Raw genomic sequence first — 218,812 nt, 5'->3', positions numbered from 1 at the left:
GTAAGTAGGTCATAATCATGTGTGGATTGTAAACTGCTCTAAAAACACACAAACTGTAAACAGTAGTTTTGAACATGCACAGTAATGTTGTAATAAAGCACACTGAACAATTGTGACTAAGACTTTTGGTCACTGAAATGTGTTCATCAAGGTCTTGGGTATCAAAAGATGACAAAATATTTTAGCAAATCCAATGAGAAATATAAAATACATTGCTAAAAGTTAGTGTTGTGACTACTATTTTTCAACACCAGGTGAGAATGGGAGGGCAAATGGCCTTTCTGTAATGAATATGCATTGGGTAGGACGACCTGCCAGCTAAGTAGGCTATTCACACCTGGCCGCATGCCTCCCCACCACTAAGACAAAGACTCAGTGAGCCATTTAGAAGACAGAAACAAAGACATCTTTTGATTTTCAGAACATTTATTGAAGCAAACTATACGCATGGAAGATGAGATGAGACTGGTGTACTCTTGCAACGCTTGCGTGGCCTCTTCGCTAGTGGTGAACTAGGCCGTGTTTCCTGATCAGCATCTCTGTAAATATGATAAAAACTAAATTGTTAGGAAATGTGACCTCAAATCAAACTTTATTTATATAGCACATTTCCTTCAACAGGTGAAAATTAAATGTGCTTTACAAAAAAGGGGCAAACCACTAACTAATGAAAACAAAACTTAGGAAATGTGACATGGTTACATCATATACAAACAAAGAACCAAACAAACACAACCAGACGCAGAGAGGTAGCCTATAATTTTGAGAAGCAATGGTTAGAATCGTTCGTAGTGTGGGAATTTACAAGCGCGCATATTAGTGAATATTCCTACAAACACACAGAGAATGCAATACAGCACACATTTACGAATAATTCAAGCTATCAACGAAACAACATTACCTAAACTAAATAAACATTGCTATTCCAGCTCAACTACAAGCAACTCATCAATAACAATGCCTCAATCTGAAGTAGGCTAGGTCTGTTTAGCTAAGTGGTTATTATATTGCTATTTCCTGAAATTACTTACAGTATGCTAATATTGATTGTGCGAGGACATCAGTTTTAGAATCTTAGCCACGCCACGGGCTATTTATTACCAATATGATCGAAAAACATACAGTCTACCTGATACTTCTAACACAACCAGACGCAGAGAGACTAGCCTATAATTTTGAGATGCAATAGTTCGAATCGTTCGTAGTGTGGGAATTTACAAACGCGCATATTGCTGGATATTCCTACAAACACACAGATACGTTGCAATACAGTACACATATTTACCAATATGATCATAAGAAATATACTTACGCATGAAGTTGATCCTCAGCTGGATCAGTTCGCTGTTCGAAATGACACCGCTCTTCATCAGTGTCGGCTTCCGGACGGACCATTTTCCAAAATTAAACGAAATGTTCACCTCAAAAGAAGTTAATTAGGCGACACTTTGACATTCTATCCCGCTTTCGCAGACTTGGCATTTCTCACATGGATCTCGCATCGCCCCTCCTTTAGTCTCCTTCTATGGAGAGTAATTATAATGTTGTTAACATGTGAATGCGATTTGGGCGGACTTCCTGCTGAGCGAAATTCACATAGTAATGAGTAAATTTTAACGAAGCATACATGATCTAATTAATCAAATTTAGAACATTTAAAATAATTCATATTATTTGCCAATGGGCGCATTGGAAAGTCACGATTCTAAGGTTTCTGTCAATGTTTTTGTTGCGTCTGTATGATAACAGCATGTGAAGTTAATCATCCAAATAGAAACGAAAGTTAATTTCATCTTGTGAAACCCCAGAGGGTTAAACTGGAGATAACAAAAGAGTAACATTTCCTATGTACACAGTACCTGTAAAAATTGATTTTATATTTTCATTCATGTAACATTTGACATGTTGATCCATCCATCCATCCAATATTTATACCTGCTTATCTGGGTAGGAGTCATGGGGGGTGCTGGAGCCAATCCCAGCATGCATTGGCGAGAGGCAGGAATACACCCTGGACATGATGCTAATCTATCGCAGGGCTAACTAGCAATTTGTCAGAGAAACCGTTCCAGAATGCTAACTCCAGCTCGCACTTAACCCATAAATTACTGTAACATTGTTGGATGAGGCTGCATGTGTGAAAAAAAAGTATGTAACTCCTTTCAAATATTTTTTTATTTTCATATAACAAGTTACATACACAGTTTGTTCTTCATAAGTTCTTACATTATCTTGTATATTACTAAATAAGACCCAGCACTGGAGATACAGGGCTCTGATCCCATAACACATTTATGTTAGATTTAAATGCACGTGTGGCCTGATTTACAAGTTTTACACACCTAACTTAAGAAATGAACACAGATACAGTAGACATATTTGCTTTATATCAGTACTCAGTACAAGAACAAGTAGCATAAACCAGGTGTAGGCCCAAAGGGAAGGTCAAAATAAGTCAGCCAACTAAACCACAGTGTGCCTTGTAAAGTTTTTGAGGATTGCCATCAAGTGAACACAGGTTTATGAACATAATTTCTTCTCCATCATTTATATATCTTGGCAACCTTGTAAGGTAAGACATATTTCTTTCACAAATTATGGCTCTCTGGTCCAGAAACCTACAAAATTATCTTGGATATATCAGGGAATCACAGAGATTTCACATTTGTTTTACCCATTATATGGTTTCTTGTATTTTGCTCAGGTCGAAATAATATGATATAACATTTTGGAAGAAAGATACAGAATAGCAAGCCAAAACTAGATGCTAAAATTGCAAATATCTCCACAGCTACAGTGAACTTTCCAGGTGAGCTGACATAAGCTGGTATAAAAGTGATCCAGACTGCACAGAATATGAGCATGCTGAATGTGATGAATTTGGCTTCATTGAAGTTGTCAGGCAGCTTACGAGCCAGAAAAGCTAAAACAAAGCACAATATAGAGAGGAGCCCAATATAACCCAGTACAGCCCAGAACCCCACTGCTGATCCTACATCACATTCTAGAATGATCTTTTCTTTGTAGTGCATCATGTTCTTGTTGGGGAATGGAGGAGATATTGTTAACCAAAGCACACAAATAAGGACCTGTATGAGAGTGAAAGTAAGAACACTCAGTCTCTGCTGGGGAGGCCCAAACCACTTCATTACATTACTGCCTGGAAGTGTAGCCCTGAAGGCCATTAACACCACTATTGTTTTTCCCAGAACACAGGAGATGCAGAGAACAAAGGTGATCCCGAATGCAGTGTGGCGTAACATACAGGACCACTCAGAGGGCCGGCCGATGAAGGTAAGAGAGCAAAGGAAACACAATTTCAATGAAAAGAGCAGCAGGAAACTCAGCTCTGAGTTGTTGGCTTTCACAATGGGTGTGTCCTTGTTTATAAAGAACCATACAGCCACAAATGAAGTCACACATGCTCCAAATATAGAAAACATAACAAGCATGATTCCCATAATTTCGTGAAATGACAGAAATTCGACAGCCTTTGAAACACATTGGTCTCTTTTAACATTTGACCAGTATTCTTCCGAGCACTGAATACAGTTATTAGAATCTGTAAGGAAATAATATCATTATTAGAATACTCTTACAGCTATGACTGTACAGTAAAATGAGTAAATGCAACACAATACAAATGCACAACTTGGAAATTTTGTCTATAGACTGGTTAGAGTTCACTACCTGTGACATTGCTGATTTCTCCCTCAGCACAGGGCACACAGTCATAGCAGCAGACAGGCCTTCCTCTCTGCACAGCCTTCCGGGTGCCTGGGGGACAGCTCTCACTGCACGCTGACCTGGGTTTCTGTACAACATGTTTCAACTCTCAACTCAGAGCACCCATGGACAATGTGATGTTTAAGTAGATCATAATAATTATTTGCAATATTTTATCATATAGATAGGGAGCCCATAAAAGAATGTTTTTTAATACTTTTGTGAGATCTGTCATAGTGTCATTTATTGGGGAACAGAAAACATGGAGGGGCAGTTGCTTGTGTTTTGCTTTGAATTTGACTTTAAATATGAAGATCTTCGCTAGACTATTATGGATACATATAGCCTACAATCGGTCATTCTTCTGTCACACACAGGACTAAGTAAATGATGTGTATGTATGTAACTCTATGGCGTGGTTGCTTGCGATCATTTTATCTCTTGCTGGCCAACTTGCTAGCAAGATAGATCACTCGGTAGCTATCAAAAAAGCTAGATATCTATCTGTCTGTCTGTCCGTCCATCCATCTGTCTGTCTGTCTATCTTGCTAGCTGGCAAGCTAGTAATCTTCCAAGCCAGTGAGAGAGGGAGAGAGAGAGAGAGAGAGAGCTGTCACTGGCCTGCTATATCTTTTGCTGGCTAATATATACACAGGTGTAAATATATTCCTTCCTAGCTTCTGTCTGGATTATCAGGGTTGATAAACTGCTTTCATGGCTGTCTCCTGGAATGATGACAGAAGCTAGGAAGGAAGCGTTGTTATTCTGCACCAGTTATCATGGATTCACTGATACCAAAAGATGCTAGCTGTCCCTACCTATACAGGAATCTGCTGCTCCTTCTGGTTTACTTTTCCCAAGTAAGTGACACCATGACAATGACCTAGACGTACACATGAGATATTATTTTCTCAGGAGAAGTTTTAGAGGGGAACGGAAAAGTTTTGTGAGATCTCGCAAAAGTACTTTCTATTATTCTTCCTCACCCATGTCCCTTTAGGGCAGTGGTAACCAATCATGCTTCTGGACATCTATTGTCCTGTAGGTTTTCACTCCAGCCCTAACAAAGCACACCTCATTCAAGAGCGAAAAATCTGTATTGAGCTGTTAATTAATAGAGTCAGGTGTGGCAAAAACATCAAATACTGGAAACAGATTATGGTCACACATACGTTTGATAATTCTGGACTTTCTACAGTAACATTATAGTCTTCCCTCACATGTGTGCTGTTTTTGTCCTTCTGTAGTTTTATTTATGTTTGCCGCTGAATTGTTTGAACTGAACTCAACTATTTCACTCTTTAACTCAATGAGTGCTAAAAGCTGCATACAGGTATACAGCCGCATACATGTGCTATCATCAGTTTTCGTGTAGTGCATGAACACTTACCTGTTTTTGCCCACCTGCCCAAACAATACTAACTGGACTCATCACAAACTGCTGCCCAGATGGTAATGAGGCATCATAGTAGCCGACCACTCTGAACTCTACTGCACCATCAGGACCAAGCTGCCAGTTCACCACCTCATATCTGGCTGCCGGATCCCCATTACTGTCAAAAGAGACTTTCTCTCCAGTTTCCAAAGTGAAATTTACTTTTTTCAGAGCCTTAAGTACCTGTAGGGGAACACAGATTTAAGCTGAGATAAATACTTGATTGGATTTGTTCATAATGAGGATTTTATAAGCTTTGTAAGAATGGTTCATTTATGTACCTGCCAGGGCTCTGGTTTCACACGGTTTGTACAGCCTTGATGGGATGTACATGCCAACAGGCCATGTAAAGAATGAGCAACAGCGTATACTGCTTTGTAAACATTGTTGGAGTCTCTCAGCTCTGATACATCAGTGTATTCATTTTCTACTTCAGTTAAGCTCTCAAATCCCGTGCACGGATTCATGTGAAGTAGATTGTTTTCATTTGTGAGGGAACATTGAAACACATTTTCCCAAAAGTCTTTGACAACAGTATTATTTGGGTACTGGGATGGGTGAAGTTTAAAAAAAAACTCTTTTAGGCCATTTATTTTGCCATTGGTGACAGCAAAGCCAATAGACCCTCCCAGTATACTAAAACTTGTAGGTGTTACTAGAGTGCTTGCTGTTATCCAGGCTTCACTGCCAACCATTTGGAGCCCTGTGATATTCTGAAGCGTCAGCTGCTCCAGTAACTTGTTCATTTCACCCAGACTAAGAAATGCGACAATTACCTTTGCAGTACCTCTTTTGATAACATCTACAACCTTCTGTAATTTCTCTGGTTGTGTCCTGTAAAATTTCTCTGAATACTCAATGCAGATGCCTTCCTGTTGAGCAGCTGTAATAAATGTGGCCATCCCGTTGTTGCCATAGTCACTGTCACTTCTCACTGCTCCTATCCAGGTCCAGCCAAAGTGCTTCACCAGCTGAGCCAGTGCTCTGCTCTGGTAATAGTCACTGGGGATGGTTCTGAAGAATGTAGGGAATACTTTTCTGTTGCTCAAGCATGCACAGGTAGCAAAGTGACTGATCTGATAACAACACAAAAGGGAAAAGTTATCAGAACTTTGTAAAGACAGTAATTCAATGTATACTATACTATACTCATTGTTTAGATCATGAGGCAAATATATTTCAGTATGTGTGTGAGTATATGCAGTGTGTGTGCGTGTGAGTGTATGTGGTTGAAACAATCAGCAACTCAGTCACATGCGCAATATGTTGCTTCTTTGAAAAAGGTAGAAATTTATATTTGATTATAACATTTCAGTATGGATTTTTATGTCTAAATGTGAGTGTTGCCGAGTCAGTAATTCTTAATAGGTGTCTCCATAAGTATGCTGTAATAGCACATCCCCACTATTGCAAGTCAGTTTTTTGCATCACAGTTTTAGTTATTCCCACAGGAAGAATGTTTTTCAACCATCATTTTCTCACTGTAAAAAAAAAAATTGTGAATCTATGTTTAATATGCTTCTTTGGAATGTCTTTGCCGATATATTACAATCACCTCGCAAATGAGTGAGAAAAGAGTTATGCTGGGCACTGACATACGTTGCATGTCAGTTCCCAATATCTACCTCATTTTAAGAATGTAAACATATAAAAATACCATTTCTGACACATACACTCTCAATCATCTATTTTAGAAATATTAACAGCAATTTGTTGTAGAAACTCACAGTATGTTAAAAAAGTGACAATTGAGTTTTCTAGTTAAATGTTATGTAAATTAAAATGCCATTTTTATTGTTGAAATAATACTTTCACATTAATAAATCTGTAGATTTTGTAAATTACACCTATTAAGTAATACGTTGAGCAGAAGCATGAATACTTTACTAGGGACTATTCTTTCATGATTGCTGGAAGCATTTAATCATCAAAATAAATGTGTCATTTTTGAGGGTTTTAAATTTTTTTTAACATAAATATAATATTTTCCATTAATGCTATTTTACCATGACATTCACACAACAGAAAACTCCCTGAACAGGAGAATTTTTTAATGCTACTTTCACTTTTAAATATCAATGACTGGGTACTTGTTTTGCAGTATGTGTAAAAGACTAAAACAACTCACCACTGGAATTTGAAATAACCCTACTGTTGCAGCAATTGCCATAGTGTTTGTAGATCCTGATTCTCCAATGATGGCCTGCACTACGGCTGGTGTGGAGCAGGATGTGTCGGTCAGTGTTTCCTCATAACCGTTCATCAGAGCCATGGCTGATTGTACAGAAAATGCTGCAGAGATACAGGTGTCATATATTTTATATCCAAGAGATACTCCTGGGAGGACGTCAGTTCTGTTGTTTATTTCTTCAATGGCGAAGATCATAGCCTGGGCCACCCAGAATTCTCCGAAGTTAACTCTAGAAATGACACGTTATGTTGATTGTTTGTTTTAATGATCCTTTTATTACTAATAATAACAATTTTACATATATTACACTGCCATTAGGCACTCCTTGAAAATACATTCATCATGTATTTACCAAGCAGGCAAACCTAATGTGGGATAACATATGTAGAGCAAATTAAATTTTTCGCATTTTTGATATTACTCTTTGAAGTGTAAGAATCACAAAAAATATAATCAAAGTACCACCAATACAAACAACTGTTACAGGTTAAACTCACTGAGAGCATCTCAGCGGTTCTGGTTTGGCATCAAATTTGATGGTTATGTCCAAAGGAATATGGTGCAGGGCGAAGATCCCACCGATGTTGATGTCTCCATGTTGATAGAAGCTGGGCTTGGCTGCTCTCCCCAGTATTCTGCATGGTGGAGTCTGTGTTGCAGCCAAGAGGACTGTTAGTGCCAGCAGAATGATCTGCAGTGCCATCCCACTGCACATCTCAGATCGAGCACTGCTGTGTACCAGGTTTAAATACAGCAGTTTTAATTCTCCATCGATCTGTGATTCTCAAAGGCATACCTGAATCCCAGGATAAGCGTGGTTTGAGTTGGAGCAAATTCCAGAAGCAACAGAGGCAACAGCCTTGATGGGGAATGGCTCAGAATCATTGGGGCTTTTTATTTTTACCATGTAGGCCTACAAGTTCATCCACTTTACATATACTTTATTTGAAATCAACAATATAACCATAATGGAAAGGCAGCACACAAAATTGCATTTCATCACTGAGCACTGTGGTATATTTAGTGGTACATATTTATTGATGTTAGATTCATTGTCAACCAGGTTATTCACATGAACAATTTTGTATGAATTGTCAATACAAGTACTGTTCTAATGTATTTATTTATTTGTCTCAAAGCTGACATATTCCCCTGTTCTTTTTTATGGAAAATGCTATCATCCTGCCATTTTATTTGTATTTTTCCCAGAGAAAATTCTAAAGGATAATGTTTAACAACAAGGGTCGCAATGTCTTATTTTAAATACTTTATTTTTACCCTCTAAATATGACATGGTTGACATATACCATGTTGGTGGGTGGGGGCCAACTCTGGCACATCTTTGGTTGTGCTGTTATAAACCAACTGTCCCTCATATATAAGCTGCCAGTGCTGATCCAGCAATAGCACTACATTTCCTGAACAGATCATCAGTCAGCAGCAGTGCTATGAGTGAATAAAATTCCAGCAATACATGTGTTTCACATCTCAATTTAGTCCCTTCCTGACCTAGCTGCTACGCAGAGAACTGCTAGAAAGACAACATGTACGCCTCTTGCATGTACTTGAACATGAGCCAGTGTACATGGATCTTTAAACACCAGCATACATTAGAAGATTGACTTCATTAAACTATATTTGCAAACAAATTAATATTAGATTAATGCTATAAAACAGAAGCACCAGATTATTGGACATTGAACATTTCACCCTAGCCATGCCCAATTATCTTTTACCTTCAAGCAATTCAATGCCGAAGGTCACAAGCTAGCTAATTGTGTTAGCAGTAGCGATGCACAATTGTGTTAGTTGATGGTCTGTTTTTCATAGAAATCAAATCATATCTAGCTTGCATAAGGTTAGTCAATTCTGAATGAACAATTACCCATTAACCCTGTGAGACCCAGATATTGATGTAAAGTTCTACACCTAAAACTTTGTTGTAGGAGGTCTCTGATGAGAAATATGTTGGAAACATTTTTTTGTTATAGTAAGAATTGTAGCATGGTGAATGTCTTTGCAGAGTCAGTTGACTTTTCTGTGCATGATCCGGTAATGTTAAGGTATAGTTCACTCAAACATCAAAATGGAACTTTTGTGTAAATGTTACTATGTGTTCAACCAGCAAGTTACCAGAGGAACCTTTCCGGAATGATGACTCCAGCTTGCATTTGGAATTGACCCATAATGTTCTAGAACATTGCTGGATGAGACTTCATGTGTGAAAATGGCTTATAATAACTATACAGTCTCTAATGGGTTATTCCTTTATTTTTATTGTCATAAAAAAAATACATACACAGTTTTGTCATATGTTCCTCCATTATCTTTCATATTGCCAAGTAACACCCAGCACTGGAGATCCAGGGCCCCGATCGCATTACTTAAAGTTACAATCTCAAAGATTTCCGTTTCGTTCTCTTTGGCGGTACCAATGGCGAGAAGCGGTAATTGCAGGTGTGTTTTTGGACCTCACTTCCCATAGACCCAACCGGATCCAACCAGTGTCACCTGTGTGACGTCAGTCAGTTGGCACCTGGGCCAAGCCAACTATTACACTTATTATTTACTGAATAAAAAATGGTTGTTATACAATAACGTTATGTACATACTCATTCATTGTCTAACATTAGGCTAACTTAAGCTGTCTTTACACTGCCGAGCCGGGTTAAAATGCTGTAGCAGACCTGGGGTAGAATTAGTGATGATCAATTTCCACAAACGTTCTTTATCCACCTTTTGCTCGGTATGAACATCTTACACTGCAGAGAAGAATTTGCGGGATTCGCTGTGGCTCGTGCAATTATGTATCTCGTGCACAATGAACAGTCTTCTTCGTGAATGATTGTTGTGTGATATTTCTGAAACAACTGCCTTGTTGTTTCTGGTTTTGCTAGCTAAACTGTTCGAGAATAAAGCTGAGCTGGGTGTTAAATTAGCAATCAGAATAAGAAGAATAAAACAAAAACAAAGGAGATTTCATCAAAAAAGGGCATCAAGGCTGAAGGAACATATGAGGAAGCGTAATAAAATAATAACAACCCTAAACCATACTGCCATATTCTTTTATTTAGTTTTCTCCAGCTTGACATCTTTACACAGAAATCAGACCCGGCTCTGCTCCACCTATACCCCGGCTTTATTCCGATCAATATATTGATGAACTTGATGGCAATGTAAATAACGGTAACGTTAAGGCCAGTTCAGATCAATGATTCGCAATGAGACAAAACGGTTTTAGAATGTTGCAGAGAAAATTGCAGCGGTGTGAACTGGTTAGTTGCAGGGGTCTCAAAAGACCCACCTTGTCAAATCGCCAAGTGCAGTTTTAGAATGTTTACAATCAGACGTCTTGGAATTTTGCAAGTTGCATCCAGTCTCGTTGCGAATCATAGATCTGAACTGGCCTTGGCTTTAGTTAGCTACACTGCAACGTTGCAACGAGGTAGCATTGCATTCGAGAGACGGTTTGCGAGGTCGGTACCGGGCGGTAGCCTTAGCTAGCTTTTTTCTAATTGTTAGCTGACATTAGATTGTGTTAATTACATTATCTAGCTAGCTAACGCAACGTTACCTGATATGAGAGATGGATACTGTGCGCAACGTTGTCTAAACTAATGTTGCCTTTCTTGACATGGTCCGGTAGCTAGCGTTAGCTGTGCAAATAGCTATGTAATTTAGTAATGTTACATTGTCATCAAATGTAATACAAAATCTATATCAACAAATAATATGACCTCTCATGTTACACAAAAACTTTTTAATTAAACCCCCCCCTTTCTCTGTTATTGTAACGCTAGCAGACACCGGAAAAAACAGTACGCCGCTCACACACAAGTGAGTTGAAGAGCAAGCCTGTTGCGTCCACCTACCCTCTCTGGCGGACCAACCAACGATGGGTGATGGAAAACGCGTCACTAACTATGCTCCGCTTGTGATTTTTTACCCATTATATGTTTCCTTGTATTTTGCTCAGGTTGGAATAATATTATGTAACATTTTGGAAGAAAGATACAGAACAGCAAGCCAAAACTAGATGATAAAATTGCAAATATTTCCACAGCCACAGTGAACTTTCCAGGTGAGCTGACATAAGCTGGTATAAAGGTGATCCAGACTGCACAGAATATGAGCATGCTGAATGTGATGTACTTGGCTTCGTTGAAGTTGTCGGGCAGCTTACGAGCCAGAAAAGCTAAAACAAAGCACAATATAGAGAGGAGCCCAATATAACCCAATACAGCCCAGAACCCCACTGTTGATCCTACATCACATTCTAGAATGATCTTTTCTTTGTAGTGCTTCATGTTCTTGTTGGGGAATGGAGGGGATATTGTTAACCAAAGCACACAAATAAGGACCTGTATGAGAGTGAAAGCAAGAACACTCAGTCTCTGCTGCAGAGGCCCAAACCACTTCATGACATTACTGCCTGGAAGTGTAGCCCTGAAGGCCATTAACACCACTATTGTTTTCCCCAGAACACAGGAGATGCAGAGGACAAAGGTGATCCCAAACGCAGTGTGGCGCAGCATACAGGACCACTCAGAGGGCCGGCCGATGAAGGTAAGAGAGCAAAGGAAACACAGTTTCAAAGAAAAGAGCAGCAAGAAGCTCAGCTCTGAGTTGTTGGCTTTCACAATGGGTGTGTCCTTATTTATAAAGAACAGTACAGTCACAAATCCAGTGACACATGCTCCAAATATGGAAAAAATAACAAGCACAATTCCCAGAATTTCGTGAAATGACAGAAATTCAACAGCCTTTGGAACACATTGATCTCTTTTAGTATTAGACCAGTACTCTTCCATACACTGAATACAGTCATTAGAATCTGTAAGGAAATAATATCATTATTAGAACCCTGTTACAGCTATGGCCATACAGTTAAATGCAACCCAATAAAAAGTGCAACTTAGAAATGTTCTCTATAGACTGGTTAGAGTTAACTACCTGTGACATTGCTGATTTCTCCCTCAGCACAGGGCACACAGTCATAGCAGCAGACAGGCCTTCCTCTCTGCGCAGCCTTCCGGGTGCCTGGGGGACAGCTCTCACTGCATGCTGACCTGGGTTTCTGTGAAACATGGTTCAACTCTCAACTCAAAGCACCCATGGACAATGTGACGTGTAAGTAGATCATAATAATTTTTTGGAATACTTTGTCATGTAGATATGAAGCCCAAAAAAGGGGGCTTTTTAATACTTTGTGAGAGAGAGAGAGAGAGAGAGATTGTATACATTACAATATAAGGCTCTAAAAACCCAAGAGGTAAGCCCAGGAAAGTATCCCCTCAGTCAGCTGGTACTGAATCTAAACTATCTCTAATCTAAACTAACCAGTACTAACACAAACTAGCTTCAGATCAGCACTGCTTCATAATCGCCAATTAGAGTTAAGCAAACTATAAAACAAATCAAAATCATATATTTGGAACATTGGAAGAGCTGTACCAAACTCCAAAATAAACTGAATTGCTATCGGGCCCTAAACAGAGAATACACACAGGCAGAATATCTCTTCTCTGTCAGAGATATGACGCAGTGACAGATCCTGACCAAGTACAGGCTCAGTGACCACACCTTAACAATTGAAAAAGGTAGACATAAAAAGTTATGGTTGCCCAAAGAGGAATGTGTATGTGGTCACTGTAAGACAGGAGAGGTGGAGACAGAGATGCACTTCCTCCTAGACTGTGAAAAAATATTCTGCAATAAGGAAAACATATTTCAACAAATTTTCTAAAATTATAAAATCATTTCCTTCCCTGACAAACACAGAAAAGCTGAAAATAGTTCTGGGAGAAGGGTCAACAGCCCCACTCGCAGCAGAATATGTTTCAGCTTGTCACAACCTGAGGGACAGTGAGAAACTACCCATGTAAAAGGTTACCTGTTCAACTTATAACATATACATATAATTAGTTAACAAAATCCTAGTATAAATAGTCTATTGCTTTTCTCTTTCTCTCTCTCTCTCTTTTCTCCTTCTATTTGGAATTCCTGCATGTGTGTGTTTCTTTCTGTTTGTTTTTTATTTTTATGTAATGCTTTGGCAATATTTACTGTATGTATTTCATGCCAATAAAGCAAATTGAATTGAGAGAGAGAGAGAGAGAGTGAGAGAGCTTTTGCCTTCATGTCTGTCTCCTGCAATGATAACAGAAGCTAGGAAGGAAGCGTTGTTATTTCGATCCAGCACTCAAACATTTGCTTAGCTTTTTATTCTTTATTCAGCTGATGATTCTGACACTAAGTCAACCTAAATGCATCTCAGCACTACTGTCCTGTACCAGTAGTCTATGAGGCAGTGATTCGTTCAAAATTGAATGGGCCTGTCATTTGTCAACTGGTGCATTGGATCAAATATAACTGGTGTAGTCTGTCGAGTAGTTATTGGCGAGGGGTGTGTCAGGTTAACTGGAAGAGTCTGTCTTTGGAGTTGGTGCATAGGGCGTCTCGAGAATTAACTGGCTCAGTGGTTCGAGGATAACTGGCGCAGAGCCTGGTGGAGTGCTGATCAAACAGGGGACCGGGATTGCCATTCTCTGTGAAACTTGCAAACTTTAGTGGTTACTCACGGTATTGCAGTTTTGCTAGCCTCTGGTGCCAAAAAGAACATTTCCCCATTGAAGTCCATTCAAAACTAGAAATGTATGGTGGCCAGATTAAATTCTTTTGGACAATACTTTGAAACTCTAAAATTTCTTCACACATAAATAATTCCTCTCTAGGCACTGATTGTTTTTCTGAGCCCCACAGACAAAGACATAAGATTTATTTCATTCCAATTTGGTTTGCATGGTTTTATATCACAGTGCACGCACTTACATACATGGGCACACCCGTGCCTCCAATTGCCTATTTGAAGTAATAGGCAATTGTTAGTTTGCAAATTAGCTTGTGTAAAAAATTAGAAATTTAGGTGTGATTCGATCCCTGGCCTTGAAGGTCCCATAGGCAAGTGTGTTGCCAGCGAGCCACTAACAAAGTAGCTGCAACAGGCACAAATTTGTCAGGTCAAAAATATGTATTTTCATTTTTCATGTGTATGGGATGTTTTGATTGACTGGAGTAGCTAAATGTCCAGTGGGGAGATGTATTGTTTGTGGGCATGGAGTATTTGTGATGATGTAATGGGCAGGAAAAAGAAGAAGGGAAAAATGCAAAATCTCTTAAGTTTGGGGCTTTATTGTGCGGACGTGTGAAGTTGTTTGTGAATTCTGTCTGTTGATATGAAGTCAGTAGGTACAGAAATGAATGTTTTTAAGGTCTGAGAGTCTGTGGTCATTGTGGTTTTTTTTTGTAGGAAACCCTGAACTGCCAAACCCTCTGTTTTTAGCTAAGTGACTCGAAAGCTAGCTTGTCAAACATAGCCTAATAGTTATTTAGTTAGCTAGGGAACCACAACTTTCAGAAATGTTAGAATTCACATTAGGAATATCCTGGTCGCTTTTCTTCCATAAAATCATGTACCTACTCAGGTACCAGATGCAATGTCACAGTTTTTCAGACGACTTGAAAGCTCTCTCGGATCTCGCCCCTGCGGGTTAACGTCACTGCTCTGCGTTTACCAGTTTACCGTGATTCATCACGATTAGGTACCCAGTGTGCATGCTGTGGTGCTAAAAGGCCCCATATTCAAACATGGCAGCCTCCTTATACCCATATTGGCCTCATGCACCAATGAGCCGCACCCATAGGAAATCGGTAAATGGAAGCTGTCTCCTGTTCTTGTATATCTCGATGAGTCCCAAGTAGTAACATTGCTTCTCCACTTGTGCAAGATCTTCTGTTCCTAATAATCTTCTGGCGAGGCGAAACTTTTAAATAGTCTACCTTAGCACTACGCTAGACTTACATTTTTAAGTGTTCCCATTATTGAGCAGCAACAGTACTTAATTAGTGGTTTTAGATTATCCAGTTATCTTACCTTAACTATGTGCGATATTAATATAATGATACCTGCCTGTGTGTACGGTCTTAAAATGACACAAATGCAGTCTGTTATCCAACTAGCCAGCTCAAGTTGATGTTTAGCTAGTTATCAACTGTTCACTATAGAACTTTAATGCATTTTTGTGACTTCATGAAGGGTTTCTTTAAATTTGTCTAATAAGTCGTGAATGCGGTAACCCAGTATCTCCCTAACATTTTGGTGTGATTGGGCGTGGAAATCTTTGCCACCACCTTCTCATTGTCATATATCCAACCACATTAAGAAGTAGCTAGCTTCATTGCTGCTAGAAGTAAAATGTTGGCTAGTGTAGCTTCTGCTTTTATGAAGAGTAACTAGAGAAGTTACGTTTTTAAAGTAGCATACACGGTATGCACAGTGTCTTGGCTACTTATGACAAGGTTAAAAGGGTAATTTCTAATGTGCTTTCTATAGACGACTATGAGTAACATTACCCGTTCCATAATTGATAACTAAACATTGACGTGAGCATGCTAGCTAGCTAACATGCGTTCATGTCGTTTAAAGAACATATACATGGCTATAGCTGTCGTAGCGTATTTGTACAGCTAGCTAGCTACTCACTTAATGTTAAATAATTTAAAACTTACCAGTAATGATGACCGATCAACAACAGGAATGACCATAATAATGATGACAAACAGAGCACAACTTAGATTGAATTCTTCATTGAGGCCATCTAGGTGCAATGGTTTCAAATGAAAAATCAGTTTACACTGTGCTTGTGGCAGTTTCTGTTCAATAATGCCACCTGTCCATGCTTTAATGTAAATCTGTGTGAATAGCAGAAAAAGAGAGGACTGAAACAGGATGATGGGCTTGACATCTTGCAGTAAAAGAATGAATGTCATCCCTACACATATCACTCTTAAGTGCAACAATGCATGTTTTAACTGCAAGTCTTCCTTACATACTGTAATTTAGAATGACAAGAAACCAGATAACTAACTGTTGAAGTACAGGTTATAAATTGTCTGAATTGCATTCCTTTGAGGTAATGTTAGCAGTGAACGTCTTCGTTTTTCAAGAATAATCACACGCTGGACATATGCAGCGGGGGAAAATGAATTAATGATGCTGATGTTGTGTATCTTAATCTTTAACTATTTTACATGGGATTTGCAACATTTTTACCGCCTAATTATTTGTGTTTTGATTACTGACGTGTGTTTTATCTCAGGTCCCCCTTACAAAAGAGATTTTGATCTCAATGGGGTTTATTCCTGGTTAAGTAAAGGTGAAATTAAAATAAATGTAAAAATTATATTATTGTCATGCCCTTAATAGTACTGACTGTCTCCTATTAGTCAATGACATCCACCCGTATTGCCAGGCATTGTGTGGCCTTTAATTTGAACCAATATTTCAAGTGCATATCAACCAGTGACACCCATTCTTGTGCCATGGAGGGCCGAGTGTATGCAGGTTTTCATTCCAACAAATAACTTTATTTGCCGATTTCACAAATGAACACACCTTAAACCAGGGAGCAGAGAACAAATTAACATAAAATAGTGACGAGAACAGACCATTCAGCCCAACAACGCTCGCCATTTTCCTGACTAAATTGGACCTAGTGCTCTCATTACTAGCATACTAGATAATATCTAACACTGTATCAAGCCAGGTCTTGATAATTTGCAGTTTCTGGCTCTATTACATGACCTAGTAGGCCATTCCACACATTGACTACTCTCTGTGTGAAAACAATTGTTCATAATGTCTTTTCAGAATTTGCCTTTTGCTCGTTCAAGTAGCAGAACTAGAAGAATATCTTGTAGTTCACTTTGTTAATCCCTTTTATTAATTTAAAAGCTTCAATCACATCACCCCTAAATCTCAGTTTAATAAACTTGAAGAGATTAAGCATTTTAAGTCTTGATAATTTGATAATTCAGCACTTTGAGATACTGCTTGAAAAGTGCTTTATAAATAAAACCTATTATTATTATTATTATTATTATTATTATTATTATTACTATTATTATTATTATTAAGTCTTCCATAGCTTTTATTCCCAGGAATCAATTTGGTTGCCCTTATTTGAACCTTTTCCAGAGCCTCTATATCTTTTTTGCAGTACAGTCCCCAGCACTGCACACAGTACTCCAAGTGTGGTCTAACAAATGTATGAAGCTAAGTATAACTTTCTCGGATTTACACTCTGCACTTTTGGCTAATATGTCCCAGCATCCCATAGGCCTTTTTTTACTGCTACAGCACAGTTCCTAGAACCTGAAAGACCATTTTTCACATTGACCGCATTCTAGTTTTGTTCCTCCTCTGAATTAATCCTGCTTAATGTTTTTATTTCTTACATAGAACTTTACATTTGGCTATATTGAATTTCATTTGCCAGGATTCCGCCCACTTCTGGATTTTGTTTAAATCTTCTTGGATTACTTTAGTAGATTCCAAACTATTAGCTGGGCCTCCCCGTTTGATATCATCTGCAAATTTGACTAATGTACTTTCTACATCCCTGTTAAGGTCATTGATATAAATAAGAAAGAGCAATGGTCCCAGCATTGATCATTGTGGGACTCCATTTCCCAAGGTTCCCTGCTCAGACAATATCTCTCCTACTACTCTTTGTGTTCTACCCTGTAGCCAGTTCTGAATCCACTCTGAAATACCTCCTATAATTCCTCCAGTCTTCTATAAGTCCCTCGTGGTACCTTATAAAATGCATTTTGGAAAACTAAGTATATAATATTATAAGCCTTTTTATAGTCCAAACACTTGGTAGCTTCTTCAAAGAATGCCAAAAGGTTTGTCAGATGTGACTTTCTCTTGTGAAAACCATATTAGCTATCAATTTAGATGTTTTTATTTTAAGAAACACTTCTAAATTTTCTGTAATGATAGATTCTAGTATTTTACAAGATGCAAGTTAAACTTTCTGGATCAGTACTTTCTTATATATTAGTATTACCTTGCTTGCCTCAGGTATTTCTCCAGGTTCTAATGACTGTGTCAAAATACCTGCCAGTAGTTTAAATATGATCTTACCTAAACCTTTGTGTACCCTTGGGTATATGCCATAAGGGCCTACTGCCTTGTTTGTTTTTATTGCATGTAATTTATCCAATGCTTCATTCTCTATCTCAGTATCTGCTAAGACATTAGGACTACTGAATATGCCTTCCAGTCTATTAGTAACCTCTTTTCTAGTTAAACTGTCAACAAAATAACTATTTAAGGCATTCTTATGAAGCAATGCTCCTTATTCATTCCTGATACACCTGACATCCTCCACTTTTCTTTTCCTACTACAGAATTGAAAGAATTCGGATTTCGGATTACTTTTTGCATCTTGGACAATTTGCCTATCAAAGAGCAAAATAAGGTGCACATGTGTAGATGCAATGTTATTGCCTTGGTCTGCACTTTGACGGGCTCTGCACCAGTTATCTTTGATCGACTGATACCTAAAGATGCTAGCTATCTCAGCCTATACATGTTTTAGCTGCCCCTCCATGTTAACTGTTTTCCAATTATGAATGACACTGTGACATTGACCCGAAAGTACATATGTGCTGTTATTTATAGATATTATTTTCTCAGGAGAATGCAAAACTTCTACAAGGGAAAGGAAACGTTTTATGAGATCTCGCAAAAGTATTTTCTTTTTTTGTCTGCAACCATGTCCCTTTACAGCAGTGGTAACCAACCCTGTTCCTGGAGATGTACTGTGTAGGTTTTCTCTCCAACCCTAACAAAGCACACGTAATTAAACAACAAAATATATACACTGAGCTGCTAACTAGTAGATTCAGGTGTGCCAAATTAGGGTTGAAATGAAAAACTCCTGAATGGCAGATATCCAGGAACAGAGCTGGTTACCACTGCTTTAGGGGCTCTATATATAGCATCAAATACTGGATACATATTATGCTGGACTTTCTACAGTACCATTATAGTCTTAACTGATACATGCTCTCTCTCTGTCCTGCTGTAGTTTTATTTATGTATGCTGTTGAACTGTTTGAACTGAACTGTCATATCTAATTATTTATCTCAATCAGTGCTAATAGCTGCATACGGGTATAAGGCTGCATACTGTCATCGGACCACCTTTTTATGTTGTGCCTAAACACTTACCTGTTTTTGTCCACCAGCCCAAACCGTAGTAACAGGGCTCATCACAAACTGCTGTCCAGGTGGCAAAGAGGCATCATAGTGGCCAACCACTCTGAACTCTACTGCACCATCAGGACCAAGCTGCCAGTTCACCAGCTCATAACTGGCTATTGGGTCTCCATTACTGTCAAATGAGACTTTCTCTCCAGTTCCCAGAGTAAAATTGACTTCTTTCAGAGCTGTAAGTACCTTTGGAGAAATAGCAAACAAATACTTACTGACATAAATACTGAAGTGGATTTTTTCATCATGAGGATTTTATTAGCTTTATAAGAAGGGTTTATTTATTTACCTGCCAGGGCTCTGTTTTCACCCTGTTTGCGCAGCCTTGATGGGGTGTACATGTCAATAAGCCATGTAGAGAATGAGCCACAGCGTATACTGCTTTGTAAACATTGCTGGAGATTCTCAGCTCTGATACGTCGGTGTATTCATTTTCCAGTTCGGTTAAGCTCTCAGATCCCTTGCAGGGATTCATTTGAGGTAGATTGTTTTCATTTATGAGGGAGCATTGAAACGCATTTTCCCAAAAGTCTATGACAACAGTATTATTTGGGTATTTTGATGGGTGAAGTTTCAACAAAAACTCTTTAAAGCCATTTATTTTGCCTTTGGGGACAGCAAAGCCAATAGACCCTCCCAGTATTCTGAAAGTTGTAGGTGTTACTAAACTGCTTGCTGTTATCCACCCTTCACTGCCAACCATTTGGAGACCTGTAATATTCTGAAGCGTCAGCTGCTCCAGTAACATGTACATTTCACCCACACTAAGAAATACGACAATGACCTTTGCAGTACCTCTTTTGATAACATCTGCAACCTTCAATAATTTATCTGATTCCGTTATGTGAAATTTCTCTGAATACTCAATGCAGATTCCTTCTTGTTGAGCAGCTTTTATAAACGTGGCCATCCCATTGTTGCCATAGTCACTATCACTTCTCACTGCTCCTATCCAGGTCCAGCCAAAGTGTTTCACCAGCTGAGCCAGTGCTCTGCTCTGGTAATAGTCACTGGGAATGGTTCTGAAGAATGTGGGAAATTCTTTTCTGTTGCTCAAGCATGCACAGGTAGCAAAGTGACTGATCTGAAAACAACACAAAAGGGAAAAGGTATGAGAACTTTGTATAGACAGTGATTCAATGTATACTATAGTCATTTTATAGATCATGAGGAAAATATATTATGTGTATATGTAGTGTCTGTATGTGTTTGTGCATGTATGTATCTGTGTGTGTGTGTGTGTGTGTGTCCATGTGTGTAAGTGTATGTGGCTGAACCAAAAAGCAACTCAGTCACATGTACAGCATGCTGCTTCTTTGAAAATTTTTGAAATTTAAATTTGATTATAAAATGTGAGTATGGATTTTCATGTCTGAATATGAGTTACGGTTGTCTCTATCAGGATGCTGTAATGGTAAATCCTATAATAGTACATCCCCACAATGCCAAGTCAATTTTTTTTGTATCTGTTTATTTTTTCCCCACAGGTGTAGTGTTTTTCAACCATCTCACTGTTAACAAAACAGGTGAATCTATATTTACTATACATCTTTGGAATGTCTTTTTGTCTACATACGTATATTACAATCACCTAGCAATTGTTCTTCATCCAGAGCAATATATAAGTGGAATATATTCAAAAAGAAAGAGTTCTGTTGGGCATTGGCATGTCAGTTTGCAATTTCCACCACATTTTAAGAATGTAAACATATTAGAAAAAAGCAATTTCTGACACATACAATGTCAGTAACCTATCTTACAAATGTAATCAACAAATGTCTGCAGAAACTTTCAGTATGTTAGAAAAAGTAACAAGAGCTATGCAATTTTAATTTGCGAGTTAAGTGTTATGTAAATTAAAATTGCTGATTTAATACTTCCACATTAATGAATCTGGGGATTTTGTGAGTTATGCTGTTTTGGTCAACAAAGTTTTGTAAATGGTTTTGAACATTAATTTTATAACCACATACACCACAATACACCCATCAAATACATGAAAACTTTGCTAGGGACTATTGATTCATGATTGCTAGAAGCATGCAGTCACCAAAATAAATTTGCAATATCAGAGGGCTTTTAAAAAATGTTTTTCCCCCAAATATTTAACATAAATGTAATATTTTCCATTATTGCTATTTTTACTATGACATTCACGCAACAGAAAACCCCTGGATAGGAAACTTCGAAAAAGTTTCTTCTTATGCTACTTTAACTTTTAAATGTCAATAAATGCTGACTTGTTTTGCAGTAACTGTAAGACTAAAATAACTCACCACTGGAATTTGAAATAATCCTACTGTTGCAGCAATTGCCATAGTGTTTGTAGATACTGAGTCTCCAATGATAGCGTGCACTACGGCTGGTGTGGAGCAAGATGTGTCGGTCAGTGTGTCCTCATAACCGTTCATCAGAGCCATGGCTGATTGTATAGAAATTGCTGCAGAGTCGCAGGTGTCATATATTTTATATCCAAGAGATACTCCTGGGAGGATGTCAGTTCTGTTGTTTATTTCTTCAATGGTGAAGATCATCGTCTGGGCCACCCGGAATTCTCTTAAGTCAACTCTAGAAATGACAAATTATGTGGATTGTTTTAATAATCATTGTAATACTAATAATACAATTTTACACAGTCATGTGGCATTCTATGAAAAGGCAGTCATCATGTATTTACCCAGCAGGCAAAAATAATGCTGGGTAAGATGTGTAAATTCAATAGCTTACATTTTTCACATTATTGATATTACTTTTAGGATTATTCGAATCACAAAAAATATCATCAAATTACCACCATTACAAAAAACTCGTACAGGTTAACCTCACCGAGAGCATCTCAGCGGTTCTGGTTTGGCATTAAATTTGATGGTTGTGTCCAAAGGAATATCGTACAAAGTGAAGACTCCACCGATGTTGATGTCTCCATGTTGATAGAATCTTGGCTTGGCTGCCCTCCCCAGTATTCTGCATGGTGGGGTCTGTGCTGCAGCCCAGAGGACTGTTAGTGCCAGCAGAATGATCTGCAGATCCATCCCACTGCACATCTCAGATCCAGCACTGCTGTGTACCAGGTTTAAATACAGTATTTTTTTTTTACCGTCTTACTGTGATTCTCAAAGGCATAACCAGGAAATGCAAGTTGAGAGCAACAGACAGAGGTAACAGACAAATACATTTCCTAGAAACACTGCGATCATTGTCAACACTTTTCAATGTAGTTAAGTTTTTCCTTTCAGTATTTTGCAAATTGATAAATATTTTGAAATACTTTTGTCTACCCTGTGCTTCACACGCACACACACACACACACACACACACACACACACTTTGAAGACATGACTTTATGACCAAGTGGGATTTTTTGTTTGTTAAATTAGTATTTTGTATTTACTTAATTTATATGTATAACGGATAAACTTAAATATATTTGAAATCATCATTATAGCCATGATGGAAAGTCAGGATATAAAATTTCATTTAATCACTGAGCATTGGTGTATTTTTGGCTGCATGTACATTATGGAAGTGCTGCATTTTTAAACAGATTTTGATGATTAATGCAGTATTTGCCAATAAACACAAAATGTTTTGCATTTAATATAAATACAAACCAAAAATGCAGAAATAAGTATAATTTGTGTGAAACAAGTAATAATAATTGTAATTTCCTTTGAATTAGGTCATTCCTACAATATTGAGCAGTCTAATGTATCTTATTGTTGGAGATTTTAAAATCAGCTTTAACATGTATTTCTTTGTCTATTTTTTTTTTCTACATAAAATGATAATATGCACGAGAAGAAAACTGTTTTCTTTTCTGACTCGTATACTTTATTTCAAATTACTGATGGTCACATAAAATGTCGAAGATAATGGTTTTGAATACATTTTTACAGTCAAAAATGGGTCTGAGAAACAAGAACAGAAGAGAAGGCACCAACAAAAATTTTAAGAGTGATAAATAACTTGATAAATAAGCACAGTGTTTCCATAATTTGTGCCAGTACTGTAGTTACTGGTGTTATTTCTTTCATTGTCGACCGTGGTATTAACATCAATTTTGTTATCAACATCAGTACCAGTCCTTTTTAAGGCACACTATCAAAGTGACATGTTCCCTGGTATTTTTTGTGTAAAATGTTATTTTCCTCTCATTTTATTTGTATTTTTACAGAGCAAAATCTAAAGATAATGTTGAACAACAAGGGTTGTTATGTCTTATTTTGAATAGTTTATTCATACCCTGTAAATATGACCTTGTTGGTATATTGGGGAACTTGGCACATAATTGGTTGTGCTGTTACAAACAAACTTGCCCTCATCTATAAGTTGCCAATGCCGATCCAGAAATACTACTACATTTCCTGAACAATATCTAATCAATCAGCTCCAGAGCTAGCATTCTGAAGAATCCAGTCACATCCCCTCCCTTTTTTGCATCTGTCAATATTAATTGCATTGTTGCTAACTGACTTGGCGCTAATGTATGTATTATCGGTAATAAATTGCTAGCTGGTACTATTTGGTTTCCCAAGCTAGTTAGCACAAATAGTATTTGCATATTGTTTGCCTCCTCAGATACAGCTGGTAAACATAGTATCTAGCTGCCTAGTGCTAGCTGCATCTCTTTTTCTTATATTTTGATTTATTTTCCTTTATTTTTACCTTAACTTGACTCAAGCTAATAAAGTTTTCCTATCATTTCATCAATGTAAAATTTTAAGAAATATAATTTTCCCAAATATATCTAAATATCTCTCCCTTTTTGTGAGACAAGACTGGGCTTTTGTTGACAGTTAGTAAATGAGAAAATCTATGGGTCAGTTGGCACATGTAAACATACCAAAACATGATTATTTCATTTTATAAGTATTTTATTTCCTGTACATTTGTATTTTAATATCTATGATATGTCACCAGATAGCTTTTGACTCTGGGCCAAATTGGCCTCCACGTTGGCACATCTGCATTACATTTACACTAATTTCACGGCCCCATGTTGGGTATGGCCGGAGTGCAGGTTGTAACACTGAAGTGAGCGGAGTCATCTGCACTTTCACAGTCAATCTATACTGGATAAATCAATGTGGATATGGGCCAATTTAATGGTGCTGGCTGCATCCATTCATTTCCAGTTCAGATGGCATTTGACCCCTTATTAGATACAACACAAAGGGCCATATTTACTAAGGATTTGCACTAACGAGATAAATAGCGTTTTTCCATATTTACTAAGGTGCCGCACCAGAGATTTACGCTGGTAAAGCAAGAAAAATGCAGCATCCCTAAAATTTGTGTGTTTGCGTTAACGGCACAAATATGGGAGGAGAGAATGGAAATGTATGCATATGACTTGCTGCATGAGATTTATCATGGCTGGTGGCAATTGCGGCAAAGGTAATTGCGTCTGTTTTTAACGTCTGTGAAAAGCAGGTTGTAAAGGGTTCTCAAGTTCCTCTGCCCACAAACCACACAGTCCACAATTCTGTGTCTCACTCAGGATTTATTGTGTGCTTCCATACACAAACAGGTAAACAAACTAAACACACGTGGCAGATAAAGGGATTAGACGCCTCATAGCTCCCGCGTGCGTCTCTCATTCCCAAGCCCCGGTCTCACTGCAGGCAGAACAGATACCAAGTGTTACCAATCACTGTAGTTGCCTACAGCTGTGGTTGCAGGCCAGCTAAATCGCTCCCTCTCTGCCTGCAGATGGCGCCGTAAACACACCACCCCAGCACATACCCCCACCACCCAACTTGGGCCAGAGAGCTGTAATGGAGCGACAGCATGCTACTCAGCAGGTATCCCTTCTTGCTCCCATACAGAATTAATTGGCAATAGGATATATTCCAATGGTATATTTCCCAAACACTTAAAGAGCTCACATCCTTGCCCTTCCCTTTCAGTGGTGTTCCTTCCGCTCTCAATTGCCCACTGCAGCACATGCAGCATTAAAAATACATTCGCAAAATCATTATTATCAGTCTACTAAATGGCAACATGCATCATTTATCCTTCAGCACCTTAAGTCTTCTATCTATGATATAAACAAATAAGCAATGAAATAAATACATAAATAAAAAGTAATGAAACTTAGCATTAAATAAATAAAAAAGCAATGAAATATATAATGAAATAAATAAATAAGCAATGAAATAAATAAACATCTATTCGTTACTTCATGTCTGTTTTATTTCATGGTGCTTTTATTTCTGAAGGGATCTTATTTATTTCTATACGTATTTATTTCAATGCATATTTTTTTCCACTCGTATTTATTTCAACCAAGCGGCTAAAACCGAGCTTCATTTTTGAAGCTAACTTCCAGGTCTTGTTGAGAGACGTTGCTCATTGCAGCAGTGTGCTTGGCTTCAGGCTTCAAGTGTTTTTGTTCCACCTATCACTGTGAGTCAATGGTAACAATACTGCCCAAATATGAAGTCGATAATTTTTCTCACAAGAAAATCTAGTCACAGTAAGTGTCTAATGTCTCCCCATGTGCGGATTTAAGCTATTGTGTTATTTGGAGAATATTTTAATATTACCATTTAACACAAATTCTTTTCTCAATGCTGCAACTAACAAGAAATCCATAACCATTATATTTACATAACATTTATTTGGCAGACACTTTTATCCAAAGCGATGTACTATAAGTACACAACCATGTTAAATGGAATTTTGCAAGTTTCATCCAGTCTTGTTGCGAATCATTGATCTGAACTGACTTTTTAGTTAGCTACATTGCTACGTTACAACAAGGTAGCATTGCATTCGAGAGACAGTTTGCGAGGTCGGTACCGGTCGGTAGCATTAGCTAGCATTAGATTGTGTTAATTACATTAGCTAGCTAGCTAACGCAACGTTACCTGATATGAGAGATGGATGCTGTGCGCAACGTTGTCTAAACTAATGTTGCCTTTCTTGACATGGTCCGGTAGCTAGTGTTAGCTGTGCAAATAGCTATGTAATTTAGTAATGTTACATTGTTATCAAATGTAGTAGGAAATCTACATCAACAAATAATATGACCTCTCATGTTACACAAAAACCTATTAGGGTTCCATAACCCCCCCCCCCCCTTCTCTGTTATTGTAAGGCTAGCAGACACCGGAAAAAACAGTGCGCCGCTCACACACAAGTGAGTTGAAGAGTGAGCCTGTTGCGTCCACCTACCCTCTCTGGCGGACCAACCACTGATGGGTGATGGAAAATGCGTCACTAACTATGCGCCGCTTCTGATTTTCTGAGTTTTTTCCGGGAATGTCGCCACAGACACCCAGTTCTTTAATCATAAATTATAATAATAATAATAATATAAATTAATATAACAATACGCTCAATCACCATTGTGTTACCTAATTCAGCGATAGATAGTGACTGAACAGACATTTATTTTAATGAAAATCTTCAAGATTATTACTGTAGGAGAATTTTGAGACTCCCCATGATTGTGATGACGTCACATGTTAAAGTTAAGGTATTCCCATCAATGTTGATCAGACTGTTTCCTCCAAACTCTCAATGCTGCATGTTAAAAATATATCACATGTATAACTATATACTAATATAATCAATATGTAATCCAATAAACCTATATCAGTAGTTGCAGCTAAGCTTATGGAAACGCAAGAAACCACAGTGTACACTGTAGAAAAAAAGCAAACGCAGAAGGCTTAAAAAACCATACTTACTCAGCAGAAAATTATTGCCAAATAGAAGTGCTAGAAGACTAATACTTTACAGTGACCCCTGTGTAACCCGAATACAGTAGAAAAGTACAGGAGGCTATACCTCTGTGAATTTGTATGCGTAATGGAAAAATACAGAAAGCGATGACGTGTATGCATAGTGGAAAAGTACAGAGTAAGGGAAAGTTGGGGTAACTTTCCACTACGATAAGATCGCCATAGAACCGAAAATCATTGATACGATAAAATCACCATAGAACCGAAAATCATTGATACGATAAGATCACCATAGAACCGAAAATCATTGTGGTGCCAAGAAGGTCAGGTTGACCCACGAGCAGGAAACTGAAAATCCTTACGCTGCCAAAAAAGATCCTTACTGTGCCAAAAAGACCAGATGGCTGGTATTTTTAGAAATGTGTTAAGGGGGGTTGTGAAGCACAATTTGTGTATAAAATGTGTGCAAAACTGACAATCGAGGTTCAATTCGGCTGAATTGATCCGGCTTTGTGCACCTGTGCAATAAAGTCTAAACTTTCTGAAGAGCTTGCTACTGTTGTGTCTTTTCCCTCGTGAAATTGTTTTCTACAGATTGGCGATAGGCGTGGAAGTCTGTCGGTTCCTAGACACGACATTACTTTAAGACATTGCATTCTTATTTGACAGATGACTCTATTGTCCAGTATCCTATACAGATCTCTTGGGAATAAAATAGTGCGGGCAATCACTAAGATATCACATCTGTTTTACCCATTATATGCTTTCTCGTATTTTGCTCAGGTCTGAATAATATTATATAACATTTTGGAAGAAAAATACAGAACAGCAAACCAAAACTAGATGCTAAAATAGCAAAGATCTCCACAGCTACAGTTAACTTTCCAGGTGAGCTGACATAAGCTGGGATAAAGGTGATCCAGACTGCACAGAATATGAGCATGCTGAATGTGATGTACTTGGCTTCATTGAAGTTGTCAGGCAGCTTACGAGCCAGAAAAGCTAAAACAAAGCACAAGATGGAGAGGAGTCCGATATAACCCAGTACAGCCCAGAACCCCACTGCTGATCCGACATCACATTCTAGAATGATCTTTTCTTTGTAGTGCTTCATGTTCTTGTTGGGGAATGGAGGGGATATTGTTAACCAAAGCACACAAATAAGGACCTGTATGAAAGTGAAAGCAAGAACACTCAGTCTCTGCTGCAGAGGCCCAAACCACTTCATTACATTACTGCCTGGAAGTGTAGCCCTGAAGGCCATTAACACCACTATTGTTTTTCCCAAAACACAAGAGATGCAGAGGACAAAGGTGATCCCAAACGCAGTGTGGCGCAGCATACAGGACCACTCAGAGGGCCGGCTGATGAAGGTAAGAGAGCAAAGGAAACACAGTTTCAATGAAAAGAGCAGCAGGAAGCTCAGCTCTGAGTTGTTGGCTTTCACAATGGGGGTCTGTCTGTACATAAAGAACAGCACAGCCACAAATGCAGTAATACACGCTCCAAATATTGAAAAAATGACAAGCATGATTCCCATAATTTCTTGAAAGGATAGAAATTCCACCATCTTTAAAACACATTGATCTCTTTCAGCATTAGACCAATATTCTTCCAGACACAGAATGCAGTCATTAGAATCTGTAAGAAAACCATACGTATTATTATTATCATTATTAGAACCCTCTTACAGCTATGCATGTACATTACAATGATCAGATGCACCACAATACAAAATGCACAACTTTAAAATGTTTGATGTAAACCTGTTTCAACTCTGAATTACCTGTAGTATTGCTGATTTCTCCTTCAGTACAGGGCACACAGTCATAGCAGCAGACAGGCCTTCCTCTCTGTACAGCCTTCCGGGTGCCTGGGGGACAGCTCTCACTGCACGCTGACCTGGGTTTCTGTGCATGATGTACAAGATGCTTCAACTCTTAAACTCAAAGCACCGAAGGACACAGATGTGTAAATACTTTTATGTGTAATTACTTTCCTCAGTACAGTCATCTCTCATACGTGTGTGATTTATTTTTCTGTTGTAGTTTTATTGATGTAAGCCACTAAGCATTTTACAGTCTGGCAAATGAAGAATTGTGAAAAAAATATTTTGAAGGAACAGGCCAATTGTTTGAAACAATATGCCATTTCTTCTGTTTCGTGAGTTGCACTCTTAGCTATTACATAATGTTTTAGCTCAATCAATGCTGAAAGATGAATACAGGTAGCTGTGATGTTATTAGACCTCTGCATGTAGTGCATGAACACTTACCTCTTTTTGCCCACCTGCCCAAACCATACTAAGAGGACTCATCACAAACTGCTGCCCAAATGGTAAAGAAGCATCATAGTAGCCAACCACTCTGAATTCTACTGTACCATCAGGACCAAGTTGCCAGTTCACCACCTCATATCTGGCTATGGGGTCCCCATTACTGTCAAAAGAGACTTTTTCCCCAGTTTCCAAAGTGAAATTGACTTTTTTCAAAGCCCTAAGTACCTGTAGAGAAACAAGGATTTCAGCCAAGAAAAAGGCTTGCTTGGCTTTGTTCATAGTGGAGGTTTTATTAACCATGTAAGACAGAGTGATTGAGTTACCTGCCAGGGCTCTGTTTTCTCCGTGTTTGTGCAGCCTTGATGGGGTGTACATGCCACCAGGTCATGTAGATAATGAGCAACAGCGTATACTGCTTTGTAGACATTGTTGGAGATTCTCAGCTCTGATACATCAGTGTATTCATTTTCCAGTTCAGTCAAGCTCTCAGATCCAGTGCAGGGGTTAAGATGAGGATTTTCATCTCCATTTCCTAGATAACACTGAAAAGCAGCTTCCCAAAAGTCTGTAACATCAGTGTTATTAGGGTACTTGGATGGATGGAGTTTTAATATAAATTCTTGTAAGCCATGTATTTTGCCTTGGGTGATAGCAAAGCCAATAGATCCTCCCAGTGTTTGGAAACTTCTCAGGGACGCTAGACTGCTTGCTGTTATCCAGCCTTCACTCCCAACCATTTGAAAACCAGTAATATTCTGAAAGGTCAGCTGCTCCAAAAACGGGCTCATTTCACTCTGGCCAAGGAATACTACAATTACCGTTGCAGTGCCTCTTTTGATAACATCTACAACCTTCAGTAATTTCTCTGGCTCTGTTCTGTGAAATTTCTCAGAATACTCAATGCAGATCCCTTCCTGTTGAGCAGCTTTTGTAAATGTGGCCATTCCGTTGTTGCCGTAGTCATCATCACTGCTCACTGCTCCTATCCAGGTCCAGCCAAAGTGCTTCACCAGCTGAGCCAGTGCTCTGCTCTGGTAATAGTCACTGGGAATAGTTCTAAAGAATGTGGGGAACCTTTTTCTATTGCTCAGACATGCACATGTTGAAAAGTGACTGATCTGAAAAAAGTCAATATAAAGAATATGAAAACATAATAATGAATGAGAGAGATAGAGAGACTGGATATCATATAATTGACACAATGAAAAAAAACTTTTGCTTTTTAAAAATTGAAAACAATAAGCAAATTCATCAGGATAAAATATTAGGGACTTTTCAGTTCAAATCCATTATAATTATACTTTGTGTTTGGCAAGATCAATTGATATTAGCAGATGGGACAACTATGTTTATTGTAGTATCATTGTTGAGTTAAAATGTTTTCACATTTCCCATAATCATTGTTCTTTACCATTTCATTTTCACAGGAGAAAAGTCCTGCTTAGGACACCTAAACATACTTGGCATGACTATTCTCATTTCATTCACACTTACATATCAGTGAATTAACTGTTTGGGAGTATATACAAAGGAGTAAAGGAACTCTTACCAGTGGAATCTGAAATAATCCAACAGTTGCTGCAATTGCAATGGCATTAGTAGAAATGGATGCCCCAATAATGGCCTGCACTACTGCTGGTGTGGAGCATGATGTGTCAGACAATGTATCCTCATAACCATTCATCATAGTCATGGCTGCTCTTGAAGCGAATATTGGAGAGGCACATGAATCGTGTATCTTATATCCAAGAGATACACCTGGGAGGAGGTCAGTTCTGTTGTTTATTTCTTCAGTGGCAAAGATCATGGTCTGGGCCAACCGAAATTCTCTCAAATGAATTCTGGAAATTACACACTTTATTATTGCTTGACAGGCCAACCATGTGGAGGGTAACTTACAAAGACTATTCAGTAGATAGGAGTTTCTTGAATATTATTATTGTATACAATTAAATATTTTTTTCTGTAAGAAATATTCTTGATATTATCCTTAGTTTAATATGAATTTCAGAAAAATTGTCAAATAACCACTAATAGAAAGAGTAGCTAAATGTTATTTAATAATGAATCTCACCGTGAACACTTCTGGTGCTCCGGTTTGGTGTCAAATTTGTTGCTTATTTCCCTGGGAATTTGGTGCATAGCGAAGACCCCGCCGATGTTGATGTCTCCATGTTGATAGAAGCTGGGCTTGGCTGCTCTCCCCAGTATTCTGCATGGTGGGGTCTGTGCTGCAGCCCAGAGGACTGTTAGTGCCAGCAAAATGATCTGCAGATCCATCCCACTACACATCTCAGATCCAGCACTGCTGTGTACCAGGTTTAAATATAGCAGTTTTAATTCTCCATCGATCTGTGATTCTCAAAGGCATAACCAAGAAACAAGTTGGGGTGGAGCAAACTCCTAATCAACAGAGGCAATAGGAAAATGCATTCCCAAAAAACACTGCGATCATTGTCAACTCTTTTCACTTTAATTAACTAAGTGCTACCTTTCAATACTATGCAAATGGACAAATATTTTGAAATACTTTTGTTTCCCCTGTGCCTCACAGACACACACACACACAAACGCGCTTTCAAGACATGACTCAGCATCTATGACTAAGTGGGACTTTTTTTTGTTAAATTAGTATTTAGAGTTTAATTATAATTAAATAAATTATAACTCTTATGGAAAGTCAGCACAAACAATTGCATTTAATCACTGAGACACAAATTATGATAACGCTGCATTTTTATACGGATTTAGATTATTAATGCAATATTTGTCAACAACTGTAACATGTAATGCATTTAATATAAATAAATAGCAAAAATGAATAAATTATTAGCATTTGTGTGAAACAAGTAATAATAATTGCACTTTTCTTTGAATTTGTTCATACCTACATAATTGAACCTAATGTATCTTAGTGTTGGAGATTTTACAATCAGCTTGAACATGTATTTCTTTGTGTTATTGTTATTTATTTATTTCTTTATTTTATTTTTTTATTTTTTATTTATTTCATTGTTAACCGTATTATTAATGTCAATTGTGTTGCCTGAATTATTAACTTCAGTACTGGTCCTTTGATATGGCAGTATCATATCAAAGTGACATATTCCCTGTCTTTCGTGGAAAACGTTATTATTCTGTAGTTTTATTTGTATTTTTCCAGAGCAGAAGTTTATGATAATTTTGAACAACAAAGGTTGGTATGTCTTATTGTGAATACTTTATTTGTACCCTTTAAATGTGACCTGGTTGTTATAGTGGTGAACTGGGTGGGTGAAGGTCAGCATTGGCACATTATTGGTTGTGCTGTTACAAACAAACTAGCCCTCATCTATAAGCTGTCAATGCCGATCCAGCAATACTACTACATTTCCTGAATAATATCTAATCAATCAACTCCAGTGCTAGCATTCTGAAGATTCCAGTCACATCCCCTCCCTTTTTTGCATCTGTCAATATTAATTGCACTGTGGCTAACTGACTTGGCACTCGCTGGTACAAGCTAGTAAGCACACATAATATTCACCTATCATTTGCCTCCTCAGATACAGCTGGTAAACAATATCTAGCTGCCTAGTGTTAGTGCTAGCTGCACCTCTTTTAAATTCTTATATTTTGATTTCTATGTTTTATTTTTAGATAAACTTTACTCAAGATAATGAACATTTCCTATCACTTCTTCAATAATATCTCTCCCTTTTTGTGAGATCATAAACAAGAGAGGGCTTATATTGGCAGTTAGCAAATGACAAAATGTATAGGTAAATCTGCAGATGTAAACATACCAAAACATGATTATTGTTACTTGATATTTTATTTCCTGTATATTTGTATTTTAATAATTATGGTATGTCACCAGATATCTTTTGAATCTGGGCACTGGAGTGGGCGGAGTCATCTGCAATTTCACAGTCAATCTGTAGAATCCATGTGGATACGGACCAATGTAATGGCGCTGGTTGCATCCTTCCGTTTCCTGTTCAGGTTTCATTTAACACCTTATTGGATACAACACAAAGGGCCATATTTGCTAAGTATCTGTAGTGTTTTTATAGACACTAACGGGACAAACAGAATTTTCCAACTCCATATGTATTTTAGAGCGTTCCGACTGTAGACCGCAATAGTGACATTGTCAGTGTGTGGGAGTGGGGAAGAGTCCCATAAATGAAATCCAAATTTTTGGGATTTTACTCATTTATTCAGAAAGAGCCTACCACTATGAAATTTTACTCCAAACAGCTTTGAGATGTCAGTAGTCATCAGCCATTTCAATTGCATTCATAACCTATTCAAGTCAGATACAATTAAAACCAAGGTATGTAGTCCGTTGTTACATTCATAGCACCTACTCAGTATGATTGTATTTGGTGCGGAATAATTGTAACAGTAAATGTAAACTCCCTATAGAGTGTATACACATATTTTTTTTTTACTAATAATAACAAGGAAACACATTTATGTAGTATGTGACTAGCAGCATCCTCAAATTATGAAGCATGGGGCTCTATTCATTAAACAATACTGTGATTTAAAAAATTGACGCACAATCAACTTTGTAATTTACCATAAAGCGAGTTGTGGTAATGTCCAAAAAGATGAGGAAAGCTGTTTTTGTTTGTTTCTTAACATCCAGGTTAGCTTTTATAAAGCAAACAGCTGACCACGGACCAATTTGGTGTTTCTTTTCCATTAACACAGCATCCCAAAGATGAGGTCATGTTAAAACAGCAAGCAAATTAGCTGAACCCATTTAACAGTAACAGTATTTTAGGAGGAAAACATCATTTTCACATACTAAATAATGTGTTCACTTGAGTATATTTCCAAAACCGAAAGTGTCAGCTCAGGCATATATCTTACATTGCAAGAATAGGCTGTATGGATTAACCACAGCATAAGGCCATTGCAATAGAACATACCATTGCTTTATAATGCACAAAAATATCAGCAGAGTACCTGGAGGAAATATGTTCTGAGAACTAAAATGGTTAAATCTGTTTTCTTTTATTTTGATGATACTGGAAGCAATTCAAACAATAAACAACTGTTTAACAACAATAAATTATAAAACAAAAATAAATACCTTTAGAAATAACTGCATACAACTACTAATTGTATATATTCTTTTCCATGAACTGAATGATTATTCGACAACAAGCTACTGAAGCAAGTGAAAAACAAAGCCTACAGAATCCCAATGTTTCAAACACAGAGTCAGAATAATTGTAGGCTTTGCAATGCCAGTAAAACAATGGTTATATTCCTATAGTTATAATCGTCAATATAGTTGTGGAATGTATACATCATTTGTATTTAATTACAGGAACCATAAAAACAACGCATGTGTTGTTAAAATACAGTGAATTTGTCGGTTTCAGTTTCACTTTGCCTGGAGATAAACATTCCCAGTGCACTTCCATTTTCACCTCCCGAACGTCATCTTCATCCGTAGAATGAATTATGGCATGAAGTGTTAGCTCTACTAATAATGTTTATTTCTGAAATATGTTTCTTAAGTATTATAACTGCATGCTTTGTGCTTTGTGTGTGTTTTTCACCAGCTAGTACTGTTGGTGACAAAACAGCCGAAATTTAGCTAGTCGCGGTTTTCAAATGCAAATCCAGTTTTATTGGCGGTCAATTCAATATATTTGAGAAAGGTAAGTCTCCACTGCATAACAGAAAAGGGAAACGATCCTACGTTCAGAAATAAGACAGTTCTTAAATGGAGGGAGTGTTTTATGATGCCAATTGGTGTCATCCGGGTCCAAGGAGTTTTAACAAGCATCAGGATCTGCAAGGAGGCGTCCCAAAATGCCTGTCAAACCTGTTGTGCGTTCACAGTGCAGGCAGGGCAGGGCTACACAGATACACAGATAGTGCTAAAGTTAAACCTCCAAACAACGCAAAACTCTGGTGCTACCTAGTCGTTTTATGTTTAAAAACCATTAAAACCGTATTTTTAATCTGAATTTGACATTAAGACAGACAGATAATGAAAGCAAAAATATTTTTCAAGCAAAATCAATGAAAACCAAATATTAACTTAAAAGCTTCAAAATTTGATATTGAGACATAGCCTGCAGATCATGAAAGCTAAGATATTAAAGTAGTTGCTACATGTGACTGGTGACAAATGGCAGTAGCTATGGTCTCAGTAACAAAACTCCGGTGCTAGCTTGTCACCTTACATTTAAAACCTGCAGAACTATATTTTACGCTGCATTCTGGATGAACATACAGATCATGAAAGCCACAACATTTTTCAGGTAAAATCAGATGAAACCCATTAGCTTGTAGCCATGAAAGCAGTCAAGGCGATTCTATGACTAGTCACAATAAGCTGGCCAAACAATGCAAAACTGGTGCTGTCGTGTTACGTTTAAAAGCTTCAATACAATATTTTTACTCTGAATTTGCCATTAGGACATACAAATTATCAAAGCCAAGAGACTGATCTACTGAAGTAAGATGAAACTAAAACACCCAAAAATGTAAATCTTTGACATAAAAATTGCCATAGCGATGTCTGACTGATTATGATAGAACGGGTCACATAGGCTTATGTCCTCTCCATCCAGTAAGAGATCAGGCAGCATGCGTGCATGTGTTTGAAGGGAGGGACTTCGGAGGGAGAGCTGAAGGGAGATGGTGGGAGGTGGTGGATCTTTTCCAAATATAGCACTCTCTTTTCTCCAACCTTGCATACTGCACCTTTAACAAGGAATGAACTGTAAAATACTAGCCTTACTAGCGGTTACTCAGTGCTAAACAAATTGTTAAAATGTAGAGCTAAAGACCAATATAGAAATTGTAACTGGAATGGAACAAGGAAATACTAAAAAAAACACTGTCCTGGCTGTGATAACTCAACTGCAGGCAGTTTGAAATTAGCAGGGTAATTTGTGAAGTCCTATTAGATCACTTTCAATACATAATACTTACCTATCAGTCAACAAGAGAGGGGAGATGGGACTTTGACTTTCTTATGTAGGTTTTTACCTACTTCTGCGTCGTGGATGTGGGCTGGGCTCCAGGTGAAACTAAACAACAATTGTCGGGAACATCTTTGGGTAGCAGTCCATGGTTATTTTTTTGCACAGACTGTGGTGGCATGGCGTAATTAGATTTATTTACTCAAATTGCACAGGACTTTTATTTGCTTTGACCCTGTATCTAGCTTAAAAGCTGAATGATAAAAGTCATGGAAAAATGAGTCAACATCAAGAGTCAAGAGTTTTAATTAGCAACTAGCTTCTTAATGTCTCTCAGTGGTCCAGGAGACAGCCATGAAGGCAGTAGCTAGTTCATTTTAACTAGCAATTAGCCAGATTTGCTAGTTGCTAGATAAATATAGCGTGATAGCTTCTGTCAGTGTTCCAGGAGACAGCCATGAAGACAGTTCATTAACCCTGCTAGCCACTGCAGGTGGGATGTCTAGCAGAATTATCCCTGCTAGTTTGTTAGGTAGCAAGCAATAGGTTTTTATCAGAGGTATTCTTAACTAGCAAACATTACCTAGTTTGCCTACTAAGCGGCTAATGTCACAATCACCAAGCTGAATAATGAATAAAAAATTAAGCAAATGTTTGGGTTCTGGATCAAAATAAATCATTTATTAATCACTAGTTAAAACTTGCTTCCTAACTTCAGTCTGTTCCATTGTTACAGGAGACAGCCATCAACCCTCCTAGCCAGGAACTGTGGGTGGGATCAATAGGATGGGTAGCAGTAGGATTAACTGAGATGTATTTGTGGAATCAAATGCTGACCTGACAATCTGTGCATATATATTCATGATGGGCTCATCAGAGCAGGTTCAATATTTTTCAAGAAAAATCTTTTTGCGAGATCTCAGTATTTTTGTTTTTACTTTCCCATTTCCCTTTAGGAGTTCTGTCGAGCTCCTGATACAGTTACTGGTATAAAGAGTTAGGGGTTGTCAACAGTGCTCTGTTTAGAGCAGTGGTGCTATTTGTGCCATGGAGGGCTGGGAGTATGCAGGTTTACATTCCAACCAATCACTTTACTGGCTGATTTCACAAATTAGTTCCCTCTTCTCTGGTTGAAGGTATGGTAATTAGTGAAATTAGCAGGGGTAGTGACTGGTTGGAATGAAAATCTGCATGCTTTCATCAATCACTGGCACATGATTGGGCTACACTGCCACCCCAGATGTGCGTAAATCATAGCCACTTGCACACATGGAACATACAACATTGTCAGGTTGTCATATTTGTTGCATATTGGTGAATAAAAACCAACACTGGAGATACCCGGCCCTGTTCACATATTACAATCAATTTCTCTTAGATTTATGGCATATTTTTACCAGGTTTATGAATCCTGTTGAGAAATTAACACTGATACAGTTAAAACATATTTTAATTGTATCACTATTCAGTAAAATAACTTTTTTTAATGCAATGACACATTTTTTTTTTCTATGACCACAATAGAATGATGCAGTTTTGTAGTCCCTGGTGGTTCTTCAAAATGAGTCAGCCATAAACCACAAAGTGCTTGGTGAAGTTCTTGAGGGTTGCCATCAAGTGATCGTCATTTCTTTCATGGATATATAGTGAACCTTTTTTTTACGGTAAAACATAATACATTCTTTTTTCACATACTATGGCTCTGTGGTCCAATATCGTAAAAAAAGAATTCTGGTAAAATTTATAAAATGGCGTAGGCAATCAGTGAGATTTCATGTCTGTTTTACCCATTATATGTTTCCTTGTATTTTGCTCTGGTCTGAATAATATTATATAACATTTTGGTAGAAAGATACAGAATAGCAAGCCAAAACTAGATGCTAAAATTGCAAAAATCTCCACAGCTACAGTGAACTTTCCAGGTGAGCTGACATAAGCTGGGATAAAGGTGATCCAGACTGCACAGAATATGAGCATGCTGAATGTGATGTACTTGGCTTCATTGAAGTTGTCAGGCAGCTTACGAGCCAGAAAAGCTAAAACAAAGCACAATATAGAGAGGAGTCCGATATAACCCAGTACAGCCCAGAACCCCACTGCTGATCCGACATCACATTCTAGAATGATCTTTTCTTTGTAGTGCTTCATGTTCTTGTTGGGGAAAGGAGGGGATATTGTTAACCAAAGCACACAAATAAGGACCTGTATGAGAGTGAAAGCAAGAACACTCAGTCTCTGCTGGGGAGGCCCAAACCACTTCATCACATTACTGCCTGGAAGCGTAGCCCTGAAAGCCATTAACACCACTATTGTTTTTCCCAGAACACAAGAGATGCAGAGGACAAAGGTGATCCCAAACGCAGTGTGGCGCAGCATACAGGACCACTCAGAGGGCCGGCCGATGAAGGTAAGAGAGCAAAGGAAACACAGTTTCAATGAAAAGAGCAGCAGGAAGCTCAACTCTGAGTTGTTGGCTTTCACAATGGGTGTGTCCTTCTTTATAAAGAACCACACAGCCACAAATGCAGTAACACATGCTCCAAATATAGAAAAAATAACAAGCACGATTCCCATAATTTCATGAAATGACAGAAATTCGACAGCCTTTGAAACACATTGATCTCTTTTAGCATTGGACCAGTGCTCTTCCTTACACTGAATACAGTTGTTCGAATCTGTAAAGAAATAATATCATTATTAGAACACTCTTACAGCTAAGGCTGTACAGTAAAATGAGCATATACAACACAATAAAAAAGTGCAACTAGGAAATGTTCTCTTTAGACTGGTTAGAGTTGACTACCTGTGGTATTGCTGATTTCTCCCTCAGCGCAGGGCACACAGTCATAGCAGCAGACAGGCCTTCCTCTCTGCACAGCCTTCCGAGTGCCTGGGGGACAGCTCTCACTGCACGCTGACCTGGGTTTCTGTGCAATGGACAATGTGACGTTTGAATAGATCATAATAATTATTTGCAATACTTCATCATATAGATATGTGGCCCATAAAGGAGGGTTTTTAATACTTTTTTGAGATCTGTCATAGTACCATTTCCTGGGGAACAGTAAACATGGAGCAGTTGCTTGTGATTTGCTTTGAACCTGACTTTAAATATGACGATCTTAGCAAAACTATTGTGAATACGTATAACCTACAGTCAGTCATCAGCAATCACCAATCAGAGTAAGTAAATGCTGTGTATGTATTAGCTAGCTAACTATGTCTTGCTTCCTAGCGATCGTTATAACTGACGCTAGCTAGCTATTGAGAGAACTAGACAGATCTTTATCTATCTACCTGTTTATCTATCTATCTTGCTAGCTATCTACTGATCTACCAAGGCAGTGAGAGAGAGTGTGACATAGTTGTCGCTGGCCAGCTATAGTTTTTGCTGACTAATATATGTACAGGCGTATGTAAACTGATTCCTAGCTTCTGTTCTGTCTGGATTAGCAGGGTTGATAAACTGCCTTCATGGCTGTCTCCTGGAATGATGACAGAAGCTAGGAAGGAAGTGTTTTTATTTTAATCCACTCAAATGTTTACTTAACTTCTTATTCATTATTCAGCTGATGATTGTGACACTTAGCCACTTACCGAGCTAACTATTTAGTTAACCTTTTTGCACGTGTGTTCTAAAACATTTCCAACATTTCCAAAGTTTTTCTGCATGTTCACCAGGTGTTCTAGAATTCAACTGTTACATCACCCTAGCCTTGGCATGGTTGAAGTTGCCCTTGATATGAGCGCTGATAATTATTGTAATTATAATAATATCATTTGTGCACATACTCACCCTCGTAGGTGATGATGTAACTCAAAAATTTAGAGTGAGACAGCAATTATTGAGCCACTGATTCGGTGAACAAATCTTTTGAACAAATCTTTTTAGTGAGCTGATTCTACTGATTCAGTACACTGAAAAGAACTAATTTGCCCATTACTACTAACTTAGCAGATATTTAAAACTGGCAACTCATCGGATGTTTACTAGGAACAGAATAAGTTTTGCATGCACAGATGCAATGTTACTGCTAACCCAAACGTTTGATTCAAGTTAAGAAAATAAAAGGCAATGCCACCAAATACTAACAAAGTGTATGTAAACATTTGACCCACTGAAAATCTGATATAGTACATACAAGCTGAAATAAATCTTAGCTATTATTTTGAAATTACCAAAATGGAAATAAAGTAGATACCTTAATTGAATTAACACGGTAAGCAACGGTAAACAATGTATGCTGCTGAATTGTTTGAACTGTTATAATTGCTGCACACAGGTATACAGCTGCATACATGTGCTGTCATCAGACCACATTTTCATGTAGAGCATAAACACTTACCTCTTTTTGCCCACCAGCCCAAACCATACTAACAGGTCTCATCACAAACTGCTGCCCAGATGGTAAAGAGGCATCATAGTTGCCAACCACTCTAAACTGTACTGCACCATCAGGACCAAGCTGCCAGTTCACCACCTCATATCTTGCCGCTGGATCTCCATTACTGTCAAAAGAGACTTTCTCTCCAGTTCCCAAAGTAAAATTGACTTTTTTCAGAGACCTAAGTACCTGTAGGGCAACAAAGATTTAAGCTGAGATAAATATTTGATTGGGCTGGTTCATAATGAGGATTTTATTAGCTTCGTAAGAACGGTTTATTTATTTACCTGCCAGGGCTCTGTTTTCACACTGTTTGTACAGTCTTGATGGGCTGTACATGCCAATAAGCCATGTAAAGAATGAGCAACAGCATATACTGCTTTGTAAACATTGGTGGAGCTTCTCAGCTCTGATATGTCAGTGTATTCGTTTTTCACTTCAGTTAAGCTCTCAGATCCCGTGCACGGATTCATGTGAGGTAGATTGTTTTCATTTGTGAGGGAACATTGAAACACATTTTCCCAAAAGTCTATGACAACAGTATTATCTGGGTATTGGGATGGGTGAAGTTTCAACAAAAACTCTTTGAAGCCATTTATTTTGGCTTTGGTAACAGCAAAGCCAATAGACCCTCCCAGTATTCTGAAAGTTGTAGGTGTTACTAAACTGCTTGATGTCATCCAGCTTTCACAACCAATCATTTGGAGACCTGTAATATTCTGAAGTGTCAGCTGCTCCAGCAACTTGATCATTTCACCCTCACTAAGAAATGCTACAATTACCTTTGCAGTACCTCTTTTGATAACATCTACAACTTTCAGTAATTTCTCTGGTTGTGTCCTGTAAAACTTCTCAGAATACTCAATGCAGATCCCTTCCTGCTGAGCAGCTTCTATAAATGTGGCCATCCCATTGTTGCCGTAGTCGCTGTCACTTCTCACTGCTCCTATCCAGGTCCAGCCAAAGTGCTTCACCATCTGAGCCAGTGCTCTGCTCTGGTAATAGTCACTGGGAATGGTTCTGAAGAATGTCGGGAACGTTTTCCTATTGCTCAGGCATGCACATGTTGAAAAGTGACTGATCTGAAAAAGTCAATATAAAGCATATGAAAACATAACCATAATGAATTAGAGGGACGGGGAATGGATATCATATAATTGACACAATGGAGGAAAACTTCTTTTTAATAAACCAGAAAACAGCTAGCAAAATCATCTGGACATTTTAGGGACTTTTCAGTTGAAATCTATTATAATTATGTTTTGTGTTTGGGGAAATATCTTCTGAATGCAAGTGTCGCAAAATCAGTAATTCTTAATAGGGGCGTCCATGGGAATGCTGTAATAGTACAACTTGTGTATCCCCATAGTGGCAAGTCAATTTTTTGTATCACAATTATTGTTCTCCCCATAATGTTTTTCAACCATCATTTTCTCTCTGTTCAACAACACAGATGAATCTATGTTCACTATGCTTCTTTGGAATATCTTATATTACAGTCACATACCAAATGTTTTTATCCATCGAAACTCACATAAGTGGAATATGTTCAGAAAGAAAGAGTTATGTTAGGCACTGGCATATTTTCTAAGTTGCATGCCAGTTCCCAATATCCACCACATTTTAAGAATATAAAACATTTTCGAAAAAAGTAATCTATTTTACAAATACAATCAGGTAATGTCTGTAGAAATTATGTTTAATAAAAGTGACAAGAGCTATTCAATTTTCAATTGCAAGTAAAATGTTGAAATAATACTTAAACATAAATTAATGTTCGATTTTTTTAATTATGGTATTTTGGACTATAAAGTTGAATAAAGTGTTTTGAACATTAATTTTTCAATCACTATGCACCACAATACACTTAGCAGAAGCATAGAAGAATACTTTGCTGGGGACTATTCATTTTTGATGGCTGGAAGCATTTAATCACTAAAGTTAATGTGTCATTTCAGAGGTATTTTTAAAAATGTTTCCCCCCCAAACATTTAACATAAATATAATATTTTCCATTAGTGCTATTTTTCCATGACATTTACACAACAGATAACCCCTGAACAGGAGACTTCTTATGCTACTTCAGCTTTTAAATATCAATGAATGCCTACTCACCACTGGAATTTGAAATAATCCTACTGTTGCAGCAATTGCCATAGTGTTTGTAGATCCTGATTCTCCAATGATGGCCTGCACCATGGCCGGTGTGGAGCAGGATGTGTCGGTCAGTGTTTCGTCATAACCATTCATCAAAGCCAAGGCTGACTGTATTGAGAATGCTGCAGAGAAACAGGTGTCATATATTTTATATCCAAGAGATACTCCTGGGAGGACATCTGTTCTGTTGTTTATTTCTTCAATGGCGAAGATCATAGCCTGGGCCACCCAGAATTCTCTGAAGTTCACTCTAGAAATGAAACATTATGTAGATTGTTTGTTTTAATTATCCAATTTGAACATCCTATTTTACACTGTCATTTGGCAGTATTTGAAAAGGCATGCATCATGTATTTGCCCAGCAGGCACCAACAATGCCAAGTAACATGTAGAGTAAATTCAATAGCTTACATTTTTCACATTATTGATTTTACTCCTAGGATTCTTGGAATCACAAAACATATCATGAAATTACCACTAATACAGGCAACTCTTACAGGTTAACCTCACCGAGAGCATCTCAGCGGTTCTGGTTTGGCATTAAATTTGATGGTCGTGTCCAAAGGAATATTGTGCAGGGAGAAGACTCCACCGATGTTGATGTCTCCATGTTGATAGAAGCTGGGCTTGGCTTCCCTCCCCAGTATTCTGCATGGTGGAGTCTGTGCTGCAGCCCAGAGGACTGTCTGTGCCAGCAGAATGATCTGCAGTGCCATCCCACTGCACATATCACATCCAGCACTGCTGTGTACCTGGTTTAAATACAACAGTTTTAATTCTCCATCGATCTGTGATTCTCAAAGGCATGGCTGAGTCCCAGGATGAGCAGGCTGAGTTGAAGCAAATTGCGAAAGCAACAGAAAAAGTTGATCAACATTTGAAGACACAGGAATATAGGGCTATAGGGCTATGACTTGATTGTGGGGGGTGTCACCCAACAACTACCTAACACAATAATGATGCAAGCATAACAATCACTGCAACACATGGAACATTACCAGACATTGCACACTGTTACAATGAGACTATTGTCAGCTAATACATACATTGCTCCCACTGGTCATGCAACATGGTCAAAATGACCTCAAAGTAAGAGATACATTATTTGTTTTACATTAATTGATGAGACACAGAGACTGCACACATTTGGCTTCTCAATAAAATCTGCTCGAGGAGCCTATGTTGTAGCGCACTAAACACTCTGTGTAACACTTGAAAATGTTTCACTCCAAACGTGTTGCTAAAATATAGTATAGGCCTCAGGAACCAGGATATGCTGCTCTAAACTGATCTTTGGCAAAAATGGTGTCTCTATAGTGCCTGATAAGAAATTTTGCATTTTTACAACACTGGGTTACATTGTTATCTTTATTGCAAGCGACTAATCAAAGATGTTTACGTTTGATTATCTATATTTGGCATGAATACATTTCTCATTAGATATTACTTCCCTGCGTGCCTGCCATGCTTCAGGTCGAGACCAGTTGTCTTATGCATGGGCTGCACAAATTCCAGCCATTCCAATGTACATAACTTTGCTGCTTACTGATTATTTATGAGCTACTCTTCCCTTTATTAGCTGTAGGTATCTTAATATTGATTAATGTATAAATGTGTATCATGCATGGAAAATAGTACCAACTACCAAAATGATTTATATTTTTGTCTGTCCACAGTTTGAGATTTGAAGACTATTTGTAGTTTTGCTACGCATAAAATGTGTGAATTTTGTTTAAGGTGCTAAACATGTAAATAATATTGGGACTAAACTCGCTCCATAAATTGCTAGCATTCTGAAGATTCCAGTCGAATTCCCCCAATAAAAGTTTTCTTTTTTCTTTTTTTTTTTCAAGTGTTAATTAGTTTGTTCTAAAAGGCCAATCAAATAATTACATTTCTTGCTGATGGAGATAACACTGGCAATACAAATATTTAGTTCACACTGTTTATTTATTTAATTTATTTATTTGGCAGGAGTTAGGCAGTAATGTACTTTGAAACCACTCCAGAAATAAAACATAATAGTTTTATTTTGGTCGAGATCAGTTGCTAGCATTAGATAATATGACATTATTGCTGACTTGTAGCTTTTCTTACTTGTAGCTAACCATCACTTGCTTATAGCTAACAGTCTAACTGACAAAACAAGCAACCTGCTAGCACTTAAAGGGGTATTACACTTTAAAACACATATGGGCTTATTTTATTTCTAATTTTCTTCTAATGAATGTGTCGACCTTCATTTTTCGATTAGTTATTTCATTTTGTTAATATTTTACGATGTTTTGTTGCTTACCTTTACAAATTCAGGAAGTAGACCTAGGCAGCATATCATTGCGCGACTTCAACGCTATGCTTTTCTTTGAAGAAGAAAAAACCGGAAACCGTACTACTATGTGGACTTGCGCTAAAAAAAAAAAAAAGAATTGTTTCTAACGTTAGAAATTTAAAACGAAATAAATAATCGAAAAATGAAGGTCGACACATTCATTAGAAGGACAATATAAACAAAACAAGCCCATATGTGTTTGAAAGTGCAATTCCCCTTTAACTTTAGCTAATATTAGCTTTCCCTTCTAACATACTCAGAAGTATATTGTGGCGAGCGGCAGCAACTAGACGGCCAAATAAGGGAATGGAGAAACAGAACTTGCTTTGATAGCCAACTGGCCCGGTTTTATTGCCTGCCAACAATGGTTCACATCCCCTGCAACTCTTCCAAAAGCAAAATGACCCACCTGCATACTAATAGCCATTTATCCCCTGCAGTGGCATCTCCCTCATAACTCACTCAGTAACACAATACAAATTCATTCCACCCCTCACAGTCCCAGAGTCCACAAGCCCAGTCACAGCGTTACAATATGTTTTCACATAACCAAGATAAACAAATAAATTATGTCCATACTAGCACCATAATTTAGCACTCTATGGAAAATCCATTTCAATTTACAATTTTTCGGAGCCGTTCTTCTGGACAACGCTCACACCGGTCTGCGGTCGCAAAGTCCCCCCATTTGCGATTGCACCCCCCCTACCCACCTGGTCCATGACTGCAACCCCCCCCAATGTACCCCAACGCAACCCCCCTCCTCACCAGCTAGCCTGATAAATAGCTAGCTGATGCTCTTTAGTTTCACTCCCTAGCTGCCACAATAGTTTTACTCATCTATTGTTTGCCTCCATAAACACAGTAAATTCTGCCCCATTACCTCAAAGGTTGCTGCCGTTACTAATGTTAGGTAACTAATCTAGTTTAGCAAGGCTCGCTAGGTACAGTAAGGAACTTTTAATTAGTTTTCTTGCTTGCTTAGTTATCTAATTAATGTCAAGTACCTATATAATGTTTTTGCTACCTACCTGTTTTTAATCTTATTTTTGATATCCCTCACAGGTTCCAGGCCAACATAATGAGTGCTTTTTTAGCTGCACTCAGTTTTTCGGCCAGGTTGCTTTAGCCTACTCTAACATTCAGTCTTCTCATGACTCGCTCTCTCTCTCTCTGCATGAATGCTCCTGGTCTCAACCCCGTGCAGTGGCGAAGAGCACACGCTTAAGCACCTTGGGCTGTTTCGTTATCACACCACAGGCACGTGTGCTCACTCCACTAGTAGACTTCTAAACGTGGTTGAGACTATTCTGGCTAGCTCCGGTAGATTACTGTCCGGCATTATTGTATGACAAGCCGTTTTAGCTTTAGTTCATTTCCGGAGGATATCACAAATTCAATTCTGACTAGTTAAAATGCAAATTTTTGATATCAGATATTAACTAGGTATAATGTGTATTTCTGATATCAGAAATATGATTTTAACTAGTTAAAATGCATATTATTGTTATCAGAAATTAAAGTTTAACTAGTTAAAATGCTAATTATTGATATCAAAAATTCTATTTTAACAAGTGAGATTTAAAACGTTTTTCTCATTCATTTCAATGGGAGTTGGAATTTTGCCTAGTTAAAATGCCAATTTCTGATATCATGAATTCAGTTTTAACTAGTCAAATTGCCAATCGTTGATATCAGAAATAAAATTTTAACTAGTTGAAAATCCATTTGTTCATATCATTAAATCAAATTTTATTATCAGTAATTACATTTTAATTCTTGATATCGAAAATTGTATTTATGATATCAAGTATTGGTATTTGAACTAGTTAAAATTTTATTTTCAATATCAACAATTGGTATTTAAACTAGTTGAAATTGAATTCATGATATCATAAATTGGTACGCTTTAAGTCTCACTAGTTAAAATAGAATTTCCGATATCATGTATTGCCATTTTAACTAGTTAAAATTTAATTTCCGATATCAATAATGTGCATTTTAATTTCTGATATCAGAAATACACAGCATAACTAGTTACAATTGAATTTCTTATATCAAGAATTTTAATTCTAACTAGTTTGAATTGAATTTCTGATATCCTCTAGAAATTAATTAAAGCATAAACAGCTTGCCATATTACTGTTACTTCCAGCAATGCCAGTCATCAAGTGTTAAGCTTAACCTCACTTTCCTGTGATAATAGCTAGCTAGCTACACAAATGAATTGACAGAAATAGTGATCACTGTGATGGTGAATTTATCAAATGTTTGTGACAAATTAATTCTGAATGAATTGAGCATGTTAACAAGCTAACAGTAAGAAGATGCTTAGCCTACCTTAACCACTCACTTTATTGTTTATATGCTGAAGGGGCTGCTCAAGCAGTGTCTGTCTCAAGCGGCCAAAACCAGACTTCGTTTTTGAAGCTCATTTCCTGGTGTTGCAGTTCCTGGTTGCTCACTAGCGCCACTACGGATGGCTCCAGTATAGGTGTTTTCATATCTGGTTTCCATGTAAGTCTACGGTACAAATGCAATCAAAATACAAAGTCAATAATTTTTTCTCACAAGAACAAATAGTCATAATAGGTGTATTTTATTGGTCTTATGACTGTCCATGGGTCGATTTCATGGTTTATTGCGTCATTTGGGCACAGTGCCAATATTTGTTCTGGACCAATGAGGTACAGCTTGCGTCACTTCCGGATTCCTGCGGCGGACTCAGCTACAGTAGGGGCTACAGTCTATGGTCACTGGGGTGGGCGGTGGCGCTTCTTGGCCTTGCCATTGTGGCTCCGGCTACGGTCCGCCTGTGCTAAGTCTGAAAATGCAGGCATCCCATTTCGTGGTGATTTCATTATGGCGTGTGCTATTTACAGCTGCTCTAGACGACCATAAGATAATCCTCCTCTTATGTTTTTCGGTATCCGAGTCATTTTTACTATTTCCTTTAGCCTACTTAACCAAATAATTACTTGGCAGAAAGCGTAATCAGCTTGCTATATTTGGTAGTCCAGTAGTAGCCTGTGCTAAAACAGTTCGCAACTTCGGCTACCAAGCCATTTGACTAGCTAGCTAACCTTAACCGGCAAACATTCAATCTGTCAAACGTGTTTGGCGGCTTGTCAGTCGTGTACATTCCGTAAATGTCAACCTGGGCCATGCTTCACGCATGTGACAAAGCTACTATAATCCCGATTTTGGGATAAACACTTTTTCAGTTTCACGAAGCGAATTAAGAGTTTCAAGGTTCATTTGCTGAATATACAACACACGATGAAATCACACACCCAGAATTTAACGAAATTAACCATCTTGGCATTTAGAAAGGAACATGTTTTTAGCATTTAAGAGACGGACAAGCTAGGCATTTAAGACAGTGGTTCTCAGAATCGGTTCTGGGGGCTCCTTGCGTATATTGGCTTTTCTCCATTGGTTTTGATGATTTACAAGAAAAAAATAATAGCCTAATAATAATTAGAAATTCAACGTAGGCTACATTATTTTTGTCTTCATGCACCAGGTGGAAAACTTGCCGTACAAAGTGCGTTGTCATATTTACACGCCTGCAGATCAGTTATTAAAATACTTGGTAGATTTGTTAATCACCGCTGAGTGTTAATTTTTGTTCGGTAGAAAGTGATTTGCGAACGATCGGTCAGCTAGCGTCACCCAGCAAGTGAACTCCACAAACGGCGATGGAGTAGCTAGTAGTAGCAGGCTCATTATCTGACTGGCGAAAACCTACGACGATAACTTGCTCGGTTAACAGCAGATCTACCAGACAGTTATACGAAAATTTGCCTAGTCAAATCACCAGTAGCCTACACATCTCCGATTGATTGACCATCAGTGTAGTCAATGTTCTTCCCCTGTGGTTCATATTGCTAACGCGTGAGCTAACCACGGACAGCCTACCTAGCTCACTGGCAAGCTGATATGCTAGCTAAGCATATTCGTTTTGCTGAGAAACATAAATTGAAGATAACTGAACATAGCCTAATTGTATTTTTAATGTCATACATATAACGTGATTACATGACACAGTACAGTCACGGATGGAAATCATACATATAACGTGATTACATGACACAGTACAGTCACGGATGGAAATTAAACTCCGTAAACATCTGATAATATATTTTAAAACATAACGGCAGACAGTCAGCTAGCCTCGTTCAGGTTGAGGGGCTTTTCCGCACCGGACTGTCAATCAAATTGTAAAAATCACAAGACCGCTTAACTCTATGGTTTTGGCTCCAAATCGAGAAAATGGCCGCGCCCGCCATTGAGCTTCAAAACGTGTTTTAGAGACCCACGGAGAGTCAATGGGTGACGTCACAGTAGCTGTGTCCATATTTTTTACAGTCTCTGGTCTGTCTGCTCTAGTAGCCTGAGGTAGGCTAATCCGTGAGTGCTGACAAACTGTACAGGATACGTTTTCAAAATCGCTGGTAAATTAATTTGACAGTGAACTAACTGAAAAAGAACTAACTGACCCCCTCAATGACACACGTGACGCAACATGGAGGAGAGCACGTGTTAACTGTGAATATTTTACAACGTTTCGCGGACACGCATTCCGTGAGGACCCAGCGCTTGGTAATGTCTTGGCAAGCTATGATTTTGTTAATTCTGGCTAACTAGCAAGATAAGCAAGCTCATGTTCACCGATTACCTTGAAAATGAAAAAGTGAATTATAAAAGCTAACACATCATTCCATATATAAATGTGCACCTGTGGTAACATTTTTTTTTCTAACTGCCATGACGGAGAGAATGTGTACTGACAAGCTAGGTAATAAAGTAGGCTCATTTATTTCATCATTTATTTTTTATTTTGTAGTATCATTTATTTTGTATGTCTGCTTCATTTGCATTCTGATTGGATTTATTTATTTTGTATTTTATTTATTTATTTTTTTCAGTGGTAAGACAACGCAGCTTGATGTCTTTGAGAGTATTGTATGTTTTGCATGCTTGATCCAGTAATGTGACAGCTTTGTTCACACTAACATCATAGTTTTTATTGTCATAGTAATTTTTTGTACCATTTTGTACCTTTGTCTTGCATGTTGCTGAGTTGTAACAAGCACTGGAGCTGCTGGGCCCTGTTTAAATTCCTGTTAGATTTATATGCGTATGACTTGTTTGTTTGTAGTTCTAAATTAACTCAGCCAACTAAGCCAGACTCATTGGTGAATTTCTTGAGGTTTGCCGTCACATAATTTCTTCCATTCATATATCTTGTGAAACGTATGACGGGAAGACGTCATTGCACTTATTTCACATACTATGACTCTGTGGTCCAGTATCATATAAAAATTCACTCGGGTATGAAATGGTGCAGGTAATCACTGAGATTTCACATCTGTTTTACCCATTATATGCTTTCTCGTATTTTGCTCAGGTCTGAATAACATTATATAACATTTTGGAAGGAAGATACAGAATAACAAGCCAAAACTAGATGCTAAAATAGCAAAAATCTCCACAGCTACAGTGAACTTTCCAGGTGAGCTGACATAAGCTGGTATAAAAGTGATCCAGACTGCACAGAATATGAGCATGCTGAATGTGATGAATTTGGCTTCATTAAACTTGTCAGGCAACTTACGAGCCAGAAAAGCTAAAACAAAGCACAGTAGAGAGAGGAGCCCAATATAACCCAGTACAGCCCAGAACCCCACTGCTGATCCTATTTCACATTCTAGAATGATCTTTTCTTTGTAGTGCTTCATGTTCTTGTTGGGGAGAGGAGGGGATATTGTTAACCAAAGCACACAAATAAGGACCTGTATGAGAGTGAAAGCTAGAACACTCAGTCTCTGCTGCGGAGGCCCAAACCACTTCATCACATTACTGCCTGGAAGTGTAGCCCTGAAAGCCATTAACACCACTATTGTTTTCCCCAGAACACAAGAGATGCAGAGGACAAAGGTGATCCCAAACGCAGTGTGACGCAGCATACAGGACCACTCAGTGGGCCGGCCGATGAAGGTAAGAGAGCAAAGGAAACACAGTTTCAATGAAAAGAGGAGCAGGAAGCTCAGCTCTGAGTTGTTGGCTTTCACAATGGGTGTGTCCTTCTTTATAAAGAACAACACAGCCACAAATGCAGTAAAACACGTTCCAAATATGGAAAAAACAACAAACATTATTCCGATAATTTCTTCAAAGGACAAAAATTCAACAGTCTTTAAAACACATTCATTTCTTTTAGCATTAGGCCAGTATTCTTCCATACACTGAATACAGTCATTAGAATCTGCAAAAGAACAATGATCACAATGATTAGAAAACTCATAGTGATGATAATATGTTCATTTTCAGAGCCGACAGCTTTGACTGAATAGTTAGCGTAAAATAATGAGCACAACAGACTGGTTTGTGTTACCTGTGGCATTGCTGATTTCTCCCTCAGCACAGGGCACACAATCATAGCAGCAGACAGGCCTTCCTCTCTGCATGACCTTCCGGGTGCCTGGAGGACAGCTCTCACTGCACACTGACCTGGGTTTCTGTGCAATATGTTTCAACTCTTAACTCAAAACACTCATTGACAATGTGATTTGTAAATACTTTACAATAATTATTAGAAATATTTTATATTTATAGAACATCACATAGCCTACTGGAAACAGATTATTATCACAGAGAAGTATGATAATTTCTTCATCCACATGTTTTTTAAAATTATTATTTATTATTTTTTGTTACCTGTTTTATATAGTTTTATTTACCTTGCAGATAGCATTTTGCAGTAAAATTAGAACTTTATTTTGATGGGCCAGGTCCATATTGACTTGCTTCAGTTTTGTGAAATTAACTCTTATTTAATTATTTAAATATTTATCTCAGTGCTAAAAGCTGCATACAGGTCTACAGCCGCATACATGTGATGTCATCAGTTTTCATTTAGTGCATAAACACTTACCTCTTTTTGCCCACCTGCCCAAACCATACTAACAGGACTCATCACAAACTGCTTCCCAGATGGTAAAGAAGCATCATAGTAGCCGACCACTCTGAACTCTACTGCACCATCAGGACCAAGCTGCCAGTTCACCACCTCATATCTGGCTACAGGGTCTCCATTACTGTCAAAAGAGACTTGCTCTCCAGTTTCCAAAGTGAAATTTACATTTTTCAGAGCCCTAAGAAGCTGCAAAGAAACAATTATTTTAGTCAAAAGAAATGCTTGGTTGGCTTTGTTGATAATGGTTATTTTATTAAGCATATAAGTGCTTATAGAGTTACCTGCCAGGGCTCTGTTTTCACACTGTTTGTGCAGCCTTGATGGGGTGTACATGCCAGCAGGTCATGTAGAGAATGAGCAACAGCGTATACTGCTTTGTAAACATTGTTGGGGATTCTCTGCTCTGATACATCAGTGTATTCATTTTCCTGTTCAATCAAGCTCTCAGATCCAGTGCAGAGGTTGATGTCTGTTAGGTTGTTTTCATTTATAAGGGAGCACTGAAACAGAGTTTCCCAAAATTCTACAACAGCAAGGTTTCCTGGCTGTTCTGATGGATGAAGTTTTAATAGAAATTCTCTGAGACCATTTATTTTGCCTTGGGTAACAGCAAACGCAATAGATCCTCCCAGTATTCTGAAACTCGTAGGTGTCACTAGACTGCTTGCTGTTATCCAGCCTTCACTGCCAACCATCTGAAGACCAGTGATATTCTGAAGGGTCAGCTGTTCTAGTAAAATCTTCATCTCAACATGAGCAAAAAATGCTACCACTACCTTTGCAGTGCCTCTTTTGATAACATCTATAACCTTATGTAATTTCTCTGGTTCTGTTGTGTGAAATTTCTCAGAATACTCAATGCAGATGCCATGCTCTTCAGCAGCTTTTATAAACGTGGCCATTCCGTTGTTGCCATAGTCATCATCACTTCTCACTGCTCCTATCCAGGTCCAGCCAAAGTGCTTCACCAGCTGAGCCAGTGCTCTGCTCTGGTAATAGTCACTGGGAATGGTTCTGAAGAACGTGGGGAATACTTTTCTGTTGCTCAGGCATGCACATGTTGCAAAGTGACTGATCTGAAAAGACAATGGACACAGTCACATCTAGCAGAGCTTAAACATGTGAGGAAACATGCACATCATTAAAGTAATCACTCAATCACCATTGCAAGGTTGCTTTTACCAGGAAGGTCTGATGGGTATGAGGAACAGGCAGCTGACATTTTTGTGATGGTATATTTGTAAAGGAATACGTGTAAGCGGGGTTACAGAACTATGTGGGATGCAAGAGAATTGTGTCTATATTGTGGTTCAGGTAATGAAACAGTTGTATACCACTGGTTATCTCCATCAGTAAAGTTTCACAACCTATACTATCACACCATCAGTCTTAAAAATATTAATTTGCATGTGTCAGCATTTACAGTGTTACACTGAGTCAGAAAATATCTGAAATGAACCTACAGTGCATTTACTAGAAGTAATATTCAGTACCTTGTCTCATGGCCTATTCATTTGTGTTTCTTTCATATAAATCATTAAAATACTTAAAATCATTTATTTTAGGCAAAACAAATTTCAAAATATACTATGTCATGGGTATCATATCATTGTGGATGTTTTTTGTCAAATGGTCGAGATATTTTTTGATCAGATTATTGTTCCTGTTTTTCCTGTTGTTCTTCATCATTATTGCCTCTCAATAATGCACCAAACATTTGATTATGACACACCAAATGTTTCAGCTGTATTTGATTGATTTATTCTATTTTTTCACCCCATGATAGTTTGCTATTTACCAGAAAACACCTAGTAAAATCTTCAAGATTGTATTTCATGGATTTCTCAGTTGTGTTGTAAATAAGTTGAAATGCATTATAGTTTTATTTCTGTGGTTGACACGATCGATTTAGAAAAGCAGAAGAGACAAGTGATTATAATAATAGACAATAGTATCCTTGTAAACTTCCATTTCACAATAATTATTTCACATAAAGAGTCTTTTTTATCATTAAATCTTCACATTAGAAAATCAATGCTTGGGAAACCAAGCATACTTGACATATATATTCTTATTTCAGTTAAATCTTAGTTAGTTACAGTTTGGTAATATGTATAAAGGAGAAAAGAGGAACTCTTACCACTGGAATTTGAAATAATCCAACAGTTGATGCAATTGCAATGGAATTAGTTGAAGTGGTTTCCCCGATAATGGCCTGTATTGCTGGTGGTGTGGAACATGATGTGTCAGACAGTGTTTCCTCATAACCGTTCAGCAAAGCCATGGCCGCTCTTATAGAGAATATTGTAGAGATGCAGGAATCGTATATCTTATATCCAAGAGATACACCGGGCAGGAGGTCAGTTCTGTTGTTTATTTCTTCAATGGTAAATATCATGGTCTGGGCCTCTCTGTATCCTCTGAAATTAACTCTAGAAATTATACATTATGCTGATTATTTAAGTGTCCTTGTAATACATCATAATGCAGTCTGCAAATTGAACATGAACATACATAATGAAAATGTACCTTAACTTCAAATAACAACCATTACAAACAGGTGTTAAATGCTCCATCTTAATTCACCTTACCGTACACATTTCCTTGGCTCTGGTGTCTTTGTGAATTGCAGGCTCATTTTCCTGGTTTCACCATGGAGGGCAAAGACCCCACCGATGTTGATGTCTCCATGTTGATAGAAGCTGGGCTTGGCTGCCCTCCCCAGTATTCTGCATGGTGGAGTCTGTGCTGCAGCCCAGAGGACTGTTAGTGCCAGTAGAATGATCTGCAGTGCCATCCCACTGCACATCTCAGATCCAGCACTGCTGTGTACCAGGCTTAAATACAGCAGTTTTAATTCTCCATCGATCTGTGATTCTCAAGGGCATGACTGGGTCCCAGGATAAGGAAGGTGGGGGGTTATATTGGCAGTGAAGTCATACCAAATGTAAACAAAATTCTGAGGATATATGAAATCTTTTTTTAACTATTGAATTTTGGGGGAAAGATTGTGCTATCTTGGAACCATCCTGTCTTCAAGGCACTATTCATTTTGTTCCAAATTTCTTTCTTATATTTTTCAGGAAAGAATTTGTAATGAATTATATGTGTTTTACATTCAATGATTCAAAAGTGGGCATGACAAGTATTGCAAGACAGGCCAAATAACCCCCCCCCAAAACAATACAGCATAATGCTGAAAAAAAAATTATATTATATATATATAGTCATCATGCCTGTAATCTAATGTAATGTAAAGAAGTAATCAGGAGTAGGGAGGAGAAATCAGGCCCCTTTTAGTTGGACCGGTTGTCCCTCGATGAGTGTGGCCAGATGTAGATATACTGTAGATTAATTTGATAAACTTAAGAAGGAAGGGGCAGAGACCCAGTATGTGTGGTACTAAGACAGGAATGAGGTACTGACAAGTGTTTACAGATGACTCCAAAGACCCTGACAGCTAAAGAGTAGGATTTGAATTATCCCCCAGCTCCAGATGGCTGCCAAATATGTGATTTATTTGGTTGGTGGAGTAGGCTGGGTTCAAGCAAGCAGTCGCTCTGGAAGATGGGGGATCCAGTGCTCAACCTGACATGGAGGGGGAGGCTATGGTGGAGCTGTATAAGCCAGGGAAAGAGGGCAGTAGCATAAGGTACCTCTGGGTACCTGCTCATGCAGAGATTGATAGCAGCGAGAGTGCAGACAGGGCAGCTTAGGCAACACTGAAGGACAAAGTCGAGGTTAATTTAAGACTAGGAAGGATAGATTGTTGTAGTGTTGTTAAAGAGGGACTCCACTTCACACATGTATGGGTTTTTTTGCATGTGTTTGTCTGTGCACATGCACATTTTTGAATACCTGTGAGAAAAAAATGTGTGTGTGTGTGTGTGTGTGTTCTGGGGGCATGGCGTGGGGCACAACAAGATTGACAAGATTGGACTTCAGCTGCCAGTTAATTCATAAGTAAGGAGCTCTACATGACTGAAAATGAGTGAGCATATAGGCCCATTTGGCAGATACAAAAATACCAAAACATGATTATTCTTGCTTGGTGAATATTTTATTTCTTGTACATTTCTGATGTGATGCATAGATTACATCACCGCTTTCACACATGTAACATAGAACATTTTCATATAGACATTTCTGGTAATCTAGTGGCTTAGCCTGCTTACACAAACAATGAATACCCCATATTCAACTGAGCAGATAGCATTCACATGACAGTGCCAGATATGTTTCCAGTAATTGTTTCAAAAAGTGCTGGAGCCTATTCCAGCGTGCATTAGGCGAGAGGTAGGAATACACCCTGGACAGGCCGCCAATCTATTGCAGGGTACACATACCATTCACTCACACTCATTGATGTGGGCAATTTAGAGTCTCCAATTAGACTCCAAAGACATCAGTTGAGGAAATAAGGGGTGAAATTATGACATGCCATGCCATATTTTCATTCACTTAATAGGCAATTTAATGACAGGACTGCTCCACCAAATTCACTTTGGTGGCACATTCTGACCTCTAGTCCAAAGCTGAATGCATTTAACTCCTGAGGCAACAGGTAAGAAATAAAGAGGGGTGTTGTAGCATTCGGTCCGCCAGAGAGGCGGATTGGTCTCGGCTGCACCGGCTGGTGGAGACAGCACACACACCTGAGCTGCGTTTCCCAGAGTCTCCTTAGCGCTACGTGCGTCGTAAGGTATACCTTAAGGTCTTCCTTTAGGTCTCGAGCTGTTTCCCAGCGCCTCCTTAGCTAAGGTATACCTTCTGAAAGGTATACCTTTAAAAGGGTGGTCTGAAGCACTCGTAAGCTGTCCCTTAGCGATGCGCTCCGCAGTTTTAGCCTTATGCCAACATTTTGTTTTCAAATCGACAGTTGTACTACAGTGCGCATCTAGTAGCACATCTGCAAGTGAAAATTACATAGTTTAATATTAACTTTATGAAAATGAATTATCCAAACAACGTTTCTGTGCATAGCACATCATGAGAATGTTGTCGTTTCACCTGTCTATTCCCATCGCGATGGTAATAAAGTATAGGGCCTATCTACAATACTAATCCAATTTGTGAAAAAATAGGCGTATATTATGTTTACGTAGTGGAGCTTACTGAGGATATGGCTTTTCTGAGTGCATACCCTGTAGAAATTTGTTTGTTTGTGTGTGAGTCAATGATCCCATTGACTTGGAACAAACCGCCGGTTTATTAAGAATACAAAACCGTGTGAGCAAAGCCGACGTTGAGTGAGTATACTTGCATGTCCGAACTAGATAGAACCAAAGCACGTAGATTGGCCTAGCCATAAACACACATACAGGTATGGTGGCTCATAATGAACAAACAGGAGCTCACAACTCCTATATAAAATAAAATAGCACTGGGTAAATATCAACATTACAGAACATTTCTTTCTTAACATGTTGTTTTACGATTTTCAGTAAACAACCCAATAATCTTGGTTAAACTTAAGACTATCCAACAGCAAAACAAGGTGGATGAACATATCACTTTAACAGGTAGGCCAATTCATAAGGCATACCCGGTATAGAATTAATCATGATCAATTTCCACAGACGCGATTTTGCCTTTCATCTACGATCATTTTTGCACTGCAGAGAAAAGTCTGTGGGAATCAGTGGAAATGCTGCTACAGTTGCCTATATATTGTGTGACAAAAACAAATTAACATTAGACCTTTGTTTCAATAAGAACAAAATAATTCACCCATTTGTACCATATATCCTGTTTCCTGGGCTTCCTAGAAGTCCGAGATTATGGCGTATAGGTCCCGATTGATGCTCTCTATTTTATCTTTTGTAGCCTACATTTATTGATTGAAACTATCACAAGGTCTCGTTTTGACCCTTAAAGAGATTAGCAGATGATCTTTAGTAGGCATAGCTTCCTCTTCTGCAATATTAGATTGACAAAAAATGATTATGACAACACTTGTTATAGTAAAACGCCATTCATAAGCCTTTACAAGTGAGACAATTGATTCGCTTGGCATTGATTGATAAACTTTTCAGCACCACAGTGAAGGCCAGCTCCAACTTACGACGTACCTTTGGAAGTGTCCCTTAAGGCAACTGTTAAGGTATAGTCTGGGAAACACTCGTAAAAAAGCGGTTTCCCTTTAAAAGGTATACCTTAGAAACCTTCGTAAGACGTTAAGGTACATCGAAACTGGGAAACGCAGCCCTGGGTTGTGTTAGCTAATCAGCCCCGGTGCATAAAGGTGTGCTGCTCTCCACAGTTTGGGGCCGAGACCGGGAGCTCACACCGAGAGCGCTGTTATGATTGATTTTGGTTTATTTTTATTTGTGGAAATAGGTTTGAGGAAAAAGGAAAGACCAAAAGAAGTAATCCTCAGCTGGGATGCTGGAGGAGTTGGAGCCGGCTGGGAAGGCGGGACAGCTACGGGCGGCACACAGAAAAGCCTTTGCATAGTTTTACTTTCTTGTGTCTTCGTTATTTTAGCTTGTTGCTTTAGCTAATTGTTTTTGCCTGGAACCCGTGAGGGGAAGGGTGAAGGTGGCACTTATTTTATTTCATGTTTGTGTGGGTGCGCGCTCTCTCTCTCCATGCGGCAACCAACGGTGTTCCCTGGCACTGCCGCATCTCCCTCCCAGGGGTGTCATGCAGGCATGTGGCAGGCGTATAATTATGGCAGCATTGCTTTTCTGCCTTGCCATAATTTCACTCCGTCATGTTCACACGGAACAAATTAAAACGGAACACTTGTGTAAATGCTTTTACATTTTTAGCCAGCAAGTTTCCAGAGCAACGTTTCTGGAATGCTAACAGTGGCTCTCATTCACATGAGACCCATAAACACTGAAGTTCTGAAACATTTTATAATGCTGTGAATTAAAGCAGCTTATGAGAATCAACAGATTGTCATAGTATATTCCTTAAACATTTTAATTGTATCAGTATTCGGTGCAAGAGCGTCTCATATCACTGCAGATTATGTGCTAAATTAATTGTATTTTTTCCACAATTGAATGAAGTTGTAATGTTGAAAATAAGTGAGCCAACTAAGCCACAGGTATGGTGAAGTTCCTTTAGTGAAAATGGATTCAGGAACATTTATTTCAATTAAATATCATGTAAGTTAAGACATTGCATGACTCTATCATCCAGTACCCTATACAGTTCTCTTGGGTATAAAATAGTGCGGGCAATCACTGAGATTTCACATCTGTTTTACCCATTATATGCTTTCTTGTATTTTGCTCAGGTCTGAATAACATTATGTAACATTTTGGAAGAAAGATACAGAATAGCAAGCCAAAACTAGATGCTAAAATTGCAAAGATCTCAACAGCTACAGTGAACTTTCCAGGTGAGCTGACATAAGCTGGTATAAAGGTGATCCAGACTGCACAGAATATTAGCATGCTGAATGTGATGAATTTGGCTTCATTGAACTTGTCAGGCAATTTACGAGCTAGAAAAGCTAAAACAAAGCACAATACAGAGAGGAGTCCAATATAACCCAGTACAGCCCAGAACCCCACTGCTGATCCTATTTCACATTCTAGAATGATCTTTTCTTTGTAGTGTTTCGTGTTCTTGTTGGGGAGAGGAGGGGATATTGTTAACCAAAGCACACAAATAAGGACCTGTATGAGAGTGAAAGCAAGAACACTCAGTCTCTGCTGGGGAGGCCCAAACCACTTCATGATATTACTGCCTGGAAGTGTAGCCCTGAAGGCCATTAACACCACTATTGTTTTTCCCAGAACACAAGAGATGCAGAGGACAAAGGTGATCCCAAACGCAGTGTGGCGCAGCATACAGGACCACTCAGAGGGCCGGCCGATGAAGGTAAGAGAGCAAAGGAAACACAGTTTCAATGAAAAGAGCAGCAGGAAGCTCAGCTCTGAGTTATTGGCTTTCACAATGGGTGTGTCCTTCTTTATAAAGAACAGCACAGCCACAAATGCAGTAAAACACACTCCAAATATGGAAAAAACAACAAACATTATTCCCATAATTTCTTCAAAGGACAGAAATTCGACAGCCTTTAAAACACATTCATTTCTTTTAGCATTAGGCCAGTATTCTTCCATACACTGAATACAGTCATTAGAATCTGCAAAAGAACAATGATCACAATGATTAGAAAACTCATAGTGATGATAATATGTTCATTTTCAGAGCCGACAGCTTTGACTGAATAGTGAGCGTAAAATAATGAGCACAACAGACTGGTTTGTGTTACCTGTGGCATTGCTGATTTCTCCCTCAGCACAGGGCACACAATCATAGCAGCAGACAGGCCTTCCTCTCTGCATGACCTTCCGGGTGCCTGGAGGACAGCTCTCACTGCACACTGACCTGGGTTTCTGTGCAATATGTTTCAACTCTTAACTCAAAACACTCATTGACAATGTGATTTGTAAATACTTTACAATAATTATTAGAAATATTTTATATTTATAGAACATCACATAGCCTACTGGAAACAGATTATTATCACAGAGAAGTATGATAATTTCTTCATCCACATGTTTTTTTAAATTATTATTTTATTATTTATTATTTTTTGTTACCTGTTTTATATAGTTTTATTTACCTTGCAGATAGCATTTTGCAGTAAAATTAGAACTTTATTTTGATGGGCCAGGTCCATATTGACTTGCTTCAGTTTTGTGAAATTAACTCTTATTTAATTATTTAAATATTTATCTCAGTGCTAAAAGCTGCATACAGGTCTACAGCCGCATACATGTGATGTCATCAGTTTTCATTTAGTGCATAAACACTTACCTCTTTTTGCCCACCTGCCCAAACCATACTAACAGGACTCATCACAAACTGCTGCCCAGATGGTAAAGCAGCATCATAGTAGCCGACCATTTTGAATTCTACTGCACCATCAGGACCAAGCTGCCAGTTCAGCACGTCATATCTGGCTACAGGGTCTCCATTACTGTCAAAAGAGACTTGCTCTCCAGTTTCCAAAGTGAAATTTACATTTTTCAGAGCCCTAAGAAGCTGTAAAGACACAATTATTTCAGTCAAAAGTAAATGCTTGGTTGGTTTTGTTTATAATGGGAATTTTATTAAGCATATAAGTGCTTATAGAGTTACCTGCCAGGGTTCTGTTTTCACGCTGTTTGTACAGCCTTGATGGGGTGTGCATGCCAACAGGTCATGTAGAGAATGAGCAACAGCGTATACTGCTTTATAAACATTGTTGGGGATTCTCTGCTCTGATACATCAGTGTACTCATTTTCCTGTTCAATCAAGCTCTCCGATCCAGTGCAGAGGTTGATGTCTGGTAGATTGTTTTCATTCATAAGGGAGCACTGAAACAGAGTTTCCCAAAATTCTACAACAGCAAGGTTTCCTGGCTGTTGTGAGGGGTGAAGTTTTACTAGAAATTCTCTGAGGCCATTTATTTTGCCTTGGGTAACCGCAAAGCCAATAGATCCTCCCAGTATTCTGAAGCTCGTAGGTGTCACTAGACTGCTTGCTGTTATCCAGCCTTCACTGCCAACCATCTGGAGACCAGTAATATTCTGAAGGGTCAGCTGTTCTAGTAAAATCTTCATCTCAACATGAGAAAAAAATGCTACAATTACCTTTGCAGTACCTCTTTTGATAACATCTATAACCTTATGTAATTTCTCTTGTTCTGCTATGTGAATTTTCTCAGAATACTCAATGCAGATGCCATACTCTTCAGCAGCTTTTGTAAATGTGGCCATTCCGTTATTGCCGTAAGCATCATCACTTCTCACTGTTCCTATCCAGATCCAGCCAAAGTGCTTCACCAGCTGAGCCAGTGCTCTGCTCTGGTAATAGTCACTGGGAATGGTTCTGAAGAATGTGGGGAATACTTTTCTATTGCTCAGACATGCACATGTTGCAAAGTGACTGATCTGAAAAGACAATGGACACAGTCACATCTAGCAGAGCTTAAACATGTGAGGAAACATGCACATCATTAAAGTAATCACTCAGTCACCATTGCAATGTTGCTTTTACCAGGAAGGTCTGATGGGTATGAGGAACAGGCAGCTGGCATTTTTGTGATTGCATATTTGTAAAGGCATAAGTTTACGCGGCGTTACAGAACTATGTGGGATGCAAGAGAATTGTGTCTATATTGTTGTTCAGGTAATGAAACAGTTATAAAACCACTGGTTATCTCCATCAGTAAAAATTCACAACCCATACCTTCACACCTTCAGTCTTAAAAATATACATTTGCATGTGTCAGCATCAGTGTTACACTGAGTCAGAAAATATCTGAACTGAATCTACAGTGCATTTACTAGAAGTAATAATTCAGTACCTTGTCTCATGGCCTATTCATTTGTGTTTCTTATATATAACTTGTTAAAATATTTAAAATCATTTATTTTTGGCAAAACAAATTTCAAAATAAACTATTAAAGGGGAATTGCACTTATAACACTTCTGCTTCTCATGACTGATATTGTCTTTCTAATGAATGTGTCACCCTTCATTTTTCGATTAGTAATTTAATTATCTTAATATTTTACACTATTTTGTTGTTTTCCTTTACAAATGCAGGAAGTAGACCCAGGCAGTTTAGTGTCGAACTCGAGAATTCATATCATTGCGCGACTTCTGATGTGGGCGTGCCTGCAGACAATAACATTAGGTTGGTCGTAGAAATAGTATTGTATTACTACTAGCTAGCGAAACCGAAAATGTCTGAGGACGAAATAAATGGATGGTGGCAACCTTATAACAACATCCAGCAAGCCATCTAACTTACCGTGGACATCCCATGTATCACAGACAGACGCGATAGCGTTAGCCAGCCCGCTTAGTACCTACCTCCAGCAGTTGGACCAACGATGACAAAACCGGTACAGCTCCAGGCTTAAGAGGGTTGCCTTTGTAGTTGGTGGCTTCAAGTGGTCGCTGCATTAGTCCTTGTTTGCGAACTTCTTCGGCTGTTATGTTGGGGTGTCTGATTACATCCAGCCATGTCTGGCACAAAGTTGCATCACGTGGAAAACTATGAAAATGTGCTTTCAAGGCAAGTTTAACGGGGGCATTATAACAACAGGGTACAATGCACCTCATTATTACACCGATATCGCATCAAACAAAATGTTTGATTCGACGCTAAGTTAACGGAATGTTTTGCTTCACTTCTCGATTTTGCCGCAAAACGAAATTGAAGAAGAAGGGGAAAAAAACGGAAACCGTACTACGAGGACTTGCGCTAAAAAAAGTCTTTCTTTCTAACGTTAGACATTTAAAATGAAATAACTAATCGAATAATTAAGGGTGACACATTCATTAGAAGGACAATATCAGTCATGAGAAGCAGAAGTGTTATAAAGTGCAATTCCCCTTTAAGTACTTTGCTCTTGCTGAGCTCACCAGTGCTTCTTAATAATGCACCAAACATTTGATTATGACACACCCAATGTTTCAGATGTATTTGATTGATTAATTGTATTTTTTCACCCCACAATAGCTTGCTGTACTGCCATCGACACTTCTATGGTCCTTATGTTGAGTAACAACTGCAACACACTCCAAATATAAATTTCACACTGAATAAACTATAGACCTTTAGCTAGCTTTTTGTGCATTAACTAACGATGCAACAACACATAGCTGACCGAGAAATAGCTGAGTAGCCAATTGTCCAATAACTTTTGGTTCCCAAAAATCAAGAGGTGAGAACATCATTATTGACACAATGGAAATCACCTGCTTTATTTACCATAAAACACCTAGTAAAATCTTCAGGATTGCATATCATGGATTTTTCAGTTGTGTTGTAAATAATTTGAAATGCATTATAGTTTTATTTTTGTGGCTGATACGATCAATCTATAAAAGCAGAACAGACAACTGTTTATAACAGTATCATTGTAAACTTTAATTCCACTACATTTCCCATAAATAGTCTTTTTATCATTAAATTTTCACATTAGAAAATCAATGCTTGGGAAACCCAAACATACTTGACATATATATTCTTCTATATATTCTATATATTTCAGTTAAATCTTAGTTAGTTACTGTTTGGTAATATGTATAAAGGAGAAAAAAGGAACTCTTACCACTGGAATTTGAAATAATCCAACGGTTGATGCAATTGCAATGGAATTAGTTGAAGTGGTTTCCCCGATAATGGCCTGTATTGCTGGTGGTGTGGAACATGATGTGTCAGACAGTGTTTCCTCATAACCGTTCAGCAAAGCCATGGCCGCTCTTATAGAGAATATTGTAGAGATGCAGGAATCGTATATCTTATATCCAAGAGATACACCGGGCAGGAGGTCAGTTCTGTTGTTTATTTCTTCAATGGTAAATATCATGGTCTGGGCCTCTCGGAATCCTCTGAAATTAACTCTAGAAATTATACATTATGCTGATTATTTAGGTGACCTTGTAATACATCATAATGCAGTCTGTAAATTGAACATGAACATACATAATGAAAATGTACCTTAGCTTCAAATAACTACCATTACAAACAGGTGTTAAATGCTCAATCTTAATTAATCTTACCGTACACATTTCCTTGGCTCTGGTGTCCTAGTGAATTGCATGCTCATTTTTTTGGTTTCACTGCTGAGGGCGAAGACCCCGCCAATGTTGATGTCTCCATGTTGATAGAAGCTGGGCTTGGCTGCCATCCCCAGTATTCTGCATGGTGGAGTCTGTGCTGCAGCCCAGAGGACTGTTAGTGCCAGCAGAATGATCTGCAGCGCCATCCCACTGCTGCTCCAGCACTGCTGTGTACCAGGTTTAAATACAGCCATTTCAATTCTCTATCGATTTATGATTCTCAAAGGCATGATTGGGTCCCAGGATAAGGAAGGTGGGGGGTTATATTGGCAGTGAAGTCATACGAAATGAAAACACAATTCTGAGGATATATGAAGTCTTTTCAATTTAATGATTGGATTTTGGGGGAAAGATTGTGCTGTCTTTGAGCCATCCTGTCTTCAAGGCACTATTAATATTGTTCCAAATTGTTCAGCAAAGAATTTGTAATGAATTATTTGTGTTTTACGTTCAAAGTTTCAAAAGTGGGCATGACAATATTTGAAATATATCTATGACGTAGCCTTGTTATGGATGGATGTGACATGCAGTATATGAACTCATTTACAGTCTCATTCAAGGGCATGGGTGGGGGGGCATTGGGGGGTTACAACCCTCCCCCAGTCACCCAAGTATTACAAGACAGGCCAAATAACCCCCCCCCCCCCCAATCAATACTGCATACTGCCGAGAAAAATAATGATATGTATATATATATATATATATATATATATATAGAGTCACCAAAAAATGTAACAAGGCGGCACGGTGGTGCAGTTGGTAGCACTGTCGCCTCATAGAAAGAAGGTCGAATCTCGGCTTGCAGCCTTTCTGTCTGTGTGGGTTTCCTCCAGGTACTCCGGTTTCCTCCCATAGTCCAAAGACATGCAGGAAGGCTAATTGGAGACTCAAAATTGGTATAAGTATGTGAGTGAATGGTGTGTGTGCCCTGCGGTAGATTGGCGGCCTGTCCTGGGTGTATTCCTGCCACTCGCCAAATGCATGCTGGGATAGGCTCCAGCACCCCCCGCAACCCTGCTCAGGATAAGCGGGTATAGATAATGGATGGATGGATGGATGGAAAAACTGAGGATCCACTGATCCACTATAACAAATAAAGCTGGCCCTGATTTCAAGGGGTAAGATAAAAGGATTAGGCCCCTGATGCAAGGTACCTAACCTGCATCACGTCAGTATATATCCAGCTGTATAAATGGATGCAATGTAAATGCTATGTAAAAAAACAAAAAAGCTGTGTAAGTTGCTCTGGATAAGAGTGTCTGTTAAATGCCTGTAATCTAATGTAATGTGAAGAAGTAATCAGGAGTAGGGCGAAATCAGGCCACCTTTAGTTGGACCGGTTGTGCCTCGATGGGTGTGGTAAGATGTAGATATACTGTAGATTTATTTGATAAACATAAGAAGGAAGGCGCATGGACCCAGTATTGTGTGGTTTGGGACAGCTACGGGCGGCACACAGAAAAGCCGTTGCGTAGTTTTACTTTCTTGTGTCTTTGTTATTTTAGCTTGTTGTTTTAGCTAATTGTTTTTGCCTGGAACCCGTAAGGGGGATGCGTGAAGATGGCACTTATTTTATTTCATGTTTGTGTGGGTGCGGGCTCTCTCTCTCCATGCAGCAACCAACGGTGTTCCCCGGCACTGCCGCATCTCCCTCCCAGGGGTGTCACGCTGGCGTCTGACAGGAGTATTCACATGTGACCCATAAACGCTGAAGTTCTGAAACATTTTATAAGGCTGTGAATTAAAGCGGCTTATAAGAAACGACAGATTGTCATGGTATATTCCTTAAACATTTTAATTGTATCAGTATTTGGTGCAAGAATGTGTCATTTCACTGCAAATTATGTGATGAATTAATTGTGCTTTTTCCACAATTCAATGAACAAGTTGTAATGTTAAAAATAAGTGAGCCACAAGTTTGGTGAAGTTCCTTTAGTGAAAATGGATTCAGGAACATTACTTTCAAATATATATTTCTTGTGAACCTCATGTAAGTTAAGACATTGCATTCTTATTTGACAGATGACTCTATTGTCCAGTATCCTATACAGTTCTCTTGGGTATAAAATAGTGCGGGCAATCACTGAGATTTCACATCTGTTTTACCCATTATATGTTTTCTAGTATTTTGCTCAGGTCTGAATAAAATGATATAACATTTTGGAAGAAAGATACAGAACAGCAAGCCAAAACTAGATGCTAAAATTGCAAATATTTCCACAGCTACAGTGAACTTTCCAGGTGAGCTGACATAAGCTGGTATGAAGGTGATCCAGACTGCACAGAATATGAGCATGCTGAATGTGATGTACTTGGCTTCATTGAAGTTGTCAGGGAGCTTACGAGCTAGAAAAGCTAAAACAAAGCACAATATAGAGAGGAGACCAATATAACCCAGCACAGCCCAGAACCCCACTGCTGATCCTACATCACATTCTAGAATGATCTTTTCTTTGTAGTGCTTCATGTTCTTGTTGGGGAATGGAGGGGATATTGTTAACCAAAGCACACAAATAAGGACCTGTATGAGAGTGAAAGCAAGAACACTCAGTCTCTGCTGCAGAGGCCCAAACCACTTCATGACATTACTGCCTGGAAGTGTAGCCCTGAAGGCCATTAACACCACTATTGTTTTCCCCAGAACACAGGAGATGCAGAGGACAAAGGTGATCCCAAACGCAGTGTGGCGGAGCATACAGGACCACTCAGAGGGCCGGCCGATGAAGGTAAGAGAGCAAAGGAAACACAGTTTCACTGAAAAAAGCAGCAGGAAGCTCAGCTCTGAGTTGTTGGCTTTCACAATGGGTGTGTCCTTTTTTATAAAGAACAGCACAGCCACAAATACAGTTACACATGCTCCAAATATGGAAAAAATAACAAGCACGATTCCCATAATTTCGTGAAATGACAGAAATTCGACAACCTTTGAAACACATCGATCTCTTTTAGCATTAGGCCAGTATTCTTCCATACAATGAATACAGTCATTAGAATCTGTAAGGAAATAATATAATTGTTAGAACCCTCTTACAGCTATGGCTGTACAGTAAAATGCAATACAATAAAAAGTGCAACTTAGAAATGTTCTCCATAGTCTCGTTAGAGTTAACTACCTGTGACATTGCTGATTTCTCCCTCAGCGCAGGGCACACAGTCATAGCAGCAGACATGCCTTCCTCTCTGCACAGCCTTCCGGGTGCCTGGGGGGCAGCTCTCACTGCACACTGACCTGGGTTTCTGTGCATGATGTGCAAGATGTTTCAACTCTTAAACTCAAAGCACCAAAGGACAATATGATGTGTAAATACTTTATAATAATTACTTGTAATATTACTTTTCACAGTACAGTCATCCCTCATACGTGTGTGATTTCTTTTTCTGTTATGGTTCTATTTATGTATGCCGCTAAGCATTTTACAGTCTGGTAAGAGAAAAACATTTTGAAGGGACAGGCCATTATGCTGTTTCATCTATTTAGTGAGTTGGACTCTTAGCTATTACATTTTGCTTTAACTTATTCAACGCAGAAAGATGAATACAGGTATCTGTGCTGTTATCAGACCACCGTTTCATGTTGTGCATAAACACTTACCTCTTTTTGCCCACCTGCCCAAACCATACTAACAGGTCTCATCACAAACTGCTGGCCAGACGGTAAAGAATCATCATAGTCGCCGACCACTCTGAACTTTACTGCACCATCAGGACCAAGCTGCCAATTCACCACCTCATATCTGGCTACTGGATCCCCATTACTGTCAAAAGAGACCTTTTCTCCAGTTCCCAATGTAAAATTGACGTTTTTCAGAGCCCTTAGTACCTATAGAGAAACAAGGATTTTAGCCAAGAGAAATGCTTCCTTGGCTTTGTTCATAATGGAGGTTTTAATAACTATGTAAGACGGGCTGATTGAGTTACCTGCCAGGGCTCTGTATTCACACTGTTTGTGCAGCCTTGATGGGGTGTACATGCCAGCAGGTCATGTAGAGAATGAGCAACAGCGTATACTGCTTTGTAAACATTGTTGGATATTCTCAGCTCTGATGCATCAGTGTATGCATTTTCCATTTCAATCAAGCTCTCAGATCCAGTGCAGGGGGTAACGTTTGGCTTTTTGTCTCCATTTCCGAGGTTACACTGAAAAGCAGCTTCCCAAAAGTCTGTAACATCAGTGTTATTAGGGTACTTGGATGGATGAAGTTTTAATATAAATTCTTGCAAGCCATTTATTTTGCCTTGGGTGATAGCAAATCCAATAGATCCTCCCAGTGTTCTGAAACTGCTTGGTGATGCTATACTGCTTGATGTTATCCAGCCTTCACTGCCAACCATTTGAAAACCAGTAATATTCTGAATGGTCAGCTGCTCCAATAATTTGATCATTCGATTCTCACCAAGAAATGCTACAATTACCCGTGCAGAACCTCTTTTGATAACATCCACAACCTTAAGTAATTTATCTGGTTCTGTTAAGCGAAATTTCTCTGAATACTCAATGCAGATCCCTTCCTGTTCAGCAGCTTTTATGAATGTTGCCATTCCGTTGTTGCCGTAGTCATCATCACCTCTTACTGCTCCTATCCAGGTCCAGCCAAAGTGTTTCACCAGCTGAGCCAGTGCTCTGCTCTGGTAGTAGTCACTGGGAATGGTTCTGAAGAATGTGGGGAACCTTTTTCTATTACTCAGACATGCACATGTTGCAAAGTGACTGATCTGAAAATGTTAATATAAACTATATGAAAACATAACCACAATGAATGCAAGAGAAAGACTGGATATCATATAATTGACACTGGAAACAAAACTGCATTTTTAACCAGAAAACAGTTAGCAAAATCATCAGGATAACATTTTCGGGACTCTTCAGTTCAAATCCATTATAATTCTGTTTTGTGTTTGGCATTATCACTTGTTATAAGCCAATGGGACAACTATGTTTGTCATTGTATCATTATAGTTGAACATTGTTTTCACATTTCCCACAATCATTGTTTTATACCATTACATTTTCACAATAGAAAAGCCCTACTTAGGGGACCTATACCCACTTGACATGACTATTCTCATTTCACTTACAGTACATATCAGTGAATTAATAACTTTTTGAAAGTATATACAAAGGAGTAAAGGAAATCTTACCAGTGGAATCTGAAATAATCCAACAGTTCCTGCGATTGCAATGGCATCAGTAGAAGTGGATGTCCCGATAATGGCCGGCACTACTGCTGGTGTGGAGCATGATGTGTCAGACAATGTATCCTCATAATCATTCATCATAGCCATGGCTGCTCTTGTAGCGGATATTGGAGAGACACAGGAATCGTGTATCTTATATCCAAGAGATACACCTGGGAGGAGGTCAGTTCTGTTGTTTATTTCTTCAGTGGCAAAGATCATGGTCTGGGCCAACCGGAATTCTCTCAAAATTACTCTAGAAATTACACACTTTATTATTGCTTGACAGGCTAAGCATGTGGAGGGTAATTTACAAAGACTGTTCAGTAGATTAGAGTTTTACACATTACTTGAATATTATCCTTGTATCCTATTAAGTATTTTTTCTGTAAGAAATTTAATTGATATTACCATAGTTTGAATTACCACAAAACCTTATCGTCAAATAACCACTAATACGCTGAGTAGCTACATGTTAATTCATTATTAATCTCACCGTGAACACTTCAGGTGCTCAGGTTTGGTGTCAAATTTGTTGCTTATTTCCCCGGGAATTTGGTGGAAGGCGAAAACGCCGCCGATGTTGATGTCTCCATGTTGATAAAAGCTGGGCTTGGCTGCCCTCCCCAGTAATCTGCATGGTGGAGTCTGTGCTGCAGCCCAGAGGACTGTTAGTGCCAGCAGAATGATCTGCAGCGCCATCCCACTGCTGCTCCAGCACTGCTATGTACCAGGTTTAAATACAGCCATTTCAATTCTCTATCGATTTATGATTCTCAAAGGCATGACTGGGTCCCAGGATAAGGAAGGTGGGGGAGTTATATTGGCAGTGAAGTCATACCAAATGTAAACACAATTCTGAGGATATATGAAGTCTTTTCAATTTAATGATTGGATTTTGGGGGAAAGATTTTGCTGTCTTTGAGCCATCCTGTCTTTAAGGCACTATTAATATTGTTCCAAATTTTTCAGCAAAGAATTTGTAGTGAATTATTTGTGTTTTACATACAAAATTTCAAAAGTGGGCATGACAAAATTTGAAATATATCCATGACGTAGCCTTGTTATGGATGGATGTGACATGCAGTATATGAACTCATTTACAGTCTCATTCAAGGGCATGGGTGGGGGGGCATTGGGGGGTTACAACCCTCCCCCAGTCCCCCAAGTATTACAAGACAGGCCAAATAACGCCCCCCCCCCCCCCAAACAATACAGCATGATGCCATAATGCCGAGAAAAATAATGATATATATATATATATATATATATATATAGAGTCACCAAAAAATGTAACAAGGCGGCACGGTGGTGCAGTTGGTAGCACTGTCGCCTCATAGAAAGAAGGTCGAATCTCGGCTTGCAGCCTTTCTGTCTGTGTGGGTTTCCTCCAGGTACTCCGGTTTCCTCCCATAGTCCAAAGACATGCAGGAAGGCTAATTGGAGACTCAAAATTGGTATAAGTATGTGAGTGAATGGTGTGTGTGCCCTGCGGTAGATTGGCGGCCTGTCCTGGGTGTATTCCTGCCACTCGCCAAATGCATGTTGGGATAGGCTTCAGCACCCCCCGCAACCCTGCTCAGGATAAGCGGGTATAGATAATGGATGGATGGATGGATGGAAAAACTGAGGATCCACTGATCCACTATAACAAATAAAGCTGGCCCTGATTTCAAGGGGTAAGATAAAAGGATTAGGCCCCTGATGCAAGGTACCTAACCTGCATCACGTCAGTATATATCCAGCTGTATAAATGGATGCAATGTAAATGCTATGTAAAAAAACAAAAAAGCTGTGTAAGTTGCTCTGGATAAGAGTGTCTGTTAAATGCCTGTAATCTAATGTAATGTGAAGAAGTAATCAGGAGTAGGGCGAAATCAGGCCACCTTTAGTTGGACCGGTTGTGCCTCGATGGGTGTGGTAAGATGTAGATATACTGTAGATTTATTTAATAAACATAAGAAGGAAGGCGCATGGACCCAGTATTGTGTGGTTTGGGACAGCTACGGGCGGCACACAGAAAAGCCGTTGCGTAGTTTTACTTTCTTGTGTCTTTGTTATTTTAGCTTGTTGTTTTAGCGAATTGTTTTTGCCTGGAACCCGTAAGGGGGATGCGTGAAGATGGCACTTATTTTATTTCATGTTTGTGTGGGTGCGGGCTCTCTCTCTCCATGCAGCAACCAATGGTGTTCCCCGGCACTGCCGCATCTCCCTCCCAGGGGTGTCACGCTGGCGTCTGACAGGAGTATTCACATGTGACCCATAAACGCTGAAGTTCTGAAACATTTTATAAGGCTGTGAATTAAAGCGGCTTATAAGAAACGACAGATTGTCATGGTATATTCCTTAAACATTTTAATTGTATCAGTATTTGGTGCAAGAATGTGTCATTTCACTGCAAATTATGTGATGAATTAATTGTGTTTTTTCCACAATTCAATGAACAAGTTGTAATGTTGAAAATAAGTGAGCCACAAGTTTGGTGAAGTTCCTTTAGTGAAAATGGATTCAGGAACATTACTTTCAAATATATATTTCTTGTGAACCTCATGTAAGTTAAGACATTGCATTCTTATTTGACAGATGACTCTATTGTCCAGTATCCTATACAGTTCTCTTGGGTATAAAATAGTGCGGGCAATCACTGAGATTTCACATCTGTTTTACCCATTATATGTTTTCTAGTATTTTGCTCAGGTCTGAATAAAATGATATAACATTTTGGAAGAAAGATACAGAACAGCAAGCCAAAACTAGATGCTAAAATTGCAAATATTTCCACAGCTACAGTGAACTTTCCAGGTGAGCTGACATAAGCTGGTATGAAGGTGATCCAGACTGCACAGAATATGAGCATGCTGAATGTGATGTACTTGGCTTCATTGAAGTTGTCAGGGAGCTTACGAGCTAGAAAAGCTAAAACAAAGCACAATATAGAGAGGAGACCAATATAACCCAGCACAGCCCAGAACCCCACTGCTGATCCTACATCACATTCTAGAATGATCTTTTCTTTGTAGTGCTTCATGTTCTTGTTGGGGAATGGAGGGGATATTGTTAACCAAAGCACACAAATAAGGACCTGTATGAGAGTGAAAGCAAGAACACTCAGTCTCTGCTGCAGAGGCCCAAACCACTTCATGACATTACTGCCTGGAAGTGTAGCCCTGAAGGCCATTAACACCACTATTGTTTTCCCCAGAACACAGGAGATGCAGAGGACAAAGGTGATCCCAAACGCAGTGTGGCGGAGCATACAGGACCACTCAGAGGGCCGGCCGATGAAGGTAAGAGAGCAAAGGAAACACAGTTTCACTGAAAAAAGCAGCAGGAAGCTCAGCTCTGAGTTGTTGGCTTTCACAATGGGTGTGTCCTTTTTTATAAAGAACAGCACAGCCACAAGTACAGTTACACATGCTCCAACTATGGAAAAAATAACAAGCACGATTCCCATAATTTCGTGAAATGACAGAAATTCGACAACCTTTGAAACACATCGATCTCTTTTAGCATTAGGCCAGTATTCTTCCGTACACTGAATACAGTCATTAGAATCTGTAAGGAAATAATATCATTGTTAGAACCCTCTTACAGCTATGGCTGTATAGTAAAATGCAACACAATAAAAAGTGCAACTTAGAAATGTTCTCCATAGTCTCGTTAGAGTTAACTACCTGTGACATTGCTGATTTCTCCCTCAGCGCAGGGCACACAATCATAGCAGCAGACATGCCTTCCTCTCTGCACAGCCTTCCGGGTGCCTGGGGGACAGCTCTCACTGCACACTGACCTGGGTTTCTGTGCATGATGTGCAAGATGTTTCAACTCTTAAACTCAAAGCACCAAAGGACAATATGATGTGTAAATACTTTATAATAATTACTTGTAATATTACTTTTCACAGTACAGTCATCCCTCATACGTGTGTGATTTCTTTTTCTGTTATGGTTCTATTTATGTATGCCGCTAAGCATTTTACAGTCTGGTAAGAGAAAAACATTTTGAAGGGACAGGCCATTATGCTGTTTCTTCTATTTTGTGAGTTGGACTCTTAGCTATTACCTAATGCTTTAACTTATTCAACGCAGACAGATGAATACAGGTATCTGTGCTGTTATCAGACCACCGTTTCATGTTGTGCATAAACACTTACCTCTTTTTGCCCACCTGCCCAAACCATACTAACAGGTCTCATCACAAACTGCTGCCCAGACGGTAAAGAATCATCATAGTAGCCGACCACTCTGAACTTTACTGCACCGTCAGGACCAAGCTGCCAGTTCACCACCTCATATCTGGCTACTGGATCCCCATTACTGTCAAAAGAGACTTTTTCTCCAGTTCCCAATGTAAAATTGACTTTTTTCAGAGCCCTTAATACCTATAGAGAAACAAGGATTTTAGCCAAGAGAAATGCTTCCTTGGCTTTGTTCATAATGGAGGTTTTAATAACTATGTAAGACGGGCTGATTGAGTTACCTGCCAGGGCTCTGTATTCACACTGTTTGTGCAACCTTGATGGGGTGTACATGCCAGCAGGTCATGTAGAGAATGAGCAACAGCGTATACTGCTTTGTAAACATTGTTGGATATTCTCAGCTCTGATACATCAGTGTATGCATTTTCCATTTCAATCAAGCTCTCAGATCCAGTGCAGGGGGTAACGTGTGGCTTTTCGTCTCCATTTCCGAGGTTACACTGAAAAGCAGCTTCCCAAAAGTCTGTAACATCAGTGTTATTTGGGTACTTGGATGGATGAAGTTTTAATATAAATTCTTGCAAGCCATTTATTTTGCCTTGGGTGATAGCAAATCCAATAGATCCTCCCAGTGTTCTGAATCTGCTTGTTGATGCTATACTGCTTGATGTTATCCAGCCTTCACTGCCAACCATTTGAATACCAGTAATATTCTGAAAGGTCAGCTGCTCCAATAATTTGATCATTCGAATCTCATCAAGAAATGCTACAATTACCCGTGCAGAACCTCTTTTGATAACATCCACAACCTTAAGTAATTTATCTGGTTCTGTTAAGTGAATTTTCTCTGAATACTCAATGCAGATCCCTTCCTGTTCAGCAGCTTTTATGAATGTTGCCATTCCGTTGTTGCCGTAGTCATCATCACCTCTTACTGCTCCTATCCAGGTCCAGCCAAAGTGTTTCACCAGCTGAGCCAGTGCTCTGCTCTGGTAGTAGTCACTGGGAATGGTTCTGAAGAATGTGGGGAATACTTTTCTGTTGCTCAGACATGCACATGTTGAAAAGTGACTGATCTGAAAATGTTAATATAAACTATATGAAAACATAACCATAATGAATGCAAGATATGGATATCATATAATTGACACTGGAAACAAAACTGCATTTTTAACCAGAAAACAGTTAGCAAAATCATCAGGATAACATTTTCGGGACTTTTCAGTTCAAATCCATTATAATTCTGTTTTGTGCTTGGCATGATCACTTGTTATAAGCCAATGGGACAACTATGTTTGTCATTGTATCATTATAGTTGAACATTGTTTTCACATTTCCCACAATCATTGTTTTATACCATTACATTTTCACAATAGAAAAGCCCTACTTAGGGGACCTATACCCACTTGACATGACTATTCTCATTTCACTTACAGTATCATTGAATTGACATATCAGTGAATTAATAACTGTTTGAAAGTATATACAAAGGAGTAAAGGAACTCTTACCAGTGGAATCTGAAATAATCCAACAGTTCCTGCGATTGCAATGGCATCAGTAGAAACGGATGTCCCGATAATGGCCGGCACTACTGCTGGTGTAGAGCATGATGTGTCAGACAATGTATCCTCATAACCGTTCATCATAGTCATGGCTGCTCTTGTAGCGAATATTGGAGAGGCACAGGAATCGTGTATCTTATATCCAAGAGATACACCTGGGAGGAGGTCAGTTCTGTTGTTTATTTCTTCAGTGGCAAAGATCATGGTCTGGGCCAACCGGAATTCTCTCAAAATAACTCTAGAAAATACACACTTTATTATTGCTTGACAGGCTAAGCATGTGGAGGGTAATTTACAAAGACTATTCAGTAGATTAGAGTTGTACACATTACTTGAATATTATCATTGTATCCTATTAAGTATTTTTTCTGTAAGAAATTTTATTGATATAACCATAGTTTGAATTACCACAAAACCTTATCGTCAAATAACCACTAATACGCTGAGTAGCTACATGTTAATTCATTATTAATCTCACCGTGAACACTTCAGGTGCTCAGGTTTGGTGTCAAATTTGTTGCTTATTTCCCCGGTAATTTGGTGGAAGGCGAAAACGCCGCCGATGTTGATGTCTCCATGTTGATAAAAGCTGGGCTTGGCTGCCCCCCCCAGTATTCTGCATGGTGGGGTCTGTGCTGCAGCCCAGAGGACTGTTAGTGCCAGCAGAATGATCTGCAGCGCCATCCCACTGCTGCTCCAGCACTGCTGTGTACCAGGTTTAAATACAGCCATTTCAATTCTCTATCGATTTATGATTCTCAAAGGCATGACTGGGTCCCAGGATAAGGAAGGTGGGGGAGTTATATTGGCAGTGAAGTCATACCAAATGTAAACACAATTCTGAGGATATATGAAGTCTTTTCAATTTAATGATTGGATTTTGGGGGAAAGATTTTGCTGTCTTTGAGCCATCCTGTCTTCAAGGCACTATTAATATTGTTCCAAATTTTTCAGCAAAGAATTTGTAATGAATTATTTGTGTTTTACATACAAAATTTCAAAAGTGGGCATGACAAAATTTGAAATATATCCATGACGTAGCCTTGTTATGGATGGATGTGACATGCAGTATATGAACTCATTTACAGTCTCATTCAAGGGCATGGGTGGGGGGGCATTGGGGGGTTACAACCCTCCCCCAGTCCCCCAAGTATTACAAGACAGGCCAAATAACGCCCCCCCCCCAAACAATACAGCATGATGCCATAATGCCGAGAAAAATAATGATATATATATATATATATATATATATATGTATAGAGTCACCAAAAAATGTAACAAGGCGGCACGGTGGTGCAGTGGGTAGCACTGTCGCCTCACAGCAAGAAGGTCGAATCTCGGCTTGCGGCCTTTTTGTCTGTGTGGGTTTCCTCCAGGTACTCCGGTTTCCTCCCACAGTCCAAAGACATGCAGGAAGGCTAATTGGAGGCTCAAAATTGGTATAAGTATGTGAGTGAATGGTGTGTGTGCCCTGCGGTAGATTGGCGGCCTGTCCGGGGTGTTTTCCTGCCTCTCGCCCAATGTACGCTGGGATAGGCTCCAGTACCCCCCGCGACCCTGCTCAGGATAAGCGGGTATAGATAATGGATGGATGGATGGATGGAAAAACTGAGGATCCACTGATCCACTATAACAAATAAAGCTGGCCCTGATTTCAAGGGGTAAGATAAATGGATAAGACCCTTCTCTTCCTGAGAACAGTCTTCTGGCTGAGTTTTGTGAATTTATAGGAGAGAGACGGATAGTGTAGTATAATGAGTAAGGAACTGGTCTTGTAACCTAAACGTCACAGTTGCAGTGTGAGCAAGGTACCTAACCTGCATCACATCAGTATATATCCAGCTGTATACATGGATGCAATGTAAATGCTATGTAAAAAAATTAAAAATAAATAAGCTGTGTAAGTTGCTCTGGATAAGAGTGCTAAATGCCTGTAATCTAATGTAATGTGAAGAAGTAATCAGGAGTAGGGCAAAATCAGGCCACCTTTAGTTGGGCCGGTTGTGCCTCGATGGGTGTGGCAAGATGTAGATATACTGTAGATTTATTTGATAAACATAAGAAGGAAGGGTCATGGACCCAGTTTGTGTGGTTCGGGACAGCTGCGGGTGGCACACAGAAAAGCGGTTGCGTAGTTTTACTTTCTTGTGTCTTTGTTATTTTAGCTTGTTGTTTTAGTTAATTGTTTTTGCCTGGAACCCGTGAGGGGGAATGGTGAAGATGGCACTTATTTTATTTCATGTTTGTGTGGGTGCGTGCTCTCTCTCTCCATGCGGCAACCAACGGTGTTCCCCGACACTGCCGCATCTCCCTCCCAGGGGTGTCACGCTGGCGTGTGACAGGAGTATTCACATGTGATCCTTTAACGCTGATGTTCTGAAACATTTTGTAAGGCTGTGATTTAAAGCGGCTTATAAGAATCGACAGATTCTCATGGTATATTCCTTAAACATTTTAATTGTATCAGTATTTGGTGCAAGAACGTGTCATTTCACTACAAATTATTTGATGAATTAATTGTGTTTTTTCCACAATTCAATGAACAAGTTGTAATGTTAAAAATAAGTGAGCCCCAAGTTTGGTGAAGTTATTTTAGTGAAAATGGATTCAGGAACATTACTTTCAAATATATAACTTGTTAACCTCATGTAAGTTAAAGTTACAATCTCGAAGATTTCTGTTTCGTTCTCTATGGCGGTACCAATGGCGAGAAGCGGTAATTGCAGGTGTGTTTTTGGACCTCACTTCCCATAGATCCAACCGGATCCAACCAGTGTCGCCTGTGTAACGTCAGTCAGTTGGCACCTCGGCCACGCCATCTATAACCCTTATTATTTACTGAATAAAAAATGGTTGTTATAAAAGTAACGTTATGTACATACTTATTCATTGTCTAACATTAGGTTAACTTAAACTGTCTTTACACTGCTGAGCCGGGTTAAAATGCTGTAGCAGACCTAGGGTAGAATTAGTGATGATCGATTTCCACAAACGTTCTTTATCCACCTTTTGCCCGGTATGAATGTCTTTACACTGCAGAGAAGAATTCGTGGGATTCTCTGTGGCTCGTACAATTATGTATCTCGTGCACAATAAACAGTCTTTTTTGTGAATGACTGTTGTGTAATATTTTTGAAACAACTGCCTTGCAAAATGTTAACCCTGGTGTTTCTGGTTTTGTTAGCTAAACTGTTCGAGAATAAAGCTGAGCTGGGTGTTAAATTAGCAATCAGAACAAAAAGAATAAAACAAAGGAGATTTCATCAAAAAAGGGCATCAAGGTTGAAGGAACATATGAGGAAGCGTAATAAAATAATAACAACGCTAATCCATACTGCTGTATTCTTTTATTTAGTTTTCTCCGGCTTGACATCTTTACACAGAAATCAGACCCGGTTCTGCTCCACCTATACCCCGGCTTTATTCTGATCAATATATTGATGAATTTGATACCAATGTAAACAACGGTAACGTGGCCAGTTTAGATCAATGATTCGCAACGAGACGAAACAGTTTTAGAATGTTGCAGAGAAAATTGCAGCGGTGTGAACTGGTTCGTTGCAGAGCGTCTGAAGCCGTTGCCTGGGGTCTCAAAAGACCCACCTTGACAAATCGCCAAGTGCAGTTTTAGAACGTTTACAATCAGACGTCTTGGAATTTTGCAAGTTTCATCCAGTCTTGTTGCGAATCATTGATCTGAACTGACTTTTTAGTTAGCTGCATTGCTACGTTACAACAAGGTAGCATTGCATTCAAGAGACAGTTTGCGTGGTCGGTACCGGTCGGTAGCGTTAGCTAGAATTAGATTGTGTTAATTACATTAGCTAGCTAGCTAACGCAACATTACCTGATATGAGAGATGGATGCTGTGTGCAACGTTGTCTAAACTAATGTTTCCTTTCTTGACATGGTCTAGCTATGTAATTTAGTAACGTTACAATGTTATCAAATGTAGTAGGAAATCTACATCAACAAATAATATGACCTCTCATGTTACACAAAAACTTATTAGGGTTCCATAACCCCCCCCCCCCCCCCCCCCCCCCCCCCCCCCCCGCCCCCCTTCTCTGTTATTGTAAGGCTAGCAGACACCGTGCGCCGCTCACACACAAGTGAGTTGAAGAGCGAGCCTGTTGCGTCCACCTACCCTCTCTGGCGGACCAACCACTGATGGGTGATGGAAAACGCGTCACTAACTATGCGCCGCTTCTGATTTTCTGAGTTTTTTCCGGGAATGTCGCCACAGACACCCAGTTCATTAATCATAAATTATAATAATAATAATGATATAAATTAATATAACAATACGCTCAATCACCATTGTGTTACCTAATTCAGCGATAGATAGTGACTAAACAGACATTTATTTTAATGAAAATCTTCAAGATTATTACTTTAAGACATTGCATTCTTATTTGACAGATGACTCTATTGTCCATTATCCTATACAGTTCTCTTGGGTATAAAATAGTGCGGGCAATCACTGAGATATCACATCTGTTTTACCCATTATATGTTTTCTAGTATTTTGCTCAGGTCTGAATACAATTATATAACATTTTGGAAGAAAGATACAGAACAGCAAGCCAAAACTAGATGCTAAAATTGCAAATATTTCCACAGCTACAGTGAACTTTCCAGGTGAGCTGACGTAAGCTGGTATGAAGGTGATCCAGACTGCACAGAATATGAGCATGCTGAATGTGATGTACTTGGCTTCATTGAAGTTGTCAGGCAGCTTACGAGCCAGAAAAGCTAAAACAAAGCACAATATAGAGAGGAGCCCAATATAACCCAGCACAGCCCAGAACCCCACTGCTGATCCTACATCACATTCTAGAATGATCTTTTCTTTGTAGTGCTTCATGTTCTTGTTGGGGAATGGAGGGGATATTGTTAACCAAAGCACACAAATAAGGACCTGTATGAGAGTGAAAGCAAGAACACTCAGTCTCTGCTGCAGAGGCCCAAACCACTTCATGACATTACTGCCTGGAAGTGTAGCCCTGAAGGCCATTAACACCACTATTGTTTTCCCCAGAACACACGAGATGCAGAGGACAAAGGTGATCCCAAACGCAGTGTGGCGGAGCATACAGGACCACTCAGAGGGCCGGCCGATGAAGGTAAGAGAGCAAAGGAAACACAGTTTCACTGAAAAAAGCAGCAGGAAGCTCAGCTCTGAGTTGTTGGCTTTCACAATGGGTGTGTCCTTTTTTATAAAGAACAGCACAGCCACAAGTACAGTTACACATGCTCCAAATATGGAAAAAATAACAAGTACGATTCCCATAATTTCGTGAAATGACAGAAATTCGACAACCTTTGAAACACATCGATCTCTTTTAGCATTAGGCCAGTATTCTTCCGTACACTGAATACAGTCATTAGAATCTGTAAGGAAATAATATCATTGTTAGAACCCTCTTACAGCTATGGCTGTATAGTAAAATGCAACACAATAAAAAGTGCAACTTAGAAATGTTCTCCATAGTCTCGTTAGAGTTAACTACCTGTGACATTGCTGATTTCTCCCTCAGCGCAGGGCACACAATCATAGCAGCAGACATGCCTTCCTCTCTGCACAGCCTTCCGGGTGCCTGGGGGACAGCTCTCACTGCACACTGACCTGGGTTTCTGTGCATGATGTGCAAGATGTTTCAACTCTTAAACTCAAAGCACCAAAGGACAATATGATGTGTAAATACTTTATAATAATTACTTGTAATATTACTTTTCACAGTACAGTCATCCTTCATACGTGTGTGATTTCTTTTTCTGTTATGGTTCTATTTATGTATGCCGCTAAGCATTTTACAGTCTGGTAAGAGAAAAACATTTTGAAGGGACAGGCCATTATGCTGTTTCTTCTATTTAGTGAGTTGGACTCTTAGCTATTACCTAATGCTTTAACTTATTCAACGCAGAAAGATGAATACAGGTATCTGTGCTGTTATCAGACCACCGTTTCATGTTGTGCATAAACACTTACCTCTTTTTGTCCACCTGCCCAAACCATACTAACAGGTCTCATCACAAACTGCTGCCCAGACGGTAAAGAATCATCATAGTAGCCGACCACTCTGAACTTTACTGCACCGTCAGTACCAAGCTGCCAGTTCACCACCTCATATCTGGCTACTGGATCCCCATTACTGTCAAAAGAGACTTTTTCTCCAGTTCCCAATGTAAAATTGACGTTTTTCAGAGCCCTTAGTACCTATAGAGAAACAAGGATTTTAGCCAAGAGAAATGCTTCCTTGGCTTTATTCATAATGGAGGTTTTAATAACCATGTAAGACGGGCTGATTGAGTTACCTGCCAGGGCTCTGTATTCACACTGTTTGTGCAGCCTTGATGAGGTGTACATGCCAGCAGGTCATGTAGAGATTGAGCAACAGCGTATACTGCTTTGTAGACATTGTTGGATATTCTCAGCTCTGATGCATCAGTGTATGCATTTTCCATTTCAATCAAGCTCTCAGATCCAGTGCAGGGGGTAACGTGTGGCTTTTTGTCTCCATTTCTGAGGTTACACTGAAAAGCAGCTTCCCAAAAGTCTGTAACATCAGTGTTATTTGGGTACTTGGATGGATGAAGTTTTAATAGAAATTCTTGCAAGCCATTTATTTTGCCTTGGGTGATAGCAAAGCCAATAGATCCTCCCAGTGTTCTGAAACTGCTTGGTGATGCTATACTGCTTGATGTTATCCAGCCTTCACTGCCAACCATTTGAAAACCAGTAATATTCTGAAAGGTCAGCTGCTCTAATAATTTGATCATTCGAATCTCACCAAGAAATGCTACAATTACCCTTGCAGAACCTCTTTTGATAACATCCACAACCTTCAGTAATGTATCTGGTTCTGTTAAGCGAAATGTCTCTGAATACTCAATGCAGATCCCTTCCTGTTCAGCAGCTTTTATAAATGTTGCCATTCCGTTGTTGCCGTAGTCATCATCACCTCTTACTGCTCCTATCCAGGTCCAGCCAAAGTGTTTCACCAGTTGAGCCAGTGCTCTGCTCTGGTAGTAGTCACTGGGAATGGTTCTGAAGAATGTGGGGAACCTTTTTCTATTACTCAGACATGCACATGTTGCAAAGTGACTGATCTGAAAATGTTAATATAAACTATATGAAAACATAACCACAATGAATGCAAGAGAAAGACTGGATATCATATAATTGACACTGGAAACAAAACTGCATTTTTAACCAGAAAACAGTTAGCAAAATCATCAGGATAACATTTTCGGGACTCTTCAGTTCAAATCCATTATAATTCTGTTTTGTGTTTGGCATGATCACTTGTTATAAGCCAATGGGACAACTATGTTTGTCATTGTATCATTATAGTTGAACATTGTTTTCACATTTCCCACAATCATTGTTTTATACCATTACATTTTCACAATAGAAAAGCCCTACTTAGGGGACCTATACCCACTTGACATGACTATTCAAACTAATAACTGTTTGAAAGTATATACAAAGGAGTAAAGGATCTCTTACCAGTGGAATCTGAAATAATCCAACAGTTCCTGCGATTGCAATGGCATCGGTAGAAATGGATGTCCCGATAATGGCCGGCACTACTGCTGGTGTGGAGCATGATGTGTCAGACAATGTATCCTCATAACCGTTCATCATAGTCATGGCTGCTCTTGTAGCGAATATTGGAGAGACACAGGAATCGTGTATCTTATATCCAAGAGATACACCTGGGAGGAGGTCAGTTCTGTTGTTTATTTCTTCAGAGGCAAAGATCATGGTCTGGGCCAACCGGAATTCTCTCAAAATAACTCTAGAAATTACACACTTTATTATTACTTGAATATTATCCTTGTATCCTATTAAGTATTTTTGCTGTAACTATTACCATAGGTTGAATAACTACAAAACCTTATTGTCAAATAACCACTAATACTCTGAGTAACTACGTGTTAATTAATAATTATTCTCACCGTGAACACTTCAGGTGCTCAGGTTTGGTGTCAAATTTGAAGGTTATTTCCCAGGGAATTTGGTGCATGGCGAAGACTCCGCCGATGTTGATGTCTCCATGTTGATAAAAGCTGGGCTTGGCTGCCCTCCCCAGTAATCTGCATGGTGGAGTCTGTGCTGCAGCCCAGAGGACTGTTAGTGCCAGCAGAATGATCTGCAGCGCCATCCCACTGCACATCTCAGATCCAGCACTGCTGTGTACCAGGTTTAAATACAGCAGTTTTTATTCTCCATCGATCTGTGATTCTCAAAGGCTTATTCATGAAACACAGGTTGGGGCGGAGCAAATTACGAATCAACAAAGGCAACAGAAAAGTACATTTCCAAGAAACACTGCAATCATTGTCAACTCTTTTCATTTTAATTATTATGAAGTGTTGCCTTTTAAAACTAAGCGAATGGACAAATATTTTGAAGTACTTTTGTTCCCCCTGTGCTTGTCACACACACACAAATACACACACTTTGAAGATATGACTCAGAATCTATGACTAAGAGGGCCTTTTTTTGTTAAATTATTATTTAGTATTTACGTAGAATTAAATAAATGATAACTGTTATGGAAAGTCAGCACAAACAATTACATTTAATCACTGAGCGTTGGCCCAAATTATGATAACGCTGCATTTTTAAACAGATTTAGATTATTAATGCAATATTTGGCAACAAATGTAATATTTAATGCATTTAGTATAAATAAAAAAGCAAAAATGAATAAATAATTAGCATTTGTGTGAAACAGGTACTATTAATTGCACTTTTCATTGAATTTGTTCATACCTACATAATTGAACAGTCTAATGTATTTTAGTGTTGGAGATCTTACAATCAGCTTTAACATGTATTTCTTTGTGTTATTGTTATTTATTTAGTTATTTTTTAATTTTATTTATATGTCATTTATTTTGTTGTTAACCATATTATTAACATCAATTTTGTTGTAAGAATTATTAACTTAAGTACTGGTCCTTTTTTAAAGACACGATGTCAAAGTGACATATTCCCTTTTGTGGAAAACGTTATTATTCTGCAGTTTTATTCGTTTTTTTTTCCAGAGCAGAATCTTATGATAATTTTGAACAACAAAGGTTGTTATGTCTTATTATGAGTACTTTATTTGTACCCTCTAAATATGACCTGGTTGGTGTTTTAGTGAACACGGTGGGTGAAGGCCAGCAATGGCACATTATTGGTTGTGCTATTACAAACTAGCCCTCATCTATAAACTGTCAATGTCGATCCAGCAATACTACTACATTTCCTGAATAATATCTAACCGATCAGCTCCAGTGCTAGCATTCTGAAGATTCCAGTCACATCCCCTCCCTTTTTTTGTTTCACTTTTGTCAATATTAATTGCATTGTGGCTATCAGACTTGACACTCGCCGGTACTATTTAGTTTCCCAAGCTGGTAAACAATATCTAGCTGCCTAGTGTTAGTGCTAGCTGCACCTCTTTTTAATTCTTATATTTTGATTTCTATTGTTTTATTTTTAGATAAACTTAACTCAAGCTAATAAACTTTTCTTATCACTTATGCAATGCCAATCCCTTTCTGTGAGATCATAAACAAGAGTGGGCTTTTGTTGGCTGTTAGCAAATGAGGAAATATATAAGTAAATTGGCAGATGTAAACATACCAAAGCATGATTGTTTTTATTTTTTAAGTATTTTATTTCCTGTACATTTTGTATTTTAATATTTATGGTAAGTTACCAGATTGCTTTTGACTGTGTGTCATGGTCCTGTTTTCCTGTCTGTGTTTCCCTTGTTGGGCCGCCAGATGGCGGCACTTCTGTTTTGTGTCCTGCTCCCCCCCTGTTAATTGTATGATTGTTTCATTGTCTCGTTATCCCATCATTGTTCCCACCTGTGTCTTATCCCCTCCTTTTGGTTTGATTGCTTTTTGAGTTCACCTGTGTCTTGTTACCCCTGTCTATTTAAGTTCTCTGTTCCCTTGACTCAGGTGCTGGTTCCTTGTGTTTGTTTCCTGACTTTCATGTACCTGCCTTCTTGTGTTTGTTCCTGAATTCTGTTTGAAAACCGATTATACCTACCTGTGTTTTGTTTGACCTGCCCTTGTGCTCTGTTTGACCTGCCGTTGTCCTCTACCTGCCTGTGTTCTGCCCTGCCCATGTTTGTGAGTTCCTCTTGTTTTCTGTTTTATTTAGATATTTTTTGAGTTTGTGTTTTTGCCCTTCGTGTCCTTTCTGTTCCCTGTTTGTTTGCCTTATTTAGATTTTTTGAGTTTGTTTTTGCCCTTCGTGCCCTTTTCTGTTCCCTGTTTGTTTGCCTTCCTTTCTGTAAGTATAGTCTTTGTTAATTTTCTGTAAGTAAAGTCTTTGTTAATTTTCTCCCTTTTGAGTTTAGTGTTTTTTTCCACTCTGCGCCTGGGTCCCAGCACCCGTACCGTTACACTGTGAGCCTAATTGTCCTCCTAGTTGACGCATCGCTGGTGGTCTGCAGAGTGACTGACTGCACTGCTTGTCCGGTGGGCTGCAGAGCAAGTAAAGAAACTATTAAAATACAACCGAGGAGGGAACCTGCAAACGGTACGGACGCGCGGCAACAAACACAAGCTGTGACAACAAAACAAAACAATCGCGACACTTTTTACCTGTGTCAAGCAGTACGGTGAGTACATGGTTGTTTTATGAGTGAAAACCGAAGAGCTTATCTAACTTGGATTGAAGTTCTCCGTGGCGCTGCATTGCAATCGGTCGCCATTCGCGCTCACTCCTTGATGCACTGAAACCCTTTATGACATTCAAAAACTAACTCTACCATCAGGAATCCCGCGGGCAGTAGAAGAACTCCACACAGCTGTCGGACAGGCCTTAAGTGTTTATATACCTTGAATGTGCTCAATCATGGTGCAGTAATGCAGTTTGGTCATTGGACTTGGTCTTCTGGTTCACCTCCTTTCTGGCTCTAGCTGGTTAGGATATGTTGCTAATAATATAAATGTAAATTAAACATGTGTAAACTAAAATAATTTCTTATCAGCATTCAGCATTTATCTAACACTGTCCCTCGCGAATTATCTTAGTCTTGAACATGGTATGCATGACTGCCTCTTTCTGTTGTACCTCCAAAATTTTGTGATTTTACAATCTTTTGTTGTATGGCCCGAATCCATTCCCAGTCCTGGTGTCTAATAAGGATTTGCCTGGTGCTAGGGTTTCATGATCAAGGCTTCTAATTGTTCTTTTACTTTTAATTTCTGGGAATATTAAGCCTAACCCTGGACCTGCCACCGGTCTTGGTTTTACCACACCTGCTGATTTTAAGTTAAGAAATGGTATTGGTCTTTTGCACATGAATGTGAGAAGTCTCATTCCTAAACTGGATCTTATAAATGTCTGGGTCCATACTGCTGATCCCGATGTAATAGTCCTGTCTGAATTGTGGCTCAACAAGTCAATCCCTGACGGGGTTATTACCATAGATGGTTATAATATCTTTAGATCAGGCAGACCCAAAAAGGGAGGAGGACTTTCTATACATGTAAAATATAAATTTAATTCCGTGGTGATTCTGTCGATTCCGAAATCTGTCGATTCTGAAGCAGTTCGAGTTTCTTGCTGTTAAAATTAATTTAACTAATGATTCTCATTTCACTGTTAGGCTGTTATAAGACTCCTTCAGCTTCAAGAGACACTATTGCGTCCTTTCGCAATCAATTGGCTGAGTTTAATGACAAGGCGTTTGTTTTAATGGGGAATTTAAATTGGGATTGGTGAACTCCTGTTTCTGACCCTTTCAAATGCATTTGTAACACTCTTAATCTCTCAACTTGTGAGTTTTCCTACACAACCCAATAAGAAATCACCTGAGAAATCTAGGCCTACTTATTGAGTTTATTCTTACAAACACACCTCAGAAATACCAGGCAGCTTCTGTATTCCCAAATGACGTCTGTGACTATTATGTCATAGCATGTGTCAGGAGTACGAAAATAGCTAAAACTAAACCCCGCTTTATTTTTAAAAGAAATTAAGAACTTTTGCGAACAGGCATTTCTTCGTGATTTACCCGCACACATTTAATTGATTTCATTCCTGACGTTCATACTGCTTGGGATTATTTTAAAACACACTTTCAAGCAGTTACAAACAAATGCCCCGTTAAAAACAAAGGTGAAAGGGAGAGATAACCCCTGGCTTTCCTCTGATATTTTAGATATGTTTCATCAGAGAAATACTGCTTGGGACAAAGCTAGACAGTCAGACTCTCAAGCTGACTGGTCCCATTTTCGGTTCAATGCACTGCTCTGGCTAGGAAATGTAAAGCAGATTTTTATATGAGCTCTCTTACTAATAATCAAAATAAATCTGCCAAATTCTGGAAGACCATCAAGTCATTAACTGCTGCAAATGCCTCTACTTCTCTCCCTCCCTGGATATTCAGCCAGTAACAAATAAGGTTGATATTGTCAATCTTTTTAACAAACATTTTATATATACGGGCCATATTTTTAACCATCAAAGTATGGGGTCACCAGGAATTATTAAGCCTAAAGTTTCACTGTCTTCAGCTGGAACTGAGCCTTTTGCTTTTCACCGAATTCCTTCTGCTCATGTTCTTGAAGCATTAAGGAAGATAGATCCTAGAAAATCAGTTGATCCTGATCTATTAGTCCCAAGGCTTCTAAAGCTTGCTGCTCCTCTTATTGCAGAGCCCCTCACCCACATCTTTAATTTGCCTCTTTTAACGCAATTTTCCCAATGATTGGAAAGCAGCCTATGTGCTCCCCTTGTTTAAAAGTGGTGATCCCTCTGACCTCAACAGTTATCGTCCCATTTCAAAACTCTCTATGCTGGCAAAAATATTTGAATCCCTGGTAAATTCTCAGATCAAGCAGTTCTTACATGATAACAATATACTTAGTAATATGCAATCTGGTTTCAGGTCTGGTCATAGTACAATCACTGCAGCCTCTATAGTAATCAATGACATAGTCCAAGTCCATAGTCCCTTGACAATAAACAATACTGTGCTTCCCTCTTGACCTTTCTAAGGCTTTTGATACAGTTGACCACTCCATCTTAATTGGTAGATTAAATGACATTGGTTTTGGGTCTAATGCAGTTTAATTGGTTTTCAAATTATCTTTCCAATAGAACCCAATGTGTATTTGTGGATGGCCATAAGTCCTCCATTTTGGAAGTGCCTAAAGGAGTCCCTCAAGGCTCTCTCCTGGGTCCTGTATTATTTAGTATTTATATTAATAACCTTTCACATGTTTTAACCAACTCTGATTGTAATATCCATTTATATGCTGATGATACGATTCTTTATTGCTGTGCCCCCACCCTTGTTCAAGCTTTCCAAATACTTCAGAATGCTTTTAATTATATTCAGTCGGCACTTTTGGATCTGCAACTGGTTCTTAATGCAGACAAAACTAAATGTCTAGCGATTTCAAGGACTCATTCCCGATCCTTGGCTGGATTGAAAATCATCACTGTGGATGGCAAGTGTATTGAAGGAGTTTCTTGCTATAACTACCTTGGAATCTGGCTTGATGATAAGCTTAGTTTTAAATTGCATATCGATAAATTAATTAAGAAACAGAAAACAAAGTTGGGGTATTATTTTAGGAATAAATTTTGTTTTAGTTACAAAATTTAGAGGAGACTCCTTACAGCTACTTTTTTAAAACCTGTTTTAGATTATGGAGATGTACTTTATATGCATGCTTCCTCTTCTGCTTTACATGCCTTGGATATGGTTTACCATAACGCTTTACATTTCATTACAGGTGCAAAATTTTTAACCCATCATTGTCTCCTATATGAATGGTCTGGGTTAACTTCTTTACATCTGCGCAGATTGATCCACTGGTACATATTCATCTACAAAATAATAATAATTGGTCTACTCCCTTCCTACCTCAGCAGTCTGCTAATTAGAAATACACATAGTTATCACCTCCGCTCTAGGGACGTGATACTCTTTAAAGTCCCTCGTCCCTCTACTGAATTCGATAAGATGGGTTTCAGATATTTTGTACCTTACAGCTGGAACCATCTGCAAAATAATTTTAAACTTGACAAATTAATTTTAATTGTGGACTTTAAACATGCAATTTATGACTCTGTGACTGAAGTATGCTCCTGCTTTTAACCTCTTCTCTACTTTTAATTATTGTTACACCTCTGTCTCATTCCACATTTGATGTTTGTACATTTTGTTAGGTGTAAGTCTTGTTGGGTAACTTTGTGTTTCATGTCAGGTCCCCCTTGCAAAATATATTTCAATCTCAATGGGGTTTTCCTGGTTAAATAATGGTTAAATAAATTAAATAAAATCTGAATTACACTTACACTCATTTCACGGCCCCCTGCCGGGTATGGCCCGAGTGCAGGTTGTAGACACTGGAGTGGGCAGAGTTCTCTAGCTGAATTCTCTTTTCCAAGCTAGAATTTTCAGTGCTTGCTAACTATTTTTTAAAAATAACTTAGCTGCCATCACGGGGATGTGTATGCTCCAGTTTTTAGTGCTAGCTAGCTTTTTTTTAATAACCTGCAAACCCACAGCTTTTGTGATGCCTAACTAACTTTATATCGCAGCACTAGCTGCCTACTGTTTGTGTGTGTGCAGAAATACAACAGAGAACCAGACGCTTCAGGTCGCTAACTATTCTGCCTTCGTTGCAAATTACAACCTGTCATATCAGTTTGTGTGCCTGTGTGTGTGTATGTGTTTCATTATGAGGCTAAGAAGACTATGTCTCACACTGCAACTTATATAGAAAATTAAACATTGACATATTTCATAGTAATTTCACTTGAACATTACAGCTGAGTGATTCTGTTCGCTGAAGGTGGACTGTGGAGTATGTTTAAGTAGATTTGTAGCTTCTTGAAGGTTGTCCACTTCCTTTATAACTTTCAGCTCACTAGCTGCTAGCTGGAGTTCCATGTCCGGTATGATGTGAAGGCTGGACTGTATTTCACAACATCATGGGTCGGAAATCGAGCGGTGCTGCTGATGTATGGAAGACCAAATGTGACTAAATGAAATAAACTGATCATTAAATGAATAAATAAGCAATGATATAAATTAATAATTAAATAAATTAAAATTCAATTAATTAAATAAATTAAAATTCAATTAATTAAATAAATGTAATTAATAAAATTAATAAACAGCTTTTTTCCGCAGGCTGTTGGTCTCCTGAACTGTCCTACCTGATAGTTTTAGACTTACATAAGTACTTCAGCACTATAACAGTCGGACACTCTGCTGTTTTACACTTCATCTTAAGTGAAGTTTTTTTTTAAGTTTGCTGCTCTTATTGTTGTACGTTCTGTTTTTATTGCTTTGTTTTTATTGCTTGTTTAATTTTCTGTTTTTATGTATTGCACTATGGCCCCGGGGGCACTATATTTTGTTCATGATTTTTGCATAGCCTGTAAGGAGAAGGACTGACAGTGAACTTAAAATAAAAATTAATTAAATATATAATTATACAAATACATACTCAATGCAATACATTATGAAATAAATAAATGAAAAATGTATTAAATATATAATGAAATAAGTAATTAAATGAATAAATATTAGTTATTTGTCTATTTTATTTCATGGTGTTTTTATTTCTGAAGGACTCTTTGCACATTGGCTCTTTAATTCATTCCTACACTTATTTCAATGTACACTTTTTTCCACTCGTATTTATTTCAACTAAGTACTTCCAGGTCTTGTTGAGAGACGTTGCTCATTAGTGGCAGTGTGCTTGGCTCCAGGATAAGTGTCTGAGCCACCTAATATCACTTTAAGTTAATGATAACAATACAGCCAAAATATGAAGTCAAACATTTTTTGCTCAAGAAAATCTAGGCACAGTAGATGTTTTTTTTTTCTAATGTCTCCCCATGTACTAATTTGTTAAGCTATTGTGACGTTTGGAGAATATTTTAATATTACTATTTACCACTAATGTTGTTTCTCAATGCTGCAACTAGGTCAATCGGCAGATGTAAACATACCAAAGCATGATTAATGTTACTTGATAAGTATTTTATTTCCTGTACATTTGTATTTTAAAATTTATGGTATGTCACCAGATAGCCTTTAACTCTGGGCAAAATGCTGCAACTAACAAGAAATCTACAAGCATTACAGTTACATTACATTTATTTGGCAGGCGTTTTTATCCAAAGCGACGCACAATAAGTACACGACCATGTTAGATGGATTTCACATCTGTTTTACCCATTATATGCTTTCTTGTATTTTGTTCAGGTCTGAATAATATTATATAACATTTTGGAAGAAAGATACAGAATAGCAAGCCAAAACTAGATGCTAAAATTGCAAATATCTCCACAGCTACAGTTAACTTTCCAGGTGAACTGACATAAGCTGGTATAAAGGTGATCCAGACTGCACAGAATATGAGCATGCTGAATGTGATGAATTTGGCTTCATTGAAGTTGTCAGGCAGCTTACGAGCCAGAAAAGCTAAAACAAAACACAATATAGAGAGGAGCCCAATATAACCCAGCACAGCCCAGAACCCCAGTGCTGATCCTACATCACATTCTAGAATGATCTTTTCTTTGTAGTGCTTCATGTTCTTGTTGGGGAAAGGAGGGAATATTGTCAACCAAAGCACACAAATAAGGACCTGTATGAGAGTGAAAGCAAGAACACTCAGTCTCTGCTGGGGAGGCCCAAACCACTTCATGACATTACTGCCTGGAAGTGTAGCCCTGAAGGCCATTAACACCACTATTGTTTTTCCCAGAACACAAGAGATGCAGAGGACAAAGGTGATCCCAAACGCAGTGTGGCGCAACATACAGGACCACTCAGAGGGCCGGCCGATGAAGGTAAGAGAGCAAAGGAAACACAGTTTCAATGAAAAGAGCAGCAGGAAGCTCAGCTCTGAGTTGTTGGCTTTCACAATGGGTGTGTCCTTCTTTATATAGAACCATACAGCCACAAATGCAGTAACACATGCTCCAAATATAGAAAAAAGAGCAAGCACGATTCCCATAATTTCATGAAATGACAGAAATTCGACAGCCTTTAAAACACATTGATCTCTTTTAGCATTAGACCAGTATTCTTCTGTACACTGAATACAGTTATTAGAATCTGTAAAGAAATAATATAATTATTAGAACTCTCTTACAGCTATGGCTGTACAGTAAAATTAGCATATACAATAAAAAAGTGCAACTAGGAAATGTTGTCTGTAGGCTGGTTAGAATTGACTACCTGTGGTATTGCTGATTTCTCCCTCAGCGCAGGGCACACAGTCATAGCAGCAGACAGGCCTTCCTCTCTGCACAGCCTTCCGGGTGCCTGGGGGACAGCTCTCACTGCACGCTGACCTGGATTTCTGTACAACATGTTTCAACTCTCAACTCAAAGCACCCATGTTCAATGTGCCGTGTAAGTAGATGACAATTATTTGCAGTAGTTCGTAATAAATATGCAGCCCCTAAAGCTTTTTAAGTGAGATCTGTAACAGTATAATTTCCTGGGGAACAGTAAACATGGAGCATTACATTACATTACATTATAGTCATTTAGCTGACGCTCTTATCCAGAGCGACTTACAACAGTGTAACCAAACTCAGGATCAAGTCCACTTAAGTCCATTGAATAAAATGCAGATAAAAGCCTTTACTATAGTAGCATACAGTAAGGAAAAACAAGATAGTCTGAACCAAAAAATTTTTTTTTTTTTTTTTTTTTTTTTTTTTTTTTTTTTTTTTTTTAAATAGTTATGGGAGAGGGTTTAGGGAAGAGGAGAGAGGTATACAGAGAAGAGGTGCGTCTTGAGTTTCCGTTTGAAGGTGCTCAGACACTCTGCTGTTCTGACCTCCACTGGAAGATCGTTCCACCATCGTGGGGCCAGAACTGCAAAGAGTCGAGACCTTGTTGCTGCTCGTGTAGGGGGAGGAATCAGCCGCCCTGTAGTAGCCGATCGGAGCGATCTGGCCGGCTTGTAGGGTCTGATCATCTTCTGCAGATAGGAGCAGTTGCTTGTGGTTTGTTTAGAACTTGACTTTAAATATGACGATCTTTGTAAGACTATTTGTGAATACATATAGCTTACAATCGGTCATTCCTCTGTCACACACAGGACTAAGTAAATGCTGTGTATTAGCTAGCTAAATCTATGTAGGTCGCTAGTTAGCTATCGAGAGAACTCGACAGATCTATATCTATCTATCTGTCTATCTATCTCGCTGGCTATCTACTGATCTACCGAGGCAATGTTTTCTAGAACGTTTCCAACGGCCGCACAGCGTGAGGTTTTTCTGCATGTGCACCAGCTAGAATTTGACTGTTACATCACCCTAGCCTTTGCATGGTTGAAGTTGTGCTTGATAAGAGTGCTGATAATTATTGTAATTATAATAATATTATTTGTGCACATACTCACCCTCATAATTGAAGATTGAACATTTTGAGTGAGACAGCAATTATTGAGCCATTTTGAAAAATTCTCCACAAGCGATGGAGAGACACTCAGTGGTTCCTGTCTCACTCTGAATGTAGGAAAAACAGTGACCATCCATTTCACCTACAAGTACTATCTTTACATTTGCATACATTGACAAGAAATATATATATATATTCATGAGTTCAAATATTTGGGTATTATACTGGATCCCTACTTTTAGTTGCAAGAAGTATAAAAAAGATGGGTCATACAGTGAAATATAACTTAGCTAACGTTAGATTTATTAGGAACTCTTCCAGTTCAGGCATCCAAGACATTTCTGTATGCTATGGTTTTCTCTCATTTTTCCTACTGTATGTCATGCTGATTACAGGCTAGCAAAACAATACTGAAACCACTAGTCATTTTACAAACAAGCTCTCAAATTTTTTGATTAAAAATCACATCACCGCTGTCATAATACTTCCCAGATATAACTGTAACAACCTCACTATGCAGTCGGATGTTTTGCATTTAAGATGATCCATGATGCTGCTCCTCCACCCCTGAAGTCCTTTGTTCAACTCTCTTCTGAGCAACTGAGCAGGGTTACAAGGTCAACTACAAGGGGCCAGTGTAGCATTCCTTGATTCCATGACTTTAGGGTTGCATTGTGTGTGCATGTTGCTGGGAGTGGGGCTTTTATTGTAAATTTGTGATTTCATTGTGCATCTTGTATTCTATACCACTTTTTATACCCAACCTGTCCAGGGACTGCAGATGTGAATTACCTGTTAGCTAAATAAAAACGTACCTATTCTCTGTGTGATTAATGTAGCTACTTGTACAGAGATCTGCACTGAGCTGCTAATTACAAGAGTCAGGTGTGACTCCAAATTATGGTTGAAATGAAAAAATACAGGATGGTAGATCTCCAGGGACAAGGTTGATTTCCACTGCTTTAGGGGCTTCATGTATACAACAACAAATACTGGATACAGATTATTGTCACATGTAAGGTTGATCATTCTGAACTTTCTACAGTAACATTATAGTCTTCCCTCACATGTGTGCAATTTTTGTCGTGCTGTAGTTTTATTTATGTATGCTGCTAAACTGTTTGAACTGAACTGTCATATTTAATTATTTATCTCAATCAGTGCTAATAGCTGCATACAGGTATACAGCTGTATGCTGTCATCAGACCACCTTTTCATGTAGTGCATAAACACTTACCTGTTTTTGCCCGCCTGCCCACACCATAGTAACAGGGCTCATCACAAACTGCTGCCCAACTGGTAACGAGGCATCGTAGTAGCCAACCACCTTGAACTTTACTGCACCATCAGGACCAAGCTGCCAGTTCACCACCTCATATCTTGCCGCTGGATCTCCATTACTGTCAAAAGAGACTTTCTCTCCAGTTCCCAAAGTGAAATTGACTTTTTTCATAGCCTTAATTACCTGTTGGGAAAAAAATATTTAAGCTTGGATAAATACTTGATTGGATTGGTTCATAATGAGTATTTGATTATCTTTGTAAGAATGGTTTATTTATTTACCTGCCAGGGCTCTGTTTTCACACTGCTTGTGCAGCCTTGATGGGGTGTACATGCCAATAAGCCATGTAGAGAATGAGCAACAGCATATACTGCTTTGTAAACATTGCTGGAGATTCTCAGCTCTGATACATCAGTGTATTCATTTTCCAGTTCAATTAAGCTCTCAGATCCAGTGCAGGGATTCATGTGAGGTACGTTGTTTTCATTTGTTAGTGAACATTGAAACACATTTTCCCAAAAGTCAATGACAACAGTATTATTTTGGTACTGAGATGGGTGAAGTTTCAACAAAAACTCTTTGAAGCCATTTATTTTGGCTTTGGTAACAGCAAAGCCAATAGACCCTCCCAGTATTCTGAAAGTTGTAGGTGTTACTAAACTGCTTGATGTCATCCAGCTTTCACAACCAATCATTTGGAGACCTGTAATATTCTGAAGTGTTAGCTGCTCCAGTAACTTGATCATTTCACCCTCACTAAGAAAGGCTACAATTACCTTTGCAGTACCTCTTTTGATAACATCTACAACCTTCAGTAATTTCTTCAGTTCTGTTCTGTGAAATTTCTCTGAATACTCAATGCAGATCCCTTCCTGTTCAGCAGCTTTTATAAATGTGGCCATCCCGTTGTTGCCATAGTCACTGTCACTTCTCACTGCTCCTATCCAGGTCCATCCGAAGTGCTTCACCAGCTGAGCCAGTGCTCTGCTCTGGTAATAGTCACTGGGAATGGTTCTGAAGAATGTGGAGAACCTTTTTCTATTGCTCAGACATGCACATGTTGCAAAATGACTGATCTGAAAACAACACAAAAGGGCACATTTACCAGAACCTTGATGTTACCAGACAATGATTCTATGTATACTATACTCATTTTATAGATCATGAAGCAAATGTATTATGTATGAGTGAGTATATGCAGTGCGTGTGTGCACGTGCATGTATGTGGTCAAACAGCAATTAATTCACATGCACAGTATGATGTTTCTTTGAAAAAGTTAATAAATTATTATTATTGATATTTGATTATAACATTTGAGTATAGATTTCTGTGTCTAAATATGAGTGTTGCATCTGTTATTCTTAATAGGGGTGTGCATTTTACTGCTGTAATAGTACATCTCATAGTATATCCCCACCGTAGCAAGTCAGTTTTTTGCATCACAATTTAGTTCTCCCCATAGTGTTATTCATGGGCACTGGCATATTTTCTAAGTTGCATGTCAGTTCCCAATTTCCACCACATTTTATGAATGTAAACATATTAGAAAAAAGCCATTTCTGACACATACAATGTCATTAATCTATTTAACAAATACAATCAGCAAATGTCTGTAGAAACTCTCAGTATGTAAAAAATAAAACAGTGAGAAGAGCTATTCAGTTTTCAATTGCAAGTTAAATGTTATCCATCCATCCATTGTCTATACCCGCTTATCCTGAGCAGTGTCGCTGGGAGTGCTGAAGTCTATCCCAGCGTGCATTGGGCAAGAGGCAGGAATACACCCTGGATAGGTCGCCAATCTATGTTTTGAACATGAATTTTTCAATCACATTACACCTAGCAGAAGCATAGAAGAATACTTTGCCAGGGACTGTTCATTTGTGATTGCTGGAAGCATTTAGTCACCAAAATAAATGTGAAATGTCAGAGGACTTTTAAAAAATGTTTTTCCTTGAAACATTGAACATAAATATTTTCCATTATTGCAATTTTTCCCTGACATTCACACAACAAAGAAAACTCCCTGAACAGGAGGTATAAGAAGTTCTTCTTATGCTAATTTAGCTTTTAAATGTCAATGAATGGCTACTTGTTTTGCAGTAACTGTAAGAATAAAACAACTCACCACTGGAATCTGAAACAATCCTACTATTTCAGCAATTGCCATAGTGTTTGTAGATCCTGATTCTCCAATGATGGCCTGCACTACGGCTGGTGTGGAGCAGGATGTGTCGGTCAGTGTTTCCTCATAACCGTTCATCAGAGCCATGGCTGCTTGTATAGAAAATGCTGCAGAGACACAGGTGTCATATATTTTATATCCTAGAGACACTCCTGGGAGGAGGTCAGTTCTGTTGTTTATTTCTTCAATGGCGAAGATCATAGTCTGGGCCGCCTGGAGTTCTATGAAGTCAACTCTAGATATGACACATTATGTAGATTATTTGTTTTAATGATTCTTTTAATACTAATAATAACAATTTTAACATCACACTGTCATGTCGCACTCTTTGAAAAGGCATCCATCATGTATTTACCCAGCAGGCAACATATATATATATATATATATATATATATATATATAGAAAATTCCATAGCTTACATTTTTCACAATATTACTCCTAGGATTGTTAGAATAATAAAACATATCATTAAATTACCACCAATACAAACGCCTATAGGTTAATCTCACCGAGGGCATCTGAGTGGTTCTGGTTTGGCATTAAATTCGATGGTCATGTCCAAAGGAATATAATGCAGGGAGAAGACCCCGCCGATGTTGATGTCTCCATGTTGATAGAAGCTAGGCTTGGCTGCCCTCCCCAGTATTCTGCATGGTGGAGTCTGTGCTGCAGCCCAGAGGACTGTCTGTGCCAGCAGAATGATCTGCAGCGCCATCCCACTGCACATCTCAGATCCAGCACTGCTGTGTACCAGGTTTAAATACATCCACTTAAATTCTCCATCAATTTATGATTCTCAGAGGCATGCCTGAGTCCCAGGATAAGGAAGGTGGGGGGTTATATTGGCAGTGAAGTTATACCAAATGTAAACACAATTCTGAGGATATATGAACTCTTTTCAAGTTAACTACTGGATTTTGGGTGAAAGATTGTGCTGTCTTTGAGCCATCCTGTCTTCAAGGCATTATTAATATTGTTTCTAATTTTTTCCACTATTTTTCAGCAAATAATTTGTAATGAATTATTTGTGTTTTACATACAAAGTTTCAGAAGTGGGCATGACAAAATTAGAAATGTATCCATGACGTAGTTATCGATGGATGTGACATGCAGTATGTGAACTTATTTACAGTCTCATTCAAGGGCATGGGGAGGGGGGAGGGGGGCATTGGGGGGTTACAACTTTCCCCCTGTCCCTCAAGTATTACAAGACAGGCCAAATAACCCACCCCCCCACCCCACACACACACACACACTACAGCATAATGCTGAGAAAAATAATTATATATATATATATATATATATAGAGAGAGAGAGAGAGAGAGAGAGAGTCACCATGCCTGTAATCCAATGTAATGTAAAGAAGTAATCAGGAGAAAGGAGAAATCAGGCCCCCTTTCGATGATTCTGGCCAGATGTAGATATACTGTAGATTTATTTGATAAACTTAAGAAGGAAGGGGCAGAGACCCAGTATGTGTGGTTCTAAGACAGGAATGAGGCGTGTTTACAGATGACTCCAGAGATCCTGACATCTAAAGAGTAGGATTTGAAATCAGTATCTCCCAGCTCCAGATGGCTGCCAAATTTGTGATTGATTTGGTTGGTGGAGGAGGCTAGGTTCAAACAAGTGGTCATTTGTCATTATTCAGTGGTTGCTCTGGAAGATGGGGGAACTAGAGCTCAACCTGACATGGAGGGGGAGGCTATGGTGGAGCTGTATAGGCCAGGGAAACAGGAAAAAGGGAAGACCAAAAGAAGAAATCCCCAGCTGGGATGCTGGAGGAGTTGGAGCCGGCTGGGAAGGCGAGACAGCTACGGGCGGCACACAGAAAAGCGGTTGCACAGTTTTACTTTCTTTTGTCTTTGTTATTTTAGCTTGTTGTTTCAGTTTATTGTTTTTCCCTGGAACCTGTGAAGGGGAAGAGTGATGGTGTCAGTTTATTTTATTTTGTGTTTGTGTGGGTACGCTCTCTCTCTCTCCATGTGGCAACCAATGGTGTTCTCTGGCACCTGCCATATCTCCCTCCCAGGGGTGTCATGCTGGTGTATGACATTTGGTGCTGAAACCTGGGAGGGAGCGGTCTCAGCATAAACTGAATTGGTCTTCGGCTGAATTCTTGGTTTGGAGGTGTGTCTCATTCGGTCCGCCGGAGAGGCGGATTGGTCTCGGTTGTGCTGGCTGGTGGAGAGAGCATACGCACCTGGGCTGCATTAGCTGATCAGCCCAGGTGCTGAAAGGTGTGCTTCTCTCCACAGTTTGGGGCCAAGACCGGGAACTCACACCGAGAGCGAGTTTATCTAACCCTTGTGTGGTGTTCGGGTCTGTGGGACCCGTTTTCAATGTTTACTAAAAGAAAAATGATACAATGAATTATTTTTTCTACCTGAGACTCATTGGCCTTGGCTCATTTTCTGCGAAGAACATGTAAAAGTCCACATTATTATTGAGTGCACACTGTGCACCCCCCCCTACACATTTATATTACATATGTGGTGTTCGGGTCCACTGGACCCGAGGGCAATAAAAGTGTGGAACTTGTTGGTGAAAACAAGTCAGCATGGTAAAAATGAAACAAAAAAGTTTGCTGCGTACCTTCACTCTGTCTTCCCCCTACCCCCATCCCCACACACACACTCACAGTTCATAAAGATTCTTATTTCTTTTCTTTTCAAAATCAGAAATCACTTCCCAGTTTCTCTGTGGACAACATACACACACACACACAAGGTTTCAACACAGCTCCAAGAACCTGTCTGCTCCCACTTTTCCCACACACTATACCCTCTGTAGTGTGTGAAACTACACACACACAGACAAGGTTGTAACATTGTTACATTTCAAGCACCAAGATCCTGTCTACTACTGCTTTTCCTGCAATCTTTACCCTCTGTAGTGTGTGAAACTACACAATGTCTTGTGGGAACCTCCACAATGTTATTTCAAAACATTCTAAATATTCAATATTTTCTCACACTCTACCCCAACTGCAAATTGGGGGAGGGACACAACAAATAAATAGCTTTGCGTGTGTGGCTTCTTACCACAATCAATCAGTATGGAAAAAAGAATCTGCTCAGAGGGCCTTAGAAATCATTTTAGAAGAGAGAGAAGCTAAAGTGGAAGGTGTGTCTTCCACTTTTGAAGATGAAACATTTTCCAAATATGAGGATCATGTCTCTGTCAACTTGGAGTCTGACAGTGAGTTTGAAGGAGAGGATGAGATTGACCATCAGCCTGCCCCAAGACCAGCCCATCAGCAACCAGCCCCAAGACCAGCCCAGACTGGAACAGAGGGGAGCTCCAGAGGAGACGGCTCTTTCTCGAGGAGCTGGGCAGGGCATTGTTAAGACCTCAAATCCAGAGGAGACAAGAAGAAAGAAATACATTTGCAACACACACACACACAGTAAAACTCTGTCCCTCATGTGGTGTGTAGACCGTCATGAATTTTTGTTCAATGGGGCTCGTTTATCATTTCCATAAAATACAGTATGTAAAATTTGTCTTTGCAACTTGTTCAGTTCAAACGATAAACACCAATAGTGACAGAAACCTTGTTTCATTTATGTTTGTTCATGTTAAACATGATTTATTCCAATCATGTCTTGATAATTGATTTTTTTCCCCAAAAATCACATTTTAATACAAAAAACTAATTGCACTTTCATTGATAAATGTGATCTAGCAGCGGTAAATGGCATATATTAACCATATATGCTGTCTATATTGCTTGTAATTGAGATAAAGTTAACATCTGTTAAGTATTTTAACATAAATTGTTATGGCTGTATGGTTTTAGAAACCCAATAATGTTGTGGGTTCACCGTTGGATGAGTAACAAAAACATGAACACCACACAAGGGTTAAGTTTTGTTTCTTTTAACAGGACGGGAAGAAGTGAACCACTGCTGAAAGGTAGGAGGAGCTGGCCAGGTGAAAATCTGGCCAGCTACGAGCGGGGAACTGAAAAGTTGCTGCTCGCTTTTGCTTTCTTGTCTTTTATTTTAGTTTGTTGCTTTAGTTAATTGTTTTTGCCTGGAACCCGTGAGGGGGAAGGGTGAAGATGACACATTTTATTTCATGTTTGTGTGGGTACGCTTTCTCTCTCTCTCCATGCGGCAACCAACGGTGTTCCCCGGCACTGCCACATCTCCCTCCCAGGGGTGTCACGCTGGCGTCTGACAGGAGTATTCACAGGAGTATGACCCTTAAACGCTGAAGTTCTGAAACATTTTATAAGGCTGTGAATTAAAGCAGCTTATAAGAATCGACAGATTGTCATGGTATATTCCTTAAACATTTTAATTGTATCAGTATTCGGTGCAAGAACGTGTCATAACTCTGCAAATTATGTGAATGAATTGTCTTTTTTCCACAATTGAATGAACAAGTTGTAATGTTGAAAATAAGTGAGCCACAAATTTGGTGAAGTTCCTTTAGTGAAAATGGATTCAGGAACATTACTTTCAAATATATATTTCTTGTGAACCTCATGTAAGTTAAGACATTGCATTCTTATTTGACAGATGACTCTATTGTCCAGTATCCTATACAGTTCTCTTGGGTATTAAATGGTGTGGGCAATCACTGAGATTTCACATCTGTTTTACCCATTATATGTTTTCTAGTATTTTGCTCAGGTCTGAATAAAATGATATAGCATTTTGGAAGAAAGATACAGAACAGCAAGCCAAAACTAGATGCTAAAATTGCAAATATTTCCACAGCTACAGTGAATTTTCCAGGTGAGCTGACATAAGCTGGTATAAAAGTGATCCAGACTGCACAGAATATTAGCATGCTGAATGTGATGTACTTGGCTTCATTGAAGTTATCAGGCAGCTTACGAGCCAGAAAAGCTAAAACAAAGCACAATATAGAGAGGAGCCCAATATAACCCAGCACAGCCCAGAACCCCACTGCTGATCCTACATCACATTCTAGAATGATCTTTTCTTTGTAGTGCTTCATGTTCTTGTTGGGGAATGGAGGGGATATTGTTAACCAAAGCACACAAATAAGGACCTGTATGAGAGTGAAAGCAAGAACACTCAGTCTCTGCTGCAGAGGCCCAAACCACTTCATTACATTACTGCCTGGAAGTGTAGCCCTGAAGGCCATTAACACCACTATTGTTTTTCCCAAAACACAAGCGATGCAGAGGACAAAGGTGATCCCAAACGCAGTGTGGCGCAGCATACAGGACCACTCAGAGGGCCGACCGATGAAGGTAAGAGAGCAAAGGAAACACAGTTTCAATGAAAAGAGCAGCAGGAAACTCAGCTCTGAGTTGTTGGATTTCACAATAGGTGTGTCTTTCTTTTTAAAGAACAGCACAGCCACAAATGCAGTTATACATGCTCCAAATATGGAAAAAATAACAAGCATGCCCCCCATCATTTCTTGAAAGGATAGAAATTCGACAACCTTTAACACACATTGATCTCTTTTAGCATTTGACCTGTATTCTTCCAGACACAGAATGCAGTCATTAGAATCTGTAAGAAAACAATGAGTATTATTATTATTATTATTATTATTATTATTGTTATTAAAACCCTTTGCAGCTATGCCTGCACACTACAATGAGCAGATGCAGCACAGTACACAATGCACCACTTTGATATATTCAGTGTAAACCTGTTTCAAGCTGACTCTGAATTACCTGTAATATTGCTGATTTCTCCCTGATTGCAAGGCACACAATCATAGCAACAGACAGGCCTTCCTCTCTGCACAGCCTTCCGGGTGCCTGGGGGACAGCTCTCACTGCACACTGACCTGGGTTTCTGTGCATGATGTACAAGATGTTTCAACTCTTAAACTCAAAGCACCAAAGGACAATATGTGTAAATACTTTATAATAATTACTTATATTATTACTTTTCACAGTACAGTCATCCCTCATGCGTGTGTGATTTCTTTTTCTGTTATAGTTATATTTATTTATGTCGCTAAGCCATTTACAGTCTTGTAAGAGAATAAGGACAGGACATTATGCTGGTTCTTCTATTTAGTGAGTTGGACTCTTAGCTATTACCTAATGCTTTAACTTATTCAACGCAGAAAGATGAATACAGGTATCTGTGCTGTTATCAGACCACCGTTTCATGTTGTGCATAAACACTTACCTCTTTTTGCCCACCTGCCCAAACCATACTAACAGGTCTCATCACAAACTGCTGCCCAGACGGTAAAGAATCATCATAGTAGCCGACCACTCTGAACTTTACTGCACCGTCAGGACCAAGCTGCCAATTCACCACCTCATATCTGGCTACCGGATCCCCATTACTATCAAAAGAGACTTTTTCTCCAGTTCCCAAAGTAAAATTGACTTTTTTCAGAGCCCTAAGTACCTGTAGAGAAACAAGGATTTCAGCCAAGAGAAATGCTTGCTTGGCTTTGTTCATAATGGATGTTTTAATAACTATGTAAGACGGGCTGATTGAGTTACCTGCCAGGGCTCTGTTTTCACACTGTTTGTGCAGCCTTGATGGGGTGTACATGCCAGCAGGTCATGTACAGAATGAGCAACTGCATATACTGCTTTGTAAACATTGTTGGAGATTCTCAGCTCTGTTATATCAGTGTATGCATTTTCCAGTTCAATCAAGCTCTCAGATCCAGTGCAGGGAGTAATGTGAGTCTTTTCGTCTCCATTTCTGAGGTTACACTGAAAAGCAGCTTCCCAAAAGTCTGTAACATCAGTGTTATTTGGGTAATTGGACGGCTGAAGTTTTAATAGAAATTCTTGCAAGCCATTTATTTTGCCTTGGGTGATAGCAAAGCCAATAGATCCTCCCAGTGTTCTGAAACTGCTTGGTGATGCTATACTGCTTGCTGTTATCCAGCCTTCACTACCAACCATTTGAAAACCAGTAATATTCTGAAAGGCCAGCTGCTCCAATAACAGGGTCATTTCACCCTGACCAAGGAATGCTACAATTACCTTTGCAGTGCCTCTTTTGATAACATCTACAACCTTCAGTAATTTCTCTGCCTCTGTTTTGTGAAATTTTTCAGAATACTCAATGCAGATCCCTTCCTGTTGAGCAGCTTTTGTAAATGTGGCCATCCCATTATTTCCGTAATCATCATCACTGTTCACTGCTCCTATCCAGGTCCAGCCAAAATTCTTCACCAGCTGAGCCAGTGCTCTGCTCTGGTAATAGTCACTGGGAATGGTTCTGAAGAATGTGGGGAACCTTTTTCTATTGCTCAGACATGCACATGTTGAAAAGTGACTGATCTGAAAATGTTAACATAAACTGTATGAAAACATAACCATAATGAATGCGAGAGAGAGACTGGATATCATATAGTTGACAAAGTAGAAACAAAACTTTTTTTTTTAACCAGAAAACAGTTTGCAAATCATCAGGATAACATTTTAGGGACTTTTCAGTTAAAATCCATTGTAATTCTGTTTTGTGTTTGGCATGATCAGTTGGAATAAGTTGATGGGACAACTATGTTTGTTATTGTATCATTATAGATGAACATTGTTTTCACATTTCCCACAATAATTGTTTTATACCATTGCATTTTCACAATAGAAAAGCCCTACTTTGGGGACCTATACACACTTGACATGACTATTCTCATTTCACTTACATATCAGTGAATTAATAACTGCTTGGGAGTATATACAAAGGAGTAAAATAACTCTTACCAGTGGAATCTGAAATAATCCAACAGTTCCTGCGATTGCAATGGCATTAGTAGAAATGGATGTCCCGATAATGGCCGGCACTACTGCTGGTGTGGAGCATGATGTGTCAGACAATGTATCCTCATAACCATTCATCATAGTCATGGCTGCTCTTGTAGCGAATATTGGAGAGGCACATGAATCGTGTATCTTATATCCAAGAGATACACCTGGGAGTATGTCAGTTCTGTTGTTTATTTCTTCAGTGGCAAAGATCATGGTCTGGGCCAACCGGAATTCTCTCAAAATAACTCTAGAAAATACACACTTTATTATTGCTTGACAGGCTAAGCATGTGGAGGGTAATTTACAAAGACTGTTCAGTAAATTAGAGTTTTACACATTACTTGAATATTATTATTGTATCCTATTAAGTATTTTTGTTGTAAGAAATATTATAGATATTACCATAGTTTGAATAACTACAAAACCTTATCGTCAAATAACCACTAATACGCTGAGTAGCTACATGTTAATTAATGATTAATCTCACCGTGAACACTTCAGGTGCTCAGGTTTGGTGTCAAATTTGTTGCTTATTTCCCCGGAAATTCGGTGCAAGGCGAAAACGCCGCCGATATTGATGTCTCCATGTTGATAGAAGCTGGGCTTGGCTGCCCTCCCCAGTATTCTGCATGGTGGAGTCTGTGCTGCAGCCCAGAGGACTGTTAGTGCCAGCAGAATGATCTGCAGTGCCATCCCACTGCACATCTCAGATCCAGCACTGCTGTGTACCTGGTTTAAATACATCCACTTAAATTCTCCATCAATTTATGATTCTCAGAGGCATGCCTGAGTCCCAGGATAAGGGAAAGTGGGGGGTTATATTGGCAGCAAAGTCATACCAAATGTAAACACAATTCTGAGGATATATGAAATCTTTTCAAGTTAACTATTGGATTTTGGGTGAAAGATTGTGCTGTCTTTGAGCCATCCTGTCTTCAAGGCACTATTAATATTGTTTCTAATTTTTTCCACTATTTTTCAGCAAATAATTTGTAATGAATTATTTGTGTTTTACATACAAAGTTTCAGAAGTGGGCATGACAAAATTAGAAATATATCCATGACCTAGTTATCGATGGATGTGACATGCAGTATATGAACTTATTTACAGTCTCATTCAAGGGCATGGGGAGGGGGGAGGGGGGCATTGGGGGGTTACAACTTTCCCCCTGTCCCTCAAGTATTACAAGACAGGCCAAATAACCCCCCCCCACCCCCCCCCCACCCCCACACACACACAATACAGCATAATGCTGAGAAAAATAATTATATATATATATATATAGAGAGAGAGAGAGAGAGAGAGAGAGAGAGAGTCACCATGCCTGTAATCCAATGTAATGTAAAGAAGTAATCAGGAGAAAGGAGAAATCAGGCCCCCTTTCGATGATTCTGGCCAGATGTAGATATACTGTAGATTTATTTGATAAACTTAAGAAGGAAGGGGCAGAGACCCAGTATGTGTGGTTCTAAGACAGGAATGAGGCGTGTTTACAGATGACTCCAGAGATCCTGACATCTAAAGAGTAGGATTTGAAATCAGTATCTCCCAGCTCCAGATGGCTGCCAAATTTGTGATTGATTTGGTTGGTGGAGGAGGCTAGGTTCAAACAAGTGGTCATTTGTCATTATTCAGTGGTTGCTCTGGAAGATGGGGGAACTAGAGCTCAACCTGACATGGAGGGGGAGGCTATGGTGGAGCTGTATAGGCCAGGGAAACAGGAAAAAGGGAAGACCAAAAGAAGAAATCCCCAGCTGGGATGCTGGAGGAGTTGGAGCCGGCTGGGAAGGCGAGACAGCTACGGGCGGCACACAGAAAAGCGGTTGCACAGTTTTACTTTCTTTTGTCTTTGTTATTTTAGCTTGTTGTTTCAGTTTATTGTTTTTCCCTGGAACCTGTGAAGGGGAAGAGTGATGGTGTCAGTTTATTTTATTTTGTGTTTGTGTGGGTACGCTCTCTCTCTCTCCATGTGGCAACCGATGGTGTTCTCTGGCACCTGCCATATCTCCCTCCCAGGGGTGTCATGCTGGTGTATGACATTTGGTGCTGAAACCTGGGAGGGAGCGGTCTCAGCATAAACTGAATTGGTCTTCGGCTGAATTCTTGGTTTGGAGGTGTGTCTCATTCGGTCCGCCGGAGAGGCGGATTGGTCTCGGTTGTGCTGGCTGGTGGAGAGAGCACACGCACCTGGGCTGCATTAGCTGATCAGCCCAGGTGCTGAAAGGTGTGCTTCTCTCCACAGTTTGGGGCCAAGACCGGGAACTCACACCGAGAGCGAGTTTATCTAACCCTTGTGTGGTGTTCGGGTCTGTGGGACCCGTTTTCAATGTTTACTAAAAGAAAAATGATACAATGAATTATTTTTTCTACCTGAGACTCATTGGCCTTGGCTCATTTTCTGCGAAGAACATGTAAAAGTCCACATTATTATTGAGTGCACACTGTGCACCCCCCCTACACATTTATATTACATATGTGATGTTCGGGTCCACTGGACCCGAGGGCAATAAAAGTGTGGAACTTGTTGGTGAAAACAAGTCAGCATGGTAAAAATGAAACAAAAAAGTTTGCTGCGTACCTTCACTCTGTCTTCCCCCTACCCCCATCCCCACACACACACTCACAGTTCATAAAGATTCTTATTTCTTTTCTTTTCAAAATCAGAAATCACTTCCCAGTTTCTCTGTGGACAACATACACACACACACACAAGGTTTCAACACAGCTCCAAGAACCTGTCTGCTCCCACTTTTCCCACACACTATACCCTCTGTAGTGTGTGAAACTACACACACACAGACAAGGTTGTAACATTGTTACATTTCAAGCACCAAGATCCTGTCTACTACTGCTTTTCCTGCAATCTTTACCCTCTGTAGTGTGTGAAACTACACAATGTCTTGTGGGAACCTCCACAATGTTATTTCAAAACATTCTAAATATTCAATATTTTCTCACACTCTACCCCAACTGCAAATTGGGGGAGGGACACAACAAATAAATAGCTTTGCGTGTGTGGCTTCTTACCACAATCAATCAGTATGGAAAAAAGAATCTGCTCAGAGGGCCTTAGAAATCATTTTAGAAGAGAGAGAAGCTAAAGTGGAAGGTGTGTCTTCCACTTTTGAAGATGAAACATTTTCCAAATATGAGGATCATGTCTCTGTCAACTTGGAGTCTGACAGTGAGTTTGAAGGAGAGGATGAGATTGACCATCAGCCTGCCCCAAGACCAGCCCATCAGCAACCAGCCCCAAGACCAGCCCAGATTGGAACAGAGGGGAGCTCCAGAGGAGACGGCTCTTTCTCGAGGAGCTGGGCAGGGCATTGTTAAGACCTCAAATCCAGAGGAGACAAGAAGAAAGAAATACATTTGCAACACACACACACACAGTAAAACTCTGTCCCTCATGTGGTGTGTAGACTGTCATGAATTTGTGTTCAATGGGGCTCGTTTATCATTTCCATAAAATACAGTATGTAAAATTTGTCTTTGCAACTTGTTCAGTTCAAACGATAAACACCAATAGTGACAGAAACCTTGTTTCATTTATGCTTGTTCATGTTAAACATGATTTATTCCATCCATGTCTTGATAATTGATTTTTTTCCCCAAAAATCACATTTTAATACAAAAAACTAATTGCACTTTCATTGATAAATGTGATCTAGCAGCCGTAAATGGCATATATTAACCATATATGCTGTCTATATTGCTTGTAATTGAGATAAAGTCAACATCTGTTAAGTATTTTAACATAAATTGTTATGGCTGTATGGTTTTAGAAACCCAATAATGTTGTGGGTTCACCGTTGGATGAGTAACAAAAACATGAACACCACACAAGGGTTAAGTTTTGTTTCTTTTAACAGGACGAGAAGAAGTGAACCACTGCTGAAAGGTAGGAGGAGCTGGCCAGGTGAAAATCTGGCCAGCTACGAGCGGGGAACTGAAAAGTTGCTGCTCGCTTTTGCTTTCTTGTCTTTTATTTTAGTTTGTTGCTTTAGTTAATTGTTTTTGCCTGGAACCCGTGAGGGGGAAGGGTGAAGATGACACATTTTATTTCATGTTTGTGTGGGTGCGCTTTCTCTCTCTCTCCATGCGGCAACCAACGGTGTTCCCCGGCACTGCCACATCTCCCTCCCAGGGGTGTCACGCTGGCGTCTGACAGGAGTATTCACAGGAGTATGACCCTTAAACGCTGAAGTTCTGAAACATTTTATAAGGCTGTGAATTAAAGCAGCTTATAAGAATCGACAGATTGTCATGGTATATTCCTTAAACATTTTAATTGTATCAGTATTCGGTGCAAGAACGTGTCATAACTCTGCAAATTATGTGAATGAATTGTCTTTTTTCCACAATTGAATGAACAAGTTGTAATGTTGAAAATAAGTGAGCCACAAATTTGGTGAAGTTCCTTTAGTGAAAATGTATTCAGGAACATTACTTTAAATTATTATTTAAAGTATTATCTTGTGAACCTCATGTAAGTTAAGACATTGCATTCTTATTTGACAGATGATTATTGTCCAGTATTCTATACAGTTCTCTTGGGTATTAAATGGTGTGGGCAATCACTGAGATTTCACATCTGTTTTACCCATTATATGTTTTCTAGTATTTTGCTCAGGTCTGAATAAAATGATATAGCATTTTGGAAGAAAGATACAGAACAGCAAGCCAAAACTAGATGCTAAAATTGCAAATATTTCCACAGCTACAGTGAATTTTCCAGGTGAGCTGACATAAGCTGGTATAAAAGTGATCCAGACTGCACAGAATATGAGCATGCTGAATGTGATGTACTTGGCTTCATTGAAGTTATCAGGCAGCTTACGAGCCAGAAAAGCTAAAACAAAGCACAATATAGAGAGGAGCCCAATATAACCCAGCACAGCCCAGAACCCCACTGCTGATCCTACATCACATTCTAGAATGATCTTTTCTTTGTAGTGCTTCATGTTCTTGTTGGGGAATGGAGGGGATATTGTTAACCAAAGCACACAAATAAGGACCTGTATGAAAGTGAAAGCAAGAACACTCAGTCTCTGCTGCAGAGGCCCAAACCACTTCATTACATTACTGCCTGGAAGTGTAGCCCTGAAGGCCATTAACACCACTATTGTTTTTCCCAAAACACAAGAGATGCAGAGGACAAAGGTGATCCCAAACGCAGTGTGGCGCAGCATACAGGACCACTCAGAGGGCCGACCGATGAAGGTAAGAGAGCAAAGGAAACACAGTTTCAATGAAAAGAGCAGCAGGAAACTCAGCTCTGAGTTGTTGGATTTCACAATAGGTGTGTCTTTCTTTTTAAAGAACAGCACAGCCACAAATGCAGTTATACATGCTCCAAATATGGAAAAAATAACAAGCATGCCCCCCATCATTTCTTGAAAGGATAGAAATTCGACAACCTTTAACACACATTGATCTCTTTTAGCATTTGACCTGTATTCTTCCAGACACAGAATGCAGTCATTAGAATCTGTAAGAAAACAATGAGTATTATTATTATTATTATTATTATTATTATTATTAAAACCCTTTGCAGCTATGCCTGCACACTACAATGAGCAGATGCAGCACAGTACACAATGCACCACTTTGATATATTCAGTGTAAACCTGTTTCAAGCTGACTCTGAATTACCTGTAATATTGCTGATTTCTCCCTGATTGCAAGGCACACAATCATAGCAACAGACAGGCCTTCCTCTCTGCACAGCCTTCCGGGTGCCTGGGGGACAGCTCTCACTGCACACTGACCTGGGTTTCTGTGCATGATGTACAAGATGTTTCAACTCTTAAACTCAAAGCACCAAAGGACAATATGTGTAAATACTTTATAATAATTACTTGTATTATTACTTTTCACAGTACAGTCATCCCTCATGCGTGTGTGATTTCTTTTTCTGTTATAGTTATATTTATTTATGTCGCTAAGCCATTTACAGTCTGGTAAGAGAATAAGGACAGGACATTATGCTGGTTCTTCTATTTAGTGAGTTGGACTCTTAGCTATTACCTAATGCTTTAACTTATTCAACGCAGAAAGATGAATACAAGTATCTGTGCTGTTATCAGACCACCGTTTCATGTTGTGCATAAACACTTACCTCTTTTTGCCCACCTGCCCAAACCATACTAACAGGTCTCATCACAAACTGCTGCCCAGACGGTAAAGAATCATCATAGTCACCGACCACTCTGAACTTTACTGCACCGTCAGTACCAAGCTGCCAGTTCACCACCTCATATCTGGCTACTGGGTCCCCATTACTGTCAAAAGAGACCTTTTCTCCAGTTCCCAATGTAAAATTGACGTTTTTCAGAGCCCTTAGTACCTATAGAGAAACAAGGATTTTAGCCAAGAGAAATGCTTCCTTGGCTTTGTTCATAATGGAGGTTTTAATAACTATGTAAGACGGGCTGATTGAGTTACCTGCCAGGGTTCTGTATTCACACTGTTTGTGCAGCCTTGATGGGGTGTACATGCCAGCAGGTCATGTAGAGAATGAGCAACTGCATATACTGCTTTGTAAACATTGTTGGAGATTCTCAGCTCTGTTATATCAGTGTATGCATTTTCCAGTTCAATCAAGCTCTCAGATCCAGTGCAGGGAGTAATGTGAGTCTTTTCGTCTCCATTTCTGAGGTTACACTGAAAAGCAGCTTCCCAAAAGTCTGTAACATCAGTGTTATTTGGGTAATTGGACGGCTGAAGTTTTAATAGAAATTCTTGCAAGCCATTTATTTTGCCTTGGGTGATAGCAAAGCCAATAGATCCTCCCAGTGTTCTGAAACTGCTTGGTGATGCTATACTACTTGATGTTATCCAGCCTTCACTGCCAACCATTTGAAAACCAGTAATATTCTGAAAGGCCAGCTGCTCCAATAACGGGATCATTTCACCCTGACCAAGGAATGCTACAATTACCTTTGCAGTGCCTCTTTTGATAACATCTACAACCTTCAGTAATTTCTCTGCCTCTGTTATGTGAAATTTTTCAGAATACTCAATGCAGATCCCTTCCTGTTGAGCAGCTTTTGTAAATGTGGCCATCCCATTATTTCCGTAATCATCATCACTGTTCACTGCTCCTATCCAGGTCCAGCCAAAATTCTTCACCAGCTGAGCCAGTGCTCTGCTCTGGTAATAGTCACTGGGAATGGTTCTGAAGAATGTGGGGAACCTTTTTCTATTGCTCAGACATGCACATGTTGAAAAGTGACTGATCTGAAAATGTTAACATAAACTGTATGAAAACATAACCATAATGAATGCGAGAGAGAGACTGGATATCATATAGTTGACAAAGTGGAAACAAAACTTTTTTTTTTTTAACCAGAAAACAGTTTGCAAATCATCAGGATAACATTTTAGGGACTTTTCAGTTCAAATCCATTGTAATTCTGTTTTGTGTTTGGCATGATCAGTTGGAATAAGTTGATGGGACAACTATGTTTGTTATTGTATCATTATAGATGAACATTGTTTTCACATTTCCCACAATAATTGTTTTATACCATTGCATTTTCACAATAGAAAAGCTCTACTTTGGGGACCTATACACACTTGACATGACTATTCTCATTTCACTTACATATCAGTGAATTAATAACTGCTTGGGAGTATATACAAAGGAGGAAAGGAACTCTTACCAGTGGAATCTGAAATAATCCAACAGTTCCTGCGATTGCAATGGCATTAGTAGAAATGGATGTCCCGATAATGGCCGGCACTACTGCTGGTGTGGAGCATGATGTGTCAGACAATGTATCCTCATAACCATTCATCATAGTCATGGCTGCTCTTGTAGCGAATATTGGAGAGGCACATGAATCGTGTATCTTATATCCAAGAGATACACCTGGGAGGATGTCAGTTCTGTTGTTTATTTCTTCAGTGGCAAAGATCATGGTCTGGGCCAACCGGAATTCTCTCAAAATAACTCTAGAAAATACACACTTTATTATTGCTTGACAGGCTAAGCATGTGGAGGGTAATTTACAAAGACTGTTCAGTAGATTAGAGTTTTACACATTACTTTAATATTATTATTGTATCCTATTAAGTATTTTTGTTGTAAGAAATATTATAGATATTACCATAGTTTGAATAACTACAAAACCTTATCGTCAAATAACCACTAATACGCTGAGTAGCTACATGTTAATTAATGATTAATCTCACCGTGAACACTTCAGGTGCTCAGGTTTGGTGTCAAATTTGTTGCTTATTTCCCCGGGAATTTGGTGCAAGGCGAAAACGCCGCCGATATTGATGTCTCCATGTTGATAGAAGCTGGGCTTGGCTGCCCTCCCCAGTAATCTGCATGGTGGAGTCTGTGCTGCAGCCCAGAGGACTGTTAGTGCCAGCAGAATGATCTGCAGATCCATCCCACTGCACATCTCAGATGCAGCACTGCTGTGTACCAGGCTTAAATACAGCAGTTTTAATTCTCCATCGATCTGTGATTCTCAAAGGCATAACCATGAAACACATGTTGGGGCGGAGCAAATTACGAATCAACAGAGGCAACAGAAAAGTAAATTTCCAAGAAACACTGCAATCATTGTCAACTCTTTTCAGTTTAATTAATATGAAGTGTTGCCTTTCAGAATTAAGCGAATGGACAAATATTTTGAAATACTTTTGTTCCCCCTGTGCTTGTCACACACACACAAATACACACACTTTGAAGACATGACTTGGCATCTGTGACTAAGAGGGCCTTTTTTTGTTAAATTAGCATTCAGTATTTACTTAGAATTAAATAAATGATAACTGTAATGGAAAGTCAGCACAAACAATTGCATTTAATCACTGAGCATTGGCCCAAATTATGATAACGTTGCATTTTTAAATGGATTTAGATTATCAATGCAATATTTGGCAACAAATGTAATATTTAATGTATTTAGTATTAAAAAAAGCAAAAATGATTAAATAATTAGCATTTATTTGAAATAAGTAATAATAATTGCACTTTTCGTTGAATTTGTTCATACCTACATAATTGAGCAGTCTAATGTATCTTAGTGTTGGAGATTTTACAATCAGCTTAAACATATTTCTTTGTGTTATTGTTATTTATTTATTTTTTATTTTAGTCATTTTAATTATATGTTATTTATTTTGTTGTTAACCATATTATTAACATCAATTTTGTTCTAAGAATGATTAACTTCAGGCATTTTCCTTTTTTAAAGACACAATATCAAAGTGACATATTCCCTTTTGTGAGAAACGTTATTATTTTGCAGTGTTATTTGTATTTTTCCAGAGCAGAATCTTATGATAATTTTGAACAACAAAGGTTGTTATGTCTTATTATGAGTACTTTATTTGTACCTTCTAAATATGACCTGGTTGGTGTTTTAGTGAACACGGTGGCTGAAGGCCAGCAATGGCACATTATTGGTTGTGCTGTTACAAACAAACTAGCCCTCATCCATAAACTGTCAATGCCGATCCAGCAATGCTACTACATTTCCTGAATAATATCTAATCGATCAGCTCCAGTGCTAGCATTCTGAAGATTCCAGTCACATCCCCTCCCTTTTTTTTGTTTCACTTTTGTCAATATTAATTACATTGTGGCTAACTGACTTGACACTTGCTGACTCGCTGATACTATTTAGTTTCCCAAGCTAGTAAGCACACATAGTATTCACCTATCATTTGCCTCCTCAGATACAGCTGGAAAACAATATCTAGCTGCCTAGTGTTAGTGCTAGTTGCACCTCTTTTTAATTCTTATATTTTGATTTCTATTGTTTTATTTTTAGATAAACTTGACTCAAGCTAATAAACTTTTCCTATCACTTCATCGGTGTCAAATATCTCTCCATTTTTGTGAGATCATAAACAAGAGTGGGCATTTGTTGGCAGTTAGTAAATGAGGAAATATATAGGTCAATCGGCAGATGTAAACATACCAAAGCATGATTAATGTTACTTGATAAGTATTTTATTTCCTGTACATTTGTATTTTAAAATTTATAGTATGTCACCAGATAGCCTTTAACTCTGGGCAAAATGCTGCAACTAACAAGAAATCTACAAGCATTACAGTTACATTACATTTATTTGGCAGGCGTTTTTATCCAAAGCGACGCACAATAAGTACACAACCATGTTAGGTGGATTTCGTGTCTGTTTTACGCATTATATGCTTTCTTGTATTTTGCTCAGGTCTGAATAATATTATATAACATTTTGGAAGAAAGATACAGAATAGCAAGCCAAAACTAGATGCTAAAATTGCAAATATCTCCACAGCTACAGTGAACTTTCCAGGTGAGCTGACATAAGCTGGTATAAAGGTGATCCAGACTGCACAGAATATGAGCATGCTGAATGTAATGAATTTGGCTTCATTGAAGTTGTCAGGCAGCTTACGAGCCAGAAAAGCTAAAACAAAGCACAATACAGAGAGGAGTCCGATATAACCCAGCACAGCCCAGAACCCCACTGCTGATCCTACATCACATTCTAGAATGATCTTTTCATTGTAGTGCTTCATGTTCTTGTTGGGGAATGGAGGGGATATAGTTAACCAAAGCACACAAATAAGGACCTGTATGAGAGTGAAAGCAAGAACACTCATTCTCTGCTGCAGAGGCCCAAACCACTTCATCACATTACTGCCTGGAAGTGTAGCCCTGAATGCCATTAACACCACTATTGTTTTTCCCAGAACACACGAGATGCAGAGGACAAAGGTGATCCCAAACGCAGTGTGGCGCAGCATACAGGACCACTCAGAGGGCCGGCCGATGAAGGTAAGAGAGCAAAGGAAACACAGTTTCAATGAAAAGAGCAGCAGGAAGCTCAGCTCTGAGTTGTTGGCTTTCACAATGGGTGTGTCCTTCTTTATAAAGAACAGCACAGCCACAAAGGCAGTTATACATGCTCCAAATATGGAAAAAATAACAAGCAGGATTCCCATCATTTCTTGAAAGGATAGAAATTCGACAACCTTTAACACACATTGATCTTTTTTATCATTTGACCTGTATTCTTCCAGACACAGAATGCAGTCATTAGAATCTGTAAGAAAACAATGAGTATTATTATTATCATTATTAAAACCCTTTTACAGCTATGCCTGTACACTTCAATGAGCAGATGCAGCATAGTACACAATGCACTTTGAAATATTCAGTGTACACCTGTTTCAATCTGACTCTGAATTACCTGTAACATTGCTGATTTCTCCCTCAGCACAGGGCACACAGTCATAACAGCAGGCAGGCCTTCCTCTCTGCCCAGCCTTCCGGGTGCCTGGGGGACAGCTCTCACTGCACACTGACCTGGGTTTCTGTGCATTTTGTACGAGATGTTTCAACTCTTAAACTCAAACCACCAAAGGACAATATGATGTCTAAATACTTTATGATGATTACTTGCATTATTACTTTCAACAATGCAGTCATCTCTCATTCATGTGTGATTTCTTTTTCTGCTATAGTTTTGTTTATGTATGCTGCTAAGCATTTTACAGTCTGTTATGAGAAAAACATTTTGAAGGGATAGGCCAATATGAAGTTTCTTCTATTTAGTGAGTTGGACTCTTAGCTATTCCATAATGCCTTATCTTATTCAATTCAATAAGATGAATACAGTTAGGGTTAGGGTTAGGGTTATCTGTCCTGTTATCAGACCACCGTTTCATGTTGTGCATAGACACTTACCTCTTTTTGTCCACCTGCCCAAACCATACTAACAGGTCTCATCACAAACTGCTGCCCAGATGGTAAAAAAGCATCATAGTAGCCGACCACTGTGAACTTTACTGCACCATCAGGACCAAGCTGCCAGTTAACCACCTCATATCTGGCTACTGGATCCCCATTACTGTCAAAAGAGACTTTCTCCCCAGTTCCCAAAGTAAAATTTACTTTTTTCAGAGCCTTAAGTACCTATGGAGAAACAAGAATTTCAGCCAAGAGAAATGTTTGCTTGGCTTTGTTCATAATGGAGGTTCTAAAAAATATGTAAGACGGACTGATTGAGTTACCTGCCAGGGCTCTGTATTCACACTGTTTGTGCAGCCTTGATGGGGTGTACATTCGAGCACGTCATGTAGAGAATGAGCAACAGCGTATACTGCTTTGTAAACATTGTTGGAGATTCTCAGCTCTGATGCATCAGTGTATTCATTTTCCAGTTCAATCAAGCTCTCCGATCCAGTGCAGGGGGTAATGTGAGGCTTTTCGTCTCTATTTCCTAGATAACACTGAAAAGCAGCTTCCCAAAAGTCTGTAACATCAGTGTTGTTTGGGTACTTGGAAGGCTGGAGTTTTAATATAAATTCCTGCAAGCCATTTATTTTGCCTTGGGTGACAGCAAAGCCAATAGATCCTCCCAGTGTTTGGAAACTTCTCAGGGACGCTAGACTGCTTGCTGTTATCCAGCCTTCACTCCCAACCATTTGAAAACCAGTAATATTCTGAAAGGTCAGCTGCTCCAAAAACGGGCTCATTTCACTCTGGCCAAGGAATACTACAATTACCGTTGCAGTGCCTCTTTTGATAACATCTACAACCTTCAGTAATTTCTCTGGCTCTGTTCTGTGAAATTTCTCAGAATACTCAATGCAGATCCCTTCCTGTTCAGCAGCTTTTGTAAATGTTGCCATTCCGTTGTTGCCGTAATCATCATCACTGTTCACTGCTCCTATCCAGATCCAGCCAAAGTGTTTCACCAGCTGAGCCAGTGCTCTGCTCTGGTAATAGTCACTGGGAATGGTTCTGAAGAATGTGGGGAACCTTTTTCTATTGCTCAGACATGCACATGTTGAAAAGTGACTGATCTGAAAATGTTAATATAAACTATATGAAAACATAACCATAATGAATGCAGGAGAGAGACTGGATATCATATAATTGACACATTGGAAACAAAACTGCTTTTTAATCCAGAAAACTGTTAGTAAAATCACCAGGATAACATTTTAGGGACTTTTCAGTTCAAATCCATCATAATTCTGTTTTGTGTTTGGCATGATCACTTGATATAAGCCAATGGGACAACTATGTTTGTTATTGTATCATTGTAGATTAACATTTTTTTCACATTTCCCACAATAATAGTTTTATACCATTGCATTTTCACAATAGAAAAGCCCTACTTTGGGGACCTATACACACTTGACATAACTATTCCCATTTCACTTACATATCAGTGAATTAATAACTGCTTGGGAGTATATACAAAGGAGTAAAAGAACTCTTACCAGTGGAATCTGAAATAATCCAACAGTTCCTGCGATTGCAATGGCATTAGTAGAAATGGATGTCCCGATAATGGCCGGCACTACTGCTGGTGTGGAACATGATGTGTCAGACAATGTATCCTCATAACCATTCATCATAGTCATGGCTGCTCTTGAAGCGAATATTGGAGAGGCACATGAATCGTGTATCTTATATCCAAGAGATACACCTGGGAGGAGGTCAGTTCTGTTGTTTATTTCTTCAGTGGCAAAGATCATGGTCTGGGCCAACCGGAATTCTCTCAAAAGAACTCTAGAGATTACACGCTTTATTATTGCTTGACAGGCTAAGCATGTGGAGGGTAATTTACAACGACTATTCAGTAGATTAGAGTTTTACACTTTAATTGAATATTATTACTGTATCCTATTAAGTATTTTTTCTGTAAGAAATTTAATTTATATTACCATAGTTTGAATTACCACAAAACCTTATCGTCAAATAACCACTAATACGCTGAGTAGCTACATGTTAATTAATAATTAATCTCACCGTGAACACTTCAAGTGCTCAGGTTTGGTGTCAAATTTGATGGTTATTTCCCTGGGAATTTGGTGCATGGCGAAGACCCCGCCGATGTTGATGTCTCCATGTTGATAGAAGCTCGGCTTGGCAGACATCCCCAGTATTCTGCATGGTGGAGTCTGTGCTGCAGCCCAGAGGACTGTCTGTGCTATTAGAATGATCTGCAGATCCATCCCACTGCACATCTCAGATCCAGCCGTGCTGTGTATCAGGTTTAAATACAGCATTCTTAATTCTCAATTGATCTGTGATTCTCAAAGGCATAATCAGGAAACACAGGTTGGTGCAGAGCAAATTACTAATCAACAGAGGCAACAGAAAAGTAAATTTCCCAGAAACACTGCAATCAATGTCAACTCTTTTCAATTTAATTGATATAAAGTGTTGCATTTCAAAACCAAGCGAATGGACAAATATTTTGAAATACTTTTGTTTCCCCTGTGCTTGTCACACACACACAAATACACAAATACACACACTTTGAAGACATGACTTGGAATCTATGACTAAGAGGGCTTTTTTTTGTTTTTTTAAATTAGTATTTAGTATTTACTTATAATTAAATAAATTATAACTCTTATGGAAAGTCAGCACAAGCAATTGCATTTAATCACTGAGCCATCATGTATTTTTGCTGCATACACTACTGGCACAAATTATGGAAATGGTGCATTTTTTAAAACGGATTTAGATGGTTAATGCAATATTTGGCAACACATTAATCATGTAATGCATTTAATATAAATAAAAAGAAAAAATGAATTTTTTTGTCCAGTATTTTTCTACATAAAATTATTATATACATCAGAACATGTTTTCTTCTCTGACTTGTATACTCTATTTCAAATTACTAATGGTCACTTAATGTCATTACCACCCGTGTTCAAGAAGATAACTGTTTTGAATGCATTTTTACAGATGAAAATGGCTCTGAGAAAAAATATTGGAAGAGAAGGCACCAACAATTTTTTAAAATGTGATAAACAACTTGTTTAAGCACAGTGTTTCCATAATCTGTGCCAGTGCTGCAGTTACTGGTGTTATTTCTTTCATTGTCGACCATGATATGAACATCAATTTTGTTATCAACATCAGTACTGGTCCTTTTTAAGGCTCAGTATCAAAGTGACATGTTCCCTGGTGTTTTTTGTGGAAAATGTTATTTTCCTGCCGTTTTATTTGTATTTTTCCAGAGCATTTAAAGATAATTTTGAACAACAAGGGTTGTGATGTCTTATTTTGAATACTTTATTCGTACCCTTTAAATATGACCTGGTTGTTATAGTGGTGAACTGGGTGGATGAAGGCCAGCTCTGGCACATTATTGGTTGTGCTGTTAAAAGCAAACTAGCCCTCATCTATAAGCTGTCAATGTCAATCCAGCAATACTACTACATTTCCTGAACACTATCTAATCAATCACCTCCAGTGCTAGCATTCTAAAGATTCCATTCACATCCTCTCCCTTTTTTTGCATCTGTCAATATTAATTTAATTGTTGCTAACTGACATGGCAGTAATGTATATTTTCCATTGTAAATTGATAGCTGGTACTATTTAGTTTCCCAAGCTAGTTAACACAAATAGTATTCGCCTTTCATTTGCCTCCTCAGATATAGCTGGTAAACAATATCTAGCTGCCTAGTGTTAGTGCTAGCTGCACCTCTTTTTAATTCTTATAATTTGTTTTCCATTGTTTTATTTTTAGCAAAACTTGAATTAAACAATTAAATAAATGTAAAAGAATAATGAAATAAATAAAAAGCAATGAGATATATAATGAAATAAATAACTAAGCAATTAAATAAATATCTATTAGCTACTTCATGTCTATTTTATTTCATGTCGTTTTTATTTCCGAAGGACTCTTTGGACATTGGCTCTTTTATTTATTTCTACACGTATCTATCTCAATGTATATTTTTTTCACTCATAATTATTTCAACCAAGCCGCCAAAACTGAGCTTCAATTGTGAAGCTTACTTCCAGGTCTTGTTGAGAGATGTTGTTCATTTGTAGCAGTGTGCTTGGCTCCAGGATAAGCGTTTGAGCTACCTAACTGTATGTCAATGGTAAAAATACTGCCCAAATATGAAGTCAATCATTTTTCCCACCAGAAAATCTAGTCGTAGTATGCATTTTTCTTTATTTAATGTCTCTCCATGTGATGATTTGTTAAGTTATTGTGTTATTTGGATAATATTTGAATATTACCATTTACCACTAGTTTTGTTTATGAGTGCTGCAACTAACAAGAGATCCAAAACCATTACATTTACATAGCATTTATTTGGCAGACACTTTTATCCAAAGTGACATAAAATAAGTGCACAACCATGTTAGATAGATTACATGTCTGTTTTACCCATTATATGCTTTCTAGTATTTTGCTCAGGTTTGAATAATATTATATAACATTTTGGAAGAAAGATACAGAATAGCAAGCCAAAACTAGATGCTAAAATTGCAAATATTTCCACAGCTACAGTGAACTTTCCAGGTGAACTGACATAACCTGGTATAAAGGTGATCCAGACCGCACAGAATATGAGCATGCTGAATGTGATGAATTTGGCTTCATTGAAGTTGTCAGGGAGCTTACGAGCCAAAAAAGCTAAAACAAAGCACAATATAGAGAGTAGCCCAATATAACCCAGCACAGCCCAGAACCCCACTGCTGATCCTACATTACATTCTAGAATGATCTTCTCTTTGTAGTGCTTCATGTTCTTGTTGGGGAATGGAGGGGATATTGTTAACCAAAGCACACAAATAAGGACCTGTATGAGAGTGAAAGCAAGAACACTCAGTCTCTGCTGGGGAGGCCCGAACCACTTCATCACATTACTGCCTGGAAGTGTAGCTCTGAAGGCCATTAACACCACTATTGTTTTCCCCAGAACACAAGAGATGCAGAGGACAAAGGTGATCCCAAACGCAGTGTGGCGGAGCATACAGGACCACTCAGAGGGCCGGCCGATGAAGGTAAGAGAGCAAAGGAAACACAGTTTCAATGAAAAGAGCAGCAGGAAGCTCAGCTCTGAGTTGTTGGCTTTCACAATGGGTGTGTCCTTCTTTATAAAGAACAGCACAGCCACAAATGCAGTTATGCATGCTCCAAATATGGAAAAAATTACAAGTATGATCCCCATAATTTCTTGAAAGGATAGAAATTCAACCACCTTTAAAACACATTGATCTCTTTTAACATTAGACCAGTATTCTTCCAGACACAGAATGCAGTCGTTAGAATCTGTAAGAAAACAATGAGTATTATTATTATCATTATTAAAACCCTTGTACAGCTATGCATGTACATTACAATGAGCAGATGTACCACAATAGAAAATGCACAACTTTGAAATGTTTGGTGTAAACCTGTTTCAAGCTGACTCTGAATTACCTGTAATATTGCTGATTTCTCCCTCAGCACAGGGCACACAGTCATAGCAGCAGACAGGCCTTCCTCTCTGCACAGCCTTCCGGGTGCCTGGGGGACAGCTCTCACTGCACACTGACCTGGGTTTCTGTGCATGATGTACAAGATTTTTCTACTCTTAAGGTCAAAGCACCAAAGGACAATATGATTTGTAAATCATTTATAATAATTACTTACAATATATCTTTCCACAGTACAGTCATCCCTCATATGTGTGTGATTTCTTTTTCTGTTATAGTTTTATTTATGTACGCCGCTAAGCATTTTACAGTCTGGAAAAGGAAGAATTGTGCATATATCTACTAATATTCAGTTTCTTTTGTTCAGTGAGTTGCACTCTTAGCTATCACATAATGCTTTATCACAATCAATGCTGAAAGATGAATGCAGGTGTCTGTGCTGTTATCAGACCTCTGCATGTAGTGCATGAACACTTGCCTGTGTTTGCCCACCTGCCCAAACTATACTAGCAGCACTCATCACAAATTGCTGCCCAGATTGTAAAGAAGCATCATAGTAGCCGACCACTCTGAACTCTACTGCACCATCAGGACCAAGCTGCCAGTTCACCACCTCATATCTGGCTATTGGGTCCCCATTACTGTCAAAAGAGACTTTCTCCCCAGTTTCCAAAGTGAAATTTACTTTTTTCAGAGCCCTAAGTACCTGTAGAGAAACAAGGATTTTAGCCAAAAGAAATGCTTGCTTGGCTTTGTTCATAGTGGAGGTTTTAATAACTATGTAAGACAGAGTGATTGAGTTACCTGCCAGGGCTCTGTATTCACACGGTTTGTACAGCCTTGATGGGGTGTACATGCCAGCAGGTCATGTAGAGAATGAGCAACAGCGTATACTGCTTTGTAAACATTGTTGGAGATTCTCAGCTCTGATACATCAGTGTATGCATTTTCCAGTTTAATCAAGCTCTCAGATCCAGTGCAGAGGGTAACGTGAGGCTTTTCATCTTCATTTCTGAGGTTACACTGAAAAGCAGCTTCCCAAAAGTCTGTAACATCAGTGTTATTTGGGTAATTGGATGGCTGAAGTTTTAATAGAAATTCTTGCAAGCCATTTATTTTGCCTTGGGTGATAGCAAAGCCAATAGATCCTCCCAGTGTTCTGAAACTGCTTGGTGATGCTATACTGCTTGCTGTTATCCAGCCTTCACTGCCAACCATTTGCAAACCAGTAATATTCTGAAAGGCCAGCTGCTCTAATAGTGTGCTCATTTCATTTTGAGCAAGGAATGCTACTATTACCCGTGCAGAACCTCTTTTGATAACATCTACAACCTTCTGTAATTTCTCAGGTTCTGTGAAGTGAAATTTCTCAGAATACTCAATGCAGATGCCTTCCTGCTGAGCAGCTTTTATAAATGTTGCCATTCCGTTGTTGCCATAGTCACTGTCACCTCTTACTGCTCCTATCCAGAACCAGCCGAAGTGCTTCACCAGCTGAGCCAGTGCACTGCTCTGGTAATAGTCACTGGGAATGGTTCTGAAGAATGAGGGGAATCTTTTTCTATTGCTCAGACATGCACATGTTGCAAAGTGACTGATCTGAAAATGTTAATATAAACTATATGAGAACATAACCATAATGAATGTGAGAGAGAGACTGGATATCATATAATTGATACAATAGAAACAAAACTGCTTTTTTAACCAGAGAACATTATTTTGTGTTTGGCATGATCAATTGATATAAGCAGATGGGACAACTATGTTTATTATAGAATCATTGTAGACTTTAATTTTTTCACATTTCCCATAATCACTGGTCTTTACCATTACATTTTCACAGTAGAAAACCCCTACTTAGAAGACCAAAACATACTTGCCATGACTATTATCATTTGACATACATATCAGTTAATTAATAACTGTTTGGGAATAGGAGTAAAGGAACTCTTACCAGTGGAATCTGAAATAATCCAACAGTTGCTGCAATGGCAATGGCATTAGTAGAAATGGATGCCCCAATAATGGCCTGCACTACTGCTGGTGTGGAACATGATGTGTCAGACAATGTATCCTCATAACCGTTCATCATAGTCATGGCTGCTCTTGTAGCGAATATTGGAGAGGCACAGGAATCGTGTATCTTATATCCAAGAGTTACACCTGGGAGGATGTCAGTTCTGTTGTTTATTTCTTCAGTGGCAAAGATCATGGTCTGGGCCAACTGGAAATCTCTGAAATGCACTCTGGAAATGACACACTTTATTATTGCTTGACAGGCTAAGCATGTGGAGGGTAATTTACAAAGACTATTCAGTAGATAAGAGTTTTACACATGATTTGAATATTATTGTTATATTATTAATTTTTTTTTCTGTCAGAATTATTACTGATTTTACCGTCAGTTTAATTTGAATCGCAGCAAAAATGTATTGTCAAATAACAACTATTACAAAGAATAACTAAATGTTAATTAATAATTAATCTCACCGTGAACACTTCAGGTGCCCAGGTTTGGTGTCAAATTTGATGGTTAGTTCCCTGGGAATTTGGTGCATGGCGAAGACCCCGCCAATGTTGATGTCTCCATGTTGATAGAAGCTGGGCTTGGCTGCCCTCCCCAGTATTCTGCATGGTGGGGTCTGTGCTGCAGCCCAGAGGACTGTTAGTGCCAGCAGAATGATCTGCAGATCCATCCCACTACACATCTCAGATCCAGCTCTGTGTACCTGGTTTAAATACAGCAGTTTTAATTCTCCATCGATCTGTGATTCCCAAAGGCATGCCTGAGTCCCTGGATAAGCAGGCTGAGGTGAAGCAAATTGCAAAAGCATCAGAAAGAGTAAATCACTATTTGAAGACACTGCAATTTTTTAAAAACTCTTTTCAGTTTAGTTATCTACTGTGGAGGCCAGTGTTGTCTGTTATCTTTGAATAGTATGTTTGGGTGTTGAGCCTTATTTGGCATTACAAATGGACAAATATTTTGAAATGCTTATGTCTAGCCTGTGCTTGACACTTCAACAAAATGGCTCAGAATCATTGTGGCTTTTAGTTTTTACCATGTAGGCCTACAAGTTCAAACATTTTACTTATACTTTATTTGAAATCACCATTATAATCATAATGGAATGGCAGCACACAAAATTGCATTTAATCACTGAGCAGTGTGGTATATTTAGCAGTACATAGTTATTTATGTTATTATGTTATGGAAGGTTGGAGGGTTGGAGGCTATCCCAGCTTAGGTGAGAGGCATACACCCTGGATAGGCCGCTAATCTATCGCAGGGCAGGGACACACACCATTCGCTCACGCTCATAACTGTGAGAAATTTAGTGTCTCCAATTAGACTCCAAAGACATCACCTGTGGAGATAAGGGGGTGAAATTATGACAAAATGGCTTTTCCTGCCATGTCATAATTTCATTTCCTCGGTAGCTATTTAATGACAGGACTGCTCCACCAAATTTACTTTGGTGGCATTTTCTGACCTCTAGTCTAAAACTGAAAGAATTTGACTCTTGAGGCAACCGGTAAGAAATAAAGAGGGGAGTATAATTATGGGTTAATGACATGCTACTCTGTATTACGTGGTTAGTTTGTTTAATCAGTCTTATAAAATGAAGTGTTTTAACAATGTGAAACAACAAGTTCATTACTATTCCAGACCAACATACGCATAGTGAAACAAACACAACATCAGGTATTACAAGTTTTACGCTATCCTATGGTTTTATGTAAAGTGTTAAATAAAATATGTTTCAAAATTTAACAGCAATAAAAGGGGAGGCCAGTCCTTTGTGATGTGTCAGCTGTTCCAAGTTTTGTGGCAGGTGCACAGGACAACTTTGGATGTACACCGATCTTCCACTTGGCAGATATCGGAGGGAAAGTATGTAGATTGTAGAAGGAATTGAAGTATATAAAAGGAATTTTAGCCCACTATTCTTTGCAGAAATGTTTTAATTCAGACGAATTGGTAGGGTTTTGAGCATGAATTGCCTGCTGCCACAGCATCTCTATTGGGTTCAATTCAGGACTCTGGCTAGGTCATTCCAAAACTTTATTTTTTTTTCTTTTCAGCCATTCAGGTGTGGACTTACTTTTGTGTTGTGGATTATTGTTTTGCTGCATAACCCAGTTTCATTTCAGCTTCCACTCATGGACATATGACCAGACATTCTCCTAAAGAATGTTCTGGTACCCTAACCATGGAGTGCTTGATGAAGTACTTCCAAGTTTCCATCAAGTGAACATGGGTTAGTGAACATCCTTCCTTTTATTTATATATCTTGTGAATGTTATGTAAGGTACGACATAATGCATTCTTATTTCACAGGTGGTTCTGTAGTCTAGTACCCTGCACAGTTTTCTTGGCTATAAAATGGTACAGGCAATCACTGAGCTTTCACATCTGTTTTACCCATTATATGTTTTCTTGTATTTTGCTCAGGTCTGAATAATATTATATAACATTTTGGAAGAAAGATACAGAACAGCAAGCCAAAACTAGATGCTAAAATCGCGAAGATCTCCACAGCTACAGTGAACTTCCCAGGTGAGCTGACATAAGCTGGTATAAAAGTGATCCAGACTGCACAGAATATGAGCATGCTGAATGTGATGAATTTGGCTTCATTGAAGTTGTCAGGCAACTTACGAGCCAGAAAAGCTAAAACAAAGCACAGTAGAGAGAGGAGTCCAATATAACCCAGTACAGCCCAGAACCCCACTGCTGATCCTACATCACATTCTAGAATGATCTTTTCTTTGTAGTGCTTCATGTTCTTGTTGGGGAATGGAGGGGATATTGTTAACCAAAGCACACAAATAAGGACCTGTATGATAGTGAAAGCAAGAACACTCAGTCTCTGCTGCAGAGGCCCAAACCACTTCATCACATTACTGCCTGGAAGCGTAGCCCTGAAGGCCATTAACACCACTATTGTTTTTCCCAAAACACAAGAGATGCAGAGGACAAAGGTGATCCCAAACGCAGTGTGGCGCAGCATACAGGACCACTTAGAGGGCCGGCCGATGAAGGTAAGAGAGCAAAGGAAACACAGTTTCAATGAAAAGAGCAGCAGGAAGCTCAACTCTGAGTTGTTGGCTTTCACAATGGGCGTATCCTTTTTTAAGAAGAACAGCACAGCCACAAATGCAGTAACACTTGTTCCAAATATAGAAAAAATTACAAGCACTATTCCCATAATTTCTTCAAAGGACAAAAATTCGACAATCTTTAAAATACATTGATCTCTTTTTGCATTAGACCAGTATTCTTCCGAGCACTGAATACAGTCATTAGAATCTGTAAAAAAATAATGAATATCAGTATTAGAACCCTATTACAGCTATGGCTGTACAGTATAATGAGTACAGTGCAAAATGATACATAAAGAGCAATATTCTATATAGGCTGGTTAGAGTTGACTACCTGTGACATTGCTGATTTCTCCCTCAGCACAGGGCACACAGTCATAGCAGCAGACAGGCCTTCCTCTCTGCACAGCCTTCCGGGTGCCTGGGGGACAGCTCTCACTGCACACTGACCTGGGTTTCTGTACAACAGGTTTAAACTCTTGACTCAAAGCACCCATGGACAATGTGATGTGTAAGTACATAATAATTATTTGCAGTACTTTATCATACAGAAGATCAAATACATGGTGCAGATTATTATCACACACAAAGGTAATTCAGGACTTACACAGTATAGACTGCCTTCATGCATGTGTGAAATTTCTTTTTTCTGTTGTAGATTTATTAACATTTGGAGCTAACATTTTACATATTTTCATGTCCCAGGCTCATATGGAATTGCTTCAGATTTGTGAACTGTCATTTAATGCTTTATCTCAATCAGTGCTAAATGCTGCATAATGGTATCATACAAGTATTTAGCTCAAAGTGCATGAACACTTGCCTGTGTTTGCCCATCTGCCCAAACCATACTAACAGGTCTCATCACAAACTGCTGCCCAGATGGAAAAGAAGCATCATAGTAGCCGACCACTCTGAACTTTACTGCACCATCAGGACCCAGCTGCCAGTTCACCACCTCATATCTGGCTATTGGATCTCCATTACTGTCAAAGAAGACATTCTCTCCAGTTTCCAAAGTGAAATTGACTTTTTTCAGAGCCCTAAGAAGCTGTAAAGAAACAATTATTTCAGTCAAAAGAAATGCTTTCTTGGCTTTGTTCATAATGGGAATTTTATTAAGTATATAAGAAGAGCATATAGAGTTACCTGCCAGGATTCTGTTTTCACACTGTTTGTACAGCCTTGGTGGACTGTACATGCCAGCAGGTCATGTAGAGAATGAGCAACAGCGTATACTGCTTTGTAGACATTGTTGGGGATTCTCAGCTCTGATACGTCAGTGTATTCATTTTCCACTTCAGTCAAGCTCTCAGATCCAGTGCAGGGTTTAATGGGAGGTAGATTGTTCTCACTTATTAGGGAACAGTGAAACATATCTTCCCAAAAGTCTATAACCGCAAGATTTCCTGGTTTTTGTGAGGGGTGAAGTTTTAATAGAAATTCTTTGAGACCATTTATTTTGCCTTTGTTTACAGCAAATCCAATAGATCCTCCCAGTATTCTGAAACTTGTAGGTGTCACTAGACGGCTTGCTGTTATCCAGCCTTCACTGCCAACCATTTGGAGACCAGTAATATTCTGAAGGGTCAGCTGTTCCAATAACTTGTTCATTTCAACTGGACCAAGAAATGCTAAAATGACCTTTGCAGTACTTCTTTTGATAACATCTACAACCTTCAGTAATTTCTCTGGTTCTGTTATGTGAAATTTCTCTGAATACTCAATACAGATGCCTTCCTGCTGAGCAGCTTTTATAAATGTTGCCATCCCATTGTTGCCATAGTCACTGTCACCTCTTACTGCTCCTATCCAGGTCCAGCCAAAGTGTTTCACCAGCTGAGCCAGTGCTCTGCTCTGGTAATAGTCACTGGGAATGGTTCTGAAGAATGAGGGGAATTCTTTTCTGTTGCTCAGACATGCACATGTTGAAAAGTGACTGATCTGAAAACAAAATGGACAAAGTTACATTTAGCCGAGTTTAAATGTAAGAACATACACTATAGTTCAGTTCATTAAAGCAGCCACTGAATCACCAGCACAAAGGTTTTTTTTTACCATTATATTCTGATAGATATGTGGAACTTGCAGCTGCCATTTTGCGAAAGCATGTTTGTGAAGGCATGATATTGTGCCTTCACGGTACTACTGTATGCGGGATGCAAAGAAATTGTGTCTATATTGTTGTGCAGTCAAAAAAAGAACCAACTATAAACCACTGTTTATCTCCATCAGTATAGGTGTGTCACATCATATCATCAGTCAAAAAATTAATTTCTGATATTGACTGTGCAGTATTCACAATGCCATGTTGAATCAGAAAATATCTAAACCAAATCTATAGTACATTTACAATAATTACATCATTAAATGCATTCAATACCTTACCAGAAGGATTACTCAGTTGAGATTGTGTGATATAAACATAATCACATTATGTGATTATAATAGTTAAATAGAGAATAATAGTTGAATACGGGGGGAAAAAAAATCAATTATTTTTTCCCATACCAATTTCTGAATGAATTGCTTTGTAGATATAGCTAATGTTATTGTGGACAGTTTTTGTCAAATGATTGACACATCCTTTTATATCATATTATTATTCCTATTTTTGTTGTTGTTGCTCTAATAATAATAATAATAATAAATTGGTTAAATTTCAGCATACTTACAGTAGCTACAGTTAAAATCTGAGGTTTAAACTCCTCAACCACAGAACTGCATTACAACTGAAACAGCAATACGAATCTGTGAAATTATTATTAGCTGTTCCAGTTGTACTGCAATTCTGTGATCTAGGGTTATAAACCTCAATTTTAAACTAAGTAGCTAAGGACACTACTGTTGACCCAGTACTATTTGCAAATGCTCGCCTCTGTCACTAAAAAACACTTATGAAATATTTATGCAGTATTTAGATTTAATTTACAAATTCCCCATCTACAATTTCCTTTGCTTTGTATTATGTAAAAACAGTAAAATAACTCTTACCACTGGAATCTTAAATAATCCAACGTTTGCTGCAATTGCAATGGAGTTTGTCGACATGGACGCCCCAACAATAGCTTGCACTGCTGCTGGTGTGGAGCATGATATGTCGGTCAGTGTTTCCTCATAACCATTCATCAGAGACATGGCTGATCGTATTGAGAACGTTGGGGACAGACAAGAGTCATATATTTTATATCCAAGAGCTACACCTGGGAGGAGGTCAGTTCTGTTGTTTATTTCTTCAATAGCGAAGATCATGGTCTGGGCCACCTGGAATTCTCTGAAATTAACTCTAGACATGATACATGTTGATCATTTATTTAACCCTTGTATTCAGTTTTGTGCAAATTACCTGTTTTAATTATAGCAACAGTGGAAAGGCACTTTAGAGAGATGTATTTAATAACCTGTGACTAAACCAATGTGAATTTTCATCTTGTCTTGTGTTTCTATTTGTTGTTCATCATTTATATTTGTTTTGCGTCTTTTTTGAATATAATATGATGAAAATTTAGAAGGTCAGTTCAAATAAATATCAACTTCACTTCATGGAAACTTTGTTTCATTTAGATTTTTCACAGATAAACATTATTCATTCATGCCTTCATTACAGTTGATTATTAATATATAAATTACATTTTTATCACAAATGAATAACATTTTCACAGTTAATTGTGATTTAACAGGGGTAAATGGCAACCACAAACCATATAAATTATTTATATTGTTTGGAATAGAGATAAAGATAAAATATATTTCTTTTTGTTTTGCATATTTTTTCTTTATTTGCTTTAAAATTTCAATAGTCTACTATGTATATTTTACTCAGGCTACCAGCTTCACATGTGCTAATAAGGAAATAAAACACAAGGGTTAATTGTCATTTTAATACTGCAGAAGGCACATGAATCCTTAAAATAAAATTTTTACTTACTTTTCAAAAGGCTGGTATTTGTTTCATTAGGAGGACAATATAGAGGGGGGGGGACTCTTAATCTGAATATTGAGCATGAACATAAATAATGAACAAGCACCATACCTTCAAATTACAACCATTACAAACAGGCATTTAATACTAAATTTGAATTCATCTTACCGTACACATTTCATTGGCCCTGGTGTCCTTGTGAATTGCATGCTCATTGTTGTGGTTTCACTGTGCAGGTCGAAGACCCCACCGATGTTGATTTCTCCATGTTGATAGAAGCTGGGCTTGGCTGCTCTCCCCAGTATTCTGCATGGTGGAGTCTGTGCTGCAGCCCAGAGGACTGTCTGTGCCAGCAGAATGATCTGCAGTGCCATCCCACTGCACATCTTACATCCAGCACTGCTGTGTACCTGGTTTAAATACAGCAGTTTTAATTCTCCATCGATCTGTGATTCTCAAAGGCATGTCTGAGTCCCAGGATAAGGAAGGTGGGGAGAAAATGCATTAACAGTGAAGGCATACCCTAGGTAAACACAATTCTAAGGATATCTGAGATCGGCACACAATGCTGTTTTCAATCCAACTAATACATTTTGGGGGACAGACAGTGCTTTTCTGAGCCATCCTTTATGTGTGCAAGGATGTAATAATATTGGGATTTTTTTCTTTTATTTTGGGAATTCCAAGTGAACCAATGCAATTTTTTGTTAAAATCTACATGTAACTAATATTGTTATTGATATTTCACATGCATTTTACTGATGTGTTTCCTTGTGTTTTACTCAGGCTGAAAGCAAGAACACCATATCTCTGCTGGGGAGGCCCAAACCACTTCATCACATTACTGCCTAGAAGTGTAGCCCTGAAGGCCATTAACACCACTATTGTTTTCCCCAGAACACAAGAGATGCAGAGGACAAAGGTACAAGATTACTCAGAGGGCCAACCTATGAAGGTAAGAGAGCAAAGGAAATGCAGTTTCCACCTCATATCTGGCTATTGGGTCTCCATTACTGTCAAGGGAGACTTTCTTTCCAGTTTCCAAAGTAACAACCACCTTTAGCAGAAAAAACTGCAACCAAATGCTTTCTGTAATTTAATATCAGTCTTTCCCATCACTGTGAAGGAATTTTAGCCAATATTCTTTGCAGAACTGTTTTAATTCAAACAAATTGGTAGGTTTTCAAGCATGAACTGCTTGCCTCAGGTCCTGCCACAGCATCTCTATTAGGTTCAAGTCAGACCAAAACTTTAATTTTGTTACTTTTCAGCCATTCAGACGTGGATTTGCTTTTTTTGTGGATCATTGTGTTGCTGCATAACCCAATTACACTTCAGCTTCAGCTCATGGACAGATGACCCATACATTCTCCTTAAGAATGTTTTGGTACAGAGCAGAACTCATAGTTCATCAATAATAGAAAGTCATCCAGGTCTCGAGACTGCCAAGCGTCCCTACACCACCAAACTACCACCATTTTTAATGCTGGTATGTTGTTCATACTGTGAAATGCTATATTTGCTTTACACCAGACATAATGGGACCCGTGTCTTCCAAAACGTCCTGAGAACATTATCCCTAAAGGCATGGGGATCATTCAGGCACTTTTTTGCAAATGTGATACGCATTGATGTTTCCTTTGGTTAGCAGTGGTTTCCGACTTGCTACACTCTCATGAATTCAATTTTCCCCACTGTTCCAAGTGTTATCCATTTGGAGATAATGGCTGTCACCGTGGTTTGGTGGAGTCCCAGAGCCTTAGAAATGGCTTTGTAACCCTTTCCAGACTGTTATATTTCAAATCCCTTTAGGTATTTCCTTTGTGGTGACTACTCCACTGTGATGTTATATGGCTGGCTGCAATCAATCTGGGCTGTGATCAGTCAGCTGAATTTAATCAATTGCATTTGGTTAATTTGTTGATTTAGTAATTAAAGTGTAAATCCCCTTTTTATGAAATGAACAAAATAATTTTTAAAAATGTGTTTTGTGTTTACTCATTTTCCCTTTGTCAAATTACATTTTATTAAAAATCTAACACCATTCATTATAACAAAAATGCTGTAATCTGGAAGGAGGCACTTCTTAATGTCAACTTTCTGATTGTTTTTTCTGTGTCTACTCTCTGAATTTCTTATTTGTTCCAAGAAGAAATAACATAGCATGATGAAGTTTGGCTTTGTTCACGCTAACATCAAAACAGAACATTTGTGTAAATGCTACGAATTGTTGAGCCATAAATTTGCCAGAGCAACTTTCCCGGAATGCTAACTGGTTGTCATTCACACATGACCCATAAACACTAAAATTCTAGAACATGTCCGAGTAAGGCTGTATGTGAAAAGGGCTCATAAGAACCACACAGCCTGTCATGCCACTCAAATAGTTTTTATTTTAACATAACAAATCATTGTACAGATTTTCTAGCACTATCTTGCATATTGCTGAATATAACCAGGTACTGGAGATGCAGGGGCCTGGTCACATATCACAATTCATTTCTGTTAGAAGCACTGTTCATACCACTGCATATTATAAATGCAATAAATAAAGTATTTTTGGACAGACAATAGAATTAACCAGTAATTGTATTGAAGAATGAGTCAACCAACTAAACCATGGAGTGCTTTGTGAAGTACTTCAGAGTTTACATCAAGAGAACATGAGTTAATAAACATCCTTCCTTTCATTTATATATCTTGTGAACATTATGTAAGGCAAGACATATTGCATTCTCATTCCACAGGTGGCTCTATAGTCCAGTACCCTGCACAGTTCTCTTGGCTATAAAATGGTGCAGGCAATCACTGAGATTTAACATCTGTTTTACCCATTAATCATATCACAATTAATTTCTTTTAGATTTATATGCATACGTGACCTGTTTGACCAGGTTTTATGCATCCAGTTTGAGAAATGTATAATGATACAGCTAAAAACATATTTGAATTGTGTCAGTATTCACAACAATAAATTTTCATATTATGCATGCAATAGAAAAACGTTATTTGCCACAATAGGATAAACCAGTTGTGAGAGTAGTTCAAAACCAGTCAGCCAACTAAGCCACAGAGTGCTTGGTGAACATCTTGTGGTCTATCGTCAAGTTAACAGAGGTTTACCAACATCATTTCTTTCATTTATATATCTTAGGAACTTTATGTAAAGAAAGACATAATTTCCTTCTTATTTCACAGTTTGTGGCTCTGTGGTCCAGTACACTAAAAAATTCTCATAGGGACAAATTGGTTTGGTAAATCATTGAGATTTCACATCTGTCTTACCCATTATATGCTTTCTCGTATTTTGCTCAGGTCTGAATAATATTATATAACATTTTGGAAGAAATATACAGAACAGCAAGCCAAAACTAGATGCTAAAATTGCAAAGATCTCCACAGCTACAGTGAACTTTCCAGGTGAGCTGACGTAAGCTGGTATAAAGGTGATCCAGACTGCACAGAATATGAGCATGCTGAATGTGATGAATTTGGCTTCATTGAAGTTATCAGGCAACTTACGTGCCAGAAAAGCTAAAACAAAGCACAATATAGAGAGGAGCCCAATATAACCCAGTACAGCCCAGAACCCCACTGCTGATCCGACATCACATTCTAGAATGATCTTTTCTTTGTAGTGCTTCATGTTCTTGCTGGGGAATGGAGGGGATATTGTTAACCAAAGCACACAAATAAGGACCTGTATGAGAGTGAAAGCAAGAACACTCATTCTCTGCTGCAGAGGCCCAAACCACTTCATCACATTACTGCCTGGAAGTGTAGCCCGGAAGGCCATTAACACCACTATTGTTTTTCCCAGAACACAGGAGATGCAGAGGACAAAGGTGATCCCAAACGCAGTGTGGCGCAGCATACAGGACCACTCAGAGGGCCGACCGATGAAGGTAAGAGAGCAAAGGAAACAGAGTTTCAATGAAAAGAGCAGCAAGAAACTCAACTCAGAGTTGTTGGCTTTCACAATGGGTGTGTCTTTCTTTTTAAAGAACAGCAGAGCCACAAATGCTGTAACACATGCTCCAAATATGGAAAAAACAACAAGCACAATCCCCATAATTTCTTGAAAAGACAGAAATTCGACAACCTTTGAAACACATTTATCTCTTCTATCATTAGACCAGTATTCTTCCAAACACTGAATACAGTCATTAGCATCTGTAAGAAAACAATACATACTAGTATTATTATCATTGCAGTTATTCCTGTACAATCTAATGAGCAGATGCAACACAATGCACAACTTAGAAATGTTCTGCTTAGACTGGTTACAGTTGACTGAATTACCTGTAATGCTGCTGATTTCTCCCTCAGCACAGGGCACACAGTCATAGCAGCAGACAGGCCTTCCTCTCTGCACAGCCTTCCGGGTGCCTGGGGAACAGCTCTCACTGCACACTGACCTGGGTTTCTGTGAAATGTTTCAAATCTTAAATTCAAAGCACCCATGGACAATGTGATGTGTGAAAACTTTATAATAATTATTTCCACACAAACGTATGATAATTGAGGACTTCCCACAGTAGTGTTACCTCATACGTGTGATTTGTTTCTGTGTTGTAGTTTTGTTTATGTATTCCACTAGCATTTTACATTCTGGTAAATTAAGAATTGTGAGAAATATATTTTGAAGCATTTTCAGTTTCTACTCTTTAGTGAGTTGGACTATGAGTTAGTTATTACATAATGCTTTATCTCATTCAATGCAGAAAGATGAATACAGGTTTCTGTGATGTTGACAGACCACCTTTTCATGTAGTGGATAAGCACTTACCTCTTTTTTCCCACCTGCCCAAACTATACTAGCAGCACTCATCACAAACTGCTGCCCAGATGGTAAAGAAGCATCATAGTAGCCAACCCCTATGAACTTTACTGCACCATCAGGACCAAGCTGCCAGTTCACCACCTCATATCTGGCTACCGGATCTCCATTACTGTCAAAAGTGACTTTCTCTCCAGTTCCCAAAGTGAAATTAACTTTTTCCAGAGCCCTAAGTACCTGTATAGAAACAAGGATTTCAGCCAAGAGAAATGCTTGCTTGGCTTTGCTCATAATGAGAATTTTATTAACTATATAAGACGGGCTGATTGAATTACCTGCCAGGGTTCTGTTTTCACGCTGTTTGTACAGCCTTGATGGGGTGTACATGCCAGCAGGTCATGTAGAGAATGAGCAACAGCGTATACTGCTTTGTAAACATTGTTGGAGAGTCTCAGCTCAGATACATCCGTGTATTCATTTTCCAGTTGAATCAAGCTCTCAGATCCAGTGCATGGAACTATGTGAGGCTTGTCATCTCCATTTCTTAGATAACACTGAAAAGCGGCTTCCCAAAAGTCTGCGATAAAGGTATTATTTGGGTAGTGGGATGGGTGAAGTTTTAATATAAATTCTTTGAAGCCATTTATTTTGCCTTTGGTGACGGCAAAGCCGATAGATCCTCCCAGTGTTCTGAAACCGCTTGGTGACGCTAGACTGTTTGCTGTTATCCAGCTTTCACTGCCAACCATTTGGAGACCAGTAATATTCTGAAAGGTCAGCTGCTCCAATAATTTGATCATTCCATTCTCACCAAGAAATGCTACAATTACTTTTGCAGTACCTTTTCTGATAACATCTACAACCTTCAGTAGTTTCTCTGGTTCTGTTAAGCGGAATTTTTCAGAATACTCAATGCAAATTCCTTCTTGTTGAGCAGCTTCCATAAATATAGCCATCCCATTGTTGCCATAGTCATTGTCATCTCTCACTGCTCCTATCCAGGTCCAGCCAAAGTGCTTCACCAGCTGAGCCAGTGCCCTGCTCTGGTAATAATCACTGGGAATGGTTCTGAAGAATGTGGGGAACTTTTTTCTATTGCTCAGACATGCACATGTTGAAAAGTGACTGATCTGAAAGAAATAATATAAAATAAAGGGTAACATATATGGTTACTTAAAGCATATGAAAACCATAACCATAATATATCATTATTTTTAGTTATAATTGAAGTTAACACAATCTTTATATGTGGTGTGTTTAAGTGTGTTATGAAAGAGATCGCTGGCCAGCTCAGTAATTGCAAAAGGCCTGGTAGACCAAGGAAGGCCTCTACAGTTAATGACTGAAGAATTTTCACCATAATTAAAAATCCTAAAATGCCTGTCTGACAGATCAGAAACACTCTTCAAGAGGCAAGCGTGGATGTTTCAGTTACTACTGTCCACAGAAGACTTCACAAGCAAAACTACAGAGGCTACACTGCAAGATGCAAACCACTAGTTAGCTGCAAAAACAGGATGGCCAGGTTACAGTTAGCTAGGAAGTACCTAAAAGAGCCTGCAGAGTTCATTAAAAAAAGAAAGAAAAAAGATGTGGACAGATGAGACCAACATTCAATTGTATCCAAACAGATTAATTCCAAACAGTTGATTTTGATAAGTCTATGTCTGACTTTTTTCATATTTTTCAGCTTCTTAATGGCTTCATTGACTTTCATTGGCACGACTCTGGTCCTTATGTTTACACACAACAATAACTGACTCCAAAGGCAATCACAGGCCTACAATCAAGACTATGCAGTATATTGAAAGTTGTCTTATACTTGCAGTAGAGAAGCAATCGGATACACCTGTGAAACCATTTGTCACAAACATGGCACCCTGAAATGGAGGGGCTATGTATCAACAGTGCTGTTGTTTCTACATTTTTAATACCAAAATGTATATAAATGTCCTTACTCCATAATGTTTGGGACAAAGCCATATATTTTCTTGATTTTGATTTGTAAAACTTTTTAGATTTGTATATATGAGATATATATGAGTACAATGTATGCATATATATATATATATAAGGAATAAACCATGATGTGCTGTCCCATTATTGGAAAATAATGAACAATGTAAGACGGGGGTGGTGATGCGGCTGAGGCAAAGCTGAGGGTCGCTTTTCCAATAACGGGACAGCCCGGAGGGCAGGGTTCATACACTTTTTCACCAATGATTTTCAATGACTTTTCCATGACTTCTCCACAACCTTTAACTGAATTTCCATGACCAAAACAAATGACTTTATCTCAGCGGGACGATTTAAAATTATTTATTGTAACACTCAGTAAAATTAGGTCTGCATATGAAACATATGGTGCCTCTCTAAACCAAATAAACACCAGACAGACACACTTAGATACAGTCTCTCATATTTTAATTCGAATAGTTTAACATGTTTGTCAATGTCTCAAACAGGGCTCGAAATTGCGACCATTTTGGTCGCATATGCGAGTGCAAATAATTGTTTTGGTGCGACCTTTTTTTTTTTTTTTTTTTCTTTTTCCAGTCGAACGTCTCTCTCTCTGTACATTCACTAGTTAGTACACTCAGTATGTGCCTTGTGAGCTGACGGTGACTCTTCTAACCAATCGTGAGCTTGACATTCTTACCTTTAATGCTGATTTTAAATTGGTTAATATTAGCCTTCAATCACTCCCTTTCGCTGCACTCCACTGTCACGTGACACAGAGAGCTAACGTGTTAACTAATGTTACCTGAAGACAAAAGTTTATGTTCAATTTATTAGCGTTATCGAAAGCTGAAAACTTGAAGCCAACATTTTTTTTGAAACGTTAACGTAGTGTTTTGTGTAGTGACCCGGTTGAAACAGCTAATTTCTCCGATGCAGTTTACTGGCGGTTGATTTAATTAGCGGTATTAATGTGACGTGAAGCGCCTTGTCGTTTGAATGCATAACACGCAATTCCTTGAAGAGTCGACACATTTTAGGCATGACAGTTTAACTGTTACTTGTAAACTGTACTGTTATATTGTCGTTTTTTATCAATAAAAAAACTATTGCATATATTGTTGGTGCTCCTTACATTTTGGTGGGTGCTCCTAACTTTTTGAAGTTGGGAGCACCAGTGCTACCAAGTTAAAAAGTTAATTTCGAGCCCTGATAAATTATTGAAGCTGCACTTCCCAGGCATATTGTCGGCACAGTAGGGCCTACGTTTACTAACTGCTACATTAGCAGAAGCGTACCTGTTGGGAGTGCCTGTAAACAGACTGAGCCAGACCGAATTAACTTCTCACACCACCAAAATACCGCAAAGGTTACGTGCCAATTAACGTTTTATTACTATACATACTATTTTTATGATTGGATTAATTAGTAATTATATTTTATGCAACTTTAGCTATATTTCCATTACTTTTCCAAAAAATATTATTTTCCATAACTTTTCCAGGGCCTGGAAATTGCATTTTAAATTTCAATGACTTTTCCAGGTTTTTCATGACCGTACGAACCCTGGGAGGGGTTTATTCCACTTACACAATGGGTTACCAACAATGACTATATATGGTTACTGTAATATTTATTGTTTTTTATCGACTTAATCAGCTGAAAGTGAAATATTCTTCCGCGGCTGTTTGGGCATATTATTTTACCGTTGTCAAGCAAAACTGTGGATGGTAGTTCTATTTGGGCCATTGTTATTCAAAAACTTTGGTTGGTAGTTCTATTTGCACTGTTGTTAAGCAAAAACCTCTGGTTGTTAATTCTATGAAAACAAGGATTCCATCAAGAAAAATAGTTCCTTCTCGTTTTTTACAATGCAATTAGCACCAATTTTGGTCATTTTTTGTCAAAATAAAGGACGATTCCGTATTTTGCTGGATGGTCGGCATTCCTAAATGAACCCAGTAACTAGAACCGTGATTCAACATTGCCATCAATTGCGAAATTGGACATTGAATAGGGGAGGGGACGTAACAACAATTCAAAGCCGAAAGAATAATGTTGCTGTTTTAACTGCTTTAGAATGCTGGATTTTGTAGCGCATAGATTGTAAAACTGTTAAAAGGCCTGAGGTGTCCCTTTACTGAGAAATAATGCCCACCCTTTGGACCAATCAGAATCGAGTATTCAGTCAAGCTGTTGTATATATATATATATATATATATATATATATATGTATATATATATACACACACACACATAAGCCGCGTTTCCACCAAAATTACCCGGAACTTTCAGTCCCAGGAACTACTTTACCAGGAACTAAAAGGTTCCTTCAGCCAATGGTTGTCTGCGTTTCCACCGGGGTCTAAAGTACCGCGAAGATTAGGCAAATTAGCCCACTGACGTTGTCGTCGGTCCATCTGTCATATGATTTCTTCTGTAGCCCCATACTACCACCGAAGTAGCCTACATTATTTTCTAATAACCGGGACAGCCCGGAGGGGTTTATTCCACTTATATACAACGGGTTACCAACAATGACTATATATGGTTACTTTTGTATATTGATTTTCATATATCCTCTCAAACACATTCATTAACAGCAGAAAACATGCACACAATTTGCTGTTTTATTACTTTCTCGTCGTCAATTCCATATAGGCTAATCGCAAAATGACAAGAATAGAACGAAAACTCGGACTTGCGTGAAAATGTAAATTAGTAGTGGTACAGCCACCGTTTGCTTTCCTTCGAAGTTACTGCTAGCCGAGCAGCGAAGTGTGCCCTCCAGATGCGAACCATGCACCATAAATGAGTCCATAGTCTTCCTGGTCTTTTCGTGGAATTGAAAAATGGCAGTAAAATTGAGTAAAATTACGGCAGTCTGAAAAAGCTAAAGGGAAGATTACTAGAATTAACCTGTTATTTTACCCGGATAAAAAGTGCGGAAGGTGATTTCCAGTTTGCTTGTACTGTATCACCAATGTTAATTATGCAGAACTACCGCATACCTCACATAACTGTATCAAACGTTTTGAGTCAATTACAACGGGCTAACAAAGAAAATCCGGAAGAAAATATTCAGCAACCGAATTAATCCGTTTGAATGTTTTGGTAGCCTACGTAATATGCTGTCCCAGCACGAATGCTTAGCATTTTATAAAACGAATACTAAAGCAAGAAAAGAACAGAAGAGCACACGTTATAATTCCAAGACGTTGACAGGCTATAACCAAAAGTAGGCTACTGCGCCGCATAACATACAAGTTTGATTTGAAGTTATTATGAAAATAAATTGGTTTGCCGCTGCATATTTTCAAACATGGCGGGTAATGGCGGAAAATAAATACAACACAAATGCTACGAGTACTCGACCAATCAGAAATGTTCAGCGCTGCAAGCTCCACCCAAAAGGTTCCTGTACTTTCGGAAAGTACTACCCCACGAGCAGGAACGTTTTGGGGGGTAAAACAAAGCCCCCAGAACTAAATTTAGACCCTAGTTCCTGCGGTGGAAACGCACTGAGTTCCTCAAAAGGTTCCTAGTTCCGGGGTATAGTTCCTGCGGTGGAAACGCGGCTATACACACACACAGATGGAACAATTATGTTTATTACTGTATCATTCTAGACTTAATTTTTTTTTATATTTTCCATAATCATTGTTCTTCACCATTACATTTTCACAATAGAAAGCCCCTGCTAAGGAGACCTAAACATACTTCAAGTAAGTATTCTTTACATATGTGAATTACTCTTTGAAAGTACATATAAAGCCTTAAAGGAAATCTTACCAGTGGAATATGAAATAATCCAACAGTTCCTGCAATTGCAATGGCAGTAGTCGAAATGGACGCCCCAATAATAGCCTGTACAACTGCTGGTGTGGAGCATGATATGTCAGTCAGTGTTTCCTCATAACCGTTCATCAGAGCCAAGGCTGCTCTTAGAGAGAATATTGTTGAGACGCAGGAATCATATATCTTATATCCAAGAGATACACCTGGGAGGAGGTCAGTTCTGTTGTTTATTTCTTCAATGGCGAAGATCATGGTCTGGGCCACTTGGAAGCCTTTGAAATGAACTCTAGAAATTATACATCAGAAGATACACAAACCCTTAATTAGAAAAGTTTTAACTCACTTCTGTAATGTATTTGCTACAATATATGGGGACATAGCCTATATTTTTGCTTACTATAAACACTGAACATGCATATAAATATTGAACATGCACCTTACCTTCAAATGATAACCATTACAAACAGGTGTTAAATGCTTTGTCCTAATTCACCTTACCGTACACATTTCATTGGCTCTGGTGTCCTAGTGAATTGCATGTTCATTTTTGTGGTTTCACTGTGAAGGGCGAAGTCCCCGCCGATGTTGATGTCTCCATGTTGATAGAAGCTGGGCTTGGCTGCCCTCCCCAGTATTCTGCATGGTGGGGTCTGTGCTGCAGCCCAGAGGACTGTGTGTGTCAGTAGAACGATCTGCAGATCCATCCCACTACACATCTCAGATCCAGCACTGCTGTGCACCAGGTTTAAATACAGCAGTTTTAATTCTCAATCGATCTGTGATTCTCAAGGGCATGACTGAGTCCCAGGATAAGGAAGGTGGGGAGAAAATGCATTAGCAGTGAAGGCATAGCCAAGGTGAACACAATTCCAGGAATATCTGAGATCTGATTGCTATTTTCAATGTAACACATTCATTTTGGCGGAAACACAGTGCTGTCTATGAGCTATTGTTTGTGTTCATGTTAATATTGTTGCATATTTTGCCAATATTTTTGAGCAAATTTTGAATAGCAGTTTTCTTGTGGTTTTTAAACAATATGTTCAATGGTTCAAAAGTGTTGTGATGAAATGTAAAATAAATCCATATTGTAGCCATGCTAAGTATGGATGTGACATCACCTTCAATGAACCCAGCCCAGCTTATGTAAACAATAAATAGCGCTGATCATTATGGCTGACTTGTTCATAAAATCATAAAAAAGCCAGAATGAAGTTTGCTGGTGATCACCAGGATGAAGACCTAACTTTTGGAGGAGTGTTCTCTGGTCAGATGAAACAAAAATAGAATTGTTTGACCATAATGATCAGTGCTATGTATGGAGGAAAAAGGGTAAGGCTTTTCATCCGAAGAACACCATCCCAACTGTGAAGCATGGGGGTGGCAGCATCATGTTGCAGGGGTGTTTTGATGGAAAAGGAACTGGTGTACTTTAGAAAATTGATGCCATCTTGAGGAAGGAGGATTATCTAGAAATGCTTAAGCAACATCTCAAGACATCAGCTTCCATCAGGACAATGATCCTAAGCATGCCTCCGAAGTTGCAACAAAATGGCTTAAAGACAACGAAGTTATAGTATTGAAGTGGCCATCACAAAGCCCTGACCTGAATCCCATAGAGAACTTGTGGACTGAACTAAAAAGGTTCGAGCAAGGAGGCCCATAAACCTGACTGAGTTACACCAGTTCTGTCAAGAGGAATGGGAAAAAATTCTGGCAAAGTATTGTAAGAAGCTTGTTGAAGGCTACCCCAAGCATTTGATTGAAGCAATGCCACCAAATACTAACAAAGAGTATGTAAGCTTTTGAGCCATAGAAAATCTGGTATAGTACATAAAAGCTGAAATAAATCTGTATCTTAGCAATTATTTTAAAATTATGGCAAATAAAGTAGATACTCTAATTGACTTAACACATGGAATGTATGGTAACATGAAATATGTGGAGTTGTGAAAAATTGAGTTTGAATGTCTTTAGCCTAGGTGTATGTAAACTTTAGGCCTCAACTGTACAGTTATGAGGAAACACTTTTGGACACATCAGGCACCGCACCAGCAGTAGTGCAGGCCATTATTGTGTCATCCTTTTCGACTCCATTGCAATTGCAGAAACTGTTGAATTGTGTTAAATTCCAGTGGTAAGAGTTCCTTTACTCCTTTCTACATACTTCCAAACAGTAACTCACTGATGTTTAACTGAAATAAGAATATATGTCAAGTTCAGTCTGTTTTGGTATCCTAAGCAGGGGTTTTCTATTGTGAAAATGAATGAATGAATTAAAATTTTATTGTAAAAAAACAATATTTATGGGAAATTTGGTAAAGTCTATGATAATACTATTATAAATATTTAGCAGGTGTTTTCCATTGTGGCAGTTATATGATATTCCATTCGCTCTCTCTCTCTATATATATATATATGTATATATATATATATACAATTACTGTGTGTATACACTGTGAGCTCCATAATTCTTGGGACAAAACATTTTTTTCTTGATTTGGCTCGGTACTCAACCATTTTAAATTTGTAATTAAAAAATTCACTGGGTTAAAGTGCAGATTCTCAACTTTTATTGAAGGGTATTTTTATATATTTTGATTTCACCAAACTACAGAACTTTTTATACATAGTCCTCCCATTTCACGGCACCATAATGTTTGGGACAAATGGCTTCACAGGTGTTTCTGATTAGCTGGGGGCTGGTGAGCTCAGCAATCACAAAGGGCCCGGTAACCCAAAGAAGACCTCTACAGTTGATGACCCAGGTATTCTCACCATAATGAAGTTTAACCCTCACACACCTGTCGAACAGATCAGAAACACTGTTTAGGGGGCAGGCGTGAAACTGTCAATGACTACTGTCCGCAGCACACTTCACAAACAGAAATACAGAGGCTACACTGCAAGATGTTTGAACCCATGATGCTATTTATTTATTATTTATTTATTAGAACAATGGTGTCAATGTCCTTTTGCAGCCCTGGAAACATAAAAGAAAATAACTCTACAATAATTCTCATAGTATGACTTCTTCTAATAGTAAGAATAACAATGTGAATAACAATATAGCTACCAATCTGTGTGCAATGGAATATAGCATATTCACAATATTTCCACCAAGCTGTACACCAGCTGATTTCACTAATTAGCTCTCCTTCCCTGATTATCCATTATATCGTGAAATCACTTGGTGCAGTGCTTAATAGAAAAGAAAACCTGCATGTTCTTGGCCTTCACTGGAACCAATTTGGCATCACTGGAATATAGGCTATATTTCCTTTTCACTGTCGCTAACAAGTTTTGACCAACAGTAACTAGCGAGCCAGTCCGCTGGGATTGTGATTATCCCTTATGGATACTAGATGGGGTTTCAAATAACCTATTTCTCATTCAAACAACAAAAATACTGTAGCCTGCAAATGTGGCTCCTGCGTTATCTTTGAAGCATATTCTACTATCCGGAATTTCGAATTTTCTGATCCGACTGATTCCCAAAGGTTCCGGATAGTTGAGGTTTTACTCCAACTCCTTCCAAGCCATCCAGTGCTCATGACACAGTTACTGGTATAAACAGTTACGGCATGAGAATGGCCCTCTGTTTAGAGTCTTGTGCAGTATTGCCACCCCAGATGCGTGTAGATCATGGCCTGTTTCGCACATGGATTATGAACATTGTCATATTATCATTTACAGCAATCTAGTGGCTTTCTAGGACTATCCGGTATTTTACTGGGTCAATAGCACACACCACAGTACCAGTAATAAGAAGCTGTCAAATACTCTTAAATGAAAGAAACCAAAACAGGCTATAGGCACAGGCCCCATAAGGTATGGTTTTGTTAACTGTGGCTTACTAGCCATAGAAAAGCTAGTTAATGTTTACTAAGTAGTTAGCCAATGATACCATTAATAGCCAAGTGATCATTAATGCTAATGTCCTGTCACATACACCTATGCCTTTTGAAACTTTAGTATAACTATGATATTACAGAGTAAACATGTACTGTGTAGCTAGTTAACAAGGTAGGCTGTCATGTAATTGGTGTACATGCTCCATGTAGTTTCTGACTTTTTTCTTTGTTTGCTTTGTAGATTAAATTTTGCATTTTTGATCAGGTAATGTTATGGCTTTATTCACACTAACATCAAAACAGAACATTTGTGTAAATGTTACAACATTTGAGCCATAAATTTTCCAGAACAACTTTTCTGGAATGCTAATTCTCATTCACACATGACTCAGAAACTCTTAAGTAAAGGATAAGACTGCATATGCAGACGGCTTGTAATACAGCCTGTCATGGTTTATTCCACTCAAATAGTTTTTATTGTGATATAACAAATCATTGCACAGTTTGTATTTCAGATTTCCTTCCATATTCAGGCATATTGCTGAATAATCCCCCTGTTGACTATTAAATATATTATTACGTTATAGTTATATTTATGGAATGTTTTACCAGGTTTATGGATCCAGTTTAAGAAATGAATACTGGTACAGTTAAAGGCAAATTTGAATTGTATCAGTATTCATTTCAAGGGTAAGGGCAAAGGTAGTTGAAAAAGAAACTGGCATGTAAGTCACAGAGTGCTCTCTAAAGCTCTTGAGAGACATAATCAATTGATCATTTCTTTCATTTATATATCCTGTGTAAGTTATGTAAGGTATGACATATTGCATTCTTATTTTACAGGTGGCTCTGTGGTCCAGTACCCTACGCAGTTCTCATGGGTATAAAATGGTGGGGGCAATCACTGAGATTTCATATCTTTTTTACCCATTAAATGTCTTCTTGTATTTTGCTCCGGTCTGAATAATATTATATAACATTTTGGGAGAAAGATACAGAACAGTAAGCCAAAACTAGAAGCTAAAATTGCAAAGATCTCCACAGCTACAGTGAACTTTCCAGGTGAGCTGACATAAGCTGGTATGAAGGTGATCCAGACTGCACAGAATATGAGCATGCTGAATGTGATGAATTTGGCTTCATTGAAGTTGTCAGGCAGCTTACGAGCCAGAAAAGCTAAAACAAAGCACAATATAGAGAGGAGCCCAATATAACCCAGTACAGCCCAGAACCCCACTGCTGATCCTACATCACATTCTAGAATGATTTTCTCTGTGAAGCGAGAGTGTGGAACTGGAGGGGCAAGTGCTATCCACAGAGTGCATATCACCACTTGTGGGAGTGTGGAGCCAAACACACTGAACCTCTGTAAGGGCACAGTGCACTGTGACACATTGCTACCTGGAACTGTAGCTTTAAAGGCCATTACCACAACTATAGTCTTTGCTAGGATGCAAGAAATACATAAAGCAAAGGTGATCCCAAACGCAGTGTGGCGCAGCATACAGGACCACTCAGAGGGCCGGCCGATGAAGGTAAGAGAGCAAAGGAAACACAGTTTCAATGAAAAGAGCAGCAGGAAGCTCAGCTCTGAGTTGTTGGCTTTCACAATGGGGGTTTTTTTGAAAAGAAAGAAAATTAGACCAATGCCTGATGTTAAACAAGCACCAGTAACAGAGAACACAGTTAGCACAATTCCCATGGTCTCTCCAAATGAAAGGAACTCCACTTGCTTCAGGACACAATGGCTACGGTCTTCACTTGACCAGTATTCCAGAGGACACTTTGTGCAATCAACAGCATCTGTTATGAAATAATGAGAATATCAGAGTTAGTCTATATGAGCATTGTTTCTTATGTGTGGTTGTAAAAGGAGGGATGATATGAGAATTTTTTTGTTTTGTCTGTTATTTCTTTTTAAGACTTAGCTATATCATTATTTTTTTGATCTCACCAGTGGTGTTGCTGATCTCCCCAGCGGCACACGGGACACAGGAGAAGCAGCAAATGGGTTTCCCTCTAATCACAGCCTGCCGAGTGCCTGGGGGACAACTCTCACTGCACACTGACCTTGGCTTCTGAAACAGAGCCGCACCCTCTCAGTTACTCATTACAATTCAAGTATGCTTTTCAGTTACTGTATTTACGTACTCACCTGGGCCACTGAAACGCAGCTACACATGTGCTTACTTACTTGGTCATTTCATTTGAGCTTTAACAGTGCAGCATCCAGTCACCCAGTGCATGTACTCACTGCAAAGTAACTACTGAGGCAGCGCAGCTCACATACATTATAACTCACACTGAAAGTTGATTGATCACTGAGGATTAAAATAGTAATTATAATGAAAAACAGTCATAGTCCTGTAGTCAAAAATGTGTGTGTGTGTGTGTGTGTGGGGGGGGGGGGGGTGCAGGTCAGGGGTGAGACAGTGGGATAGATTGGAACATACTACTGTTGGAGCGTTCCTGTGTTTTGCTACTATCAGTCTAGAGTCACTTTCATGGTTCTGTACACCCCGCTCTTCTCACTTTTCAGATATGCTGCCCTAGCATAGCGCTCTGGGGCTTTTTCATATTACACTCAGTCTTCTCTGTGCACTATAATAACATGTTCATCTACTTCTTTAACCATCTCCCTTTCTGTTCTCTCCCCTAGGGCTTATAAATAAAGTCTAATTGAATAGAAATTTTCTTGTATTTTCTTTGTATTTTGTACTTACTGTGAAGGGATCACCAGCCCACAAAATTTTGGTGGGATTGATGGAAAACTGCTGTCCACTTGTAAGTGATGCATCATAGTAACCCACAGTCACAAACTCTGTCTTTCCAGCATCATTTTGCTGCCAGTTGACCAGTTCATATTGTGCAGTTGGATCTCCATTGTAGTTGAAGTACACATGATCGCCAGTGCCAGTCGTGAAATTTACACCTTTAAGATAATGTACAACCTGCATCAGTTGGAATACAGAAATGATGTTAGGTAGGTATCTCTTTACCACTGTATGATAAGGTATAGTCTGGTAAATGTCTGGACAGTGCTTAAAACCTTCTCTGGCCCCCTTACCTGGCCAGGTTCGATATCCTTCCTGGCACATGTGTGATTCTCGGGGGTTTCACATGCCAGTAGGTTATGAAGGGAATGGGCCACGGCATACACAGCCTTATACACATTGTTGGAAATCCTGAGCTCTGAGACATCCGTGTACTGGTTGTTTAGCTCAGCCAGTTTCTCTGAGCCTGAGCACATCTTCGTATTGGACAACTGAGGGGAAAACTTGCATCCGAATGCCACCTCCCAGAACTCTCTCAGGAGAGCATTGCTTGGGCTTTTAGAGGGATGGACATTTGTCAAGAAGTTCCGGAGGCCTGGTATTTTAGACTTTTTGATGGTGAAACCAATTGCACTGCTTATGACTGTAGATGCTCTCTGGGAAGCTAGCTGTCTGGCTGTGATCCAGGACTCACTTCCCACCCACTGCAGCCCTGTCACGTTCTGAGTTAAAGCTTCCTCTAATAACACTTCCATCTCCCCCTGGGCCAGGAAGGCCACCAGTACATTTGAAGTGGACCTTTTAATAATTTCAACGACCCTAGCAATCTTTTCTCTTGGATTTGTTCTCGAAATAGCCTCAGAATACTCAATACATACCCCCTCATATTGGGCAGCCTCCAAAAATGTAGCCATCCCATTATTGCCATAGTCATTGTCACTTCTCACTGCTCCTACCCATGTCCAGCCAAAGTGCTTCACCAGCTGAGCCAGTGCTCTGCTCTGGTAATAGTCACTGGGAATGGTTCTGAAGAATGTGGGGAATTCGTTTCTGTTGCTCAAGCATGCGCATGTTGCAAAGTGGCTGATCTGCAGAGGGAAAAAGGTACATTTTCAGTATTATATCATTTTATTGCAGATCCCACATGCTTTTTATTGGTGTGAGAGGAGACATGTTACCACTGGAATGTGGAAAGGGCCAGTAATCCTTGCCATGGCTATGGTTGTGGAGGACTCAGATTCTCCTATAATGGCATGTACTGCAGGACTGCCAGAACACAGCTTTCCCTCCTTTCCCTCCTCTCCATTCATCAGAGCCATAGCTGTCCTCATGGAGGACAGAGTGTATCCACAGCTGTCGTAGATTTTATATCCAATGGATATGTTGGGCAGTAGACTGCTGCTGTTGTTAATCTCTTCAATAGCAAAGATCATGGTCTGAGCAAAACGGAATTCTCTGAGGTTAAGGCTAGACACAAGAAAAGGCTGGTTAATAATAATAACTTAAAAAGGCTCCATTATTATTTGCAATTTAAAAAAATGTAATAAAAGATTCATGTGTGGTTAAAGTGCAGATTCTCAGCTTTTATCAAAGGGTACATTTATACATTTTAGTTTCACCATATAGAAATTACAGCACTTTTTATACATAGACCCCCATTTCAGGGCACCATAATGTTTGGGACAAATGGGCTCAAATGTGTTTCTGATTAGTCTGGTCTGTTCAATTGCTTCCTTAGTGCAGGTATAAGGGAGCATTCAGTACCTATCCTTGATTCTAGGCTTTGTATTGCCTTTGGAGTCTGTTATTGGCATTTGTCAACATGAGGACCAGAGTTGTGCCAATGAAAGTCTAGGAAGCCATTATGAGGCTGAGAAATAAGAAAAAAACTGTCAGAGTTACAGGTCAGTCCTTAGGCTTACCAAAATCAACTGTTTGGTACATCATTGAGAAGAAAGGGAGCACTGATGAGCTCAGTAATCCTAAAGGGCCTGATAGGCTGAAGAAGACAGTTAATGACAAAATAATTCTCACTTTAATGAAGAAAACCAAACACCTATCTGACAGATTAGAAGCACTCTTCAGCAAGCATGGATGTGTCAGTGACTACTGTTTGCAGAAGGCTTCACGAACAAGACTACAAAGGCTGCACTACAAGATGCAAAGCACTAGTAAGCCACAAAAACAGGATTGCCAGTTTACAATTTGCTAAGAAGTGCCTGCAGAGGCCTGGGAAAAGGACTTGCAGATAGATGAGACCAAGGTTCACTTGAAGGAGAGTGATGCCAAGAGCCAGAAAATTGTGGAGGCCAAAGGGAGCTTCCTAAGGTCCAAAGCACCCCCACAACGCCCCTTCATCCTACAGCAAGTCATTCACCCGATCCTAATTCAACTGAACATGTATTTCATATGCTGAAGACAACACTTAAGGCAACTAGCCCCTGAAACAAGCAGAAGCTAAAGATGGCTGCAGTACATGCCTTGCAGTGCATCTGCAGAAAAGATACTCAGCATCTGGTGATGTCTATAGGTCACATAATTTAAGCAGTTATTGTACAGGATATGCAACAAAGTACTAATCATGACTGCTTTCATTTACATAAAATTAATATGCCCCAAACATTATGGTGCCCTGAAATGGGTGGGGGGGGGGGGGGGGGGGGGGGGGGGTGTATAAAAAGTGCAGTAATGGTGAAATCAAAGTGTATAAAATACCCTTAAATAAAATGTGTGAATGTGCAGTTTAATCATGCTGTTTGATTACAAATCTAAAGTTTTGGAGTACAGGGCCAAATCAAGAAAAAAATATACGTCTTTGTCCCAAACATTATGGAGCTCACTGCACATATCTATACAAACACATATACATGTACATAGATATGCTTATATACATATGGAAAATATACAGTAAATGGGTATTCCTTTTACTTATCTTTAAAATTTTATGAATTGGTTATGGTAACAGTTTTGTTATGAATGCATAGTTAATTCTCATAATTAATATAGTTAATTGTCCTTGCAACAAATGCATCAGTTAATTTTCTGAATTTTATGTTAAATATTGCACATTTTATATTTGAAATAGTATTTAAATCTCATCAATTTTATCATTTTTGTCTTCTAGTACTACATTCGCATACATACTCTCGACATTACAGTTTTTTTATTTAATATTTCCATTTAATTGGTTGTAAATAAGTGTAATAATGTTACTATTCATTTTGTTTAATTGATTTAATGTACAGTTTTATATCAAATAAAGTTAATGTTGATTTAATTTGTTCATTAGAAAAAAAAAATACAAAGCAATATGTTTCAAAAGCATGCAAGTAGATGAAAGAGGATCATACCTGGTGCAAGCTGGACGTTCTGGGTCTTTTTTGAAGGAGGGTGCTGACACTGATATTTGGCTGTGTATGGAAAAAGCTCCTCCAATAGTAACATCACCACCCTTGGAAAGTAGGGGGTATTCAGGGCTCCCCAGCATTTGACAAAGATCCTTCTGGTCACTTAAAGCAATGTTGAAAATGAGCCATGCAGCACAGAACAGCATTGCAGAAACGTTAAGGGGTGGTTAACAGTCTTTGTGATAGTCATTGAAAATGGAGACCTTTTTATACTGGGGCACACAGGGTGTGATGTTTTAACTTCTGCAAATCTCCACCAGATGGTCCCACGAGGATGTATTGCTGCTGGATTCAACATATTATGACATTCATTTACAATATTATAACACAACCCCAATAGCTGTCATTACTTTGCACAATATAGCTGTATGGTAGATCATGACCTTTCATTATATTGCACATTGTTACAAGACACTCATAACCTCTTGTTACATTTGGCCTATACAATTTCTCTTTGTAACACTTCAACTTGCATATCATTACACATTACATAAATGCAGGTAATATATATTGATAAACTGCTTGGGGAATTTCTTGGCAAATTTAATTGTAGCATTTTCATGCAAATATCTTGGATAGAGATATGTATAGCAATACTGATATTATTCATTATAATATTGTAGATATGATATTGTATATATATAATATTGATAATATAGATACTGTCTTTGTGAATCCCATTAAATGGGTGCTTTCATGAAAAACCCATACTGCATGAATATGAAGACTGGCAACGAGTGGTTCAGTAAAAAGGGGCAATAACTCGCCTCTATTAGTGAAGCCTTTTACCCCAGTGGCTACTGCGTGAACTGCAATGCCTGGTTGCAAAAAAAACTTGAAACTCCGACCACCCAATGTTAAGTCAATGGGGAAAGCCTAAAAAGAGGCCAATTTTTTTTCTGAGTAAATATAAAATCAAAAAATTTTTTACACAAGAAATGATGGCTTAACTAGTTAATCCCATCCCTTGTAATGTCTCCCCTGGGTCAGATTTTTTAAAATAATTCTGCCAAAATTCCCAAATCTGGGTTAATTTCAGTGCGTGCAATATGGCTTGTCCTACTACCATATGACCATATAAGGATTTCCCCATCCTCGCAGCCAGGCAGACTGCTTCAGCGGCAGGTGTGATGCTGTGTCGTTTTATTCCGATTAGTTAGCCACACACATCTCACCATTTAAAAATCCAAGGTTCAAAAATGTTGTGTGCTGCGTTCAACTGTACTAACCGCTATTCTAAGAATTCCTCTCCCCAGTTCTTTCAGTTCATGCATTTGAGACATTTTCAGATAAACAATGTCAAAACGCGATTTCTGACCATTTCGGGGTTTCAGTTGATTCTCATAAAGTCTCATATTTTATAATTTGTATGTGTTGTTGGTGAAATGAGATTTGTAAGCAGTTTTGAAGCTTCTTTAAGAAGACAAGCTAGGGGGATTTACTTAGCTAGGGGGAGCAAGCTTACTGTCTTGCTATCGATCTATCTGTCTATCTAGCTAACTTGCTAGCTAGTTATCTCGTGATATATCTGTCTAGCTATCTAGAGTTCTGTTATCTATCTGTCTATATAAGTAGCTAGCTAGTAAGCTAGTTAGCTAGTGATCTATTTTATATATTTTTCTATTTAATATCTTAACACTAAACTTATCTTGCACAATTTTTTTGAAATGTAATGACAGTACGGTTCTGTGGTTGCAAGGCCACCCTTGTCCAGACGTGGGCGTGTCTAATTACCATGTAAGGTAGTCGGGGTGGATTTTCCTGTAGTCCTGGACTCCACTCTTTCGCTCCACTGCGCTTGCATTGGTTTCAACGGGAAATGTGGCTGCGCCCTAGTTTGGGCTTCATGCGCCAGTGAGCACTAACCATAGCAAATCAGTGGGTGACGTCATGAAGCACATATTTTTATACGGTCTATGGTCAGTACATACTTTATGGCTCTGCAGATGTATTGATGAATACCCAATGTGCTCATCTAGGCATTTTGCTCATTTGTTATAACATATTATAAGTGGTCATAGCATTACCTAGGGAATGAAAGGCTTCAGTTGTGCTCAGCTGATTGTATGCAAGCACCTTGAGTACCTGCGGACTGGACTGGTCGACTAGACTGAAAAGAAGTAACGTCTAATAGCATTTTGAATGAGCGTCCACAATTGGTGGGGAAAGTTGTGTTAACAGGTTGAGCTCACAGATGCGTTTGGGCATTCAAAATCAAGTCTCACAGAGTTTACTCAGAGTCCACTATGGCCACTCATATGAACTGTTAGTTGAAGTTGAATTAACACTGGAAATTTCACTGTGCAGGCATGGTAATGGTTCCAAAAGATATTTTGTCAACCAAAAGCTTTTGTTAAAAAATATATATTGTTGACTTGCTCTTTTGTGCTGATGTTGCCTGATTTCTGTTTTTTTTTTAAAACAAAAAACATGTAAATGGTTGGTCTTTGATGGACCCAGAAATAATGGTTAAATTTATTTTGAGATTTATATCTACATTGCAAACTGTTAAAGCAGATAATTTTACAAGTACATTTCTGTTGTAAATCCAGCATCTGAAATCATAAATCTACATTTAACCATTATGTATAAGCTATATGAACATTGCCTATCCTGAGTGTAAGCAAACATTTAGTAATATTCAGTGCCATCATTAAAACAGTATAATATTTCTAAATAAGCCAAGACAACAACTAGAGTCAAAACTAAATGGCAGACCTATGAAAACCTCCACAGCACCAATGAACTTTCACATGGTGGTCACATAGGAAGATTCAAAGGGGATCCACACTGAACAGAATGATGAATTAAGATCGAGGACTTCTCAGGCATTCTTGCAGGCCATGCTTATTATATAATCTGTAAAGAAAAAATGAAATCATTTATCTGGCTGAAATATATATATATTTTTTTGTTAGCCCTGTAGTTGTGGCATTTCAGTATTTCTGTGAATATGTTTCTGTGTATGTATTATACCTGCAGTTGAGATTTTCCTATTTTAATTATTTTCATTAGAATTTTTTTAAAACGTTATTGTAAATAGTAAATTGTTATCTTTTTTCTATGGCTTATGGTGTTCCCAAATGACAAATTTACTTATACTTTACTGAAACCTGGAGAGTGCATAGATAATAATAACTTGCCTGTTTGAACACCAGTTTAGCCATCTGTGTGTGGTAGAGAATCAGTGTGATAAGCAGACTTTCTGCAATGAGGTCCTGCTCAGCAGCCGCAGGGTCGATCCTCTGGGTTGCAGGGACGCAAGTCATGTGGCACAGGGTGGCATTGATGACTGGGCACATGAGAACCCAGGGGGAACACCTAGCGTCCAGCCTGCAAACAATCAAACCAAGCAGAAAATCAAATGCTGCCCAATACACCGTTAAACAAAAGCACTGAAGATCTCATATACAGTGTTACAGAGATTAATTATTTCCTTGCCTAAGACCTGGTAATTAATTCTTGTCCTCTGTAGGGGACATGAGTTTTGTGTCTTAATCTCAAGAAAAATATGTGCTACTTTGCAGAAACCTACACTACAATGGGCATTCAATAAAATAAAATATACAATATTTTTGAAATATTTTCACCCAACATGTTTTTGTCATCTATGATACTTATATTAAAAATTGAAAATACTCAAACTTTTTTTCTGCCAGGTCTCAGGAGGATATGAGAGAGACATTTTAGATTGGGAGGGTTTTGTTCTGAAGTCTGGCATTAGGAAGCTGTGTTTGTGTATACATGCCACTTCCTTTCACCTCAGATCCAGATCTCCTGCAGGCAGTGATCTCAGGCAGAGGCCCTAATTACTGAGCTAACTAATTAGCAGCCAGCGTCCTTTGTGTGTGGTGGGGGAGGGGGTGAATAACCTGCTCTCTAATGAGCTTTCTGCCTCCTCAGTGCTCAAACTGCTCTCTAGACCTTGTCTGTGGAAAACTGACACTGCCTTTAGCAGGTGAGCTAAGAATGCCTGGAGCAGGTTTTGCAAATAAATCTTCCCTTTCAAGTGGAGAAAAGAGGCGGCCCACTCTTGCTGGGAAAAGAAAGTGATTGATTTAAGGCCCAGTACAGAACAATATAAACAACTATAGGTTGTCATTTTGATTGACATAAGGCTGAACAGATGCAGTTGACCTCAAAAGGAGAGATTTTTTAAAACCCAAAAGAGTGGCTGTGACAGCCCCACAATCCATCCCACCACAGCCACCCCCTGTGTCGGGTTACCAGACTCACCTGCGACAATCTGCAGCAGCCTTTTCAGGAGTGCTGTTTTGATCCGGCAGCTCCGCTCTGTAGTGCAGTGAAAAACTTCCTCCGACGATGAAGTCTCCATCAGCCTGGTCAAATTCGCCCTGCAGGGAAGGGGCAGGGTGGGGAGGGCTGGGGGATATGGGCCAGGGTAGAGCCAGCAGCACGAGCAGAGCCATGGCAGCAACAGGAATGTGAGCTGCATTGACCCAAACACTCACCCAGTCTGTGTGTACATTATAAGTCAAACTGGAGTGTTTTCTGTCCCTGGCCACAATAGGGTTGTGCATGGAGACAGTTTCTACCTTAGTCTCAGTAGGAACCACACACCCGCATATCAGAGGTACGCATATCAGAGGAAACACAGCATTCATGACGGTGCATCCACACTATGAAAATGAGTGACTTGAGGCCTTTTGAAATCAATTTTCTCACTTTTCTCTGTTTACATTGTTTAATGGTCGGAGATTCTTGACATCCATGTTTGGTCAGACTCCTCATACTGACACGACTCAGTTTAAGCATTGAATTCCATTTTTATTTTAATACAGTAATCATAATCACTCAGTCGGTAATGTAGGTTTGTGAACACCTGGGCACAGGTTTGAGATCATACTTTTGAAAGTGAACGAAAATAAATAATTATGTCATTGTTCTTGAACTAACAACCAACTGAACCGTGAATTTCTTTGTTTTCTTGTTGTTATTGTTTTTAAGAACCGGGAACCAGAAGGTGTCTAATACCCCTGAATAATATTAACATGGGCTTTTCAAAATTAATTAAAGGGCTGTTTGTGTCTTTGTGTTGTGACTAGGAGTTGCAGGGCTGTCAATCAGACTCTGTTCCGGGCGAGTGCTTTGCCATGGTGCCCAGGAGCTTTATTTACAAAACAGAAATACACTGAAACGGGCTGTCCCTACAGACTCCGAGCCCCCCAACTCTGTCCCACCCTACTTCCATCCTCAAATCACTGAACCCACATCCCCCTCTGCCAGTATAACGTTCACCAGAGATAAGAGCCTCCACTCTCCTCCAACCCCCTTGTCACACACACCCAGCCCTGCTCTTGAGCTTCCTTTATTTCTTTGTCATTATATTTGTCTGGTTTTCTCACTGCATATGATGTTGTAAGACAAACATGTTGATTGAATGCATTGAGCGCATACTTTGACGTAAAACATTTTGTGTTACCTAAGCTATATTTGTGATTATAAATGGTGTGCATGTTATGATACTACGTATGCACTCATTTTACGTTGCTTTGGATAAAAGCATTTGCCAAATGAATGTAATAAAATGCACTAACATATAAAACATATGCAGTACATTTTAGGAAAGGACCACTGAATCATAAATAATGTTTACTACGTACAGTTGGAAAGTGTTTATTTATAGATATGATATTAAATGGCTGAAAAGTGTTCACTCTGTGTCCATCTGACTACGACAAAGACATGAAATGCTGTCTGTCAGAGACTCCATCTCTGAGTATTGGAGGACAGTGCCCTCTGCTGGCTATTTAGTGCAATTTATTTTGCTCAGGAGAGGCAGGCCTTAAATTATGAATATCATGTTATTTATTTTGCCATGAAGGAAATCAGCATAGTAAATGAATTTTATGACAATAAGTTATGATTTCTGGCTGCAACCAAATGTTTTTGGCTCTTTGAGTGTGTGGTTTGGTTTTTTAATTTTCTAATAATTTCTCAGAAGCAAATATGACAAGCGAAACTATGGCCATATCTGTTAAATCAGGGCTGCCCACCATCCTGTGGGTTTTCACCACAATGCTAACAAAGCACAACTCATTCAGCAGCTAGATATCTCATTGAGCTGCTAATTAGAATCAAGTGTGCCAAATTAGGGTTGTAATGAAAACCTACAGTAGGTCTCCAGAACAGGGTTGACATAGAAATGGGGTCATTTTTCATATTTGCCACCACAGATTATTTTGTAATATCACAAGTCATGAAATATACCGCACAATCTAAACTATAATGAACTGTGATCTTCATCTTGGTTTAAGTTAGTCTTCAGCAGTCACAAAGGCAGAATCATAGGCTGTTTGCCACAAACGTATAAAGCCCACCATTTTTGTACTTAAACTCAATCTTTCTGTTTAAAAAAAACAAAAAAAAAAAACAATACCTCTCTTCCTTTGTATCACAGGTATTGAGGCACGCACCTTGAAAGCGGTACCTTGATAGTAATGTTTGCTTACCATATGAAATGCACTTAGGATAAAAGCTTCTCTCAAATGATTGCAATGTAAACTGTGAAGCCCTCGTGTGGTGCAAAGCTAAAACAGCATCAAGAGGCATGTGTTTTCTGAGGATATTCTGTTTGAAACACTGTACCCTGAAGTCTGTGGTTCTATCTATTATTATTTGCTCTATTGCAAATGTACAATATAGATACAGATTTTTACACCTATATTCTCAAACATTTGTCTGCCCATAATCAGATAAGTGCTTTTGGACGAGATCCTCCTCAGTCCCTTAGTACTAGCATTTGCACAAACCATTCATATTTTTTGTGAGAAATTACACTGAGTACAAATTTACAGGAGAGGATCTTGCATGCAAAAGGAGCTAATGTTTAGCCTGGGATTGAGATTTTTGCACTGAAAGTTTATTATAATAATCTCTTTTGCAATGTTTATAAGTGGTTTATAATTGGTTTATTTATCCCTATTACATTACATTACATTACATTTATTTAGCATTCACTGCCAGAAACCATAGCTGTAAGAGAGTGGCTAGGGTAAAGACAGGAATATGTCTGTATTACCAAAGACTTACTTCCCCATAATATACCTCAATCATGATGGATGTGTTTTGATATAATTTAGATGGAACATTTATATTTATGATACAAATGCATAAAATCTATTTTTCTCCTTCAAAAAGAATATGTTGTGTTTCTGAAATGGGAGCTAAGAGACAGAGGTGCTGCAGGCTGCATCTGTACAATGTTACTTTAATCACTGAATAGCTGCCCCTGCCTCACAACAGGGCTAACCACTCCCTGTCTAGTAGATTAATTATGATGCAACATCGCAGCTGAGGTTACGTCTCCTGCACACCCATTGCACAGAAGTCATTACTTAAGAGAGAAACAGTTACCTGTCTTCACATGCCAAATTGGCTCCACTACACCTGAGCCCATTCCCCCCAGGTCACAAGTAAATTGGGATTTCTGGGGCAGTACTCCCACTTCACCACCCTTCCCTCCCACCGCGTTCGATGGGCTGCTGTTAATTAAAATGTCACTTCTGGCTAGTCCAAAATAACATATGTCCCACAGGTGGTGTAGCTGAGCTCACGTTCATAAACAAGACACCATGGGGCTCCTGGGCCAGTTATTTTTTTGCCTGACATAGTGTTAACTGGTGATGTCACCAGAAAAATCTTTTGGTTTGCATATCTCACAATTGTTTTCTATTTTCTTCAGATCAGTGTTCATTCTAAATGAGGGGAACCCAAATAGTACATTAGATAAAGGGTGTCAAACCCAGGTTCTGGAGGGCCGCAGTGCCTGCATGTATCTGCAGTTTCCTTTCAATGAACTCAGGCCTTGAAACCAAGTTTGCAGATTCTTTATCAATTGCTGGCTTAAATGAATTGCTGGTGCTAATAAACACTGAAAACCTGCAAACACTGTAACCCCCAAATACTTGACACCCATGTATAATATTGAATTGTGAATGTGAATCTCTAGGTATGATTATGGAAAATGGTCACATGCAAAAGTAAAAACAAATGTTTTTTTGTTTTTTTTAATCTTGGACATTTATTGCAGGATTTAACAGTTAAACAGCGGAAATGATTTCAACACAACTGTGAGGTGTCATTATCATTGCTTATTGATATCTCACAGATGTTGATAAAGTAAAAAGAATTAAAATCTTGAACACAAATTAACTTTGAAGCTCATCAGCTTTGTTTCTTTGGTCTGAATGCCATTCCCCCCAACAGTGTGTAGCATGCTTTATCATTTCCTTCAAATTATTTTAAGGTGAAAAGTGACATTTCCAAACATTTTTCTCCCAGGAAAGGATATCATGTAAGCCAATCATTTGCATATTAAACAAATGACGTAGTTCAATATGTAGGTGTAAGGCACATGATTTAAATATGTTTCATTTAATTATTCAGCAGACGCAAGAAATGTGGTGTTTAATCTTAAGTATGGAGACCTGTACAAGGTTCAATGAAGAATTATGACACATTAATTTACATTACATTCACTTAACCTCATACATTAGTGTTTGTCATGATTAGGTACTATCATCATAATACAGTGCTTAGCACCACAAGTCAGTGTACCCACGTACTATAAATTAAGGCATATTGTTATATCCTCAAACGTTATTTATTATTATTATTATTATTATTATTATTATTATTATTGTTGTTGTTGTTGTTGTTGTTGCTTATTATTATTATTATTATTATTTATCTCAGTGGTTGTTGGTTGTGGTTGTGTGTGTGTGTGTATGTATGCGCCTGTGTGTTTCATCTTCCGTCCCTGCTTCTCAGCTTCAGGCTCTGGCCCCACCCCCTGCCAGCCCCCCCCCCCCCCCCCCCCCCCCCCCCCCCCCCCCCCCCCCCACCCCCATGTCTCTTTGTGTGCCTGCTGCGTCTGTCGCTTCCCCTCTTACTCCATCAGGTGGCTCTGTCCTTCCACTTTTCAAATCAGCTGTTGATGGGGATCTTAAGTTGACTCTTTTTCACATACAAAAGGAGATAGTATAATAAACTTAGTATAATAAAACCATTGGACAAGACCTGCCCAGAGTTCCTATTTATTTGCACACTCTCTGACATTCTCTCTGACATGTCTATATTCGGGTACATGCTCACTGGGCAGTATTTGAAAAAAAAAATGAAAAAAAGAAACCTGAAAACTGAAATGAAATAAAAATACACTATTACTTCATTACTGAACAACAAGACAACTAAGTCTAATTAAGAAAAATTATACCTTAAAAAAAATCAGAAACAAACAAATTTGCACCACATTGCACAATTAATTCTGATAATTTTAATGGATTTGCACATGCGCTGGTCTTTTCCTCAGAGGTAAAACTGTCCTTTCAAAGTCTTGCTAAATCAGCAGTTATATTTGCAATTTGCATGTTGGCTTTTAGACCAAGCACCATGATTTTTTAAATAGAGCCCTGTACCACAAATTACATTTTAAAGACTTTGTGTATCACAATACAACATTTTCTCCCTCCTTTTTACCTTTTAAATGTTGTTGTTCCCTTAATTAAATGAGAATGTCTATAAATTATAAATATAATGATTGATATTGTGGGATGTCTAGTTTTTAGATTACCACCTTGAGAAACAGGCTCTGTCTGTTTTTTTCCCACTGGCGTGGAAAGGAATGTCTTTGGCAGTTAACGCCATGCTGGAGGTTTTTTAAATGCAAACAAAGCTGGGGTGTCTTGGAGACTTTTCTCTCCTTTGAAAGTATTAGGACTTTATCACCTTCCGAAAGAGACATAGGATACCTAAACTATGGACACAGAGACCCAGCTGACTAAAGAATGCCCTTAAAGAGCTCATCTTCCTTTTAAGTTTGAATGCAGTCTGTGACATATAATTGACATTTGATCGAAAATTTTAATGTCTACATAGAAAATTGTTGTTGATGCCTGCTAACTGCAATCTACATTTTTCAGAGCAGTTTCAATTTCAAGCAGAAACCAAGGTGGTGCTATTCCACACCTCAGGCAAGTAGCACAGCCATGTTGCCCCTCTGTCTCTCAATTGTTCCCCCTCCCTCGTAGAGACTTTTAAAAATGCAAACTTTTCTTTACAAAAGTCGCTTTTCCACCGCATGGTACCGGCTGAACTCGACTCAACTCTATTCAACTTTTTTGGTTTTCCATCGGGCAAAAGTTGTGAATAGTACCTGGTACCTGTTATTTTTTGGTATCACCTCCATGGAGGTTCCAAAGCGAGCTGAGGCGATACCAAAAGGTGACGTGAAAACACTACAGACCACTGATTGGTCAGAGCAACGCGTTTCATGCGGCATTGCTAATGACGACCAGCTACATTGACGGGTACTATCTGCAGTGGAAAAGAAAGTACCTGGTACCAAATGCGAGTAGAGTCGAGTCGAGTTGAGCCGGTACCATGTGGTGGAAAAGCAGCTTAAGAGAGTTTTTTGGGTGCTGAACATCAGCCAGTTCAAATCTGTTGTGGTCGATATTCGGGGGTATCTGCTGTTGGCATCAGAGTAAATGGTAAATGGTAAATGGACTGCATTTATATAGTGCTTTTATCCAAAGCGCTTTACAGTTGATGCCTCTCCTTCACCAGAGCAGTTAGCGGTTAGGTGTCTTGCTCAGGGACACTTCGACACGCCCAGGGCGGGGATCAAACCGGCAACCCTCCGACTGCCAGACAACCGCTCTTACCTCCTGAACTATGTCGCCCCAGGAATCTGAACTTTGCATCTGGGCCTTGGGCTTATTGGTGTTTGGTGTGTGCAGGGTTTGACATTTTTGTCTTAGAGCTCATCTGGAATTTTTATATTTTCACCTGCCTTTTTGGAATATTTGGGTGTCTTTTGAGCTCTGATCTTGGTTTCCTTGGGACTTTAGGAACAGGCTGTGGTTTGATATTTTTATTCATTCCTTTCTTTTGCAACTGAACCTGTCCATGTCTGTAACATTTGTTGTTTAAGGTAGCATATCTTTGTCTTTAGATTATACGTTGCATATTGTTGTAACTTAAATTTATTATTAGTAATCTGGTTATGAATTGTACATTTTGACAATGGCTGATCCAGATTGCTCTGCCTATTAACACATATCTTTAATAGTAATTTAATCATTTAATATCTTTAATAATAATTACAAAATTAAATCAAATAAATATACATTATGTTGGATAAGTGAGATGTTTTAACTGTTGATCCACTTGTGTTTGGTATTCAGAGTGTTTGACGTTAAACAGAGGTGTTAACTGTTCAAACTGCTGGATTCAGAACATAAAAACATTTTACTCCATCATCACTGTGATAACAATATTGTTGCAGATCACAATGTGTGGTTATTAAATGTACATTACATTTGCAATAATTTATCCCTCTATTTATAAAAACTGAAGCGGTAGATATGGACACTATAACTTTCTGAGCTCTCTGTGGGGTCCCAGGGAGGTGCAGGTGCAGTCTCAGTACAGCATTAGGGGAGATGAGTCCCTCAGCGGCGTGAAGCAGCAGCGCTCTACTGGCTGTCTCTACAGCAGCCACACACTGCCTTAATGAGCTGTTCCCAAACATGAGCACCACTTATTACACAAAGCAACCCTTAATGACTCATTAACCCTCAGGTTTAGTAGCACTACTGAGAGTCTTTTTCTGCTCTGTGCAGCAGGCAGGGAGAGAGGGACCTGCAGGCAAGAATGTAAAGCACTACAATTGGGGCACTAGAATTCCAGAATTCATCCACCTCCCCCAGCCCACCCCCCCCCCCCCTCCCTTTCCACTCAGGAAATACGATATATGGCCATAGAAACCAATTTCATGAAGCTCTTGATGAACGGTTGATGTTGTTTCCACAGGTAGTTTGGCACTCTTTAGTGAATGTTGGAACCGAGGGCAGATGATTTTTATGCACTACGCTCTTCTGCAGTCAGCGGTCCTGTTCTGTGAGCTTGTGTGGCCTACCACTTTGTGGCTGGAGCTGTTGTTGCTCCTGTACATTTCCACTTCACAATAACAGCACTTGACAAACTGAACTGCTGGAAAGGTGGCATCCTCTGGAAGTCACTGAGCTCTTCAGTACAACCAGTTCTACTGCCACTGTTTGTCACTGGAGATTGCATGGCTGTATACTTGATGTACTTTATGCACCTGTTATCAATGGGTATGGCTGAAATTGGCAAAACCACTAATTAGAGGGGGTATCCACATACTTTTGTAAATGTAGTGTATGAGTGACTTTTGTGTCAGTGAGAGGTACATTAGTGTATATGAGCATTACTTTGGTGTGTGAGGTAAAATTGTGTATGTAAGATATGTAAGTACATGTATGTAAGTACATGAAAGCAACTTTTGTGTATGTGAGTGTGTGTGTGTGAGGCAAAATAGTGTACATGACTGTGCCATTTGTGCATGAGATGTAAATATGAATTATGGCTTACATGGCCCCTCATATTAAATCACCACTGCTAGCAACATATCTTGGGTCTTCATTCTTGTACAGACATTCACACAAACACACACAAACACACACACTCACATACACATTGTGCCTTCAACTGCGTACCTTTAGTGAAAAACACATACTGAATAGGTAATGTGTCTGTGACATTCAATTTCCTGGGTTTATTCTTGTCACATCCCTCTTCCAGTAACTGGACTGCACCATGTTGTTTGTGACTCAAACACTAAATAGGGCAATTCTGTAAGGGAAAGCAGTGGAAAGGTGAGGGGTCTGCTGTGGAAATTCATGTTGAAGACAAACAGCACTCAGAGCACATTAGAGAGGGAGTGACATTACCAGACTCCAGGGTCTTCTGAAATGATTACCTCCAGATAAAGAACAGGGTGGTTTAGTTCTCTCCCTTTGGGTTGAGGCCCCAACCATTAACTGGGTTCCATCAGCGTTTAAACAATTACTGCACTGACACTTTGTTTTTGTGCAGTGCAGAAACGTAAGGAAGCCCAACATAAGGAAGCCTCCCTCGTTTTCAGTGGGAGACCTCAGAACCCGCTCCCTCATCTCTCTGTCCGTCCTCCCTCTCTCTCTTGCAGGAGATGGGCTTTCACACCTGGTTATGGCTGTGGGTGTCATTGGTCCTTGGAGCTGTGTGTGGGATGGCAGCACCCTCTTGCAGGTTTCTGGAGACGTTCATGTCTCAGAATTTGTATAAGGAGGGTGACGTGATCATTGGAGAACTGTTCCCTGTTCATTTACAACCACCTGAGCCAAACCTGGACTTCACACAAGGAGTAACACCTTTGCGGTGTCAGAGGTGAGCGCATAACTCTTAAGCAGGAAATTAACCTGTGTCAATGTATGCGAATGGTTTTCTATTTCTGTGAATATCTGCCTAGATATACCTGTAAATATTTTATTTGTGTACAGTCCATGCTTATGTGTGTGTCTGTGTATGTGTGTGTGCAGTACATTCACAGATCTTCTATATGAATTTATTAGTTGATATATGCTAGCATCTACAAGTTAAATTTCTAGCTTTCTAGCTTGGTCTTTACCTCCTTCCCATCGCTCTCTCTGTCTCTCTATCTCTCTGTGTCTCTCTGTCTCTCTCTCTCTCTCTCTCTCTCTCTTTCAGGTTTCTATCTACCCCATACCTTTGGCTGCAGACTATGATCTTTGCAGTGGAAGGGATAAACAGAAGCCCCCAGCTGCTGCCCAGTCTCACTCTGGGGTATGCCCTGGCTGACACCTGTTTCGCAGAGAGAACAACATTAACTGCTGCACTGGGGCTGGTAACCGGGAAGGACTCTGTCGTTACGAGTGCCAAGTGCGGCCGCACTCCCAGGGTGCCTGTCATCATCGGGTGATGCCCGCTCCTCAGCATCTATTGTGATCGCTCGCACACTGGGAGTCTTCAACATCCCCATGGTGCGCAATGGAAAAGCAGCAGCAAATCAGTGATCATTAAAGAAACTTATTATGACTCCTATCCCTCCTAATCCCCAAATGTGCTCAGAAAGAATATAGGATAGACCCATTTTCAAAATGTTCTCTTGTATTTTCATTGACATTGTATGATGCTGTGTTTGTTTCTTTTGAATGTTTTCTGGAAATTAACTGGATGTGTCAGGAGCAGCATTTAGCTGACATTTAGCTGGTGTGTGATCTTTGTGCTTCCCCAGGTGAGCTACTCTGCAACATGTGCTTGCCTTGGAGACCGCCAAAAGTATCCAACATTCTTCCGCACTGTGCCCAGCGATGCCTTTCAGGCCAGGGCCATGGCACACATGCTGCGCCTCTTTGGCTGGACCTGGGTGGGGGTGGTCATGGGGGACGAGGACTACGGCATGTCTGGGATCCAGCATCTGCTGGAGGAGCTGCAGAACTCTGAAGTGTGTGTGGCCTTTTCTGAGGTCATCCCCAAAGTCAACTTGGAGAGGAGTATGCTACGCATCATGGAAACACTCAGGCATTCCACCGCCAAAGTCATTGTCACTTTTGCCATTTCCTCAGACATGTATGCTCTGCTGAGGGAAGTGGTGAGACAGAACATCACCAACAAGCAGTGGATCGCCTCAGAGTCATGGAGTACCACCATCGCCATTGCTTTGCTCAAAACCTGCCCTCACTGGGTGGCACTATAGGATTTGCTTTGCGCAAGGGAAACATTCAGGGTCTCAGGTCTTTTCTCACCAAGTTAAAGTTACAATCTCGAAGATTTTCGTTTCGTTCTCTTTGGCGGTACCAATGGCGAGAAGCAGTAATTGCAGGTGTGTTTTTGGACCTCACTTCCCATAGATCCAACCGGATCCAACCAGTGTCGCCTGTGTGACGTGACACTTACTATTTACTGAATAAAAAATGGTTGTTATAAAAGTAACGTTATGTACATACTCATTCATTGTCTAACATTAGGCTAACTTAAGCTGTCTTTACACTGCCGAGCCGGGTTAAAATTCTGTAGCAGACCTGGGGTAGAATTAGTGATGATCAATTTCCACAAACGTTCTTTATCCACCTTTTGCCCTGTATGAACATCTTTACACTGCAGAGAAGAATTTGCGGGATTCGCTGTGGCTCGTGCAATTATGTATCTCGCGCACAATAAACAGTCTTTTTCGTGAATGATTGTTGTGTGATATTTTTGAAACAACTGCCTTGCAAAATGTTACCCCTGGTGTTTCTGGTTTTGCTAGCTAAACTGTTTGCTGAGCTGGGTGTTAAATTAGCAATCAGAACAAGAAGAATAAAACAAAAACAAAGGAGATTTAATCAAAAAAGGGCATCAAGGCTGAAGGAACATATGAGGAAGCGTAATAAAATAATAACAACGCTGATCTATACTGCCGTATTCTTTTATTTAGTTTTCTCTGGCTTGACATCTTTACACAGAAATCAGACCCGGCTCTGCTCCACCTATACCCCGGCTTTATTCCAATCATTTTAATATATTGATGAACTTGATGGCAATGTAAATAACGGTAACGTTAAGACCAGTTCAGATCAATGATTCGCAACGAGACAAAACGGTTTTAGAATGTTGCAGAGAAAATTGCAGCGGTGTGAACTAGTTAGTTGCAGAGCGTCTGAAGCCGTTGCCTGGAGTCTCAAAAGACCCACCTTGCCAAATCGCCAAGTGCAGTTTTAGAACGTTTACAATCAGACGTCTTGGAATTTTGCAAGTTCCATCCAGTCTCGTTGGGAATCATTGATCTGAACTGGCCTTCAGTTAGCTACATTGCAACGTTGCAACAAGGTAGCATTGCATTCGAGAGACGGTTTGCGAGGTCGGTACCGGTCGGTAGCGTTAACTAGCATTTTTTTCAAATTGTTAGCTGACATTAGATTGTGTTAATTACATTAGCTAGCTACTTAACGCAGCATTACCTGATATGAGAGATGGATACTGTGCGCAACGTTGTCTAAACTAATGTTGCCTGTCTTGACATGGTCCGGTAGGTAGCGTTAACTGTGCAAATAGATATGTAATTTAGTAACGTTACATTGTAATCAAATGTAATACGAAATCTACATCAACAAATAATATGACCTCATGTTTCCCAAAAACTTTTTAGGGTTCCATAACCCCCCCCCCCCCCTTTTCTCTGTTATTGTAAAAAACAGTACACCGCTCACACAGTTGAAGAGCGAGCCTGTTGCCTTAGCTCTGCCTATCCTCTCTGGCAGACCAACCACTCATGGGTGATGGAAAACGCGTCACTACCTATGCGCCGCTTGTGATTTTTTCCCGGGAATGTCGCCACAGACACCCAGTTCTTTAATCACAAATTATAATAATAATAGTAATATAAATGAATATAATAATAGGCTCAATCACCATTGTGTTACCTAATTCGGCGATAGATAGTGACTTGACAAACATTTATTTTAATGAAAATCTTCGAGATTATTACTTTAAAGCACACGGATTTGTCCTCTGACCCCTTCAAGCAGGAATTCTGGGAGATGATGTTCGGTTGCTCTTTTATAAACAATTCCACACCATCTCTATCAGCCAGGCCTCAATGCACAGGGTCTGAGAGCTTGGAAAATGTTGAAAGTATTTATACTGACCTCTCCCAGCTGAGAACCACTTACAGTGTGTACAAAGCTGTGTATGCCATCGCACATGCCATTCACAACATGCTGTCCTGCCAACCAGGAGATGGCCCCTTTGAAAATGGGGGGTGTCCAGATGTCACCAACCTCCAGCCCTGGCAGGTAAGAGTAAGCACCAAAACGTAATAAGTATCAGTATAAAATAACACATTGAGTAGAACTGAAACATAGTATATATTTATAGCTCATGAATAAGGCATTTCTTAAAAGCATACACAGTAAAATGTCCCGTGTTAATTCAGCTCACTTGTTATCTGTGTTAAATTGTGTTATTGGTTAAAAGTTGAATAAACACTGGGCATTTTACTGTGTGCTGATCGTTTGTAAAACAGTATTATTTTTAAAAACTACTTTTTTGGATGATTAAATTATCTCCAGAATATCAATCAATTCTGGCTCATATTGAAGTTTGATTATTCTTTCTAAAAAAACCACTTAAGTTAAAATATATATTACAATTTTAAATGTTGAATTAAATGCCAGTAATGTTCACAAAAATTATATTTGATATATGTACTTACCTGCCTTTAGGATGCTCATACAAAATTTGTTTACACCAAACAGAATGACATCTGTGGTCATTTTTCTTAACATACTATTTTTATGCTTTAGTCAAATATGTTTCATTTATTAACATTTTCTGTGTATGGCTTGGTTATTAATATTCCCTATTATATATACTCTCCCTGAAGAGATGCATGTTTTTCATAATGCCTCACTAATTCTAATTCTATTTTTTTGTTTATTATCTTAACTGATGCATTTATTTAATGATAATGACTGAGTTAAAACAGAACTTGATGTCTACTATTGTTTATCTATTAATAAACATTGTTAGTGAAGTATTTAATGTATTTTGTAATAACTTTTGTATGTATTTTGTTCTGCAGTATAAAACATGCAATATGATGTTTAAAATATTTATTTATAATTTCAATGGTTTTGCTCAGCATTTACTTCTCAGGTTCTTTTAGTTTATTTTAGTTTAGTTATTTGACAATTCACTTTAAAAGGACAATTACATGGTTGCAAACACCAATGTACATGCACAAGGCTCTAATATTGAACATTCACTGTTCAGCTTTCTCTCCAGAGATTTTTTGTTCAGTCTTACATAACTTCATGTAAATAGCTTTAATATTAAATTGCCATTCACTTGGCAATACAGTTTTAATAGTTTTCATTTTTCACCATTCTTTGTTCAATTTTGTTAAACATTGTTGGAAATCCTGATCTTCCCAGTCCTGGAAGATTCTCCACTACCTCCATAACATCAACTTCACCACACCTGTGGGGAAGACTATCCACTATGATAAGAACGGCGAACCACCAGCCGCTTATGACATCATTAACTGGCAAGTGGGGACACAGGGGACAGTGGAGTTTGTCAGGGTGGGACAGTTTGACTCTGTGGACAGATCTCACAGTGAGTTTAACATTGACGTGAAAAGAATCGTCTGGGGTGGAGGCCAGAATGAGGTAAAGCATTTAACATTGCATACATTTAGTCAGAGAGAATTTGTTATTCAGTATTCAGATTTTTGGACCAAATCTTTTCTCTGTCTTCTATATTTTTGGACTGAATCTGAAACAATGTAGAGAGACAGGAAGAACGGGGGAAGAGAGGGAGAGACGTGCGACAAAGGTTGCGGCTCGTAATGAGCATGTGGACAGTGCTCTACAGGCTACGCCACGAGACACCCCCGGGTGATTTATATTCTTATACTATTCTCAGCACTTCCCTCTCTTAAATCCAACAGAGCTATGCGACTGAGTTCCATCTAGAACCCACTGGCTGTTGGCACCCATCGAGCTACTGTTCCCAGTGTAAAGGCCAGTTCATTCTCTACCCTGCTGGGTCTCTGAGTTGAGGTTATCGGCAGCTCTGCAAACAAGCCCTCGGGGAGGGAAGCGTTCTGGAAAATAAATCACACAGACCTTTCCACACTGGCTGCACGACCTCTCAACTGGCAGCCAAGTACAAGATAACCCCAAACTGTCCAGAAATAACAAAATCAGTGGCAAAGCACAGTTCCCTGCTAGACATACATATGGCCTTACGATGAAGTGTTCCCAGTAGACACTGTGGTATGGAGACAAACTTCTGGATGCTGTGCTGTGTGCGTGTGCGCGTGTATGTGCATGTGCATATGTGTGTGTGTGTGTGCATGTATACACTGACAGTGTGCTGGTTCTGTGTAACATTACTAAACAGTAGAATGTTGAAAATTTTCACTTCAGAGCTGTACATGCTAAAATTATTTCCCCACAATATCTACAATAGTAGATGTATTGCCTTAACACTTATGTGGCACATTCAAAAAAAAAAAAAAAAAAATGAATGGCACATTTTAAATGATTGATTACTTGAGCGTTGTGAAAGGTATGAATACAAGCTGTGATGAATAATAATTTAAATCAGTATTTTGTTGTGAAGGATTCAAATTTCTTCAAGCTGTAGATTATGATGGAAAAAGGGGCCCAAAAAGTGTGTTGTATTGTACTTTCTTATATGTGCACCAGAGGGCAGTGGATCAACACAATTGCAGGATGCTTAGTTGAACATGTAATTATTGTTAAACAGTGTTGACGTCTTGTGTAGTACTGCATTTTTAACAATTACCATACCTGATATCTGTGGCAGAACCTGAAATGAGAAGTTCATGCTTGACAACCAACCAATTTGTTTGATTTAAAGCAGACTGCAAGGAAGAGTGGGCTAAAATGCCTCCCATGTAATGTGAAAGACTGATATCAGAATATATGAAAATGTTTGGTTGCAGTTATTGCTGCTTAAGGTTGTGCAACCAGTTATTAGGTTTAATATATCCTGCAAAGCACTACTATATGCCTTTGTCTCAAAGTTTTAGTTTACATAATTATCAATTTGGATATTTCTAAAAGTTTTGTTGCTAGTTTAAATGTGGTTTGTAACTGTTTAAATGTCATTATTTGGTTATATAACACATATACCCTTGTTTTCCAACCTAGAGAAGCTTTTTGAATTTTTTATCCACAGATTATTCCATAATTATGTTGGTTAAGGTATTTCAACTGTTTCTTCCAATTAAAAAAAAAAAAAAAAACTTATCGCCAAGCTCTGACAGTGGTAATTAAATTTCCAGTGTTCTAATTTTTCTTGTCACAGTTCCTGCCAGACTCCACCAGAGGGTGCCAGCTCCCCAGTTTAAGTTTCTTCCCTGTTCTTGTTCTGTGTTAATTGGTTTCATTAGCGTAGTCATTTGAACCTGTTAGTGTTAGTATTTAAGCTCCTAGGTTTCTGCCTTTTGCCACTTAGTATTTTAGATTGCCTCTCATGTTCCAGTGGTTCCCTAGTCCATGTCCTCTTGTACCTCTCTCGTATATTTGCCTGTTTGTTGTTTTGTATTATTTACTAATTGTCTAAGTAAAGGCCTAGTAATTTTTGCCCAAAGTCATGCTCCCTCAAGGTTTACTCTGTGCCTAGCTCCTACTTTCCCTTTGTTCCAGAAAGACTAAGCCAGTGACCAAACAGAGATCAGCCAAATCTGCAGAGTACTGTCCAGCCAAGATGTTAGTCCACCAAGACACAGGCAGTTAATCTAGTCCATTTCTGAGAGCTTTCACACCCTTTCAGCCATTGTCCAGCAGCTGTCAGAGCAAAGTACTTTGAGGGAGAAAGCAGCACCAGCCTAGACCTCCAGCCCAAGTAACCAGACCCCTGAGTTTAATGAGTCAATCCTTCTACCCCCGGAGTGCTACAAAGGTGTCAGGTTTTTTTTGAGACAGTGCTCTCTTGCGTTTGAATTACAGCCTTTCCCCTTTGAGCAGTTGAAGGTGGCTTTTGTGATTCCAATGCTGTTTGGGAGAGTGCTTCCTTGGGCCACCACTCTTAGAGAGGTAGGCACCAGCCGGCTGTTTGTAGAGGTGATGACCAAAGGTTTTTGATCAGCCTGGGAGGGGAAGGAAGACAGGGAGGTGCCTGATATCCCTTCGTCAAGGCAATAGAAGCATAGCTGACAATTCCATTGAATTATAGACTCTTGCAGTGGAAAGCAAGAGGAATGAGGAGCCACTTTTTTCAATGTTTGAAAGATGCACTGGCAAGAGGGGCTCGCGTTTGTTCGTTTTTCTGCTTTAAATGTATGTAATTTGGCCATATGATAATTGGCCTATATCTGCTACTTTAGTACTGTCCCAGGATACTGTCACAAAGCCAGAGAAAGATGTCTTTATTCACGTTGGCATCCTCTTCCTAGGAAGGAGTAAAACTGGTCATTCGAAGCTTATGGCGTTTCTGGAAACTTCAGCAGAGAAACAACATGTTTTTCAAGTCCCAATTTTAGTCACCAAGAGGAAAAGTTGAGCTCCATGCAGGCAGAGCTAGCTGGCGAAGCAAATTTAAAGAAATGAAAACAATCATGTCGGGGTTGGAAACTAAGGTGGAAAAGAATGCCAGGCTAACATCTGTGTGCTGCGCCAGAGTAGACCAGATGGAACCCAAAATGGCAGAGCGAGAGGATTGCAGCCAAAGAACTCAAACAATACTCGAGTTGTCGGTCTAAGTGAAGGTAGCGAAGGCTCTGATGCAGTGGCCTTGTTATTTAAATCGCTGCCCCACTGGATTCCAACTTTATCTGGCAGAAACATTGAGATTAAGTGAGATAAAAACGCTAATTTAACTGACAGATCAAGAGCTCTGATTTTTAATTTTGATCTTCGTTATTCTGATCGCCAAGCTATCCTCCAGGCCGCCAGGAAAGCACCCTTCGGTAGTGGATGGACAGGAGATTCCATTTTACCAAATGAGGAAAAATGCTCTCATAGAGCTGTTTAAAAAGTTGTCATCAAGGTTGTCATTAACATCATAATAATCATCCATGTGGCATTATTTTTCACAAATCTAAACATTTCTTTCGCCTAACATATAGAATTTCCTGTTTCTGTTTGTCTCGCTTCTGCTCGCACTAGGCATTAGTAGGCCTATGCTATACACCCAGCAAGGCTACTTTTCGAGTTTTTTGTACCAATTTAATCTTTCAGTTCATTTGAGTCATTCAGCACATCCAGCACAATCAGTTAATTTTGGTCATTTGAGTCTTTCAGTACATCTCGTTCATTTGAGTCTTTCAAATTGAACAAATTGAAAGAAACAAACGAAAAACCATTCTGTTGTGAACTTACCATTCGCTGAAGCTACAGCTACTCATATTTAACAACTTTCACCATTGGGCTTTTTACAAGCAATCAGTCAATGAGAGCATTTATCTGCTTGAGCAGGGGGCGTGCTCTCCGAGGCCTCTCATCTGTGTGATCAAAAGCAACATTCCCTAAACTGAAAGCAGCGGCAACGCTGAAGAACAAATCCATGAAATCCTGCAGATGTTGGTTCCCAGAGTTAGGACAGAATTGGGCGAAACAGCTTTTAAATACGCTGCCCCCTTTTCCTGGAATAAGGTACAAAAGGACCTGAAATTGTCAGAACTAGTTACTATGGGGAAATTTAAGTCAATTTTAAAGGATCGTGAAAATAGTACTCTTGGTCATTGTGATTGCTCCTACATTTTAACTGATATCGTTTTTAGAAAATTGTACCTGTTTATGTCCTTGACCTTGTATTGCATTTTAACTGGATGTTGTGTTCACTTATTTCTATTGTATGACAGTTGTATTTATCTGTTTGTATTCTTGTGTTATTGTTGTAACTATTTTTATGCTGCTTTCTTGGCCAGGTCACTCTTGAAAAAGAGATTTTAATCTCAATGAGACTTTTACCTGGTTAAATAAAGGATATATATGAAGGGCCTGGATCCGCAATGAGCTAGCTAAGCAGTTGCTCATTGCACCGCATCAAGCAGCTTTGCTAGATCCCCCCTTGTCTTTGGAACTGTAGGAAGCTCTGCGGTCTGAATAAAAGTCGTTCCCCCAGATTGGACGGACTGCCTCCAGAATGGTTACTGCTCCTATGGAAACCCCTTATTTAAATTCAATTAACCACTCTTTGGAAATTGGCTCATTTCACAGTGACCAGAAGTCAGCATTGATTTTTATGTTACTAAAAAAAATAAGGACCCCCTAGATTGTGTCAGTTATTGCCCAATTAGCTTGTTGAACTCTGATATTAAAATATATGCTAAATGCCTGGCCCGCCGACTCAAATCCTATATTTACTCTCTCATACATCATGATCAGACTGTATTTATAATATCAAGACATGCTTCAGATAATATTTCTTTGTTATTGCACATTATAGACCAGTTTGACTCCACACCCTCCCCTTCTGCCATCCTGTCCTTGGATGCGGAAAAAGCTTTTGATAGGGTGGAGTGGCAATATGTTTGCTGAGCTACAAAAATACACTGCTACGCTGGTTACATTTTTTTTTAACAAATTGAGGATGTGTATATAACAAAATATTATATAACCCCAAAGATGTTTCCTTTGATGTTTGTTGTGGGGAGAGCCAGGATAGAGGTAATATTAGTGGTGTTATAGTTGCCTTCAGGGCAAAACATCCAGGCAGTAATGTCATGAAGTGGTTTGGCCCTCTGCAGCAGAGACTGAGTGTTCTTGCTTTCACTATCATACTTATAAACTCACATACAATCTCACCCTCAGCATTATCAGATTGTGTAGTCTGGCTTGCCTTTATCCCATTTTCTATTTTAGCTTTGAGTATTGGGTTGCTGTTCTGTATCTTCCAGATATTTTATCTATATGGTATTGACTGTTATTCAGACCTGAGCAAAATATGAGAAAACACATAATGGGCAATGTGAAATCTCTGTGATTTCCGTCACCATTTTATAGTAAGCAACATCATGTCAATTACAGGACCACAGCACCAGAATATGCCAGCTGAACGTAATATAGTACCTTACCTTTGATAAGTCCACTAATTAAAAAAATTCAAATAAATGATGTTCACAAAGCTGTGTCCACTTGATGAAAACGTCCACAAATTTCACCAAGTAATATGTAGCTTACTTGATTAATCATTACAACTGGTTGACTTTATTATGGACAGAAATGTATTTATTCCATCATGATTTTCATTGATATAAAGACTTTAGCACTGAATACTGATACAGTTCAAATTAGTTTCACATACTGCACATTTGAGGGCTGCATGTGATTCCTCGAAGTGGGCGCTGTGCACACTTTAAGAATAACATTTTGTTGGTAATCAATTTTAGGCATGAAAAGTGCAAGAATCATGATCAATCCCAGGTGAGTTTTATTCAAGATATTGTATAAGTAGTGTGCTACATGTGAAAATTATTAAGCGGATTAACAGTTAAAAATTCTCACTTATTCAACATATAAAATATATATTTATTTGATTTAATTTGGTGATTATTATCAAATATATCAATTGTCAGCAAAAATAGCAAATTTGTTGATAGGCAGAGCTACCTCTTGGATCAACCTCAAAGATGTACAACTCAAAACCAGAGTAAAATTAAGAAATGTAAGTTGCAAATTCAACATTTAATGTAAAGAAAAAGTTCAACTACCTTAAGCAATGAATGTTACAGACATGGACAGGTCACAGACACAAAAAAATGAATGAAAGAAGTTACCAAACCACAGCTTATTTCACTCAATGTAGTCCCAAAAAACAAAGAACAAAGTTAAAAAATCATAGGACAGTGGAATATTCCAGAAAGCCAGGGATGAAAATGTAAAACGGCCAGATGTCCATTGAGAAATGGAAATGTGCGTCTCAGAGAGTGACATGGTGTGTGTGTTGTGTCCTGATGGTGACTGAATTTATAAGTGTGGGGTGAAATCGCAATGCAGCAGAGATGGGAGGGGTTCCCACTCTGAACATAGTTTGGACTCCACTGCTTATATTCTGTAATTGTAGAAGAACAGAAAGTGGGATGCTTTGTGTTAGGGAAGATGTTTTATTTTTATTAGATTGGTGTGTGGAATAATTAACATTTCTTGCTTGATTTCTAATTGAATATTTTACATTTCATAGTATAATATCTATGGTATATTATTTGATGTTTTGTGTGTCAGGAAGATCTTCAGTATGAATTAGTTTATTTTTTAATTAAGGTTAATTTTTAAGAGGTTATAAAATGCTTCCAGCTCTGGAAGTTGATTGGCCCGTTGACCCAATATCTAAGCAAAAGCAGATAAACATTCTCTCTAGGAATCACTTGAATGTTTAGCACACACAATACATGTGATGTACGGTTTATTACTTTTATTTGGCCATCATCTTCTTCTTGGTGTTCTTGTCTGGTCTCAGTAGGATTATATAACACTTGGGAGCAAAAATGCAGAGAAGTAGTCCATAGCTTGAGGCCAGGATGGCGAATATCTCCACAGCGACTGTGTATTTCCCAGGGGAGCTGACATAGGCAGGAATGAAGGTGATCCAGACAGCGCAGAAGATGAGCATGCTGAAGGTGATGAACTTAGCTTCATTGAAGTTGTCAGGGAGCTTCCTGGCTAAAAAAGCCAGCAGGAAGCAGATGGCTGCCAGCAGACCAATGTAGCCCAGGACACAGGCAAATCCAGCCCCTGAGCCCACATCACACTCAAGGATGATCCTGGCACTCCTCCCCTGTACCTCTGCTGGGATGGGCGGTGAGAGAACCAGCCACAGCACACAGATGAGCACCTGGACAGAGGTGCAGAGGGAGATGGCCAGTCTCTGCTGCACTGGGCCAAAGTACCGCATGATGTTGCTGCCAGGGACTGAGGCACGGAAGGCCACCAGCACCACCACCGTCCTGCTGAGGACACAGGAAATGCAGAGCACAAAACTGATCCCAAACAGCGTGTGGCGCAACATACAGGACCAGGGGGTGGGGCGACCGATGAAGGCCAGTGCACACAGGAAGCAGAGAGAGAGTGACAGCAGCAGCAGGAAGCTCAGCTCTGCATTGTTTGCCCTAACGAGGGGCGTGTCCCGGTGGAAAAAGAAGGTGGCGAGGACACTGGTTGTGAGGACCACTCCAGAAACTGAAAGAGCAGCAAGAATGATCCCCATGATTTCCTGGAAGGACAGGAACTCCACCTCTTTTGGAATGCAGGTTGTTCGAGCAGCATTCGACCAGAATCTATCTGGGCACTTCTGGCACTCTGTTGAACCTTAAAAATGATAAAAACAAAAACATGTATTGAGCGGTATTAGAAATGAAAACATAAAAAATATAGCTTTTGGCTCCATCCATTAACTAAAATTAAAGAGATTATATAGAAAATGAAACCATGGTAATATGATGTGCACAATGAAATATGCTTTTAGTGCATTTTTTGACATGTACTAAATAACAGCAAGACACACAGATACCCAGTCCTGGCTGATAGGTCATCATTACAGATATTTTCACATGCACATGTGTTACACTGGCCACCCTGCTCACTCAATATGTAACAAACAGACTGAATATGTCTGTTTGAAAGTTATCTTTGTGCAATAAAAATTGTAGCCATATACATTTATTGACCTTAACGATTCTCGGTATCTTTGTGCAGGTGCTGAAAATGAGGGTGATTGCTCATCATCATGGTTAAAAAAGGTTTATGATTAATAGTACCAGTGGTGTTGCTGATCTCTCCTTCTGCACATGGTAAGCAGTCAAAGCAGCAGATGGGCTTTCCTTTCTGCACAGCCTTCCGAGTGCCTGGGGGACAGGGCATGCTGCAGACGGACATAGGCACCTGTATACACCCAAGACAACATACAGAGCATCCCTCTAACTCTGAGCTTCACTCGAAAGCATTTTATACCCTCAACATCACAGCACCTTTCATCATACTGTATTCTCACATGCTCAAACTGAACTCTTTATGTTGTATGTGTTCAGTGTTCATTTCAGCATACTATGCACAAAAAACTCTCAACATCACACATGTGCACCATCATTTCTTCATAACATCTCGCCAATGCAGTTAAAATTCTTGTGATCTGTTATAATGTTACACAGCACTACCACACTGACGTGTACGCACAAACACACACATCACACATGTGATAAGCTACTACTGAAGACTATATGATTCAGAAGTTTGTCACCATGCCACAGTGTGTACTGGGAACACCTCATCACCAGACCATATGTGCGTCTAGCAGGGAACTGATTTTTGCTGCTGATTTTAATATTTCCGGACAGTGTTGGTGTTAACAACTCATAATGGCTGCCAGTGTAGGGATCATTCAGCTAGTCTGGAGTGCTAAGAATCTGAGTATGCATAACCCAAATTCAGAATGTGTGAATGATGAGTAGGCCAGTCCAGAAATGATCCAGAATGCTCCCAGGCTATATTTATGGCATGCTAAATTCACAGTTCGCATTTACCTCTTTCTGGCCACCGCCCCAGACGACTCTTTTCACATCGATGTCAAACTCGCTGTGAGATCCGTCCACAGAGTCAAACTGTCCCACCCTGACAAACTCCAATGTTCCATGCGCCCCCACTTGCCAGTTAATTATGTCATAAGCAGCCGGTGGTTCACCGTTCTCGTCAAAGTGTGTAGCTTCCCCCACAGGCGTGGTGAAGTTTACGGTATGGAGGTAGTGGAGAATCTTCCAAGACAAGGAAGATCAGTATTTTCAACATTGTTTAACAAAATGAAAGGTATGGCGATGAAAAATAAATCCTAATTTTTAAGTGAATGTCTGGCACTTCACCTTTAATCTGAATCTTTTAAGGTTCACACTACATACAACATCTATAAAAAATATTTTAAAAGATAATCAATGATAGACTTGTTAAAAGCCTAAGTACCATAATTTGTAATCATTAGTCATTTGTGTAAAATAAATGTATTAAACAATATCAGTCAAGAAATTTTTTAACTGTTCTAAATATGTCATAGATAATGGATGAGGAACTCAAAAGCAAGCATCATGTCAGGAGGAGCTAAGAAAATAAGAAATTAATTGCACATTTCATGAATACAATAACTGAGCAGTACAACAATTTCATGACAATCGTTTTAACCGTTTTAAGCCTCTGAGTAAATTCCATTTCAACTGGAGGCAAAACTTACGTCAAACTGAAATTAATTTCATCAAATTGCATGTTATTCAGAGATTATTAAAAACCTTTATACACTATTTGGAAGTGTTCATAAATACATTAACTAATGTTGTGCAAAACATTTATTCTCTTTTAAAATGTTGCATCTATGAGTTATACATACAGGATACTAATATAGGCACTAAATAATAATGCCTTATGGAGTATCTATGAAATGACTTACAACTGCTTTTAAATATATTCATGTTTTACACGTTTATGTGTATTTGTGAATTTTAGATAAATGAATGATCTACCACCAGTAAGTATGCTTTTAACAAATCCCTTACTCAAATTAATAAGCTATTAATTTTTAATAGTTTTACCCAATGTATTATTGGATGCTGATACTCTCAGTATGTTTCTGTACCTACTCTTACCTGCCAGGGCTGGAGGTTGGTGACATCTGGACATCCCCCATTTTCAAAGGGGCCATCTCCTGGTTGGCAGGACAGCATGTTGTGAATGGCATGTGCGATGGCATACACAGCCTTGTACACACTGTAAGTGGCCCTCAACTGGGAGACGTCAGTATAAATGTTTTCAATATTGTCCAAGCTCTCATACCCTGTGCAATGGGGCATGGCAGACAGAGAAGGGGAGGGGTCATTCTTCCAAGAGCATCCGAAAATCACCTCCCAGAATTCCTGCAGGAAGGGGTCAGAGGGCAAATCTTTGGGCTGAAACCTGGTGAGAAATGACCTGAGACCCTGAAGGTTGCCCTTGCGCAAGGCAAATCCTATAGTGCCACTCATTGAGGCCAGGTTTTCAGGAGAAGAGATGAAGCTGGCAGTAATCCAGGACTCTGTGGCAATCCACTGCTTGTTGGTGATGTTTTGTCTCAACACCTCACTCAGCAGGACATGCATGTCTGTGGCAATGGCAAAAGTGATGATGACTTTGGCTGTGGATTGCCTGAGCATCGCCACAATGCGCGGGATACTCTTCTCCAAGTTGACCTTTGGGATGACCTCAGAAAAGGCCACACACACCTGAGAGTTTTGCAGCTCCTCCAGCAGAAGCTGGATCCCGGACTTGCTGTAGTCATCATCTCCCATCACCACACCCACCCAGGTCCAGCCAAAGAGGCGCAGCATACGTGCCATGGCCCGGGCTTGAAAGGCGTCGCTGGGAACAGTGCGAAAGAAGGTGGGGTACTTTTGGCGGTCTCCAAGGCAAGCACATGTGGCAAAGTAGCTCACCTGGGGAGCACACAGTTCACACACCAGCCTGTCAGGTTAATGCTGCTTCTGGTACATCCAGGTCATGTCAATAAAGCATCAAACAGAAAACAAACACAGCATCACAAAATATAAACAACAAATACACAGGAGAGGCATTTTTGAAAATGCCACTATCGTCTCTTAGTGCATTTGGGTATTAGGAAGAATATGAGTCCTAATGGTTTTCTTTAATGATCACTGATTTGCTGCTGTGCTGTTCCATTTCGCACCATGGGGATGTTGAAGACTCCCAGTGTGTCAGCGATCATGATAGATGTGGAGGAGCGGGCATCACCGACGATGACAGGCACCTTGGGAGTGCGACCGCACCTGGAGCTTGACGGGTTGACAACAGGGTCCTTCCCGGTTACCAGCCCCAGTGCAGCGCTTATAGTTGTTTTGTCTGCAAGACAGGTGTCAGCGAGGGCATACCCCAGCGTGAGATTGGGTAGCAGCTGTGGGTTTCTGTTTATCTCTTCTACTGCAAAGATCATGGTCTGCAGCCAACGGTATCCACGCAAATAAAAACTTAGAGAGAGAGAGAGAGAGAAATAGAAAATGCTAGAAAGGTAGTGACTGATATTCACTAATTCAGATACAAACTGACGTAGATGGTCGGCAAACTTTTTACACTTATGCACACACACACACACGCACACACACACACACACACACACACATATACTGTATATAAATATGGTATTCACAGGTATATACAGACACATTCACAGAATTATTCACACATAGACACAGGAAGACATTCACAGATAGAGACAAATGTACTCACTTCTGACACTGCAAAAGTGCTGCTCTTTGTGTGAAGTCCAGGCTGGGCTCAGGTGGCTGTAAATGAACAGGAAAAAGTCCTCCAATGATAACATCACCCTCCTTATACAAACTCTGAGAGGTCAGAGTCTCCAGAAGCTGGCAGGAGGATTCTGCTAACCCACACACAGCTCCAAGGACCAACAGCACCCACAGCCATAACCAGGTACGAACACCCATCTCCTGCAGGAGCGGGAGGAGGGACAGAGAGATGGGGGAGAGGGGTCAGACTTCTCCCACTGAAAATGAGGGAGGCTTCCTTATGTAGGACTCAGTCCCTGCATTAAAAAAAAACAAGAACAAAGACAAAATAAGCTTGTTGTGTAAGTGTAATTGTGTAAACCCTGGTGGAGCCCAGTGAATGGTTGGGGCCTCAACCCAATGGGAAAGAATTAAACTACCTTGTTTTTTATCTGGAGGTAATTATTTCAGAAGACCCTGGAGTCTGGTACTGACACTCCCTCTCTAATGTGCTCTGAGTGCTGTTTGTCTTCAACATGTTTTTCCACAGCAGACCCCTCTCACCTCTCCACTGCTTTCCCTTACAGAATTTCCCCATTAAGTGTTTGAGTCACAAACAGCATGGTGCAGTCCAGTTACTGGTAGAGGGATGTGATAAAAACAAACCCTGGAAAATGAGTGTTAATTATTCATTTGAGTTGAACTTAAATGCCATTAATAACAAGTGCAACAATAGGAGATGTAAGTTAAATAGGTGTTTTGATGTAAATGTGCACAGCTGAAGGCAAGATACGTGTATGTGTTTGTGTGTCTGTTTGTGTATGTGTGTATTCTATGTGTGTTGAAATGAATACGTGCTTATACGTGTCGCTGTGTCTTGTGTCCATGTGAGTATTTGCATGTGTGTATTTGTATGTTTTGTTTTTTGTGTTTATAGGCTTGTTAACTCTCCCTATTCTCCCTATAGAACATTGTATATTCTGTATATATCTCTCCCCTCTTTAATTATTAAGTGACTGACAGTTCTCCAAGTCTCTGATGATGCTGTGTTGAAAGTGCACAAGCCCACTGGTATGCACTATGCAGACTAACTGTGTCTGTACTCTGTACCTGAATTTTTCAGGTAATGAGTCAAATTGTGACAGTCGTATTTATCTGCAGTGTGTATGTCACCATATTCTTTTTACAATATGTGCTTGTTTAAACAATTATTAACTATTAAGCTTACAACAGTCAGGATTTTTCTGATATCTTTATAAATACAGTACTGTCACTATGCTTATATTTAGGGGGGAGTATTCATACCAGGTGAACACCAAAACAAGAATACCAATATTTAACTGATGACATCAAGGGCTCATTACAACATATATACTAAATGCTAACTGTAGTCATTACAAAACATTCAAAGTTCCCCACACGCCACACATTCATGCTAGGCTATGTAGACCAAGAGTTGTTACATTTGTCACTGCTTAAATGAACAAATGTAAGGACTTAAAAACAGTGAAAAGTATGGCAAAATCCAAAGAATGCCTTACTGTAATCTACACATATCGACATAGAACACTTTGGGCTTCATTTTCCAGAATCAATGGTACATGGCACACAGGGGTGCAGGCACAGGCAGAGCGCATTGGTGCACTGTGCATGGCTATTCAGTCTTGGCATTTTTGTGAAAAGACATGGAGCCCAGTTTACAGCACATGGTACAGGTAGAAAATGGGCTGGATTAGGCTGAATATGTTATCAGTGTGTGTGTGTGTTACAGCTAGATTCAATCATAGCCAACCACATGACCTTTTTTTCTTTCCCTTTAAGCAGCCTTGTGGATTGTGCCCTGCATACTGCCATTTTCTGTGGTTTAACACTGCACTGGAAGTTGTGGATATACTCATCAGAAGAAGCTTCTCCTGAGAGGGAAATCAGATTGTTATGCAGGACGTCTGAATAAATCTCATAAAAATGAATTTTCTACCGTCAAAATTTCAATAAAGCATATAAACATATAATTATTATGGTCTAACTTCTCATTGGACCTGTAACTAAGTAGCTTAACCCAGGAAGATCACAACAATGCCAATGAAGCTGTTCACATCAAGGAAATGAAATGATATATCAACTGTTGCTGAAACAAAATTAAAAATTATAACGCATGAGTCCATCATTAACTCACAACAATGGCATGGCTTACTTAAACTAAACTGACCAATCTCCTTCAGAGGGTTCAGTAGGGCAGTTGCCACTTGCCTACATTGCAGATTACTTTCTCCTTGGTAATTAGTTTTTCTCCAATGGAATAAAACCTATAATATTTCCAAATGGCACTCCTTAAGTGTGATGGAGTTACACTTTTCCATGGCTCCTCCATTTGGAATGTATAGCCTACTGGTTACATGGACTGCATGACCCAAACATGAACTTTATTTTTAGGCTACCTGATGGCATACCCTCCAGACGAAATAATAACGTGTCTTGTTGTTTACCAGTCTCTTTGACATTGAGTGCTGCCATGAGTGCAACACGGATGAGAGCACAACTCGGCGCCTTCTTTCGCCTAGGCAATAGGATTACAAGTTCTAAATCTTAATAACATATTCAAAATTTCTGATTTTCCTGAGATTCAAACAAGTTTGATTATTAAACACAGAAGTGACAGTGAAGAGCCATCCCGGAAGAATCTATGACACCTCAAGCCTACTGCCAAGAGCAGATGATGTTAGAGCAGATTTGTCTAGGCTGTGCCAGCTGGTGGAGAAAGCACACGCACCTGGGTTGTGTTAACTAATCAGCCCAGGTACTTAAAGGTGTGTTCCTCTCCACAGTTGGTGGTTAAGACCAGGACCTCACGCTGATAGTGCAAGTCTTTATTTAGTTTTGTTTGTTGGCACACAACAAGATGAAGAAAGAAACTGATCAACTGAAAAGTTGGCCAGCTACGAGTGGTGTGCTGAAAAATGGTCCCTCCGTTTTACTTTCTTTTGTCTTTGTCATTTTAATTTGTTGTTTAAGTTTTTTGTTTTCTCCTGGAACCCGTAAGGGGGAAGCCTGAAAATGTTCATTTATTTGATTTTGTGTTCGTGTGGGTGTGCTCTCTCTCCATGCAACAACCAATGGTGCACTCCCAGAACTGCTGCATCTCCCCCCCAGGGGTGTTACGATGGCGTGTGATTTTTTTGGTGCCAAAACCTGGGAGGGAGAATTTGTTTGAGTATGGAACACCCATTGTGATTACATTTCTAGCAGAACACCCATTTAAAAATGGCAATCCAGTTTGATGTCCTTATTAAAACCAAAAGGTTAAGAGAAACACCAAGACAGTGATAAGCCATAGCATAGGCCTACCATACACTGCCTGGACTACTTCAACCAAGAAGTCAGTTGCATGATTCAGTCTGCGGTTGCTAACACCAGTTTTGCTACAGCTGCAGAGATTTTTGACTTTATATGAAAGTAGTGCTGAACTGATTGACCCAAGAGTGGTGACTGGTCAATAACATTCTCCACTGAAGCGGAGTCTGCTAAGGAAACACTGTAGTTGTTTGATAAACATAAGGGAAATGAAGGTGGCCATAAAACTAATTAGCAGCTACTTGTTTGTGACAGTTAATACCTGCCAGCTAGCTAACTAATAAAAACATTTTCTTTTTTAGGATTGCATTAACTTATGGATATTTTAATTCAAACTCAATAATGTAGGCTAAGTCTGACAGAATGACTTTTATTTAGGACCGTTTACAGAGTTAGACTCCGTAAATAAATACGGGCCATTTGTGCCATTTTCTTCACGCCCCTACTGCCAGACAATAGTTAGGTATTGATAGTGCAAATGTGTCTGTCTCTCCTCTGGCCTGCTAGTTAGCAAATGAATGAGGGAGGAGGGGAAGAGAGATATTATTCCCTGATCCTTATTCTTTGTGCATCAAACATTAGCAGCAAAATAAAATGTAAAATAAAATATATACTGTAGGCTATTTTGCTACCGTGGTTAAATTGATGATAGATTCACACAAACCAATATATTTGAGGAACAGGGTATTAATGTTGCTAAAACAGCAACAGTAAAAGACCACTGACACTGTAGATAAAGGACTACCACAATGGGATGAAAGTAATCCAATGATATTACTGGCACACTGAGAAAAGCGCTAACATGCGTAAAACACAACAAAACACAAAGTGGAAAAACAAAATACAAAGTTCTGAATTTTTGTAAAAACAATTTCTTCAGTTTATTCAAAGACTCAATTTCAGTTAAAAACTGAAAATGTCAAAGGTGTTATCTCCACACAGCGTTAAACCTAATTTCTGGAGCTACATTGCCCACTATTATTCATCCCCACATTGAAGTCTTTATCAACCCCATCACATGATTGTAATGAATGAATTTGGTGGTGGGTTTACAAGCACCCAGCGTATGTTCCCTGAATCCACCACTACATTGATTGAGTCATGGTGACACTCCCCATTTACAGGCCTGCAGAGTGGAAACTATCTGATAAAAGTGTATTGATAAATGTAAATGTGAATCTCAGAGAAAAACAAGGGGGTTTGATGGTGACTGAATTTACATGTGTAGGGTGGAATCACAGTGCTGAGAGGGGTTCCCACACGGAGCAAAGTTTGCTCTCTTCTGTTTCTATTCTGTGATGGTAAAATGACAAGGAGAATAAATGTGGCATGCTTCATGGTCAAAAAAAGTGTTTTGGCTTGAAAAATATGGTTTATTTTCATCAGTTCGGTTTCTGGAATAATGTATAATGTATTTCATGATGTATTATTGAAGGTTATACATTATATGTAATATTTGAGTGGTTTTGCTTTAATGTTTACAAGCCAACTGTGTATAGAGAAAGGCAAGAACCAAAAGTATCAGAAGTATTACTAATTTCTTAAAAACTAATGAACTTTTTGCATTTACCGAATATGAAGCTTAAAAACATGTTCTAGTTTCAGCTTTGGATGCTTACTGGTCCACTGACCCAATATCTAAACAAAAGCAGATAAAAATTCTCTCTAGACATCACCTGAATATTTCTCAACAATACATTTAATCACAGGTTTATGACTTTTCTTTGGACATCATCTTCTTCTTGGTGTTCTTGTCAGGTCTCAGTAGGATTATATAACACTTGGGAGCAAAGATGCAGAGGAGTAGTCCATAGCTTGAGGCCAGGATTGCAAATATCTCTACGGCAACTGTGTATTTCCCCGGGGAGCTGACATAGGCAGGAACAAAGGTGATCCAGACAGCGCAGAAGATGAGCATGCTGAAGGTGATGAACTTGGCCTCATTGAAGTTGTCTGGGAGCTTCCTGGCTAAAAAGGCCAGCAGGAAGCAGATGGCTGCCAGCAGGCCGATGTAGCCCAGGACACAGGCAAATCCAGCCCCTGAGCCCACATCACACTCAAGGATGATCCTGGCACTCCTTCCCTGTATCTCGGCTGGGATGGGCGGTGAGAGAACCAGCCACAGCACACAGATGAGCACCTGGACAGAGGTGCAGAGGGAGATGGCCAGTCTCTGCTGCACTGGGCCAAAGTACCGCATGATGTTGCTGCCAGGGACTGAGGCACGGAAGGCCACCAGCACCACCACCGTCCTGCTGAGGACACAGGAAATGCAGAGCACAAAACTGATCCCAAACAGCGTGTGGCGCAACATACAGGACCAGAGAGAGGGGCGACCGATGAAGGCCAGTGCACACAGGAAGCAGAGAGAGAGTGACAGCAGTAGCAGGAAGCTCAGCTCTGCATTGTTTGCCCTGACAAGGGGCGTATCCCGGTGGAAAAAGAAGGTGCCAAGGACAGTGGTTGTGAGGACCACCCCAGAGACTGAAAGAGCAGCAAGAATGATCCCCATGGTCTCCTGGAAGGACAGGAACTCCACCTCTTTTGGAATGCAGGTTGTTCGGGCAGCATTCGACCAGAATCGATCTGGGCACTTCTGGCACTCTGTTGAACCTTAAAAATGATGCAAACAAGCATCTAAAGCCGCGTTTCCACCGCAGGAACTTTACCCCGGAACTAGGAACCTTTTGAGGAACTCAGTGCGTTTCCACCGCAGGAACTAGGCTCTAAATTTAGTTCCGGGCTTTATTTTAACCCCCAAAAAGTTCCTGCTCGGGGGGTAGTACTTTCCGAAAGTACAGGAACCTTTTGGGTGGAGCTTGCAGCGCTGAACATTTCTGATTGGTCGAGTACTCGCAGCATTTTTTTGTGTTTGTTTTCAGCCGCCATGTTTAAAAATATTCAGCCGCAAACCAATTTATTTTCATAATAACTTCAAATCAAACTTGTATGTTATGCGGCGCAGTAGCCTAGTTTTGGTTATAGCCTGCCAACGTCTTGGAATTATAACGTGTGCTCTTCTGTTCTTTTCTTGCTTTAGTATTCGTTTTATAATTTTTTTTTATAAAAAGCATTCGTGCTGGGACAGCATATTACGTACCAAAACATTCAAACTGATTAATTCGGTTGCTGAATATTTTCTTCCGGATTTTCTTTGTTAGCCCGTTGTAATAGACTCAAAACGTTCGATACAGTTATGTGAGGTATGCGGTAGTTTTGCGTAATTTACATTGGTGATACAGTAAAAGCAAACTGGAAATTACTTTCCGCACTTTTTGTCAGGGTAAAATAACAGGTTAATTCTAGTAATCGTCCCGTTAGCTTTTTCAGACTGCCGTAATTTTACTCTGCCATTCTTCAATTCCACAAAAAGACCAGGAAGACTATGGACTAATTTATGGTGCATGGTTCGCATCTGGAGGGCACACTTCGTTGCCCGGCTAGCAGTAACTTCGAAGGAAAGCAAACGGTGGCTGTACCACTACTAATTAAAATTTTCACGCAAGTCCGAGTTTTCGCTCTATTCTTGTCATTTTGCGATTTGCGATATGGAATTGACGATGAGAAAGTAATCAAACAGCAAATTGTTTACAACGTGTGCATGTTTTCTGCTGTTGTTGCCAGTTATACATATAAATGTGAATGCATTCGGTCGCTTCGGATGTCAAGACATGAAAGTGAATGTTCGCATAAAAACATAATGAATGTGTTTGAGAGGATATATAAAACAGTTACAATCTGACTATTGGCCTGTTATATCATATTTGTTACATAACAACGGTCCAAGTTCAACTACCAACGACAGTTTTGCTTGACAACGGTAAAATAAGCCCAAACGGCTGCAGAAGAATATTTCAATTCCAGGTGATTAAATCGATAAAAAAAATATATATATACAAAAGTAACCGTATATAATCATTGTTGGTAACCCCTTTGTATATAAGTGGAATAAACCCCTCTGGGCTGTCCCGGTTATTAGAAAATAATGTAGGCTACTTCGGTGGTAGTATGGGGTTACAGAAGAAATCATAGGACAGATGGACCGACGACAACGTTGTTTTTTCATACGTCAGTGGGCTAATTTGCCTAATCTTCGCTGGACTTTAGACCGCGGTGGAAACGCAGACAACCATGGGCTGAAGGAACCTTTTAGTTCCTTGAAAAGTAGTTCCTGGGACTAAAAGTTCCGGGTAATTTTGGTGGAAACACAGCTTAAGTTAAGACCAACACAATTCACAAGGAAATTTACAATCACATATACTGGAAGGTCAGACCTGGGTCAAATACGTATTTGTTTTGGATTCAAATACTTTTCTGTGCTCTATTGATCTTGCCTGGTGTAACTGAGCCTGCCAGTATGACCAGAATGCGGGGTTTGCACTTTATGAGAGTATTTCATTGGTTCCAATACACCAGACAAGATCAGTAAAGCGTAGAAAAGTATTTGAATCCAAAACAAATACGTATTTGACCCAGGTCTGTGAGAGGTATTAGAAATTTTTTTTTTTAATTATCAAGATTTTGGCTCCTGCCATTAACTGAAACAAATTAAATAAAAAACGAAACCATGGCAATATTGTGTGTACAATGAAACACGCTTTTAATGCGTTTTTGATCTGTACTAATTTACATCAGGACACGCAGATAACCCAGTCCTGGCTGACAGGTCGTCTGCACAGATAGTTTCTGTGCACTCCTGCCTGAATACATGTCAGAAATATTTGTATTCATGCGCATGGGACAGCCTGTGTGATATACTGGCCTCCCTGCTCACCCAATAACAAACAGACTATAAGCAGGTCTGTCTGAAAGTTGTCTTTGTGAAATAAAAACTACAGTTGTATCCGTTTGTTGAGACCTTTAAAGCTTCTTGGTATCTTTGGTTTGTGCAGGTGCTGAAAATAATGGTACTTGTTCATTATCATGGTTAAAAGAGAGAATGGTTAATAGTACCAGTGGTGTTGCTGATCTCTCCTTCTGCACATGGTAAGCAGTCGAAGCAGCAGATGGGCTTTCCTTTCTGCACAGCCTTCCGAGTGCCTGGGGGACAGGGCATGCTGCAGACGGACACAGGCACCTGTATGCATCCAAAATGACATCCAGATCATCATTCTAACTCCATATATCATTGAGAAGCATCTTATGGCATGCTTACATGCTCAAGCTGATCACTTTGTTTCACATGCTCAGTGGTACATTTCAGCATACTGTGCACTAAAAATTTCAACACCACATTTCAACATGTATACATCATCTGACCAATTCAGTTAAAGCTCTCAAATTTGTAAACTTGTCACACAGCACCCCCCCCCCCCCAACCCCCCCCGCCCCCCCCCCCCGCCCCCAAAACACACCCCCCTCATCACACACACGGAGAGAAACTGCCACTCAGCAGTATTTGACTAGCAGTTTGTCACTAAGCAACAGTGCGTACTGGGAACAACTCATCACAAGACTATATGTGTGTCTAGCAGGGAACTGATTTTTGCTGCTGATTTATGCGGACAGTGTTGGTGTTAATAACTCATAACGGCTGCCAGTTGAGGAGTCAAACAGCCAGAGACGTGTGATTTACTTGGTCTTGTCTTTGTTTTTGCAAAATGCAGTCCTAAATTTTCCCAGAATGCTCAAATCCCAGTGGGTCTGCAGTGCTAAGCATCTGTGTGTAAGTAATCCAAATTCAGAATGTAATGGGTATGCCAGTCCAAAAAATACAGATAATGCTCCCTGTCTAAATTTATGGCATGCTAAATTCACGGTTCACTTTACCTCATTCTGGCCACCGCCCCAGACGACTCTTTTCACATCGATGTCAAACTCGCCGTGAGATCCGTCCCCAGAATCAAACTGTCCCACTCTGACAAACTCCAATGTTCCATGTGCCCCCACTTGCCAGTTAATTATGTCATAAGCAGCCGGTGGTTCACCGTTCTTGTCAAAGTGTGTAGCTTCCCCCACAGGTGTGGTGAAGTTTACGGTGCGGAGGTAGTGGAGAATCTTCCAAGACAAAGAAGATTGGGATTTTAAACATTGTTTAAAAAAATTAAAAACATGGTGATGAAAAAGAAAAACTCTCAATTAAAGTGAATGCTTGGCACTTCACCTTTAATCTCAAACATCAAGGGTACACACTGTGAACTGAAATTTTAAAATCTAAAGCCATCACTAAATATTAAACACAGTATTAGACTGAGCATTAAAATCTGTGAAGAGAAAACTGAACACTATGAACATAAATGTGAATGTTCAATATTAGAACTTAAGAAATAATATTAAATACATTTTAATAAATTCCTTACACATAAACTATTAAGCTATTAATTATTAATAGTTTTACACAATATATTATTGAATATTGATCCTCTTAGTATGTGTCCGTGTTTACTTTGTGCTTACCTGCCAGGGCTGGAGGTTGGTGACATCTGGACACCCCCCATTTTCAAAGGGGCCATCTCCTGGTTGGCAGGACAGCATGTTGTGAATGGCATGTGCAATGGCATACACAGCCTTGTACACACTGTAAGTGGCCCTCAACTGAGAGACATCATTATAAATGCCTTCAACATTGTCCAAGCTCTCAGACCCTGTGCACTGGGGTGTGGCTAACGGAGAGGGGCTGGAGTCCTTCTTCCAAGAGCATCCGAAAGTCACCTCCCAGAATTCCCGCAGGAAGGGGTCAGAGGGAAAAGCTTCGGGCTGCAACCTGGTAAGAAAAGATCTGAGACCCTGAAGGTTGCCCTTGCGCAAGGCAAATCCTATAGTGCCACTCAGTGAGGCCAGGTTTTGTGTAGAAGAAATGAGGTTAGCTGTAATCCAGGACTCTGTGGCAATCCACTGCTTGTCGGTGATGTTTTGTTTCAGCACCTCACTCAGCAGGACATGCATGTCTGTGGAAATGGCAAAAGTGATGATGACTTTGGCTGTGGAATGCCTGAGGGTTTCCGCAATGCGTGGGATACTCTTTTCCAAGTTGACCTTTGGGATGACCTCAGAAAAGGCCACACACACCTCAGAGTTCTGCAGCTCCTCCAGCAGATGCTGGATCCCAGACATGCCGTAGTCATCATCTCCCACTACCACCCCCACCCAGGTCCAGCCAAAGAGGCGCAGCATGTGTGCCATGGCCCTGGCCTGAAAGGCATCGCTGGGCACAGTGCGGAAGAAGGTGGGGTACTTTTGGTGGTCTCCAAGGCAAGCACATGTGGCAAAGTAGCTAACCTGGGTAGCACACAGATCACACATCAGCACATCAGCTTAATGCAGCGTATGACATGTCCAGTTCATATCCATAAAACATCAAACATAAAAATAACACAGGATCATACAATATCAATTAAAAAACCTGAGGAGAGGTATATTTGAAAATGTTTCTATTCTTAACCACTCCCTCTGAACACATTTGGGCATTAGGAAAAATTGGAGTCATAAAGATTTTCCTTAATGATAACTAATGTGCTTCTGTGCTGTTCCATTGCGCACCATGGGGATGTTGAAGCCTCCCAGTGTGCGAGCAACCACAATAGATCCTGAGGAGCGGGCATCACCAACGATGACAGGCACCTCGGGAGTGCGGCCGCACCTGGAGCTCGTAACAACAGGATCCTTCCCGGTTACCAGCCCCAGTGCAGTGCCTAATGTTGTTGTCTCTGCAAGACAAGTGTCAGCCAGGGCATACCCCAGGGTGAGATTGGGCAGCAGTTGGGGGTTTCTGTTTATCTCTTCCACTGCAAAGATCATGGTCTGCAGCCAACGGTATGCACGCAAATAAAAACTGAGAAACAGAGAAATAGGAAAGGGTTGACTATAAGAAAGCTAGAAATGTAGAGACTGATATTCACCTATTAACATACATACTCACGTAGATGGTCAACGTGCGTATTACACATAAGCACACACACACACACCCATGTATGTACATATACAAATAAGGTATTCACAGGTATATACAAACAGACATTCACTAAAAGAGAGGTATATTCGCAGATAAAGAGTTAGTCACTCACTTCTGACACTTGAAAGGTGCTGCCCATTGTGTGAAGTCCAGGCTGGGCTCAGGTGGCTGTAAATGGACAGGGAACAGTCCTCCAATGATCACATCACCCTCCTTATACAAACTCTGAGAGGTCAGAGTCTCCAGAAGCTGGCAGGAGGACCCTGCTAACCCAAACACAGCTCCAAAGACCAACAGCACCCACAGCCATAACCAGGTACGAACACCCATCTCCTGCAGGAGCGGGAAGAGAAACAGAGAGATGGGGGAGATGAGTCAGACTTCTCCCACTGAAAATGAGAGAGGCTTCCTTATGTAGGGCTCAGTCCCTGCACTGCAAACAAACAAGAGCAAAATAAGCTTGTTGTGTAAGTGTAATTGTGTAAATCCTGGTGGAGCCCAGTTAATGGTTGGGGCCTCGACACAAAGGGAAAGAACTAAACCACCTTGTTTTTTATCTGTAGGTAATCATTTCAGAAGACCCTGGAGTCTGGTAATGTCACTCCCTCTCTAATGTGCTCTGAGTGCTGTTTGTCTTCAAAACAGCACTTTTTTTGTCCACAGCAGGCCCCTCACCTCTCCATTGCTTTCCCCAACAGAATTGCCAGATTTTGTGTCTGAGCTAGAAACAGGATGATGCAGTCCAGTTAGTGGAAGAGCGATGTGATGAAAACAAACCCGGATAAATGAGTGTTACAGATACATGAACTATTCAGTTGAGCTGAGTTTACATACCATAAGCAACACAATTTGAGTTGTAATTCAGTGTTTTGGTGTAAGATTTGTTGGGTTTCCATTGTTTTCATCTTTGGGGTTACTGGTAACAGCATGCCAAATATTTTAAGAGGCCGCTCAAAGCCAAATATTTTCTAAATTTGTGTTGTCTGTTTACTATGTGACGCAGTGGCCAGCACTGGGCCACAAGTCACAAATGGTGGGTAATGTGGGCTCCATGCCCTCTGGTGGAGTGACATGTTTTCAGACCACTTTTGAATTTCAACATGCCAGCACTCTTCCAAACCAGCCCTTGGGAGGATGTGGAAGTCTGCCTACTGGACTACCTAGCAGGCTTCCTTTTTGACTTCTCAGACTCAGATGTTATTATAATCCCAGTGGGTGATTGATCGGCAGCATTAAATATAAAGTGCAATACAAAGACATAAAAGAATCAATATAATACAAAATAATATTTTTTAAAAAACAAAGAAAAACACAGCCATATCTCAAATAAATAACTCAGATGCCTATCCTGGGCCCAGGATGGTCCTGGATGGGTGACCATCAGTCAACCTCCACCAAAGATATACTGTAAAATGGGACCCCAGTACTGGGCCGTCTGAGAAGAAGAGGCCTAATGATGAGCTTATTGACAGTGTATAAATGGATGATGGGATGCTGCTATTTTCAATGGGCAATATTGGAGGCCAATTGTATCGCAACGTGTCAAGTCTCCGGTTTGTGATACAGAAGATGTACTCCTTGTAGTAGTTGCACAGTAAAATTTGTATATTTGTATGTTTTGTTTTTGTGTTTGTTGGCATTTTTTTTTGTATACCTTGCATGCAGGTTAACTTCTTCTGTGTCTTTCTTTGTGGCTTGTGGCTCTCTCTGTCATTAATTATTAATGCATGTTGAACTACTCTTTGATCTGACTCAGTTGAAATACCCTTTGATCTGACTCAGTGCTTATTAGGGCAGGCTCTTATAATCCTGAGGAGAGCACACCTGTTCCACTCCACTCTCTGTTCTAGACAGAATCGTCTCCCAAGCACTGCACTCGTACCAGTTTCACTGTCTGTCATGTAATGGTTGTATTTAGAATTTGGGTAGGATTGAGGGATTATGGCAGCCAGTGAGAGGCTGTGAGGGAAGAGAGGGGTAATAGGATTGGAATGGGGGGGGGGGGGGCATTGGCTGGTGGGGATGAGGAAGGGGGAGGTATATGTTCAAAGGAGGGGTGGAGTGGGACATGGAGTGGGGCCTCTTCTGCAGAGTAGGCCTGAGCTGCAGCTCTGGCAGAGTTTTAGGTCAGTGTTCAAGTACCAGTATTTATATAATATATATTACTTATATTTAATATAATATAAGTAATATATATAAGTATATATATATATATATAATTTAATATAAGTAAGTAATAAGGATTTGAGGGGACAGTAGTAAATGTCATCCTTCAAAGGTGTCCCAAGACATTCTCTTCCTCTCTGCATGTGATCCAACTCCTGAATCTTCTGGAGCAGAAATAACAAACATTCTGTTAAGCCCTCAGTGGTCACAGTAATTTATTCATGCACAGAATGGCTATTAATGGAATGATTATGATGATAAAAATCAAGGGTGCAACAACAAATAGCATTACCCTGCTCTTAGTACTCAGTAGATTTCTGATGTTACAAAGCACCAAAAACTAACACACACACACACACATACACCACCAGTGCATTTTCAATGCCACTGAGGAATTTCAACCAGAAATGAGTTTGGCTTTATGACACAAAATACATGATGAGGTTTATATGTTCTAGAGTCAGCCCACAGAGCTGAGCAGAAAGGCCACCCGAGCTCCTGCTTGTGTGGGCATGTCTTCATGTGTGTACAAATACTGTGCACTTTCCTTTAATGAGGAGACTGGAAATTATTCATTAGCTAAATACCTGCATCTCATGTGAGTAATCTCTGTAGGGCAATAGAGTCCCTGCAACTCAGACACTGGGAACCACATGGGAACCCAGATAATTGCAACAAATATTCTAAAAACATATTACAAGTTGAGCTGTCATGTTCAAAAGAAATATACAATAATAGATTTGTGGTTATACCCTCATCTCCCCAACCCTCTCCATACAAAAAATAATTAAAATAATGATATAAGTACATTAAATGTATCAGAATTCCCCTCCAAAAAAGAATAGTAATAATATTAATCAACAGTGGTAAACTCAAAGAAACGAATTATTAAAAAAATAAATGAAACAGAGTCAAATTATAGGGTGATTTTACTAAATTGTAAATAAAATTTAAATCTGCCTCCCATTATTGAGATATGCTGAGAATAGTTCCAAAATAAAAGGTGAAGACACTACCCAATGAGCAATGAGGGAAGTACACATCAGAGCTGCAAAGTTGTACTGTTTTAAACGTGCGCACTAGTGTATTTGTTCATTTATTGTTTGTATCCGATGTTTTTATTGGTTGATGTACGTAAAATGACCAATGGGGAGACATATTCTTCGGGGGCTAGGAGTATTTGTGGCTGGAAAAAGAAGAAGGAGAAAATGCAAAATCCCCTTAGTTTGGGGCTTTATTGTGTGGACGTGTGAAGTTGTTTAAGAATTCTGTCTGTTGAAATGGGGTCAGAATGTACACAAATTCATGTTTTTAAGGGCTGAGAGTCTGTGGTTGTTGTGGTTATATCTGTGGGGAACCCTAAAAAGTGCCAAACTCTCTGTGCTGTATAGCTATGGGGCATGCCCCGCCAAGGCGTAACTTGGCTGGATTGGCATTCCGGCCATCCCAATATATTAGGTGAATTAGCGCTCTGCATCGGGCACATTGGGATTCTGGAATTACATTAAATTATGTTTTTATACTGTGAGGTTTAATCAAATGATCAATTCTCACATTTCCAAAGAAGACTCAATTGCATGGTTGCACTGACATGCTCCTTCGATTTTGCTTGAATTTTAACAGACCTGTTGAAATTACGTAAATCATCAAATAAAAGCCATGTCCCGTAGAGCTTTAAACATCCACCTCCTGCAGCAGCACACTTAAACAACAAACATGACCAGCAATACATTCAATTTGTTAGAAAGCTCTCTGTTAGCTAGCTAGTTACTCCACCTCATTGGAACATTCGTTTTTAAAACTCTGGTTTCTCGAGCCCACACGGTGGACCAGACCAGGCTGGTAGGAGGCATCTGTCTCTCCCAGGCTGGTAGGAGGCATCTGAGGCTTCTGCCATCACTCCCAGTCTTTGTTTTTTAGGACCGAAAAGAATCCTACAGAATCCTATCCAGGATGTGTACATCCACAGATTAGATTATCTTCCAAATGATGCCCACTTCCAACTGTTACAAAACTCCCTCCTCTCAAGTTGCCCAAATCTAACTAAAAACCAAAAGAATGCCACATATTTTAACTGGTGAAAAAGGGGAGGGGCAGGGGCATGGACACCCTCTTTGACACACACACACACACACACAGACACATAGATTCACCCTCAGATAGCAACCCCCCAGTTCCTGCTCTGTCTTTTCTCCAGGCTATGCTGGCTAAGCACTTTGAAGCTTCCAGTGGCTGAGAACAGCCACATTTTGAATTACGTCTGACATTCCCTCTCTGTGAAGGGTTTATTACCACCCCTGTATGTGATAAACCCCTCACACAAACATGTATCGAAGAGGAAGCTTCAGTTTACAGAAAAGTAAGAAAGACAAGGGAAGTGGGTTTCCAGACATGACACAGGCAAGACATTGACATTTACAAAGTGATTCAGTTCTTCCAATCAATGTCCACCTTTGATTACTGTCCTGAAATCATATTCCATCTTTTGAAACTGAGTCCAGCTGTGTAATGGAGACATCTCTCTGTGTCCTGTAGTGTCCAACAACAGGTGTGTCCAGTCATTGTGTTAACTGAAAGTTAACACAATGACTGGTCTGTTTTACCTGTGATGAGGAGTTCTCTAGATATTCTCTAGTGTTGTGTTAAGGGTAATGTTAGAGACCTGTTGCGTCTGCTAATCTCGACAGGCAGTCCTTTAGAGCCAGTCTCCCATCTGGGGGAGCCACAAGTGTGATGTGCGTGTGCAGCATAGCATCTTTTCCTCAGTCCCTTTCTTAAGCTCCATTACCCTGTGGTATTCTTCCCCGCCTGGCCTGTGATCCGGTCAGGTTTCAACCGTTCCATGCAGTCTGGATCTGCTTCTTGCGGTGGTTGATGTGCTGCATCACTGTCCCATCACTGAGCATCCCACTCACAGAAATGGCCTTTGGACCCTGTCATCACTCATCAGAGGAGTATTCCAGACGTAGTCTCTAACAATAACCCATAAGCACACCCTCACAAAAAGCACATAGGTCCGTACAGATAACTTCCCAACAAACGTACTGTTTGACACCTTTTTTCGAACAGGAATCAAAGACAAAGTTACACCTTTAGACTGACACCTCGACACAACACTACAATCAGCTGGAAAAAAAAACAACTTGATGGACGTAGTTCCTGTGGGTAATCCAAAAGTGGTGATAGGAAGTGCTACCAGTTTTACCTCCATGAGAAACAGCTGATGGCTGTTCTCTGGAAGCAGAGGGAAGGTGGCCCTTAACCCCTGGAAAGGGGGCACCTTCTGTCAATCACTCCCACTTGACCATGATGACCATGGCAAGTGGGAGCCATTACACTTCCCACGTCCACCTCCAGGGCTTTTCCTTCCCTAATCTTGTACCGTGGGAGACCCTTGAGTACATGCTCCTTTTGCCTGGGTCCTTGTGTGCCACACAGTCCACCGTTTTGCACAAAACTCAGGCTGTACAAGAACCTGCCAATGGTGAATTCCTGGTAAGGCAGAGTCCACCATGGCATCAATGATGTCCTGGAGATAAATCTCCATCAGTATATCCATGGCGGAACTCCACTGGAGGAAAAGGGGACTGTCCTGGTCTCTCCACTTTCACGCTTGCATGCAGAGTCCATGGCTCCGCTGGTGATTGAAGAGGTAGCCTTCAAGAGAGACTGCAGCAGAATACCTCAACCTTGGGGTGCCCATTCTATGATCCCCCGGAACAAGGAGGCACAATGTTTTAAATTGTGTCCCGCAGAGGTCATTTATTGACTCCCATAGTCCATCAACGTCTGGATAGTGCTCTCAGAATTCCTCTCACCTTCTCTCAAAATCCAGGCACTCAGTCTCCCCTTTAGATCTGGGATCAGTAACAGAGGCACTCAACTCTCTCCTTTGTGACTGGTCCATGTCTGGCTATAACTTCATTTCCAGACTTAATTTCTCAAAAGACTGTACAGTTGATGTAGTTTTCCACAGTCTGCTCAATATCCTATCTCGGTGGAACCTCCAATTATGTCAGCAAGGTGAGGATTAATTGAAATATGTTTAATTTTCCAAACCCAGCAGTTTTAACCGTTAACACTCTTGTTGATGTCTGGAACTCTGAATCCCGAACACAAGTGCATCAACAGTTAAAACACCTCACTTACCCAACATGTACAATATTTTTATTTAATTATTATTATCAAAGATATAAGTTATCAATTAAATCGCCAAATTCATTGATAGGAAGAGCAAATCGTTTGGATCAACCTTTATCAAAACGTACAACTCACAACCAGGTGAAAATTAAAAAATGTATTTAGTGATAACACATATTCACATCTAATCTTAAGACAAGGTTCAACTACCTTAAAACAATTAATATGGACAGTCACACAAGAATTGAATGAGAGAAGATACCAAACCACAGCTTTTGTCCCAAAGTAATCCAAAATGCAAAAAACAAAGACAGCAGAATAATCCAAAAGAACCAGAGATGAAATGTAGAATGGCAGATCTAGCTTCTGGACTCAGATGCCCACTTCCAACTGTTACAAAACTACCCCCCAGTTCCTGCTTTGTCTTTTCTCCAGGCTATGCTGGCTGAGCACTCTGAAGCTTCCTATGGCTGAACATGGCCAAATGGTGAATTACATGTCTGACAGTGGAATGGCACATTATTATTTTGAGTGAATGTTGCAAACCAGGGTTAAAGCTGTATCCATTGCGAGAACAATTTTAAAGAGGAAAAAATTGTCAATTGTCATGCATAGAGAAAAAAAGAGTATTGTCTAGAAGAAGGAGTTTGGAACTGCCATACATCTGGCACTCCATACTGGTTTAGAAAACAACGCCCTATTGCATTTAATTAAACTATTTAGGCCTTTTACATTCCAGCTGATTGCTCGTGCACATGACCAAACTCTCACTGTACTATGGCCTTCCTATTCGTTAAACAACCAAACCTCAATTAAATACATTTTTATTTGTATTGTGCATTTTACAGAGACACTATCACAAAGATGCTTAACTTTTTCACCATGTCTGCATGCTTTATATATTGAGTTGGGGGCACATGATTCACTTTGAGCAGGCTATTTGGGTTAATGAGCAGATGTGCCCTGTAAAAGTGGCCACTGAGTGTATATTATTAATTATAAATGACATGCATGTTATGATATTAGATACAAAATATACTTAGTAAATTTAAAGAAAAGACTACTGTATATAAATCATACATGTTTACCATTTATGATTGGAAATTGTTTATATATAGATATGACATTAAATGGCTGAAGAGGGTTTCCTGTTTGTCCATCAGACAGCCAGAAAGACAAGATATGCTGAAGAGATTATCAAGAAACTCCATGCCTGGATAATGGACTACACTACCCTCTACTGGCTGCTTTTTGCTATTTCTCTTGCACAAGAAATGCAGGCATCACATCTTGTATATCATGTTATTGATTTTGTTATTAAGGAAAATGGCATAGTAAATTACAATTGCGGCAATAGCTTACAGATTCAGGCTGCAACACATGTGCTTGTACTAAACCTCAGTCTTTCTGTTTAAAAAAGGGGAAAAAACAACCATGAGAATGGTAGTTTTGAAAGTAACCTTTGCTAAAAGCATCTGCCAAATGACTGAATTGTAAACTGTGAAGCCCTCATGTGGAGCAAAGCTGAAACAGCATCGACAGCCATGTTTCTCTGAGGACTTCCAGTGTTTAACGCAGTACCCTGAATGTCTTTGACTCCATTCAATATTTTCTCAACAGTACATTAATATTGTTGGCAGTTTTATCGAATATTTGCTCTATTGTAAATATACTATATAGATGTACATTTTTCAATTCATATCCCACACATTTATCTACCAATAATACAGTCAGAAGTGCTTTTGGAGAAGCTCATCAGTCCCTTTGTACTAACAGAGTACTAAAAGTTGCCCTAACACTTTTTATGACAATTTAGATTGAATACAAATTCACAGGAGAGGATCTTGCACGTAAAAAAGAATTAGTGTTTGCCCTGGGATTGAGATTTGTGCACAGAATGTTGCTTATAATCATCTGTTTAAACGTGGTTTGTGTCATCAGTTTACATCTCCCTGCTGATGAAGTAAGACATGAGAAATGGTCAGACTATTAGACTATAAGATTATGTCTGCTCATAACAGGCATCTGTCAGAAAGCATAACTGGCATAGGGAAGGATATGAATATCTCTCCTACTCAAGAGCTACTTTCCCTTAATATGACACTTCAATCATGATGGATGTGTTTTCTATAATTTTGATAGGACAGCAGTATAGGACCTGTTATAAATGCATAAAATCTATTTTCTTCCTTCAGAAACAACATAGTTGTGTTTGAAATGGGAGCTAAGGGACAGAGGTGCTGCAGCCTGCGGCTAAGCAATGTTGTTTTTATTAGCGAATAGCTGTGACTGCTTCACTCCAGGGCCAACCCCCGACCCCTACAGATGAGTAGATTATTAATTATGATGCAACATCACAGTGGAGGTTGCATCTTCTTCACACCCATGGCACAGAAGTCATTAATTAAAACAGAAACAGGTACCTGTCTCCACATGCCAAACTGGCTCCACTACACCTGAGCCCACTTCCCCCAGATCACAAGTACTTTGGGATTTCTGGGGTGGGACTCGCCACCCCTCCCTCCCATCAGGGCTTTTTACGCTTTACCAGTTTCACACATCGCTGTTAATTAAAATGTCACCTCAGGCAAGTCCATAATAAGACATGTCCCAGTGGAAGTGTAGCTGAGGTCACATAAAAACACACTATGGGGATCTTGGGGCATTTATTCTGCCTGACTTGTGACAATAGCGTTTATTAACACATCACTGCACATTAAACAAACGACAATCTAATCTGTGGGTTAAAGACACATATTTTGATTTAAATGTATTTCATTATTCAGCTTTCACCAGGGTAACTTGTGGTGCTTAAGCTTCAGTATGAAGACCTGTACAAGGTTCCATGAAGAATTAGACTCATTTATAACATATCTGCATGCATTCACTTAGCTTCATAAATGAGTGCTAAATATGATTTATTCTTGCTTAGGTACTATGATGATAATACAATGTCAATGTGTAAGTCAATGTATGCCAATATGTACAAGTCAATTAAGTACAAGTACACAGTATAGGATTTGTCAATTTAGGAAAACCATGGCATGCATAATATGTGAAGGTGGGGCTGTGTAAGGGATATATGCTTGGGAAAATGTGTGTTTTATAATATCTGTGTCCACATGTCGCTGTAATTTCACAATGTGTTAAGATATGCGTAAGGAAGCAGTGTAAGTGTGTGCTGGCATTTCCGCATTGCAATAGGGTAAACTGTCAATTCTGTCACAATGAGAGTCTATAGCCGCGTTTCCACCAAAAGTATCCGGAACTTTTAGTCCCAGGAACTACTTTTCAAGGGACTAAAGTCCCGCGAAGATTAGGCCACTGACGTATGAAAAAGCGACGTTGTCGTCGGTCCATCTGTCATGATTTCTTCTGTAACCCCATAACTACCACCAAAGTAGCCTACATTATTTTCTAATAACCGGGACAGCCCGGAGGGGTTTATTCCACTTATATACAACGGGTTACCAACAATGACTATATATGGTTACTTTTGTATTTATTGATTTTTATCGATTTAATCACCTGAAATTGAAATATTCCTCCACGGCCGTTTGGGCACATTTTACCGTTGTCAAGCAGAACTGTCGTTGGTAGTTGGACTTGGACCGTTGTTATGCAACAAATAGGATAAAACAGGCCAATAGTCAGATTGTAACTGTTTTATATATCCTCTCAAACACATTCATTATGTTTTTATGCGAACATTCACTTTCATGTCTTGACATCCGAGGTGACAGAATGCATTCACATTCCACAAATAACTGGCAACAACAGCAGAAAACATGCACACGTCGTAAACAATTTGCTGTTGAATTGATTACTTTCTCTTCGTCAATTCCATATAGGCTAATCGCAAAATGACAAGAATAGAACGAAAACTCGGACTTGCGTGAAAATTTAAATTAGCAGTGGTACAGCCACTGTTTGCTTTCCTTCAAAGTTACTGCTAGCCAAGCAGCGAAGTGTGCCCTCCAGATGCGAACCATGCACCATAAATTATAGTCCATAGTCTTCCTGGTCTTTTTGTGGAATTGAAGAATGGCAGAGTAAAATTACGCCAGTCTGAAAAAGCAAAAGGGATGATTACTAGAATTAACGTGTTATTTTACCCTGACATAAAGTGCGGAAGGTGATTTCCAGTTTGCTTTTACTGTATCACCAATGTAAATTATGCAGAACTACCAAAAGTAGGTTACTGCGCCGCATAACATACAAGTTTGATTTCAAGTTATTACGAAAATAAATCGGTTTGCGACTGCAGATTTTTAAAAATGGCGGTTGAAATAAAACACTGCTAGTAGTCGACCAATCAGAAATTTTCAGCGCTTGCGCCCCACCTCAAAAGTTCCGGTACTTTTGGAAAGTACCCCCCCGGGTAAAATAAAGTCCCCGGAACTTAATTTAAACCTAGTTCCTACGATCGAAACGCCCTGAGTTCCTCGAAAGGTTCCTAGTTCTGGGGTAAAGTTCCTGAGGTGAGAAAGGCGGCTTATGGCAGATGGACCCAAATGCATAGCAATAAACGCAGGAGACTCAGGTTGGTGCTAAAACTTGAAGACTGCTGATAAAAGATGACAACAAAATAAACAGAAAAAAAAGCACACCAGAAACACAAGGAAATGTGGAAAATGGTAAACTAGAGAGCATATGGGAAAAACACAGGAAACTTGAGAATGAGAGTATTATACAAGAGCCTGGTTAGAACTCTGCTTGAGAAATTATAAAGGCCGAGCAGAGACTGAGGGTGAACATGGAACTTAAATATACACCAAGAAAGGTGGTAACAATGACCTAATGAACAGTCATGCGCAAACCGAAATAAAACCATATTAAAATAATGAGGACTAATTAAGGGAAACACAAAACGGAAAATAGTAGGGACATGGAATGGACGGCTTCTGGTGTTGAAATGATAGAACTTTGACAGGATAGGACGCCCCCTCAGTGGCCCACACCAGGGCTCTGGCAGACAAAAGAGATATGATAAATGTCACTTTGGCTCAGTGCGTGGGAAAGCTGGACAGATGCAGCTCAAACACCAATGAGCATTGTGTGAGGAATCCCTTTCACTTTCCCAGACTATAATTGAAGCACTCAGAAGGTGGCAGGTGAGGTTCTTGCAGGTTCAGCTGCTGTTATTATCCGCTGAACATCCGTAGCAAGGGCCTGGAGGCCCTCAGAGATCTTGTGAATGAGCTTGTCTGCCCAATCTGACACCTTTATTGGCTAAGGCATAGAAAGCCTGACTGAGCTCTGCTGGGTCCATAGCTCATCTTGGTCTTTCTGTCACAATGAGAGCCTAAGGCAGGTGCACTTAAAAGGAGAGACTCAGGTTGATGCAAAAACTCAAATCATTTACTGGTTTAATAAAAGTGACAACAAAACAAACATAAGTAGCACCTGCGGAAATGGGGACATGATAATCAAGAGAACATACAGGATAAAACAGGGGAATGAGAGTAGAGACAGATTTATTTAAGCTTTAATTCACTATATCAGAATTCCAGTGGGTCAAAAGTTCACATACACCAAGCTGACTGTCTCTTTAAACAGTCTGGAAGATTCCAGAGATTGATGTAATGACTTTTTAGAAGCTTCTGATTGGCCAATTGTCATAATTAGGAGTTAATTGGAAGTTAATTGGCACCCGTGGCTGTATTTAAGGGCCTACCTTTTGAGCCACTGGCTTTTTGCCCTTGGACCATGGGAAAATCCACGTAACTCAGCCAAGGCCTCAGAAAAACAATTGAGGACCTCCACAAGTCCGGTTCCTCCTTAGGAGCAATTTCCAAACGACCGAAGGTACCACGAACATCTGTACAATCAATTGTATGCAAATATAAAAATCTTGGGACCACACAGACACTGCATCGTTCCAGAAGGAGGGGCAAATTAACTCCCAGGGCTGAACAGACTTCTGTTCGAAAGGTTCAACTGAACCCCAAGACAATAACAAAGAAACTGGTGAGGAGTTGGAGGCACCAAGTACCAAAGTATCTACATCCACCATTAAGAGAATCCTACATCGCCATGGCCTGAAAGGCTGTTGTTGTCATGGTTCTGTGTTTTCCTGTCTGTGTTTCCCTTGTTGGGCCGGCAGATGGCGGCACTTCTGTTTTGTGTCCTGCTCCCCCCTGTTAATTGTATTATTGTTGTCTCGTTATTCTATCATTGTTCCCACCTGTGTCTTGTTATCCCCTCCTTTTCTGGGTTGATTGTTTTTTGAGTTCACCTGTGTCTTGTTACCCCCTGTCTATTTAAGTTCTTTGTTCCCTTGACTCGGGTGCTGGTTCCTTGTGTTTGTTTCCTACGTATGTTTGTTCTGACCATATGTACCTTCCCGTGTACTCTGCCTGCCTGTGTTCTGCCCTGCCCGTGTTTTTGAGTTCCTCTTGTTTTCTGTGTTATTAGATATTTTTTGAGTTTGTGTATTTGCCCATCGTGGCCTTTTCTGTTCCCTGCTTGTTTGCCTTGTTGTTAGTAAAGTCTTTTGTTCTCCTCCCATTTTGGACTTGTGAGTTTTGTCCCTCTGCTTTTGGGTCCGTACCCCCCACGAGTCCTGACAGTTGTGCTGTGGCGCAGTTCTGTCAGGAGGAATCGGCAAAATTTCTGGTATTTGAGAAGCTTGTGGAAGGCCACACCAAGTGTTTGATTCATGTTAAGAAATTAAAAGACAATGCCAACAAATACTAACAAAGTGTATGAAAACTTTTGACCCACTGAAAATCTTATATAGTACAAAGAAGCTGAAGTAAATTTGTCTCTCAGCAATTATTTTGAAATTACCCCTTATGGAAATAAAGTAGATGTCCTAATTGACTTAACACAGGACAGTATTGTAATATGAAATGTGGAGTTGAGAGAATTTGAGTTTGAATGTCTTTAGCCTAGGTTTATGTAAACTTTTGGCCTCAACTGTAAGAGACCTGCAAACTGTGCTAGGAAAAAGCCAAAGACCAAGCAGAAACTGAGGGTGAACAAGGACGTAGGTGGTAACAATAACCTAGTAAACGGACACGTGCAAAATGAGATTAAATAATACAATGAGGACTAATAAAGGAACACAAAACTCGAAAGAGTAGGGACATGGAGCGGGGGCCTCTGGTGGTGAGAAGGTGTAATTGAGACACAATATGACTTTCACAAAATAATAAAAATATTGGACATTGTCTGTCCAGAGTTCTTATTTGCAGTTGCACTTTGTACACAGAGAATTCCCCAGGCTTAAGTAAGATGAGATTGGTGGGAGAGGTCTGGGGCAATGGTTTCAGGCATAAATATGCCCTTTTGCCCACTAACTAATAAGGAGCCAGACATACAAATGAAGCCAAGCTCTGTCGCAGAATAAGGTTTAGCGTGCAATGTAGTCCAACCAATCATCTTTTCCAGAGAACATCTATGATCAAAACTACCAGACTGTGTTCCTGACCATGTATCACAAATGAGATTTTAAAGATTTTCAAACAATGTGTGCTTCTTAAATGCATTTTACATTTGCAATATTTAGCCTAAGACTGTCACTCAAAACTGAATGAATGGAGCTGTAGATATGCACACTATAACTCTCCTCTGAGCTCTCTGTGGGGTCCCAGGGAGGTGCAAGTGCAGTCTCAGTACAGCATTAGGGGAGATGAGTCCCTCAGCGGCGTGAAGCAGCAGCGCTCTACTGGCTGTCTCTACAGCAGCCACACACTGCCTTAATGAGCTGTTCCCAAACATGAGCACCACTTATTACACAAAGCAACCCTTAATGACTCATTAACCTTCAGGTTTAGTAGCACTACTGAGAGCCTTTTTCTGCTCTGTGCAGCAGGCAGGGAGAGAGTAAAGCACTACCATTAGTGCACTATTTTGTAAAACAGAACTCTTTCCAACCCACCCCCCACCTCTTTTTCTCCATTTGCAATCAGGAAATCTGACATTTGTTCTTTGGATATCATATTCTCTCAAATTCAATAAAGAATCATGGCCATCACTATAAAGAGGAGCTCCTGCAGAGTCTGCTGGGTGAGCAGGGTGGTGGTGATGCACGCTGTGAGAATACAAATGTGGGGCATCCTGTGCATGCTGTCCTCAGCCCTCCTCTCCACCTCCCAGCAGCAGCTGCAGGACTGCTGTCCAGTCTACAGACAGGACCCCTCTCCAGGCCCTTGTGAGGGAGGGTGACATTACTCTTGGGGGGCTCTTCTCCCTTCATGACTCAGTTCTGAAACCTGACTTGTCCTTTACCTGCAAACCTCTGACCTAACACTGCATGGGCTGTCTACCCAGCGGTTGATATCTCACACTTCTGTCAGGAGCCTGCAGAGTGGAAACTGAGAAATGGAAATGTGAATCTCAGAGAGGGACAAGGGGATGTGATGGTGACTGAATTCACATGTGTGCGGTGGAATCACAATGCTGCTCAGATGAGAAGGGTTCCCTCACTGAGCAAAAAAAATATGCCCTCTGCTGCTTCTATTCTAGGATAGTAGACTGACAAGGAACATAAACGTGAGTTGCTTCATCGTTTAAAAAAAGAAGTCATGTTTCATTTTAGCAGTTTGTTTCCTGGAATAAATTATAATTTATTACATGATTTATTACTGAATATGTTGCACTTAATATTATAATATTTAAATGGTTTATGGCTTAATTATTAAATATTTTATTAAAAAAAAAAACTCTGTATAGGGAAGGACTAGAACAAAGATATAAAACATATTCAAATGACTAGATATTGATATGAATTAATTTTCTGTATTTACTTAATATGAAGCTTTAAAATGTCTTTAAAAAAACATCTAAATAAAAGTAGACAAATATTCTGGCTAGCCATCACTTTTTACATCAAATGTAATCTAAGGTTTATGACTTTTATTTGGCCATAATTTTCTTCTTGGTATTTTTATCGGGTCTCAGTAAGATTATATAACACTTGGGAGCAAAGATGCAGAGGAGAAGTCCATAGCTGGAGGCCAAGATGGCAAATATCTCCACGGCAACTGTGTATTTTCCAGGGGAGCTGATGTAGGCAGGGACAAAGGTGATCCAGACAGCGCAGAAGATGAGCATGCTGAAGGTGATGAACTTGGCTTCATTGAAGTTGTCTGGAAGCTTCCTGGCTAAAAAGGCCAGCAGGAAGCAGATGGCCGCCAGCAGGCCGATGTAGCCCAGGACACAGGCAAATCCAGCCCCTGAGCCCACATCACACTCAAGGATGATCTTGGCACTCCTCCCCTGTATTTCAGCTGGGATGGGCGGTGAGAGAACCAACCACAGCACACAGATGAGCACCTGGACAGAGGTGCAGAGGGAGATGGCCAGTCTCTGCTGCACCGGGCCAAAGTACCGCATGATGTTGCTGCCAGGGACTGAGGCACGGAAGGCCACCAGCACCACCACCGTCCTGCTGAGGACACAGGAAATGCAGAGCACAAAGCTGATCCCAAACAGCGTGTGGCGCAACATACAGGACCAGGGGGTGGGGCGACCAATGAAGGCCAGTGCACACAGGAAGCAGAGAGAGAGTGCCAGCAGCAGCAGGAAGCTCAACTCTGCATTGTTTGCCCTAACGAGGGGCGTGTCCTGGTGGAAAAAGAAGGTGGTAATGACGCAGCCTGTGAGGACCACCCCAGAGACTGAAAGAGCAGCAAGAATGATCCCCATGGTCTCCTGGAAGGACAGGAACTCCACCTCTTTTGGAATGCAGTATGTTCGAGCAGCATTCGACCAGAATCGATCTGGGCACTTCTGGCACTCTGTTGAACCTTATAAATTATGCAAACAAACAAGGAAGTTAACAATCACATATATTAAGAGACATTAGGAGAAAAGAAGTTTAATAAAAAATTTGGCTTCAGCTATTCACCAGAACAGTGAGAATTAAACAGAAACTGATACAGTGGTAATTTGTGCACAGTGGATTTAAATTTGGATTTTTTTCAGCCATTAACTGAAATAGAGAGCAATACACAGAAAAGAAAACCATGGTAATTTGTGCACAATCAAACATGCTTTACATGAATTTATTGATGCGCACTACACAACAGCAAGACACACAGATACCCAGAGCTTCATATGCACACCCCTATATGACTACAGTGCATGTCATAAGCATTCGTATCGACTGGCATGAGACAGCCTGTGTGACATACTGGCTACCCTGCTCACCCAATATGAAAAATACAGACTGAACATAAACAGGTCTGTCAGAAAGTTATCATTGCAAAATTAAAATTGCAGCCATACATGTTTGTTGACCTTAATGCTTCTTGGTATCTTCTCATCTTTGCTTTGTGCAAGCGTTGAAAATGATGGTGCTTGCTCATCATCATGGTTAAAAGAGAGAATGGTTAATAGTACCAGTAGTGTTGCTGATCTCCCCTTCTGCGCATGGTAAGCAGTCGAAGCAGCAGATGGGCTTTCCTTTCTGCACAGCCTTCCGAGTGCCTGGGGGACAGGGCATGCTGCAGACGGATACAGGCACCTGTATGCATCCAAAATGACATCCAGATCATCATTCTAACTCCATGTATCACTGATAAGCATCTTATGGCATTCTCACATCTCACATCACTTTGTTTCACATGCTCAGTGTCACATTTCAGCATACTATGCACTAAAAATCTTGTGAGTTTAACGGCACATTTCAACATCACACGTGTACCATCATCTCACCAATGCAGTTAAAACTCTCAAATTTGTAAACTTGTCACACAGCACTACCACCCTGTGACATGTACAACCCCCAAATCCCCCCCCCCCACACACACACACACACACACACACGGTGATAAACTGCCACTCAACAGTAATTGACTAGCAGTTTGTCACCAACAGTGTCTACTGGGAACAACTCATCACAAGGCCATATGTGTGTTTAGCAGGGAATTGATTTTTGCTGCTAATTTCTCCAGACAGAGGGGTCAAACAGCTAGAGATGTGTGTGATTTATTTGGTCTTTCCTTTGTTTTTGCAAAATGCAATCATACTAAGCATCTGAGCATAAATAATCCGAATTCAGAATGTGATGGGTATGCCATTCCAAATATTACACAGGAGACACGCATGCATGGGAATACACAGGGCCATAACAGAAGTTGTTTTCATTAAAAGGCAATGTAAATAAGCATAGCTCAGTGGGCTTTACAGAGGGAGAAATGCTAAGAATCTGAGTATAAATAACAGATTTACAACATGTGATGATGAGTACACCAATCCAAAAATTATACAGAAGGCTCCCAGGCTAAATTTATGGCATGCTAAATTCACGGTTCACTTTACCTCATTCTGGCCACCACCCCAGACGACTCTTTTCACATCGATGTCAAACTTGCTGTGAGATTCGTCCACAGAGTCAAACTGTCCCACCTTGACGAACTTCACCGTCCCTTGCGCCCAAACTTGCCAATTAATGATGTCATAAGCAGCTGAGGGTTCCCCTTTCTCATCGAAGTGTGTAGCCTCCCCCAGAGGAGTGGTGAATTTGACAGTGCGGAGGTAGTGAAGAATCTTCCATGATTTTCAAAAATGTTTAACAAAGTTGAACACGGGGTGATGAAAAATGAAAACTGTTAACAGTGAATGTTTGGCACTTCTAAACTATTATTGCACTATCAAATGCAAATTAAACAATGTAAAACTAACTCTAACAAATGTAAATGTTTAAAATTACAATTTAAACCTTAGAAATAAATGTGAACAAAATATAAATTATTGCACATGCTCATGACTGTAACCTTTGAAATAATATACATTAAATACATCATATTGGATGATCAATACAATAGAACGGAAGGTTATGAGAAAATACTTAAAATGCTTCACTAATAATGAGATAATCAAGAAGACACATGATTATAGCATAGGTACTGTTTGTAATGATTAGTCATTAGTGTTACATAAATGTATTAACATCTGCTAAGATATTTTTAAACTGCTGGAAACATTTAATGGATGTTGATGAAACACAAGCATCACTTCAGTATTTGACTATCAATATTTCAAAGTCAGTTTTCACAATGTAATCAAAATAATTACAGTGAAATCAATGCAGACTAGACAATATTACAGCAAAATTTGGTGAAATTTGAATTGAACTGGACTGCGCAGCATTATGGTATATGGCGGTTGTGGCTGAAACCTAGTGGAAAACTCAATCAATTACCACACAGATACGTTCAGTATAAAGCCATAATATATATGTATTTTTAAAATCTTGCAACTGAGATGATTGTGCTTTTATTTGAAAGGCTCTGTAGCTGAAGTGTGTTGCGTCAGATTATGGAGGGAACTATTAACGTTAACTTTACCTTAGTCTAGCTATCTAAAATCATAATGTCGATAAAAGGTAGAGCGAATGAATGATCTTTTGGGTCTAAGTAATTTATAATTTTCTTTTGAAGGTTCCTTGCAAGTTAACTTGGCAAACAACCAATACCCAATATCAAAGTGATAACGTAAAACAATTAGGGAAGTGCGCCTGGCGTGATTTAACATAATTTCATACTGAAATTATTTGCCAACTTTTTAGTTTAATTGAGCGTTTTACGCTTGCAATGCTACTGAGAAGCCATGTTTAACAGATTGTGTTGTGTGTTGAAATTAATGAGGCATCAGTCTCAGTAGGCTTTCAGGAATTTTCTTGTATTTGGTGTTTGAAGGAAAGAGGCATTGCATGGACCTTGCTGTTGAAAATATTTAAGTTCTGTGTCATTGTACTTGCAGGTTTATATTTAAACTAGATGTTCATGTCATTTTGCATAATAAAAATATAAACAAAGAAACTGATTGTTCCTATGCCTTTGTCATTGTGTAAGCTTCTGATGAATTCTTCATGGTCTTCTAAGTCCTATGCAAAATACGTTAGGTAGCATAAAAACTGCTTGACATGTAAAATAGATATTGTCTGTTTTTATTTAAATTTGCCGAATTAGAAACAAGTTCTATAAAAGTCTAGCAGCCACACCACCATGTAATTGGCTCCTGCTGAATTTCTGTAGCAAACCAATTGTGGTGCAAAGCACTTGGACGGGAGACGGTAAATGGACTGCATTTATATAGCGCTTTTATCCAAAGCACGTTACAATTGATGCCTCTCACCTGGAAAGACTAAGTGGTTGGCCAGTTGGGGATAAGCTACACTATGATTAAATAATTCTCAATGCCCCAGTACAGTGATGGGGACACCGTGTTGTAGGAGATACAGCCTTGCAGATAAGACGTTAAACCATGTCCTGACTTACTGTGGTCATTAAAGATTTCGCCTTTGTCCTGGTTAAATTCCTCTCTCTCTCACACGCACACACATAAATGCACATCTATAATTATAAAATAATTAATAATAATTAATAATTAATACAAAATCCTAATATCGACTCTTCATAAATTCCTCTTGAAGTATCAATAAAATTATTTGAAACAGCTCATAAATATATGAAGTAATGTTGTCTAACATATAACACATTTATTGGATGCTATACTGTATCTTTCTGTTGTTACTCTTACCTGCCAGGGCTGGAGGTTGGTGACATCTGGACACCCCCCATTTTCAAAGGGGCCATCTCCTGGTTGGCAGGACAGCATGTTGTGAATGGCATGTGCGGTGGCATATACAGCCTTGTACACACCATAAGTGATTCTCTGCTCTGTGACATCAGAATAAAAGCTCTCAACATCGTCCAAGGTCTCAGACCCTGTGCACTGGGGCCGGGCTGATGAAGAGGGGCTGGAGTCATTCTTGAAAGAGCATCTGAAAATCACCTCCCAGAGTTCGTGCAGGAAGGGGTCAGTAGGCATATCCTTAGACTGAAACCCAGTGAGAAAACTGAAACCCTGAATGTTTCCCTTGCGCAATGCAATTCCTATAGTGCCTCTCAGTGAGGGCAGGTTTTGTGGAGAAGAGAAGGACCTGGAGGTAATCCAGGACTCTGTGGCGATCCACTGCTTGTCAGTGATGTTCTGTCTCACCACCTCCATCAGCAGGGGATGCAAGTCTGGCCCAGTGGCAAAAGTGATGATGACTTTGGCTGTGGAATGCCTAAGAATTTCAACAATGCGTGGGATAGCCTTCTCCAAGTTGACCTTGGGGATGACCTCAGAAAAGGCCACACACACCTCAGAGTTCTGCAACTCCTCCAGCAAAAGCTGGATCCCAAACTTTCCATAGTCATCATCTCCCATCACTACGCCCACCCAGGTCCAGCCAAAGAGGCGCAGCATACGTGCAATGGCCCGGGCCTGAAAGGCATCGCTTGGTACAGTGCGGAAGAATGTGGGGTACTTTTGGCGGTCTCCAAGGCAGGCGCATGTTGCACCGTAGCTTACCTGGGGAGCACAAAGATCAGCCTGTTAGCATAATGCTGCTCCATCCATTTTATATCCAGGAAACATTAAACAGAAAGCAAACACAGCACCATAAAGTGCCATTAAAATACACAGGAGAGGTATATTTAAAATCTATTTTGCATCCATTCTTAATCACTCTCTCTGAGTGCATCTGGGCATTAGGAAGAATAGGAGTCATAATGGTTTTCTTTAATGATCACTGATTTGCTGCTGCTTTTCCATTGCGCACCATGGGGATGTTGAAGACGCTCAGTGTGCGAGCAATCACCATAGATCCTGACGAGCGGCCATCACCGATGATGACAGGTACTTTAGGAGTGCGGCCGCACCTGGAGCTCGTAACAACAGGGTCCTTCCCGGTTACCAGCCCCAGCGCAGTAGCTAATGTTGTTCTCTCTGCGAAACAGGTGTCAGCCAGGACATACCCCAGGGTGAGATTGGGCAGCAGCTGGGGGTTTCTGTTTATCTCTTCCACTGCTAAGATCATGGTCTGCATATAGTAGTACGCATTCAAAAAAAAGCTGAGAGAGAAAAAAAAAAAACAGAAAGAGAGAAATTGGAAAGAATTGAGTGAAAGACAGAGCTAAAAAAATTGAGTTTGATATTTCCCTGTGGATATTAGCTTATATTCACAAATACATTTCTGTACAAGTATAAATGCATTTAATACACACACACACACACACACACACACACACACAAACACAGTATATAAGTATAGTATTCTCAGGTATATACAGGAATATATTCTGAGAAAGATATCTATGCATAGACACAGGAAGCTATTCAAGAATAAAGAGTAAGGCACTCACTTCTGACATTGCAAAGGGGCTGCTCTTTGTGTGAAGTCCAGGTTAGGCACAGATGGCTGTGAATGAATATAGAACAGTCCTCCAATGGTCACGTCACCCTCCTTATACACACTCTGATAAAACGGAGTCTCCAGAAGCCTGCAGGATGAGTCTGGCAGCCCACACACAACTCCAACGACCAAAGACACCCACAGCTGTAACCGGGTGAGAACACCCATCTCCTATAGAAGAGAGAGGGAAAAGGGACTGGAAGATGGGGGAGAGGGATCTGAGTTCTCCCACAGAGCAAAAAAGAGGCTTCTTTATGTAGTGCTCAGTCTATCCACTGTACAAAAACAAAATTTAAAAAAGCATGTAATGTAAGTGCCATAATTGTGTAACCCCTGATGTAGCGTAGTTAATGGTTGGGGCCTCAACCCAATGGGAAAGAATTAAACTACCTTGTTTTTTATCTGGAGGTAATTATTTCAGAAGACCCTGGAGTCTGGTACTGACACTCCCTCTCTAATGTGCTCTGAGTGCTGTTTGTCTTCAACACGTTTTTTCCACAGCAGACCCCTCACCTCTCCACTGCTTTCCCTTACAGAATTGCCCCATTAAGTATCTGAGCTAGAGCAGGATGATGCAGTCCAGTTAGTGGAAAAGTAATGTGATAAAAACAAACCTACAGACAAATGAACTATTCAGTTGAGTTTATATACCATAAGCAACATTGCAACAATTAGAGTTGTAATTTGGTATTTCGATGTAAAGTTTGTTGGGTTTACATTGTTTTCAGCTTTGGGGTTACAGGTAGCAGCACGCCAAATATTTTCTAAATTTGTGTTGTCTGGTATCATGTGACCACAAGTCACAAATGGTGGGGAATGTGGGCACTTTGCCCTCTGGTGGAGTGACATTTTTTCAGACCACTTCAAATATCAACAAGCCAGCACTCTCCCAAACCAGCCCTTGGGAGGATGTGGAAGCCTGCATAACATAAAATGCCTATATTCATGCAAAGAAACTCTATGAACTTTTGCCATCAGGAAGCTGTTATAGGCTTCCAAGGACAAAAAATAATATTTATAAGAGTTCTTTTGTCCCAAGAGCTTTTAGGGTCCGAAGTGGGATTTAGGGACCATTAGGGGTACCTGTGCGCTGTTGCTGCAGCTCTGGTAGAGTTTTAGGTTAGTGTTCAAGTAGCAGTATTTTTTATATAATTTATATTACTTATATTTAATATAATTAATAATGATTCTGTTTTAAAATGTTTTAGTCCAGTAAGTTTTTATTCCAAAGGAATGACTTTGTCTAGGACCACATGTCCACCATTTTAGAAATCTCTGTTAAATGCAGGTCTGTCAGATGGTGGACACGGGCCTGGAGTTCACACTTGGTCCCATCTCCTTCAATGGAGATTGTGAAAACATTTTTGACTTTTAACCATTTTAACCATTGTTTTGACTGGATGCTCCAAGCAACGGTCTATCCTCTAAGTGTCTACAAATATTTTTTTATATATTATTATTTGTTTTGCCTTAACATTATGATATGGTGAGGGGACAGTAGTGAATGCCATTCTTCAAAGGTGTCCCAAGACATTGTCCTCCTCTCTGCAGGTGATCTACCTCCTGAATATTCTAGAGCAGAAATGATAAACATTGTGTTAAGCCCTCAGTGATCACAGTTTTATTCATGTACTGTTATTCATGGAATCATTATGATCATAAAAATCAAGGGTGCAACAACAAATAGCATGATCATGCTCTCAGAACTCAGTACATTTATGATGTTACAAAGCACCAAAAACTAACACACACACATACCACCTATGGATTTGCATGGCCACTGAGGAATTTCAACCAGAAATGAGTTTGGCTTTATGACACAAAATACATGATGAGGGTTATATGTTCTAGAGTCAGCCCACAGAGCTGAGCAGAAAGGCCACCCGAGCTCCTGCTTGTGTGGGCATGTCTTCATGTGTGTACAAATACTGTGCACTTGCGTTTAATGAGGAGACTGGAAATGATTCATTAGCTAAATACCTGCATCTCATGTGAGTAATCTCTGTAGGGCAATAGAGTCCCTGCAACTCAGACACTGGGAACCACATGGGGACACAGATAATTGCAACATATATATATATATATATATATATATATATATATATATATATATATGGTTATACCCTCCCCATCCTCCCCAACCCTCTCCAGAAGAAATGAATTAAAAAAATTATATAAGAACATTGAATGTATCAGAATTTTTTTCCCGTCCAAAAAAGAATAGCAATAATATTAATCAACAGTGGTAAACTACAGTCAAATTATAGGGTGATTTTACTACATTTAAAAGAAAATTTTAATCTGCCTCCCATTGTTGTCTAACTATATAGAGAGATATGCCGTGGAACCAATGCAGGAGTGGACTGATAACACTATTCCAGGACTATAAGCCTTATTTTCAAGAACGTTATCCACCAGTGTACTCAAGGGTAACTGCAGAAACTGAGGAAATTTACTTTGTACTTCTCGTAAATTTCAGATGCGATGTGGTATGCGGGCAGGCAGGGTGCAGTGGTTGCTAGCAAAAGTCAATTGATTACGTGTGTAGGAAAGGCCGCGACAGGTCTGAGAGACTGTCAAAATTCTAAGTCCTGCCCTCTAGAGTTTGTGCTGCAAGAAGTAACCAATGAAGCGCTCTTCAATTATTCCCACAGCATCCGCATAATGCAGAAATGTGGACAACTGAGCTTACAGGAAATATTGTTCCCCTCATCTATTTTCCATGCAAAAACAGTGACTACTTCACTCTTAATTTCCACCTGCACCATAAGCAACGGCTTCGATCAGATTATTTTGAATCGTCTTAGGGTGCATCCCATTGCCTGAAAAATGCATCCTTCTTTCCTCCACTACCACCTCATCTCCTCCGTGCCCCGGAAACCGATCTTTGTGTCTGCCCTACCTCCAATGTCCCAATATTGGAGGAGACAGGCAAAGCTGCTTCAAACTCGGGTCCTTGCCTCCTCCCGGTGAAGGATATCCATGTATTCCATCAAAGTGTTTTCCCGTTTTAAGCATCGCCGTGCTCACGCCCACAGAGATTGAAAGACCATTCCACAGAATCTGACACAATCCAAATTTTAGAAAGCGGAGATGGCAGAGAAGTTGAATTCCCCCAGTTATGCTAGATATTTTGCCAAACATGTGTGTGGTCCAGTAGGTATTACATGAAATTTTTTAACAAGCTCTTCGTTAGCTAGCTAGACACTCAACCTTGTTGGACCATTCGTTTTTAAATCTCGAGCTGACTCGCTGGGCTGGACCTGGTAGGACGCATCAGTCTCCTCTCTGCATTCCCTCAAAGTCTTTATTTTTTAGAACCGAAACGAATCCCACAGAATCCTATCCAGGATGTTTACATCCACAGATTAGATTTTCTTCCAAATTCAGCCAAATGAAATTCCAAAAGCTGGCGTAACAGCAAGGTTAGGCTAATGTTAGCTAGCTAGTTAAATCACTGATGTTAGCAATTAGTTAGCTATTAGCTAGCAATTAGCTGGATAACTGAGGTTCTGGTTTGCTGGAATACCATAGGGCAACATTACAAAACCAAAACTTTTACGATTTACAATGTATGCAAATCATCACCGACGATACAACATCCATAAAAATTCTACAAATCGCTATCCCAATACTCTCTCTCGCTAAAGCAATAGCCTACCTAATTTGCCTCTACTACCTAACAAGGAAACTGAATATAGCTATCTTGCTGGACTGCTGAACTCCTGTTCTGAATAGATAGATACTATGTCATCATCAGGAGCAGAATGTGACCTTGTTTATTATGTTGTTTTGACAGAGTAATACCGCTATTTATAGTTTATCAGCCATGTGATGCTAGGTCTTGTGCTACCAAATACTAACATAACTAACTAGATCTTTATAGCTACCTGCACTCATATTATCGATTTCTCAGTGAAAGTAAAGGTTGTGTTACTTAGTGATCCATATTACAGTTAAATCAATATGTACATGCTGTATCATTTACATAGTCATTTGGAGCTACTATTTATACGTGGTGGATCTGTCAGATATCCTACACATGGCACATTATGTGGAGCCCATATTAATTCCTTCATTGTCATCATTCTCACATCCGTGTGTCAGTGCATTTATTTGGAAAATAACCTAAAAGACATTTAAGTATTTCCTGGGGGAACATGCCCCCCGATCCCCCCAGCATTTAAGTCAAGCGTGGTCTGTTTCCTGTAGAAAACAAATACCTGTCTTCAACTGTTCAAGGTCAATAAACACCCTACTGCATTTAATTAAACTATTTAGGCCTTTTACAT

The 218,812-nt window shown here is 39.4% G+C and overlaps 19 protein-coding genes and 1 long non-coding RNA gene across 31 annotated transcripts; 1 reads left to right on the top strand and 19 right to left on the bottom strand.

Moving 5' to 3' along the window:
* Positions 1 to 2,617: 2,617 nt before the first annotated feature.
* LOC118209360 (extracellular calcium-sensing receptor-like) lies at positions 2,618 to 8,056 on the bottom strand. 3 transcript variants are annotated; one of them, XM_035384605.1, is made up of 6 exons: positions 7,850 to 8,056; positions 7,290 to 7,581; positions 5,443 to 6,237; positions 5,117 to 5,344; positions 3,691 to 3,814; positions 2,618 to 3,562 (listed from the first exon to the last, which is right to left on the bottom strand). In XM_035384605.1, exons 1-6 carry the CDS (start codon positions 8,053 to 8,055, stop codon positions 2,649 to 2,651), a joined length of 2,559 nt encoding a protein of 852 aa, XP_035240496.1. In that variant the 5' UTR covers position 8,056; the 3' UTR covers positions 2,618 to 2,648. The 3 variants fall into 3 exon arrangements, with proteins under 3 accessions (XP_035240496.1, XP_035240497.1, XP_035240499.1); XM_035384606.1 differs by having other exon boundaries at positions 2,618 to 3,193; XM_035384608.1 differs by having other exon boundaries at positions 5,938 to 6,237.
* Positions 8,057 to 11,230: 3,174 nt separating this feature from the next.
* On the bottom strand, positions 11,231 to 22,520 carry LOC118209947 (extracellular calcium-sensing receptor-like). Its single transcript, XM_035385677.1, has 7 exons — positions 22,303 to 22,520; positions 21,753 to 22,044; positions 19,766 to 20,560; positions 19,435 to 19,662; positions 15,921 to 16,103; positions 12,306 to 12,447; positions 11,231 to 12,186 (listed from the first exon to the last, which is right to left on the bottom strand). Exons 1-7 carry the CDS (start codon positions 22,518 to 22,520, stop codon positions 11,270 to 11,272), a joined length of 2,775 nt encoding a protein of 924 aa, XP_035241568.1. The 3' UTR covers positions 11,231 to 11,269.
* Positions 22,521 to 27,738: 5,218 nt separating this feature from the next.
* LOC118209380 (extracellular calcium-sensing receptor-like) lies at positions 27,739 to 31,724 on the bottom strand. Its single transcript, XM_035384636.1, has 6 exons — positions 31,520 to 31,724; positions 30,995 to 31,286; positions 29,769 to 30,563; positions 29,443 to 29,670; positions 28,954 to 29,077; positions 27,739 to 28,808 (listed from the first exon to the last, which is right to left on the bottom strand). Exons 1-6 carry the CDS (start codon positions 31,585 to 31,587, stop codon positions 27,898 to 27,900), a joined length of 2,418 nt encoding a protein of 805 aa, XP_035240527.1. The 5' UTR covers positions 31,588 to 31,724; the 3' UTR covers positions 27,739 to 27,897.
* On the top strand, positions 28,486 to 60,029 carry LOC118209381. The gene is made up of 3 exons (XR_004761701.1): positions 28,486 to 28,540; positions 51,173 to 51,257; positions 59,991 to 60,029. It is a non-coding gene; the product is annotated as an uncharacterized LOC118209381 (long non-coding RNA).
* LOC118209356 (extracellular calcium-sensing receptor-like) lies at positions 36,838 to 43,643 on the bottom strand. Its single transcript, XM_035384602.1, has 6 exons — positions 43,436 to 43,643; positions 42,884 to 43,175; positions 41,056 to 41,850; positions 40,730 to 40,957; positions 39,187 to 39,310; positions 36,838 to 39,058 (listed from the first exon to the last, which is right to left on the bottom strand). Exons 1-6 carry the CDS (start codon positions 43,639 to 43,641, stop codon positions 38,145 to 38,147), a joined length of 2,559 nt encoding a protein of 852 aa, XP_035240493.1. The 5' UTR covers positions 43,642 to 43,643; the 3' UTR covers positions 36,838 to 38,144.
* Positions 50,075 to 55,021, bottom strand: LOC118209371 (extracellular calcium-sensing receptor-like). The gene is made up of 6 exons (XM_035384627.1): positions 54,828 to 55,021; positions 54,377 to 54,668; positions 52,518 to 53,312; positions 52,195 to 52,422; positions 51,655 to 51,778; positions 50,075 to 51,525 (listed from the first exon to the last, which is right to left on the bottom strand). The coding sequence occupies exons 1-6, from the start codon at positions 54,872 to 54,874 to the stop codon at positions 50,612 to 50,614; spliced, it is 2,400 nt and encodes a 799-aa protein (XP_035240518.1). The 5' UTR covers positions 54,875 to 55,021; the 3' UTR covers positions 50,075 to 50,611.
* Positions 58,863 to 64,916, bottom strand: LOC118209335 (extracellular calcium-sensing receptor-like). 2 transcript variants are annotated; one of them, XM_035384575.1, is made up of 7 exons: positions 64,766 to 64,916; positions 64,315 to 64,606; positions 63,068 to 63,223; positions 61,345 to 62,139; positions 61,021 to 61,248; positions 60,473 to 60,596; positions 58,863 to 60,343 (listed from the first exon to the last, which is right to left on the bottom strand). In XM_035384575.1, the coding sequence occupies exons 1-7, from the start codon at positions 64,891 to 64,893 to the stop codon at positions 59,430 to 59,432; spliced, it is 2,637 nt and encodes an 878-aa protein (XP_035240466.1). In that variant the 5' UTR covers positions 64,894 to 64,916; the 3' UTR covers positions 58,863 to 59,429. The 2 variants fall into 2 exon arrangements, with proteins under 2 accessions (XP_035240466.1, XP_035240467.1); XM_035384576.1 differs by having other exon boundaries at positions 61,345 to 61,563.
* A 1,814-nt stretch (positions 64,917 to 66,730) lies between these two features.
* Positions 66,731 to 70,704, bottom strand: LOC118209355 (extracellular calcium-sensing receptor-like). Of its 2 annotated transcripts, none has more exons than XM_035384600.1 (6): positions 70,497 to 70,704; positions 69,965 to 70,256; positions 68,744 to 69,538; positions 68,418 to 68,645; positions 67,939 to 68,062; positions 66,731 to 67,819 (listed from the first exon to the last, which is right to left on the bottom strand). In XM_035384600.1, the coding sequence occupies exons 1-6, from the start codon at positions 70,700 to 70,702 to the stop codon at positions 66,906 to 66,908; spliced, it is 2,559 nt and encodes an 852-aa protein (XP_035240491.1). In that variant the 5' UTR covers positions 70,703 to 70,704; the 3' UTR covers positions 66,731 to 66,905. The 2 variants fall into 2 exon arrangements, with proteins under 2 accessions (XP_035240491.1, XP_035240492.1); XM_035384601.1 differs by having other exon boundaries at positions 69,965 to 70,173; positions 70,497 to 70,575.
* Positions 70,705 to 72,204: 1,500 nt separating this feature from the next.
* Positions 72,205 to 76,705, bottom strand: LOC118209343 (extracellular calcium-sensing receptor-like). Its single transcript, XM_035384583.1, has 6 exons — positions 76,240 to 76,705; positions 75,708 to 75,999; positions 74,480 to 75,274; positions 74,154 to 74,381; positions 73,675 to 73,798; positions 72,205 to 73,555 (listed from the first exon to the last, which is right to left on the bottom strand). Exons 1-6 carry the CDS (start codon positions 76,491 to 76,493, stop codon positions 72,642 to 72,644), a joined length of 2,607 nt encoding a protein of 868 aa, XP_035240474.1. The 5' UTR covers positions 76,494 to 76,705; the 3' UTR covers positions 72,205 to 72,641.
* A 3,497-nt stretch (positions 76,706 to 80,202) lies between these two features.
* Positions 80,203 to 84,184, bottom strand: LOC118209374 (extracellular calcium-sensing receptor-like). The gene is made up of 6 exons (XM_035384630.1): positions 83,727 to 84,184; positions 83,275 to 83,566; positions 82,080 to 82,874; positions 81,754 to 81,981; positions 81,275 to 81,398; positions 80,203 to 81,155 (listed from the first exon to the last, which is right to left on the bottom strand). The coding sequence occupies exons 1-6, from the start codon at positions 83,942 to 83,944 to the stop codon at positions 80,242 to 80,244; spliced, it is 2,571 nt and encodes an 856-aa protein (XP_035240521.1). The 5' UTR covers positions 83,945 to 84,184; the 3' UTR covers positions 80,203 to 80,241.
* Positions 84,185 to 91,797: 7,613 nt separating this feature from the next.
* Positions 91,798 to 98,465, bottom strand: LOC118209340 (extracellular calcium-sensing receptor-like). The gene is made up of 6 exons (XM_035384581.1): positions 98,156 to 98,465; positions 97,589 to 97,880; positions 95,741 to 96,535; positions 95,415 to 95,642; positions 93,002 to 93,125; positions 91,798 to 92,878 (listed from the first exon to the last, which is right to left on the bottom strand). The coding sequence occupies exons 1-6, from the start codon at positions 98,410 to 98,412 to the stop codon at positions 91,965 to 91,967; spliced, it is 2,610 nt and encodes an 869-aa protein (XP_035240472.1). The 5' UTR covers positions 98,413 to 98,465; the 3' UTR covers positions 91,798 to 91,964.
* A 3,298-nt stretch (positions 98,466 to 101,763) lies between these two features.
* On the bottom strand, positions 101,764 to 106,152 carry LOC118209339 (extracellular calcium-sensing receptor-like). Of its 2 annotated transcripts, none has more exons than XM_035384580.1 (6): positions 105,857 to 106,152; positions 105,325 to 105,616; positions 104,107 to 104,901; positions 103,781 to 104,008; positions 103,315 to 103,438; positions 101,764 to 101,872 (listed from the first exon to the last, which is right to left on the bottom strand). In XM_035384580.1, the coding sequence occupies exons 1-6, from the start codon at positions 106,111 to 106,113 to the stop codon at positions 101,841 to 101,843; spliced, it is 1,728 nt and encodes a 575-aa protein (XP_035240471.1). In that variant the 5' UTR covers positions 106,114 to 106,152; the 3' UTR covers positions 101,764 to 101,840. The 2 variants fall into 2 exon arrangements, with proteins under 2 accessions (XP_035240471.1, XP_035240470.1); XM_035384579.1 differs by having other exon boundaries at positions 101,790 to 103,147.
* A 3,318-nt stretch (positions 106,153 to 109,470) lies between these two features.
* Positions 109,471 to 114,048, bottom strand: LOC118209349 (extracellular calcium-sensing receptor-like). 2 transcript variants are annotated; one of them, XM_035384595.1, is made up of 6 exons: positions 113,570 to 114,048; positions 113,038 to 113,329; positions 111,818 to 112,612; positions 111,492 to 111,719; positions 111,026 to 111,149; positions 109,471 to 109,579 (listed from the first exon to the last, which is right to left on the bottom strand). In XM_035384595.1, the coding sequence occupies exons 1-6, from the start codon at positions 113,785 to 113,787 to the stop codon at positions 109,548 to 109,550; spliced, it is 1,689 nt and encodes a 562-aa protein (XP_035240486.1). In that variant the 5' UTR covers positions 113,788 to 114,048; the 3' UTR covers positions 109,471 to 109,547. The 2 variants fall into 2 exon arrangements, with proteins under 2 accessions (XP_035240486.1, XP_035240485.1); XM_035384594.1 differs by having other exon boundaries at positions 109,497 to 110,861.
* A 1,306-nt stretch (positions 114,049 to 115,354) lies between these two features.
* LOC118209367 (extracellular calcium-sensing receptor-like) lies at positions 115,355 to 119,353 on the bottom strand. Its single transcript, XM_035384623.1, has 6 exons — positions 119,152 to 119,353; positions 118,620 to 118,911; positions 117,402 to 118,196; positions 117,076 to 117,303; positions 116,579 to 116,702; positions 115,355 to 116,431 (listed from the first exon to the last, which is right to left on the bottom strand). The coding sequence occupies exons 1-6, from the start codon at positions 119,277 to 119,279 to the stop codon at positions 115,518 to 115,520; spliced, it is 2,481 nt and encodes an 826-aa protein (XP_035240514.1). The 5' UTR covers positions 119,280 to 119,353; the 3' UTR covers positions 115,355 to 115,517.
* A 1,683-nt stretch (positions 119,354 to 121,036) lies between these two features.
* LOC118209377 (extracellular calcium-sensing receptor-like) lies at positions 121,037 to 125,356 on the bottom strand. Its single transcript, XM_035384632.1, has 6 exons — positions 125,074 to 125,356; positions 124,538 to 124,829; positions 123,388 to 124,182; positions 123,062 to 123,289; positions 122,588 to 122,711; positions 121,037 to 122,437 (listed from the first exon to the last, which is right to left on the bottom strand). Exons 1-6 carry the CDS (start codon positions 125,289 to 125,291, stop codon positions 121,533 to 121,535), a joined length of 2,562 nt encoding a protein of 853 aa, XP_035240523.1. The 5' UTR covers positions 125,292 to 125,356; the 3' UTR covers positions 121,037 to 121,532.
* A 1,484-nt stretch (positions 125,357 to 126,840) lies between these two features.
* Positions 126,841 to 131,988, bottom strand: LOC118209376 (extracellular calcium-sensing receptor-like). Its single transcript, XM_035384631.1, has 6 exons — positions 131,780 to 131,988; positions 130,684 to 130,975; positions 128,839 to 129,633; positions 128,513 to 128,740; positions 128,024 to 128,147; positions 126,841 to 127,897 (listed from the first exon to the last, which is right to left on the bottom strand). The coding sequence occupies exons 1-6, from the start codon at positions 131,983 to 131,985 to the stop codon at positions 126,984 to 126,986; spliced, it is 2,559 nt and encodes an 852-aa protein (XP_035240522.1). The 5' UTR covers positions 131,986 to 131,988; the 3' UTR covers positions 126,841 to 126,983.
* Positions 131,989 to 133,988: 2,000 nt separating this feature from the next.
* LOC118209378 (extracellular calcium-sensing receptor-like) lies at positions 133,989 to 142,852 on the bottom strand. The gene is made up of 6 exons (XM_035384633.1): positions 142,647 to 142,852; positions 142,143 to 142,434; positions 136,727 to 137,521; positions 136,401 to 136,628; positions 135,914 to 136,037; positions 133,989 to 135,784 (listed from the first exon to the last, which is right to left on the bottom strand). The coding sequence occupies exons 1-6, from the start codon at positions 142,850 to 142,852 to the stop codon at positions 134,871 to 134,873; spliced, it is 2,559 nt and encodes an 852-aa protein (XP_035240524.1). The 3' UTR covers positions 133,989 to 134,870.
* A 3,802-nt stretch (positions 142,853 to 146,654) lies between these two features.
* On the bottom strand, positions 146,655 to 152,347 carry LOC118209365 (extracellular calcium-sensing receptor-like). Of its 2 annotated transcripts, none has more exons than XM_035384618.1 (6): positions 152,127 to 152,347; positions 149,955 to 150,243; positions 149,070 to 149,864; positions 148,726 to 148,953; positions 147,957 to 148,080; positions 146,655 to 147,805 (listed from the first exon to the last, which is right to left on the bottom strand). In XM_035384618.1, the coding sequence occupies exons 1-6, from the start codon at positions 152,327 to 152,329 to the stop codon at positions 146,904 to 146,906; spliced, it is 2,541 nt and encodes an 846-aa protein (XP_035240509.1). In that variant the 5' UTR covers positions 152,330 to 152,347; the 3' UTR covers positions 146,655 to 146,903. The 2 variants fall into 2 exon arrangements, with proteins under 2 accessions (XP_035240509.1, XP_035240510.1); XM_035384619.1 differs by having other exon boundaries at positions 147,957 to 148,077.
* Positions 152,348 to 175,733: 23,386 nt separating this feature from the next.
* LOC118209345 (extracellular calcium-sensing receptor-like) lies at positions 175,734 to 182,031 on the bottom strand. 5 transcript variants are annotated; one of them, XM_035384590.1, is made up of 7 exons: positions 181,778 to 182,031; positions 181,221 to 181,518; positions 180,760 to 180,969; positions 180,148 to 180,414; positions 179,044 to 179,271; positions 178,282 to 178,405; positions 175,734 to 177,832 (listed from the first exon to the last, which is right to left on the bottom strand). In XM_035384590.1, exons 1-7 carry the CDS (start codon positions 181,993 to 181,995, stop codon positions 176,940 to 176,942), a joined length of 2,238 nt encoding a protein of 745 aa, XP_035240481.1. In that variant the 5' UTR covers positions 181,996 to 182,031; the 3' UTR covers positions 175,734 to 176,939. The 5 variants fall into 5 exon arrangements, with proteins under 5 accessions (XP_035240481.1, XP_035240476.1, XP_035240477.1 ...); XM_035384585.1 differs by having other exon boundaries at positions 180,148 to 180,969; XM_035384586.1 differs by having other exon boundaries at positions 180,148 to 180,969; positions 181,302 to 181,518.
* A 4,027-nt stretch (positions 182,032 to 186,058) lies between these two features.
* LOC118209379 (extracellular calcium-sensing receptor-like) lies at positions 186,059 to 214,728 on the bottom strand. Its single transcript, XM_035384635.1, has 11 exons — positions 214,471 to 214,728; positions 213,888 to 214,179; positions 212,819 to 213,637; positions 210,596 to 210,823; positions 209,675 to 209,798; positions 208,886 to 209,079; positions 192,259 to 192,345; positions 191,524 to 191,991; positions 190,897 to 191,124; positions 190,081 to 190,204; positions 186,059 to 187,740 (listed from the first exon to the last, which is right to left on the bottom strand). The coding sequence occupies exons 1-11, from the start codon at positions 214,686 to 214,688 to the stop codon at positions 186,839 to 186,841; spliced, it is 3,684 nt and encodes a 1,227-aa protein (XP_035240526.1). The 5' UTR covers positions 214,689 to 214,728; the 3' UTR covers positions 186,059 to 186,838.
* Positions 214,729 to 218,812: the final 4,084 nt, after the last annotated feature.

The sequence above is a fragment of the Anguilla anguilla genome, chromosome 12 (genome assembly GCF_013347855.1).
Source record: "Anguilla anguilla isolate fAngAng1 chromosome 12, fAngAng1.pri, whole genome shotgun sequence".
NCBI lineage: Eukaryota > Metazoa > Chordata > Actinopteri > Anguilliformes > Anguillidae > Anguilla > Anguilla anguilla.
The sequence above is the reverse complement of the archived record's forward strand: the minus strand, read 5'-3'. Positions and strand labels throughout refer to the sequence as shown.

What these genes read in the sequence shown, in the direction of transcription:
- LOC118209380 (XM_035384636.1), bottom strand. Translation starts at nt 31,587, where the DNA reads ATGCACCAAATTCCCAGGGAAATAAGCAACAAATTTGACACCAAACCG. An exon ending in GATTATTTCAGATTCCACTG is followed by an intron (nt 30,564 to 30,994) that starts GTAAGAGTTCCT and finishes GACTTTTTTCAG; the next exon opens with ATCAGTCACTTTTCAACATG. An exon ending in GGGCAGGTGGGCAAAAAGAG is followed by an intron (nt 29,078 to 29,442) that starts GTAAGTGTTCAT and finishes CATCATGCACAG; the next exon opens with AAACCCAGGTCAGCGTGCAG.
- LOC118209345 (XM_035384585.1), bottom strand. Translation starts at nt 181,995, where the DNA reads ATGGGTGTTCGTACCTGGTTATGGCTGTGGGTGCTGTTGGTCCTTGGA. An exon ending in GGGGCGGTGGCCAGAAAGAG is followed by an intron (nt 178,406 to 179,043) that starts GTAAATGCGAAC and finishes GGGTGTATACAG; the next exon opens with GTGCCTATGTCCGTCTGCAG. An exon ending in AGAGATCAGCAACACCACTG is followed by an intron (nt 177,833 to 178,281) that starts GTACTATTAATC and finishes ATCATTTTTAAG; the next exon opens with GTTCAACAGAGTGCCAGAAG.
- LOC118209374 (XM_035384630.1), bottom strand. Translation starts at nt 83,944, where the DNA reads ATGTGCAGTGGGATGGCGCTGCAGATCATTCTGCTGGCACTAACAGTC. An exon ending in GAGCACCTGAAGTGTTCACG is followed by an intron (nt 83,567 to 83,726) that starts GTGAGAATAATT and finishes TGTAATTTCTAG; the next exon opens with AGTTATTTTGAGAGAATTCC. An exon ending in AGAAATCAGCAATGTCACAG is followed by an intron (nt 81,156 to 81,274) that starts GTAGTTAACTCT and finishes ATTTCCTTACAG; the next exon opens with ATTCTAATGACTGTATTCAG.
- LOC118209356 (XM_035384602.1), bottom strand. Translation starts at nt 43,641, where the DNA reads ATGGCACTGCAGATCATTCTGCTGGCACAGACAGTCCTCTGGGCTGCA. An exon ending in GAACCGCTGAGATGCTCTCG is followed by an intron (nt 43,176 to 43,435) that starts GTGAGGTTAACC and finishes TTTCATTTCTAG; the next exon opens with AGTGAACTTCAGAGAATTCT. An exon ending in AGAAATCAGCAATACCACAG is followed by an intron (nt 39,059 to 39,186) that starts GTAGTCAACTCT and finishes ATTTCTTTACAG; the next exon opens with ATTCGAACAACTGTATTCAG.
- LOC118209377 (XM_035384632.1), bottom strand. Translation starts at nt 125,291, where the DNA reads ATGTGTAGTGGGATGGATCTGCAGATCATTCTGCTGGCACTAACAGTC. An exon ending in GGGCACCTGAAGTGTTCACG is followed by an intron (nt 124,830 to 125,073) that starts GTGAGATTAATT and finishes TGTCATTTCCAG; the next exon opens with AGTGCATTTCAGAGATTTCC. An exon ending in GATTATTTCAGATTCCACTG is followed by an intron (nt 124,183 to 124,537) that starts GTAAGAGTTCCT and finishes TAACATTTTCAG; the next exon opens with ATCAGTCACTTTGCAACATG.
- LOC118209365 (XM_035384618.1), bottom strand. Translation starts at nt 152,329, where the DNA reads ATGCTGTTCTGTGCTGCATGGCTCATTTTCAACATTGCTTTAAGTGAC. An exon ending in GGGCTGGTGATCCCTTCACA is followed by an intron (nt 148,081 to 148,725) that starts GTAAGTACAAAA and finishes GCTCTGTTTCAG; the next exon opens with AAGCCAAGGTCAGTGTGCAG. An exon ending in GGAGATCAGCAACACCACTG is followed by an intron (nt 147,806 to 147,956) that starts GTGAGATCAAAA and finishes ATTTCATAACAG; the next exon opens with ATGCTGTTGATTGCACAAAG.
- LOC118209340 (XM_035384581.1), bottom strand. Translation starts at nt 98,412, where the DNA reads ATGTATTTAAACCTGGTACACAGCAGTGCTGGATCTGAGATGTGCAGT. An exon ending in GAACCACTCAGATGCCCTCG is followed by an intron (nt 97,881 to 98,155) that starts GTGAGATTAACC and finishes TGTCATATCTAG; the next exon opens with AGTTGACTTCATAGAACTCC. An exon ending in AGAAATCAGCAATACCACAG is followed by an intron (nt 92,879 to 93,001) that starts GTAGTCAATTCT and finishes ATTTCTTTACAG; the next exon opens with ATTCTAATAACTGTATTCAG.
- LOC118209367 (XM_035384623.1), bottom strand. Translation starts at nt 119,279, where the DNA reads ATGTCTGCCAAGCCGAGCTTCTATCAACATGGAGACATCAACATCGGC. An exon ending in GAGCACTTGAAGTGTTCACG is followed by an intron (nt 118,912 to 119,151) that starts GTGAGATTAATT and finishes TGTAATCTCTAG; the next exon opens with AGTTCTTTTGAGAGAATTCC. An exon ending in GATTATTTCAGATTCCACTG is followed by an intron (nt 118,197 to 118,619) that starts GTAAGAGTTCTT and finishes TAACATTTTCAG; the next exon opens with ATCAGTCACTTTTCAACATG.
- LOC118209355 (XM_035384600.1), bottom strand. Translation starts at nt 70,702, where the DNA reads ATGGCGCTGCAGATCATTCTGCTGGCACTAACAGTCCTCTGGGCTGCA. An exon ending in GAGCACCTGAAGTGTTCACG is followed by an intron (nt 70,257 to 70,496) that starts GTGAGATTAATA and finishes TGTAATTTCTAG; the next exon opens with AGTAATTTTGAGAGAATTCC. An exon ending in TGAATACAGAGCCCTGGCAG is followed by an intron (nt 68,646 to 68,743) that starts GTAACTCAATCA and finishes GTTTCTCTATAG; the next exon opens with GTACTAAGGGCTCTGAAAAA.
- LOC118209343 (XM_035384583.1), bottom strand. Translation starts at nt 76,493, where the DNA reads ATGGCTGTATTTAAACCTGGTACACAGCAGTGCTGGAGCAGCAGTGGG. An exon ending in GATTATTTCAGATTCCACTG is followed by an intron (nt 75,275 to 75,707) that starts GTAAGAGTTCCT and finishes TAACATTTTCAG; the next exon opens with ATCAGTCACTTTTCAACATG. An exon ending in GGGCAGGTGGGCAAAAAGAG is followed by an intron (nt 73,799 to 74,153) that starts GTAAGTGTTTAT and finishes CATCATGCACAG; the next exon opens with AAACCCAGGTCAGTGTGCAG.
- LOC118209360 (XM_035384605.1), bottom strand. Translation starts at nt 8,055, where the DNA reads ATGGCACTGCAGATCATTCTGCTGGCACTAACAGTCCTCTTGGCTGCA. An exon ending in TGAAACCAGAGCCCTGGCAG is followed by an intron (nt 5,345 to 5,442) that starts GTACATAAATGA and finishes GTTCCCCTACAG; the next exon opens with GTACTTAAGGCTCTGAAAAA. An exon ending in AGAAATCAGCAATGTCACAG is followed by an intron (nt 3,563 to 3,690) that starts GTAGTGAACTCT and finishes ATTTCCTTACAG; the next exon opens with ATTCTAATAACTGTATTCAG.
- LOC118209349 (XM_035384594.1), bottom strand. Translation starts at nt 113,787, where the DNA reads ATGTGCAGTGGGATGGATCTGCAGATCATTCTGCTGGCACTAACAGTC. An exon ending in GAGCACCTGAAGTGTTCACG is followed by an intron (nt 113,330 to 113,569) that starts GTGAGATTAATC and finishes TGTATTTTCTAG; the next exon opens with AGTTATTTTGAGAGAATTCC. An exon ending in GATTATTTCAGATTCCACTG is followed by an intron (nt 112,613 to 113,037) that starts GTAAGAGTTCCT and finishes TAACATTTTCAG; the next exon opens with ATCAGTCACTTTTCAACATG.
- LOC118209339 (XM_035384579.1), bottom strand. Translation starts at nt 106,113, where the DNA reads ATGTATTTAAACCAGGTACACAGCAGTGCTGGATCTGAGATGTGCAGT. An exon ending in TGAAAACAGAGCCCTGGCAG is followed by an intron (nt 104,009 to 104,106) that starts GTAACTCAATCA and finishes GTTTCTCTACAG; the next exon opens with GTACTTAGGGCTCTGAAAAA. An exon ending in GGGCAGGTGGGCAAAAAGAG is followed by an intron (nt 103,439 to 103,780) that starts GTAAGTGTTTAT and finishes CATCATGCACAG; the next exon opens with AAACCCAGGTCAGTGTGCAG.
- LOC118209376 (XM_035384631.1), bottom strand. Translation starts at nt 131,985, where the DNA reads ATGGCACTGCAGATCATTCTGCTGGCACAGACAGTCCTCTGGGCTGCA. An exon ending in GGGCCAATGAAATGTGTACG is followed by an intron (nt 130,976 to 131,779) that starts GTAAGATGAATT and finishes TATCATGTCTAG; the next exon opens with AGTTAATTTCAGAGAATTCC. An exon ending in TGAAAACAGAATCCTGGCAG is followed by an intron (nt 128,741 to 128,838) that starts GTAACTCTATAT and finishes GTTTCTTTACAG; the next exon opens with CTTCTTAGGGCTCTGAAAAA.
- LOC118209947 (XM_035385677.1), bottom strand. Translation starts at nt 22,520, where the DNA reads ATGTGCAGTGGGATGGATCTGCAGATCATTCTGCTGGCACTAACAGTC. An exon ending in TGAAAACAGAGCCCTGGCAG is followed by an intron (nt 19,663 to 19,765) that starts GTAAATAAATAA and finishes ATTTCTCCAAAG; the next exon opens with GTACTTACAGCTCTGAAAGA. An exon ending in AGAAATCAGCAATGTCACAG is followed by an intron (nt 12,187 to 12,305) that starts GTAGTTAACTCT and finishes ATTTCCTTACAG; the next exon opens with ATTCTAATGACTGTATTCAG.
- LOC118209335 (XM_035384575.1), bottom strand. Translation starts at nt 64,893, where the DNA reads ATGGCAGCCAAGCCCAGCTTCTATCAACATGGAGACATCAACATTGGC. An exon ending in GATTATTTCAAATTCCAGTG is followed by an intron (nt 63,224 to 64,314) that starts GTAAGAGTTCCT and finishes ACTTTGTGCCAG; the next exon opens with ACATGGCTGGATGTAATCAG. An exon ending in CGTTGGTCCAACTGCTGGAG is followed by an intron (nt 62,140 to 63,067) that starts GTAGGTACTAAG and finishes TTGTCTTTTCAG; the next exon opens with ATCAGTCACTTTGCAACATG.
- LOC118209371 (XM_035384627.1), bottom strand. Translation starts at nt 54,874, where the DNA reads ATGAGCCTGCAATTCACAAAGACACCAGAGCCAAGGAAATGTGTACG. An exon ending in GAGCCAAGGAAATGTGTACG is followed by an intron (nt 54,669 to 54,827) that starts GTAAGGTGAATT and finishes TATAATTTCTAG; the next exon opens with AGTTAATTTCAGAGGATACA. An exon ending in GATTATTTCAAATTCCAGTG is followed by an intron (nt 53,313 to 54,376) that starts GTAAGAGTTCCT and finishes TTGTCTTTTCAG; the next exon opens with ATCAGTCACTTTGCAACATG.
- LOC118209379 (XM_035384635.1), bottom strand. Translation starts at nt 214,688, where the DNA reads ATGGGTGTTCTCACCCGGTTACAGCTGTGGGTGTCTTTGGTCGTTGGA. An exon ending in GCCCCTTTGCAATGTCAGAA is followed by an intron (nt 214,180 to 214,470) that starts GTGAGTGCCTTA and finishes TTTCTCTCTCAG; the next exon opens with CTTTTTTTTGAATGCGTACT. An exon ending in CCAACCTCCAGCCCTGGCAG is followed by an intron (nt 191,125 to 191,523) that starts GTAAGCACAAAG and finishes TTGTCTTGGAAG; the next exon opens with ATTCTCCACTACCTCCGCAC.
- LOC118209378 (XM_035384633.1), bottom strand. Translation starts at nt 142,852, where the DNA reads ATGGATCTGCAGATCGTTCTACTGACACACACAGTCCTCTGGGCTGCA. An exon ending in GGGCAGGTGGGAAAAAAGAG is followed by an intron (nt 136,038 to 136,400) that starts GTAAGTGCTTAT and finishes AACATTTCACAG; the next exon opens with AAACCCAGGTCAGTGTGCAG. An exon ending in AGAAATCAGCAGCATTACAG is followed by an intron (nt 135,785 to 135,913) that starts GTAATTCAGTCA and finishes GTTTTCTTACAG; the next exon opens with ATGCTAATGACTGTATTCAG.